Source organism: Thalassophryne amazonica, chromosome 5 (genome assembly GCF_902500255.1).
Source record: "Thalassophryne amazonica chromosome 5, fThaAma1.1, whole genome shotgun sequence".
NCBI classification, from domain to species: Eukaryota; Metazoa; Chordata; class Actinopteri; order Batrachoidiformes; family Batrachoididae; genus Thalassophryne; species Thalassophryne amazonica.
The window spans coordinates 17,206,914-17,495,271 of NC_047107.1; the positions used below are offsets into that span (position 1 = coordinate 17,206,914).

Below are 288,358 nucleotides of genomic sequence, written 5' to 3' on the forward strand. Positions count from 1 at the left end.
GTATCATTGACTCTGTCATCTTAACATACTAGCACTGTGGGCTAAATGTGATCTAAACACACCAACATTCCACGACTCCACGCCCCAGTATAGTGGACTCTGTGGCCTAAGGGGCTGGTACCGTGAACTCTTGTGATCTTACCACACAGGTGACACCGGTACCGTGAACCGTTATGATGCTATCATCTCGGTAGAGTGGACTATGGCCTAACAGATACCGTGGACTCTACAGTAAAACGGACCGATACTGAGGACTTAGTTATCCTAACACACTGGTACCGTGGACTTTGGGGCCTAAAGGACCGGTACCGTGAGGACAACACCGCTCCCGCTGAGCTAACTGGCTAAGTGTGTCAATTCTTCTGTATATGAGTACAGTTAAAGGAGTCACAAGTCTTCATTGCGCTCTGTCGGGACTTAAGACTGACATGTCCCCTCGTCCCATCTTCTAAACGCTCCTTGCGGTCCAATAACACCATAATAACACGATAAACAGCCTTACCTTGGACAGCCTCCTGCTCGCCGCCATCTTGAAACAACTGTGTTTTCCCACAATCCACAGCGCAGGTCTGAGCAGGTTTTCTCCGGTTTTCTCCTTCACGGACAATATTTGTTTAAAATCCCTGCATAATATTTATTTGGTTAAATCTGTGGATAGGATTTGTTGAAAACCTGTGTATAATGTTTGAGGAAAATCTCGATAATATTTGTTGAAAACCTCTGGATAATATTTGTTTGAAGTCCTGAATATACAACTCTGGATAATATATGCATAAATCCTCTGGATAATATTTGAGAAAATCTCTGGATATATCTTTAAAAGGGCTGGGAAATATTCATTTAGATCTCTGGATAACTTTTGTTTAAATCTCTAGGTAATATTTATTGAAAGCCTCTGGATAATGTTTGAGGAAAATCTGGATAATCTTTGTTTTCATCTCTGGATAATATTTATTTAAACCCTATGGGTAATATTTCTTTAAAAGTGCTGTAAAAGAACACATGTCCATGGATTATTGTGAAAACTAGAGGGGACACAGCATGGTGTCAGAGTGAGTACCTAACAGACCCGTTTTGTAAAAAAAAAAGAAAAGAAAGAAGAAATGGAGTTTTTTGGCGTTCCTCCCCCACGAATGGACTTTGATTCCAGTAATTTACCCGACGCATGGCGGAAATTCAAACAGTATGCTGAACTCATGTTTAGTGGACCACTGCAGGGGAAAACAGAAGCAGAGAAATGCAGTTTCCTACTTTTATGGATCGGGAACAAAGGAAGAGATATTTGTAACACTTGGACGGTTACAGATGAAGATTCCAAAAAATTGAAAACCTATTATGATCGCTTTTCAGCGTTCTTCATGCCAAAAGCAAACCCAATCTTCGCCCGTTACAAGTTCCATGAGAAGACACAAGGGAGCGGTGAAACATTTGAACACTTTGCCACAGAACTCAAACTGCTTGTTCAAGACTGCGACTATGCAAATAGTGATGAAATGGTTCGGGACAGAATAGTTTTCGCAACCAACTCTCCCCGAGTGCGTGAAAAACTAATTAGTGAAGGGCCCGGACTGACGCTTGACAAAGCAATTGAAATAGCACGTTCCCACGAACTGGCCCAGGCACAATTGAAGGCGATGGCCAGTGAAAGCCATGAAGTGCACGCCGTACATCATACAAAAAGAAAGCCAGATGTTTTCAAACACACCAACAAGGCCAGTTGGAATAAAACAGCTGATGGACAGAAATCATTTATTAAAACATGTAGTGCATGTGGAAGGCAACACAGCAAACAAGAAGCATGCCCAGCAAAAGGGAAACAGTGTTTAAAGTGCCAAAAATACAACCACTTTGCAAAGGTTTGCAGATCAAAAGACAATACCAGTGCCACCACGGGGAAACCACCCCAGAGAACCGTCCACAACGTTGAGGACAATGAGTACAGTGAAGAATTATTTGTGGACATTGTCAAAATTGATAAGAAAGACAAAGAGAGTGCCTATGCAGACATAGGGCTGGGACCACAAAGCAAGAAAATGACTTTCAAACTTGACACCGGTGCACAGGCTAATGTGATACCTGCCAAAGATTTTGCCACACTCATGCCAAACACACCAGTAATGACTGACAACCGCAAACTCACTGGATACGGTGGACACCCACTGAAGATGAATGGCTACTGCAACTTGGCTGCAAAATATTTACATTGTCAACTGCAATGGATCACCCATACTGGGCTACCGAGCATGCCAAGAACTGGGACTCATTAAAGTGGTACATGCCATTTCCAATGTCAGTGAGGAAGAACGGGACTGCCCATCATCCGACATACTGAGTGAGTACGCTGATGTATTCAAAGGCATCGGTGAGTTCCCAGGGGAATGCAGTTTCAGGGTAGACCCCAATGTAGCACCAGTAGTTTGCCCACCCCGGAGGGTGCCATATGCATTAAAAGACCCCCTAAAGACAGAGTTGGAGCACATGGAAAAAAATGGCATAATCTGCAAAGTGACTGAGCCAACTGAATGGGTTAACGCCCTAGTTGTGTGTGAAAAGCCCAAAACACACAAGCTAAGAGTGTGTTTAGATCCACGGCCGCTGAACAAGGCAATACAAAGGCCGTATTACCCCCTACCCACATTAGAGAACGTAACATCCAAACTCGCCGGGGCAAAATATTTCAGTGTCCTAGATGCACATTCTGGTTACTGGGCCATTAAGCTGAGTGAGGAGTCGTCGTTGATCACGACATTCAGTACCACATATGGCAGATACCGTTTTTTATGGCTCTCTTTTGGCATCGTGTCCGCTCAGGATGAATTCCAAAGATGAGTGGATGAGACATATGAGGGCCTCCAGGGAGTGGCAGCCATTGTGGACGACATCATTGTGTTCGGCAGAACCAAACTGGAACATGACAAAAATCTCAGAGCTATGCTTAGTCGAACCAGAACGAGGGGAGTGAAACTCAACCCAGAAAAATGTCACATTTGTGTGTCGGAGGTGAGTTACTTCGGACACCGCCTCACAGCCGATGGGCTAAAACCAGACCCTCAAAAGGTGAAAGCCATCAGAGACATGCAGCCACCTGAGAATGAGGCGGAGCTAGAAACCATACTTGGCATGATGAACTACTTAGGAAGATTTGCCCCTAAACTGGCTGAAGTGAATGCACCGCTCAGACAGCTTTTGAGGCAAGACACTGAGTTTGTATGGGACGCGGTGCATGACAGCGCATTTCTAAAAATGAAAGAAACCATAGCAGCTGAGCCTGTACTAGCCTACTTTGACCCAGAAAAGGAGGTGGTGCTCCAGGTAGACGCTTCAAAGAACGGCCTGGGTGTGACCATCATGCAAGAGGGCAGACCAGTGGCATACGCATCAAAGCTCCTCAACACCACAGAGCAGAATTACACCCAAATTGAAAAAGAACTTTATGCAGTTCTGTATGGGTGCAAGAGGTTCCACGAGTACCTCTATGGACGACAAGTCACTGTTGAGTCGGACCACAAGCCACTGGAGTCCATACTCCGCAAACCACTTGCCCTTGCACCTCCGCGCTTACAGCGCATGATACTAGCTTTGCAAAAGTACAACATATCTCTCGTTCACAAGCCAGGAAAAGAAATTCCTGTGGCCGATGCACTATCCAGGAAATCTCTGCATGACGAAGACAGCTCGCTTTCAGAGGCTATGGAGACACAGGTCCACATCATCGTTGGCGCTGCTCCAGTGAGCTCAAACAAGCTACAGGAGATCAAAGCTGCCACCGCCCAGGACGAGCAGCTCTCTGTCGTCAAGCAAGTTGTCCGCTCAGGATGGCCAGAGACAAGGAAACAGTGTGATCCACAGGCTAGCGAATATTGGAATCACCGGCACGAGATCAGTGAAGCTGATGGACTACTCCTAAAGGGAGAGAAAATAATAATTCCAAATGAACTCAGAGAAGACATGCTACAGTGCATTCACACCGGACACTTTGGTGTTGAGAAAAGCAAGCACAGAGTGAGAGACATAATGTTTTGGCCAGGAATGGGTCAGCAAATAGAGAAAATAGTGGGTGAGTGTGACATATGCCAATCACATCGCAATGCCAACACAAGAGAGCCAATGCTTTCTCACCCCATCCCAGAGAATCCATGGCAGACCGTAGCCACTGACCTTTTTACCTTGGGTTCAGAAAACTACATTGTCATTTGTGACTACCTTAGTCGCTACTTTGAGATTGAGCGCCTAACCAACATCACTGCATCAGCTGTCATTCACAAAATGAAGGCAGTGTTTGCAAGGCATGGCATACCAAAAAAAGTTGTCAGTGACAATGGGCCATGCTACAGTTCACGCGAGTTTGCACACTTTGCTGAGGCCTGGGGTATCAAGCACATCACCTCAAGCCCACATTACCCTCAAAGTAATGGACTAGCTGAAAAGACTGTGCAGACAGCCAAACGTATCCTAACAAAAGCTAAAGAAGACAACAAAGACCCATACCTCAGCTTGTTGGAGTACAGAAACACACCAGTCGATGGATTCAAATCACCAGCGCAATTGCTGATGAGCCGCAGACTACGCTCAATCCTGCACACAACGGCTCTACAACTACGACCGCAGGTGACCCCGCAAGAAGCTGTCCGAGCAAGGAGAGAGGAGTGTCAGCGACCCCAACAGCATCACTACAAGTGTGCCAGGCCATTGTCGATGCTACACACTGGTACACACATCCGTTTCCAGCAGGGTGGTGATGGCAGATGGACACCAGCGACTGTCATCCAACCAGCAGAGACCCCAAGAAGCTACCAGATTGAGACCAGCGATGGACTGACCTTTCGCCGCAATCGACACCACCTGATGGAGAGTCGACACAGGCAGCAGGCACCCAGCACACAGCAGCCTGAGATCATCACGGCAGAGGAGGAGGACACACACGACCCCCACCAAGGTCCTGCCTGTGAGCCTAACATTGAACTTGGTCAACGTACATGGTATGGTCGAACCATCAAGCCAAGGCAAGTCCTTGACTTGTAAATGTAAAGGGTGTAGGCGGATTGCTGCCCTGAAGAAAAAAAAAAAACTGTTCATCTTAGTGTTGATAGTTTACCGCAGTTTACGTGAGTACACACTGAAAAAAAAATATATTACTTGAATGCACTGATATGCACTTGGTCAATATGTTAAATATGTTCCATGTTGTGTGATTCTAACTAGCATATCTAGTGATACTTGTCTCTACTCAGTGATTGATTAATACCATGAAAATGTTTGCATGTTTTGGGTCATATAGCAAGTCACTGAGAAACAGTGTTTAGCTGATGTCATAATTAGTATTTGTGATAAAATACAGATGGTGACACTTTTCTTTTTGTTCAAGGGAGATGTAATATCCACGTTAGATGGACGTCTACTTTTATTTTGAAAGGCCGGCATTGCTATAATAGCGCCGCCCACGAGGTGACAGGTCATGTATACCTATCAAAGTCCATGAGCACGACGGCATGGTTGATGTAAGAGAAAAAATAAAGCTATCTGTGTGTACGGCCCCAAAAAGAACACGTGTCCATGGATTATTGTGAAAACTAGAGGGGACACAAAACATAGTATCTAGCGGACAGAAATAATAAGTGAGCTTCTCGGTTTTTAAATTTTGGAGTACGTTCAGATTAGTTGATGTTTGGCTAAGGCTAATCTAGCCTAGCTTTCGCTAAATACTTACTCGTATTGCTACTGATTTTCCAGAGTTTTTGTTGATGTGGGTGGTAGGAATAGCAATGATTGAGCAACATTAGTCCACATGATCAAGAGAAGAAATGGCTGAAAAAGATAGTTGTATGCAACAGTTTGGGCACCCCTGATAATTTTCATGGTTTTCCTTTATAAATCAATGGTTGTCTGGGTCAGAAATTTCAGTTAAATTGTGACGGTCCCCGCCGTCCTGTAGCGGGGCTGGCCCATAATCAGGGGCACCTGGGCCCGGTGTCCCTGTCTCTTATTTAAGTGGGCCCAACTAATTCGTTTTGTTCTCTCCCTCTCTCTAGGACGTCTCGCTGCGCTGACCGGTAACAGAGCACCTTTTTGCACAGCTGCACATCTTTGCACCTTTTAACTTATTGACTTAAATTATTGTAAATAAATACTTATATTTTCCTAATCCTCTCGTTTGTGTCTCCTCCTTGTCACTGTCCTCTGAGCCATGGGCACGTGACAAGAGTCCCGTGCCCACGGCAGGGACCGTCACATAAATATATCATATAGCAGATGAACACACTGATATTTGAGAAGTGAAATTAAGTTTCTAGTATTTACAGAAAGTGTGCAATAATTATTTAAACAAAATTAGGCAGGTGCATTTTGGCACCCTTGTTATTTTATTAATTTGAATACATTTAGCACTAATTACTGGAACACAAAATTGGTTTTGGTAAGCTCATTGACCCTTGACCTCCTTACACAGGTGAATCCAATATGAGAGAGCCTCTAAACACCTCTCAAATGACCTGAAAACAAAGATTGTCCATCATTATGGTTTAGGGGAAGGATACAAAAAGCTATCTCAGAGATTTTAGCTGTCAGTTTCCACTGTGAGGAAATGTAAGACCGTAGGCACAGTACTAGTTAAGGCCCAAAGTGGCAGGCCAAGAAAAATCTCAGATAAGCTGAAGCGAAGGATGGTGAGAACAGTCATAGTCAACCCACAGACCTGCTCCAAAGACCTACAACATGATCTTGCTGCAGATAGTGTCTCTGTGCATCGTTCAAGTATACAGCGCACTTTGCACAAAGACATGCTGTATGATGCTGTAATGCAGAGGAAGGCTTTTCTGTGTACATGCCACAAACAAAGTCGCTTAAGGTATGCTAAAGCACATTTGGACAAGCCAGCTTCATTTTGGAATAAGGAGCTGTGGACTGATGAAACTAAAATTGAGTTATTTGGACATAAGGGGCAGTATGGATGGCTGAAAAAGAACACAGCATTCCAAGAAAAACACTTGCTACCTACAGTAAAATTTGGCTGTGGTTCCTTCATGCTGTGTGGCTGTGTGGCCAGTGCAGGTACTGGAAATCTTGTTAAAGTTAAGGGTCACATGGATTCCAGTCAATATCAGTAGATTCTTGAGAGATTCTTGAGAACAATGTTCATGAATCAGTGACAAAGTTGAAGTTGTGCTGGAGCTGGATCTTTCAACAAGACAACAACCCTAAACGCTGCTCAAAATCTACTAAGGCATTCATACAGAGGAACAAGTACATCGTTCTCAAATGGCCATCTCAGTCCCCAGACCTGAATATTATTGAAAATCTGTGGTGTGATTTTAAGAGGGCTGTTTTGTCAAGAAGAATGGTCCAAAATACCTTCAAACAGAATCCAGACTCTCATTGGAAGCTATAGGAAGCTTTTAGAGGCTGTTATTTCAGCAAAAGGAGAATCTACTAAATATTGATGTATTTTTTTTATGTTGCGGTGCTCAGATTTATGCACCTGCCTAATTTTTTTTGTTAAATTGTTTTTATTCAATTATTTTGTTTGAACAAAAGAGAGAGAAAAAAGGAGAAAAACACACAGGACTCCCGGGCCAGACAGAAAAACAAAAGAAATAAAAAGTGCACACGCCAATGCCCCCCCCCCCCCACCCCCCCCAAAAAAAACCAAACAAGAGGATGCATCATCAGAATCGCTGCATATAACATAAGGTGCCATTTACACGGTGTCCCACACGAAAGTCATTGGGTGATCACGTGGATCCCAGGTGGGAGAGGAAAGGGTCCCAAATGGCAGCAAACCGCGTGGAAGAGTCCATTCTGGAAAATCTCAGGTTCTCCATCTGTATGACAGATATCATGTCCGCAATCCACCTTTTAAAAGATGGAGGAGTTGGCGATTTACACTCGTAGAGGATGAGCTGTAGCCCGAGAGACAATTGTGTAGTTTATGGAAGACTCATAGAGGCCTTGGAGCAACCAAGAACAGCCAATTCATCATCAGGGGAAATGGAACACGTATACACCTTTTCATACCAATCAAATATCTTAGACCAGAATTCTGTCAAAAAAGGCCAAGACCAAAATGCATGAGACAATGTGCTCTCAGAGACTTTGCACCTGTCACACAGCGGGGAAACAGCAGGATAAATTTTATGCAGCCTGACCTTTGAGTAATGAAGATGATCGACCACTTTAACCTGAATTAGGTGGTGCCTGCTGTGAATAAAGCAAGACTTTACTGTACCTAGGCTGTTTTCCCATACCTTGTCAGAGATGTTGATGCCAAGTTCTATTGACCAGGTGTCTTTAATTTTACTACTGGATACTAATTCACACTCTTCAAAAATGTGCACAAACCTGGACACTAAATGCCTAGAATCTGGGGAATTTTGCTGAATATCAAATAAGGTGTGATCCCTTTTGAGAGCCTCAAAGTTGGATATTTTAAATTGAATGTAATGCCTAACCTGTAGATAGCATAAAAAATGTGAATGTGGCAAACGTCTCCCTCAGTGATTCAAAAGATGCAAACTCTTCATCTATGTAAAGGTGTTTAACAGAAATCAGTCCTCTCTCTCTCCAGGAAATGAAAACCTTATCAGACTATGGAAGTAGAAATGAATGATTGTAGCAAATTGGTGTTAAGACAGAGGTCTTGGGCAAACACAGGGCCTTCCTGAGCTGATTGAGAATCCTGACAGAATGTTTCAATACATGCTCAGCCTCTTTAAATCTCTTGCCTTCTCTAGTTTAGAAAACAATAATGCAGGTAGGGAAGAGTTGACAGAATTTGCCTCCATTTTTAGCCACAGGGGGGCACCAGTGGCCAGGTTTTCAGGGGTTCCCCTTTGCCAGTACATGAGGGCCCTAATGTTAGCAGCCCAGTAGTAGTGTCTAAAGAGTGGCAAACCAAGCCCACCCTCAACCTTGGGCTTCTGCAGATGAATTTTAGAAATCCTGTGGGTTTTGTAGTTCCAAACATGGGAAAAAAATTATAGCATCCAACTCTTTAAAGAACGCAGACCTAAGAAAAATAGGTACATTTTGACAAAGGTAAAGAAACCTGGGAAGAGAGCACATCATAATTGAGTTAATCCGGCCAATCATAGACAAAGATAGAGTTTTCCAGCTTTCTATATTTTGTTTAAGTTTTCAAACAAACTCTGCAAAGTTTAACTTGAAACACCTGCCTAATTTTGTTTAAAGAATTACTGCATACTGTCTGTAAATCATATAAACTTCATTTCACTTCTCAAATATCACTGTGTTTGTTTGTTATATGATATATTTAACTAAAATTGCTGATCCAAACAACCAATGATTTATAACCGAAAATCATGGAAATCATCAGGGGTGCCCAAACTTTTACATACAACTGCAGTTCTGTCCAAGTTTATTTCTTCTGTTCAGCAGAGAACTGATTTAATTTGCTTTACAGATAAATTTTTGTCCAATAATAGACTGTTAATGTGGTAAACAAAGCTTATAACACTTTAACACTTATAAAATTTAAAATCAGATGAGCACCTACCTGTTCTACCCTCTGCAAACCAAAGAGAGCTGTTTGTAGAAGAAACCGCTCTATCCTCTGCAAGCAAAGGATAACTGGTCACACAAAAAATACTTCATTTATTTTGACCCGATACTGATACGTGGGCAATATCACCAAAGTCATCCAGAGGCATACTATTTTAACTTATGGTTCAAATTTTAATCAAACTAATTTCAGACAAGTTATTTAAATTAACGTCACGTCTGAAGTTTTATAAAGTGAAAATATCAGACATATATTTTAGTTTTAGCGCTAATTTTTAAGGTTTTAGTGTGGACATGCTGTGTCCAGGTGCATTATGGGTATGATAGGGTAATCTCAGTACATTCACGACATGAGAAATGCATTTGAGACACAATGATCAGACTCCACGGACCAGCATTAAACTCTAGTGCCTAAAACTCTTGTGAATATATTCTTTGGGTTTATAGACGTTGTTACTGTGTTTGCATTTATTTATTAGTCTAGTAGTTAAGGTGTTGGGCTTGAGTCCAGAAGATCATGGGTTCAAATCCCCACCTGACTGGAAAATTACTAAGGGCCCTTGGGCAAGGCCTTTAATCCCCTATTGCTCCTGGTGTGTAGTGAGCGCCTTGTATGGCAGCACCCTGACATCGGGGTGAATGTGAGGCATAATTGCAAAGCGTTGAGCATCTGATGCAAATGGAAAAGCACTATATAAATGCAGTACATTTAATTCCACGCATCTTAAACATAGCAACACAGATTATCTGGAATTTTGTTTTGGCAAGTTTTCAAGGTCTCTCCTGCCATCTACTGGCCAGTAGTGTTCATGGCAGTATTCGCTCTGAAGCTGGGCTGATATTTTTAATCACTGTACTCTGTTCCAGCTCAAACTGTACCACAGAACCGCACGGGGTAAAAGTTCAGAGTGCACGATTTATGTTCTCACACACATTGTACGTTCAAAAACCACACATCGGACTCGTGTTTCCAGAAGCAAAATGTAAACAGAAGCTTTTTTTCAAACTTAATTTACAAAAACTCTTGATGGGAGACATCAAAGTAAAAAAACAAACAAACAAACAAAAAACATTACAAGACAGGTCTGCGGTGTTTGCACAGGCACAGTGCGAGAGGTTGGACGCTTCAGCAGCGGGATACCCTCACAACGGCTGACCAGAATATCAAACAGGTCTGATTTTCATCTGACCATACGATTGCCGATCAGGAGGTGGTCGTGAGATGTTAAATGCAGCTTGTTACTCCGTGTACGAGGTCTGTTAGAAAAGTATCCGACCTTTTTATTTTTTTCAAAAACCTGATGGATTTGAATCACGTGTGCTTGCATGAGCAAACCTTGAACCTTCGTGCGCATGCGTGAGTTTTTTCACGCCTGTCGATTGTGTCATTTGCTTGTAAGCAGCCTTTGTGTGAGGACGTGTGTAGTCTCTCGTCGTTTTTTCTTTGCAAGGAAATGGCGGAACAACTGGAGCAGCCCGACTGCATCAAATTTTGCCAGAAACTGGGCGACAGCCAGGTGGAAACCATTCGGATTATTCAGACAACTTTCGGTGACGATCCTATGGGCATCACACAGATCAAGTCGCGGTACAATCGGTTTAAAGACGGCCGCACAACGGTGGAGAGCGAGCTGCGCTCCAGTCGGCCATCAACATGCTGAAATGACCAGATCATTTCCAAAGTGAACGCTGTGGTGATGTGGGACCGTCGTGTGACTATCTGAAAATTGCGGAAGAGGTGGACATCAGCACTTTTTTGGCACACTCCACTGTGACAGAAGATTTTGCCATGAAAAGAGTTGCAGCGAAATTCATCGGCACGAAGCTGATGGCGTAGCAAAAGCGCCACCGTGTTGAAGTCTCACAGGACATGTTGTAACATGCCCAGCTCATCCACAGTTTCTCGGATAGTCACATGACTGAAAAGCCACCAAAAGCTGTCTGAATCTTCCGAATGGTGGAAGAGGTGAGCATGTCACAACATGTCCTGTGAGGCTTCAACACGGTGGCGCTTTTGTTCCGCCGTCAGCTTCGTGCCGAAGCCGTCAGCATGAATTTTGCCGCCACTGCTTTCCATGGCAACATCTTCTGTCACAGTGGAATGTGCCAAAAAAGTGCTAATGTCCACCTCTTCCACAATTTTCGGATAGTCACATGACGGTCTCACATCACCACAGCGTTCACTTTGGAAATGATCTGGTCATTTCAGCATGTTGATGGCCGACTGGAGCACGGCTTGCTCTCCACCGTTGTCTGGACGTCGTTAAACCGGTTGTACCGCACCTTAATCTGTGTGATGCCCATAGGATCGTCACCGAAAGCCGTCTGAATAATCCGAATGGTTTCCACCTGGCTGTCGCCCAGTTTCTGGCAAAATTTGATGCAGTCGCGCTGCGCCAGTCGTTCCACCATTTCCTTGCAAAGAAAAAATGACAAGAGACTCCACCCATCCTCACACAAAGGCTGCTTACAAGCAAATGATGCAATCGACAGGCGTGAAAAAACTCACGCATGCGCACGAAGGTTCAAGGTTGGCTCATGCAAGCACACGTGAGTCAAATCTATCAGGTTTTTGAAAAAATAAAAAGGTCGGATACTTTTCTAACAGACCTCGTATACTAAATGATGCAGGATGCGCGATTAACCTGAAACTCGGTGCGATCCAAAAAATTCTCACACGAATGAAAAATCAGCTGAAAAAAGGCCAAAATTCACACTGGCACCAGTAGATCATGGCAGTGTTCTATTTATTTTGACACCGGTTATATCAGATGGTTATCTAATTACAACTTGGCTTTTTTTTTTTGAAAATGCCTTTTTTTTTTACAAATAAAAAAATTGCATTTTTTACAAAAGCACATTTATTTGTAAACACCAACACATGACACACCTCACATTAACGTGTTGGTGTTTACATAGAATGAATGAGTCAACCAATAAGTGTTAGTGGAGGCACATACCCATAATCCTTTGCCATCTGTCTGTGGTTGTTACAAAACCAGAATTAGTGCATTATTCAACATTAAAAGATATATGTTATATCTTAACTTTGCACAAATTACAGAATTGACATTAATGGAGTTATTCTATCAGTATTCATTTTATTTATACACCAAACTGTAACTCAGCATTGCTTTATTTTCCAAGACCTCCGTCTGATGGCGGTGTTGTGATTGAGTAGAGAGTTGAGCTTTGTGGCTCCTTTCAGCTAGCTTCTGTGCTGGAAGCCATGTAGTAAACTGGAGCTTCCAGCAGGGTACAAGATGCTCAAAGACAGAAGTGCTGACTCATTGTTTGGGTCTGTTGTTGCTTTTGATGCTACCAGAAGCGATCGTGGTGTTAAAACTCAAAATCAGCTTGTTAGTAGTTGCAAGTGTACCAATTTCAATTTTTCAATTTATTTTCCTTTATATAGCGCCAAATCACAACAGAGTTGCCTCACGGCGCTTCACACAGGTAAGGTCTAACCTTACCAACCCCCAGAGCAACAGTGGTAAGGAAAAATTCCCTCTGAGGAAGAAACCTCAAGCAGACCAGACTCAAAGGGGTGACCCTCTGCTTGGGCCATGCTACAAACATAAATTACAGAAACAATTCACAGAACAATTCACGGACGAATATACAACAATTGCTGTTGGTGCACAGGACAGGAGGGTTGCCAACACAAATACAACTCCCATCTCTGGATGGAGCAGCACAGTAAACAGAGATAAAACAGAATCAGGCATCAGAAAGACAAAAAAATACTGTATAATTTGCCAGCATTAATCAACAAGAAAAACAGAAGAAATACTAAGGTGATCACCGGCCACTAGCCCTAAGCTTCACTAAAAGACGCAGAATTTAGGTAACGTTGAGGCCACGGCCCGCCCCAATTACTAATAACATGAATTAAAAGAGTAAAAAGCGTAAAACAAAACTGTACCAGTATGCTAGCCATATGAAAGGGAAAAGAAGTGCGTCTTAAGTCTGGACTTGAAAGTCTCCACAGAATCTGACTGTTTTATTGATGCAGGGAGATCATTCCACAGAACAGAGGCACGATAAGAGAAAGCTCTGTGACCCGCAGACTTCTTATTCACCTTAGGGACACAAAGTAGTCCTGCACCCTGAGAACGTAAAGCCCGGGCCGGTACCTAAGGTTTAATTAGGTCAGCTAGGTAGGGAGGTGCCAGTCCATGAATAATTTTATAGGTTAGTAGCAGAACATTAAATCTGATCTCAGGTGTAATGTGGTCGAACTTTCTGCTTCGTGTCAAAAGTCTGGCTGCAGCATTTTGAACCAATTGGACACCCCTAATGCTAGACTGCGGTAAACCAGAAAATAGAACATTGCAGTAGTCCAACCTAGAGGAGATGAATGCATGGATCAGGGTCTCAGCATCAGCCATAGACAGGATGGGACGAATCTTCGCTATATTTCGCAGGTGGAAGAAAGTAGTCCTAGTAATGGCCAAAGGACAACGAAGAATCCCCAAGGTTCCTCACTTTGTCAGTGTGATGTATGACACACAAGCCTAGGCTGAGTGTTAACTGGTCAAATTGATGCCGATGTCTCACTGGACAAAGAACCATCATTTCAGTCTTATCAGAGTTTATCAGCTTATCAGTCTTATCCAACTTCTCACTGCTGCAAGGCAGTCTTCTAAGGATTTTATGTGAACGAGATTACCAGCAGTTATCGGCATATACAAGTATAACTGAGTATCATCTGCATAGCAGTGAAAGGTAATCCCAAAACGTCACAATATGTGCCCAAGTGATGCTATATAAAGGGAGAAAAGCAGGGAGCCTAAGACAGATCCTGTGGAACCCCAAATTTCATGTCACTAAGGTTAGAGGTAGTGTTACTGTACAAAACACAGTGAGAACGACTGGTCAAGTATGACGTCAGCCATGAAAGGGCACTCCCAGTAATCCCAAAATGATTTTCCAGCCTGTCAAGTAGAATATGATGATCCACGGTATCAAATGCAGCAGTGAGATCTAACAGCAACAGAACCGTAGTGGTGTAGAGCAAAATGATAGATTTGATATCGGCCGATAGTTTTTCAATACACTAGGGTCAAGATTAGGTTTCTTAAGGAATGGTTTAATCACTGCAGATTTGAAACATTTAGGAACAGATCCAGAAGTTAAAGAAAGATTAATCATTTCCAGCACAATCGGCCCAAGAGTGGGCCACAGGTCCTTAAACAGTTTTGTTGATATAGGATCAAATAAACAGGTTGTGCTTTTTGTTGATGTTATGAGTTTCGTCAGCATGCCGAGAGAGACACTATCAAATTCTGTATATCTAGGTAATACCTCAGTTGTGCCCACCTCAATAGCATGGTGTAGTGGCTGGGTTAAGGCATGCTGGGATATGTTCAACCTAATGTCATCTATTTTCTTCTCAAAGTAATCCAGGAAATCTTGTGCTGTAAAAGGAGAGCAAACTAGAGGTGGTTGTCTATGCACAAGTGTTGCCACCATGTTGAACAAGAACTTTGAGTTATGCTTGTTTTTGTTGATCAAATCAGAGTAGTACGTCCGCTTTCTAGCCAATAATGCAAGCCTATAGTCTAAGATAGCATCACGCCACGCAAGGTGGAATACTTCTAAGTTTGAACAATGCCATTTCCGTTCTAGACCTCTTGCTTTATGCTTGAGGTCACACAGATAATCATTGAACCAAGGTGACTGTGATTTGGGGGAGCGTGGTTTCAACATAGGTGGTGCAATCATGTTGAGTGTAGTTTTGAGCACTGAGTTTAAACTATCCACAAGTTTGTCTACTCACTGGGTATTTGTCAAATGTGAGGCTAAGACATCAGGCAGTCTAGCTTCTAGTTCAGTCTTAGTTGAGGAGCTGCTGCAGTGATAAATAAGGTTGTTGTTCCACTAAACACGGCAGCGAAACTATAAACTTAATAAGTGAGTGATCAGAGACCACTGATGTAAGAGGCATGATCTCAATATTCATGACAGCAATACCACGTGCGAGAAATAGATTAAGGGTATTTCCACTAATGTGCGTTGAATCCCGAATGCATTGCCGAAATCCTAATGCATCCACAATTACCATAAATGATTTGCAGAGGGGATCAGAAGACTTATTTATATGAACATTAAAGTCAGGCGCCGTCGTCAGCCTGTTTCAAGCTGAAAACCTCCACATTTCAGGCTCTATTGATCCAGGACGTCGTGAGAGAACAGAGAAGTTTCAGAAGAAGTCGGTTTCAGCATTTTATCCGGATATTCCACTGTTAAAGGAGATTTTTTTAATGAAAGATGTGCGGGCGGATTGCAGCGTCGGCTCGCAGCCACCGTGACGCTCCGCCACAGGAAAAACACCTCTGTTGGAAGCCTTAAGGACAAGTTGGAACATGTCCAGCTGTTAAACAATTTCTCATATACTCACTCCACTGAAAGCCATCAAAAGCCGCCTGGATTTTACAAATGGTTATCAACACGGAGGTGTTTTTCCTGTGCCGCCGCACCGCGCCGGCTGCGTCCCAACGTGCGAACCCGTCCGCACGTCTTTCATTAAAAAAATCTCCTTTAACAGTGGAATATCCGGATAAAATGCTGAAACCGACTTCTTCTGAAACGTCTCTGTTCTCTCATGACGTCCTGGATCAATAGAGCCTGAAATGTGGAGGTTTTCAGCTTGAAACAGGCTAATGATGGCGCCTGAGAGTGCTGCGCGACGTCTCGCAACGTGGGAAGTCCTTAAAGCGACAGTATCACCTCAAAATCTCTCATCAGCCGTTAAAATTTTCACTGAAAACCAGCTTAATTTTTCGAACCGTGTCCACTTCGATGTGTCTCACAGGTTTAGAAAAAATTTTGATCAAACAAAGCGCCAGTCTCAGCAACTTCTCAGACAAAGGAATTCCGACGAGGGGCTGGACGACTCCTCCCACAAGGAGTGCTCACAGGCGAATGACATCACCAACAGGCGTGGAAAAACTCACGCATGCGCACGAGGGTTCAAGCATGTCTGACGTAAAAACATATGAATGAAATCCATATAGTTTTTGAAAAAAATAAAAAGGACCTATACTTTATGGACAGACCTCGTATCTTCTGTTGAGGTTGTATCTAAATCTTCTTCCCACTGCCTTTTAAGAGGAAACAGTGAAGGAGCGTTTATTCCTGAAGTAATAGCATATATCCGTGATACACCACCTGAATGGTGGGATTTGATTGTAAGACATTCATCAAGACAGACATCTGGTTTCACTGGAAATGATTGGAACTCCTGACGGACAAAATCACGAGCGTGAAGGTACCTAAAAAAGTTGGATTTTGGTAGACTGAATTTTGTAGACAATTGCTCAAATGAAGCAAAGCTACCATCCATAAAAAGATCCTCAACATTCTTTATACTTTTTCCCACCCATGTGCAAAAAACTGTATCCATCAAAGATGGTTTAAAAAGGAAATTTTGAGCCAGGGGCATAGAAACCAAAGCTTGTTTACATCCATAGTGCTTGTGAAATTGAGTCCATATACGTAAGCTGCTTCTAATTATTAGTTTGTGTGGCCACTGCCAAAGGCAGAGGCACGCACAACAAGGAGGCCAAAGAGGTTGTTGTGCATGAATTTTGTTCCGTTAAAGACCAACTTGGGCCATCCCCCTTCATACCTGTATTATACCAGAAGGTGAATTTATAAATGTTTTCCGCCCAGCAGTAGCATAGAAAATTTGGTAGACCTAGTCCTCCACTTACCCTACATCTCTCTAAAACTCTTTCGTACCTGAGGTGTAGATTTATTCCAAATAAATGTACTGATATAGTTATCAAGTTCCTTAAAGTAGGATTTTGGTAGAAAAATTGGGATAGTTTGGAATAGATACAGCAATTTGGGTAGTATTACCATTTTTACAGAGTTAATATGTCCAGCTACGGACATAGGGAGCATGGACCAATGATTCAAATCCTCCTTAATTTGACATAGAATAGTTTTGAAGTTCTCTGGAAACAAATCTTTGTACTTGCTTGTAACATTTACTCCCAGATAGTTCAAAGGACCTGACGTAGTTTTAAATGGATGTGTAGTGTAAGTGCCATTTCAGGCCAAGTCATTAATTGGGAACAGGACACTTTTGGTAAAATAAATTTTGTAACCAGATGATTTTCCAAACTCAGAGATAATATCTAAACATTTAGGGATTGAAATTTCTGGATCTGATATAAACAAACGCAGATCGTCTGCATATAATGACACTTTATGAATTGACCCTCCGCGGGTAATACCATGCACAACAGGTTCAATTGCTAGATCAAAAAGGAGAGTGGACAGAGGACAACCCTGTCTTGTACCTCGATGAAGACGAAAGTAAGAATAATTTAGATTGTTAATCCTTATTCTCGCCTGGGGTGCTGCATACAGAGTCTCAATCCACGAAACGAACACTAGATCAAATCCAAGCTTCCACAGAGTATTAAAAAGATGGCCAAATTCAATTTGATCAAATGCCTTATGCGCACCTAATGAAATCACAAATTCTGATTTTTGGGTGGAATGGTTCGAGTGTATTATGTTAAAGAGCCTCCGAAGGTTATGGAACGATTGCCTACCCTTTACAAACCCTGTCTGGTCTGAATGTACAATTTTTGGCACTATGGATTCCAGTCTCAGAGCCAAGACTTTTGTAAGTATTTTATACTCGTATATAAGCAGGCTAATCGGACGGTATGACTCACATTTGGTAGGGTCCTTCCCCTTTTTAGAAATGACATAAATTGTGGCCTGCGTCATAGATTCAGGTAGATTTTTCTGTTTAAGTGATTCACTGTAGACTGCGGACAGCAAATGTGTCAACTTAGAAACAAAAGCCTTAGAAAATTCAATTGTGTAGCCACCTGGGCCTGGAGCCTTTTTGTTTTTCATAGATTTTATTGCCTGTCCTATCTCTGCTTCAGAAATTGGTCACTCTAATGAGGTCCTATCTTCATTAGTTATTATTGGAAGAGTAATATTATCTAAGAAATTTTGATCAGTATTTTGAGAGCAAACCGAGGAATACAAGGATGAATAGAAGAGTTTAAAGTGGTCATTGATATCTTTCAGCTTTGATTTCATTGCCCCCTCTCCTGATTGTATTTCAGTAATATAGTTGTTCGCTGAATATTGGTGAAGCTGATGAGAGAGCAGCCTACTTGCTCGTTCTCCATGTTCATAGTAATTTTGTATAGATTTTAAAAATTTCTCACTTGCTTCTTCAGAGACAAGAAGATCAAATTCAGTTTATAGTGCTATTCGCTTTTTACGAAGGTCCGCCGTGGGCGCAGAACAGTGTTGCTGATCAACGTCCTAAATTAATTTAATCAGCTCATTCATTTTTTTTATCTGTTTTTATTGAGTCGAGCTGTGTATTCAACTATATGACCCCTGATAAAAACTTTAAGAGTTTCCCAAAGTGTTAAAATACTGGTACCTGGCAGCCGATTTGTTTCAAGAAAGAAATCAATTTGAGAATCAATGGATCCCACAAAGTGTTCATCAGATAAGGAAGGGTTAAACTGCCAATTCCGTAGGAATTGTACTCTATTTTGAAGCCAAAGCTCTAAAACTACTGGTGAATGGTCAGAAATAACTATGCTTTCATAAGAGCATGACTTAACTAACTGAAGCATGTTTTGATCTAATAAAAAGAAATCTATTCTTGAATATGTTTGGTGGACTGCAGGGAAAAAAGAGAACATTTTGGAGGAAGGATTTTTAATTCGCCATGAGTCTACTATGCCACTGGACTGACAAAAAAGTATTTATGAACTTACCTGATTTGGAAGGTGTGGCATTTGAAATTCTTGAACGATCAAGTATAGGTTTAAGGACTGTGTTAAGGTCCCCTCCAAGTATCAGTTAGTGTGTTCCCATCTCTGGTATGTGGCTGAACAGATCTTTAAAGAAATTTGCATTGTCCCAGTAAGGAGCATATACACTAACTAGGACAACTCGTTTGCTATAAAGCTTACCCTGTACTAAAATATAGCGCCCATTTTTGTCTCCTATAACTTTTGTGTATGTAAATTGTACATTTTTACCTATAAAAATAGCTGCACCTCAATGCTTTGAGTTAAGTTCAGAATGGAACACTTGTTACATTGTACCCCTCTTTAATTTAGTCACATCCTTTGTGTGCAGGTGTGTTTCTTGTAAGAATATTACTTCCCCTTTTAGTTTGTTCAAATGAGAAAATACCTTACTTCGTTTAACTGGATGGTTGAGTCCTCTCATGTTCCAACTTACAAATTTTGTTGATGGTCTGTTCATGTCATCCATGGAACCTATAATTGCTGATTGAAGAATGAGTAATGTCTAGATTCAGGGGTGGGCAATCATGTGCCATGAAGGGCCGAAACACTGCAGGTTTTCCTTTCTACCAATCACCTCAGCAGGTGATTTCATTAAAGATCAGGTGTCTCAGCAGGTGATTTCATTGACTATCAGGTGTTTATGTTCAGAGGAGAAGCTCATCAGCAACCCACCTGCTGAGTTGACTGGTTGCAATGAAAACCTGCACTGTCTTGGCCCTCGTTGCCCACCCCTGGGATGAATTCGAGCAATAACACCACTTTACCTCTGAGAGAAAAAAGAAAAAGGATGAAAAAGGACAGACCAGTGAGGAGGAGCAAAAAACATTGTAAAATGTAACAATAGCTCCCCCTCTCAGAAGAACAACCCACTGCTGGTCCCTCCCCAACTGAGAGACTGCACCCATCCAACCGCCCAAGCCACTATGAAGTAGATTCATCAATTTCATCAATTCATCAATTTTATTTATATAAAATAAAATATTAGGGTATTAGGTAGGGTGTGTGTAGATAACACACACCCTACCTAATAGAGTTAAAACCCCACATGAAACTTAGATGTATATCTATCTAGCCTTAAAGCTACAAGAATAAAATCAACAAGAACCACGTATTCACCAAACTATATAACTGTGGAAGGCGTTTGTTGAAAATGGGTTCTGGAGGAGAGAGGCAGAAGAGGAGCGGGGCAGAAGAGAGCGGCAGAAGAGAGAAGAGGGGCAGAAGCAGAAGGCAGAGCAGAGCTCTTTTCTGAAACTTTTAAAGGGGGCTTACATCTTTAAACCCTGCCTACGCAGATGGGTAACTTCACAGAAACTTCATGTGCAGAGAATGACAAAGAACTGATTCAACTTTTTAAACACTAACTATTTTGGCATACTATTTGTTCAAAGACACTCAAATGGATACACATTATTAATAGTCACTTAAACACTCCATTTGGTTAAAACAGAATATTTTACCATCACATGTTGATAATACAGAAAGATCACATTTAAACACACATCAGTTGCAAGGAACACGTCTTTTAAATGAAGTGATTATATGCAAAGAATTTTGTTTGATTAAACAACACAGACAACATTAGAATTGTTATATATTATAAAAGAATACTGTTCTCCTGCGTTTAAATAAAAGGTCTCCTTTTTCTTCACTTAGAATTAATAGCTGGTTGTCAAGGCTCAACGTTTATGGCTATGTCTTATCATAAAAGAGTTCCTCTTTCACATCTGGAGAGTTTCTGGCCTTGGCGTGAGGCCATAAAAGGTGGATTCTCCTGGCCTAGGAAATTTCAGATCCTGAAGTGACGGAATTATAATGTCATGTAATTCACAGTGACTGAAATTTAACTGATAAAAACAAGCAAGGACTCCTTTGAAAAACTGAATTACAGTTCTATTGTGATGTGGGGCCAAAGTGGAGGCCCATGGGGGGTGTCTCCAAAGCTTATCTCCAGACGGAACCAGGAATTACCCAGTTAGGAGTGAAAACACAACAGTCTCTGTCCTCAGTTCAAAACCTCAGGTTTTTGTTGAGAAAGCATTAGTGTATTTATTTAATTATGGCAAAGCAAGGCCATGCGCTACAAATCCCCCATTTGATGGAGAAGTGGAGGATTTCCAATTCTTTCATCACAAGGAAGAAACTGGCAGAGATGAGTCATCGGTGGCTGACAGTGGACGAGGTCCTCCCAGGCGATGTTTGCTGTAAAGGCTGATGTCATAGGCACAAAGTGGCTCAATTAAACAAAGCAAAGCAAAGCATTGTATTTCCTAGGTTGGAAAGCTTTAAAGACTGTTACTTTGGAAGCTGTTCAGGGTTAGGCCCATTTCAACAGTTTGGAGACCCTGCGGGTCTGTGTTGTTTATCCCATTATTCGCTTCGATTGAAATTGAAGATTGCTTTAAATTTCTTAACATAAAAGTTAGTTGGATGGTTTTAAGATTAATTAGAAGAACTTGGAGTTTGCAGATTCTCCTAGTGTTTTTGTGGGTTCTGTGTTGGGAAAGTGTAGTGACACGGACCCACAACAGGGGGCGCAAGTGAACGGTCAATAGATGAGCCAAAATATAACAATTTAATGTTGTGAATTGTGCACAACGAACATACAGACAATCTCAGAATATCATTACAGTCAATCCACAAAGGTGACGTGTGGGCAGGCTCGAGGATAGAAGACGTCTGTCCTGAGAAGAGCCGGAACCACACGATTTCCGCCAGCCACAGAACCTGGTGAATACTGGAGCCGCCAAGTCCCGAATTCCCAGGTGATCACCGTCCCCGACTGTCGGATCTGGTACTGCTGGCGAAGAACAAAGACAGTCAAGTGTGGGTGTGTGTACACCCAGTAACAACAGCGGTGGGAATGCCACCTCCACCTCTCACTCAATATGTTGCAGCGATCCCTGAGGAAAAAGAGTGCCGTCCTGCACAGCCTCCACAAAAAGGACCGGTACTCCTGCAAACACTCACAATATACAGCTTATAAGTAAACACAAATGGCTGAGGATATTACCTCCAATGAAGTATGATATCTCGGCAACGAGGTGGAGATGACGTCTGGTCTTTATGGAGTGAGAGGACGTTGAGTAGATGGGTGACAGCTGTCAAGAGGTAATGAGTGACAGCTGTCACCCCCGGCTGTGTCCATGGCGGCAGTGCCCTCTCGTGCCTGAAGCCCGCACTTCAGGCAGGGCGCCCTCTGATGGTGGGCCAGCAGTACCTCCTCTTCTGGCGGCCCACACACATTCTGTCTGGTTGTTACTTCTTCCTCCCACAATTAAGACATGTAAGTTAGTTAAATTTAAACTTTAAAATGGCCCAGGTCTACCTAGTACAAAAGATCTCAACTTTAATGGAGTTATCCTGGTTGAAATCAGATTAGAATTGAGTTTGAATTAAATAGTGTTCCCCCCCCCCCCCCCCCCCCCCCCCCCACTTGATTGAGATGCGGTGGCTGAAATATCAGTGTAACCCTGTTTATGGGTTCTGCTCAGTTTCAGAGAAATATTTTTACACTTAAAAATATTGGGTAAATTAAAAAGCTGAGAAATCATTTAAATATACTTGATGATCTTGGGACATCTAAGTAAAAATAATAGGTATAGGTAATAATAGTCCTTTCTGACTATTTTGAATGATATTTAACAAACAAGTTAAGTATATTTCAAGAAATATAATTGGTTAAACGAGTGCTAATTTATTTAAATGAAATAAATTCGAATAAGAAACATAAAGTTTAGATAAAATTAACTGTTAAAAATTTTGAGCATTTCATTTGATATATTCACAGCAGGGGTGGTGGCCAAGTGGTTAATGCGCTTGGTTTCAGTTCAGAAGGCTCCAGGTTCAAATCTCACCCCTGCCACATTTCTCCATGTAATGTGGAGCTGCATCAGGAAGGGTATCCAGCATAAAACCTGTGCCATTTCAACATGCAGATCCACCTTGGATTTGCTGTGGCGACCCCGAGTGCAAAAACAAGGGAGCAGCCGAAGGGACTTAGTATTTTGTATATTCACACACTATTGAAGGTGTTTCAGAAATTTTTATTAAGTTAGCATAGCTGTTTCTTATTTCCCCACAATATTTTTATTGGCGTTTTAGCACCTAACATATGTAACAAAACATCAGATAGCTGCCTTTATGACATAAAGGTATAAAACATCAAACAAACAAAAAATGCTGCTCCTTTTTTAAAGAAATGGTATTCTGCACAACTTGAACTATGCAAGTGCATTACATAAAGATTAAAAAAACCCTGCATTGTCCGCTCTTTAATCATTCATTTGGTCATCGGTTAAATCTAAATCCTTAACATAATTAATAAAAGGCATCCACATGTTCTCAAAAGTCTTTGATTTACCCTTTAATATGTAAGTTATCCTTTCCAGTTGAAGGTTTGATAAGATCTGCCTCATCCATTGAATGGTACTTGGTTTATTATTGTTTTTCTGTTGGGAAAGTGTAGTGACACGGACCCACAACAGGGGGCGCAAATGAACGGACAATAGAGGGAGTTAAATTTGAACACTTTACTGTTGTGAATGTCACAACCACACACAGCAGATTATAGAATAAATACAAGTCAATGGATAAAGGTGTCGTGTGGGCAGGCTCGACGATAGGAGACGTCCGTCTGGAGATGAACCGGAACCACACGATTTCCACCGCCACCGAACCCGAAGAATACTGGAGCCGCCAGGTCCCGAATTCCCCAGGTGGCCACCGTCTCAGCGTGTCAGATCTGGTACTGCTGGCGAAGAGCAAAGACAGTCAAGTGTGGGTGTGTGTACACCCCGTAACAACAACGGTGGGAATTCCACCTCCACCTCTAACACACACTCGTGCAGCGCCTGAGTACCACTTATCTGGTGGGACGTAGAACGAAACAGTCGTGGCCCACGCCGGTCCTCTGGGTAGACAGCTGCAATAAAGTAGCTCTTGAAATCAATTAGTACAATACGCAGGCAGAGAAAGTTACCTCCAAGAAGTACGATATCTCAGCGACGTGGTGGAGGTGTCATCCTGCTTTTATCCGGGGTGAAGTGCAGATGATCGGTGACAGCTGTCATAGTTGATGAGTGACAGCTGTCACCTCGGCTGTTCCTGTAAGGTGGCAGTGCCCCCTCGTGCCTGAAGCCCGCACTTCAGGCAGGGCGCCCTCTGGTGGTCAGCAGTACCTCCTCTTCTGGCGGCCCACACAACAGGACCCCCCCCTCAACAGGCTTGTCCGGGTGGCGACGGTAGAAATCGGCCAGGAGGGACGGGTCCAGGATGAAGCTCCTCTTCACCCAGGAGCGTTCTTCGGGTCCATACCCCTCCCAGTCCACCAAATATTGGAAACCCCGGCCCATTCGACGGACATCCAGGAGCCGGTGTACTGTCCAAGCTGGCTCCCCGTCAATGATACGGGCAGGAGGCGGCGCCGGACGGGGTGTACAGAGGGGTGAGGTGTGATATGGTTTCAACCTTGACACATGAAAGACTGGATGGATCCGCAGTGAGGCCGGGAGTTGGAGCCTCACTGCGGCGGGACTGAGGACCTTGAGGATCCGGAAGGGCCCTATGTATCGGTCCTTTAGTTTGGGGGAAGCCACCTGGAGAGGTATGTCCCGTGTGGATAGCCATACCTCCTGCCCGGGCTGATATGCGGGAGCCGGGGACCGTCGACGGTCTGCATGGGACTTTGCTCTCGTCCGGGCCCTCAACAAGGCTGAATGGGCGGTGCGCCACACCCGACGGCATCTCCGCAGGTGGGCCTGGACCGAGGGTACACCGACCTCTCCCTCCACCACAGGAAACAAAGGGGTCTGGTACCCCAGACACACCTCGAACGGGGAGAGGCCGGTGGCAGAGGACACTTGGCTGTTATGCGCATACTCGATCCAGGCCAGGTGTTCACTCCAAGCCGTCGGGTGTGCGGATGTAGTACATCGCAGGGCCTGCTCCAGCTCTTGATTAGCCCGTTCAGCCTGTCCGTTGGTCTGAGGGTGATACCCAGACAAGAGGCTCACGGTGGCCCCCAGCTCCCAGCAGAAACTCTTCCAAACCTGCGAGGAAAACTGGGGACCACGATCTGAGACGATGTCTGTTGGTATCCCATGCAGACGGACGACATGGTGGACCAGGAGATCCGCTGTCTCCTGGGCCGACGGGAGCTTCGGGAGGGCCACGAAGTGGGCCGCCTTGGAGAACCGGTCCACTATCGTGAGGATGGTGGTGTGCCCCCGGGACGGCGGGAGGCCCGTGACGAAATCCAGACCGATGTGGGACCAGGGGCGATGAGGCACAGGAAGCGGCTGAAGGAGTCCCTGTGCCTTTTGGTGGTCCGCCTTGCCCCTGGTGCAGGTGGTGCAGGCCTGGATGTAAGCCCGGACGTCAGCCTCCAGGGACACCCACCAGAAGCGCTGCCGGACCACTGCCACGGTCCTACGCACCCCTGGGTGGCAGGAGAGCTTGGACCCGTGACAGAAGTCCAGGATGGCAGCCCTGGCTTCTGGTGGGACGTATAGTCTATTCTTCGGCCCTGTTCCGGGATCCGGGCTCCGTGCCAGGGCCTCCCGGACGGTCTTCTCCACGTCCCAGGTAAGGGTGGCCACGATAGTGGACTCCGGTACGATGGGTTCCGGTGGATCCGACAGCTCGGTCTTGACTTCGTGTTCATGCACCCAGGACAAGGCATCCGACCTCTGGTTTTTGGTCCCGGGGCGGTAGGTGATCCGGAAGTCAAAACGGCCGAAGAACAGTGACCAGCGGGCTTGCCTGGGGTTCAGTCGCCTGGCGGTCCTGATATACTCCAGGTTCCGGTGGTCAGTAAAAACCGTGAAAGACACTGACGCTCCCTCCAGCAGGTGTCTCCACTCCTCAAGAGCCTCTTTCACTGCTAGGAGTTCTCGATTGCCCACGTCATAGTTCCGCTCTGCTGGGGTCAACCTGCGGGAGAAATAGGCACACGGGTGAAGAACCTTATCGGTCTCTCCGCTCTGGGATAGCACAGCTCCTATCCCTGAGTCAGAGGCATCCACTTCAACCACAAACTGGCGACTGGGATTGGGCTGCACCAAGACGGGTGCAGTCGAGAAGCGCTGTTTCAACTCCCTGAACGCGGCTTCGCACCGATCCGACCAGGTGAAGGGAACTTTTGGTGAGGTCAGGGGGCTAACTACCTGACTATACCCCTTAATGAACCTCCTGTAAAAATTTGCAAAGCCGAGGAACTGTTGCAGCTTCCTCCGGCTCGTAGGTTGGAGCCAGTCTCTCACCGCCGCGACCTTGGCCGGATCCGGGGCGACGGAGTTGGAGGAGATGATAAACCCCAGGTGAAAGAGGTGCGGTGAAACTCACACTTCTCGCCCTTCACAAACAGCCGGTTCTCCAACAACCGCTGCAGGACCTGACGTACATGCCGTACATGAGTCTCAGGGTCCGGAGAAAAAATGAGTATATCGTCCAGATACACGAAGACGAACCGGTGCAGGAAGTCCCGCAAGACGTCATTTACCAAAGCTTGGAACGTCGCGGGGGCGTTAGTGAGGCCGAACGGCATGACCAGGTACTCAAAATGACCTAACGGGGTGTTGAATGCCGTCTTCCACTCGTCTCCCTTCCGGACCCGAACTAGGTGATATGCGTTCCTAAGATCCAGCTTTGTGAATATTTTGGCTCCATGCAGGGGGGTGAACACCGAATCCAACAAAGGCAACGGGTATCGGTTGCGAACCGTGATCTCGTTCAGCCCCCGATAATCAATGCATGGACGAAGACCGCCATCTTTCTTGCCCACAAAAAAGAAACCTGCTCCCATCGGGGAGGTGGAGTTCCGGATCAGCCCGGCAGCTAAGGAGTCCCGGATGTAGGTCTCCATCGATTCGCGCTCAGGTCGTGAGAGGTTGTACAGCCTGCTGGACGGGAACTCCACGCCTGGAATCAAATCGATGGCGCAATCGTACGGATGGTGCGGGGGAAGGGTGAGTGCCCAATCCTTGCTGTAAACGTCAGCAAGATCGTGGTACTCAACCGGCACCGCCGACAGATTGGGAGGGACTTTGACCTGCTTCTTAGCCTGGGAACCGGGGGGACCGAGGATCCTAAACACACCCGATGGCAGTTCTTGCTCCACTGTACCACCACCCCGGACGGCCAATCAATCCGGGGATTGTGTTTTAGGGAAGCCCAAAATCACGCGGGAGGTAGAAGGAGTCACAAAAAACTCGATCTCCTCCCGATGATTCCCAGACACCACCAGAGTTACAGGTGGTGTCTTGTGCATGATTAAAGGGAGAAGGGTGCCATCTAGTGCCCGCACCTGCAATGGCGAAGGAAGCGCCACCAGAGGGAGCCCTACCGCCCTTGCCCATCTGCTGTCTAGCAGATTCCCTTTGGACCCCGTGTCCACCAGTGCTGGGGCTTGAAGGGTTAAATCCCCGCTCAGGATTGTGACTGGGAGTCGTGTGGCGATATGTGTGTGTCCCACGTGAATGTTATGACCCCCCCTTAGCCCAGTCTCTAAGGGCGGGTGTTGTCGTTTTGGCCATTTGGGGCAGTTTTTCTGTATGTGCTCTTTTGAGTTGCAGAGAAAACACTCCCCGTGGACCAGCCTCCTCATTCTGTCAGCTGTTCTCATTTTGGCCCTGTGCGTTTCCCTAGCAACGTCAGCAGGGGGAGCTGTTGCCCCACGGAGCGCTGCGGCTGTGGAGCGTGGATAGGGCGGAACCTTTTTGAACCTGGAAGGGAGAGGGACGGCGCGTGCCCGGCCACGTCCTTCGCCTCGCTCCCGATGGCGTTCCTCCAACCGATTGTCTAACCGTATAACGAGATCGATAAGCCCATCTAAATCCCGCGGTTCTTCCTTAGCTACCAGGTGCTCCTTCAGGACCGACGACAGTCCGTTTACGAAGGCGGCGCGGAGCGCAACGTTATTCCAGCTGGACCTCGCAGCCGCGATGCAGAAGTCGACTGCATATTCGGCTGCGCGCCGGCGCCCCTGTCGCATTGACAGCAGCACTGTTGAAGCGGTCTCTCCTCTGTTAGGGTGATCAAACACTGTTCTGAACTCCCTCACAAACCCAGTATATGTATGAAGGAGCCATGAATTTTGCTCCCAAAGCGCCGTAGCCCAAGCGCGTGCCTCTCCTCGAAGCAGATTAATTACATAAGCTACTTTACTAACATCAGACGCGTACATGACGGGACGTTGTGCAAAGACGAGCGAACACTGCATGAGAAAGTCCGCGCACGTCTCCACACAACCTCCGTACGGCTCTGGGGGGCTTATGTATGCTTCAGGGGATGGTGGGAGGGGTTGTTGAACGACCACTGGAACATTCATATCTTGCACAGGGTCGGCAGGAGGAGGAGCTGCAGCAGCGCCCTGAGCGCTCGCTGCCACCTGTGCGGAGAGAGCCTCCACCCTGCGGTTCAGGAGGATGTTTTGCTCGGTCGTCTGATCCAACGGAGCCATAAAGGCAGTGAGGATGTGCTGCAACTCACCGATCACGCCTCCTGCAGACGCCTGTGCACCCTGCTCTCCCATTGGTCGTTCAATTGCTGGGTGACGCCCCTCGGATTCCATGACGCTGGCCGAGATATCCTGTTGTGAAAGTGTAGTGACACGGACCCACAACAGGGGGCGCAAATGAACGGACAATAGAGGGAGTTAAATTTGAACACTTTACTGTTGTGAATGTCACAACCACACACAGCAGATTATAGAATAAATACAAGTCAATGGATAAAGGTGTCGTGTGGGCAGGCTCGACGATAGGAGACGTCCGTCTGGAGATGAACCGGAACCACACGATTTCCACCGCCACCGAACCCGAAGAATACTGGAGCCGCCAGGTCCCGAATTCCCCAGGTGGCCACCGTCTCAGCGTGTCGGATCTGGTACTGCTGGCGAAGAGCAAAGACAGTCAAGTGTGGGTGTGTGTACACCCCGTAACAACAACGGTGGGAATTCCACCTCCACCTCTAACACACACTCGTGCAGCGCCTGAGTACCACTTATCTGGTGGGACGTAGAACGAAACAGTCGTGGCCCACGCCGGTCCTCTGGGTAGACAGCTGCAACAAAGTAGCTCTTGAAATCAATTAGTAGAATACGCAGGCAGAGAAAGTTACCTCCAAGAAGTACGATATCTCGGCGACGTGGTGGAGGTGTCATCCTGCTTTTATCCGGGGTGAAGTGCAGATGATCGGTGACAGCTGTCATAGTTGATGAGTGACAGCTGTCACCTCGGCTGTTCCTGTAAGGCGGCAGCGCCCCCTCGTGCCTGAAGCCCGCACTTCAGGCAGGGCGCCCTCTGGTGGTGGGCCAGCAGTACCTCCTCTTCTGGCGGCCCACACAACATTTTCCATAACATTGCAATACATTTTTAGCATATAGGAAACTCAGGTTTATGAATGCTCTGTCATTCTTACTGTAATTCTGTGTTTCAAGATACACTCAACAAAAATATAAACGCAACACTTTTGGTTTTGCTCCCATTTTGTATGAGATGAACTCAAAGATCTAAAACTTTTTCCACAAACACAATATCACCATTGCCCTCAAATATTGTTCACAAACCAGTCTAAATCTGTGATAGTGAGCACTTCTCCTTTGCTGAGATAATCCATCCCACCTCACAGGTGTGCCATATCAAGATGCTGATTAGACACCATGATTAGTGCACAGGTGTGCCTTAGACTGCCCACAATAAAAGGCCACATCAAAAGTCTTGAATCAGGTGCTTCTTTATTCTTATGAAAAATATTTAGTACACTTCTTACATTATGGAATCCTTGCCTTCCCATTATGAAACCATTTTGATCCCTATTAATGATAATTGGCAATATAATTTGGCTGGCTTTGGTAGTAAAGTAATTAAAGCAGTATTCATAGAAGGTGGGAGATTTTCCTCTTGAAATGCTTCTAAAAACATTTCTGAAAGTGGTGTAACAATTTATTCTTGAATTTTTTTTATATAGATCAATTGGAAGGCCATCTGGTCCCGCTGTTTTCCCTGATTTCATATTAATAATAATAATAATAATAGCTTGTCCAATGTCTTCTTTTGTAATTTCTAGCTCCAGATCTTCTTTGTGTTCATTTGGAATGCATGGTATAGGTTATCTGTCGAGAAACTTGTTGAGGTTTTGTAAGTCAGTTTTATTTTTGTATCATCTAATTCTTTATAGTGTTCTCTGAAAGCGTCATTAATTTCTATAGGATCCACAACAACATGACCATTAGATATAATTGTTGTGATTGGTGTTTTCGTTTCTAATTGTTTAATTTGCCATGCTAATAGTTTGGCCGATTTATTACCTTGTTCATAGAAAGATTGTTTTAGCCTTAAGAGACTAGAAGCTACTCTAAAGGCTGATAGTTTCTCATATTCAACTCTCATAATCAACAAATCACTTTCCATTCTTGGGTTACTTCCCTCATAAACCTTCTCCTGAAGGGTTTTTTTTTTTTTTTTCTAATCGAACCCTCTTTTTTGATTTTGAACCTGTATAACTAATTAAGAAAAGCTTTAACACTTGCAAACCCAGCCTTTTCTCCCACCTCTTATTCTGACCAAGGTGGTGCCACACAAAGCGCCTGCCCCTCCCTACACAGACACTCTGTCTGCAACTTCTCTCTTTCACACACACACACACACACACACACACACACACACACACACACACACACACACACACACACACACACACACACACACACACACACACACACACACACACACAGGATCTGTGCTCTCTCTTCAGCTCGCTTCTTTTTCGGTTAGTATGATATTTAAAGTTACTTGGTGATTTACGGTGGCCCTGAAGTGCAAAACACAACAGCAAATCGCACAGCACAACAGCAAATCACACAACACAACAACAAATCACACAACACAACAGCAAATCGCACAGCACAACAGCAAATCGCACAGCACAACAGTAAATCCCACAACACAACAGCAAATCACACAACACAACAGCAAATCGCACAGCACAACAGCAAATCGCACAACAGCAAATTGCACAGCACAACAGCAAATCGCACAGCACAACAGCAAATCGCACAGCACAACAACAAATCACACAACACAACAGCAAATCACACAACACAACAGCAAATCGCACAGCACAACAGCAAATCGCACAGCACAACAACAAATCACACAACACAACAGCAAATCACACAACACAACAGCAAATCGCACAGCACAACAGCAAATCGCACAACAGCAAATCGCACAGCACAACAGCAAAGAGAAACGACAACATTAACCAAAACGGAAAAGGTAGGTACCTTCGGGCGACACGAATCGTCGCTGATTGGACAGTGGTCCGTCCTGTCCTGTGAACTGAAAGGTTCACATGTTTTCAAAATATGAGCGCCGCTATTGAAAACGTATGTGCTCTTATTAAAGAATATTTTGATGCAGGACATGAATATGACATTATATTGGATATGCTGTTGACAATTCCTAACATAAACATTAGTCTTTGTATGCTGAAGACACATTTAAAAGACGCAGCGAAGGTACCGACCTTTTCCGTTTTGGTTCATGTTGTTGTCGTTTCTCTTTTGCTGTTGTGCTGTGCAATTTGCTGTTGTGTTTTGCACTTCAGGGCCACCAAGTGCTTAATTTGTAAAGTGGGAGGTCCCGGACCGCAGAGGATGGGTGGCTCCGGTGCAGAAAAAAAAAGAAGGGCGGGGGGGAGGGGGGCTTGCGAACAACGCTGTTCGCCATACCGAAAATAAACTGGGCATGTGTTGTAGGCCTAATAACACTAGTCACACCAAATCCGGATAGAGTACAAATTCCTGTTTAATGATGTACAGTGGTCCCTTGTTTATCGCGGGGGTTACGTTCTAAAAATAACCCGCGATAAACGAAATCCGAGAAGTAGTCAGCACTATTTTTTACACTTATTATAGATGTTTTAAGGCTGTAAAACCCCTCACTACACACTTTTCTCAAACAGGCATTAACATTTTCTCACTTTTCTCTCTTGTGTAAACACTCTCTTTTTTCTGCTGTGCGAGAAGATTATAAAGAGACACACGCAGAACACAATGTGCGGCTCTCCCTTCGCTCACTGCCTCCGGGGGTACGGATGCGGGACCCGCAAAGAATCCAAGTCGTCTCTCGGTGGCCGCGGAGCTCTGCGGCTACGGTCAACATCCGGATCAAAACAGCGAGCGTAGCCTCTGGACCTGTTGCCACATTTGGTGCAATTCCGCACAGCAGACAGGAGGGCGGTGTGAGTGGCAGTGAGAGCAATCGCGGTGATTTTTTTAAAAATGTTTTGTTAGTCAAGAGAGGTGGCGGATCACCGGATCCAGTATAAATAGCTGACGGAGCCAACGTCCGAGGTTCCGGAGCGCGCTCCGGCTTGCTCCCCCTCAAATTAAGCCCTGGGGCCACCGTTGTAAACCTGTTTCGTATCATACGTGGTGCATTTGACAAGACAGAGCTGAAAACGGCTCATGTTGCGTCAGTCACTGCCTCCAATCGGGTTCTATTTATTTATTTATTTTTTAACCGTTTGTTTGCTCTTCGTTTTGTTGGCGATATAAAGTCAGTTGGAAAACGTTGCTCCTACTGAATGTGGTGCTTTTGAGAAGAATACAGTGAACAAGGCTGACATATTATTTCCCTGTTTGCCATCACTGGATGTTTGCATGAATCACCAAGTTCACACAGATCATTAAAAAATAAACAGTCTTACAGACCACTTACACACATATACAACCCCTGGCAAAAATTATGGAATCACCGGCCTCAGAGGATGTTCATTCAGTTGTTTAATTTTGTAGAAAAAAAGCAGATCACAGACATGACACAAAACTAAAGTCATTTCAAATGGCAACTTTCTGGCTTTAAGAAACACTATAAGAAATCAAGAAAAAAAGATTGTGGCAGTCAGTAACGGTTACTTTTTTAGACCAAGCAGAGGAAAAAAAATATGGAATCACTCAATTCTGAGGAAAAAATTATGGAATCACCCTGTAAATTTTCATCCCCCAAATTAACACCTGCATCAAATCAGATCTGCTCATTGACATTGACCCTATGTGTCTTTTTGCAAGGAATGTTTTTGCGGTTTTTGCTTTATGGCAAGATGCATTATCATCTTGAAAAATGATTTCATCATCCCCAAACATCCTTTCAATTGTCCAAAATATCAACATAAACTTGTGCATTTATTGATGATGTAATGACAGCCATCTCCCCAGTGCCTTTACCTGACATGCAGCCCCATATCATCAATGACTGTGGAAATTTACATGTTCCCTTCAGGCAGTCATCTTTATAAATCTCATTGGAAAGGCACCAAACAAAAGTTCCAGCATCATCACCTTGCCCAATGCAGATTCAAGATTCATCACTGAATATGACTTTCATCCAGTCATCCACAGTCCACAATTGCTTTTCCTTAGCCCATTGTAACCTTGTTTTTTTCTGTTTAGGTGTTAATGATGCCTTTCGTTTAGCTTTTCTGTATGTAAATCCCATTTCCTTTAGGCGGTTTCTTACAGTTCGGTCACAGACGTTGACTCCAGTTTCCTCCCATTCGTTCCTCATTTGTTTTGTTGTACATTTTTCGATTTTTGAGACATATTGCTTTAAGTTTTCTGTCTTGACGCTTTGATGTCTTCCTTGGTCTACCAGTATGTTTGCCTTTAACAACATTCCCATGTTGTTTGTATTTGGTCCAGAGTTTAGACACAGCTGACTGTGAACAACCAACATCTTTTGCAACATTGCGTGATGATTTACTCTCTTTTAAGAGTTTGATAATCCTCTCCTTTGTTTCAATTGACATCTCTCGTGTTGGAGCCATGATTCATGTCAGTCCACTTGGTGCAACAGCTCTCCAAGGTGTGTTCACTCCTTTTTAGATGCAGACTAACGAGCAGATCTGATATGATGCAGGTGTTAGTTTTGGGGATGAAAATTTACAGGGTGATTCCATAATTATTTCCTCAGAATTGAGTGATTCCATATTTTTTTCCTCTGCTTGGTCTAAAAAAGTAACCGTTACTGACTGCCACAATCTTTTTTTCTTGATTTCTTATAGTGTTTCTTAAAGCCAGAAAGTTGCCATTTGAAATGACTTTAGTTTTGTGTCATGTCTGTGATCTGCTTTTTTTCTACAAAATTAAACAACTGAATGAACATCCGCCGAGGCCGGTGATTCCATAATTTTTGCAGGGGTTGTAGCTGAACACACAAAGTAGCCTATATTAATATTTTATTGAATATGGCTGCATGCAGTATCTCACACTTTCTCACTGCAGTTCATAAAAATAAATTGGTCAGTCAGACACACCTTAATCAATACTTTTTAACTTTGTGCGGAAAAAAAAATGCCTAGAACTTTAGGTAGTAAAAATAAATAAATAATTGGGAAAACAAAATCACAGTTTGATCATAAAATAAAAAAAAGGAAGTTGTGTTGAGTGTGACAGCTCTTGTTCATAATCATGTTCATAATTTCCTACTACATTGAATGTCAATTCTGAGGCTGTTCTGTTACTCATTCATACACTTATGAATATTCATGTTCTGAGTTTATAAAAAAAACTTGTTCTGTAAAATAGTTCCTTTAATATTGTGATCAAAAACATATTCATGTTCTGAGTTTTTTTTTTTTTACAAATTTGTTCTGTAAAATAGTTCTTTTACTATTGTGATCAAAAACATATTAATGTTCTGACTTTATATATAAAAAAACTTGTTCTATATATAGTTCCTTTACTATTATGATCAAAAACATTGAATCTCAATTCTGAGGCTGTTCTGTAAATATTCATTCATAGACTTAAGAATATTCATGTTCTGAGTTCATAAAAACCTGTTCTGTAAATAGTTCTCTTACTTTTGTGATCAAAATCATTGATTTGAATCTCAATTTTGAGGCTGTTTTGTAAATAGTTTTTAAATAAACAATAAATATAACAGCTTCTGATCAATCCATATCAATTTCAGACTTAAAATAATGTACTGATTTAATGTAAGCCCTAGCCATTTCGTGTTAAACCACGCCCACTACGAGTATAGATGCTGTTACAGATAATTTAGATGGTTGAACAGATACAGATACAGATAGTGGTGTACTCGCTCATCCCTACTTTCCACTTTATGCATGCAGATGTTTGTGTAGTAATAATCTCAAAAAAACTCATCAATCTGTTTTCCTATATATTTTACAAATTCCTCATCTTTTAACCATTTATGCTGAAAGTGCCATCTAGGTGGATTTTTCATCAGTTTTTTTTTTTTTTTATCCACGTACACTAAACAACATGGTGCATGATCAGAAATCACAATCATAAGAACAGTTAGTAATTTTGGACTGTAAGTCTGAGGAAATTAAAAAGTAATCAGTTTGGGAGTATGTCTGGAATACACTAGAGTAGCAAGAAAAGGATCTTTCTTATGGTTTTAATTCTCTCCATATATCCTGTAAGCTTAAATGTTTCATGAGCTGATGAATAATTGTTCTGCACCTGTTGTGTGATTGATCTTCCTGTGGATCTATCCATACTGGGATTAAGTGTACAGTTAAAGGCTCCTGCTATTACATATTGCCCTGCAAATGTTAAGTACTAGTAGCTAGGTACTAGTGGCTAGTACCTAGGGCCCAGAATTTGGTGCTACACCCCTGATATCATATACCTGAAAGCGCTTCCAAACTATCAGTAAAATATATTCTGAGACGATGCTATCATACAGTGGGGGTAAAAAAGTATTTAGTCGGTCCCTGATTGTGCAAGTTCTCCTACTTAGAAAGATACGAGAGGTCTGTAATTTTGAACATAGGTACACTTTAACTATGAGAGACAAAATGAGAAAAAAAAAAATCCAGAAAATCACATTGTTGGACTTCTAAAGAATTTATTTGTAAATTATGGTGGAAAATAAGTATTTGGTCAATAAAAGTTCAACTCAGTACTTTGTGACGTAGTCTTTGTTGGCAGTGACAGAGGTCAAACGTCTTCATCAGGTTTGCACACACTGTAGCTGGTACTTTGGTCTATTCCTCCATGCAGATCTCCTCTAGAGCATTGATGTTTTGGGGCTGTCGCTGGGCAACACGGACTTTCAACTCCCTCCACAAATTTTCGATGGGGTTGAGGTCTGGAGACTGGCTTGGCCACTCCAGGACCTTGAAATGCTTTTTACAGAGCCACTCCTTCGTTGCCTGAACAGTGTGTTTGGGATCATTGTCATGCTGGAAGACCCAGTCATGTTGCATCTTCAATGCTCTCACTGATGGAAGGATGTTTTGTCTTAAAATCTCATGATACATGGCCACGTTCATTCTTCCCTTAATACGGATCAGTTGTCCTATTCCCTTTACAGAAAAACAGGCCCAAAGCATGATGTTTTCACCCCCATGCTTCACAGTAGATATGGTGTTCTTGGGATGCAACTCAGCATTCTTCTTCCTCTAAACACAATGAGTTGAGTTTTTACTAAAAAGTTCTATTTTGGTTTCATCTGACCACATGATATTCTCCCAATCCTCTTATATATATATATATATATATATATATATATATATATATATATATATATATATATATATATATATATATATATATATATATATATATATATATATATATATATATATATATAGCAGTGTTCAGAATAATAGTAGTGCTATGTGACTAAAAAGATTAATCCAGTTTTTGAGTATATTTCTTATTGTTACAGGGGAAACAAGGTACCAGTAGATTCAGTAGATTCTCACAAATCCAACAAGACCAAGCATTCATGATATGCACACTCTTAAGGCTATGAAATTGGGCTATTAGTAAAAAAAAAGTAGAAAAGGGGGTGTTCACAATAATAGTAGTGTGGCATTCAGTCAGTGAGTTCGTCAATTTTGTGGAACAAGCAGGTGTGAATAAGGTGTCCCCTATTTAAGGATGAAGCCAGCACCTGTTGAACATGCTTTTCTCTTTGAAAGCCTGAGGAAACTGGGACGTTCAAGACATTGTTCAGAAGAACAGCGTAGTTTGATTAAAAAGTTGATTGGAGAGGGGAAAACGTATAAGCAGGTGCAAAAAATTATAGGCTGTTTATCTACAATGATCTCCAATGCTTTAAAATGGAAAAACAAAAAAACAAAAACAAAAACAGAGACGCGTGGAAGAAAACAGAAAACAACCATCAAAATGGATAGAAGAATAACCAGAATGGCAAAGGCTCACCCACTGATCAGCTCCAGGATGATCAAAGACAGTCTGGAGTTACCTGTAAGTGCTGTGACAGTTAGAAGACGCCTGTGTGAAGCTAATTTATTTGCAAGAATCCCCTGCAAAGTCCCTCTGTTAAATAAAAGACGTGCAGAAGAGGTTAGAATTTGCCAAAGAACACATCAACTGGCCTAAAGAGAAATGAAGGAATATTTTGTGGACTGATGAGAGTAAAATTGTTCTTTTTGGGTCCAAGGGCCACAGACAGTTTGTGAGACGACCCCCAAACTCTGAATTCAAGGCACAGTTCACAGTGAAGACAGTGAAGCATGGTGGTGCAAGCATCATGATATGGGCATGTTTCTCCTACTATGGTGTTGGGCCTATATATCGGATACCAGGTATCATGGATCAGTTTGGATATGTCAAAATACTTGAAGAGGTCATGTTGTCTTATGCTGAAGAGGACATGCCCTTGAAATGGGTGTTTCAACAAGACAATGACCCCAAGCACACTAGTAACTGAGCAAAATCTTGGTTCCAAACCAACAAAATTAATGCCTCGCAGATGTGAAGAAATCATGAAAAACTGTGGTTATACAACTAAATACTACACTCAACAAAAATATAAACGCAACACTTTTGGTGTTGCTCCCATTTTGTATGAGATGAACTCAAAGATCTAAAACTTTTTCCACATACACAATATCACTATTTCCCTCAAATATTGTTCACAAACCAGTCTAAATCTGTGATAGTGAGCACTTCTCCTTTGCAGAGATAATCCATCCCACCTCACAGGTGTGCCATATCAAGATGCTGATTAGACACCATGATTAGTGCACAGGTGTGCCTTAGACTGTCCACAATAAAAGGCCACTCTGAAAGGTGCAGTTTTATCACACAGCACAATGCCACAGATGTCGCAAGATTTGAGGGAGCGTGCAATTGGCATGCTGACAGCAGGAATGTCAACCAGAGCTGTTGCTCGTGTATTGAATGTTCATTTCTCTACCATAAGCCGTCTCCAAATGCGTTTCAGAGAATTTGGCAGTACATCCAACCAGCCTCACAACTGCAGACCACATGTAACCACACCAGCCCAGGACCTCCACATCCAGCATGTTCACCTCCAAGATCGCCTGAGATCAGCCACTTGGACAGCTGCTGAAACAATCGGTTTGCATAACCAAAGAATTTCTGCACAAACTGTCAGAAACCGTCTCAGGGAAGCTCATCTGCATGCTCGTCGTCCTCATCGGGGTCTCGACCTGACTCCAGTTCGTCGTCGTAACCGACTTGAGTGGGCAAATGCTCACATTCGCTGGCGTTTGGCATGTTGGAGAGGTGTTCTCTTCACGGATGATGCGAAGGAGATGTGTTGCACTGCATGAGGCAAATGGTGGTCACACCAGATACTGACTGGTATCCCCCCCAATAAAACAAAACTGCACCTTTCAGAGTGGCCTTTTATTGTGGGCAGTCTAAGGCACACCTGTGCAATAATCATGGTGTCTAATCAGCATCTTGATATGGCACACCTGTGAGGTGGGATGGATTATCTCAGCAAAGGAGAAGTGCTCACTATCACAGATTTTGACTGGTTTGTGAACAATATTTGAGGGAAATGGTGATATTGTGTATGTGGAAAAAGTTTTAGATCTTTGAGTTCATCTCATACAAAATGGGAGCAAAACCAAAAGTGTTGCGTTTATATTTTTGTTGAGTACACACACACACACACACATATGTATGCACTTCTTGCCAGCATTATAACAGCGTGCCTGAAAACATTACACTGCTGTTGGGCCGTTACACTGTTTCTGGGGATGTGTAATGGGAAAATGATCATTTCTCTGCATTGATTGTGGACACACTGGTTCTGATTTAGAAGCAGCACTTCCACAGTTTATTCATCAACTCTTATCTATTTTTGCGGGTAAGAAAAGAGAATCGCCCGCTGTCTAATTCACACAGTAGTTTTATTTTTTGTTCCTCATAATGTGCCATTTCCGTGGGACAGCACACAAAGGTTCTCTGGTGTTGACTGTGAGAGAACTTTTCTCATAGTCATGTTCTCCTGCTGCCCGGGAAAAGTTCTCCTCCTGCAGGAGAACAGAGAAGGACTTTCCTCCCGCTGCAGGAGAATTTTTCCAGTAGTCACATTCTCTTGTTTTTTTTCTGCTAAAGGGTTAATGTGCAGTTTGTGGGTGACTTGACTCAGAAGACTCAAAAGCTGACAGGAAACGGACTACAATTTTAGATGTTGTATTGAAAAGATGCTGTCACTGAACAGAAAAGTGCTACTTCAGCTTGCAAGCTGACCATATACACATCGCTCTGCCCGCCTCTTCTGCCTGCTCTCCAGGACCACGCCCAGATGGGCGGACCGTTGCCCTCGGTGTGGGTCAGTAAAGTTATGTGGTTGGTTGAAAGATGTTGCATTAGACATTTATGTGTGGTGACTGTTTACGTTGTATCTAAAATGGTATGTGTAAAAGCAAAACTGTTTTGTCTGTGTAGCATGGTAAGCAAAAGAACAGTAGGCATCATGGCGCTCCAGAGGAGATATGAAATTATTATTATTACTGTTATTAATTGTATAAGGAAATATGAAGTTAGCAAAGTAGCAAATTGGCCATGAGACATACTGCCACAACAATGCAGAGTGCTGCACAGCGAGTGCTGTAGGCACAAATTTTGTATGGGAGACCAGGACCATTCTCCCCCGAAAAATGTTTAAATTTATTACTCTCTGAAACACTATTGCCTGCATTTTGAGGGCAAAATTTTGTGAAGTAGTTTTAATATGTTAATCAGGTAACAGCTCAGAAAACAGTTTTAATAATACCAAATGCAAATTGTTATTTGATTGGATCGAATCAAATCAAAATAACTGATTTTGAATCTTAAGAATAAGAATCAAATTGATTCTTGAAATTTGAATCAATACCCAGCTTTAGTAGCCAGTAAACCAGTTGCGATCAGTATGTCTGCTATTTCTATTTGCAAACTGTTGTTGTTGTTTTTTTTTTCACTTTTTATGCTCTGTGTGATTCTTACCCTGTATGCTGCTATACAATGCTGCTGGAACTTAAATTTCCCTGAGGGAGTCTTCCCAAGGGATTACTAAAGTTCTATCTAATCTAATCTAATCTAATTAGTTTACTTGTTTATTCAGGAACTGAGTGGCTTTGCTGGGCACCAGCGCCATTTTATGCATGTTCCCTGCCGAACCCAGAGATCAATGATCATCATTATTTCCAGTGGTGGGCACAGTTCTGCTAATCCGCTAATTATCGAAGATAATGTTTTCGTTATCAGATGATCTTTTCAGATAACTTTGAAAACCATTATCAGACTAATTATCTTCCGATACGTTTTGGTCCGATAATTTTTAGACCGGTAACGTGGTAAACAAAGCTGAAAAGCTACAAACATTTATAAAATTTAAAATCAGTTGAACACCTACCTGTTAAATGTTTTGTAGCAGATGTGTAGTTCTATCCTCTGTAAACAGAAGAGAATTGGTTTCAGAAAAAAACTGCTCTACCCTCTGCAGATAAAGGAGGACTGGTCACAAAAAAGAAACAAACTCATTTCTTTTGACCCCAACACTCTTACGCTGGCAATATCACCCAAGGCATACAGGTTTAATTTATGGTTAAAATTTTAACCAAACTAATTTTGGACAAGTTATTTAAACTATCGTCACGTCTGAGGTTTATAAAGTGAAAATATCAGATATATGTTTTAGTTTTAAAGTAGTGCTCTAATTTTGAAGGTTGTAGTGTGGAGATGCTGTACCCAGGGTGCAGCAGTGGATTATGAGTATCTTAGTACATTCACGACAGAAGAAATGCTTTTGAGACGCTCTGATCAGGCTCCACACGGACAACAGTATTAAACTCTTTGTATATTGTGCGTAAAACTCTTGTGAATATATTCTCTGAGTTTATAGATGTTGTTATTGCATTTCTGTTTGCGTTTATTAAATTCCACGCATCTTAAAGGTAACAGACATGTATTATCTGGAATTTTGTTTTGGCAAGTTTTCACGGTCTCTGCTGCCATAGTGTTCATAGCAGTATACGCCCTAAAGCTGGGCAGACACTGTATAATATTTTCAGTCACTGTACTCGGCTACAGCTCAAACTGTATGACAAAACCACACGGTGTAAAAGTTCAGAGTGCATGATTTATGGTCTCACACACATTGTACATTCAAAAACCACACGTCGGACTCGTGTTTCCAGAAGCAAAACATAAACAGAAGCTTTTTTAAAAACTATATTTACATTTCTTATTTTTACAAAAACTCTTGATGGCAGACATCAAAGTTAAAAAAAAAATTACAAGACTTTACATGAGTTGAAGGGGGGGGGGGGGGGGGGGAGAAACAGATGCTGCTCTCCCAAAGAGATGATCAATGTTTATGCTCTCTCTGGTGTTTGTACAGGCACAGTGCGAGAGGTTCAACGTTTGTAGCACTTCAGCAGCGGGATACCCTCACGACGGCCAACCAGAATAACAAACAGGTTTGATTTTCATCCGACCATATGATTGCCGATCAGAAGGTGGTCGTGAGAGGTTAAATGCAGCTCCTTACTCCATGTATACTACACAATGCAGGACGCGGGATTAACCTGAAACTCGGCGCGATCCAAAAAATTTTCACGAGTGAAAAATCGGCTGAAAAAGGGCCAAAACTCGCACAGTGTAAGCCTAGCTTAAAGTAGACCTGCATTGAAATAAATGTGGTCAGATTTCAGAAAGAAATAGCTGATATGTATTTATAAGACCCTTGTGACTGCAGTAAAGTAAATCTGTAAGCCCAAATTTGTAATTTAGCGGAGAAATCTTCATTTAAAAATGACAAATTTGCAGCTAAAATTTAGCCCTCTGTGAAAACAGTTTGTACAGCCGTATCATTTCCATGACGTCTGTTGTGTGGGCCGCTGAAGAGGAGGTACTGCTGGCCCACCACCACCAGAGGGCGCCCTGCCTGGAGTGCGGGCTCCAGGCACCAGAGGGCGCTGCCGCCTCACAGGAGCAGCCAAGGTGACAGCTGTCACCTATCAACCGAGACAGCTGACATCCATCAGCAGAGGGGTATATCAGCTGGACGGCATCTCCACCTCATTGCCGAGATATCGCTCTACTAAGGAGGTAACGAACTCAGCCAGTTGTATTATTCTGAGAATTAATACTGTGTTGCTTGTGCTCAGGTCAGCTGAAGACCGTATTGGACGAAGTAGGATAAGTACTCACATTCCAATCCTACAGTACTATTTTGAGTAGAGGTGGAGGTGGTGTTTCCACCCCGTGTGTTGCTGGGTGCGGCCGCACCCACACCTGACTGTTTCTGTTCCTTGCCAGCAGTACCGGATCCGACGAGCGGAGGCAGTGGCCACCTGGGAGTTCGGGACTTGGCGGCTCCAGTATTCCCGGGGTTCGGTGGCAGAGGAAATCGGGTGGTTCCGGTTCGACTCGGACGAACGTCTCCTATCGTCGAGCCTGCCCACACGACACCATTGGAATTCGGCTTACCGCTATAATTGTTATCTGTTGTGTTTGTTGTGCGTGTTCACAACAGTAAAGCTTTGTGATTTGACTTCCTCCATTGTCCGTTCATTAGCGCCTCCTGCTGTGGGTCCGTGTACCTACACTTTCACAACAACGTCAGGGACAAGACGACGCGCTCCCGCCTTCAGTCCGATCCCGCATTGAAAATGATTTCATCTGTTAGTAATGTTACTTATACACGTCCTGGTTTCAACATCCAAAAGTAAGCTGCAATGAATGTGAGATACAGATCTGTGTGCTCAGATCAGCAACGACATCAACAGCGGGTGCCGTTCTTCCTCTCCCGCTCTCTGCCTCCGCTGCGCTTATTAAGTCTGTGGGCTTGTTAATGAGCTCATTAACCGCCGACGCGGGCCACTCACACCACCCGTGTCTGCTTTGCAGCTTGTGCCAGATTCAGCGCACAACACCGGCATCACCTCTCTGTCTACTGAATGGAGCTGCAGCACACTTGGCACAAGTCCTGAGATTACGCTCGCTGTTTTAATGCGAAGCGGCCGGTACACCTGTTGCTGCAAGGACAGACTTCTTGCGGCAAAATCCACAGCACCGCACGTCTCGGCAATCGGAGCCCCAGAGCTCCATGGATGCTGAGAGAGGTTTATATATTTTTAATGACTGGGATTCTTTGCGGGTCTCGCCTCCATATCCTGCGATGGTACCGGAGGCGAAAGACAGTAGATTTTCATTGCGACACCACTCAATCAAACGGGCGTATGAAAAAGTCCCCCAAAATTATTTTCAAGCACAATAAAAGAAATGTGTACTCACCAAATGTGCCACAAGACAATATGAAGTTTTAAAAAAAGTAGATCCTTCCATATAAGACAAGAAAAAGGTGCAGATGCAAACTGACGTAAATCCACAAATTACAATTGGCGCAATGCATGCTGGGAGAGGGTCTTGTCCGTGACGTTTCAGCAGTGTCCATGATGAGAGGGACAATTTGCGGAGGGCTAAATGTTAGCTGTAAATTTGTCATTTTCAAATGAAGATTTCTCCGTTGAATGACAGATCTGGGCTTGCAGATTTACTTTACTACATTCAGAAGGATCTCATGTGTAAATGTAAGTCATTTTTTGTTCAAAAAATCTGACTGCATTTTTTTCAATGCAGGTCTCCTTTAAGTACTGAGCGTCTGGCACCAGTAGATCATGACAGTGTTCTATTTATTTTGACACCAGTTATATCAGACGGTTATCTAATTACAACTTGGCTTTTTTTTTAAAAATGCCTTTTTTTTTTACAAATAAAAAAATGGCATTTTTTTTTTACAAAAGCACATTTATTTGTAAACACCAACACATGACACACCTCACATTAAGTGTTAGTGTTTACATAGAATGAATGAGTCAACCAATCAGTGTTAGCGGAGGCACATACCCATAATCCTTTGCCATCTGTCTGTGGTTGTTACAAAACCAGAATTAGTGCATTATTCAACATTAAATGATATATGTTATATTTTAACTTTGTACGAATGACAGAAATTACATTAATGGAGTTATTCTATCAGTATAAATTTTATTTATACACCAAACCATAAGTCAGCACTGCTTTATTTTCCAAGACCTCCGCCTGATGGTAGCACTGTTATTAGAGAGTTAAGGAACTGCTTTTCTGTTGGATGCTATGAAATAAACAGGAGCTTCCAGCAATGGGCAGAGCACACAAAGACAGAAGTGCTGACTCATTGTTTGGGTCTGTAATCGCCTTTCATGCTCCCAGAAGCGATTGTGATGTTAAAACTCAAAATCAGCTTTTTAGTAGTTGCAAGTGTACTTGAGACAATACTGTAGGGATGGGCAACGAAGCCTTGTGAGGCTTTTGGATCTTCTTCCTGATTATATCACAAATAGGTTTGAGGCATCAAAGCATCAGGGACAACTGGCATCATCTGGTGGTTTGCTGAAATTACAACAGGCAAAAAACCCAACAACAACAAAAAACCTAATGAAACAGTATTGACACATCCATAGAAATGCTACTTATCTCAACTTGAGAATAAAATATTATGACAGGGAGAATTCATTGTCTTACTTGAGTATTAAAGGAACTGAATATGTTTAGCTGATTGTTTTATGTCTATCATGTCTTTTATGTGTACTAAATGCAGAAATAAGGCAATTTCTCTACCTATAGCCTAGAAATAGCCTATAGTTTAGGGTTGAAACTATAGCTGACGAACTCCACATAGATGGTGTTGTCATGATGGGAATGAGTTCAGGGTGGGCTAATATTCACTATAGGTGGCTTGTGGAAAAGTGCTTGTGCTATATACAGACACTTGTGATCTTGTCTTGATTGCGGCATTGTCCATATTAATTGCAAAACTTAGCTATGAGACGACGTGGCAAGAAACCCAACCGGGACATTTTTGTGTCTTTTTATCCATTGGGACAGCGGCATGTTTCGGAACTCTCCCAGCGTACCAGTGACATAGGATGCTCCTCACGTCATTAGTCACGTGGTGGACACAAGCTCCAACACACTGTGTCAGACCATGTTGCTTTGAAAGGAGTGATACAAGCTTCGGTGCATCGGTACAATTGTCAGATCCTTACAATACTGGAATTTATCGGTTAGCTGTAGCGTCTGATACATTTTTGGGTGGTTTATTGGTTTAGCTTTATAAAAGATAACTTTTCAGTTAGCTGATAATCTGTTATCGAAGCTAATTTTTTGGTTATCTGTGCCCACCACTGATTTCTTTTCTATTTCTTTCAGTGATGGATTTACATTATTTTGCACTATATTTTATAACTGTATTGTGCTGGATCACTTCATGTATCACTGTTACAAAAAATGTTTATTTACATGATTTTCAGTATTTATTTCTGCTTTTTTGTAAAAAGTGATTGCTTATTATTTTAAGTTAAACTGTTAAAACTCATAACTTGCAGTGTAAGGGGCAGGTATTAGAAATAACAGTATACATTTTTATTTGAAAGTTATGATGGGATTGCTCTGATCCTGTCTGCTGACAGGTCAGGTTTTGTTGTGTTCCCTGGTTGGCCCTTCAGCCCCTTTCACATTTCACATTGGTTTCATACTTGCAGCTGCGTGTGCTCGCTTTTTAATGTGTGCACACAGTCACGTGTACCTTGCCGCTATTAAACCAGTTCAGTGCTATTTTTTGCCTCTGTGGAAGTGCACTCTGTTCTCTACTGCAGGTTTGGTGCGGCTCAAAAACAGAGTAATTTAACATTATTATTATTTTTTTGTCTTGGTGGATCACTTTCATTTTGTACAGATGCTGCTGAGTCTCGCTGTGGTAACGGCTACCGTGAATGAAACGCTGTGACTCGTTAAACTTTTAAACCTCCGGTTGCTCCGATCAGTTCCGCTGATTTGATCAGACCTGATCAATCAGGGCGTTTGATGAGCGCACCGACATGCAGCGAGTGCGCTTTTATTTTAAAGAGTCACAGGTTTGATCAGACCTGATCGGCGCTGGTAACAATCTGGATGGTCTTTTTCCTCTTTTGTCCGGAGGACATGATTTCCAAAAACAATTTGAAACGTGGACTCATCAGACCACAGCATACCTTTCCACTTTGTGTCTGTTCATTTCAAATGAGCTCGGGCCCAGAGAAGGCGACGGTGTTTCTGGATGTTGATGTATGGCTTTCGCTTTGCATGGTAGAGTTTTAACTTGCACTTGTACATGTAGCGACGAACTGTGTTAACTGACAATGGTTTTCTGAAGTGTTCCTGAGCCCACGCGGTAAGATCCTTTATACAATGGTGTTGGTTTTTAATGCAGTGCTTTTAATGCAGGCATTTAATGTTGGTTTTCGGCCTTGCCGCTTACATATAGAAAGTTCTCCAGATTCTCTGAATCTTCTCATAATATTATGGACTGTAGATGCTGGAATCCCTAAATTCCTTGCAGTTGAACATTAACAAACATTGTTCTTAAACTGTTGGACTATTTTTTCATGCAGTTGTTCACAAAGTGGTGATCCTCGCTCCATCTTTGCTTGTGAACGGCTGAGCCTTTTGGGGATGCTCCTTTTATACCCAATCATGACACTCACAATTAGTGTCCTCAGTTCCCAAACGCTTATTGAGTGTTGTTAGAAGGAAAGGTGATGTAACACAGTGGTAAACATACCACCATCCCAGCTTTGTTGAAATGTGTTGCAGGCATCCATTTCAAAATGAGCAAATATTTGTACAAAAACAATAAAGTTTATCAGGTTGAACATTAAATATCTTGTCTTTGTGGTGTATTCAATTGAATATAGGTTGAAGAGGATTCACATATCATTGTATTCGTTTTATTTACATTTTACACAATGTCCCAACTTCATTGGAATTGGAGTTTTATTTTAGATTAGTTGATCTGAATTGTGTGGGATACAAGCTGTGCAGAGGTGGTGGTGTCACTCTCTTTTTTTTGGTTGCATGTTGCTGTATGCATGTATGTACGTCTATCAGACAATGCATAATTTTTCCAAAAATGGTTACAAATGAACCTCGAAGTACATTTATGTTGTCTGTCAACTGCTGACAGTTGTTGACAGACTGTGGTGTGGTGCATATACACTCAAAATTAATAACGTAATGAGAGACGTATTGAGAACATATTAGTTATGCTGATGTTACATTTTGTGTTTAGTGCCCCCCCCACCAATAATTCTGGATTCCTCACTGACCTCTGCTCTCATCATATGTAATTGTGCCCTTGAGAGGTAAAGTGGCCTATCCCACAAAATCATACTTTTGAGAAAGTGAGGATTAAAGTTGAAAGAGTGGGCGATCCAACATGGAAATGCTGTAACACTGAACTGATATCAATTCAGCACTGTAATGGTCAAAATATGATACTGGGATAGGAAGGTGCATTGACCCACAAGGTATACTGTGGTGTACATAACTTATTCTTGACCCCCATGTTGGATACCTCCAGTGGGCACAATTATCCTGTGTGCTGGCAAAGCGGTGAAGCAGGGTATTGTTTTCAATAGCATGTCTGTGGACAACAAAAACAAACACGGATGGATAGACTTCCTTCAAACTTGGTAATATGACTTGGATAGATATCTAGAGGTGAACCACTGGTGTATCTCAACAACTAAGAAGTCTAGATGGATCAAACTTACTGGGAATATTAATTTGATATCTAAGGGTGACAAGATTTTGGAGTAGTTTAGTCAAAGGCCAGTGACAAAAAGATAATTTTTGTATATCTCAATAACCTAGAAGCCTAGATGGATGATCTGAATCGTATATATTGATCAAAACAATATTTGTGATTGATTGCTATAAATTACTTTATAATGAAGTGACACAGAGTTTGTATGAATGAGTCATACATTGTGCCGGCCACTTTATTAGGTACACCTGTTCAACTGCTTCTTAACACAACTAGCTAATCAGCTAATTACATTCCACAACTCACCACATTTAGATATCTAGATATGGTGAAGACAATGTGCTGAAGTTCAAACTGAGCATCACAGTTGGGAAGAAAGGGGATTTAAGTGACTTTGAACGTGACATGGTTGTTGGTGCCAGATGGGCTTGTCTGAGTATTTCAGAAACTTGATCGACTGGGATTTTCATGCACAACCATCTCTCGGGTTTACAGAGAATGGTCCAGAAAAGAGAAGCTATTCAGTGAGCAGTAGTTGTGTTGACGAAAATGCCTTGTTGATGTCAGAGGAGAATGGACAGACTGGTTGAATGGGCAACTGCATGATGCTATTACGTTAATAAGGACCAACATCTCTGAGGAATGTTTCCAACACCTTGTTGAATCTACATCACAAAGATGTAAGGCAGTTCAAAAGGGGGTCCAACCCAGTACTAGCAAGTTCTACCTAATAAAGTGGCTAGTGATTGTATGTCTATTGTTCCACTTATCTCTTTAGTGATGAAAACATTTGAAAAAATGTGGTAACTGGTAAAACATGGTACTTGCATATTTAGAGGGAGCTAAAACTTTTACACGTCTTATATTTATTGATTTTTCTTATGATTTAATTGTATTCAGCCACAGATTTTTTCAGAGAGGTTAAAAAACTAGAGTTGGGTTGGTACTTGTACTTGCAAGTACTTTTTTAGGTACTTGGACTCAAGTACTTTTTCTGAAATGGTAAAAGTTCTTGGACTTGGACCAAGTACATCTGAAAAGTACTTGAATTTTTAAGTACATTTCAAGTACTTTCAAATATTTTTCAAGTGTTTTGAAATCTAGTATTTTTACAGGGATTTTCTCATTAGTAAATTAAATAATCAAAGTAAAGTAAATTCTATATTAAATGTCTTGTTTTCTCTTTTCTTAATTAATTGAACATTTCTAAACTTGATTAAAGGATATTGTTTGTCAATCACATGATGTTATTCATCCATCATAATTAGCAAATGTTTAGGTGACAGTTTGAGTTTTGTTCCTTTTCATGTCTGTTAATTGATGTGGTTGACAGAGCAGTATTTTTAATATATTGCCTTGATCATATGTAATTGAGGTGGTTTGGGTACTGAGACATTAAAATGTTCAATGGAGTAGTTAAAATGTTCAACCAAGAAGTTGAACTACTCTGATGAGTGAAGTGAGGAGGATCTCAACATGAGTGAGTACTTACTGGGCTGCTATACTCAAAAAAAAATGTCTGTTCTTACCTTTTCTTTTATCTGCTGGTATGGGTTCTTAAATATAAAAAACAAAAAAGTCTACATTGCAATTGCATTGTAAATGAGTGTAGCAAGATTGTCAGTGCTACCTTAAATGACCTGCTGTCCATACGTAATGTAACGTAACGTAACGTAACGTAATGTAACATACATAAAAAGAAGGTGTGGTTGATCCTGGATGGTCCCAGTCACCTCTTGCACCCAGAGGTCAATCTGCTTCCATCTGGCCGTCGATTTGTGTCCAATAAATATAAGAATAAAAGACATCAGAACTGTTTTTAACTAGTTCTATTCATTATGTCTACTGTCTGGTGAATTTTCACGTCATATTTAAGTCTATGTATGTATGAATGTGTTCTCTCTGTTGGTTTTGGGGATAATAAAGACACCTTGATTTACTTATCAATTTATATAGTGGTGTGTAGAGTGCGCAGGGTTTAATATCACTGTGAGACCCCAATTTCATTCTGAGGACTACTTTATGCTTTATTGTGCTATCTTCAGGAATTTTATATACTGTATTTTTATGTACATGTATTTTATTGGCAAATAAATCAAATCACCTCAAAGCTTGAAATGAGCTCCTCAGCCTCAGTCTGGTTGGAACATGTTCACTTCATCCAATGACTTATTTTGTCTTTAAGTCTGTGGTCCAGGTCAAACCAGATGTTGTCAGTCTGTTTGGACCTGCACATCAGAATCAGAATCAGAATTTATTTATTGTCCCATAAAGAGAAATTAGTGTTGCAGCAGGAGCACACAAAAGACAAGGCACACAAAGATAACAATATTAACAGTGAAAATAAGACCCAATTAAAAGTCTACAATCAAACATAATAAAAATAAATAAAAACAGTACCCATAAAATGTCAAATATTCAATCCAGAATCCATGCCAAAACAAAGTATTGCAAAAGTGCAATATGTGGACGTGCAAATAAGCAATAGTAGTGCAAAATAAACAAGAACATCAAAGGCTAATTTCCATTAAGTAATGAAATTGCACTGGGGATAAACGAGACCTGAAATCTTTTAGTCCTCCTCATAGGAGCCCTAAAACCATGAACCGGTCACAGTCAGTCATATCATGTGAATGAACAGACAGGATGGAAAATCAATCAATCAATTGAATGCACTCATCAATAAGTAGAATCAACCAATAGAACAGGTGTACCCCCCTCCTACTCCTTTGTCTCTCGTGCGCCCCCAGCGGTCGATCTGCGCCACAGTCGCCACTTGTTGCGTGAGCAGGTCGGAGCAGCGCGCAGTCTGTGGGCTCAGTCCGTGGGCTCCTGTCTGTGAGCGCGCTTCCCTGTGACGCACACATGGAGGATAAGTCGAGGAAATGCGCCCCGGTAGGTTTCCTTCACACTTCTCAGCTTTGCTCCGGGACTCTCGGTGTCACTGAAACGTGTGTCCCCGTGTGTGGTTTGGCGCAGCTCCGCTGCTCCTCCTCCCACAGCCCGCTCCCCGGAGCGCAGCTGCAGGCGGTGATGGAGAACCTGCAGCGGCAGCAGGCGGCCCGCCTGGCGCTGGAAGACAGAGAGCTCCGGAGCCCCGTCCGGACCGCGGTGGACTCGCACCAACAAGCCCTGGTCCTCCGCCACTCCTCCCGCGCTGGGACCGAGGAGCGGGAGGTGGACCCGCGGAGTGAGGTGGAGCACGAGGACGAGGAGGAGGTGGAGGAGGAGGAAGAGGAGGAGGAGGATGAGCGCCGTCAGTCGACCCTGATCGGCAGAGTCCCTCCGACCCAGCACGAGTGGACCTACGAGGAGCAGTTCAAACAGGTACCGCTCACTCACCGCCGGTTCAAAAGTCCCGCTCACAGGAGCAGAGACACCGCACCTCTCAACTTTCCTTTATGACGATTCATCTTTAAGTGTCACGCGCACATAAGCAACTGAACGCACACGCATTTTTATTTGTTTATTTTTGTTTTTGGAGCAGTTTGGAGTTTCTGTTCTGAGTTCTGTGTTTGCAGGAGTTTAGGTTTGGGTTCGAGTTCCATCCAATTTACTGGTCAAATATTTATTAATTTTCTATTTTTAAGTGTAAAAGCACTTTAAATTGTATACTGTAGACAGTGCTATGTAATTAAAGATTATTATTGTTATTATTACTCCAGGCCCCCTTGACCCTTAATTTCTAATAATAATAATGATAACAACAACAACAACAATAATAATAATAATAATTATTATTATTATTATAACCCTGGGATAGACTCCAGGCCCCCTTGACCCTTAATTTCTAATAATAATAATAATAATAATAACAACAACAACAACAACAACAATAATAATAATAATAATAATAATAATGAATGAATGAATGAATGAAAACTGTTTATTTCGAACATTTGATACAACAACAATTACAAGATAGATCAGTAAAGACAACAACAAAAAAGTTCCTACTGTGTACCCAACATGTCCGAAAAGGGGTAGGGTGAAGCATCAGCTTATTTATCCCTACCCCTTCTTCCCCACAACCAGTAATACCCTTTGCCACATATACACATAGATTCCTACACACCTAAACCGATATCTATATATATATATATACATATACATACACATACACATATATATATATATATATATATACATACACACATCAACATACATACACATATACATACACATATATACACATATACATATATACACAAACATAAATATACACCTACACATACCTACTTACATACAAAATACTATATATTTACAAGCCGAAGCAAAAAACAAAAACACCCTAACCCTCATTACCCTTCCTCCTCCCTATACCCAGAAAAAAACATATTTTTGTACCGCTGTTTGAACTGGTTCATGCTTGGACATTGCTTGAGCCCCACTCCCAATCTGTTCCACATCCTCACCCCACAGACAGAAATACAGAAACCTTTTAATGTTGTTCGTGCCCACTGATGCTTTAAATTAAATTTCCCCCTCAGACTGTAATCCCCTGATCTGTTAAAAAACATATTTTTAATATTTGCTGGAAGTAAATTGTTTATTGCTTTATACACAATTTGTACTGTTTGAAAATGAACCAAGTCTGTGAATTTTAAGAATTTGGATTGTAAAAATAGTGGATTTGTATGATCTCTATAGCCAGTATTATGAATAATTCTTATAGCTCTTTTCTGCATTACTGATAGTGATTGTGTTGTACCTTTATAAGTATTACCCCATACCTCTGCACAGTACTGTAAATATGGTAAAACCAGTGAGCAGTAAAGAATGCGGAGTGAGTTGTGGTCCAGAATATGTTTCGCTTTGTTTAGAACTGAAATGCTTCTTGACAGTTTACTTTGTATATGTTTTATATGAGTCTTCCAGTTTATCTTATCATCTATTATCACCCCCAGAAACTTATTTTCATGTACCCTTTCAATATCTACCCCCTCGACTTGTAACTGAACCTGTATGTCTGTATTACAATAGCCAAATAACATGTATTTTGTTTTACTTAAGTTTAATGATAATTTGTTTCTGTCAAACCATATTTTCAATTTTCCCATTTCTATACTGATCCTCCTCAGTAACTCCTGCAAATCCCCCCCTGAACAAAAAATGCTTATGTCATCTGCAAATAATACTAATTTTAATATTTTGGAAACATTGACAATATCATTTATATAAATTAGAAACAGTTTTGGACCCAATACTGACCCCTGTGGGACGCCACAAGCATTGTCCAAGCATGATGATGTATATTCCCCCAACTTCACAAACTGTTTTCTGTTACTTAAGTAGCTTCTCACCCAGTGCAACACCAACCCCCTAATCCCATACTGTTCAAGTTTATTGATTAATATGTCATGATTGATTGTATCAAAAGCCTTTTTAAGGTCTATAAATATTCCAACTGAATGTAATTTGTGGTCTATGGCATTTGTAATCTCCTCAACTGATTCTATTAATGCAAGTGATGTTGAACTATGTGCTCTGAATCCATATTGACTATCAGTAAGTAATTTATGTTTATTTATGAATTTGTCTAATCTATTATTGAATAACTTTTCTAATAATTTGGAAAATTGTGGAAGCAAAGAAACAGGTCTATAATTTGTGAAGTGGTGTCTATCCCCAGTCTTATACAGCGGCACAACCTTAGCTATTTTCATTTGATTGGGAAATTTACCGGTTTGAAATGATAAGTTACAGATGTATGTTAATGGTTCTACAATCCATTCAATGACCTGTTTTACCACCACCATATCAATTTCATTTAAATCGGTAGATGTTTTATATTTACAATTATTCACAATGTCTATAATTTCATTTCCATCCACTGCTGTGAGGAACATTGAACAGGGATTTCTTTCTATAAGATTATTATCCCAATCCTCAGATTGGGAATCGGGAATTTTTTCTGCCAAGCTTGGTCCAATATTTACAAAAAAATTATTAAAACCGTTGACTACCTCATCCTTATTTTCCTTCTTGACATTATTATCAATGAAATACTGAGGGTAACTCTGTTTTTTATTACCATTTTTGATAATGCTATTTAATATATCCCATATTCCTTTAATAATAATAATAATAATAATAATAATATTATTATTATAACCCTGGGATAGGCTTCAGGCCCCCTTAATTTTGTAAAATACACAAATCATAATAATAATAATAATTACAATAATAATAATTGTTATTATTGTAATTATACTGCTGGAATAGGCTCCAGTCCCCTGACCGTTAAATATGCAAAATTGTACTATTATTATTATTATTATTATTATTATTATTATTATTATTATTATTATTATCATCATTATTATACTTCTGGAATAGGCTCCAGGCCCCCTTAATGAAGGAACATTCAAATATTATTGTTACACACACAGTCATCTTCAACTGCTCAGTCCAATCAAGGGTCACGGGGGGCTGGAGCCTATCCCAGCAGTCATAGAGCGTGACGCGGGGTACACCCAGGACAGGACGCCAGTCTGTCACAGGGCCACAAACAGACAAACAAACACATTCATACCCACTCGCACACCTACGGGCAATTTAAAGATTCCAGTCCACCTAACCTCAATCACAATCACAATAACCAATATCACAATCCTCTTTGGATGTGAGAGGAAACCGGAGCACCTGGAGGAAACCCACAAAAACACAGGGAGAACATGCAAACCCCACACAGAAAGGCCACAGGCGTGTATATATATATATATATATAGGGTGGGGCAATAAAATGTTACCACTTTTTTTTTGATCGTACACAAGTTTTTGAAATGAGAACTTATTCGAAAATTTTATTTACAGACTTGTAACAGAGGCATCAGATTAACATTTGATACCAAAGATTTCCCACTTTGTCTCTTGTTTTTTTGCGCACCGTTCAATAATTGATGACATGTTCAATCCACGCTCCTCTTCTTTGGATTACAGCTGCAACATGCACATTGAAGTTTGTGGTGACATTCATGCTCCTTTTCAAAGTATTTTAGTCCTATTTAGCAGTTACTGCTAAAAATATATATATAAATAAAACAAAACCATTTTGTTCTGATAAGGAACCACTAGGCGGCAGTGTTGGACAGTAGTACACTGCTTGTGTTATGTGGACTTGATTGCTAGTTACAGCTCAAGGACACCACTGTATGTTACACTTGTAGAAAATTCAACATAAATCATAAAACATATCTACGGCATCACTGTATATGAATATCCAAACTGGACATTGGGGCAGTCCAGACTTTCTAAAGTGCTCCACTTTGTTGTTGAAGTTGTTCGTTAAGTGATTGCAAGGTTTCAAGAAAACACTTTACCCACTGAACAAACTGGATCAGAGTTAACGTGCCATCCAGCTGCTGGCAAAAGTCAGGCAGTAAACACAGAAGCTTCTGTCTTTCACTGGATGCAAAGCAGTGCACAGTGCGATGCAGGTGTCCCTGTGAGTTACATCTGACTGTGTTTGTGATTACCGCTGTTTCTTGTGTGCGCATGTTGATCTGGACTGATCTGCACTATCCATTGCCATACAGTGTAAGCCCCAACCAGCCACCCACCCATGGTGTTGCCACACATCAAGGGGGTGTCTGCTCCAAGGTTGTCTAAATTATAAGTGCTTATAAGTTCACGTTAGATAAAGTCATAATAACTCAATTAATGAATAGAATAGAAACTTTATTGTCATTGCACACACACACACACACACACACACACACACACACACATATATATATATATATATATATATATATATATATATATATATACACAGTGAGGGGTTTGAAATTTTCATCTTAGGTGCATGTCCACTGTGAGAGACATAACCTAAAAAAAAAATAAAAAAAAAAAATCCAGAAATCATAATGTATGATTTTTTAATAATTTATTGTATGTTACTGCTGCAAAATAAGTATTTGATCACCTACCAACCAGCAAGAATTCTGGCTCACACAGACCTGTTAATTCTTCTTTAAGAAGCCCTCTTATTCTGCACTCTTTACCTGTATTAATTGCACCTGTTTGAACTTGTTACCTGTATAAAAGACACCTGTTCACACACTCAATCAATCACACTCCAACCTGTCCACCACAGCCAAGACCAAAGAGCCTATGTCTAAGGACATCAGGGACAAAACTGTAGACCTGCACAAGGCTGGGATGGACTACAGGACAACAGGCAAGCAGCTTGGTAGAAGACAACAACTGTTATGATTATTTATTAGAAAGTGGAAGAAACACAAGATGACTGTCAATCTCCCTCGGTCTGGGATTCCATGCAAGATCTCAATTTGTGGGGTAAGGATGATTCTGAGAAAGCTCAGAACTCCAGAGGAGGACCTGGTCAATGACATGAAGAGAGCTGGGACCACAGTCACAAAGATTACATTAGTAACACATGATGCTGTCATGGTTTAGAATCCTGCAGGGCAGAAAGGTCCCCCTGTTCAAGCCAGCACATGTCCAGGCCTGTTTGAAGTTCACCAGTGACCATCTGGATGATCCAGAGGAGGCATGGGAGAAGGTCATGAGGTCAGATGATGAGACCAGAATAGAGCTTTTTGGAATCAGCTCCACTTACCATGTTTAGAGGATGAGAACAACCCCAAGAAAACCATCCCAACCGTGAAGCATGGGGTGGAAACATCATACTCTGGGGGTGCTCTTCTGCAAAGCGGACAGGACGACTGCACCGTATTGAAGGGAGGATGGATGGGGTCATGTATTACGAGATTTTGGCAAACAACCTCCTTCCCTCAGTAAGAGCATTAAAGATGGGTCATGGCTGGGTCTTCCAGCATGACAGTGACCCTAAACACACAGCCAGGGCAACTAAGGAGAGGCTCTGTAAGAAGCATTTCAAGGACCTGGAGTGGCCTGGCCAGTCTCCAGACCTGAACTCAATAGAAAATCTTTGGAGGGAGCTGAAACTCCAAACCTGAAAGATTTTGGAGAAGATCTGTATGGAGGAGTGGACCAAAATCCCTGCTGCAGTATGTGTAAACCTGATGACAATCTACAGAAAACATTTGACCTCTGTAATTGCAAACAAAGGCTACTGTACCAAATATTAACATTGATTTTCTCAGGTGTTCAAATACTTATTTGCAGCAGTAACATACAAATAAATTATTAAAAAATCCACGCAGACATGCAAACTCCACACAGAAAGACTGGGAATCGATCCCATGACCTTCTTTCTGTGAGGCACCAGTGCTAACCACTAAGTCACCATGCTGCCCTACAATAATCAATACAAATTATTTTTTTTTTCCTTTGGAAGGACCAAAGAAAAAAAGGGAAAAAAGTAGAATTGAAGTTATGTGCTAACGATTTAAATGAATGACTTCATTTTTTTGTGAGCAGATATTTGTGTGGACCTTTCTACATACCTAAAAATAAGAGGTTCTCCAAGGTTTCAAAAGGCATGTACACAGTGTTCTCCACCATAAAAATAATAATAATCTTAAGGAGTAGGTGGCAGAGCAACTAGTGTGCCTTTATTGAGAGAGTGGTGTCAACTCAGAACATGGCGCCATTTTGGTTCCAACTGCGCTGAACTACTGAATGAACCTATAATGTTTTCAACATTTTTTAAATCATTTAACCACATACAGCAACACATCCATGTACAGGTGGCATCAAAATAAATATAAAAATAGTTAAGCTATCACATTTACATAAACTTACAATTTATGATGATTTATTTAATTAATTTAAAGCCTGATTTATGTAGCTGCAGCTCTGGATCTCTGTGTCATGACGTCGATGTGCGTGACAGTTTTAAAGGATTATGGATTACTCTTTATTCTGGACTAATTTGACCCTGAACAATCTTTTTTCTACAATCATCACCTCCAAATCAAACATAAGCTGTACATTTTCCTCTTGTACGCTTCGTGCTGTAAATGTGTGGACTTTTCTGATCAATTTTTAATCAGCGTGTACTGCAAAATACTATTATAATATGATGGCAAACAGAGCAAAAGCAGAAAAGTGTCAAATCACAGCCTTTTATGTCTGATTTAGCAGGTGCACGGTAGGCTTCAGGTCCCAGTCTGAACACGGTTTGAAAAAAGAAATAGTCGGACTTTTAATCAGGGAAATGACTCCGGTCTGACTTTTCTCAAATCGGCGAGTGTCAGAGTGCTGAACTTTAATTTGTACCTCTGCACATCCAGACTGTTCAGGGATTTTAATGGAAATACTTTGCAATCGGACAGGACATTTTATCCGATGTGAGCAAAAATCTGTTATACAAAAGCCGTTATATACAGTTAGGGCTGCAGTTATTGATTATTTTAGTAATCAAGTATTCTATCAATTATTCTGGCAATTAATCAAGTAATTGTATAAAAGTACTTTTGCATTTTTAAACATTATCAATAGTCCAGGGCTAACTCAGCCACATGGGGTGTGCAGCCAGTATATTCTGAGTGCCGGTCCCAAGCCCGGATAAATGAGGAGGGTTGCGTCAGGAAGGGCATCTGGCGTAAAACAAGCCAACCCAACTATGCAGACTCAGAATCGAATTCCCATACCGGATCGGTCGCGGCCCGGGTTAACAACGTCCGCCACCGGTGCTATTGCCCAACAGGGTGCCGGTGGAAATTGGGCTACTGCTGGGCGAAGACGACGAAGAAGAGGAGGAAAACGTTGCCACGAACAGCGGGAGAAGAAGAAAACTTGAAGGGTGGAAATGAGAGTGGGGACTTTGAATGTTGGTAGTATGACTGGTAAAGGGAAAGAGCTGGCTGATATGATGGAGAGGAGAAAGGGAGACATATTGTGTGTGCAAGAGACCAAGTGGAAGGGAAGTAAGAGCAGGAGCATCGGCGTTGGGTACAAGTTGTTGTACCATGGTGAGGACAGGAAGAGAAATGGTGTTGGGGTCATTTTAAAGGAAGAGTATGTTAAAAGTGTGTTGGAGGTTAAGCGAGTGTCTGACAGGGTGATGAGTGTGAAGTTGGAAATTGAAGGGGTGATGATGAATATCATCAGTGCATATGCCCCACAGGTAGGTTGTGAGATGAAGGAGAAAGAAGATTTCTGGAGTGTGTTAGATGAGGTGGTGGAGAGTGTGCCCAAGCATGAAAGAGTGGTGATAGGAGCAGACTTCAATGGGCATGTTGGTGAAGGGAACAGAGGTGATGAGGAAGTAATGGGTAGATATGGTATCAAGGATAGGAATGGGGAAGGACAGATGGTAGTTGATTTTGCAAAAAGGATGGAAATGGCTGTGGTGAATACCTAGTTTAAGAAAAGGGAGGAGCACAGGGTAACATATAAGAGTGGAGGAAGGTGCACACAGGTGGACTACATTCTTTATAGGAGATGCAAGCTAAAAGAAATCAGACACTGTAAGGTGGTAGCAGGAGAGAGTGTCACTAGACAGCATAGGATGGTTGTTTGTAGGATGACTTTAGAGGTAAAGAAGAGAGTGAGAGCTCAACAAAGGATCAGATGGTGGAAGCTGAAGGAGGAAGACTGTGTGAAATTTAGCGAGCAGGTGAGAGAAGCACTAGTTGGAGGGGAAGCAATTTTGGACAACTGGAAAAGTACTGCAGATGTGGTGAGGGAGACAGCTAGGGCAGTACTGAGTATGACATGTGGACAGTGGAAGGAAGACAAGGAGACTTGGTGGTGGAATGAAGAGGTCCAGGAAAGCATAAGGAGAAAGAGGTTGGCGAAAAAGTTTTGGGATAGTCGGAGAGATGAAGAAAGTAGACAGGAGTACAAGGAGATGCGGCGTAAGGCGAGAAGAGAAGTGGCAAAAGCAAAGGAAAAGGCATATTGCGAGCTGTACAAGAAGTTGAATAGTAAGGAAGGAGAAAAGGACTTGTACCGATTGGCCAGACAAAGGGACAGAGCTGGAAAGGATGTGCAGCAGGTTAGGGTGGTAAAAGATGCACATGGTAATGTGCTGACAAGTGAGGAGTGTGTGCTGAGAAGGTGGAGGGAATATTTTGAAGAGTTGATGAATAAAGAAAATGAGCGAGAGAAAAGGCTGGATTATGTGGTGAGAGTAAATCAGGAAGTAAAAGAGATTAGCAAGGACGAAGTGAGGGCTGCTATGAAGAGGATGAAGAGTGGAAAGGCAGTTGGTCCAGATGACATTCCAATGGAGGCATGGAAATGTCTAGGAGAGATGGGTTTCTAACCAGATTGTTTAATAAAATCTTGGAAAGTGAGAGGATGCCTGAGGAGTGGAGACGAAGTGTGCTGGTTCCTATTTTCAAGAACAAGGGTGATGTGCAGAGCTGCAGTAACTACAGAGGCATAAAGCTGATCAGCCACAGCATGAAGTTATGGGAAAGAGTAGTAGAAGCTAGGCTTAGAAAACAGGTGAAGATCTGTGAGCAGCAATATGGTTTCATGCCGAGAAAGAGCACTACAGATGCAATGTTTGCTCTGAGAATACTGTTGGAAAAGTAAAAGTGTTTGTGGACTTAGAAAAAGCTTATGATAGGGTGCCAAGAGAAGAGTTGTGGCATTGTATGAGGAAATCTGGAGTGGCAGAGAAGTACGTTAGGGTAGTGCAGGACATGTACAAGAATAGTGTGACAGCGGTGAGATGCGCAGTCGGAATGACAGACTCATTCAAGGTGGAGGTGGGATTACACCAAGGATCAGCTCTGAGTCCTTTCTTGTTTGCAGTGGTGATGGACAGGTTGACAGATGAGATCAGACAGGAGTCCCCATGGACTATGATGTTTGCAGATGACATTGTGATCTGTAGTGAGAGTAGAGAGCAAGTTGAGTCTAGTCTGGAGAAGTTGAGATATGCTTTGGAGAGAAGGGGAATGAAAGTCAGTAGAAGCAAGACTGAGTACATGTGTGTGAATGAGAGGGAGCCCAGTGGAATAGTGCAGTTACAAGGAGTAGAAGTGGTGAAAGTAGATGAGTTTAAATATTTGGGGTCAACTGTTCAAAGTAATGGAGAGTGTGGTAGAGAGGTGAAGAAGAGAGTGCAGGCAGGGTGGAGTGGGTGGAGAAAGGTGGCAGGAGTGATTTGTGACCGAAGAATATCAGCAAGAGTGAAGGGGAAAGTTTACAAAACAGTAGTGAGACCAGCTATGTTGTATGGTTTAGAGACAGTGGCACTAACAAAAAGACAGGAGGCAGAGCTGGAGGTGGCAGAGCTGAAGATGTTGAGATTCTCTTTGGGAGTGACAAGAATGGACAAGATTAGGAATGAACATATCAGAGGGACAGCTCAGGTGGGACGGTTTGGAGACAAAGTCAGAGAGGCCAGATTGAGATGGTTTGGACATGTGCAGAGGAGGGACCCAGAGTATATACGGAGAAGGATGCTGAGGATGGAGCCACCAGGCAGGAGGAGAAGAGGGAGACCAAAGAGGAGGTTCATGGATGTGCTGAGAGAGGACATGCAGGTGGTTGGTGTGACAGAGGAAGATACAGAGGACAGGGTGAGATGGAAACGATTGATCTGCTGTGGCGACCCCTAACGGGAACAGCCGAAAGACAAAGAAGAAGAATCAATAGTCCAGGGCTCTCCCGACTAAGGAATGGCACAATGTTGCTGCACCAAAGTTTTGACATTTTGCTGGAATGGTGATGGGATGTGTCTTTCTGTTTTGTTTTATTAACCATAAGTTTTTTTTTTTAAATGTTGGTGGACTTGGTCCCTGCGTGATATTTTTTTTTTAAATCCCTCTTTCTCTACAATTCAGCAGATGCATTTCATTTGGAGGTTGAACCATACAAGCCTCAATGTCAGTTTTTGATTTTATTTCATTTCTTTAAGTATTTATTGTATTACAGTGTTTGTGTAGTGTTGTGTGTTGTCCAAAAAAGCAAAAATTAAAAAGCGAAACACTCAGTGCGAGTCTGAGCAAAATGCAGTTGAAAGAGTGGACTTTTGCTGAGAGGATCTTTCAGAAACTATTTATCAGTGTGGCCGGGAACGGAGCTGTAGCTGTGTGAGGAGCTCCCCTCACACCGGGCAGAGAGACAGCAGCCGGCCGCCGGGCGAATAGTCAGGCCCCACGTAGAGCGGACCGTGTGTGTTTTAAAAATAGACAAACACACTGCTTCACTTTAAATGCGCAGTAGGTCTATTTTAGATAATCAGTGTGGAGCTTCTTTCACTTAAAAGACTTACCCACTTATTTTTTACTCTGTGGAAAGGTGTAGCTGCTCTCGCTGCTAATATGATTAGCTGTTATGCTCGAGTCTTCTTCTGTTTTTTTTTTCTGGGGACGTTGCAGCGCCACACACCGGCCTGGCATATGTACTACAACTTTAAACAAAGCTTCGAGGCACAGAATTTGCCTTGAACATTTTTTGTAATCAAATTATTCGAGTTACTCGACTAATCGTTTCAGGCCTATATACGGTGTTTATTACATGGAAAAGTCGGATTCCATCCCACATGGCTGACTTTATTTTCCCAAATTTTTCTTCTGTTTGGATCTGAAGGGAATCTGTACATCTTGAAGAACTTGCTGTGTCTATTTGTGCGTCCAAATGCACAGCAACCTGGCATTTTCAGCGAATAAATAAATAAAATAGCTGGATTTACATGCAGACACATTAACAGCCAATGCTGTTTTGGAACCAAGATGGCACCAGGTGTCACATGACTGTTTTTTTTTTGACTCGTCATGTCGCCACTCTCTCAATTAAGGCACGCTAAGGGCAACCCCTCCTCGCCCTCTTGAAAATTGGTTTTATTTACCTGTGTATAAGTACTTCATTTTAACATGACTTTTTCTAAGGGTGTGTTTACACTGAACATTAGAATCAGTTTGGATTTAACAAAGCACAACACACATATGTAAAATTATCTGGTTCCAGATTCTGGTTCAAGATTTCACTTTATATAGGTTTTGAAGGATTACTTCAAAACGTCTTCACAGATTCTCACCAAATTTGTACCACAGATAGATATTAGGGCATGGAAGACCCCACTGAATTTTTGGAGGTGATCTGGATCTGGATTGGTGGATGTCAGAAATCTCTGATTGCTCTTGTTAAATGTGCAGATTGTGGTAAAATGAAAACAAGGAACATTTGTCCATTATCTTGAATGAAAACAACGTACCCAGTGTTGAAATAATATTTTAAATACAGCTACATTTTTATATTAAATTATATTTTGAACAGTACTACTGAATAAAAATAGCCTTTGTCAATGTCATAAGAAAGTAATCAAAAAAAGAAAAAAATAAAGGCAACAAGGCAGTAGCAGTAGTAGTAATAATAATAATAATAATAATAATAATAACAATAATAATAGCTTTGTATCTGTATTGTAGGAGGGTTCGGGGGCATCCGCCTCCCCCCAGAAAATTTTGAAATACATAACTCTTTGAAACACTATTTCCTGCATTTTGGGGACTACTTTGTGTTGCTAACTGGGACGTTAAATAACATAACCACCAAACTGAAGACCCTCCTCCCCCCAACTACAACTCCATGACATGTCTTTTTAAAAAGGAAAAAACAAACAAACAAACAGGAAAGCCCCCTATGATAGTTAAATCACAGCATAGGGCCCCAAATCCAACCTGGTCTCACGGCAAGTCATGATTCAGCAGCACAAAATATACATTAATCTATTGGTTCGTGATATTGTGACGAAGTCTGCCCATCGTGTCTACATGTGTTTTGTGGAATTGGAGAAGGTGTATTATTGGGTACCCTAGGCAGGGTTCGATTTTAGCATTTACCCATGGCACCCTACTTTGGGGGTGGGCACACATCTCTCTAGACTTTCATTCCCGACTGGAATCCACCTTTTTTATTCGATAACTGTACAGAAATCTATCAAATTTGGACAAAATTTGCACAGAATTCGACTTTCCTTTCCTAGAGATCTACACATACACAAAACGTCATGGAAAAATGTTCTTCTCCTCTGCTTCTAATGCTGCGGGACAGGAGGTCCTCAAACTGGGTCCTGCAGAGGCAGAAGGACTGCTGAAAGCGGCCGTCGTCCAGAAGCAGCTCCTGCAGCAAATAATGATACTCCCCGATTTGGGAACATCTCATGATGTTTGTCAGCTTTCCACAACGACTCGCTCCATGTGATCAAGGTCCATCATGTTAACTTGACTGACAACTGGAGCCGGCGAGCGGCAACCTCTCCCTGTCATCAGGGAAGAGGTCTAGGTGGCCAGCCTTCAAGGACACCCATGTGTTGGGAAAGTGTAAGTACACGGACCCACAACAGGGGGCGCAAATGAACGGACAATGGAATAGGTCAAATAACACACTTTACTGTTGTGAATATGCACAACAAGTACAACAGATTACAATAATGGACAAAGTCAAATTCACACAGGTGTCGTGTGGGCAGGCTCGAAGATAGGAGACGCCTCTCCAAAGTAGAACCGGAACCACACGGTTTCCTCCGCCACCAGACCCCGGGAATACTGGAGCCGCCAAGTCCCGAATTCCCAGGTGGCCACTGCCTCCGCGTGTCGGACCTGGTACTGCTGGCGAGGAATAAAGAACAATTAAAGGAGGGCGCGTTCGCACCCAGGAATCCGAACGGCAGGTAAGCTGCCTCCACCTCTCGTTGGAAAGTTCTCTCAGAGTAATGGACAAAGTCACAAAGATCACTGTCAAACAGTTAGCTGAGTACGTTACCTTCTCGGTAGAAACGATATCTCGGCAAAGAGGTGGAGACGTCGTCCTGCTGATATACTCCTGCCGATCAGATGATTGGTAACAGCTGTTGCAGGTGATGCGTGACAGCTGTCACCCTGGCTGCTCCTGTGAGGCGGCTGCGCCCTCTGGTGCCTGGAGCCCGCACTCCAGACAGGGCGCCCTCTGGTGGTGGGCCAGCAGTACCTCCTCTTCTGGCGGCCCACACAACACCATGTGCAGGTTGCTGCCACTACCACCAGTTCTGGTTCTGTGACAGTGGCAGTGGATGCTGATGAAGAGGCTGCTGGTGATCCTGCTGCTGCCTATACCACTGGAGCCTCTAATGTAGACTCAGACTCTGACTCTGGCTCAGATTCTGCCTTAGATTCTGAGTTTAATTTTGATTCTGAGGAAGAACACCTTGAAGTGCTGCAGAGAATGGCAGATGACCATGATGACTGCTAATAGATTTTCTGTAATCACAAGTGTAATCAACACTCATGGCAGCCATGATTGTTAATGGACTGGATGTTTAATAAAACATCGGCAGCTTAGATGACCCCAATGCCAATCTGCCTGTGCATATTGGCGTGTGGTCATCTCAGCTTCTGACAAGGTTAGCAAATTTCTAAATTTCAGAAAATATTATTCCAAAAACACAAAAATTCCCTCCCATAATTTCACCCCAATTCTGCCACAGATATCACCACAATGCACCATTTGCATCCTTTTATATCAAAATTTTGCAAAGCGGTAGGTTTGGCATTGAACTTTTCTGAGGGGCACCAAACTTTTCAGATTTTGGTGCCCTTAAGGCACACAACTATTTATTCTAAAAGGCAAACCCTGACCCCGGGAGATACTGTGGGAGGTGCTGCGATAGTATGAAATAAGGGGGTCCCTTCTCAGGGCCATCCAATCTCTGTACTCACAAAGCGAGAGCTGTGTTCAGGTTCTCAGCAGTAAGTCAGACTTGTTTCTGTTGGGGGTTGGCCTCTGCCAGGGCTACGCCTTCTCACCAATCTTGTTTGTGATATTCATGAACAGGATATCAAGTCATAGTCACAGCGGGAGGAGGGTCTTCAGTTTGGTGGGCTCAGGGTCTCATCACTGCTTTTTGCAGATGATATTGTCCTGTTGGCATTATCGGCCTGTGACCTCCAGGACTCAATGGATCAGTTCACAGCCAAGTGTGAAGTGGCTGGGATGAGGATCAGCACCTCTAAATCTGAGGCCATGGTTCTCAGCAGGAAACCCATGTATTGCCTACACCGGGTAGGGAATGAGGTCTTGCCCCAAGTGAAGGAGTTCAAGTACCTCGGGGTCTTGTTCACAAGTGAGAGGACAATGGAGCGTGAGACTGGCTGGAGAATTGGTGCAGCAGGGCCGGTGTTGCATTCCCTCTACCGTCCTGTTGTGATGAAAAGGGAGCTGAGCCAAAAGGTGAAGCTCTCAATCTGCTCGTCAATCTTCGTTCCTACTCTTACCTATGGTCATGAGGTTTGGGTCCAAAGACCAAAAGAACAAGATTGCAGGTACAAGCGACTTAAATGGGCTTCCTCAGGAGGATGGCTGGTGTCTCACTTAGAGATAGGGTGAGAAGTTCGGTCATCCGTGACGAGGTCGGAGTAGAGTCGCTGCTCCTTCGTGTTGAAAGGACCCAGCTGAGGTAGTTCGGGCATCTGGTAAGGATGCCCCCTGGGCGCATCCCTAGGGAGGTGTTCCAGGCACATTCAGCTGGGAGGAGACCCCGGGGAAGACTCAGGACTAGGTGGAGAGATTATGTGTCCACAGTGGCCTGGGAACACTTCAGTATACCACAGACAGAGGTGGTCAATGTGGCCTGGGAAAGGGAAGTTTTGGAGTCCCCTGCTGGAACTGTTGCCCCCACAACCCAATCCTGGATAAGCGGTTGAAGATGAGCGAGTGAGTGAGTGAAAAATAGTGATGCCAGAGGTTTGCGGTGCTGTAATTTTAAGGAAAGTTCCCCACATGTGCTTCAGACTTTGTTAGCTTTACAGTATGCTAGCGGGCTTTTCCACGGGGTCTCCTGGTCTTATAGGATTTATTGAGGTGTCACACAGGGGCTGGCAGAGCAGTCTGTTGTGTGTAATGTGTGTGATTTTCCCCGGAGGATATATGAAGCTCAATGTCATTTTCTCTGATACAACCCCAGTTCCAATGAAGTTGGGACGTTGTGTGAAATGTAAATAAATACAGAATACAATGATTTGCAAATCCTCTTCAACCTATATTCAATTAAATACACCACAAAGACAAGACATTTAATGTTCAAACTGATACATTTTATTGTTCTTGTGCATATATGTGCTCAATTTGAAATGGATGCCTGCAACAGGTTTCAAAAAAGCTGGGACAGTGGTATGTTTACCACTGTGTTACATCACCTTTCCTTCTAACAACACTCAATAAGCATTTTGGAACTGAGGACACTAATTGTTGAAGCTTTGTAGGTGGATTTCTTTCCCATTCTTGATTGATGTACGACTTAAGTTGTTCAACAGTCCGGGGTCTGTGTTGTCATATTTTTGTGCTTCATAATGCGCCACACATTTTCAATGGGCAACAGGTCTGAACTGCAGGCAGGCCAGTCTAGTACCCGCACTCTTTTACTATAAAGCCACACTGTTGTAACATGTGCAGAATGTGGCTTGGCATTGTCTTGCTGAAATAATCAGGGACGTCCCTGAAAAAAACGTTGCTTGGATGGCAGCATGTGTTGCTCCAAAACCTGGATGTACCTTTCAGCATTGATGCGCCATCACAGATGTGTAAGTTGCCCATGCCATGGGTACTAACACACCCCCATACCATCACAGATGCTGGCTTTTGAACTTTGCGCTGATAACAGTCTGGATGGTCTTTTTCCTCTTTTGTCCAGAGGACACGGCGTCCATGATTTCCAAAAACAATTTGAAACGTGGACTCATCAGACCACAGCACACTTTTCCACTTTGCGTCTGGCCATTTCAAATGAGGTCAGGCCCAGAGAAGGCAGCGGCGTTTCTGGATGTTGTTGATGTACGCGGAAAGATCCTTTACACAATGATGTCAGTTTTTAATGCAGTGCCGCCTGGGGGATCGAAGGTCACGGGCATTCAGTGTTGGTTTTCGGCCTTGCTGCTTAAGTGTAGAAAGTTCTCCAGAGTCTTTGAATCTTCTGATTATATTATGGATTGTAGATGATAGAATCCCTAAATTCCTTGTAATTGAACGTTGAGAAAAATTGTTCTTAAACTGTTGGACTATTTTTTCATGCATTTATTCAAAAAGTGGTGATCCTCGCCCCATCTTTGCTTGTGAATGGCTGAGACTTTTTGGGATGCTCCTTTTATACCCAATCATGACACTCACAATTAGTGTCCTCAGTTCCCAAACGCTTATTGAGTGTTGTTAGAAGGAAAGGTGATGTAACACAGTGGTAAACATACCACTGTCCCAGCTTTTTTGAAACGTGTTGCAGGCATCCATTTCAAAATGAGCAAATATTTGCACAAAAACAACAACGTTTATCAGTTTGAACATTAAATATCTTGTCTTTGTGGTGTATTCAATTGAATATAGGTTGAAGAGGATTTGCAAGTCATTGTATTCTGTTTTTATTTCCATTTTACACAACATCCCAACTTCATTGGAATTGGGGTTGTATATGTGTGGAGAGGTGAACAGGTGGCGTGTGTTAAGAGGCCAGCTTTGTTCCCTTTTTTGAAGACAAAGATCCACATATCCCAGTTCCAGTGTGTTTGTCTCACTCATTGTCAACTACACAAGACAATGCAGAGGGTCCCAGCATAGTTACACCTGCTACACTGATAAATGAGCAAACTGGAAAAGCGGCAAGTGTAACTTTGTTTGGCAGCAGAATATTCACTGGTTCTTCGGTACATGTGACTTTCAAACGTAGCTGCTGTAATGGTTGTTTATTTTTATTATTTTTTATATAACACCTGAATACATCCTTGCCATTTGATTGGTGGTTTGTGTGTCACATGATATTGATCATTTGTCCCATTTGCAATTTTGTTCTATTGACTGTGCAATTTTGGTTCCATACGTTTTGCACCATTGCACGCCGCGGCCACCTTAATGTAAAAACACGGCTTATTGCATTCGCATGCATTCAGCAATCAAGCATTGACAAACCGTGCGCTCACACTAACACTCCTAACAACCTTTGCAATGGGGATTGTGCTTATTTGACGGATCATTTTCGCTTGCCTCTACTGGTGGTTGGCTCTCACTGCGGTATTGTATCACTTCTTGTTCCGGAGCACAGCGGTGTTTTGCTGTATCTGTTAGCTGTTTAATCTGCGCAGTTAGATTGATCTAGTTATCTAGATTACGATTTGTTTCCCAGTGTAATCTTTACGTGCCTTAACTAAAGCACTCCTTCTGCTGAATCACCTCTAAATTATTTACACATTATTCATTTTGCGTGTTTTTAGGAATCCGCTAGCTTAGCGTAGCTACTAGCTCTTAGCCGATTTAGCATGGCGGCTTCTCCTGTCTCTCCTGCACTTTTCTGCTCTGGGTGTGAAATGTTTAGTTATTCCTCGGCCTCCTTTAGCAGTAACGGTACTTGTAATAAGTGTAGCTTATTCGTAACTTTGGAGGCCAGGCTGGGCGAATTGGAGACTCGGCTCCGCACCGTGGAAAATTCTACAGCTAGCCAGGCCCCTGTAGTCGGTGCGGACCAAGGTAGCTTAGCCGCCGTTAGTTCCCCCCTGGCAGATCCCGAGCAGCCGGGAAAGCAGGCCGACTGGGTGACTGTGAGGAGGAAGCGTAGTTCTAAACAGAAGCTCCGTGTACACCACCAACCCGTTCACATTTCTAACCGTTTTTCCCCACTCGACGACACACCCGCCGAGGATCAAACTCTGGTTATTGGCGACTCTGTTTTGAGAAATGTGAAGTTAGCGACACCAGCAACCATAGTCAATTGTCTTCCGGGGGCCAGAGCAGGCGACATTGAAGGAAATTTGAAGCTGCTGGCTAAGGCTAAGCGTAAATTTGGTAAGATTGTAATTCACGTCGGCAGTAATGACGCCCGGTTGCACCAATCGGAGGTCACTAAAATTAACATTGAATCGGTGTGTAACTTTGCAAAAACAATGTCGGACTCTGTAGTTTTCTCTGGGCCCCTCCCCAATCAGACCGGGAGTGACATGTTTAGCCGCATGTTCTCCTTGAATTGCTGGCTGTCTGAGTGGTGTCCAAAAAATGAGGTGGGCTTCATAGATAATTGGCAAAGCTTCTGGGGAAAACCTGGTCTTGTTAGGAGAGACGGCAGCCATCCCACTTTGGATGGAGCAGCTCTCATTTCTAGAAATCTGGCCAATTTTCTTAAATCCTCCAAACCGTGACTATCCAGGGTTGGGACCAGGAAGCAGAGTTGTAGTCTTACACACCTCTCTGCAGCTTCTCTCCCCCTGCCATCCCCTCATTACCCCATCCCCGTAAGGGCGGTGCCTGCTCCCAGACTACCAATAACCAGCAAAAATCTATTTAAGCATAAAAATTCAAAAAGAAAAAATAATATAGCACCTTCAACTGCACCACAGACTAAAACAGTTAAATGTGGTCTATTAAACATTAGGTCTCTCTCTTCTAAGTCCCTGTTGGTAAATGATATAATAATTGATCAACATATTGATTTATTCTGCCTTACAGAAACCTGGTTACAGCAGGATGAATATGTTAATTTAAATGAGTCAACACCCCCGAGTCACACTAACTGTCAGAATGCTCGTAGCACGGGCCGGGGCGGAGGATTAGCAGCAATCTTCCATTCCAGCTTATTAATTAATCAAAAACCCAGACAGAGCTTTAATTCATTTGAAAGCTTGACTCTTAGTCTTGTCCATCCAAATTGGAAGTCCCAAAAACCAGTTTTATTTGTTATTATCTATCGTCCACCTGGTCATTACTGTGAGTTTCTCTGTGAATTTTCAGACCTTTTGTCTGACTTAGTGCTTAGCTCAGATAAGATAATTATAGTGGGCGATTTTAACATCCACACAGATGCTGAGAATGACAGCCTCAACACTGCATTTAATCTATTATTAGACTCTATTGGCTTTGCTCAAAAAGTAAATGAGTCCACCCTGTTGGGAAAGTGTAGGAACACGGACCCACAACAGGGGGCGCAAATGAACGGGCAATGGAGGAAGTCAAATAACAAAGCTTTACTGTTGTGAAACACGCACAACACACACAACTGATTACAATGTCGAAATAAGCCAAATGTCAACGGTGTCGTGTGGGCAGGCTCGAAGATAGGAGATGTCTGTCCAAGTCGAACCGGAACCACTCGATTTCCTCCGCCACCGAACCCCGGGAATACTGGAGCCGCCAAGTCCCGAACTCCCAGGTGGCCACTGCCTCCGCTCGTTGGATCCGGTACTGCTGGCGAGGAACAGAAACAGTCAGGTGTGGGTGCGGCAGCACCCAGCAACACGTAGGGTGGAAACACCACCTCCACCTCTCGTCAGAAAAATACTGTAGTGTAAGAATGTGAGTACTTATCCAAAAAGTCTGATACAGTCTCCAGCTGTACTACTCACTGTCTGCACACAAGCAACAAAGTATTACTGTCAGAAAGACAATAGAATCGGCTGAGAACGTTACCTCTTTGGTAGAGCGATATCACGGCAATGAGGTGGAGATGCCGTCCTGCTGATATACCCCTGCAGATCCGATGATTGATGACAGCTGTCGCAGGTGAGGGGTGACAGCTGTCACTCTGGCTGCTCCTGCAAGGCGGCAGCGCCCCCTAGTGCCTGGAGCCCGCACTCCAGGCAGGGCGCCCTCTGGTGGTGGTGGGCCAGCAGTACCTCCTCTTCAGCGGCCCACACAACACACCCACCACTTTAATCATATCTTAGATCTTGTTCTGACTTATGGTATGGAAATAGAAGACTTAACAGTATTCCCTGAAAACTCCCTTCTGTCTGATCATTTCTTAATAACATTTACATTTACTCTGATGGACTACCCAGCAGTGGGGAATAAGTTTCATTACACTATCAATCAATCAATCAATCAACTTTTTTCTTGTATAGCGCCAAATCACAACAAACAGTTGCCCCAAGGCGCTCCACATTGCAAGGCAAGGCCATACAATAATTATGAAACACAGTCTACGTCTAAAGCAACATAACCAAGGGATGGTCCAGGGTCACCCGATCCAGCCCTAACTATAAGCCTTAGCGAAAAGGAAAGTTTTAAGCCTAATCTTAAAAGTAGAGAGGGTATCTGTCTCCCTGATCTGAATTGGGAGCTGGTTCCACAGGAGAGGAGCCTGAAAGCTGAAGGCTCTGCCTCCCATTCTACTCTTACAAACCCTAGGAACTACAAGTAAGCCCGCAGTCTGAGAGCGAAGCGCTCTAATGGGGTAATATGGTACTATGAGGTCCCTAAGATAAGATGGGACCAGATTATTCAAAACCTTATAAGTAAGAAGAAGAATTTTAAATTCTATTCTAGCATTAACAGGAAGCTAATGAAGGGAGGCCAACACGGGTGAGATATGCTCTCTCCTGCTAGTCCCCGTCAGTACTCTAGCTGCAGCATTCTGAACCAACTGAAGGCTTTTTAGGGAACTTTTAGGACAACCTGATAATAATGAATTACAATAGTCCAGCCTAGAGGAAATAAATGCATGAATTAGTTTTTCAGCATCACTCTGAGACAAGACCTTTCTGATTTTAGAGATATTGCGTAAATGCAAAAAGGCAGTCCTACATATTTGTTTAATATGCGCTTTGAATGACATATCCTGATCAAAAATAACTCCAAGATTTCTCACAGTATTACTAGAGATCAGGGAAATGCCATCCAGAGTAACGATCTGGTTAGACACCATGCTTCTAAGATTTGTGGGGCCAAGTACAATAACTTCAGTTTTATCTGAGTTTAAAAGCAGGAAATTAGAGGTCATCCATGTCTTTATGTCTGTAAGACAATCCTGCAGTTTAGCTAATTGGTGCGTATCCTCTGGCTTCATGGATAGATAAAGCTGGGTATCATCTGCGTAACAATGAAAATTTAAGCAATACCGTCTAATAATACTGCCCAAGGGAAGCATGTATAAAGTGAATAAAATTGGTCCTAGCACAGAACCTTGTGGAACTCCATAATTAACTTTAGTCTGTGAAGAAGATTCCCCATTTACATGAACAAACTGTAATCTATTAGACAAATATGATTCAAACCACCGCAGCGCAATGCCTTTAATACCTATGACATGCTCTAATCTCTGTAATAAAATTTTATGGTCAACAGTATCAAAAGCAGCACTGAGGTCCAACAGAACAAGCACAGAGATAAGTCCACTGTCCGAAGCCATAAGAAGATCATTTGTAACCTTCACTAATGCTGTTTCTGTACTATGATGAATTCTAAAACCTGACTGAAACTCTTCAAATAGACCATTCCTCTGCAGGTGATCAGTTAGCTGTTTTACAACTACCCTTTCAAGAATCTTTGAGAGAAAAGGAAGGTTGGAGATTGGCCTATAATTAGCTAAGATAGCTGGGTCAAGTGATGGCTTTTTAAGTAATGGTTTAATTACTGCCACCTTAAAGGCCTGTGGTACATAACCAACTAACAAAGATAGATTGATCATATTTAAGATTGAAGCATTAAATAATGGTAGGACTTCCTTGAGCAGCCTGGCAGGAATGGGGTCTAATAAGCATGTTGATGGTTTGGATGAAGTAACTAATGAAAATAACTCAGACAGAACAATCGGAGAGAAAGAGTCTAACCAAATACCGGCATCACTGAAAGCAGCCAAAGATAACGATACATCTTTGGGATGGTTATGAGTAATTTTTTCTCTAATAGTCAAAATTTTGTTAGCAAAGAAAGTCACGAAGTCATTACTAGTTAAAGTTAATGGAATACTCAGCTCAATAGAGCTCTGACTCTTTGTCAGCCTGGCTACAGTGCTGAAAAGAAACCTGGGGTTGTTCTTATTTTCTTCAATTAGTGATGAGTAGAAAGATGTCCTAGCTTCACGAAGGGCTTTCTTATAGAGCAACAAACTCTTTTTCCAGGCTAAGTGAAGATCTTCTAAATTAGTGAGACGCCATTTCCTCTCCAACTTACGGGTTATCAGCTTTAAGCTACGAGTTTGTGAGTTATACCACGGAGTCAGACACTTCTGATTTAAAGCTCTCTTTTTCAGAGGAGCTACAGCATCCAAAGTTGTCTTCAATGAGGATGTAAAACTATTGACAAGATACTCTAACTCCCTTACAGAGTTTAGGTAGCTACTCTGCTCTGTGTTGGTATATGACATTAGAGAACATAAAGAAGGAATCATATCCTTAAACCTAGTTACAGCGCTTTCTGAAAGACTTCTAGTGTAATGAAACTTATTCCCCACTGCAGGGTAGTCCATCAGGGTAAATGTAAATGTTATTAAAAAATGATCAGACAAAAGGGAGTTTTCAGGGAATACTGTTAAGTCTTCTATTTCCATACCATAAGTCAGAACAAGATCTAAAATATGATTAAAGTGGTGGGTGGACTCATTTACTTTTTGAGCAAAGCCGATAGAGTCTAATAATAGATTAAATGCAGTGTTGAGGCTGTCATTCTCAGCATCTGTGTGGATGTTAAAATCGCCCACTATAATTATCTTATCTGAGCTAAGCACTAAGTCAGACAAAAGGTCTGAAAATTCACAGAGAAACTCACAGTAACGACCAGGTGGACGATAGATAATAACAAATAAAACTGGTTTTTGGGACTTCCAATTTGGATGGACAAGACTAAGAGACAAGCTTTCAAATGAATTAAAGCTCTGTCTAGGTTTTTGATTAATTAATAAGCTGGAATGGAAGATTGCTGCTAATCCTCCGCCCCGGCCCGTGCTACGAGCATTCTGACAGTTCGTGTGACTCGGGGGTGTTGACTCATTTAAACTAACATATTCATCCTGCTGTAACCAAGTTTCTGTTAGGCAGAATAAATCAATACGTTGATCAATTATTATATCATTTACCAACAGGGACTTAGAAGAAAGAGACCTAATGTTTAATAGACCACATTTAACTGTTTTAGTCTGTGGTGCAATTGAAGGTGCTATATTATTTTTTCTTTTTGAATTTTTATGCTTAAATAGATTTTTGCTAGTTATTGGTGGTCTGGGAGCAGGCACCGTCTCTACGGGGATGGGGTAATAGGGGGATGGCAGGGGGAGAGAAGCTGCAGAGAGGTGTATAAGACCACAGCTCTGCCTCCTGGTCCCAACGCTAGACAGTCACAGTTTGGAGGATCCCAAAAAATTGGCCAGATTTCTAGAAATGAGAGCTGCTCCCTCTAAAGTGGGATGGATGCCGTCTCTCCTAACAAGACCAGGTTTTCCCCAGAAGCTTTGCCAATTATCAATGAAGCCCACCTCATTTTTTGGACACCACTCAGACAGCCAGCAATTCAAGGAGAACATGCGGCTAAACATGTCACTCCCGGTCTGATTGGGGAGGGGCCCAGAGAAAACAACAGAGTCCGACATTGTTTTTGCAAAGTTACACACCGATTCAATGTTAATTTTAGTGACCTCCGATTGGCGTAACCGAGTGTCATTACTGCCGACGTGAATTACAATCTTACCAAATTTACGCTTAGCCTTAGCCAGCAATTTCAAATGTCCTTCGATGTCGCCTGCTCTGGCCCCCGGAAGACAATTGACAATGGTTGCTGGTGTCGCTAACTTCACATTTCTCAAAACAGAGTCGCCAATAGCCAGAGTTTGATCCTCGGCGAGTGTATCGTCGAGTGGGGAAAAACGGTTAGAGATGTGAACGGGTTGACGGTGTACACGGGGCTTCTGTTTAGGGCTACGCTTCCTCCTCACAGTCACCCAGTCAGCCTGCCTTCCCGACTGCACGGGGTCTGCCAGGGGGGAACTAACGGCGGCTAAGCTACCTTGGTCCGCACCGACTACAGGGGCCTGGCTAGCTGTAGAATTTTCCACGGTGCGGAGCCGAGCCTCCAATTCGCCCAGCCTGGCCTCCAAAGCTACGAATAAGCTGCACTTATTACAAGTACCGTTACTGCTAAAAGAGGCCGAGGAATAACTAAACATTTCACACCCAGAGCAGAAAAGTACGGGAGAGACAGGAGAAGCCGCCATGCTAAAACGGCTAAGAGCTAGTAGCTACGCTAAGCTAGCGGATTCCCAAACAGGGAATCCGACACTAGACAGGCTGTGGAGCAGCACAGGTAACGCACGACAACAGTGCTAAAACAAAATAAAAATCCACTAGACAGGCTGTGGAGCAGCACAGGTAACGCACGACAACAGTGCTAAAAAATAAAATAAAAATAAAAATCCACTGGACAGGCTGTGGAGCAGCACAGGCAACACACGACAACAGTGCTAAAACAAAATAAAAATCCACTGGACAGGCTGTGGAGCAGCACAGGTAACGCACGACAACAGTGCTAAATCAAAATCCACTGGACAGGCTGTGGAGCAGCACAGGTAACGCACGACAACAGTGCTAAAACAAAATAAAAATCCACTAGACAGGCTGTGGAGCAGCACAGGTAACGCACAACAACAGTGCTAAAAAATAAAATAAAATAAAAATAAAAATCCACTGGACAGGCTGTGGAGCAGAACAGGCAACGCACGACAACAGTGCTAAAACAAAATAAAAATCCACTAGACAGGCTGTGGAGCAGCACAGGTAACGCACGACAACAGCGCTAAATAAAAATCCACTGGACAGGCTGTGGAGCAGCACAGGTAACGCACGACAACAGCGCCAAAAAAAAAATAAAATAAAAATCAAAATCCACTGGACAGGCTGTGGAGCAGAACAGGCAACGCACGACAACAGTGCTAAAACAAAATAAAAATCCACTAGACAGGCTGTGGAGCAGCACAGGTAACGCACGACAACAGCGCTAAATAAAAATCCACTGGACAGGCTGTGGAGCAGCACAGGTAACGCACTACAACAGTGTTAAAAAATAAAATAAAAATCCACTGGACAGGCTGTGGAGCAGCACAGGTAACGCACGACAACAGTGCTAAAAAATAAAATAAAAATCCACTGGACAGGCTGCGGAGCAGCACAGGTAACACACGACAACAGTGGTAAAAAATAAAATAAAAATCCACTAGACAGGCTGTGGAGCAGCACAGGTAACACACGACAACAGTGCTAAAAAAATAAATAAAATAAAAATCAAAATCCACTGGACAGGCTGTGGAGCAGCACAGGTAACGCACGACAACAGTGCCAAAAAATAAAATAAAAATCCACTGGACAGGCTGTGGAGCAGCACAGGTAACGCACGACAACAGTGCCAAAAAACAAAACAAAAATCCACTGAACAGGCTGTGGAGCAGCGCAGGTAACACACGACAACAGTGCCAAAAAATAAAATAAAAATCCACTGGACAGGCTGTGGAGCAGCACAGGTAACACACGACAACAGTGGTAAAAAATAAAATAAAAATCCACTGAACAGGCTGTGGAGCAGCACAGGTAACGCACGACAACAGTGCTAAAAATAAAATAAAAATCCACTGGACAGGCTGTGGAGCAGCACAGGCAACGCACGACAACAGCGCTAAAATAAAATAAATATCCACTGAACAGGTTGTGGAGCAGCACAGGTAACACACGACAACAGTGCTAAAAAATAAAATAAAAATCCACTGAACAGGCTGTGGAGCAGCACAGGTAACACATGACAACAGTGCTAAAAAATAAAATAAAAATCCACTGAACAGGCTGTGGAGCAGCACAGGTAACACACGACAACAGTGCTAAAAAATAAAATAAAAATCCACTGAACAGGCTGTGGAGCAGCACAGGTAACACACGACAACAGTGCTAAAATAAAATAAAAATCCACTGAACAGGCTGTGGAGCAGCACAGGTAACACACGACAACAGTGCTAAAAAATAAAATAAAAATCCACTGAACAGGCTGTGGAGCAGCACAGGTAACACACGACAACAGTGCTAAAAAATAAAATAAAAATCCACTGAACAGGCTGTGGAGCAGCACAGGTAACACACGACAACAGTGCTAAAAAATAAAATAAAAATCCACTGAACAGGCTGTGGAGCAGCACAGGTAACGCACGACAACAGTGCTAAAATAAAATAAAAATCCACTAGGCAAGCTGTGGAGCAGCACGACAACAGTGCTAAAAAATAAAACAAAAATAAAAACGAAAGCGTTAGCAAGCTAGTTAGCCTGCCAACGCTGATGAAGGCCAGCTGATAAAAGAGCTCCGTCGCGATGCTTCGACCGTTAGAGGTCTTCCTTAGGAGTTGGAGCACGGTGAAAAAGTAAAAAAAAGTAAAAAAGTAAAAAAGTCTTGAAAAAGACTGTTAATTCAAAGAACTCAAACAGCTCAGTTCAAACAGCTAACAGATACAGCAGAACACCGCTGTGCTCCGGAACAGGAAGTCAACTGATGAAACTCCCTGAAGTCCATGAACTAGAAGTCCACACTAGAAGTCTTTCAGAAAGCGCTGTAACTAGGTTTAAGGATATGATTCCTTCTTTATGTTCTCTAATGCCATATACCAACACAGTGCAGAGTAGCTACCTAAACTCTGTAAGTGAGATAGAGTATCTCGTCAATAGTTTTACATCCTCATTGAAGACAACTTTGGATGCTGTAGGTCCTCTGAAAAAGAGAGCTTTAAATCAGAAGTGCCTGACTCCGTGGTATAACTCACAAACTCGTAGCTTAAAGCAGATAACCCGTAAGTTGGAGAGGAAATGGCGTCTCACTAATTTAGAAGATCTTCACTTAGCCTGGAAAAAGAGTCTGTTGCTCTATAAAAAAGCCCTCCGTAAAGCTAGGACATCTTTCTACTCATCACTAATTGAAGAAAATAAGAACAACCCCAGGTTTCTTTTCAGCACTGTAGCCAGGCTGACAAAGAGTCAGAGCTCTATTGAGCTGAGTATTCCATTAACTTTAACTAGTAATGACTTCATGACTTTCTTTGCTAACAAAATTTTAACTATTAGAGAAAAAAATACTCATAACCATCCCAAAGACGTATCGTTATCTTTGGCTGCTTTCAGTGATGCCGGTATTTGGTTAGACTCTTTCTCTCCGATTGTTCTGTCTGAGTTATTTTCATTAGTTACTTCATCCAAACCATCAACATGTTTATTAGACCCCATTCCTACCAGGCTGCTCAAGGAAGCCCTACCATTATTTAATGCTTCAATCTTAAATATGATCAATCTATCTTTGTTAGTTGGCTATGTACCACAGGCTTTTAAGGTGGCAGTAATTAAACCATTACTTAAAAAGCCATTACTTGACCCAGCTATCTTAGCTAATTATAGGCCAATCTCCAACCTTCCTTTTCTCTCAAAAATTCTTGAAAGGGTAGTTGTAAAACAGCTAACTGATCATCTGCAGAGGAATGGTCTATTTGAAGAGTTTCAGTCAGGTTTTAGAATTCATCATAGTACAGAAACAGCATTAGTGAAGGTTACAGTGGACTCATCTCTGTGCTTGTTCTGTTAGACCTCAGTGCTGCTTTTGATACTGTTGACCATAAAATTTTATTACAGAGATTAGAGCATGCCATAGGTATTAAAGGCACTGCGCTGCAGTGGTTTGAATCATATTTGTCTAATAGATTACAATTTGTTCATGTAAATGGGGAATCTTCTTCACAGACTAAAGTTAATTATGGAGTTCCACAAGGTTCTGTGCTAGGACCAATTTTATTCACTTTATACATGCTTCCCTTAGGCAGTATTATTAGACGGTATTGCTTAAATTTTCATTGTTACGCAGATGATACCCAGCTTTATCTATCCATGAAGCCAGAGGACACACACCAATTAGCTAAACTGCAGGATTGTCTTACAGACCTAAAGACATGGATGACCTCTAATTTCCTGCTTTTAAACTCAGATAAAACTGAAGTTATTGTACTTGGCCCCACAAATCTTAGAAACATGGTGTCTAACCAGATCCTTACTCTGGATGGCATTACCCTGAGCTCTAGTAATACTGTGAGAAATCTTGGAGTCATTTTTGATCAGGATATGTCATTCAAAGCGCATATTAAACAAATATGTAGGACTGCTTTTTTGCATTTACGCAATATCTCTAAAATCAGAAAGGTCTTGTCTCAGAGTGATGCTGAAAAACTAATTCATGCATTTATTTCCTCTAGGCTGGACTATTGTAATTCATTATTATCAGGTTGTCCTAAAAGTTCCCTAAAAAGCCTTCAGTTAATTCAAAATGCTGCAGCTAGAGTACTGACGGGGACTAGAAGGAGAGAGCATATCTCACCCATATTGGCCTCTCTTCATTGGCTTCCTGTTAATTCTAGAATAGAATTTAAAATTCTTCTTCTTACTTATAAGGTTTTGAATAATCAGGTCCCATCTTATCTTAGGGACCTCGTAGTACCATATCACCCCAATAGAGCGCTTCGCTCTCAGACTGCAGGCTTACTTGTAGTTCCTAGGGTTTGTAAGAGTAGAATGGGAGGCAGAGCCTTCAGCTTTCAGGCTCCTCTCCTGTGGAACCAGCTCCCAATTCAGATCAGGGAGACAGACACCCTCTCTACTTTTAAGATTAGGCTTAAAACTTTCCTTTTTGCTAAAGCTTATAGTTAGGGCTGGATCAGGTGACCCTGAACCATCCCTTAGTTATGCTGCTATAGACGTAGACTGCTGGGGGGTTCCCATGATGCATTGTTTCTTTCTCTTTTTGCTCTGTATGCACCACTCTGCATTTAATCATTAGTGATCGATCTCTGCTCCCCTCCACAGCATGTCTTTTTCCTGGTTCTCTCCCTCAGCCCCAACCAGTCCCAGCAGAAGACTGCCCCTCCCTGAGCCTGGTTCTGCTGGAGGTTTCTTCCTGTTAAAAGGGAGTTTTTCCTTCCCACTGTAGCCAAGTGCTTGCTCACAGGGGGTCGTTTTGACCGTTGGGGTTTTACATAATTATTGTATGGCCTTACCTTACAATATAAAGCGCCTTGGGGCAACTGTTTGTTGTGATTTGGCGCTATATAAAAAAAATTGATTGATTGATTGATTGATTATTTTTAAAACAAACATGGTGGGGCTTGTTTTGGTGACAAACGATGACTTGAATGAGCTTATTGATGCTACTCATTTTTCTAACACACAAAAAAAGAGAAAAAAACAAAACAAATCCAGTACGCCATAAGCCGTCTGGAGGCATGTGCTGTTTTCGCTTGGAAGTAGAAATGCTGTCGGAGGAGCGCGACAAATTTCTGTCATGATTTTTAGCTGGACTGAGGAAAGCAGATGGCAAGTCTGTACACGAAGAAGTCAATGCACAGCATCAGGTACGGAGTACATTTTAAGACCGTGAGAGATGTTGATATGACCAAAACTGAGAAGTTTCTTTGTTTGGATTGGATTGGACTGTTATTTAAAGTTCATGTTGGACTGTTTGGCACCTCTTGATCTCAAAGGACCAAAGTCCCTTTTCTGTTGTTTATTAACAAACTTTCAAATGATAAGGCTCTATAACACAAATAATAAACGTTTTTTTAATTTGTGTACCTCATTGAATGGGACATTTCATCTTTTACCTCATGAAATATTCTTACCATTGCACTCATAAACATTATTTGTGTAATATAAAGCTTACATAATCAAAGACCATTACTCAGACCGTTTGTCTGAGTAATCATTGAACAAGGCACATTTGCACTTTACTCTATAGATTTTATACGTTAAGGTCTGTGGTGCACTGAAAGACTTATTAGTTGTTGCTGAATTTGTTCTTTTGTTATGAGCCAATTGAGCAGTTCGTATTGTTCCTGACATTGTCTTCAACTGAGATAGAGGCATATTTTCAATCTCCATTTTTACCCGGGGCCATCAGATATAGCCATCAGGTATGGCAAAGTCTTTCCGTCCGTCTGTCTGTGCTCAGCATGAGTCCAGTCCTGTTACTGCCAGACTTGAAATTCACAGGAAAACCTCTTGGGACACAGACCTTGGACAAATTCAAAAATGGCTAACCTTGAGGTATTTTAAGAGGTTAAAAAGTCAAATTCTCATATTTGCAGTCAGTCTGAGTCAGTCTGAGTAAATCATGGGACCCAGTGATTGTGGAGACACGGCTAAGATCACGTTACCCAATTAAACTGGTGCACTAAACACCATAGAAGAAGAGAGGGTGCACTTTTTAAAATTTATTTATATAGCGCCAAATCACAGCAAAGCTGCCTCAAAGCACTTCATACAAGTAAGGTCTAACTTTACCAACCCCTACAGCAAGCACACAGGCGACAGTGGTAAGGAAAAACTCTCTCTGATGATTTGAGGAAGAAACCTCAAATAGACCAGACTCAAAGAGTTGACCCTCTGCTTAGAGCATACTAATACAAAACATTTTTAACAACACAAGGAACCTTAAAATTTGAGAGTAATTAAATGCTTGATTTTATTTGATTTTAAACACCGCACGCCAAGGAACCGGCCCACTACAGACCAGTTGCCCTGACCTCCCACCTCATGAAGACCATGGAACGGCTCGTCCTGTCTCACCTCCGCACCGTGGTGAGCGACATCCTGGACCCACTGCAGTTCGCCTACAGGCCCAACATCAGCGGGCGCTCACCCACCTGGAGACCGGCGGGAGCACTGTCAGAGACATGTTCTTTGATTTCTCCAGCGCTTTCAACACCATCAGACCGGCGCTGCTGCGGGGGAAGCTGGAGGATGCAGGTGTGGATGGACATGTCGCCGCCTGGACCATCGACTACCTAACTGACCGCCCGTGGTATGTGCGGCTGCGCGGCTGTCAGTCTGAGGTGGTAAGGTGCAGCACCGGGGCCCCCCAGGGCACCATCCTTTCACCTTTCCTCTTCACCCTCTACACCTCGGACTTCACCTACAACACGGACAGCTGCCACCTCCAGAGGTTCTCTGATGACTCCGCCATTGTGGGTTGTATGCCTGAGGGGAACGAGCTGGAGTACCGGTCAGTCATCACAGACTTCGTGGACTGGTGTGAGCGCAACCACTTGTGTCTCAACACCAGTAAGACAAAGGAGATGGTGATCGACTTCATCAGGAAACCACCACCTCACCCACCGGTGAACAACCAGGGGGAGGACATAGAGACTGTGGACAGTTTCAGATACCTGGGTGTTCACCTCAACAACAAACTGGACTGGACTCACAACACTGACGCCCTGTACAAGAAAGGCCAGAGTCGCCTCCACCTCCTGAGAAGACTGAGATCCTTTGGAGTGAGCAGGCCTCTGCTTAAGACCTTCTATGACTCTGTTGTAGCCTCTGCTCTCCTCTATGCTGTTGTCTGTTGGGCCCTGGGCAGCACAGAGCGGGAGAGAAAGACACTGAACAAGCTGGTCAGGAAGTCCAGCTCTGTCCTGGGCTGTCCTCTGGACTCTCTGGAGGAGGTGGCTGAGAGGAGGGTGTTAGCCAAGCTCAAATCCATCATGGACGACTCCTCTGACCCTCTGCACCAGACTGTAGTGGAGCTGAGCAGCTCCTTCAGTGACAGACTGAGGCACCCTCAGTGCAAGAAGGAACGATACCGCAGGTCGTTCCTCCCTGCTGCTGTCAGACTGTACAATAACACTGTGAAATAACCACATGCAATAATATATCCACAAATCACGTGCAATATTATCAATATGTCCACATATCACGTGCAATATTATTAATATAGCCACAAATCACGTGCAATATTATTAATATGTCCACATATCACGTGCAGTATTAATATGTACAAAATAAATTGATCTAATTTACTTGACTCGTTGTTGTTTGCTTAATTTGGGAAGGGGGTGGTGAACATAACAATTGATGGATGGCAAATCGTCCAACATAGAGAAATATTGGATTCAGAAAAGTTACATTGGAGGAGGTGTAGCCGAGTTCAATATAATTTTTCTTCATCCAATATTTCTCTATATTGGACTCATTACCATCCATTATTTGTATAATATCTCTCTCTCTCGCTCTCTCTCTCATTCTCTCTCTCTCTCTCTCTCTCTCTCTCTCTCTCTCTCTCTCTCTCTCTCTCTCTCTCTCTCTCTCTCTCTATATATATATATATACATACATATTCTATTTCTACCTCCTTTGTTTTTATTGTACTGTTACAAGTATTATTATTATTGCTTATCCTTGCACACGCTGTTTGATGAACATTTTCCTCTACTTGCACCCATCTTGCGTGTTTCTTATCTTATTCTTATTATATCTTATCTTATTCACGGGCACGTTTCGAGAAACAATGCATTTCCTGTGTGGGTCAACCCTGTAATGAAAATAAGGGTTTTGAAAATGAATCCCCCAAATTTTCATAATGAAGGATGCACATCATGGTGCCATGCGCAAGCCATATCCGAAAGCTGAGGCCGATCTGACAAACGGTTAGAGAGATATATGAGCCGCATACACACACGTTTCTTGCTTTATAGATATTTGTGGTTAGTCACTATAAAGTCTCACTCACCTCTTCTCTTGTAAGCCAGGCTTGGGACCAGCAGTGACAGAGTTAAAGATTTTGTTGTTGTTGTTTTGATGTGTATGAGGGAGTTTACATGTTTGAAAATTCACCCATTTGTGAAACAGAAAATCATAATGAGAATGTTTTTTCTCATCCCAAGTGTAGAAGCAACGTAGTTGAACCCCAAATACAAGCTAATTGTGCACATTCTTTCCACATCAGTGTATATGCACAGCTGGCAGGTCGCGCTGTTAGGTTTTTGCAGTGGAATTGGGCTATGGATTGTGCATGTCCATTTTGTTTTTAATTTCTGCTGCATTTGCATGCTGATAATATGTATCAGAAGGTAAAGTGGATGTTTCATTGTTTTCAAAGAGAGGATGATGAAAAATTTATTAACTGCTTTATGTGAGTGCTTTCCACATGTGGCAACTTGGACATGTGAGGCAGCAGCGTTTTAGTGTGGTTTTATATCAGGTAAATGTGAATATTTTATGTGACATTCCTGTTGAGAAAGTGACGTGACACGGACCCACAACAGGGGGCGTTAATGAACGGACAATGGATAAGCCAAAAGTAACAATTTAATGTTGTGAATCGCACAACAACGTACAGACAATAACAATATGGTGGACTGTCAATCATACACCAGGTGACGTGTGGGCAGGCTCAACGATAGAAGACGCCTGGAGAGAGAAGAGCTGGATCCCCACACAGCTTCCACCACCAACGGAGCTGAAGAACACCAGAGCCGCCAAGCCCTGCGCCCCAGGTGGCCGCTGTCTTCAGCAGTCAGACCCGGTACTGCTGGCAGAAAACAGAGACAGTCCAGATGAGTGTGAGTTCGCACACTCAGTAATCCCACAGTCTGTCTTAAGTAAAGGAGGGAGAACCTCCACCTCCAATCACACACACTCGTGCAGCTCCTGGTCAACCACTTATCTGAGTTGGGGTGTGAAGCGAAGCCGTCACTGTCACACCAAACGCCAATCCTCCAGATAAGGAAACACTCCAGGAAAACGGCTGCAATAGAAGTTCAGGTTAAACACACACAGTGTCAGTCAGCAGAGAAATTACCTGAATGGTAGATGATTTCTCGGCGGGGAGGTGGAGTTGCAGTCCGGCCTTTATGGTGGTGGTGATGAGAAGTGAATGAGTGACAGCTGGTATGGATGATGAGTGACAGCTGTCACTCCTGGTTGCTCCGACGCCCTCTCGTGCTTGAAGCCCGCACTTCAAGCAGGGCGCCATCTTGTGGTGGTGGGCCAGCAGTACCTCCTCTTCAGCGGCCCACACAACAATTACAGAGGAAACTGTAATTGTTGTGTGGGCTGCGGTGGTTTGAATCATATTTGTCTAATAGATTACAATTTGTTCATGTAAATGGGGAATCTTCTTCACAGACTAAAGTTAATTATGAAGTTCCACAAGGTTCTGTGCTAGGACCAATTTTATTCACTTTATACATGCTTCCCTTAGGCAGTATTATTAGACGGTATTGCTTAAATTTTCATTGTTACGCAGATGATACCCAGCTTTATCTATCCATGAAGCCAGAGGACACACACCAATTAGCTAAACTGCAGGATTGTCTTACAGACATAAAGACATGGATGACCTCTAATTTCCTGCTTTTAAACTCAGATAAAACTGAAGTTATTGTACTTGGCCCCACAAATCTTAGAAACATGGTGTCTAACCAGATCCTTACTCTGGATGGCATTACCCTGACCTCTAGTAATACTGTGAGAAATCTTGGAGTCATTTTTGATCAGGATATGTCATTCAAAGCGTATATTAAACAAATATGTAGGACTGCTTTTTTGCATTTACGCAATATCTCTAAAATCAGAAAGGTCTTGTCTCAGAGTGATGCTGAAAAACTAATTCATGCATTTATTTCCTCTAGGCTGGACTATTGTAATTCATTATTATCAGGTTGTCCTAAAAGTTCCCTAAAAAGCCTTCAGTTAATTCAAAATGCTGCAGCTAGAGTACTGACGGGGACTAGGAGAGAGCATATCTCACCCATATTGGCCTCTCTTCATTGGCTTCCTGTTAATTCTAGAATAGAATTTAAAATTCTTCGTGTTGGGAAAGTGTCGTAACACGGACCCACAACAGGGGGCGCAAGTGAACGGACAATGGATAAGAAAAGGAGTAACAATTTAATGTTGCGAAAGTACACAACGGAATACAAACAGAAATAACAGGTGCCAATTGTATACAAGAGGACAGTGGGCAGGCTCGAAGATAGGAGACCTCTGATGTACGAGGAGCCGGGGCCCACACTGCTTCCACCACCAACGGCCTGAAGAACACCGGAGCCGCCAAGTCCTGAATCCCCAGGTGGTCTCTGTCCTCCGTTGTCGGCCCTGGTACTGCTGGCAAAGAAGAAACAGAAGGAGGTGAGTGTGAGTCCTCACACCCAGCAACCTTTACACTCAAATTCTCTGGGAGGGAAAACCTCCACCTCCAGATACGTTTCTCTCGTGCAGCTCCTGTTGGTCCCTCTTCTGGATCACCACAGGAATGCGGCTGCACACAGAACAAAGTTTAGACAATCGATAAGTCAGCAGAGAAATTACCTTTGTGGTAGATGATTTCTCGGCGAGGAGGTGGAGTTGTGATCCGCTTCTTGTAAGGAGGTTAATGAGAGACAGCTGGTGAGGTTGACAGCTGACAGCTGTCACTTCCAATAGCTCTGGCGCCCTCTCATGCTTGAAGCCCGCACTCCAAGCAGGGCGCCGACTGGTGGTGGTGGGCCAGCAGTACCTCCTCTTCAGCGGCCCACATAACACTTCTTCTTACTTATAAGGTTTTGAATAATCAGGTCCCATCTTATCTTAGGGACCTCGTAGTACCATATCACCCCAATAGAGCGCTTCGCTCTCAGACTGCAGGCTTACTTGTAGTTCGTAGGGTTTGTAAGAGTAGAATGGGAGGCAGAGCCTTCAGCTTTCAGGCTCCTCTCCTGTGGAACCAGCTCCCAATTCAGATCAGGGAGACAGACACCCTCTCTACTTTTAACATTAGACTTAAAACTTTCCTTTTTGCTAAAGCTTATAGTTAGGGCTGGATCAGGTGACCCTGAACCATCCCTTAGTTATGCTGCTATAGACGTAGACTGCTGGGGGGTTCCCATGATGCACTGTTTCTTTCTCTTTTTGCTCTGTATGCACCACTCTGCATTTAATCATTAGTGATCGATCTCTGCTCCCCTCCACAGCATGTCTTTTTCCTGGTTCTCTCCCTCAGCCCCAACCAGTCCCAGCAGAAGACTGCCCCTCCCTGAGCCTGGTTCTGCTGGAGGTTTCTTCCTGTTAAAAGGGAGTTTTTCCTTCCCACTGTAGCCAAGTGCTTGCTCACAGGGGGTCGTTTTGACCGTTGGGGTTTTACATAATTATTGTATGGCCTTGCCTTACAATATAAAGCGCCTTGGGGCAACTGTTTGTTGTGATTTGGCGCTATATAAAAAAATTGATTGATTGATTGAAATATTCGGCTCTTGCATCAAAACAAGTTGCGTTTTTAAGACACCATCACAACTACAACTCCAGTTGTAATACGACATTTTGCAAACGCTAAAACTGTTCTGTCTTTAGGTAAGTTAATACCGCTGTCTTTAGTACAGAAAAATGAGCGCGTCTGACTTCATTATCTTCCATCTTCCGATGACAGTAATGGGACACTGGAAACTGTGAGTTTTTTTCCACCTTTTTAGCAGTAAGGTGGAAACCTTTTACAAGTCAAACAGGTAAGACAAAATGATTTTAATGAAATACATACACAGCCACATTACTCATCTGGGTGTTGGGTAGGGTTATGGAAACCAGCAACTTTAGGTGCTTTTGTTGGTGAGGGCAGGTTTACTGACATGACTTCACAGACGATGCTGTGATCTTTGTGGAATCTATGGATGCTGTGATTGCAGTGTTTGAGAAGCTGAGTGAGGAACTGGAGATCTGGGATTGTGATTGTCCTGGATCAAAACTAAAGTCCAGACTTTTAAAGACTTGTTGGACTCTGCCATCAAAAGATTATTTGTGGTAAAAGTGTTGAACGTGTAGAGACATTAATTTATCTCTGCAGTGACATTCATGTCTCTGGTTCCTTGGCAATGAGATCAAGAGACCCCTGAGATTGTAATTATGAGAAAAGAGCTCCTAATTATGAGATCAGGAAAGGTGCCACATTGACCACTCCTTTGCTCAGAACCACATACTGAAAATCGGGCGATTTGATCACAGTGTCTGATGGTGCGCTGTGATCGTAAACAAAGTGTAGATATTCCCCTAAGGTGTTCCCTTAGGGGCACGGGGTCCCCTAGACTGACATGCGTCTGGATGTGGATGTGCCCCTCTTTGTCCCTGATTATGATTATGACATAGAGGGGCTCACCTCTGGCTGGTATATAACCTGACATATATACCTGACACACACACATATATATATATATATATATATATATATATATATATATATATATATATATATATATATATATATATATATATATATATATATATATATATACATATATACGAGGTCTGTTAGAAAAGTATCAAACCTTTTTTTTTTTTTTTTTTTTTTGCAAAAACCTGATGGATTTGAATCATGTGTGCTTGCATGAGCCAACCTTGAACCTTGGTGCGCATACGTGAATTTTTTCACGCCTGTCGATTGTGTCATTTGCTGGTAAGCAGCCTTTGTGTGAGGATGCGTGTTGTGCTCTCTGCGGATTTTCATTGCAAGGAAAAAGATAGAACGACTGGAGCAGCGCTACTGCATCAAATTTTGCCAGAAACTGGGCGACAGCCAGGTGGAAACCATTCGGAAGATTCAGATGGCTTTCGGTGATGAGCCTGTGGGCATCACCCAGATTAAGGAGCAGTACAACCGGTTTAAAGACGGCCACACAACAGTGGAGAGCGAGCCACGCTCCGGTCAGCCATCAACATGCAGAAATGACCAGATAATTTCCAAAGTGAACGCTGTGGTGAGGCGGGACCATCATGTGACTATCTGAGAAATTGCAGAAGAGGTGGACATCAGCACTTTCTCGGCACATTCCACTGTGACAGAAGATTTGGCCATGAAAAGGAGTGGCGGCGAAATTCATGCTGAAGCTGAAGGCGGAGCAAAAGCACCTTCATGTTGAAGTCTCGCAGGACATGCTGGATTCCGAAAAATGATGCCCACCTCTTCCACAATTTCTCGGAGAGTCACACAACTGAAAAGTCACCGAAAGCCGTCTGAATCTTCTGAATGGTTTCCACCTGGCTGTCGCCCAGTTTCTGGCAAAATTTGATGCAGTAGCGCTGCTCCAGTCGTTCCGTCTTTTTCCTTGCAATGAAAATCCGCCGAGAGCACAACACACAAACTCACACAAAGGCTGCTTACCAGCAAATGATGCAACTGACAGGCATGAAAAAAATCACTCATGTGCACGAAGGTTCAAGGTTGGCTCATGCAAGCACACGTGATTCAAATCCATCAGGTTTTTGCAAAAAAAAAAAAAAAAAAGGTCGGATACTTTTCTAACAGACCTCGTATATATGCCTGATATATACCTGATATATATACTGCTCCTGTATCAACCTCCAGTTTCATTCGTTTACATTTACGTACCTGCACATAAACATAATAAGGTGTATTCACACCACTAGTCTCTATTTCATACATCCAGGCCCTTGTTTTTACCTTCCCTGTTTTTCATATCAGGGTCTGGATTGGATGTGACCTTAAGCGTTTCAGATAAAGGAAGCTGAAGATCTCGAGCCTCCTCTCATGCAGCTGTCATGCTGTTGACCTTGACATGTGGCGTGTCACGTGAGTCCTCCCGATCCGTTGGAGAATCGACCGTTGCATGGGGTTTCTCACGTGATTCCTCCCGATTGCGATCATCATTCTGCTTTGCTGTCGTCAGATGATTGGTCCACTTGGACTCTCTGGTGCCTTTTTTTCCCCATTGGGAATGATCCGCCGCTTCTGTTCGTGCACAGCTCATCTCCTCTGGTTGTGAGTGGCATGTCCTGGTAATGTACCCTTAGTTGTTGCAGCTCTGGCACTCCGCCTCTTTAAAATGGTGGTCGTCTGGCATGTGTCCTCTCCCTTTCCACCGGTAGCACAGTTTTCCACTTTCCTCTTTCTTGGGAACAGCTTTTTTGAAAATGGTGTTGGTTTTCAGGGACTTTTGTGACCACTGCATTACCTTTTGTTTTGCCACTTCGTGTGCCAGGCCCATTTCATAAGCTCCTATAAGTCTTTTGTGTGGGCAGCATTCAGCATTCGGTCCCGCGGCTCATAGCTGTGAACACCGCAAACGAATCTATCTCAATGCATCATCCAAAAATGCTTCAAATTTGCACGTTGAAGCCAGTTTTCTGAGACTAGCCATGAATTCTCTGATAGATTCATCTTCTCTTTGCCTTTGGGTGTTAAACTTATATCATTTAGCAGATCCCATGCCAATGACTTTGTGCGCAGTGATGTGCACATATACAAACACAGCAGCAGCACACTTCTAAATAAAGTAAACCAGATGACTGCAATGCCCTGCTGTAACTGCAGATAGTTAAAATTTCAGACAGAAAAGATTGGTCGATTTATTAAGGGGAGGATTCAGACAGTTTGCAAAAGAATTCAGTTTTCCAGGAGGCAGTCAGCTGGGCCATGTTTTCCAAATTCTGATCCAGTAACAAGAGTCCTCATAATAGTTCAGTGTCTGAGCATAGAGTAAACAAACACACACACACATTAGAGACAAATATGTAATCAAGAGCACCTGAATCGAGCTGCTGAAGTCTATTTGGCTGATGAGTGCAGAAATGTGACCTGCTTATAAAGGGAACCAAAGAAAAGACGCTGCTTACTGCAAAATAAAAAGCAGGGGTGTGAGATGTTGACGTAGGTGTGATGACTGCACAAAACTGGAAGTACCCAGGGACAGTGAATGCAGCAGACGAATGGGAGCAGGTGTGGCAGAGAGGAGAGCAAGGTGGGTGATAGGATGAACACCAAAAGAGAGAAAATATACCAATCGAGAGAGGGCAAATAACTGGAAGGCGAAAACACACAATGACACACCAAAAGTGAGAGGTGAAAGGAATCTCCTGCACCACCGATTGATGCAGACAGGTGTTGAAGAGAAACCCTTCCACTGTCTTCCTAAAACCCATAGAAAGACATGAGGAAAGAATCCACTAGGCGTGATGGAGAAATGAAGCTAAATACAGTGTTGAACGCTAACCCCTTACACAGAGTGTGTGTGAGTCTGCCTGTGTTGTGTAAATTTAAGGCGTTTAATTATAATTCCATTCACATTATTTCAGGAAACTGGTGAATAATTCTGCTTTGTTCTGCCGGTGGTTGCGTTGAAATATGAATTGCTGAGATGATCCATGTCGAGCAACTAAATCTTCTGAGGTAAATTGCCAGGTTGGAGGTGTTTGTGTGTTTCACTTTTCTACTCATTATTTTAATCTCAGTCATGCCAAGAACTAAGTTAACCAATGTTTCAGCATGCAGCTAGTGAGACATCATGTGAGTGAGATCTGTGCTTCACTGCAGTGTTGCCACATACAACTTAAGATTCCCAATTCATGTTTACAAAGCACCTTCAGCTCACAAAAAAATTCAAAATTGCCCAATCTGGCAGCATTGCTTTGCTACAACCAAGGACTTAGTCGATAACATCAGAATGCACATTGTTAAATCAACAATCGTGATATTATTGTACACGATATGTATCACACACCCCTATTTTTCTTAAACACTGTGGCTAAAACAATTTTCAAATGCCTCAAATAGCAGATTATTTTGATGAGATGAGTGTGTTCATGCACTCTGCGTCCCACAGCCAGGATGTCCCACACACACTCCATTATATGTGCCTATGTGTTTTGGGGACAAGGCACAACACGTTGTTGAGAGTATTGGTCAGGTGTGGCACAAAAATGCAGTTTATGCTTAGCATAGAATAGGACAGCCCTAGGTCAACCTCTAATGCATAGAAACGCTTATTCTTAAAGTGTAGGTGACATGATACGAGGTCTGTCCATAAAGTATCGTACCTTTTTATTTTTTTTAAACTATATGGATTTGATTCATATGTTTTCACGTCAGACAAGCTTGAACCCTCCTGCGCATGCGTGAGTTTTTCCACGCCTGTCGGTGACGTCATTCGCCTGTGAGCACGCCTTGTGGAAGGAGTGGTCCCGCCCCCTCGTCGGATTTTCATTGTCAGGAATTGGCGGAATGATTTGGGTTTTTTTTCCATCAGAATTTTTTCAGAAGCTGTTAGAGACTGGCACCTGGAAACCATTTGAAAATTTGAAAATTTTATGGGCTTCACAGAGAATAAGGTCTGTTAGTACAGCTTTAAGGACCCCTTTAAGGACGTTCAGTGCACCGGCTCCGAGCTGCGACGACGCGGCACAAGCCACCGGACCATTTCTAAACGGATGGCTCTGTGGATACGAGACTGTCGTGTGCTCTTTCTCTGGTTATCACAAGAGCTGGACATCAGCCATTTTCCGGCAGATTTCACTTTTAACAAGAGATTTTGTCATGGAAAGCCGCGCGGAGGCTTTGCGCGTCACGACCGATTCGCTTTGGAAGCGAGACTGAAGGTTTTCCTCCAAAGTTTCTTCTCTCTCATTGTGGTCTAAATAAGGCTCAAAACCATAAGGCTGTGTCCTCTACAGCTGCTTCAGAAAAACCTTCAGACTGGACTTAAATAAAAAAAGCTTCACACTAGGAAAACAAATTGTCCGAAAACAGCTCAACCGCTGTGTTTACAATTGATTTGTGCTTGAATCAGCAGGTGCCTTTCCGGTGATGATGTAGCAACAATATGGCCGTGGCTGAGGGTTGAAATACTAGACCTTCACCTCCTCATGTACAAACCTCTCCTATTTGCATGGTCCCTCCCACAATTTTGCACACTCAGGTGGGCAAAGCCCGAATTGTATATTCATGAAGGCACTCTGAATGGGGTCTAAATGTACAGTACAAGGTATTTTGTGCATTTGAAAGATGCAGTCCTCAGTGCCCACGGTTCATAAATCAGTATGTACTTTTTTTTGTGAGTGATATGGTTGTGCGTTTTATCACACACAAACCTTTAGTAAATCAGGCCCGTAATGTTAATATGAAACGAAGGACAAAATGTGTAACCATTTAATATTTAACTAGAAATTAGTTTGTTGAGGATTGGCTGCCTGAACCAGCTCAAGCTCCCCGACTTGCTGCAGTTCAGGCAGTGCACTGATCCATGAGGACCTGAGTTAGTCCTGCCTTTTTTAGTACACATCCAAAATGTCTTATCAACTATCTGGGAGGGACTCAGAGTAGAGCCGCTGCTTCTTCGCATTGAAAGGAGCCAGTTGAGGTGGTTCGGGCACCTGGCGAGGATGCTCCCTGGTCCTCTATCAAGGGAGGTCTTCCAGGCACGTCAACCTGGGAGGAGGTCCTGGGGAAGACTGAGGACATGCTGGAGAGATTATATTTCCCAGATGGCTTTGGAATGCCTTGGTATCCCCGGGAAGAGTTACAGGACTTGGTTGAAGATAAAGAAGTGTGAGGTGAACTGCTTGCTCTGCTGCCACCGCGACCTGGACCCGGACAAGCAGTTGAAAATGAATGAATGAAAACTTTGACTTCAACCTGGGATCAAGCTAAATCTCCATCTTGTAATGTTCCTCCTCATTCTGTTCTCTTTTCAACATGAAATGAAAGCCGTGTGCCTTCAGAAGATCTACGGGGCTGATTATCTGCACAACAAACACAAAGCAGCCTTGAGTCACTTCCTTGAATAAGCTGATGTCTGAATCTATGTTAATTGAATATTCATTTTTGCATATCAAATGTTACCATGTTGAAAGAAGCATTGTTATGTGCCGACGCGGGTTGAGGAGCGGACCTGCGTCTGACTGAACCCAGCGCTAAATAACCAGAAAGCGGTTCCAAAAACAAAACATTTATTTCCCTTTCCGTGCAATAAGTGTGTACAACATAATATATAGCCTGTCTGGCGGAGTGAAGGACGGCGCGCTCTCCAGCGCCCAAAGGGATCGAAGCCCGGCGCTTCTGGACTCAAATTCACCACCAAACACCCCCCAGGTGGACACGACAAACTGACTCTGTGAAGGATAGAAGAGGTGAGGTAAGTCAACAGCTACAACTAATATCCTTCAAAGGCACACGCTATCAGCAACACATTCAGGTCTGACTTTAAGCTTTATGTAAATGAGCAGCTTCTCACAACAGGTGGAGGATCATCAGTCCGCACGCCACGGCCGTGAGAAGCGAGCTGCACAATTCTCATCAATGTTCAAATATACTGCGTAACAAAATACCAAATTACTATTAACACTTATTCAGACAATCAATCACCTCTGATGTGTGCTGACAGCATGTGTCCCTCACCCGTCCTCCTTCACAGGCACGATGTGTCAAACCCAGGCGCTGTCCTCAGCGTCTCACAAACGAACGTCACAAGGTCGAGTTCCCGGCAATTCTGCTTGAACCACTCATGGCTCAAATGCAGAACGCCATCTAATTATCTGCTTCAGCTGAAAGTCCTTAAGTCTGCACGTGAGCATCATCCACAGGTGCTGCGAGTCATTAGGCCTGCATGTGGACATCCTCCACAAGTGCAGCCAATAATGTTGATGAGGGTGAAGGATTCTTCTGCCAGCACCGTCTCCACAGACAAAAACCAGTTTGCACACCACCTGGAGAGCAAAGAAAAGAAAACAACACAAAAACATCCAGCCAACCCCCCAACACACAACAAGCATGGTGCAATAATTTACTGTTAAATCTGTTGACTTTCCTTCAGGCCAAGTTGCCTTTTCAAGTTGGCCACATAAAGCAGTACGTTCAAGGACTGTCTGGATACCTTTTTATTTTTGATGATGACGCTGTTTTATCATGGTATTACTTTTTTTTACACATTTTGGGAGGAATGACGTTGGGTCCCTTAATGTTTTATCAAAATAGTGTTTTATTTAAGTTCAAGGATTCCCTGAAAAGTTCTACCTCCAACGTAATTATTGTCATGACACACAAGATATCGAAGTGAAGTTGGTACAAGAATAATCTTTTACTTGATGACAGTCACTACAATTTCAGGCATGCACAGAATTGCCTTTGACGTAACATGTGCACACAAGTCGGTTAAAAAATGGTGACAAACATAGACATCCGTTTGAAACAACTTGCTTCTTCTTGAACTGAAAATCCAGCCACGACACGTCAGTGTGACCAGGCCAGCTCCGACTGATACTCGTATGTGGATACTTTGCAAAAGCTGCACATGTGCTTCAAGCAGGTTCATTTTATAAAACACACAATTCTTCAGCTTGTCGATGCTTGTGCATGCATAAGTCAACAGACAGATTGTATCACAGCAGCTCAAATCTTACCACGATCACCGCACAGTCCAGCTCTCACACCCTTTGACTTGTACCTTTTTCCCCAAACTGTGCGTCGCTGGGGCCGTTTTTTTTCTTTTTTAAATTGTTTTATTTTTTTTCCCTTTTTTTCAACAAAACACAACAAAACAGATCACATAGCAAACAATTCGAAGTACAGAGTGGAATATAGAAGAAAAAAAAATTCTTAAAAAAATCGTAAAGCATCCAGGTAATCACACATACAGGTCCCATTTGTTCCAGAATTTATGGAAAATGTCCAAATTTAGGTTGAGCCCAAACGTTACTTTTTCCATCTGCCTGATTCCAATTATTATGTCTGTCCAGTCTTTGATAGTCAGAGTCGTTTGAGTCATCCATTTCTTCGTAATAGCTTTCTGTCCAGCCGTCAACAGTATATTCCATAAATATTTGTTTATATTGTTCATTGTCTGAGTTTTCAAGCCCAGGTACATGGTTTTTAAAGTCTTGCGGAATGATGGTGTTCTAGATACATTGTAATGCATTATTAATCTCCATTCAGTATTTTTGAATTACAGGACATTCCCAAAACAAATGATAGTAATGAGCCATTTGGCGACCACATCCTCTCCAGTACTGAGTGTTTCCTTGTGAGTAGTGGACACTTTGACATGGTGTTAAAAAAGCGCAAAACACTTTTCCAGCCAAATTCCTTCCAAATATGTGAGTTTGTGGTCCTCCATTGAGGTGTACATATCCTTTCCCATTCCCTATCTGTTAAAACAAAATTACCTTCGTGTTCCCATTTATTTTTAATGTAGATAGTAGAATGATATTGATATGATATTATCCCCCCAGAAAGTTCTGACTTATATGCCTTAATAAAAAGATCAATTAGGGAATTATGGTCCTTGTTGCTTTAATTTCTAGATTACTACAGTTTCTTATTTGTAAGTACCTGTAAAAATCTGTATTTTCTAAGCCAAAGGATTCTTTTATCTTTTCAAAGATTTCTATGTAATTATCTTTAACAATTTCATGAAACATTTTTAAGCCTTTCCCTATCCAGAACTTAAATCTTGGATCTGTGTTATTAGGCACAAAACTTGTATCATAAGCAAACCAGCGCATGATTTTCACATCCTTGTTAAGTTTATGTGTTTTGATGGGGCTGATTTTTTTTTTTTTTTCACCGATGGGATGCAAAAACATGTCTGGCATTGGCTTAAGCGTGTGGAAAGAGGAAATGACTACCACGAAAAGCAATGCCACTGGCTGATAGAGAACATTCCAGGCTTTAAGCAGATATGCCATTCATGGGAGTATTTTGTTGGTTATTGAAATAATTGTGTAGGACGCAGACCTTTTCAGTTGACCCTCTTAACGTGGAATTTAACATTATCAACTGGAAGATATGATAATGTATTTTGAATTCTCACCATTGAGAGTGGGAGTGGGGGGTGTATTTTAGTAATCTGAGGTACGTCTTGTGACATATGTCTCAGAGGTCTCAAACAAGCTGTGTCCGGCCAAAATAATAGTCATAGCAGGAACATGTCTGTGAAAACACTCATAGAACTGTGGGGAATTGGTGATATTTAACATTAAACCTCAAACACATACAAATGGGTGATTCTTTAACTACGGGCACTATTGGCCTTGTAAATGTAATTTCCACCACACCATTGCCTTACAATATAAAGCGCCTTGGGGCAACTGTTTGTTGTTATTTGGCGCTATATACATGTGCTCTGATGTCACTGTTTATCTCCATAGAAACTACCCAAACAATCTTTCATACAAACTGTTTAAAGGGACATTACAGTGTTGTGGTGGAAATTACGGCAATAGTGTGGGACAACTACATTTTGTTTAAAAAAATCACAACAGTTGTATGACATTGAATACCCCAATTATGTTTTGATTATTTTACTGATATTTTATTCAGAGATATTTTAAAACATTAGAAAAAACGTTTTTTTTACCATTCATTTTTATCATTGAAGATCAAAAGTCTGGGTGTGGGACAAGCACAAAATGGCAATATTTGCATATAATGATGCTGAAAAAAGGTGAAAAAGTCATCATAGACTACTAGAACAAATTTCTTAACACACTTTCATTATAAAGATAACTATAAAAGTGTGAAATTTCCCCTTTTTTCTGTTTTTCATACAATATGATCAAAGTGCCTGTAGTCGTAGTCTAAGAATCACCCAAATGCTAAAAAAGGAAGTGATTTTGTAATAATGCAATTATGTTATTTGAACTAGAGTTTAATGTGAACTATTTAACGTGAAGTTAACATCTGGATGAAAATCTCCATGAACCAAAGATTTTTATATCTTTATGCTTAACAAATCTAAGTTTAATTGATGATCATTAAGGGTTAAATGAGTGTGCCTGCAGCACAAATGTCCACCTATTCTCACAACACAATCACATTTGAACCATTTCCAGAACTGTTAAGTTGTGTGTTAATGTGTCAGTGAAAATGTAGCTAGTTACAGCTTTAAGTCAAGACAAACATTATCTTGAGTCAACGCATTCTCTGTTTACGACTTTAAATTTATTGAAATTCAGAGATTTAGTGGATTACATCACAATACAAACTTTGTACAAAGCTAACAACCAAGCCTTACCACTTCATGTCCAGAACCTGTTCAAGATGAGGGACTCTGAATATAGTTTACGAGGATGTGCTGTGTTCAAGAAGCCTCCTATGCACACTAATGTAAAGGTTTTTTGTGTTTCAGTTAAAGAGGTGAAGGTTTGGAACGAATGTCCTGTTGAAATTAGATTATGTGGTTCTTTAGTTTGTTTTAAGAAACATTATATATATTTCCGGATATAATGAAAAATATAGTTGAATTAAATAATGTATAAATATGATGTATAACCTTGTTAATGTATGGTATGTATCTGTGGTGTATATATGTATATATATATAGGAGTGTGAGCAAAAATGAATATGTATTTATGAGTCTGTGTTTTTTTGAGCATAAGTGCTAATAGTGTTGGACTTGGACTTTTGGTATGGGGGGTGGGTAACTGATAAGCTTTGCTTCTTCCCACCCCCTTTCAAACACACAGTGCAAATTTTGATTTTGTTCCGGTTTTGTTTTGATACGTTGTGACTGTGCTGTGTTGCTGAAATAAATTTCATTCATTCATTTCATTCATTCATTCATTCATTTCATTCATTCAAGTAATGTATTTAACAGGCGCACAGCAGATGGGGAAAAATATTAATGGCCTCACAGACCAAAATGTTCAAGAAGTCTGTGGGATCCTTCCACAGAAAAAAAATGGAACATGCTTTGAACGTTTTAAAAAAATAATAATACATTTTTAACAGTCTACGAGGTCTGTTAGAAAAGTAACGGACCTTTTTATTTTTTGCGAAAACCATATGGATTTGAATCACATGTGATTGCATCAGCCAAGCTTGAACCTTCGTGCGCATGCGTGAGTTTTTTCACGCCTGTCGGTTGCGTCATTCGCCTGTGAGCACGCTTTGTGAGAGGAGTGGTCCAGCCCCCTCGGCGGATTTTCATTGTCAGGAAAATGGCTGAGCGACTGCAGCTTTGCTGCATCAAAATTTTTTCAGAAACTGTGAGAGACAGCCAGGTGGAAACCATTCGGAAAATTCAGATGGCTTTCGGTGAAGATTCAATGGCCATCACAGAGATTAAGGAACATTACAACTGGATTAAAGATGGCCCACAGCGGCTGAGGGCGCACTGCGCTCCGAGCGGCCATCAACAGGCTGAAACGACCAGATCATTTCCAAAGTGAAGGCTGTGTTGATCCGGGACGTCGTCTGACTACCAGAGAAATAGCAAGCGAGGTGGACATAGCACTTTTTCGGCACATTCCACTGTTACAGGAGATTTTGTAATGAAAGACGTGCGGCGGAATTTGCGCGTCAGGATGGAGCTGCGTAATGGCACAGAACAAAAAGCACCTTCGTGTTGGAAGTCTCACAGGACATGCCCAGCTCTTCCACCATTCGGAAGATTCAGACAGCTTTGGGTGGCTTTTCAGTCGAGTGAGTATCCGAGAAATTGTCGAAGATCTGGGCATGTCACATGTCCTGTGAGACCAACACGGAGGTGCTTTCATTCTGCGCCATTAGCGGCTCCGTGGCGAATTCCTCTGCTCCTGTTTTCATGACAAAATCTCCTTTAACAGTGGAATGTGCCGGAAAAGTGCTGATGTCCACCTTTTCTGCCATTTCTCTGGCCAGACGATGTCCCGGATCAACACAGCATTCAGTTTGGAAATGATCCTGTTGTTTCAGCCTGTCGATCGCCGCTCAAAGCGCGGCGCGCCCTCAGCCGCTGTGGGCCATTTTTAATCCAGTTGTAATGCTCCTTAATCTCTGTGATTCCCATAAGATCTTCACCGAAAGCCATCTGCATTTTCCGAATGGTGTCCACCTGGCTGTCCCTCACAGTTTCTTGAAAAATTTGATGCATTGCTGCTCCAGCCGTTCAGACATTTTCCTCACAATGAAAATCCGCCAAGGAGGGAGGACCAGTGCTCACTCAAAGCCTACTCACAGGCGAATGACGCAACCGACAGGCGTGAAAAAAACTCACGCATGCGCACGAAGGTTCAAGCTTGGCTGACGCAATCACATGTGATTCAAATCCATATGGTTATTGCAAAAAATAAAAAGGTCCGATACTTTTCTAACAGACCTCGTATACACAGCTTTCTCTCTCTCTGTGTCTCTCTTTTTTGGGCAACAATTTCTTGTTTCATTATATGTAATGCAAATACTTCTGTCCACAGATTTGTGGCTTCCACAAGGATTCAGTTCTAAGTTTCAGCCACATTATCTTTAAGATCAGTGCAAACAAGAGCAGAAGGATTTTTTTTTTTTTCAAATGACAGATCTGTAACAGAGGAGTAAAGGGTGATGGTGGGAGTAAGCAAGTTGAGAAAATGAATGTCTTATTCATTCATTCATTTTCTATACCTACTTACTCCAGTTAAAGCCCCCGTCACACATAGCAAGAATTTGCCAGAAGCACGCCTGACATGGCAAATATTGTCATAATCCAACACAGGCGGGTGGAAAAGAGGCGTGGCCAGCAGTGTCTGAGCGCAGACAGACTGCCTCGTCCACACCTGTCAGATCGCATCCAGAGCGTATGTAGACAACACAGATTGCTGTCAGATGGCCATAAAAACTGCTGCAGACTGCCTGATCTCCAAATGTCTGCAGTAGGGCTGAAACGATTACTCGAATAACTCGAATAATTTGATTACAAAAAATGATCGAGGCATAGAAGCTTTGTTTACTGTTGTAGTACATATGCCAGGCCTGTGTGTGGTGCTGTAACGTCCCCAGAAAAACAATAGAAGAAGACTAGAGACGTTACACTCCTAGAGACGTGCGTTGAACGTACTCCCTCCCTCCTCTTCCTACTGCCTCCGTGCGTTTTCACAAAAACGTAGTGGCCGTGGCATCCGCAGAAAACGTACGGCAAAAAAAAAACGCACGGTGGGTTGTGACCGGGGCTTAACAGCTAATAATTTAGCCCTTAAAGCTACGACTTTCCAATGCGACACAGAGTAAAATAAAGCCTTTTATGAGAAAGAGGGTCCACACTGATCATCTGAAATAGACTGACTGTGCATTTAAAGTGAAGCACTGTGTTTTTCTATTTTAAAAAAACATGGTCTGCTCGACGTGGTGAGTGGGTACCCACAGTCGAAGCTGGCTGTTGTCTGTGTTGTTCAGACTCGCACTGAATGTTTCGCTTTTTAATTTTTGCTTTTTTGGGGCAAAACACAATGCTTCACAAACACAGTAACTTAAAAAATAAAAAAGAAAACTGACTGCAAGGCTTGCATGCTCAACCTCCAGCTGAAATGCATCTGCTTAATCGCAGAGAAAGAGGGATTAAAAAAAAATCATGTAGGGATCCAGTCCACCAACCTTTAAAAATAATAATAATAATAACACTATGTAACACAATTTTTGTTCCTGGCTTCTAAGTGTTATATTTCAACTGCTTATGTCTAAAGTCTATGGAAAAATGACTACATTCAGCACAAACTTTGATTTTTTTTTTTTTTAACGTTCTAAAAGTTTCTTGAAATTTCTAGATAATTCTGGAAACTTCTAGAGAATTGTGGACAGTTCTAGTAGTTAAAGAATATTCTAGAAGACTACTCAGTAGTAGTGAAGGCGAATCGAGAATATTCTTGAAAACAGACAAATTTCAAAATATCATTGTCCTGATCACAGAAGCAAAGTTTCTGTGGAATAACAGCTATTTTCTATTTATTTAAGGCATAACAGGTTAGGAAAACACACTGTGTACCCAGGAACAAAACAAAAATAAAAATTTGTTACATAGTGTTATATATATATATATATATAAAAAAAAAAACTCAAAATGGTTAAATTTTACACGTTGGGGGGAAAAAAACAACAGAAAGCCATATCCCATCGCCATTTCAGCAAAATGTTAAGACTTTGGCACACGACATTGTGCCATTGCTTAGGGAGAGCCCTGGTCTATTGATGTTTAAAAATGCAAAAGTACTTTTTATACGATTACTTGATTAATCCCCAGAATGATCGATAGAATACTCTATTAATAAAATAATCAATAGCTGCAGCCCGAGTCTGCAGGGCAGACTGGAATGCTGTTTTCCTAACGTGAACGTGGTACACCTGTGCTCTGCGCGCACGTGTGGGGCTGTAATTATCACTAAGCTGTGTGTGTGTGTGTGTGCGTGCGTGCGTGCATAACACTGCCTGGGCCACTAAGCGCGCGCGCGGGGCACACGTGGACAAATGAACAGCTTCACTCCAAAGTTTGCTGGCATTGGGCCATACAGTCCCTCAGACGGAGCGCCTTTCCAGGGAAATTTCTTTTTTCTTGTTTGCTCACTACAGCAGCAGAATGCAACTCTGGACACTGCAATGGTTGGATTATCACATGGAATTATTTCTTTTCTTTTGGGTGAGACGATTCTAACCACAGGCTGCTGCTGTCCTGGCTTCATGTCCATGTGTGCTGTGAAACATCCTGGACCGCTGTTGGAGGTGAGATGCATGCTTATTAATGGTATAACGGCCTGGCATAAATGCCATGTGATATCTCCTCCAGAGTTAGAAGGTGGACATTTATTACAACGTGAGATCCATCTGGCTCAGAGTCTGATGCGCGCAGTGACGCATTACTGTGCAGCACAGAGAGAGGCAGCTGCCCCTGTTATGATGGAGACTAGGGTTAAGCCGGATACTCGTTTCAGACACACAAGGGTGTTTATTAGAGTAAATACGTATTCCTTCTTTAAACAGGAATGAAAATGGACAATTTTCTGGGTGGGCACGTTGTTTCAAATACATTTTTCTCAAAAAAATGTCTTGCAGATTGCTGTCAGCTCAATGTCCAAGAATACATCTGATCAGGGTTCATAGTCCATAATTAAAAAGCTCAGGAAACAGCAATGACGCAAGTAAACTGTGCTCTCTGTGTGGTATATTGTCAGACAGATGTTTGTCACTAAAGAAAAACACAAAAGGACCACTCTTTTTTATGTCTGGAAACGTACAACCAGTCAGAACTACAGTTGTCCTGCCTTGGTCTTACACCACCCTGGTCAGAATTTCCAAGTAGGTTTAGTCAGAACCAACAAGTGTTTTCTAGATGAAGAGCAAAACACCTTCAAGGAAGTAAACAAGTCATCTTCTCATCTTGGCAACCACCAGCTTTCCCATCAGCCTGGCTATGTTACTGACACCTTACAGCTTCACCACATCAATCAAGAGAGCTATTGATACCTGGACATACAAATCCATTCAGATCACTTGCAAATAAGAGTGTGGACATTAAAACTGTTACAGAATATCACATTTGAGACATTTCAGATTGCCACTGGCCTGTGGTGCCAGTGATTAAAAAGTTGGATTATTATTAATGTTTGTACATTTTTTTTGTAAATTCCAAACCAGTGTTTTGCATTGCTGCCCCATTCTCCATGTAATGTGGATTTGCGTCAGGAAGGGCATCCAGTGTAAAACTTGTGCCAAATCAACATGCAGATCTGTCTCAGGTCTACTGTGGCCACCCAACTGAAAAGAGGGAGAATCCAAAGGAATTTACTATTTATTTTATGTTTAAATGTGCGTGAGCATTCACATGAAGAAAGGCTCAACATTCCTAATTTTAATTACCAGCTTTTCTTGAATATCAAAACTCCAATCAACATGCAAGCTGCCAAAAAAACAAGAAGACGATGCTGACAGTACATATGGGATGGATGCATTCATGGACTTGCTTCTGTAATTATAATGTGAAGTGGGAGACAACCCCGTGCCGGTGGAAACTCCAAAGCATGTGGTGATGAAATATGAACCTGAATATGTTAAGTTTGGATTTACGATGAAGTGACAATCCGATCAGATGAAGCACTAAATCAATCGAAGCTCCAGAGACACTTACACACAAAGGACTCAGGATGTGTCGAGAAGCCAAACGAATGTTAATAATTGTTGAAGATGAGCGATGACGTTGAATGCCAACTTGTAGAAATAATAAAGACAAGTCCACACATTGAGATACAAGTAGATGAGTGGACAGATGTTCATAATGCCCCTTTGTTGTTACTTTTTGTTAGATACTGCATTTCTTTTTTTTATTTGTCATGGAGGTTTTACTCATTCATTCAAAAAGAACTCAGAACTTTTTTAATAATCAAAAGTGAGTGATAAGTTTTAACTTTGCGCACTGTTTTGAAACACAAGGTTCGGTCAGATCGGCACACAGAAATGATCACACAGACTGCATTTTGCTAGAATAAAAAGGCGTATATTTATTCCCCACAAAAGCAGTTACATCAAACACAAGTGGTTGCAGCGCATTTTTCTCTCTTACCGTGACGCCTTTAAGGTGGAGAGCCAACACCTTCAGCAGAGTGCGCCTGTCAACCGGCTGGGCGTTCGTACGTTAACCCGCAGCAGACTCTGTTGAAGCATGGTTCTACTCCCTCTTTTCTAGTGTGTCCGCGAAGGGAGGGTGAGTGGCCAACTCAACCTCCCTGGCGCACATAATTTCTTTAATCAACAGGCATCTGAAAGTTATTTTCTCTCTCTTACAAAGACATAATAAAAGCAGCTCTTCGCTCCCAGTTCAGAATGATCCCAGCATGCTTCACTCCCAGTCGTTAGTGGCTACAAAAAACAAAGTCGTGCTATCAGTGTAATAATAACAAGTACATCCAGCTCTTCGCTCCCAGTTCAGACTGACCCCAGAGTGCTAAAACAAAATTAAATAACAAATACATTCTCAGGGTTACTTTAAGACAGGTGCAAAACAGCACAATAACATTTTTATTATACACGCACCTACAGTAGGACATTAAGGGCGTCTGGCCAGCTTTACTTAGATGTTCCAAGGTCAAGATATAAACCCTGGGGTGACCATGCTTTCGCGGTAGCCGGCCCCAGACTGTGGAACGAGCTAACTCAGAGTTACGTACTATTCCTGACCTAGCACTTTTTAAATCCAAGTTAAAGACTTATTTATTTAAACTGGCTTTTAACACTTAGTGGGGAGGTGACGTTCTGTTTTTTATGTGTTGTTTTAAAATTTTATTCTATATGTGTTTTATTTTTGTGAATTTGTGTTTTTAATGTTAAGCACTTTGGACACCAGTCGGTGCTGTAAAGTGCTTTATAAATAAATGTTGATTGATTGATAAGTTACAAAAGCCTGAGAACCCTGGTATAGAAAATTGTCTGTCTTGTGGTTGTACCAGAGTTTGGTGGAATAAACCAGTTGAAGCTAGTGAAAAGCCGAAGCTGTAGTTATTGTATGAAAGAATCCACAGTACATAATCACAGCACTTCTGACCAGTGAGGGAAGACTCTGCTCACATGTGGCGTTTGTTTACAAGTTTTATTCTGCTGAGAGATATGGCCTCGGTAAAGGAAAGTGAACCATGAGAGAAGCGCAGCATTGTAAGATTTTGATCTCTGGTACGGATCAAATCAACAGACAACTGTATAGGTGTGAAAGCAAGTGTGGAGCAGGACAGGTCAATGACCGGTCATATGTTTTCTTTATTTTCATTATCAAATGTGATTAAAAGTTTAACTGATTTCTGTGTCTTTTCTTGCAGTTGTATGAAATAGATGATGACGAAAAGCGCAAAGACTTTCTTGATGACCTTTTCACTTTCATGCAGCAACGGGGTAAGTACACAAATGATGCTTTAATCAGGAATGTTTGTTATATGTTTTGAACAAAATGAACAAATTTAATAACTGGACTCTATACCTCATTGAGTCCAGGGTGTACATAGAGAATATATGAGGTGCATTCAAAAGGTTTCAAAAGGTATCTCCTCCTTTGGACTGCACACACTTCTCCCAACTGTTCTGCCACTGTTGGAAGCATTTCTGGGAGGCTTCTTTTGGAATGTTGTCCAGGTGGACCGTCACCTTCAGCATGATGTCTTCTCGCAACTCAAATCGAGTCCCTTTTTAGTATTGTTCTGATCTTAGGGAACAGCCAAAATCAGAAGGAGCCATGTCAGGAGAGCAGGGAGCCTGATGAATCACAGGAGTGTTGTTTTTTGGCCAGGAATGCCTGACCTGAATGCAAAATAGGCAGGTGCATTGTCATGATTGAGCTGCCAACTTGTTGCTGCCAACAGATCAGGTCATTTATGGCACGCAGCATGACAAAGGTAATATAGGACTTCTCGATAATACCCTTTATTAATATTTTTGCCTTCTGGTGTGCACTCATGATGCACCACCCCTCAGGAGTCAAAGTGGTCAGCATGACATTGACATTGCTGCACACCTGCTGTGCTTTCTTTGGCTTCGGTGATGTTGGAAGTTTCCATCACGTTGACAGAAATTTGGTTTCCCTGTCATACACGTAAACCCATGTCTCAGCACCCCCGATGATGGTGTTTTGGAAGTCTGGGTCACTATTTCCTTATTCCAGTATGTCCTGCAAGACTTGCAGACACAGTTTCTGCTCCGGCTTCGACACAAATTTCGCCAACACTCTCCACGTGCCAAAATCCATTGTCAAAATGAAATGTATCTGTGAATGAATGAACCTGTGCTTATCTCCACCTCATCCACAAGTTCTTGGATGGTGACATGATGTTCATCCATGACCGAAGCAGTTATACCACTTTTTTTATTTGCATTATGCTCATGGCATCATTGCCAAAAGCCTGCTGAATCTTGCAAATGGTTTCCACTTGGGTATGACCAAGCTTTTTTGTAAAATTTGTTGCAGTAACTTTGCTGAAGTCGCTCTGTCATGTTATATAGCAAATGAGAAGCTGGCAGATGCTCAGTACACGTGTTCACTCCGAGGCTGACTGCTAGCGACTGATGCACTCTGCCAGCTGGAAAAAATTCACACGTGTAAGAAGGTTCCCTGCACCTCCCCACTAAACGAGAACTCACACACGTCATTTGTTTTACATAGGATAAAATAAGGTCTGATACTTTCTGAATGCACCTCGTATAAATGCGATTGTTGCAGTGACACCTGTTTGTGTGCATAAGAATCAATATGCAGGACTATGGATTGATATCATTAAGCTGTACTAGTACTCTTAGTGGTACTGCTTATCACTCTGGTACTTTAATGGCATTGTTATCTGTACTTTTTAGAAAAAAAGATCAAATTCAGTGTTGTGAAAGTGTAGTGACACGGACCCACAACAGGGGGCGCAAATGAACGGACAATAGAAGAAGTCAAATATGAACACTTTACTGTTGTGAATGCCACAACTACACACAGCAGATTATAGAACGAATACAGAATCAATCAATCAAGGTGTCGTGTGGGCAGGCTCGACGATAGGAGACGTCCGTCTGGAGAAGAACTGGAACCACACGATTTCCTCCGCCACCGAACCAGGAGAATACTGGAGCCGCCAAGTTCCGAGTCCCCAGGTGGCCACCGTCTCCGCGTGTCGGATCTGGTACTGCTGGCGAAGAGCAAAAACAGTCAGGTGTGGGTGTGTGTACACCCTGTAACAAGTATGGTGGTTATTCCACCTCCACCTATAATCCACACTCGTGTAGCTACTGTCAATCACTTAACTGGCGGGATGCAGAGCGAAGCAGTCGCGGCATACGCCGATTCCTCAGGAAAACAGCTGCAACAACGTATTCACTGAAACAACGTTAGTAGTGATAACACTCAGGCTGAGAACGTTACCTCCTTGGTAGAACGATATCTCGGCAAAGTGGTGGAGGTGTTGTCCTGCTTCTATTAGGGGTGAGGAGCAGATGATTGGTGACAGCTGTCATAGCCGCTGAGTGACAGCCGTCACCCCGGCTGCTCTTGTGGGGCGGCAGCGCCCTCTCGTGCCTGAAGCCCGCACTTCAGGCAGGGCGCCATCTGGTGGTGGTGGGCCAGCAGTACCTCCTCTTCAGCGGGCCACACAACATTTCAGAACAGAATTGGTATTGTTCATTTTCTATATGTGGTTTACCTTAAACAGTCCAGTGCAACCACACATTTGTGTGTTTAATTCTGTCTGCCATTGTCACTTCTATGTGCATATGTGTGAGAGAGTCAGAGAGCAGGAGATACAAGAGCTGCCTTTAGGCTCTGCAGATAGACAGGCTTCAAACAGCAGAGAGAAAGAGCTTTATTTTGAAAATCTCTCAACTTTTCACAAGCCATCACTCACTGCAGCTCAGAAGTGGACAGCGTGTGTCTGAGGCAACTAACAGCTAATCTGTCAACTTTTATTCCACACGTTACCATGAGAAGACACAGTGGAAAAGAGACAGATGATTTTGTGTGTGTGCGTGCACAGCAGTTGTTTCCATACTGAATTATTTTTTCACCTGGTTAAATGCTACCACAGCCCTGTCCGTTAGATCGGATCATGTAGTGTGAAGTACATTTAATTCTGAAAACAAAAATAAAGATACATTAATGATTTCTGCATTAGGATAAAATATAAAAATGACTTGAATTTAATTGTAAAAATTCTTGCATGACTAAAATTTCAAAATCTGTCAGAATTTATTTTGAGCTTTTTCATGTGGTCATGACTTCATATAGAAAAGAGTCTTACTAATTTACTAAATATGCATATTGAAGGTTGACCTTTGAACTTTATGTCATGTTTTATTCATTTATTTAATATTTATAATTATTTTAATATACTGTCAAGCGTGCATTCAATATGGGAGAGAATAACAACTTTCCAGAAATTCCCTCCATAAGACACCACTTTCAGTTGTTAAAGTGAAAATAATTTAAAAATTTGCCTTGAAAACAGTGGTTCTCAATGCTTTTACAATGAATATAGTACCACCTTAGGGCCCCTTCACACATAGTACGAATGTGGGCAAATTGAAGCAGGAATTGTATGCAATATGTGTAAAATCACACCTGCCTCCGATGCCTTGTACACCTGTTGCTACAACTATTTGCGCACACCAGCGGCTGAAAAAGAGTGTGTGCTGTGAGAGCCCATTGAACCCTCTTGCGGCAGGTGTCAGCCAAATTCCAGGTGACACACACAAACACCTAACACCACTCGCTTGGCACTTAGAAAATGTGTGGCCATTCACAATATTAGCATGACAACAGTCAGCAGACGATCACTGTCAAGCTGGATGTGAAATTTGTCTAAGTGCCCCCACGAGTGTGGCTTTGCAAACAGACACAGTGACACGTTGGTGTGGTGCGCTGAACTGACAGGGGATGTGTCCACCCATCCATCTGTGGTTCTGGATGTCATGGCTGGACAACACGTACTGTGTTTGGACGGACATGAACTAACAACTGTCCACTGTGATGCGCGTGTGTCTGCTTGCTGTTATCATGTGGACATACATAAAAACATATATTGCTGTTGCAATGGGCTGCAGCAAGCACGTGCATGCCGTACACACTGACAGGCTGCCCCAGGTGAAAAGAACCATCAGATCATAACAGGCAGTGGGCAATCTGAATGTCACGTCACCCACGTGAGCTGTTCCACATGAGGCGGTGTCAGTCCTGCGGTGCGCTGTCCACAAGACACTCGTGTTAAGCAGGACATGCCCGCGGGGCTGGCTGAACACACTGCCAGCAGATGTGGACATGATAAGAGCGCACTACTTCTCATTCATGTCATTTCATGACTGTACATCTGCGACCATGAGTCATCTACAGAGGAACGGACAGTTCATACTTGTAGTGTCCGCTTCATAAAAGGGATTCAATAAAATGTGATCTTTTTATATGGTATGTGGTTTCATTTTTTTTTAAATACATCAATGTCCTTCTTGATATGCGCCATTTTAGCTTGTAGTTGCAGTTAGTAGTCGCATATAACACAGTCTGCACCAGTCCTTGTTATAAGTCTCTTAACGCCTTTAATGCTGAAATGTGGTAGAATTTGCAGTCCGCTGTATACATGTATACATATTTCAGTGGTTTGAATGGGAGTCCAAGTTCATAGATGCGTTGTGCAAGTTGCTTAATAAGGAACACGTGTTTTTGTTTTTGAAAGATGAAAACCTAGTTTAAATATAATTACAGTGCTTACAAATGTTGTGGTTAAGCTTTTCTGGGGTGTGTATAGACTACTTGTATATGTATTTTTCATTCATTCATCTTCTACCGCTTAGTCCAGTTAAGGGTCATGGGGGGCTGGAGCCTATCCCAGCAGCCATAGAGCGCGAGGCAAGGAAAAATACAGTGTATTTTTTTTTTTTATTTAAAAAAAAAAAAAAAGAAAAAATAGGTGACTGAGCCTGAGGGAGCTCTCATACCACCAGTGGTACACTTAACACAGAAATTTATGGCCTTAAACGATTCAACGTGTGGACTTTCTTCTATCAAGAGGGAAACTGTTCCACAATGTACAACCCTGGCAAAAATATGGAATCACCGGCCTCAGAGGATGTTCATTCAGTTGTTTAATTTTGTAGAAAAAAGCAGATCACAGACATGACACAAAACTAAAGTCATTTCAAATGGCAACTTTCTGGCTTTAAGAAACACTATAAGAAATCAAGAAAAAAGATTGTGGCAGTCAGTAATGGTTACTTTTTTAGACCAAGCAGAGGAAAAAAATATGGAATCACTCAATTCTGAGGAAAAAAATTATGGAATCACCGTGTAAATTTTCATCCCCCAAATTAACACCTGCATCAAATCAGATCTGCTCATTGACATTGACCCTATGCCATGACATTGACCCTATGTGTCTTTTTTGCAAGGAATGTTTTTGCAGTTTTTGCTCTATGGCAAGATGCATTATCATCTTGAAAAATGATTTCATCATCCCCAAACATCCTTTCAATTGTCCAAATATCAACATAAACTTGTGCATTTATTGATGATGTAATGACAGCCATCTCCCCAGTGCCTTTACCTGACATGCAGCCCCATATCATCAATGACTGTGGAAATTTACATGTTCTCTTCAGGCAGTCATCTTTATAAATCTCATTGGAAAGGCACCAAACAAAAGTTCCAGCATCATCACCTTGCCCAATGCAGATTCGAGATTCATCACTGAATATGACTTTCATCCAGTCATCCACAGTCCACAATTGCTTTTCCTTAGCCCATTGTAACCTTATTTTTTTCTATTTAGGTGTTAATGATGGCTTTTGTTTAGCTTTTCTGTATGTAAATCCCATTTCCTTTAGGCGGTTTCTTACAGTTCGGTCACAGACGTTGACTCCAGTTTCCTCCCATTCGTTCCTCATTTGTTTTGTTGTACATTTTTCAATTTTTGAGACATATTGCTTTAAGTTTTCTCTCTTGATGCTTTGATGTCTTCCTTGGTCTACCAGTATGTTTGCCTTTAACAACCTTCCCATGTTGTTTGTATTTGGTCCAGAGTTTAGACACAGCTGACTGTGAACAACCAACATCTTTTGCAACATTGCGTGATGATTTACTCTCTTTTAAGAGTTTGATAATCCTCTCCTTTGTTTCAATTGACATATCTCGTGTTGGAGCCATGATTCATGTCAGTCCACTTGGTGCAACAGCTCTCCAAGGTGTGTTCACTCCTTTTTAGATGCAGACTAACGGGCAGATCTAATATGATGCAGGTGTTAGTTTTGGGGATGAAAATTTACAGGGTGATTCCATATTTTTTTCCTCAAAATTGAGTGATTCCATATTTTTTTCCTCTGCTTGGTCTAAAAAAGTAACCGTTACTGACTGCCACAATCTTTTTTTCTTGATTTCTTATAGTGTTTCTTAAAGCCAGAAAGTTGCCATTTGAAAAGACTTTAGTTTTGTGTCATGTCTGTGATCTGCTTTTTTTCTACAAAATTAAACAACTGAATGAACATCCTCGAGGCCGGTGATTCCATAATTTTTGCCAGGGGTTGTATCATCTCGTTTCGCTTCAAACTGCACTCCAGTCATCATCTATCTCAGCGAGAGATATCTGAAGATTTTGTACACAATCATTTTCACATAAATTTAGCATTAGTTCATCAATAAACGGCTGTGGAAGCGATCCTGCGGCTAAATAAGCTGCTTGCTGATGCGTTCACTGCATGTCAGACATTTCAAAGCTTCACCGAATTTCGCCTAGTGTCTGCTTAAAACTGACTTTAGGGGTGAATATTTAACTACGGGCACTATTGGCCTTGTAAATGTAATTTCCACCACCATTGCCTTACAATATAAAGCGCCTTGGGGCAACTGTTTGTTGTGATTTAGCGCTATATACATGTGCTCTGATGTCACTGTTTATCTCCATAGAAACTACCCAAACAATCTTTCATACAAACTGTTTAGGGACATTACAGTGTTGTGGTGGAAATTACGGCAATAGTGTGGGACAACTACATTTTGTTTAAAAAAATCACAACAGTTGTATGACATTGAATACCCCAATTATGTTTGATTATTTTACTGATATTTTATTCAGAGATATTTTAATAAACATTAGAAAAAAACGTTTCTTTACCATTCATTTTTATCATTGAAGATCAAAGTCTGGGTGTGGGACAAGCACAAAACGGCAATATTTGCATATAATGATGCTGAAAAAATGGTTAAAAAAACAAGTCATCATAGATTACTAGAACAAATTTCTTAACACACTTTCATTGTAAAGATAAACTATAAAAGTGTTAAATTTCCCCTTTTTTCTGTTTTTCATACAATATGATCAAGGACATAATAAGTGCCTGTAGTCTAAGAATCACCCCTTAGATTGATTTAAGAGGTTTTACCTTCATCATCTGATGGTTAATAATCCCATTAATCCATTTGATTGCTTTGGATGAAGAGACTCCGTCTCAGACGTGCTTCTGTGGTCTGAAATGACACCTGCGGAGATGCAAATGGCAGACCGATTTTAGGGGTGGACTGTTCGGTCTGCAACACCGGGACCCTAAAGAACTGGACCTTTTTTCTCTGCAAAGGTGTCAGCATTACCAAACATTATTACTCCATAAGGTCTTCTAAGTGTCTCTTGATCTCAATGGTCAAAGACCCAGAGTCATGAATGTTAATGCCAAGATAAGTGAATCTCTACAAGTCCAAACCTTTTACTGCATACATGCACACATCTCATATCACAGCCCAGAAAGCCATTGACTCATAGAAAGATCAAGACAAACCCAGAAACCCCAACTCCTCACTCAGCTTCTCAAAAGCTGCAATCGGTATACATTGAGTCTCCAAAGATCACAGAATTGTCCATGAAGTCAAGTTCAGTGAAGCTTTTCCTCTGAGGACAAAGGTATCTAAGCTGCTGGTCTCCACAAACCTTACCCATTACCCAAATCTAGGCAAGCATGGAACAGTAGACAGAACACCGAATTCCAGAAATCACTGGAAAGAAGTCAGAGATTCTGCCTTTGCTCTCCACAGCACTGAGGGAACTGTCTATAGAATGCGAGATGCAGCTTTTTGATCCCAGTAATTTTCAGGCTGTCCAAGAGAGTAGACTGTGTGTGTCTGCTTTCATGTGTTAAGCCCAGTTACTGACGGGACAGAATGGATGAGATTCAAATGTCTTTGACAAAAGGTCCTAGTTTAACAACATACAGTTACCTGAAAATCATCAGTAGTTAGAGACCGTAATTTTTAAAACAAAATTCTCATTAGAAAATCTTCAGAGTGCTGTTCAATAATTTGTGCTGCTCATAGATCCGTCCCTGCTGTAAGTGTATTATTGTTATAGGGTGGAAGTGTGTGTGTGTGGGTTACATGCACGGTGTCCGCAAGTGCACCATGCACGCTGACTCTCGGCTCTGTGAAGGATAATGCAGCAGATAGTGTCAATCGATGCAGGTGATGAAATACACTCTGAATCTAAAACAGTCACTTTTTGTTTTTGCCATTTAAGCAACCATGTTCCCCCCCCACCCCCCCCCCCCCCCCCCCCCCCCACACACACACACACAACCTGCAACTCATGATTTTTTCCAAGTGGCTTAAAAAGACTCACAAAGTATGTATTATAAGCAGACTTGGCGATTGTGGTGGACAGTGCGACTGTCGATGATGATAGATGGAAGCTACCTGGGTTTGCGGTCGTATAGATTGTTGTTCAGTGAGGCATTGATTTTGGACTTAGTGTAGGGAGATGGTGGTAGCTTATCTGCCATCTGTGATCAGAGTGGACTGAGTCATTGTCTATGGAAACATCACTTTCATTTTGTCGACTCTGTGCTGTTTGTCACATTTGCTGATAGATGTGTTTAATTTTGGACCACATATCGTCTCCAGTCATTGTGTTAACAGCTGCGCGTCTTCAAGCGCCAATGAACGTCTTTCCAATCAAAAGTAATATAAAACACAGGACCCATCAAAATGTCTCTACAGGTTAAGAAGGTATGGTTGTTGGGGTCTTTTTTAGATTCACGTTAGCGATGTTCTTTTAAACAGTGAAATGTCAGAAATATATTATTTCAAATTTAATAGACCAAAGTATAGTCAGTTTTTCACTACAAGTTTGAGAAGCCCTGTGACTTATACTCTGGTATGGCTCGTGTACTGAAAAATTCACACTTTCCTTATTAATGATAACAAGTACACACCCGGCCACTTTATTAGGTACACCTGTTCAGTTGCTTGTAATTAGACAATAACATGGCAGCAATTCTATGCATTTAGGTGTCTGACATGGAGAAGGGGATTTAAGTCACTTTGAATGTAGCATGGTTGTTGGTGCCAAACTGTCAGGTCTGAGAATTTCAGAAACTGCTGATCTACTGAGATTTTCATGCACTGCCATTTCTTTTTTTATTATTTTATTTTTATTCAGAAAAGGCAAATTTATTTGTTTATTTATTTTAAACATATTTTTCATTGTGTACAGTTTACAACATCATGGGCAATCTTAGAATAGTCATAAAAAAAAAATTGTCCATTGTCTGATCAACTTATCCTGAAGAGAATTGGGAAAGGTGTTGCAAAAAGTCCTGGTTGCCTTTGTCCATATGCTTTTTCAAAACCGATTTTCCATTTTTCAATTAGGAAATTGTCCTAACTAGTGAACAGTGGAACCCGAGGAGCTCACATGAAGATCTTCTAGATATTTAAAGAGAAAAAAAAGCATGGTGAAGCTGGTCACAAGTTATGGGCCGTTCACACTGAATGTGTCATTTTTTCATTTTGATGGATTTGTTTGTGCTGGATGCATTGGATGCGCGAGGGGGGGGGGGGGGGGGGATTTCTGCATCATTATCTGGCTTTTCAAGGGCCTGGTGGCCTGGGCCAAGCAGGGCAATCGCCATCTTGGATTCACATCAGGAAAAAATGAAACAATGTCTGTCAGTCATAACCACAATATTAAGAGAAGAAAACCAGAAGAACAGTGACCGGACATCACCCTGCTGGGAGAAGATTTTTCTGTTTTTTTTTCTGTTCGGAGTGAGGTTGAGCAAGGGGAGACTGATCAGATGGAGGGCACTGATCAGACCGCGACACCGGGCAGACCCACTCAATCCAAAATCCTTCACTTTTGGGGATATATATATATATATATATATATATATATATACACACACAGTTTTGAGCAATGGCACTTCTGCAATTTTGTTTGAGGTGAGAATCACTTAGTTGAGCTGAATGAACATTTATATTTGTAAGTTCAATCTATTTTTGTTTTACCAAATAAAGCTACACACTTTAGTTACTGATGTGACTACAAGAAAAGTCAACTTTTCTCAAGTTGAAGGTGAACCGAGCCAACACCCAGGGCAGCATTCATGGGGTGGGTGGGGGGGTAGTTTCAAAGACAAACATTTGCCAATTTGCCTGCAACTCTATTAATGACAAAGCATAGTTTATCCAGTCATACACTAAAGCCCTGGTCCCACCAAATAATGAAGGATGAATAATGAGCCACGTACCATGTTGTTTTGGTACGAGTCCATTATTCAACAATTGTGGGAGAATAGTGGCTCTTAGAAGCAGAATATTCGGCTAACGAGGCTCATCTCTGAGCGTGGCGCTAATTTCAAGAAGTTCAAAATTTAACAACAGCAGCATGGTGCTGTTTGTGTACGAGGTACTACGAGGATAACCGAGGATTTTAGAGGCATGTTGTGGTGAGGACGAGGCTGTAAAAAGCCCATTATCTGAGCAGCAGTCTAACCAACATTCAGCCCGCCGGGCCCTGATTAACTGCAGATCCTTCACTAATAAAACTTATTTTAATTGATTATTTCTGCTCGATCTCCTGGATCTGATGTTGTTGACGGAAACTTGGAGGTAAACCACGTGACGACAGCGCCTTCTCTGAGCTCCTCCCCCTTGGCTGCTCATTCCGCGCTCAGCTTGAGAAATGAGGTAGGGGAGGGGGTCTCGCCTCCGTCTTCAGGGGACAGCCTCAGATGCCGCCGTCTTTCGACGAATAACTATGCGTCCTTTGAGCTACAGTTATTTGTGATTGAACTAACCAGCCCTATTTTATGTGCGATTCTGTATCGCCCACCTAAATACAATAAGGATTTTATTCAAGAGTTTTCAGAGTTTTTATCAGAATTTTCTCCTATTTATGATAAACCTTTTAATTTGTGGAGATTTTTAACATTCATGTTTGCTGCCCTTCTGACAACTTTGCTGCTGATTTTACAAAGAACTTTCACTACGCACCATCATGGCATACTTTGGCTCTCAATATTTCTCATGGGCTCTCAGTGAATATCATAGAAGTATCTGAAGTCACGTTCTCGGATCACTTCGCCATTATTTTTGAAGTTGAAGCACTGCTATTGTCTTGTAAACCTCATGACATGTGTAACCGACGATGCATTATCACCTCTTCAACAGCTGGAGGCTTTGCTGCTGGCTTCACAGACATTCGGAATATGGACATTCATAGTTGTGGGAATCTCCTTCATGCCCTGAGATATTCTGTCCTTCTTCCACACCACTTGTTCTGAGATTCTATCCTCTGTTCCGACAAAAATCAGCCAAACCAAGATCTGATCCCTGGTTAATGACGCTGTCCGTGCCCTCAGGCTGCAGTAGCTGACAAGCTGAAGACGCTGGAAGAAGTACAAACTACAGGTTTTCCTGGAATACTGAGCAACTGCTTCAATGACTTTCAACGGGCGATGAGAGAGACAAAATTTCAGTACCTGCCTAATGTGATCCGGAGCAACAGTCATCGCCCCAGAACTGTTTTTACACTATTAATTTAGTTGTTACCCATGCACATGTGTTATTGCTGATGCCCCAGACCAGTACTTGTGAGAACTTTCTTCATTCTTCACTGACAGAATAAGAAAACTGCCAGCACCAGTCTCTTGGCTGACCAAGCTGTTGTTCGTTCTTCCTGCTGTGTTTTGAGCGATTTGAACTTGTTTCTTTTTCTTCCTCTCTAAAGTGGTGTAGAAATTAAACTACAAACTGCCCTTTTGATAGTATCCAGACTAAATTATTGATAGAGGTTTTTTATGTTCTTGTGCTCTTTTTAGTGCTTTTTATAAATTCTTGCTTTACCACTGGATCTGTACCAGTTGCTTTTAAACATGCTCTGGTTTGTCCACTACTTAAAAAAACAGCTTGATCCCTCTATTTTATCTAATTTTAGACCTGTTTCTCACTTGCCCGTTGTGCCCAAGGTTTTAGAAAAAGTTGTTTTTATACAGTTAGTCGTTCTTAGAAAATAATATTCTTTGACAAAGTACAATCAGGCTTCAGAACCGATCACAGCACTGAATCAGTTCTTTTAAAAGTTCATAATGACATTGCACTGTCAGTAGACACTAAGCACCCCATGGTTTTAGTGCTGTTGAACCTGACAGCTGCCTTCGATACAGTTCACCACTCAGTCCTCTTGTCCCGTTTAAAAAAACATGGTGGACTCGTTGGCATTGTTGTGAAGTGGTTCACATCATATCTTTCTGATCTATGTTTTTCTGTAATGGTTGGTGACCTGTCCTCTTCAAGTACTTCTCTTGCTTGTGGTGTTCCTCAAGGCTCAATCCTTGGCCCCACTCTCTTCTCTACATGTTGCCACTTGGACCAATCATTGCAAACCACAATATGTCATTCCACTACTATGCAGATGATATTCAAATCTACCTCCCATTAGAACAAACTGATGCGGTCACTGGGGGCAGGGTGGACAGCTGTATCACAGAAATAAAGCAGTGGTTGTCTTTGAATTTCCTGTACCTAAATGAGGACAAGACTGTGTGTATTGTGTTTGGCGACTCACAGATAGTGGACATTGGGGGATTGTCAGTTAGACCCACTGTCATAAATCTGGAGGTGATATTTGATCGACAAACAAATTGATTCTGTGGTCAAATCAAGCTTTTATTACTACAGCTTTTAGCGAAGGAGGTATGGGCACTCAGAGGGGCTCACGCCCAGGGAGTAATTCAGTGTAGAACAGCCAGTGCGTGTTTCTTTATATTTTAAGAAATATATTTTTTCAATTGTCCACATCAGGATCATTTCAACATTTGATCATTTGCTGTGCAGAGAACCTTGTAAATCTAGATGCACTTCAGAACTTCCAGTGATGGAGCTGAACACCAATTCTGAAGTCCAGAAGAAAGAAGAGAACATCTCTGCTCTGCAAAATGTGAGGAAAGAGTCTCCAAAATCTCCACCAAGAGCTCGAAGCTGCAGAGGAGACTTTCATGTGGTTAAATGTCCTGAGAGTCCAGCTCACCTGTCGTGTCTGAAAACTCACACCTGCTGCTACACATCTAAATAAAACAAAGGCTCTTTGAGGAGCAACTATTTTATTATTTGAAAAAGCTGTTTCCTTTTATATTTTAACATTAAATTAATGAATCATTAAACATGTTCATGAAGTCAAAGTTCAGTCAAAAAGACACTTGCACAGGTAGAAGCCCCACCCCTATTGTGCACAATTTCAAAGCATTGATAATCACTAGAATAGTCAAATTCATATTTACAAAAAACTGTCCTGATTACAGCATGAAAAGCAATCACATATTCAATGAGGACGTAATAAATATTGAAATGTATAAATTGAAAAAAATTATTTCTTTGTGAGGTTTCTGTCTCATTGGGAAATCCTAATTAACAGACACATTGCAGTCATTGTTACATCATCTCCTGTTGTGTTTCTAATAAATATTTGTATTTATTTTAGTGTCTTTTTTTCCTGGTTGAAATGCAAATATGAATGAATGAATCTACCATACTTTAAATGTACTCATTACTTTTCATCCTATTTTATTAGTCTAAAAATAATTGTCCCAAGGTTCCTTATAATGTTAATCAAGAAATCATGTCACCAGAAATAATAACTATGGACAAGTTATTGTTTTAATTTACAGATGAACATCAAAGATTTCTAAAGAATTTTATATTTATTTACTTAAAACTATTTTAATTACAAGTTTTGTAATGTAAGAAACTTTTAACTTCAAAATGTACAGTAATCAAATTAATGTTGAGGTAAAAAAGTAAGGATTTTCTCAGAGAACGGCTGTGTATATATATTTCTGCACTCTGTATTCTTCCATGTTGTGGCCTGATGCCGCATTTCTATTGGACATGCGAAGCTGCGTCACAGCGTGCAGTGTTGAAAATTGGATTGGGTGGAACTTTGACTGCGGTGACTTGACGACTAGTGGCAATGTACGCTCCCGGCAGAGCGTCGCCTCTCATTGAAAATGATGGGTTTTAGAGCGATGCGTTTAACGCTCTGAACATGTTCAGTGTGAAAGGCCCTTTACAGATACAGCCAGGTAAAATCTGATCTTACAGGTTTTACATATTCAGTCCACTTAGACCAAATCTGATCATTTTCTTTTTGGACTCTGAGGGAAAATGACAATGTTTTCATGATGTAAATCTCATACTATATCCAGCCATTCCTTAACAGTGGGTGGCAGACCTATTCCACCCTTCTCCTTTCTTAATTGCAGGGTATTGTATTTAATCCTGGCCCATTTCCCTTGCCATATAAATATCAAAAATAACCTATCCCATTCACCAAATTGTTTCAGTGTTATTTTGACGGGCAGGCATTGAAAAAGAGAAGGCGTTCGAAGAACATCCATCTTGATTGAACTCAATCCGGGAGTGTAGGCTTAGAAAGGTATTAACATTCCATCTTTGAATGACTGATTTTATCTTTGCGTACAAAGGACCATAGTTGAGTTCAAACATTTTTGAAGTTTCCTAGGCAATAACAGTCCTAGGTATTTAATGAATTCTGCCTTCCATCTGCATTTGTACAAGTTCCTAATTTCCAGTGGTGGGTCATAGTTTCAATGTTAGTACCTGAGTTTTATTAATATAATTTTTTTACCCAGACAGAAAGTCATATTCTTCAAACATATTCTTTAATTTTGGGAGTGTCTGTGTTGGTTGTGTCAAGCTTATCAATACATCATCCACAAATAGAGCCAGTTTTACCTCCCTGATGTCATTAATCCTCTGGATTCGTCTGACCCGGAGATGCGTCAAAGTCACTTGACTGAATTAAAGCATACGTATATCCAATACATCACAGTCTGAGTCTCCATTGAATGTGTGTTGAAATTGTGGACTTCAAACTTTATACCACTTTTAAACTGTGTTGATAGGCCCGAGTATAACTTGAATCATGATCATTATGCTATGCTTTATCCTAAATATTATGTCATTTGGTCATGGTCAAATGGGCTTTCACTTCCTTATCATTTCCTCTCTCGACGGAGCAGTTGCAGGGGCAAAAACACAACTTCCTCTTTATCATTGGTGGAAAAATGCACGACTTAACCCAATCAAAATGATCACCATTGATTGTTGTTTGCTATATGTGTACATATGTTTTTGAAATTTGCAATTTATATTTGCATTCTAAGGTATAAAAATGGTTTGTTAAACATGTTTGTGGTTTTCACAGTAAAAAAAAACAAACACTTTTTTCTGTTCAGATTTTATGTTTTTGTGTGAATTGAAGCTTATTGTGTTGATACAGTATGTCAAAATAAAAGAAAAAACTGTACAGTCACACAGGTGAAAAAAATGAATGCCAAACAAGGCAAAGTAAACAGTTTTTTAAGGTAAATTATGAAGGTAAAACCAAAAGTAGTCAAAAACGACCATTTATACCTTGAACCCAGAGAGATAATATCAGAACTCTGCCTGAACCAGTGACTCAGCGGTTTCTATCAACAAGGCAAAAAGGAGGCAACAAACAGCACACTGTCTCATTCCTCTTTGCAGAATGAATAAGTCAGTTAGATCCACGTTAATTTTATTTTAGCGGATGATTTATCGTACAGTGCTGCAATTGTATCAATTATTGTTGCATGGATTCCAAATTTGTTTAAACCTTTATATAAAAAGACAGTCTCACTGTCCTAAGTTTTTTTCAGTGTCTAAAATCACAATGAGTGTCTCTAATTTTTGTTGTGTAACTTGTTCTCATAATGTGTAATGTTTTCCTGATGTTATCTTGAGTCTGTCTAATGACCGTCTAGTCTTTATGTATTAGTTCTGGAAAATGGAATTCTAATCTTTTAGATAATATGGAGGGGAACAATTTATAATCAATATTTTAAAACACTTACTGGATGACGATTTCCCATTCAATTTGTCCTTCCCTCCTTGGTGATGATGGCAATTATGGCAGCATGGTGGCTTAGTGGTTAGCACTGCTGCCTCACAGCAAGAAGGTCATGGGATTAATTCCACTTGTGGCTTTTCTTTGTGGGGAGTTTGAACGTGTTTGCGTGGACTCCCTTCCTCCTACATCCAAAAACATGCAAGTCAGGCGAATTGGAAACTTATAATTGCCCAGGTCTCCCTTGTACACAAGATCTTGATCTCAATGAGACTAACATGGTTAAATAAATGTTAAATTAAATTGCACCTCTAATTAAATTGCAGCCTCCAATTAAATACTTTTAAGAGTGGTGGAACAAGCTGGCCACTCATTATTTTGTACCACTCTGAAGTGAAACCAGCCACCCTCAGTTACTTTCCCCCTTTAACTCTCCCAGTTGCTGACTCAATTCTTCTTTTGCTATTTTACCTATTAGTCTATCATTTTATTCCTTTGTGACCTTCAGTAGTTGTACTGAAGATTAAAAAATACATCAGTGTGATGGTCGTTCTTCAGTTGGGTTGAGAATTTAGTCTTATAATATTTTTAAAGCATTTTTGAATCTTCTCCAGACTTGTTTCTATTTACTTCTTATAGGATTCTTCATTTTGTGTATACAACCCCTGGCAAAATTATGGAATCACTGGCCTCGGAGGATGTTCATTCAGTTGTTTAATTTTGTAGAAAAAAGCAGATCACAGACATGACACAAAACTAAAGTCATTTCAAATGGCAACTTTCTGGCTTTAAGAAACACTATAAGAAATCAAGAAAAAAAGATTGTGACAGTCAGTAACAGTTACTTTTTTAGACCAAGCAGAGGAAAAAAATATGGAATCACTCAATTCTGAGGAATAAATTATGGAATCACCGGCCTCAGAGGATGTTCATTCAGTTGTTTAATTTGTAGAAAAAAAGCAGATCACAGACATGACACAAAACTAAAGTCATTTCAAATGGCAACTTTCTGGCTTTAAGAAACACTATAAGAAATCAAGAAAAAAAGATTGTGACAGTCAGTAACAGTTACTTTTTTAGACCAAGCAGAGGAAAAAAATATGGAATCACTCAATTCTGAGGAATAAATTATGGAATCACCCTGTAAATTTTCATCCCCCAAACTAACACCTGCATCAAATCAGATCTGCTCATTGACATTGACCCTATGCCATGTCATTGACCCTATGTGTCTTTTTGCAAGGAATGTTTTCACAGTTTTTGCTCTATGGCAAGATGCATTATCATCTTGAAAAATGATTTAATCATCCCCAAACATCCTTTCAATTGTCCAAAATATCAACGTAAACTTGTGCATTTATTGATGATGTAATGACAGCCATCTCCCCAGTGCCTTTACCTGGACATGCAGCCCCATATCATCAATGACTGTGGAAATTTACATGTTCTCTTCAGGCAGTCATCTTTATAAATCTCATGGAACGGCACCAAACAAAAGTTCCAGCATTCATCACCTTGCCCAATGCAGATTTGAGATTCATCACTGAATATGACTTTCATCCAGTCATCCACAGTCCACGATTGCTTTTCCTTAGCCCATTGTAACCTTGTTTTTTTTTCTGTTTAGGTGTTAATGATGGCTTTTGTTGAGCTTTCTGTATGTAAATCCCATTTCCTTTAGGCGGTTTCTTACAGTTCGGTCACAGACGTTGACTCCAGTTTCCTCCCATTCGTTCCTCATTTGTTTTGTTGTGCATTTTTTGATTTTTGAGACATACTGCTTTAAGTTTTCTGTCTTGACGCTTTGATGTCTTCCTTGGTCTACCAGTATGTTTGCCTTTAACAACCTTCCCATGTTGTTTGTATTTGGTCCAGAGTTTAGACACAGCTGACTGTGAACAACCAACATCTTTTGCAACATTGCGTGATGATTTAACCTCTTTTAAGAGTTTGATAAACCTCTCCTTTGTTTCAATTGACATCTCTCGTGTTGGAGCCATGATTCATGTCAGTCCACTTGGTGCAACAGCTCTCCAAGGTGTGATCACTCCTTTTTAGATGCAGACTAACGGGCAGATCTGATATGATGCAGGTGTTAGTTTTGGGGATGAAAATTTACAGGGTGATTCCATAATTTTTCCTCAGACTTGAGTGATTCCATATTTTTTTCCTCTGCTTGGTCTAAAAAAGTAACCGTTACTGACTGCCACAATCTTTTTTCTTGATTTCTTATAGTGTTTCTTAAAGCCAGAAAGTTGCCATTTGAAATGACTTTAGTTTTGTGTCATGTCTGTGATCTGCTTTTTTTCTACAAAATTAAACAACTGAATGAACATCCTTCGAGGCCGGTGATTCCATAATTTTTGCCAGGGGTTGTAGTCTTGTCTGCTTGTTGTTTTCTTAACTTGTATGACGGAAGCTTCAGTGATTTTCCCCCTGTTTTGTCATACTGTTGTTTTGTAAAAAAGAGCTTTTATAATATACCTGTGTGTTTAGTTAAAACTATTTTACTTTTTTATTTAATAATAATTTTGGATTTGGTCTCCTCATTCAGTAATCGTGAATGTTCCTACTGAAGTTTTTTTAATTTCATCCTTTAAATATTTTTTGTTTTTATTGTCTAAGTTTCTTTCATAGGAAGTGATGGCTATTATTCTACCTCTGATCACAGGCTTTTAGTGCAGCAGATAAGTGAAAAATCCTTCAAATGGTGATACAAGCACCAAATTCAGCACAAATACTCCTTAGACATTACAAAATCCCCCCCCCCCCCAAAAAAAAAAACAAAACAAAACAACACAACAAAAATGATTGGCCATTTGAATTTTCAATAGGCGGGCCACATAGGGGTCAGATGAAGAATTGCCACGGGTATAAAATTAAGACGCTCCAAACATTCAACGCTATACCATATTATCTGTCTGATCATAACTATTCTAAAAGGTATAGTTTGGACCTGACATGCCCATCAGTTGATCACAATTGACTGGTCGATCGCGAGCTGAGTTCAGTCAATTGCATAGAAAAACAAATTCTGTCACTGGACTCAAGAAGATTTAGTGCTGCTATAACAGAGTGATGCAGCAGGGTGGCAGCAATGCACCAACAAGGATGCCGGCTGCCGTTAAACGCCAGAGTAGAAGAAGAGCTCTTCTTCTGTGGTGGATAAGAAAAATTATAATTTTCATCTTGTATTATTTTTTCATTTATTCGAATGGGAAATCCATCTGTCTTATCTGCAATGTAAATGTGGCTTTACTGAAGAAAGGGAATTGGAGTGACATTTCAGATGATTCACAAGAAATACGATGCTAACTTAAGATTTATGATCCATAATATGAAGCGTGATGAATGTGGCGAACAAGATTGCAGTGTTCTGTTCGGGCCAGGAGTCTGAGGATGCATTTATTCTGTTCAGAGCTGAAGGAGACACACATCCGCTGCACACAGACATTAGGTGGCTCAGCAGAAGTAAATTTCTGGACGGCTGGACTGAAAGGCGCAGGTCGCGCAGGAGCCAAAATACAACCCCTGGCAAAAATTATGGAATGACCGGCCTCGGAGGATGTTCATTCAGGTGTTTAATTGTAGAGAAAACAAGCAGATCACAGACATGACACAAAACTAAAGTCATTCAATGGCAACTTTCTGGCTTAAGAAACAGTATAAGAAATCAGGAAAAAAAAATTGTGGCATGTCAGTAACGGTTACTTTTTAGACCAAGCAGAGGGAAAAAATATGGAATCACTCAATTTTGAGGAAAAATTATGGAATCATGAAAAACAAAAGAACGCTCCAACACATCACTAGTATTTTGTGCACCACCTCTGGCTTTTATAACAGCTTGCAGTCTCGAGGCATGGACTATAATGAGTGACAAACGGTACTCTTCATCAATCTGGCTCCAACTTTCTCTGATTGCTGTTGCCAGATCAGCTTTGCAGGTTTGGAGCCTTGTCATGGACCATTTCTTCAACTTCCACCAAAGATTTTCAATTGGATTAAACATCCGGACTATTTGCAGGCCATGACATTGACCCTATGTGGTCCTTTTGCAAGGAATGTTTTCACAGTTTTTGCTCTATGCAAGATGCATTATCACTCTTGAAAATGATTTCATCATCCCCAAACATCCTTTCAATGATGGGATAAGAAAGTGTCCAAAACATCAACGTAAACTTGTGCATTTATTGATGATCTAATGACAGCCACTCTCCCCAGTGCCTTTACACCTGACATGCAGTCCCATATCATCAATAAAAGTAAAGTAAGTCCCTTCGGCTGCTCCCTTGTTTGCACTTGGGGTCGCCACAGCAAATCCAAGGTGGATCTGCATGTTGCATTGGCACAAGTTTTACGCCGGATGCCCTTCCTGACGCAACTCCACATTACATGGAGAAATGTGGCAGGGGTGGGATTTGAACCCGGAACATTCTGAACTGAAACCAAGCGCATTAACCACTGGCCACCAACCCCTGCAGTCCCATATCATCAATGACTGTGGAAATTACATGTTCTCTTCAGGCAGTCATCTTTATAAATCTCATTGGAACGGCACCAAACAAATGTTCCAGCATCATCACCTTGCCCATGCAGATTCAAGATTCATCACTGAATATGACTGTCATCCAGTCATCCACAGTCCACGATTGCTTTTCCTTAGCCCATTGTAACCTTGTTTTTTTCTGTTTAGGTGTTAATGAGGCTTTCGTTTAGCTTTTCTCTATGTAAATCCCATTTCCTGTAGGCGGTTTTCTTACAGTTCAGTCAAAGACGTTGACTCTAGTTTTCCTCCCCATTCGTCCTCATTTGTTTTGTTGTGCATTTTCGATTTTTGAGACATATTGCTTTAAGTTTTCTGTGTTGACGCTTTGATGTCTTGCTTGGTGTACCAGTATGTTTGCCTTTACAACCTTCCCATGTTGTTTGTATTTGGTCCAGAGTTTAGACACAGCTGACTGAACAACCAACATCTTTTGCAACATTGCGTGATGATTTACCCTCTTTTAGAGTTTGATAATCCTCTCCTTTGTTTCAATTGACATCTCTCGTGTTGGAGCCATGATTCATGTCAGTCCACTTGGTGCAACAGCTCTCTAAGGTGTGATCACGTCCTTTTTAGATGCAGACTAACGAGCAGATCTGATTTGATGCAGTGTTAGTTTTGGGGATGAAAATTTACAGGGTGATTCCATAATTTATTACTCAGAATTGAGTGAGTCCACATTTTTTCCCTCTGCTTGGTCTAAAAGTAACCGTTACTGACTGCCACAATTTTTTTTCCTGATTTCTTATAGTGTTTCTTAAAGCCAGAAAGTTGCCATTTGAAATGATTTTAGTTTTGTGTCATGTCTGTGATCTGCTTTTTTTCTACAATATTAAACAACTGAATGAACATCATCCGAGGCCGGTGATTCCATAATTATTGCCAGGGGTTGTATTGCAGGAATGTGCAGGAGGCCTGAAAAGAAAAAACAAAATGCTGGTGTGCCATGGTGGCTGCTGTGTCACTGTATTACATTACTAAGCCATATATATTGATTTATAACACAAAACTACCAAAAGGGTTAATAAATATAAGTGTAAAGATGATCGAATATATCATCAAAGCAGTAAACGTGGATCCTCACACTGAAAAATGACATTGAGCTCAAATCCAGAGCAACACCTGACACGAATGTCCAAATCTGGAATACAATGCAGACAGAGAGTGCCTGAGCGCCTGCTCATGGCTGCACCAGGGCTGTGAAAACTCCGCGGGATTTCATCATGGGGTGGAGGGGAGGGGTGTTAGTGTTGTACTCTTTAATCGTGACCATCACTGAGTTTTTAAAATGCTCATCGCAAAGTGTTCTCTTTTTTTACGACATTGTGTAAGTTTTATAAGTCAGTTTCCTCGGATCCGCAGAGATTCGCGGAGGAAAAATTTCCGCTCAAAGCGTAGCTGTTACGACAGTTGTCGTAAAGCAGGACTGGTTGGTTGCTGCGGCGACGCTGTGTGGCTCCTGTGTGACACTTAAGCTAAACTTAGCATGTGAACATCCCAAACTTTTAGAGCTTTCAAGTTTTAAAAGAAGATTTGGCAGCAGAGCGAGCATTATTGAAAACACAAGAATTGTGTGTACAAGAAAAACACTGTGATTAGCACTGCCTCACAGCAAGAAGGCCATGGAATTGATTCCCACCTGTGGCTATTCTGTGTGGAGTTTGCCTGTTCTCCCTGTGTTTCACCCGGGTGCTCCGGCATCCTCCCACATCCAAACATATGCAGTTTGGGAGGATTGGAAACTTTAAATTGTCTGTGCGTGCGGGTGTGAATGAGTTTGTTTGACTATGTGTGGCCCTGAGACAGACTGGTGTCTTGTTCAGGGTGTACCCTGCCTCACACCCTATGACTGTTGGGATAAGCTCCAGCTCCCCTGTCACCCTTAATTGAGGTCTAAAGACATGCAGTTTAGGTGAATTGGAAACGTTATAATTGTCCACATCTCCCTTGTAAAAGAGATCTCGATCTCAGTGGCACTAACCTGGTTAATTGGAGTAAGCGGTTGAAGATGAGTGAGTGAGTGGTGATGAAGCTTCTACAATGTCTTATAACATGACACGACAAAGGCCTGTTAACTCCTCCTTAATGATCATGATTGACTACAAGTGCTAGTTTCTCTTTGCCAACAATAGAAGGATGTTTTCGACAACACTAATTGGACTGAACTATACTCAGAACAATGGGAAATTCCTCAGTGAAGATCTAAGAAGGAGAATTGAAGTTTTACCCAAGTTGGGAAGGTCTCTTGGAGCCATTTCTAAACAACTACAACTTCCAAGATCATCAATTCAAATAACTGTACATAAGAGCAGTCTAGCCGGATGTTGTCACCACTTTGCCAACATCTAGATCATAGGTGTCAAACTGATTCCAGAAAGGGCCAAGAGGGTGCAGCTTTTCTTTGTAACCACCAACTCCAGCAGGTGATTTCACTGATGCACATCACTTTGAACAGATGGGAAGAGTTGGCCTTTTCTGGAATCAGTTTGACACCTATGATCTAGAAAAAGACCAAAGCTGTCACCCTCTGATGAAAGGAAATTGCTTAGGATGTTCTGCACTCAAAAAACTGACTGATTGGATTGGATTTCCATCTAATAAATGTATGTAGTCCCAAATAAATAAAATTAAGTTATCTTACATGGATGTGCTTTATTTGTGTTGGGGCTACATATGTTTATTAGATGGAAACCTTGCTCATAATTGAATTGAGTTGATCCAATGAGTCATTTTTTTGGGTGTGGAATAACCCAGAAACCACCAAGTCTCAGGCCTGCCATGAAATGAAAACTGCTGGAATACCAGGATCACTGTTCACAGTCAAGCAAATTTTACATCGCCATGGACTGAGAGGGTGCTGGTATGTTTGGAGGAGTAAAGGTGAAGCTTTCAAACCTAAGAACACTGTACCAACTGTCAGGCATGGTGGTGGTAGCTTCATGGTCTGGGGCTGTTTTGCCGCCAGTGGTACGATTGCATAGCACAAAGTGTACAGAATAATGAAGAAGAAGGATTATTTCCAAATTACACCTCGAGTAAGCATTTAAACCTTTGAAACTTGGCCACAATAACAGGGCAACGTTACCAAACACACATCAAAACTGTTTGTGGGTTGGGCAGTCTTTTGGAATGGCTTTCCCAAATCCCAGACCTCAACGCTATTGAAAATTTGTATACTACGCTTAAAAACCAGGTCCATGTCAGGAAACCAACCAATTTAATGACCTCTACTAATTCTGGTAAGAAGAGTGGTCAAATATCCAGCCAGAATTACTCAAGAAGCTTGTTATTGGTTACCAAAAACTTTTGTTCAAGGTGCAACGTGCTTATGGACATTTAACCAAACATTAGTGGGCAGCTGAAAATTTCAGTTTAGCTTGATTGGCATCCTCTTAGTCCTTAGCAGGTCTCTTAATTTAGCCTTTTATACAGTAACCAACTGCAGACTTTATTCTGTGTTTATGTCAGTTTCCTGTTTGTTTTTAACCTCTTGAGTTTTCATGTCACTTTAGTAAGAGTCACAGTTTGCTCGTAGCATTAGTTTTACTATTACAGCAACAAATTGCTGCCCCATTTTGTTATCTCACGAACTGAGGTGGACACAAAAGAACCGACAGTTAAACAGTGACACTGATACGGCACTAAAAATGAGAAATGCCAAGAAAGACAGTGTATCCAAGAACAAGAAATATGCCAACAAGGACAGTAAAGAGAGAGTAAACAAACAAACCATACTTCAAGAGGAGATGGTCAGGATGATGGGAGGGTTCACAGAAATATGCGGCGTTTATATCATGAATGTTTGAGGACGTGTGAAAGCTATGAATCTAGAGTCTGAAAGATAATCGTAGATGTGTGATAATGTGAATGAGGAGATGTATCACACTCGCGTAGTTGTGGTAAGCACCACATACACAGAGCACCTTGCCCCTGTGGGAAAACACATGCACAGGGTTAGGACAGTACACCGCGTCATCGGGAGAATGGAAGTAATCATGGGGACAATAAATCAGCCACTCCATGAAAGAGCACACCCATCCTCCTACACCTGAATCAGCCATGTGAGCTTGAGATATAGGAAATCCGTCCCCAATCTCAACGTGAGACAGAACCCAAAAGCCCACAGAGAGAGCAGGCCAAAGTCCCACCTAAGACCACCCAGATTAACAAGAGCTGGCAATATAACCTCAATCACCACTGCACCTCCCCAGGCTCAAAGTCCCTGCACAGGCCAGAGACCTCAAACGTATGCCTGAGTCTCTCTTGTGAGCTCTTGGGGCACCCCAACCACTGACCAGGCTCCCCATCATCCACCAGCCACCCCACATCCTCTTGCATCGGGTACCCATTGGACTGCTCTGACATATAGGAACAGGGTGCATAGCCTTTAATGGAATACAGGCAGAATTCAACAGATTTACCCATGTAATTGATGCAGTTTATCTGGATTGACGAGCGTTTGCCAAGTCGGGCAAACGTGCATGAGCCCATGGTTGAGTAGCAGTGCTTAGTTTCCTTGTTGTGGTTGTGGTTTTTAGAGCAGATCATTGCTTTCAGTGGTTGTAGTTCTGCAGGGTTCACTGTATTTTCATGCACTGTCAAAGCACATTTCACACCTCACGTTGTGTTTGTGTGCCCCATCATTTTCATTTAACCGGCTCAAATCTGGTTCCTGCGGTGATGCCGCATTAATCGTTCATTTCATAGCTTAAAAGAGCAAAGTCAATGAGGAGGAGAAATTCTCATCCCATTATCGGCCAGGAGCTGCAAAGTGAGCGAATCAGCGATGAAGCCGAGCATAAAGATGATTACTACACATTGTTCTATTTACAAACTGCTCTTCTTTTAGCCGCTGATGGATGGATGAGAAGATGGCGCACAGACTGTATGCAAAGTGGATTTTTCCTGCTCAGCCTCCATTCCTCATTGTCACCCTGATACATGAGCTGATGAGATAGTTTGTGCTGACAAAAGGCGCCATCGTCACTCTTTTATTCCTTCTATCTCTTTCAGGGAATCACAGACACAAATACATCAGCCGCAGTCCTCACAGTGCATTCATCTTGTTTTAAGAGGCTTGTCTTCTTTCACATTCTGTCAGACAAAGACCGAGCCTGTTATTTATTGTTTGCTTCACAATTGTGTCTTCCACAAAATAATAGTTTTATAGATCAGGACTGATATGCATCCCAATCAGTGGCAGTAAGATAAATGTCAGGTCTGCTGCTGCAGAAGCTGCACTTTCACACTTTTATTCATGAAAAATCTTTCTTTCATAAACTTATTGAAAGTGTCAAAGGAGCTGATCCACATGGGGTGTGAGCGAGTTACTTCCGCAGGTTTTGTTCAGGAGTGCAGGTTCGATGGAAAGTGAGACAGGTGGAGTCAGCGGGCTGTTTTATGACTTACGCTCAGCCTGATTCACTAAGATCCCATATAATTGCTGAATTTTCAAACTTTTGTGTGTAGCTGTCTTGTATAAATTACCTCAAAGTGATACTTGAGTGAAAGTACAAGTATCTTACCATAAAATTACTTTGGAAAAAAAGTTAGTCTCCTTTAAAAACATTACTTCGGTAAAAGTCTTAAAGTATCTGACATTTACTGTACTTAAGTATCCAAAGCAAATTTCTCATATAAAATGTACTTTACGTAAAAGTATTAAGTAAAAATAAAATCCAAAATGAGTGGTGAGTGAAATGGCAACACGAAAACAAAGCCAGTGTGGTGTCTGGAGAAACTAGGAGTGGGCCTCAGCCCCTATAAAAGGCTGGAACCGCCTCTGGTGGAGCAGTTGGTATCGGGACGAATGCCGTTCTTTTTCTGAAGATGAAGTCTTTTTCCCTGAATGCCCACACACACACTTTTCTGTTAAACACAACAGCCAGGCTCTTGTGAAATAGAACGGTCATTTATAGCTACACAGTTGTGCCAAATTTAAGGAAAAGTAAAAGACTTTCCAAGCATCACCACCACCAACCACTGCAAAGCAACCAAATGCAGTGCTCTTTGCGTTCTCAAATCCAAAACGCGGAGACACTTTTACATAGCGCTTCTCTACGAACATTTCAAATAAGATAAATAAAATTAAACAGACACGCCAGCTAGTTTTGTTGGTAGTTTTCCTTAAAGTGTGTAACTCCGATCGTGCGCTGCACTCCAGTGTACAGTATGTGAGTGTGCATCAGCATGTGTGTGTTTGGTGTCAAAAGCGCAGATGGTTTTCACCCTCTGCAGTCTTCCTCATCCTCAGCGGGGGGTGCAGATTCAACCTGTCATATTTAATTAATTAATTTATTTATTTATTATGTGTGTATATATATATACACATACACTGTACAGTGGTCCCTCGTTTATCGCAGGAGTTACATTCTAAAAATAACCCGCGAAAACAGGAAGTGGACACAGATGATTGACCTGTCACAGCACTGCACGTCTGGTTGAAAAGCTGTATTTAGAAATCAGTTAGTCACATTGACTGCTAGGTTCCTCCTGTCCAGTAGTTGGTGCCGTGTACCACAAAAAGTTTTAAACCACCTTAGTAGAAGAAGAAAAATGTTTGCCTCAGATTTGAACTGAACACGTCATTTGAACCATGAACTATTGTTGTTCATTCGGCTGCTCCGGTATTGTTCAGGGTCGCCACAGCGGATACAGCCAGATCTGCATCAGTATTTGGCACAAGTTTTTGCCGGATGCCCTTCTTGATGCAACTCCAGTTTTACCTGGAGAAACACAGCCGCTGGTGTTCCAAAGAGGTCTCCCATCCAACTACTAGCCAGATTCTGCACCGGTTAGCTTCTGAGATCTGATGGGATCAGGCTGACATATAGCAGACCGGCTGCTGAACCATGGACTAATAATGACACCAAATGTATATTGGTGAGTAAACAACGGTATTTTATGCCAGAAATGAGGTCCAGGTTGTTAAAAGCCACATTTCTCCTTTAAATTGTGTTGTCTTTAACCTGGTCTCATGGCAAGTCGTGCTTCAGCAGCATGAAATATACATTAATCTATTGGTTTGTGATATTGTGACGAAAAGCACCTCATTTTCATCACAGTGGCATGAATTCATTCTAATTCAATTCGTGATGGCTGCACGAAATTAAAAGTGAAGTGGGGGGGTGGGGGTGGGGTCAGGGTGGTTATGGTTTGGGTGGGGGGAAGGAGTAAGATTAGGTAATGGTTAAGGTTAGGGTTGGGGGTTGGAGTAGGGTTAGTAATAGTGAGTTTAAAAAAGCTCCGTCATGAAAATTTGACTCATTTCGTCACGGGAGCTTGAAAAAAGAACAAACAACAACAACAAAAAAACGTGAGACTGGGCTGGTTGTCTTATATATATATACAGTAAGGAAAATAAGTATTTGAACATCCTGCGATTTTGCAAGTTCTCCCACTTAGAAATCATGGAGGGGTCTGAAATTTTCATCTTAGGTGCATGTCCACTGTGAGAGACATAATCTAAAAAAAAATAAATAAATAATCCGGAAATCACAATGTATGATTTTTTTAAATAATTTATTTGTATGTTACTGCTGCAAATAAGTATTTGAACACCTGTGAAAATCAATGTTAATATTTGGTACAGTAGCCTTTGTTTGCAGTTACAGAGGTCAAATGTTTCCTGTAGTTTTTCACCAGGTTTTCACACACTGCAGCAGGGATTTTGTTCCACTCCTACATACACATCTTCTCTAGATCTTTCAGGTTTGAAGTTTCAGCTCCCTCCAAAGATTTTCTATTGAGTTCAGGTCTGGAGACTGGCTCGGCCACTCCAGGACCTTGAAATGCTTCTTACTGAGCCCCTCCTTAGTTGCCCTGGCTGTGTGTTTGGGGTCATTGTCATGCTGGAAGACCCAGCCATGATCCATCTTCAATGCTCTTACTGAGGGAAGGCGGTTGTTTGCCAAAATCTCACAATACATGACCCCATCCATCCTCCCTTCAATACGGTGCAGTCATCCTGTCCCCTTTGCAGAAGAGCACCCCCAGAGTATGATGTTTCCACCCTCATGCGTCACGGTTGGGATGGTTTCTTGGGGTTGTTCTCATCCTCTAAACATGGTAAGTGGAGTTGACCACATGACTTTCTCCCATGCCTCCTCTGGATCATCTAAATGATCACTGGTGAACTTCAAACGGGCCTGGACATGTGGTGGCTTGAGCAGGGGAACCTTGCTGCCCTGCAGGATTCTAAACCATGACAGCATCATGTGTTACTAATGTAATCTTTGTGACTCTGGTTCCAGCTCTCTTCAGGTCATTGACCAGGTCCTCCTGTGTAGTTCTGAGCTTTCTCAGAATCATCCTTACCCAACAAAGTGAGATCTTTCATGGAATCCCAGACCGAGGAAGATTGACAGTCATCTTGTGTTTCTTCCACTTTCTAATAAATAATCATAACAGTTGTTGTCTACTACCAAGCTGCTTGCCTGTTGTCCTGTTGTCCATCCCAGCCTTGTGCAGGTCTACAGTTTTGTCCCTGGTGTCCTTAGACAGCTTTTTGGTCTTGGCTATGGTGGACAGGTTGGAGTGTAATTGATTGATTGTGTGAACAGGTGTCTTTTATACAGGTAACAAGTTCAAACAGGTGCAATTAATACATGTAAAGAGTGCAGAATAAAAAAAAACTTGCAAAACTGCAGGGTGTTCAAATACTTATTTTCCTCACTGTATATATACACGTGTTTTCCCAGTGATTTTTAAACGAATAGTCAGCTATTGATTAAATAACCTCTTAATTTTGCTGTCTGAGTGACACACCAGTGACACAACTTTAGATAAATAAATCTAAATCTAAAGTTATCGTCCTTAAACTCAAAGTGAAAGCAAAGCTCTACAACTTGATATAAATTAATTAAAAATATAAAATCTATCTTCCTGATGGTGTAGAAGAGGATTTTCTTAAAAAGGAGACCTGAATGTTCAGCTACAATTTGCCAGAAAGTACATTTGAGATGAAAACCTAGATTTGATGTTTGATGTTGAAAGAAACTTTTGTATTTCTTCATGATTGATGTGTATAAAGTCCAAAACATATTCAGTGACTTGGAATTATTCATGTTTCAATCCCCTGACTCAGCTGAAGAAAACTTGCAATAAAACTGCCCTGTGTGAGCTGTATATATGTGAATGTAAACATATGAATAAAGTACAGTTTAAAATGTCGCATTAACTACAACCCCAATTCCAATGAGTTTTGGTTGTTGTGTAAAATGTAAATAAAAACAGAATCCAATGATTTGCAAATCCTCTTCAACCCATATTCAATTGAATACACCACAAAGACAAGATATTTAATGTTTAAACTGGTAGACATTATTGTTTTTGTGCCAATATTTGCTCATTTTTAAATGGATGCCTGCAACACATTTCAAAAAAGTTGGGACAGGGCATCAAAAGACTTGGAAAGTTGATGAATGCTCAAAGAACACTTAATTGGAAACAGATGAGTGTCATGATTGGGTATAAAAGGAGAATCCCTAAAAGGCTCAGCTGTTCACAAGCAAAGATGGGGTGAGGATCATCACTTTGTGAACAACTGCGTGAAAATAATAGTCCAACAGTTTAAGAACAATCTTCTCTCAACATTCAGTTGCAAGGAATTTAGGGATTCCATCATCTACAGTCCATAATATAATCAGAAGATTCAGAGAATCTAGAGAACTTTCTACACGTAAGGGGCAAGGCCGAAAATCAACATTGAGTGCCCGTGACCTTCGATCCCTGAGGCGGCACTACATTAGAAACCAACATCATTGTGTAAAGGATCTTACTGTGTGTGCACAGTAAACCAGAAAACCATTGTCAGTTAACACAGTTCGTCGCTACATCTACAAGTGCAAGTTAAAACTCTACCATGCAAAGCGAAAGCCATACATCAACAACATCCAGAAATGCCGCCGCGTTCTCTGGGCCTGAGCTCATTTGAAATGGACAGACACAAAGTGGAAAAGTGTGCTGTGGTCTGATGAGTCCACATTTCAAATTGTTTTTTGCAAATCATGGACGTCGTGTCCTCAGGACAAAAGAGGAAAAAGACCATTCAGATTGTTACCAGCGCAAAATTCAAAAGCCAGCATCTGTGATGGTATGGGGGTGTATTAGTGCCCACGGCATGGGCAACTTACACATCTATGATGGCACCATCTTTCTCAGGGACATCCCTGCTTATTTCAGCAAGACAATGCCAAGCCATTCTGCACGTGTTACAACAGTGTGGCTTCATAGTAAAAGAGTGCGGGTACTAGACTGGCCTGCCTGCAGTCCAGACATGTCGCCCATTGAAAGTGTGTGGCACATTATGAAGCGCAAAATACGATAACGGAGACCCCGGACTGTTGAACAACTGAAGTCATACATCAAGCAAGAAAGGGAAAGAATTCCACCTACAAAGCTTCAACAATTAGTGTCTTCAGTTCCCAAACGCTTATTGAGTATTGTTAGAAGGAAAGGTGATGTAACACAGTGGTAAACATACCACTGTCCCAGCTTTTTTGAAACCTGTTGGAGGCATCCATTTCAAAATGAGCAAATATTTGCACAAAAGCAATAAAGTTTATCAGTTTGAACATTAAATATCTTGTCTTTGTGGTGTATTTAATTGAATATAGGTTGAAGAGGATTTACAAATCATTGTATTATGTTTTTATTTAGATTTTACACAATGTCCCAACTTTTTTGGAATTGGGGTTGTATAAATTGCCCAGTTGGCAGCTTGTATTGAATGAAAGCTTTCCTTGAAGTTGAGTTCACTTACATATAAATGTATAAGTACAATGGTATCACTTATAATTTCATCCAAATATGTGTCAGACACAGCCATTATATGAATCTAAGTAAAGTTGACCAGATGCCCGTAATGTCCTACTGTAAGTGCAGAGAGTTAACATTTCAGACAAGTGGAATGGTGCAAGGCCATTAATAGCTTTAAAATCAACCATTAAATATTTAAAATCAATTCTAATATGAACTGGATGCCAGTGGAATGAGTAAACTACAGGCATAATATGCTCACCTTTAAAATGGTTTATTCAAAGAAGAGCAGCAGCGTTTTTGTATAAGTTGGAGGTGTGCAAGAGAAGACTGGTTAATACCAGCTAAAAGTGCATCACAGTAATCAAGTCTGGAGCTGATGAAAGCATGAACGGATGTCTCAATAACACTACATCTACTGAGGAAGGACTTTACTTTAGCCAGAAGACGTAGGTGGAAACAAAACTTGCTTTGTCAACAGTTTATCTGTTGATCAAACCTCAAACAGCTGTCAAATATCACTCCCAAATCCTTGACAGCTGGGTTTCAATAATTAGCCAGGACACCACAGTTTGACGGGACAACATTCGGCATGCCAGAATGTCCAAACAATGTTTTACCATCATTCAGGGAAAGAAAATTTTGGTACAGCCACTGCTTTACATCATGAATACAATTAAATAATGAATTCAAAGCATCACTTCTATTAGTCCTCATATAGGCAGATAGATTTGCAGATCATCTGCATAACAGTGAAAGGACAGGTTGTGCTCTGCTATCATTGACTCCAATGGCACATGTACAATTAAAATAGTAGCAATTGATGAGAGGTTACCAATCAAAATGGAAAAATTGTGTTCAGCCGTTCAGCCAAATACAATTGATGCCAGTTTACAGTACCATGAATGCCAACGGGGCTGTGTGCTTAGTCCCGATTGTATTGCTAAGCACAGCTCCAACATCATAATTTAGTTTGCTGACGGCGCAACCATTTTGGGCCTCATTACAGACAGTGATGAAACATCAACAGAGAGGAGGTTAAGATACTAATCAACTCTTGCCAGGACAACAACCTCTCTCTCAACCTCAGCAAAACTAAGGAGATGATAGTGCACTCTTGGAGATAGCAAGTAGTGGAACACCTGCCTATCTACATCAGTAGTGTGAAGGCAGTTTCAAGGTCCTTGGTATGAACATCACAGAGGACCTCTCCTGGATTCAGAACAGACAATGTATGCAGGAAAGCACGGCAGCTTGTGAACAATCAGCCTTTTCAGCAATGACCTACTGTGGCTTACCCTTGTTGTGGAGGGTGTCAATTAGTGTCTTCTGCACAACTGTCAAGTCAGCACTCTTCCCCATGATTTTGGTTGTGTGTACTGAGCCACACTGAGAGGTACATGGTATTTATATGGCATCAACTATGAATAGAAATAAATATTTGATATTTTGTGATAAACATTTTGTACTTTTTATCCCCCATCCACAGGGAAGAAATACAGGGGGTACAGCAATCGGCATGTCTGTAGTCTGTCCATCCATTTTCACTTGTTGGCACAATATCTCAAGAACCAGTTGACCAATTTCATTCATATTTAGCATAAGGGTGTGTTGTGCTTAGAGGTCCAGACGGGACCGGACCGGTTCAGGCAATGGAGTCAAATACTGTGAGCAAGGACAAGACATAATGAACAAAAGGAGATTTATTTACAAAATGGATTAACAAAGGATTCACAAATTCTTCTGAATAAATTTGGAAATACGGCTTTTAGGTTGGGGCGCATGCGCACGCAGCGAACTGTCAGAGAGTTTGGCGTCTTGTGTTTTAATGTGTTTGTTGTTTTTACTTTGTAAGTTGTTTTTATACTAGTCTTGGAGTTCTGTTAAACAGTGTGGCTAAATAGAATATTCTGTGCCCTACGGTGTGGTTTTGGTTTCTGTTTTTCCTGTTCGTTCTGAATGACAGCTGGACTGTCAGTGGAGACAGGCTGCAGTACGGCAGAAATAAACTGCTATGACTTAAATATATGATGCCAGCTGGCGTGTCAGATATCACGGCACAGATTCCTGATCACATATTTAAATTGCCTCACACAAGAACTGGTGGCGAAAAACGGCGGGAGAGAAGCCAAAGGAAGTGGTTACGCATGAGGAAGCTGAGACTCAACTGGGTCCCGCTGCCTTTGATGATTCTGGGGAACGCCCGGTCCCTCCACAATAAAATGGATGAACGTCAGGGAAATGTCCGTTTTCTGAAGGATTCCAAAGACTGTGGAATTCGGACTCACTGAACGTGATCGGGACGCCAGACCTGCTTCTTGACGGCTTCAAACGCCCGGTCCCCTCCACAATAAAATGGATGAACTTCAGGGAAACGTCCGTTTTCTGAAGGATTCCAAAGACTGTGGAATTCGGACTCACTGAACATGATCGGGACGCCAGACCTGCTTCTTGACGGCTTCAGTGTGGCATTCCATTTGGATAGAGACGCAGAGGTGACAGGTAAATCACAGGGAGGAGGAGTCTGTCTCTATGTAAATCATCGGTACTGTCATCTTAAATTGCGTCGTTTCTACTTGCCCCGTGATTTTCCGCAATTGTTTATTACAACAGTTTACTTATGTCCGAAAGCAAACACCGCTTCTGTCTGCAGTGTCATCCATGATGTGGTGCAGAAACTGCAGTCTGTCTCACCTGATGCACCAATCTTTTTACTGGGTGATTTCAACCATGTCTCCCTTAAAAAGATACTACCTGACTTTTATCAATATGTAACCGTCCAACCAGACGGGATAAAATTATTGATTTTTGCTATGGGTCCATCAAGGAGGCATATATATCTCTCCCAATGCCCCCCTGGGTTTGGGGGATCACAACCGTGTGCATCTCCTCCCTACATATAGAACTGTGTTAAAAAGGGAAAAGGTCTATATGTGAGACATTTAGGACTGGACAGAGGAGGCTGTGCTTTGCGTGCAGGACTGCTATGACTGCACTGATTGGGACATGTTCAAAGAAGCTTGCGGTGATGATCTTGATGAACCTGCTGACGTAGTTTATTCGTATGCCACCTTTTGCATGGATATGATCATTCCTTGTAGGCGTGTAAAAATGTTTCCCAATAATAAGCCGCGGGTCACGAGGTCAGTTAAGGCTTGTATACAGGCCAAGAGTCTTGCTTTTAAACATGGATCAGCCTCTGAGCAGCACGCAGCCAGTAAGGAGGTGAAAACTGGGATTTTAAAAGCTAAACAGGATTATAAAATGAAGCTAGAGAACAATCAATCAATCAATTTTATTTCTATAGCGCCAAATCACAACAAACAGTTGCCCCAAGGCGCTTTATATTGTAAGGCAAGGCCATACAATAATTACGTATAAACCCCAACGGTCAAAACGACCCCCTGTGAGCAAGCACTTGGCGATAGTGGGAAGGAAAAACTCCCTTTTAACAGGAAGAAACCTCCAGCAGAACCAGGCTCAGGGAGGGGCAGTCTTCTGCTGGGACTGGTTGGGGCTGAGGGAGAGAACCAGGAAAAAGACATGCTGTGGACGGGAGCAGAGATCAGTCACTAATGATTAAATGCAGTATGCAGAGTGGTGCATACAGAGCAAAAAGAGAAAGGAAACACTCAGTGCATCATGGGAACCCCCCAGCAGTCTAAGTCTATAGCAGCATAACTAAGGGATGGTTCAGGATCACCTGATCCAGCCCTAACCATAAGCTTTAGCAAAAAGAAAAGTTTTAAGCCTAATCTTAAAAGTAGAGAGGGTGTCTGTCTCCCTGATCTGAATTGGGAGCTGGTTCCACAGGAGAGGAGCCTGAAAGCTGAAGGCTCTGCCTCCCATTCTACTCTTACAAACCCTAGGAACTACAAGTAAGCCTGCAGTCTGAGAGCGAAGCGTTCTATTGGGGTGATATGGTACTATGAGGTCCCTAAGATAAGATGGGACCTGATTATTCAAAACCTTATAAGTAAGAAGAAGAATTTTAAATTCTATTCTAGAATTAACAGGAAGCCAATGAAGAGAGGCCAATATGGGTGAGATATGCTCTCTCCTTCTAGTCCCTGTTAGTACTCTAGCTGCAGCATTTTGAATTAACTGAAGGCTTTTCAGGGAACCTTTAGGACAACCTGATAATAATGAATTACAATAGTCCAGCCTAGAGGAAATAAATGCATGAATTAGTTTTTCAGCATCACTCTGAGACAAGACCTTTCTAATTTTAGAGATATTGCGTAAATGTTGTATGGTTGGGGGTGCCTTGCTGCCTTTTGTTTCTGTCTTCTGTTTCTGTCTTTTGTTTTTCCTTCCAGGTGGCACGCGTTTAGGACTGAGTGGCTGTGTGCCTGAGTTATCAGGACCTCACCCTGATCACCTGAGGCTGATCATGTGCAGCTCGTCAGGACTCACAGCTGTGGTGCATCTCTATGGATTGGGGCATGGTGGCATTTAAGTCTGGAGTACACAGTGTGTATTTGCCAGAGACTCGACCTTGTGACCAGACGGGTGAGATCGTCGTCTTGAGAGCCATCTCATCATCATGGATGCAGAGACCGTCCAGGTTTGATGCCATGGTCTGTGAAAGAGGAGGGGGTGAGGTCTCACGCTTGTCAGCACACTTCCTGAGGTACTTTAGGTTTTGTGACTAACATTAGTACAGTCAGTAAATGTGGTGTCCCTCACACCTTATTATATTGAGCTGTGATGTTAGTCGTTTAATCAGCTTCCACTGCAGTGAGACTGTGAACTGGGTGTTCCATGCCTGCAGGGTGGGAAGCTGATTGGTAATTAAGCCAGGAAGTGTTTGCTGTTTATGTACACCTTTGAGTGGTCTCTCTGTGTGTGGAGTGTGGACTCACATGATGGTTTCTTCTTTCACAGACTCGGTTTGTCGCGGCCACCTGGGGGGTGTCGGCGGGGTCCTTGGGTCCGAACTGTTTCTGGCTCCGGACCGTTAGTGCTGCTGGGAGCACACCGGCATTCCACCACGCCAGACCGCGCACTTATTTGTTTGTATTTTGCACATCACTGTTATGTTATTAAATTCAGTTATCCTTTGTGCCGTGCTCTGCTTATTTTATACTGGGTCCTTCAAACGCTGGTCGGTTCTCCGTCCTGCGTCCGACACATAACAGTAAATGCAAAAAGGCAGTCCTACATATTTGTTTAATATGCGCTTTGAATGACATATCCTGATCAAAAATGATTCCAAGATTTCTCACAGTATTACTAGAGGTCAGGGTAATGCCATCCAGAGTAAGGATCTGGTTAGACACCATGTTTCTAAGATTTGTGGGGCCAAGTACAATAACTTCAGTTTTATCTGAGTTTAAAAGCAGGAAATTAGAGGTCATCCATGTCTTTATGTCTGTAAGACAATCCTGCAGTTTAGCTAATTGGTGTGTGTCCTCTGGCTTCATGGATAGATAAAGCTGGGTATCATCTGCGTAACAATGAAAATTTAAGCAATGCCGTCTAATAATACTGCCTAAGGGAAGCATGTATAAAGTGAATAAAATTGGTCCTAGCACAGAACCTTGTCGAACTCCATAATTAACCTTAGTCTGTGAAGAAGATTCCCCATTTACATGAACAAATTGTAATCTATTAGATAAATATGATTCAAACCACCACAGCGCAGTGCCTTTAATACCTATGGCATGCTCTAATCTCTGTAGTAAAATTTTATGGTCAACAGTATCAAAAGCAGCACTGAGGTCTAACAGAACAAGTACAGAGATGAGTCCACTGTCTGAGGCCATAAGAAGATCATTTGTAACCTTCACTAATGCTGTTTCTGTACTATGATGAATTCTAAAACCTGACTGAAACTCTTCAAATAGACCATTCCTCTGCAGATGATCAGTTAGCTGTTTTACAACTACCCTTTCAAGAATTTTTGAGAGAAAAGGAAGGTTGGAGATTGTCCTATAATTAGCTAAGATAGCTGGGTCAAGTGATGGCTTTTTAAGTAATGGTTTAATTACTGCCACCTTAAAAGCCTGTGGCACATAGCCAACTAATAAAGATAGATTGATCATATTTAAGATCGAAGCATTAAATAATGGTAGGGCTTCCTTGAGCAGGCTGGTAGGAATGGGGTCTAATAGACATGTTGATGGTTTGGATGAAGTAACTAATGAAAATAACTCAGACAGAACAATCTGAGAGAAAGAGTCTAACCAAATACCGGCATCACTGAAAGCAGCCAAAGATAACGATACGTCTTTGGGATGGTTATGAGTATTTTTTTCTCCAATAGTTAAAATTTTATTAGCAAAGAAAGTCATGAAGTCATTACTAGTTAAAGTTAAAAGAATACTCGGCTCAATAGAGCTCTGACTCTTTGTCAGCCTGGCTACAGTGCTGAAAAGAAACCTGGGGTTGTTCTTATTTTCTTCAATTAGTGATGAGTAGTAAGATGTCCTAGCTTTACGGAGGGCTTTTTTATAGAGCAACAGACTCTTTTTCCAGGCTAAGTGAAGATCTTCTAAATTAGTGAGACGCCATTTCCTCTCCAACTTACGGGTTATCTGCTTTAAACTACGAGTTTGTGAGTTATACCACGGAGTCAGGCACTTCTGATTTAAAGCTCTCTTTTTCAGAGGAGCTACAGCATCCAAAGTTGTCTTCAGTGAGGATGTAAAACTATTGACGAGATACTCTATCTCGCTGACAGAGTTTAGGTAGCTACTCTGCACTGTGTTGGTATATGGCATTAGAGAACATAAAGAAGGAATCATATCCTTAAACCTAGTTACAGCGCTTTCTGAAAGACTTCTAGTGTAATGAAACTTATTCCCCACTGCTGGGTAGTCCATCAGAGTAAATGTAAATGTTATTAAGAAATGATCAGACAGAAGGGGGTTTTCAGGGAATACTGTTAAGTCTTCAATTTCCATACCATAAGTCAGAACAAGATCTAAGATATGATTAAAGTGGTGGGTGGACTCACTTACATTTTGAGCAAAGCCAATTGAGTCTAATAATAGATTAAATGCAGTGTTGAGGCTGTCATTCTCAGCATCTGTGTGGATATTAATATCACCCACTATAACTATCTTATCTGAGCTAAGCACTAAGTCAGACAAAAGGTCTGAAAATTCACAGAGAAACTCACAGTAACGACCAGGTGGACGATAGATAATAACAAATAAAACTGGTTTTTGGGACTTCCAATTTGGATGGACAAGACTAAGAGTCAAGCTTTCAAATGAATTAAAGCTCTGTCTGGGTTTTTGATTAATTAATAAGCTGGAATGGAAGATTGCTGCTAATCCTCCGCCTTGGCCCGTGCTATGAGCATTCTGGCAGTTAGTGTGACTCGGGGGTGTTGACTCATTTAAACTAACATATTCATCCTGCTGTAACCAGGTTTCTGTAAGGCAGAATAAATCAATATGTTGATCAATTATTATATCATTTACTAACAGGGACTTAGAAGAGAGAGACCTAATGTTTAATAGACCACATTTAACTGTTTTAGTCTGTGGTGCAGTTGAAGGTGCTATATTATTTTTTCTTTTTGAATTTTTATGCTTAAATAGATTTTTGCTGGTTATTGGAGGTCTGGGAGCAGGCACCGTCTCTACGGGGATGGGGTAATGAGGGGATGGCAGGGGGAGAGAAGCTGCAGAGAGGTGTGTAAGACTACAACTCTGCTTCCTGGTCCCAACCCTGGATAGTCACGGTTTGGAGGATTTAAGAAAATTGGCCAGATTTCTAGAAATGAGAGCTGCTCCATCCAAAGTGGGATGGATGCCGTCTCTCCTAACAAGACCAGGTTTTCCCCAGAAGCTTTGCCAATTATCTATGAAGCCCACCTCATTTTTTGGACACCACTCAGCAATTCAAGGAGAACATGCGGCTAAACATGTCACTCCCGGTCTGATTGGGGAGGGGCCCAGAGAAAACTACAGAGTCCGACATTGTTTTTGCAAAGTTACACACCGATTCAATGTTAATTTTAGTGACCTCCGATTGGCGTAACCGGGTGTCATTACTGCCGACGTGAATTACAATCATACCAAATTTACGCTTAGCCTTAGCCAGCAGTTTCAAATTTCCTTCAGTGTCGCCTGCTCTGGCCCCCGGAAGACAATTGACTATGGTTGTTGGTGTCGCTAACTTCACATTTCTCAAAACAGAGTCGCCAATAACCAGAGTTTGATCCTCGGCGGGTGTGTCGTCGAGTGGGGAAAAACGGTTAGAAATGTGAACGGGTTGGCGGTGTACACGGGGCTTCTGTTTAGAACTACGCTTCCTCCTCACAGTCACCCAGTCGGCCTGCTTTCCCGGCTGCTCGGGATCTGCCAGAGGGAAACTAACGGCGGCTAAGCTACCTTGGTCCGCACCGACTACAGGGGCCTGGCTAGCTGTAGAATTTTCCACGGTGCGGAGCTGAGTCTCCAGTTCGCCCAGCCTGGCCTCCAAAGCTACGAATAAGCTACACTTATTACAAGTACCATTACTGCTAAAGGAGGCCGAGGAATAACTAAACATTTCACACCCAGAGCAGAAAAGTGCGGGAGAGACAGGAGAAGCCGCCATGCTAAACTGGCTAAGAGCTAGTAGCTGTGCTAAGCTAGCGGATTCCTAAAGACACACAAAGTGAATAATGTGTAAATAATTTAGAGGTGATTCAGCAGAGGGAGTGCTTTAGTTAAGGCACGTGAAGATTCCACTGTGAAACAAATCGTTATCTAGGTAACTAGATCAATCTAACTGCGCAGATTAAACAGCTAACAGATACAGCAAAACACCGCTGTGCTCCGGAACAGGAAGTGATACAATACCGCAGTGAGAGCCAACCACCAGTAGAGGCAAGCAAGAGTCTAGCTAGAGGCAGCTCTAGGAAGAGAGATGGTGATGAATAACCTTGGATCTGCTTGGTCAAGCATGAAAGGCATTGCAGGCCTCCAACACTCTAAAGCCAGTAGTACCATCTCTTTTGATGGCTTCCACGCTAATTTTGAATTTGCAAATGCTCTTAACTGTTTTATGCACGTTTTGGTGCTTTTGATTTTAGCTAGGAAATACAGGAAGTGAGTCATAAAGTGTGTGACAATCAGCACTTTTTTATTTCCCAGAAGGATGATTAAAAATCCTTCTGTTCCCTCAAACCAAGCAAAAGCTGTGGTTCTTGTGGTTCTGATAATATTTGTGGCCATTTGCTGAAATCATGTGGGAAAGAGCTGAGCTCTATTTTTCAGTGCGTTTTTAGTCAGTCTTTAAAGATGCAGCATGTACCAAGAGTCTGGAAGGATGCTGTTGTTAACTCTCTGCCAAAAATCAGTTCTCCCAAGACCCTCAATGATTTTAGACCAATGGCACTAACATCGATTAGAATGAAATGTTTTGAGAAACTTATAACATCTGAAATTTTGAAGACAATGGAACATGACCATGATCCCATGCAGTTCGCTTATAGGCCCAACAGAGGAGCAGAAGATGCTACAGTCACTTTATTAAATTTGCTTTTTAAACATTTGGAGGGGAAAGGAACACATGCAAGACTTTTATTTATTGACTTTTCATCTGCTTTTAACACAATACAGCCCCATGTGTTAGTCTTGAGTCTATTAGAACATTTTAAAGTAAGTAACAATCTTGTGGGCTTGATTTAGATTTTTTTAACTGACAAAACACAGAGATTGAGAGTGAACGGAACTGTTTCGGATCAGGTTACATCCTCCACTGGTTCCCCACAAGGATGTGTGTTCTCTCCACTCTTGTTCATCCTCTGTACAAACATGTGCCGTCGCAGCAGAGGGGTTAGTACTATTTTAAAGTATGCAGATGAGACAGTTATTGTCAGCCTGTAGAAAAGCAATGATAGGAGTCACGGCCCAGTTGTCACTGATTTTCTTGACTAGTGCAGTAAGTAAGACAACAGTTTTAAAAGGTCAGACATTGGAGTGTGTCAGCACATATAAATACTGATCCCCTTGGTAAATCATTTATGGAAATCATGGATGCACTAGGATTTCAGCAGTTCATTCATGGTTCAATGCATATCAGTGGTAATACTCTGGATTTGGTTCTTGCACGTGGCCTTGCTGTCACAAATGTTGACATCCTGCCTCTTGCATCAGTGGTCTCTGACCACTCGCTTATTAGGTTTACAATTACGCTGCCGCGTTTAGTGGAGCAACAACCTTGCCTATCATTGTGGCGACGTATTAAACCTTCAACTTTGAACTCGAAGCGAGACTACCAAAAATCTTAACTTCAAGCTTGATGAATTTTTAGTCGGTAGACAGTCTTGTGGATAGCCTGAATTTAGTGCTAAAAACCACACTTGATAAGATTGCGCCTCCTCTATTAAGGTCATGCCTTCCCAAGGCACAGACACCTTGGTTCAACAGTTATTTGCGTGACCTTAAGCAGAAGGCTAGAGGGTTGGAACGGAAATGGCATAGTTCCAAACTAGAGGTGTTCCACCTTGTGTGGCGTGAAGCTATTTTAGATTACAAGCATGCTTTATTGGCTACGAATCAGGCCTATTACTCTGAATTGATCAACAAAAACAAGCATAACTCAAAGTTTTTGTTTGATACGGTGGCATTTCTTATTCTTGGACAGCCACCTGTTGGTCGTTCTCCTTTTTCAGCACAGGACTTTCTGGACTATTTTGAAAAGAAAATAGAAGATATTAGGTTGAGCACATCTCAGCATACTTGGTCCAGTCATTGTATCCAGCTACTGAGCTGGGGACTACCACTGAGGTGCTACCTAGATTCACGGAATTTGATAGTATCTCACTAGGTGTGCTGACGAAACTCGTGATGTCTACTAAAAGCACAACTTGTTTATTTGATCCTATACCAACAAAATTGTTTAAGGATCTTTGGCCCATTCTTGGGCCGACTGTGCTGGAAATTGTTAACCTTTCTCTAAACTCTGGATCTGTTCCAAATTGTTTTAAATTTGCAGTGGTTAAACCACTACTCAAGAAATCTAATCTTGATCCTGGTGTATTGAAAAATTATAGGCCGATATCAAATCTATCATTCTGCTCTAAAATTCTGGAAAAGGTGGTTTCACGGCAGCTTGTGGACTATCTTACTGAGAATGACCATTTTGAGCCACTGCAGTCTGTTTTTAGAAGACATCACTCCACAGAAACAGCACTTATTAAAGTAGTTAATGATCTTCTGCGAGCAATGGACTCAGATACTACTACAGTATTGGTGTTGCTGGATCTCAGTGCTGCTTTTGACACAGTTGATCATCATATTCTACTTGATGGGCTACAAAACTGTTTCGGGATTACTGGAACTGCTCTTGCGTGGCTGACGTCTTATCTGTCTGGTCATTCCCACTGTGTTTTGTGCAACGACACTACCTCTGACTTTAGGGGCATGAAGTTTGGGGTTCCGCAGGGATCCGTTCTGGATCCCCTGCTTTTTTCCCTGTATATGGCACCTCTTGGGAACATTTTGCGGCGTTTTGGGTTGCTTTTCATTGCTATGCTGATGACACTCAGTTGTATATGCCGATAGCTGCTGGAAATCCTGTCCACATAAAATCTTTACAGGACTGTCTCGCAGCAGTGAGAAGTTGGATGTTTAGCAACTTTCTACTTTTGAACTCTGATAAGACTGAAATGATGGTTCTTGGTCCAGCATGACATCGGCATTAATTTGATCAGCTAGCGCTTAGCCTAGGTTCATGTGTTATACATCATACTGACAAAGTGAGGAACCTTGGGGTAATTTTTGATCCTACATTGTCCTTTGACCTCCACATTAGGGACACTACGATGACTGCTTTCTTTCATCTAAGAAATATAGCAAAGATTCGTCCCATCCTGTCTATGGCTGATGCTGAGACTCTGATTCATGCTTTTGTTTCTTCTAGATTAGACTGTTGTAATGCTTTGTTTTCTGGTTTACCACAGTCCAGCATCAGGGGTCTTCAACTGGTTCAAAATGCTGCTGCCAGACTTCTGACACAAAGCAGAAGATTTGATCATATTACGCCTGTTCTGGAATCCCTTCACTGGCTTCCGGTCTCCTTGAGATCGGATTTTAAGGTGTTACTATTGGCCTATAAAATTGTTCACGGACTGGCGCCCCCCTATCTGGCCAGCCTGGTTGAGTCCTATGTGCCGGCAAGGGCTCTGCGTTCACAGGGTGCAGGACTATTGTGTGTCCTGAGGGTGAAGAAAAGGTCAGCGGGTTACAGAGCTTTTTATCACCACGCCCCAGCTCTGTGGAATGATCTGCCTGCGCTAATACGACAGTCGGACTGTGGAGACTTTTAAAGCCAGGTTGAAGACACATTTCTTCTCCCTCTTTTATCATTGGTGGTTGGCTCTCACTGCGGTATTGTATCACTTCCTGTTCCGGAGCACAGCGGTGTTTTTCTGTATCTGTTAGCTGTTTAATCTGTGCAGTTAGATTGATCTAGTTATCTAGATTACGATTTGTTTCCCAGTGTAATCTTTACGTGCCTTAACTAAAGCACTCCTTCTGCTGAATCACCTCTAAATTATTTACACATTATTCACTTTGCGTGTTTTTAGGAATCCGCTAGCTTAGCGTAGCTACTAGCTCTTAGCCGATTTAGCATGGCGGCTTCTCCTGTCTCTCCCGCACTTTTCTGCTCTGGGTGTGAAATGTTTAGTTATTCCTCGGCCTCCTTTAGCAGTAACGGTACTTGTAATAAGTGTAGCTTATTCGTAGCTTTGGAGGCCAGGCTGGGCGAATTGGAGACTCGGCTCCGCACCGTGGAAAATTCTACAGCTAGCCAGGCCCCTGTAGTCGGTGGGTGACTGTGAGGAGGAAGCATAGCCCTAAACAGAAGCCCCGTGTACACCGCCAACCCGTTCACATCTCTAACCGTTTTTCCCCACTCGACGACACACCCGCCGAGGATCAAACTCTGGTTATTGGCGACTCTGTTTTGCGAAATGTGAAGTTAGCGACACCAGCAACCATAGTCAATTGTCTTCCGGGGGCCAGAGCAGGCGACATTGAAGGAAATTTGAAACTGCTGGCTAAGGCTAAGCGTAAATTTGGTAAGATTGTAATCCACGTCGGCAGTAATGACACCCGGTTACGCCAATCGGAGGTCACTAAAATTAACATTAAATCGGTGTGTAACTTTGCAAAAACAATGTCGGACTCTGTAGTTTTCTCTGGGCCCCTCCCCAATCAGACCGGGAGTGACATGTTTAGCCGCATGTTCTCCTTGAATTGCTGTCTGTCTGAGTGGTGTCCAAAAAATTAGGTGGGCTTCATAGATAATTGGCAAAGCTTCTGGGGAAAACCTGGTCTTGTTAGGAGAGATGGCATCCATCCCATTTTGGATGGAGCAGCTCTCATTTCTAGAAATCTGGCCAATTTTCTTAAATCCTCCAAACCGTGACTATCCAGGGTTGGGACCAGGAAGCAGAGTTGTAGTCTTACACACCTCTCTGCAGCTTCTCTCCCCCTGCCATCCCCTCATTACCCCATCCCCGTAGAGACGGTGCCTGCTCCCAGACTACCAATAACCAGCAAAAATCTATTTAAGCATAAAAATTCAAAAAGAAAAAATAATATAGCACCTTCAACTGCACCACAGACTAAAACAGTTAAATGTGGTCTATTAAACATTAGGTCTCTCTCTTCTAAGTCCCTGTTGGTAAATGATATAATAATTGATCAACATATTGATTTATTCTGCCTTACAGAAACCTGGTTACAGCAGGATGAATATGTTAGTTTAAATGAGTCAACACCCCCGAGTCACACTAACTGTCAGAATGCTCGTAGCACGGGCCGGGGCGGAGGATTAGCAGCAATCTTTCATTCCAGCTTATTAATTAATCAAAAACCCAGACAGAGCTTTAATTCATTTGAAAGCTTGACTCTTAGTCTTGTACATCCAAATTGGAAGTCCCCAAAACCAGTTTTATTTGTTATTATCTATCGTCCACCTGGTCGTTACTGTGAGTTTCTCTGTGAATTTTCAGACCTTTTGTCTGACTTAGTGCTTAGCTCAGATAAGATAATTATAGTGGGCGATTTTAACATCCACACAGATGCTGAGAATGACAGCCTCAACACTGCATTTAATCTATTATTAGACTCTATTGGCTTTGCTCAAAAAGTAAATGAGTCCACCCACCACTTTAATCATATCTTAGATCTTGTTCTGACTTATGGTATGGAAATAGAAGACTTAACAGTATTCCCTGAAAACTCCCTTCTGTCTGATCATTTCTTAATAACATTTACATTTACTCTGATGGACTACCCAGCAGTGGGGAATAAGTTTCATTACACTAGAAGTCTTTCAGAAAGCGCTGTAACTAGGTTTAAGGATATGATTCCTTCTTTATGTTCTCTAATGCCATATACCAACACAGTGCAGAGTAGCTACCTAAACTCTGTAAGTGAGAGAGTATCTCGTCAATAGTTTTACATCCTCATTGAAGACAACTTTGGATGCTGTAGCTCCTCTAAAAAAGAGAGCTTTAAATCAGAAGTGCCTGACTCCGTGGTATAACTCACAAACCCGTAGCTTAACCAGATAACCCGTAAGTTGGAGAGGAAATGGCATCTCACTAATTTAGAAGATCTTCACTTAGCCTGGAAAAAGAGTCTGTTGCTCTATAAAAAAGCCCTCCGTAAAGCTAGGACATCTTTCTACTCATCACTAATTGAAGAAAATAAGAACAACCCCAGGTTTCTTTTCAGCACTGTAGCCAGGCTGACAAAGAGTCAGAGCTCTATTGAGCTGAGTATTCCATTAACTTTAACTAATAATGACTTCATGACTTTCTTTGCTAACAAAATTTTAACTATTAGAGAAAAAATTACTCATAACCATCCCAAAGACGTATCGTTATCTTTGGCTACTTTCAGTGATGCCGGTATTTGGTTAGACTCTTTCTCGTCGATTGTTCTGTCTGAGTTATTTTCATTAGTTACTTCATCCAAACCATCAACATGTCTATTAGACCCCATTCCTACCAGGCTGCTCAAGGAAGCCCTACCATTATTTAATGCTTCGATCTTAAATATGATCAATCTATCTTTGTTAGTTGGCTATGTACCACAGGCTTTTAAGGTGGCAGTAATTAAACCATTACTTAAAAAACCATCACTTGACCCAGCTATCTTAGCTAATTATAGGCCAATCTCCAACCTTCCTTTTCTCTCAAAAATTCTTGAAAGGGTAGTTGTAAAACAGCTAACTGATCATCTGCAGAGGAATGGTCTATTTGAAGAGTTTCAGTCAGGTTTTAGAATTCATCATAGTACAGAAACAGCATTAGTGAAGGTTACAAATGATCTTCTTATGGCCTCAGACAGTGGACTCATCTCTGTGCTTGTTCTGTTAGACCTCAGTGCTGCTTTTGATACTGTTGACCATAAAATTTTATTATAGTGATTAGAGCATGCCATAGGTATTAAAGGCACTGCGCTGCGGTGGTTTGAATCATATTTGTCTAATAGATTACAATTTGTTCATGTAAATGGGGAATCTTCTTCACAGACTAAAGTTAATTATGGAGTTCCACAAGGTTCTGTGCTAGGACCAATTTTATTCACTTTATACATGCTTCCCTTAGGCAGTATTATTAGACGGTATTGCTTAAATTTTCATTGTTACGCAGATGATACCCAGCTTTATCTATCCATGAAGCCAGAGGACACACACCAATTAGCTAAACTGCAGGATTGTCTTACAGACATAAAGACATGGATGACCTCTAATTTCCTGCTTTTAAACTCATATAAAACTGAAGTTATTGTACTTGGCCCCACAAATCTTAGAAACATGGTGTCTAACCAGATCCTTACTCTGGATGGCATTACCCTGACCTCTAGTAATACTGTGAGAAATCTTGGTGTCATTTTTGATCAGGATATGTCATTCAAGCGCATATTAAACAGATATGTAGGACTGCTTTTTTGCATTTACGTAATATCTCTAAAATCAGAAAGGTCTTGTCTCAGAGTGATGCTGAAAAACTAATTCATGCATTTATTTCCTCTAGGCTGGACTATTGTAATTCATTATTATCAGTTTGTCCTAAAAGTTCCCTAAAAAGCCTTCAGTTAATTCAAAATGCTGCAGCTAGAGTACTGACGGGGATTAGAAGGAGAGAGCATATCTCACCCATATTGGCCTCTCTTCATTGGCTTCCTGTTAATTCTAGAATAGAATTTAAAATTCTTCTTCTTACTTATAAGGTTTTGAATAATCAGGTCCCATCTTATCTTAGGGACCTCGTAGTACCATATCACCCCAATAGAGCGCTTCGCTCTCAGACTGTAGGCTTACTTGTAGTTCCTAGGGTTTGGTTTGTAAGAGTAGAATGGGAGGCAGAGCCTTCAGCTTTCAGGCTCCTCTCCTGTGGAACCAGCTCCCAATTCAGATCAGGGAGACAGACACCCTCTCTACTTTTAAGATTAGGCTTAAAACTTTCCTTTTTGCTAAAGCTTATAGTTAGGGCTGGATCAGGTGTCCCTGAACCATCCCTTAGTTATGCTGCTATAGATGTAGACTGCTCGGGGGTTCCCATGATGCACTGTTTCTTTCTCTTTTTGCTCTGTATGCACCACTCTGCATTTAATCATTAGTGATCGATCTCTGCTCCCCTCCACAGCATGTCTTTTTCCTGGTTCTCTCCCTCAGCCCCAACCAGTCCCAGCAGAAGACTGCCCCTCCCTGAGCCTGGTTCTGCTGGAGGTTTCTTCCTGTTAAAAGGGAGTTTTTCCTTCCCACTGTAGCCAAGTGCTTGCTCACAGGGGGTCGTTTTGACCGTTGGGGTTTTACATAATTATTGTATGGCCTTGCCTTACAATATAAAGCGCCTTGGGGCAACTGTTTGTTGTGATTTGGCGCTATATAAAAAAATTGATTGATTGATTGATCATTAGTATTTTATATGATTGTGTGTCTTTTTTTATTCGTTTTATTTATTTTACTTCTTTTACCTTTTATGGTTATTTTTTTTATTGTGTTTTAATCTTATTTCATTTTATTCTGCTTTTAAATGTTTGTGAAGCGCCTTGAGGCAATTACTTGTGATTTGGTGCTATATAAATTAATAAATTATTATTATAAATTATAAATATCTCGGAACGGTCATCGATGACAAACTGAAATTTGAGGCAAGCTGTGACGCTGTGTACAAAAAGGGACGCCTATATTGTCTGCGAAAACTGTCCTCTTTTAACATTGACAGAACCAGGCTGACCTTATTTTATCGTGCTTTTATAGAATCACTTTTATCCTTCTGTCTTGTTTCATGGTTTGGAAGCGTGTCCCTCAAAAACAAAAATTGTTTAAACCAAATTGTGAAATGGGCGAGCAAGCTGATTGGAGAGTCTCAGCTTCAGCCAGAATCCAAGTATACTAAACAGGTACAGAGGATAGCGGGTTCGATTCTGGGAGGCAACTCCCACCCTCTTCATGGTGAGTTTCAGCTGCTCCCTTCAGGTTGGAGGTTTAAGGTACCAGCTTGTAAAACCAAACATTACAAAAACAGTTTTGTACCAGCAGCCATCAGTGCTGTTAACAAGTAACAGAAACTTAAATATAACTTATGTATTTATTTTTTGCATAGTTTCTTTTACCTTGTTTTTATGAACAGCACATTTTTATTTATTTAGTTAGTTTTTATCCTTTGGCTTGGTATGACATATTTTTAGACTATTTATCTATTGATGTTTTAATTCATCTTGCTTTTATTTTATCTTGGGGCCGTCCTTGTTGTTCTTTTAGCTTTTTTGCACGTTGCTTTGTCTTGTTCTGTGTTTTGCTGTGTGTTTAACAAACGAGATGGCTCACTCACTGTAAACTAATTTTACCCAGGGGTATAAGAATAAATTGAATCTCGAATCTTGAATCTTGTTCACAGAGGTCAGAGGTCAGCAGCAGTGTGTCTTATGATGCAGTTCAGTTAAGCTTGACTTTGCTTCAGAAATGATTTGGAAGTTCCTAGTAGTTCTGCATAACAGTTCATACAGTTCTTGGAAATGCACAGTCACTGACAGGAGCAGAGTGAGATGGTGGAATCTCACCAACTCGGAGATGGCACGGACATAGCTGAACAGTGCAGAGCAGAACGCTCTGAGGCAGAGTGCAGATGAGCAGCGGCACAGCTGCGAGTTCCAGAGTGATGTTGTAGTGCAGGTAGTTGTGTGGAAGCCAGGAGACGTTGCAGCATGGAAGCTGCGTAGGAAGGCGTCTGGAAACACCAAAGGTCAAAGTACTCTATTGTGGAAAATAGAGAGGCCAGCTTACCTTTAGGGGAGCTGTGGGAAGCTCAGGCATTGCACAGAGGTGTCTCAGGGAATCTCTCAGAAAACAGAGCGCATGGAAGCATCAGAGTCGAAGTAACAGTATTTCAAATTAGTGTCTGGCCGAGATTCTGTCAAGGTCAAGGCCATGGAAGAATCTGGCAAAGACTGAGCTTAAAGCCAGGGTTTAAGTAACCCGCTCCTGATCAGGAGTTGATGAGCCTCAGATGCGAGGAGATGATGAGTTGCAGGTGCTCCTCGGGTCTGCAGCGCGCCACCTGGAGGGAAAACAGGCAAACAACACACACAAAAGTGACAGACAGGGCAAGGACAAAGGGTGACCACAACAGGGGTGTACTTGTCTGATCCCCGACACCAGGCGATTACATGATATTGTCATTGCTACATTGTTAGCGCGATATCTCATGAAACACTTGACCAATTTCATTCATATTTAGCATAGTGTGTACTTGGGTGATCCCCTTACTGATTTGTGGGTGCCGAGGGGATATGTCATCTCATGATAACTCTTGTGTGGAGCTGTTGAACATATGTATCAATTTTAAAATAAGAAATAGTTGAAACATTTTAGTTTATATGTAATGACACTCTAGAAAATTTTCACTTTCTAAAATACCTGACAAAAAATATTGAACTTCACATTATTCTAATATTTTGAGATGCATGCACCTGTATATTGTATATCGTATTGGTGTAATGGATCATAGTTGATCCATTCCATATCTGCACAGACCCCCCCCCCCAGAGTTCAGCACGCATGAAAAGTACAGATGAATCATAAACTTTACAAAAGTGTGATTTTGTGTCATGGTGACATATTTTTACAGTGATAAATGCTTAATTTTGATGCACTTGTGTTAAAATGACAGTCTGTGTGGAACACAGCCTATATACAGTATATTAACAAAAGCAAAAGCTTTGTGGAGAGACTAACTGCAAGTTCACACATCTTGTTACAGTCTTGTGCTCCACTACAGACAACAGGCTTGGGGTACTTCTGGATCCAACCACAGAAATGATCTCCATTAATGTTAAAGGAGTTGAGGATGAAATATCCATCATCTCTTCCCTGTATAGACTTTATTCTACTGAACGTGGGAAAATAATGAGTATTCCTGTCTTTTTCCAAACATCTTCTCAGCAGAACCATTGATTTGAATGAATTCATATCAATGGACAGGATGAATGTATCTGTCTTGAAAACTGTATAAATACATTTACAAACAAATTCTCATTATTACCCTGTCACCATGATGTAACATAACAAAATAATTTATGCTAATGAAGTGCCTATTTTCATTGCTCTTTAAGTTATTTTTAAAAATGGAGAGCAAAGTAGTATTTGTCTTGTTTGTTTGTTTTGCTGATCCAAACAATAACCTGTGACCTAAAGGTCCGGTCCCACTGGTGTTTAGGAAGATTTGCACATTTGGTTTATATTTGCTAAACATCCGCGATATCCATGAAACGTGCTTGTATGAGTTGGCTGACATCTGCACACATCCGCAATTATCCGCAGAGGCATGTTTTTCCGTTGCCAGGATTTTTGAGCTGCACAAAATTTTGGTTGCAGATGACATCCGCCTTACATACACAATACATACTCAATACATACTCAATACATACTCAATTTATGCACTGTATATCCGCCAGTATCCGCTGATATCCGCAATTGACGGGATATTGCGGCTTGGCAGCGGACTGGGACAGTGTGTAAAAAGGATATATAGCGTGCCTATCACATCCACATCACGAACTAAAATAAGTTGTAGTGAATGGATACTGGGTGGCCACAGATAAAGCATTTGTATTACATCTGCTTTGCATCTGATTTGTAGACAGACACCCTCTCTACTTTTAAGATTAGGCTTAAAACTTTCCTTTTTGCTAAAGCTTATAGTTAGGGCTGGATCAGGTGACCCTGAACCATCCCTTAGTTATGCTGCTATAGACGTAGACTGCTGGGGGGTTCCCATGATGCACTGTTTCTTTCTCTTTTTGCTCTGTATGCACCACTCTGCATTTAATCATTAGTGATCGATCTCTGCTCCCCTCCACAACATGTCTTTTTCCTGGTTCTCTCCCTCAGCCCCAACCAGTCCCAGCAGAAGACTGCCCCTCCCTGAGCCTGGTTCTGCTGGAGGTTTCTTCCTGTTAAAAGGGAGTTTTTCCTTCCCACTGTAGCCAAGTGCTTGCTCACAGGGGGTCGTTTTGACCGTTGGGGTTTTACATAATTATTGTATGGCCTTGCCTTACAATATAAAGCGCCTTGGGGCAACTGTTTGTTGTGATTTGGCGCTATATAAAAAAATTGATTGATTGATTTGCGGACAATTTGCAAATGCATAACAAACACGTCACATAAACCCAAAGTACTATAGAAATGTGGCAGAAATCGACATACCTGCCAGTCATTGCAAGTCCATCTGTGGAGACATACAGATGTAGTTATGGATCCCCAAAGACGTAGTGTGATAGTTGCTGCCATCCAACAACATACCAATGAACTTGTCCAAGTCCAGCAATTGCTCCAGAGGCTGTGGTCTTGGTGTGAATAGTGATGTCGAAAGGCCCGAGTGCACTTCTTTTATGACCGCAATGCAGATGCCACACATGCGCGATACAACTGCTGTTTCCGCAACATGTGCACAATGCATTCTCAATACACCCGTAATACTTCCGTGATCATCGCAATGCGTCCGATCCGTTTCCTCAATACATGCGTTATCAGGGCTCGAAATAGTATGTGCATGTACTAGTTTGTGCACGTATTATTCGAGCGGTGCATGTAATTTTATACTGCACTTGCACTGGTGCAAGTAACTTTATCAAAGTTTTATCAACTATAAGCACCAGTAAAATGAACTTTACGGAACCTGGGAGAGGTCACTTAAACTGATATTTTTTTCTGGCCATGATAATTTGTGCACACGTTTTCCTTTAATTGAGCACACAAATTAATAAAACGTGCTCTCAAATTAATAAAACGTGCGCACGTTTTCCTGGCTGTGATAATTTGTGCGCATGTATTCCTTTAATCGAGCCCTCGAATTAATAAAACGTGCACACGTTTTCCTTTAATTGAGCCCTCAAATTAATAAAACGCGCGCATGTTTTCCTTTCGTTCAAAATGAACTCCATAATATGACCTAAATTGTCATCCTCACGACGCTTTGCCCTCAGCATCCTTTTTAATGTGCTTAATCTCCAGATGATGTCATGCTGGGCAGTTGGTGTTCTCTATATGTCCTTGTGCACCCAAACCATGATGATACACCCTGAACACATCCATTTCTAATGCACTCCTCCTGGTTTGTTGACTAATAGTCAGCATTTATGTGTCAAGACAATATTGAGTGTACGTTTTACAAATTGTGGCCACGTTTATGTAGATCGTGCCCTTGTTTTACTCAAACAATGCTTAAAACGAGCGCACAATATAATAAAACTAGGACACAATATAATAAAATGTGCGCACGATATAATAAAACGTGCGCACATTCTTTCCACACGCAAAACATTTTGCGATGACACCTCCAGGGCTCGGTAGTTCCTTGCTCTCTCTCCCCTAAAACTCTGTCATAATTGTGTTATAAACCAGTCATCATTTGTTTTATTATGCATCTGTGTAGTTAATAAATAAAATAATCTTCACAGATGATTTGTTCGCGTGCGCATGTGAAAAAAAAAACTGAGGGGAGAGCAGCAGCAGCAGCAGCAAACTCTCCCCAGAGAGGAATTAAGAGTCTGACACATCAGAGGAGGAGTTTTAAGGTTGATATAAGATTTACTTTTGGTTGTGCAAGTAACTTTTTTGGTGCGAGTAACTTTTTTGTTACTAGTACCAGTGCAAGTAGGTTAAAAAAATGTAGTTCGAGCCCTGGTTATACATCCGTGATTGTTCATCATATATTCGCTATACATTATTAATATATCCGTAATTCATACTGAGAAATTTGTCATTCCTGGCCAATTTTGTTGTGGGCGACAACGAACGCCTGAAATTTGTATACTCAATTCATGTGCAATTAATCCTCTCCCCAGTGGGACCGGGCCTTAAAACCCATATCCAATCCAAACTGTGGCTTTTGTGATTTGTGACACAACTATTATATTGCCAGTCAGCCTAAAATATGGGCATATAATTTTTGCCAGCCTTATTCCAAAACAGAACGTTGCTGGTTCAAGACCACCCGTGCCCATTCTCCATGTAATGTGGAGTTGGGTCAGGAAGGGCATCTGACGTAAAACCTGTGGTAAATCAAAAAGCAGATGCATGTCAGGTCAGCTGTGATGACCCTGAACATAAAAAAGGAAGATGCTGAAAGAACTTATCTACTTACTTTGATATTCAGAAAGAGTTAAGAGGATAATTACGGCTCCTTCATGTTGAAAACTGCCACTTCAGGTGATTTGGGTGTCTGATTAGGATGTGTCCAGGATGCCTTCCTTTGGGGGCTTTTCTAGAGAGTTGAACCCAGATTACCCAGAATTCTTGGTCTTTCTTAGGAAGCTGAGGAGATTGTCTCCAGTTAGATGTCTGAGGCCCAGTGTGAGATGGAGCTATTAAAAGCATAGAAAAATTCTTTTTTTCAGTCTATAAACTCAGTATTTCGGCTTAGTTTGAAGTCGGTGATTTGTATTGGTGTCATTTATTCATGAAGGTCAGAGTACATTATTAAAGTTAGTGATTTTAAGTTTTTGCTTTTCAGCATCCCCTTTACTGTTCACACCTGAGTTTAACATTTAACATTTGTTGACTTTGCTGTGCTGAAGCAGCAGGACTTTAGTTCCCGTTTCTGTTAAATTGGAATATGCTGCTTGGAGCACTGTGAAAAAGTTTGATCAGGACAGAGGTATATCGTCTCGCCAGGACAGCGGATCATAAATCTGTAGCTTTAATAGCACCTCCTTGTTCACATGCCAGATGAAGTCGTAATTACTGGCCTTAATTGATGTGGTTTTAGCACTTCACACGATACTTCAGACCTCCCCCCCTCCCACCCCCACCCCAGCTGTATAGGCCCCACTGCTGTTGTTTGCACTATATTTCTGCAAGCATTGATTGCTATTATTGTAAATCCAATGGGCACAATGGAACCCTATCAGCAAAATGCAGGTTAATTATCTCAGGGTCAACTGCTGTGGAATCTACACAAAGCCCCAGTCATTCTCTCTTTACTGCCTGACATTAAATTGCAAATATAAATTATTATCTGAGTCCTTTTATTTTGCTAATCAGGTGCCTTGGTGGCAGTTATAAAATGCAAGATGACCTCCTGCCTTCTAGTAAAGTTTTAAACAAGCCAGGACTCATTTGTTTGTGTATTTGTGTTTCTCATGTTACTATACAGTATATGAGGTGATATAAAACTTCAGGGTTTGATCTAGAATACACACCAGTAAATTTATTGATGATTTGCTTTTATAAAATTTTTAAATCGCCTTATTTTTTGGAAGGATGAAAAACCTGTATAAAGTCTGCGTGCACCTTTTCCCAAACATGGAATGGTATTTATGAGTCCTCCCAGGATTTTATGGGCTTTTTAAAATAAAAAAAAAAATAAAAAAATTTTTTCTTTTTCATTGTGGCAGCCTAAAGTCCCGATTACATGGCACTCATGATGAGCAACAAAGCCCAAACGAAACAAGAAATCTGCACTTTTTGTTGACTTTCGGAGGCATTGTTTAACCTTCACCCAGCTTCATTCCTGCAGCTGGCACGTTGTCAGAATTTTTAAACTGTTGAAAAATTTAAACGAATACTGACACAACCTCAATTTGTCCGTATTTCGTTTTGCTTTCTTTCTTGACGGTTTCCTATCATTTGCTTAGTTTTCGTAATGTTAGCTTTTCGTTTGACTTTCATCCAACTTCGTTCAGCCTCGCAAGTCCAACGTATTGAACGAAGGTTGACGATATCTGAATGAATCAGTAACTAAAACTTCAATGAGCTGAACAAAACATTCTTGTATTGCTAATTAGTGGTCCAAGTGTGGGCTGAACAGCAATGTTGTTATACAGAAACAATAGCAGTAAGAACGTTTTATCAACTACTTTTACCATTTACGCACGTTCCAACTGTTTGTGGCTGCCCTGCGTGTGCACACACATTGTTGTGAAAACAAACAAAATATCTCACCTGTTGTCAAGACAAACAAAATCCTGCACCTGCAACTGCTGCAAACATGAGGACAGGGCTGGCTGTGCTCAGTTTTATACCCGCTTTTGGTCACGTCATAGTGGGTGTTTTGTTTTGATTTTGTTTAAAGCATCGAGGTCAATGTTCGCTTTCTTTTTCTTTTATTAGTGTCTGTTTTGTTTCGCCCTGCACCCCCTGCGGTCGCTGAGTGCAGCATCTCGGAGGTTCTGATGGTTCTCTGTTTCATGGACGGTGGGTACCACCACAGATGGCACAAAAAAACAGCAAAATAGTCCTCTGATCCACATGCTTTGTTTCCCGCTTGTGCTTCCTCACGATTCACATGAACAGAGAGTGAGCTGAAGGTGTTTGTGATAGTGACTGATACTTAAATATCGATACCTCCGATACCAGATCTTTAGGCTGTAACGTTGTTTCGCAAATCATAATATTGATACTTTTGATACTTCAGTCATTTGAGGTAATGCATATAATTAACAGAAACACAGTGGAGAGTACCGGTAACTAAACTTTTGAGGGTTTGTGTAAATGACATGCGTTGATGTCAATTATTGTGGCATTTAATTATTTAAAGCAATATTTTACTGGCCATTTCAATTTGAGTCACTCAATATTTTAAAACAGTAAGTGTTTGTATTCCCCTATTGTAGGCTATTTGGAGAGATTACATATATAGTTAAATCAAAATATGATTAAGCTCAGTGCAGAGTAGCTCCATCGTTTGTTTTGCCCGATGATCTTATATCGTTTGAAGATGATTCCTCAAGAGCAGCAACACTCATAAGATGCCTGGGAGAGATGATTGCGAGGGATCTCCAGCCTCTGTCCATTGTACCAGACCAAAGTTTCCATGCATTTGTGAGAGCTCTTGACCCAAAATATAAACTCCCCGGTTGAAAAAAAACTGATAGAGACTAATCCTGTAAAAATGTTTGATGAATGCAAAGACAAAGTAATTCTTTATGAAGCTATGATTTGAAATGCGCTACTTTTTTTTTAGATTTACCATACACATTAGATGTATTTGCACAAAGTATTGGTATTGGATTGGTATGGCCGATGCCAGCCTGAGTTTTACTCAATATCGGATCGGAAATTAAATTGGTGGAATTGAACATCGCTCATTTGTGAACTTTCCCCAGAGAAATGGTGGGAGTCTTGCACATTGAATCAATGGGAGATGCCTGCTTGAGGAGCTTACACAAGAAAGCAATGGACACAAGAGAAATCAGTCCGTGTGGCTGCAAACCGATGAATTTCAATAAATTTAAGCAAAATTATCTGAGAAGACAGAGGGTGAACACCCTAAACTTGAAAATCAGCATGATGGTGCTGAGAATGTAACAACCCAGAGCTGCGCCATGCTTCCATTGAGGAGAGCTGATGCTAATGTTGCCACTAGCCATGTACAGTTGTGATCAGACGTTTATATACACTCATCATGGACATGAATGTCATGGTAATTTGGGGCTTTTAATGCTCTTTTCTCAGGGTGGAATGATTGTAGCACACATCAATACCGATTTTAAAAAACAAGAATTGAGTGCACAAGTTTGAATTTATGTTGGCTCTTCTATAACCCATACAACGTCAAAATTTATGTATATATTTGAAAGGCCTATATGTATAATTTTGACCCTGTGTGAATTTGTTGAATAAACTTTCACTTTTAAACCAGTTTTCAACATGTTTTCATCATAACCATTCTTTAAACATCTATTCAAATTGAAAATCCTCCCTTTTGGAAGTTTTATTTATGACCATAACATTTTTTGGTAAAACTAGCAACACACAAATGACACTTTGAATCATGATTATTGTAGCTGCTGAGAAACAATTACAACACCTTTAAATATCACATATACTGTATAAAGTAAAACTCACCTAAACCCAGGGCTGCAAAACGTCCGTTTGTATACGGATTTTCATCACACTTTGTTTCCATGTTCTGTTTATTTTGTCATATAAAACCGCTAACTTAAAAAAAAAAAAAAATTTTAATGGCTTTATTTTGACACGACACACTTAAGCCCCCGTCACACATAGCAAGAATGTGCAGAAACCAGGCCGAAACGGCAAATATTACCATCATCGGACAGATGGTCAGCAGTGTCAGAATGCTTCCAGATGACCTCGTCCACACCTGCACGATGGCATCCAAAGCATATGTAGACAACAGGTAGACACACCTCCTACAGAGGTGTGTCCTCCCATGTAACCTTTTTATTCACCCTAGAGACACAAAGTAGTCCTGCGCCCTGAGAACACAGAGCCTGGCCGGTACGTAGGGTTTAAGTAGGTCAGCTAGGTAGGGAGGGGCTAGTCCATGAATAATTTTATAACAGATGGAGCAAAATAATTATTGTCCCAAATTGGGCTAATTATTGTCCCAAATTGGGCTAAGAATGGAAAGGGGAGAGGTATCCTTCAAGTATCTTTGTGCAGCATGCCAAATACAAATCACATTTTAACTCTTCGCCCTATTAAGATATCCCATAATCCCTTGCACGCCAGAGAGTTGCTGCAGTCTAAACAACATAGAGAATCCACATGATGACAGTTACAAATGAACATTATACTACCAAAATGTAATTGTTTATCCTTTTTATCATGTTAAGAAGAGACTGCATGCATGGGACCCTGAAAACTTGTATAAGAGGGATAGGTGGAGTCCGGGGCACCAGTTATTCCACAGAAACTGGATAAACATAAACAGTTTTTTGTGGAAAAAGTTTGATGGAGGTGACAAGGGGATATTCTAGAACAGATATAGCGGCTAAGGTAGAACATTGATTTTTAGTACATTTTTTCTATCAATCAGTGAGATTTGGAGGCTCGACCATCTTTCCACTGATTTAGAAATATCAGAAATGGACTACGAGGTCTATTAGATAAGAAACCGACACTTTTATTTATTTTTTTTAACTATATGAATTTGAATGACGTGCGATTACACCAATCATGCTTGAACCCTCGTGAGCATGCGTGAGTTTTTTCACGCGTGTCGGTGACGTCATTTCCCTGTGGGCAGGCCTTGAGTGAGATGTGGTTCAGCCCTCTTGGCTGAATTCCTTTGTTTCACACGCTGCTCGAGACGGCGCGCGTTGCTTTATCAAAATTTTTTCTGGACCTGTGAGGAATATCCGAGTGGACACTATTCGAAAAATTAAGATGGTTTTCGGTGAAAATTCCCACGGAGCGGGACATCGCGCAGCGCTTCCAGGCGCCGTCGTCGGCCTGTTTCGACCTGAAAACATCCTAATTTAAGGCTTAATTCACCCAGGACGTCGTGAGAGAACAGAGAAGATTCAGAAGAGGCCGGCATGAGGACTTTATGTGGACATTCCACTGTTTAAGGACATTTTTTAATGAAAGACGTGCGCGCAAATTCGCCGAGTCGTTTCCGTGACGACTCGGCGAATCTGTGTGCGCCGCGACAGGAAAAACACCTCTGTGTTGAAAACCATTTGTAAAATTCAGGTGGCTTTTGATGGCTTTCAACAAGTGAGTAACTGAGAAATTGTTTAACAGCTTGGGCATGTTCCAACTTGCCTGTTAAGGTTTCCAACGGAGGTGTTTTTCCTGTCGCGACCCCCCGCGGTCGGGTCCGGCCCGACATGCGACTCTGCCCGCACGTTCTTTCATTACAAAATGTCCGTTAACAATGGAATGTCCGAATAAACTCCTCATACCAACTTCTTCTGAAAGTTCTCTGTTCTTTGATGACTTACTGGGTCAACAGAGCCTGAAATGTGGAAGTTTTCAACTTGAAACGGCGAGACGCTGCCACCTCGAAGCGCAGATCGCCGTCAGGCACCGTGGGTTGTCCTTAAAGCGACACTACCAGACCAAAATCTCTCATGAGCCGTTAAAATTTTTACCAAAAACCAGCTGAATTTGTCGAATGGTGTCCACTCATTTGTGCCTTACAGATTGGAAAAAATTTTGATCAAACAAAGCAGCAGTCTCTGAGCCATTCCTAAACAATGAAAAAATCGACGAGAGGGTGGGCCACTCCTCACTCAAAGACTGCCCACAGGCGAATGACTTAACCGACAGGCGTGAAAAAACTCTTGCATGCCCACAAGGGTTCAAGCATGTCTGATGTAATCACACGTGATTAAAATCCATATGGTTTTTGAAAAAAATAATAAGGTCAGATACTTTTCTAATAGACCTCGTATAATTATAAGCAGGGGTGGTGGCCAAGTGGTTAATACACTTGATTTCAGTGCGGAAGGTTCCCAGTTCAAATCCCAACCTTGCCACATTTCTCCATGTAATGTGGAGTTGCGTCAGAATGGGCATCCGGTGTAAAACCTGTGCCAATTCAACATGCAGATCCACCTTGGATTTGCTGTGGCGACCCCAAGTGCAAACAAGGGAGCAGCCGAAGGGAGTAGTGTTCAGAATAATAGTAGTGCTATGTGACTAAAAAGATCAATCCAGGTTTTGAGTATATTTCTTATTGTTACATGGGAAACAAGGTACCAGTAGATTCAGTAGATTCTCACAAATCCAACAAGACCAAGCATTCATGATATGCACACTCTTAAGGCTATGAAATTGGGCTATTAGTAAAAAAAAGTAGAAAAGGGAGTGTTCACAATAATAGTAGTGTGGCATTCCATCAGTGAGTTCGTCAATTTTGTGGAACAAACAGGTGTGAATCAGGTGTCCCCTATTTAACTCAACTCAACTCAACTTTTTTTTATATAGCGCCAAATCACAACAAACAGTTGCCCCAAGGCGCTTTATATTGTAAGGCAAGGCCATACAATAATTATGAAAAACCCCAACGGTCAAAACGACCCCCTGTGAGCAAGCACTTGGCAACAGTGGGAAGGAAAAACTCCCTCTTAACAGGAAGAAACCTCCAGCAGAACCAGGCTCAGGGAGGGGCAGTCTTCTGCTGAGACTGGTTGGGGCTGAGGGAAAGAACCAGGAAAAAGACATGCTGTGGAGGGGGGCAGAGATCGATCACTAATGATTAAATGCGGAGTGATGCATACAGAGCAAAAAGAGAAAGAAACAGTGCATCATGGGAACCCCCCACAGTCTACGTCTAAAGCAGCATAACCAAGGGATAGTCCAGGGTCACCCGATCCAGCCCTAACTATAAGCCTTAGCGAAAAGGAAAGTTTTAAGCCTAATCTTAAAAGTAGAGAGGGTATCTGTCTCCCTGATCTGAATTGGGAGCTGGTTCCACAGGAGAGGAGCCTGAAAGCTGAAGGCTCTGCCTCCCATTCTACTCTTACAAACCCTAGGAACTACAAGTAAGCCTGCAGTCTGAGAGCGAAGCGCTCTATTAGGGTGATATGGTACTACGAGGTCCCTAAGATAAGATGGGACCTGATTATTCAAAACCTTATAAGTAAGAAGAAGAATTTTAAATTCTATTCTAGAATTAACAGGAAGCCAATGAAGAGAGGCCAACACGGGTGAGATATGCTCTCTCCTGCTAGTCCCCGTCAGTACTCTAGCTGCAGCATTTTGAATTAACTGAAGGCTTTTTAGGGAACTTTTAGGACAACCTGATAATAAAGAATTACAATAGTCCAGCCTAGAGGAAATAAATGCATGAATTAGTTTTTCAGCATCACTCTGAGACAAGACCTTTCTGATTTTAGAGATATTGCGTAAATGCAAAAAGGCAGTCCTACATATTTGTTTAATATGCGCTTTGAATGACATATCCTGATCTAAAATGACTCCAAGATTTCTCACAGTATTACTAGAGGTCAGGGAAATGCCATCCAGAGTAAAGATCTGGTTAGACACCATGCTTCTAAGATTTGTGGGGCCAAGTACAATAACTTCAGTTTTATCTGAGTTTAAAAGCAGGAAATTAGAGGTCATCCATGTCTTTATGTCTGTAAGACAATCCTGCAGTTTAGCTAATTGGTGTGTGTCCTCTGGCTTCATGGATAGATAAAGCTGGGTATCATCTGCGTAACAATGAAAATTTAAGCAATACCGTCTAATAATACTGCCTAAGGGAAGCATGTATAAAGTGAATAAAATTGGTCCTAGCACAGAACCTTGTGGAACTCCATAATTAACTTTAGTCTGTGAAGAAGATTCCCCATTTACATGAACAAACTGTAATCTATTAGACAAATATGATTCAAACCACCGCAGCGCAGTGCCTTTAATACCTATGACATGCTCTAATCTCTGTAATAAAATTTTATGGTCAACAGTATCAAAAGCAGCACTGAGGTCCAACAGAACAAGCACAGAGATAAGTCCACTGTCCGAAGCCATAAGAAGATCATTTGTAACCTTCACTAATGCTGTTTCTGTACTATGATGAATTCTAAAACCTGACTGAACCTCTTCAAATAGACCATTCCTCTGCAGGTGATCAGTTAGCTGTTTTACAACTACCCTCTCAAGAATCTTTGAGAGAAAAGGAAGGTTGGAGATTGGCCTATAATTAGCTAAAATAGCTGGGTCAAGTGATGGCTTTTTAAGTAATGGTTTAATTACTGCCACCTTAAAAGCCTGTGGTACATAGCCAACTAACAAAGATAAGTTGATCATATTTAAGATTGAAGCATTAAATAATGGTAGGACTTCCTTAAGCAGCCTGGCAGGAATGGGGTCTAATAAACATGTTGATGGTTTGGATGAAGTAACTAATGAAAATAACTCAGACAGAACAATCGGAGAGAAAGAGTCTAACCAAATACCGGCATCACTGAAAGCAGCCAAAGATAACGATACATCTTTGGGATGGTTATGAGTAATTTTTTCTCTAATAGTCAAAATTTTGTTAGCAAAGAAAGTCATGAAGTCATTACTAGTTAAAGTTAATGGAATACTCAGCTCAATAGAGCTCTGACTCTTTGTCAGCCTGGCTACAGTGCTGAAAAGAAACCTGAGGTTGTTCTTATTTTCTTCAATTAGTGATGAGTAGAAAGATGTCCTAGCTTTACGGAGGGCTTTTTATAGAGCAACAAACTCTTTTTCCAGGCTAAGTGAAGATCTTCTAAATTAGTGAGACGCCATTTCCTCTCCAACTTACGGGTTATCTGCTTTAAGCTACGAGTTTGTGAGTTATACCACGGAGTCAGACACTTCTGATTTAAAGCTCTCTTTTTCAGAGGAGCTACAGCATCCAAAGTTGTCTTCAATGAGGATGTAAAACTATTGACGAGATACTCTAACTCTCTTACAGAGTTTAGGTAGCTACTCTGCTCTGTGTTGGTATATGACAATAGAGAACATAAAGAAGGAATCATATCCTTAAACCTAGTTACAGCGCTTTCTGAAAGACTTCTAGTGTAATGAAACTTATTCCCCACTGCAGGGTAGTCCATCAGGGTAAATGTAAATGTTATTAAAAAATGATCAGACAGAAGGGAGTTTTCAGGGAATACTGTTAAGTCTTCTATTTCCATACCATAAGTCAAAACAAGATCTAAGATATGATTAAAGTGGTGGGTGGACTCATTTACTTTTTGAGCAAAGCCAATAGAGTCTAATAATAGATTAAATGCAGTGTTGAGGCTGTCATTCTCAGCATCTGTGTGGATGTTAAAATCGCCCACTATAAGTATCTTATCTGAGCTAAGCACTAAGTCAGACAGAAGGTCTGAAAATTCACAGAGAAACTCACAGTAACGACCAGGTGGACGATAGATAATAACAAATAAAACTGGTTTTTGGGACTTCCAATTTGGATGGAAAAGACTAAGAGACAAGCTTTCAAATGAATTAAAGCTCTGTCTAGGTTTTTGATTAATTAATAAGCTGGAATGGAAGATTGCTGCTAATCCTCCGCCCCGGCCCGTACTACGAGCATTCTGACAGTTAGTGTGACTCGGGGGTGTTGACTCATTTAAACTAACATATTCATCCTGCTGTAACCAGGTTTCTGTTAGGCAGAATAAATCAATACGTTGATCAATTATTATATCATTTACCAACAGGGACTTAGAAGAGAGAGACCTAATGTTTAATAGACCACATTTAACCGTTTTAGTCTGTGGTGCAGTTGAAGGTGCTATATTATTTTTTCTTTTTGAATTTTTTTGCTTAAATAGATTTTTGCTGGTTATTGGTGGTCTGGAAGCAGGCACCGTCTCTACGGGGATGGGGTAATGAGGGGATGGCAGGGGGAGAGAAGCTGCAGAAAGGTGTATAAGACCACAGCTCTGCCTCCTGGTCCCAACGCTAGACAGTCACAGTTTGGAGGATCCAAGAAAATTGGCCAGATTTCTAGAAATGAGAGCTGCTCCATCTAAAGTGGGATGGCTGCCGTCTCTCCTAACAAGACCAGGTTTTCCCCAGAAGCTTTGCCAATTATCAATGAAGCCCACCTCATTTTTTGATTGTTGATTGGAGAGGGGAAAACTTATACGCAGGTACAAAAAATTATAGGCTGTTCATCTACAATGATCTCCAATTCTTTAAAATGGACAAAAAACAAAAAAACAGACGCGTGGAAGAAAACAGAAAACAACCATAAAAATGGATAGAGGAATAACCAGAATGGCAAAGGCTCACTCATTGATCAGCTCCAAGATGATCAAAGACAGTCTGGAGTTACCTGTAAGTGCTGCGACAGTTAGAAGACGCCTGTGTGAAGCTAATTTCTTTGCAAGAATCCCCTGCAAAGTCCCTCTGTTAAATAAAAGACGTGCAGAAGAGGTTACAATTTGCCAAAGAACACATCTACTGGCCTAAAGAGAAATGGAGGAATATTTTGTGGACTGATGAGAGTAAAATTGTTCTTTTTGGGTCCAAGGGCCACAGACAGTTTGTGAGACGACCCCGAAACTCTGAATTCAAGCCACAGTTCACAGTGAAGACAGTGAAGCATGGTGGTGCAAGCATCATGATATGGGCATGTTTCTCCTACTATGGTGTTGGGCCTATATATCACATACCAGGTATCATGGATCAGTTTGGATATGTCAAAATACTTGAAGAAGTCATGTTGCCTTATGCTGAAGAGGACATGCCCTTGAAATGGGTGTTTCAACAAGAAAGTGACCCCAAGCACACTAGTAAATGAGCAAAATCTTGGTTCCAAACCAACAAAATGAATGCCTTGCAGATGTGAAGAAATCATGAAAAACTGTGGTTATACAACTAAATACTAGTTTAGTGATTCACAGGATTGCTGAAAAAGCAATAGTTTTGAGTTTGTAGTGTCAACAGCAGATGCTACTATTACTGTGAACACCCCCTTTTTCTACTTTTTTTTTTTTACTAATAGCCTAATTTCATAGCCTTAAGAGTGTGCATATCATGAAAGCTTGGTTTTGTTGGATTTGTGAGAATCTACTGAATCTACTGGTACCTTGTTTCCCATGTAACAATAAGAAATATACTCAAAACCTGGATTAATCTTTTTAGTCACATAGCACTACTATTATTCTGAACACTACTGTACTTTTGGACTATAATTATTACTTACCATGTTTTTCAGTTTTGGAAGAATTTTAATTCCTAAATAAGTTAAATTATTGACATTTCTAAAGAGTTGGGTATATTTAGGGGAATTTGCCCTCTCCTGTCAGGTCAGAAGCATTATAGAGGGTTTTGAATGATTAATTTTGGAACCAGATATACGTTCAAATCCCTTGATCAAGTCTAACAGGGCTAGGATAGATGTTTTTACATTTTTAAGAAACAGAATCACATCATCAGCATAGCAGGGGTGGTGGATAAGTGGTTAGTGCACTTTGTTTCAGTGCAGAAGGTTTCTGGTTCAAACCCCACTTCTGCCATGTAATATGGAATTGCGTCAGGAAGGGCATCTGGCGTAAAACCTGTGCCACATACCTATGCGGATCTGACCGTATCCTCTGTGGCCACCCTGAACAATAACGGGAGCAGCTGAACTGACAACAACATCAGGAAGGGCATCTGGCGTAAAACTTGTGCCAAATCAACATACAGATCCACCTTGGATCTGCGGTGGCGACCCAGAATGAAAACAAGGGATCAGCCGAAGGGACTTATTTTTAATGACATCATTGGCATATCGAACTTTTTGATGGCCGAGCCCTCCAATTTTTATACTCATCAAATATTCACATCAAGAGTGACTTAATGTTGCACATAACACCTTTAATATGAACAAGTGTTATGTTATATTACGTAGCATTTCAGGATTTTGTACAGGACCTGTTTTGTTTGGATTTGATTCATAAATAATAATTATATATATATATATATATATATATATTTTTTTTTTTATTTTTTTTTTTTTTTAAGGGGATGCCGTTGTCTCCTTCAGGGAGGTGGTGGTGTCATGGTTTGCACAAGGTTTTAATTTGTCATCTGATGGTTAATAATTACATTATTCCGTTTGATCAGTGTGGGTGTACAAAGTCAGTTTGCAGACGCGCCGGTGTCAGGAGGTGATTTTTTTTTGGACTTTCTGTAATTTGTTATGAAATAATGCTGAATTTATGTGGAAATTATTGTTGTACAGAAGCTTCAGAAATCTGTCGCTGAGATAGATGATGACTGGAATGAAGTTTTAAGCAGAAACGAGGTGATAATCGCTTAACGCCGTTGTCTCCCACTGACTTCCGCGTCAGAGAGGAGGGCTGTCAATCAGACCTCGCTCTCCAGAGATGGTCACAGCAGAGCCACTTCCTACCTGGTTCCCTCCCCCATAGTGCCATAGGTCTCAAGCGAGCAAGCAGGAATTCGCTGCACGTGAGCAGAAATCAAGTTTGAGCGGGCGGGGGGAGTGCTGGTCCTCGCGCGCAGCACCTTTGCATGCGCGGGCAGAGATAATTATTTGCACGTGCAGTTAATATCTATGCGTGAACACATTTTTTTGTGAGTGGGGTTTTGTCACTGATCTGATGCCATACAAAGTGCTTTGATTCCTCTCCAAGCAAGCTGAGGGTCACTAGACCACAGATGGTGTATCACCTATTCACAGATTCCTCTAACACACACCTCCTTGGCTATTCTTAGGGCCATCACAGCCATGTCATTATTTCTGTTCAAAGATACATGTGCAGGTGCACACACACACACACACACACACATTACTTGATTCATTTCTTACAATTTATCATTCAAAAACTACATTGTAAATAAATGAATGTGGGCCATACTATATTTTTAAAGCCCTGATTGTTATTATTTTATCATGTATTCCTTAGGTGTGTGTGTTGCAGCTGTATGTTGTGTGTGAGTTGACTGCTTACATTATTTTTCATTTATTCAGTGGATTTTCTTTTTTGCTTCCAGAACCGAGACCACCAAATAAAAGAATGTTGTCCTTTTCTCCAGCTCTCTGCTGACTGCTTCAACTTCACACTTGCCAATAATTGTTCTTCCTCTAATATTTTTTATTATTATTGAAGCAGGTGAATTAGCAGAAGGTCTCTGCTGATTTTCCAAACCAGCTGACACACAGCAGCAATTGGAGCATCCTCCACCATTCATTAACAGTCAGTAAAAGCTGTGTTTTTCAGATTCCCCTTCACCTGTCTGCATAGCTCCAGGAAGGCGAACTCTTCTTGATAGCTTGGATTAGCATGCATACATCACAACTGGATGCTGCTGCACACCACTGCAGCAGAGCAGCTCTGAGTTTAGTGCCACAGTGTCTCCCTCCTGGGCATTCTGTTGGAGCTCCCATGTACAGATTGCAACAGCCCAATGCATGTCTACATAACTCCAGACAGGGGACCTATTATTCAAATGTCTGTCTTTTTTTTACAGGGCATGGTTGTATACTTGTGTTGCAGGTTACCATGATCACTGGCCCTCTCTTGGCCAACTAGCAGGCCGCACTAAGCAGTGTGCACTCATCTGTCCACAGTGGGTGTCTCAGCTGTATCACGTACAAACAAGAGTAATCAAAGATTTCTGAAATCTCCCATTCCGGATCCAGATCACCTCCAAATTTCAGTGTTTTCCATGTCCTAATATGTGTATGTGGTGCAAATTTGGTGAGAATCCGTGAAGTAGTTTTGACTTAATTCTGCAAAGCCTATATAAAGTGAAACTTCATCCAGAATCTGGATCACCTCCAAAATTTATTGGAGCCTTCCTTGGTCTATTATGTATCTGGTGAAAATTTCGTCAAAATCCGTGCAGTAGTTTTGACGTAATTTTGCTCACAGGCAGACAAATAAATAAATAAATAAACACCAAAGATGTTATTACGTCCTTGGCGGACGAGAAAAAAAAGACTCCCTGCCATCCTTAAGGGCCCCTTCACAAATATTGCGATTAAGTACAAATTAGGGCGACTCAAGGCAGAACAGCTTGTATGAGCGAACCACGCAAACATCAAGCCAACGGGCAGGCATGAATGATCCCGGTGGGACGGTGTCATGCACACGTGAACACAGTGCGAGCAGCTGCGTGACATCGCACAGCTGCTGTGGAAAAAAAAATACATGCTGCCATGGTTTCGTGCATGCGGGAACACACTGTGAAAAAAAATACATGCCACCCACGGGATTCGAATCTGCACTTTCCAAAAGCTCTGATTGCCAGCCAGAAACTTTACCACTACCATTGCTGCCCTGTAAAAGGTGCAGCAAAATGCCTGATATCAAGAAGGACATGGACGTATTTAAGAAAAAAATCAAACCACACACCATATAAAAACACTGCATTTTATTGAATCCCTCTTATCAAGCGGGCAATACAAATATGATCTGTCTGTTCCTCTGTAGATGTGGTCACAGACGTACAGTCATAAAATGACATGAATGAGAAGCAGTGTGCTCTTATTATGCCCACATCTGCTGGCGGTGTGTCTTGCCCGACACACGTGTCTTATGGACGGCGCGCCACAGGACTGACACAGCATCATGTGGAACAGAGCTCACGTGGGTCACGTGACATTCAGATCATCACAGCGTGTTATGATCTGATGGTCCGTTTCACCTGAGGTAGACTGTCAGTGTGCGCGGCGTGTGCGTGCTCGCTGCAGCCCATTGCAACAGCGATATATGTTTTTATGTATGTCCACGTGATGACAGCAAGCAGACACACGTGCATCACAGTGGACAGTTGTTAGTTCATGTCCATCCAGACACATTACGTATTCCCCAGCCATGACGTCCGGGACCACAGATCTCCACAGCCGCTCCTTTCGGCGCCCACACCCCCTGTCATTTCAGTACACACACCAACGTGTCACTGTGTCTGTTTGCAAAGCCACACTCGTGGGGAAACAGACAAATTTCACATCCAGCTCGACAGTGATTGTCTGCAGACTGTTGCCGTGTTAACAGTACGAATGGCCACACATTTTCTAAGTGCCATACGAGCAGTGTTAGATGTTTGTGTGTGTCAGCTGGAATTTGGCTGACACCTGCCGTGAGAGGGTTCGATGGGTTCTCACAGCACACACTCTGTCTTTCAGCCGCTGGTGTACACAAATAGTTGTAGCAACAGGTGAACGAGGTGTTGGAAGCAGCTACGATTTTACACGTATTGCATACGATTCCTGCTTCATGCGCACTTCATGCGCATTTCGACCAAATTCACACTATGTGTGAATGTGCCATAAGTTGTGCACTCTCTGACTGTATAGAGTCTGTAGTATTCAGTTTGATCACCAGGGAAATTCCTGGCTCAAACAAATAAATAGATTTTTAACTTATAGCAGTGACAGTAGAATTTGTGTGTGTGTGTGTGTGTGTGTGTGTGTGTGTGTGTGTGTGTGTGTGTGTGTGTGTGTGTGTGTGTGTGTGTGTGTGTGTGTGTGTGTCAGTCTGGGGGGGTGGGCATGGCATCACTGTAATGGCTTCAAATCATGATGTCACTTAGCCAATGACAATAGAAGATGGTATCATCCAACGGCCTAACCTTATTAGTTAGTTTTTTTATGAAAATGTTTATTTGAGGGTGTGGTGACACCCGTTCCTGGATCAGGATGGGAGTAGAAATCAGACTAGTGCATATGTGCACAATTTCTTGAATGGAATTTTTAAAGGAGAGCCATTCACACAAGTCTAGAAATAATAACTTGTCTGCACATTCGTGCCTGTGAGTTTTTAGTCATGATTGCACAGTTTTGTAAATGTGCCCCTGCGTGTTTTGCATCTTAGCACAGGGATGGAATACAACAAATGTGCCAACAGAATTTTTTTTTACGTGTTTTCACTTTAGCTCATTCCACTGTTCTTCATTTCTTGTTTGCACCTGTGCAAATTTTAAAACCTGTTGCAGTGAAAGACTTTTGCAAAGGTCTGCGTGCTAACAGAGCTGTCAGACATTTGATTGGCTCGAGATAAATTGGCCTTATAAGATGATGCACAAGCTTATTGATGCCAGGAACCAAAGTTAATAGAATTGATTGCGGATATTGTGTTTGCTCTCTGCAGGGACTCCAGTGAATCGGATTCCTATCATGGCCAAGCAGGTGCTGGATCTCTACATGCTCTACAAGCTCGTCACTGAAAAAGGCGGCTTAGTGGAAGTCATCAATAAGAAAATATGGCGTGAGATCACCAAAGGCCTTAACCTGCCTACCTCTATTACGAGTGCCGCTTTCACTCTGCGAACACAGTGAGTCCAAGAAATAAACACTTTCTTGTTTTTATTGTATTGTGTGGATGACAAAGTTGAGTCACATATTCATTACATCATGTTTCAGAACATCAGTATCCAGGAACAGTCGCATTTTCATATTTGGACAAAATACTTCGTGGACACATCAGAGGAGTGGCCTTTGTTGAGAGGGAGACAAAATCCAGCATGTGTACAGTACTCCATAACATATTGCTACAAGTATGACATATAGGGAAAAACATTTATTGATTTATTGACTACAGTCAGAGACAAATCATGTCTTCCACTCAATCTAAGTTCAAAACATCACAGCACAAAAAATGTATCTTTTAAAGTCATAAAAATGATATAATATCAAAACAAGATCAGTCCACAAAACAGTTAAACCCTGGTCCCTTTAACTTGCCTGGCAACATCTGATGCCTTGGATACGTCATGCATTACCATCAAGACACGAGGCAAGAGTTTCTTCCTGTAGTGCATCTTAAGAATTTGTATGAATATTGATTTGCATTTTACCAACACTTTCAGGAACCTTCTCCTTTCTCATTCAAACGAATGAATGACTTTCAACTTTTCTTCGAACATTAAAGCTTTACTTTTCCGAAGTGCGGACATTTTGGCAACAGGAGCCATTTTATTGTTGTTGTTCTTTTGTTTACTGGAGTAATCTTGCAAGCTCACGTTTGCGGGAGAGTTTGGACGTGACTTCTATGGGAAAGCCCGGTTGGGAATTTCCACACAATGGCCATTGTGAGGGGATTTTCATCCTTTTGAGTGAGCTGCTGGCCACGTTTGAGGGGTGGCCTCTCTTGAAAGGTGAAATCAATAGGAAGACAGTTGTTGCAGGAGAAATCTGGCCTCTCCTGAGAGGGGCCACTAATGAGGGGGACCACTGTAGTCAGCTTATTTAGTCGGTGTGATTATTTCACATCAGCTTTGCTTCAAAATCAGCCTTTGATGAACACAGTAACCTGGAACTATTAATATATAAACCAAAATTCACAACACACACTCCTGTGGCATGATGGGAATTTTGTTAGTGTGCAGCAGAAGAGCGTGGGAGGTGAAATCAGGAAAGGATGTCGTTACTGTGAGTAGATGTGCCCCATCAGGGTGAACACAGCCTACAAGACTGAAGGTGCCTTGACACTTCCACGAATTTGATCCCTGCACTGGCACACAATCTGGCATGCCAGAAAGTAAACTCATTATAAACTGGTGTAAACTGCGTGAGTTGTGCGTGGCTGCATGCAAGTGCACAAAGAAAATTTTGAAATGTTCAAAATCTCTGCCACACATTAATTTTGTGAACTAGCAGAGGTGTCAAATCCAACTTCAGAAAGTAAAAGTCCAGGCACATATTTGTTCCATCTTCCCAATAAACCAGCTGATTGTAATTAGTTCAGCTCTTCAGGCAGGTGGATGAGCTCATTATTGAGATCACCTGTTTTAGGTGCACAGGTAGAAGCAACACATTGCTTTCTGAAGCCGGATTTGACACCTCTGTGAACTAGACACGAACATTGTGCAATCTCTACAAAAAACTGTGTCACTGCGAATCAATGCGTCTCATTGTGTGCAGTGCATCTGAACGATTAGGATGAGATGTTACACAATAAACATAATTTTACAGATACATTATCTAACTCATAAGAAGGAATAAAAATGCAACTGTTTTTCCAAACCATTACAGTATAAATATTACAAATACTTACGTTTGAGACAAGATTCCAAATGTGTTCTCCAGCTCATGAAGCACACAAGAAAAGCAGCAGCTGTAGATAATTCCTCTGTGTTATTCCGGGAGCGACGAGAGATGGTTTCATCAGCCAAATTCTGAGAGCAAATGCATCATCCACTACAAAATAATTATTTTATATAACGCGACGTTCAGCAGCACAAAGCATCCAGCATCCAGTGGGACAAAGTGGGCAATGTTGGCACGAGGAATTGCGCGACAGTGTGGGGATTAAATTCTTGCAAATTTCAAGGTGCTTTGAGTGAGTTCAGGCAACCAATTCAGAGTATGCTGCTCGGATATGCACCACTCAGTGTGTTACACATGCCCCACTCAGTGTGTTACACATGCCCAACATGCTCGTCATGTGACCTGTGACAATGGTCCCATTCTATTCCTTGTTTCTACACACTCATGAACTGTTGTTGTTGGGTTTTCCTTTTTATTGTGACCTATCTCCACCTGTAGTGCAGGTAGCTCAGTGGATAAGGAGCTGGTCTGCCAATATTAGACCTAGGTTGAAATCCCACTCCTGCTAAGTGTCTTCTCAGTCCACCCAGCTGTAAATGGGTAACAACCTTGACTGGGCAAATAATCTGCATCAGACTGGCATCCTATCCAAGGGGAGGGTTAGAGTCTCATCTGCTTCATGCTATGGAATCTGAAGATAAGCACCAGCTCCAATAGGCCTCAGAACCTACCTAGGACTATATAATACATCACCTCTACCACCACACTACAATACCACCTTGGGTCCTAGATGGCCACCACCCAGACATAAAACTAGTGTGTCCCCAACTCTTAAAAATAACCTTCCATCTGCCACAGCCAGGTGAAACATGGGTGGCCCCTTAGATGTTTCCATCCATTGGGGTCCTGAACAATAACACATGTGTGCTGAATCATATCCAGTGCAATGTGCCACATGGGCAAAATGTTGTATCTGACATCCCTTCGCAATGCAAGTAATACTTCTCATCTTAATGTCGCTAAGTAACTGCTCATTTGAAACAGTGATGCGACAATTACCCAAGGATCTTCCAAAGAGGCCGAGTACCAAAAACATCTAGTCGTAGATTTGTGTCACTGGTTAGCATCCAAGTCTCACAACTTTACAGTAAGACAGTTAGCACCAGGACCCTAAAGACTCTCATTGGCGTTCATTGGCTTGCATCAGTATCACCACTGTATCGCCACATGAGCACAGTCATTACAAATTCTAAACACATGTGACCCAAGAGGGGGGCTTCTGTCTGTCAGTTCCGTGAAGCTGATGAGAGTCTGTGACTCCACCTGGACAGGATACCAGTCCAACGTAGGTTACTTCCACATCCAAGACTGGTAACCAGAGACAAGGCAGATTACTTAGTGTCTTGTCCAAGGGCACAGATGGGCTGTGGCATATTCCCTTGTATGGTTTAGCCTTGAAGCATATCAGTGAGAACTAAATAGACTTAATTGTTTTGCACAGATAATGATGTAAATGTAAGTCCCTTCAGCTTCTCCCTCGTTTAATTCGGGGAGACCACAACAGAGCCGATGTGCATCTTGATTTGGCGTAAGTTTGACACCTTGATGCAGCTCCATGTTACATGCAGAATGGGCAGGGGTGGCACCATGTGCTCACATTGTGCACATGCTCTAATGTCTGTGGTTGTAACATGTTACAAAGCTGAAATATATCTGTTAACATCTCAAAGTGTGTCCTTCTGAAGAATGTGATCTGTCTTTCATAAAATTTTGGATGTATATTACATTCCAGAGGAGTTTTAAAGAGTTGAGTTTACAAACTCCATGCACACTGAATGTTGCATTCACTATAGAAATAACACAACCTGCATTGTATTTAAATTTCTTTGGTGGTAGCCTGACATTATCTGAATAACTGAGCTGCCAAATCCACATTCAAGCGAACATTATTTATTATAAGCAAGCCGCTAAGCCGCCGCTTGTTCCGCCTTGCACACAGCTTGTCCCACCAAGCCGTGCTTATCCCCCACCGTCGCACAGCTACTGCACATCACTGCACATCACTGCACACGATCACTACCTGCTCAGGTCAATGAAATCAGTCTTCCCAAAAACAGAAATAAACCAACATAATTTATTTTCAGTCTGTAATTTTAACTTGGCATCAAAGTGACTATGCAGCCAAATCCACATTCAAGCAGAAATGATTTATTTCGAGATGTAGTAATGAAATAAAATCCAAAGTTCCCCATTTGCACACATTACAATCTGATTATTGACTTTTGGGGGTCATGATAATTCCTGCACTGTCTTTTTATCATCTTTTTATTTGAGTTTTGTCGTCTCCGAGGAGACGCAAACTCATGCAATCTCCCTCCAAAAATGCAACATAAATTGCAGCCACGGTCAGGAAACTACAGATGGATGGTTAGAAGATTTATGCATAGCACATACATGACAGGCAGACACATATTCTGTGACATCCTTAACGAGCTCTGGCCACCACAACCTTTGTTGTACAATAAACAAGGTTTTTTTGATACCGGGATGACAGAACATGTGGCTTTCATGACACCAGCGGATCGTTTCCCCCCTGACAGCAGTCGGAACAAAAAAGTTTCCCAGCGGACACCCAGCGGGAACACGCACATCCCCACTGCCAAGTTAATCTTGGACTCAATGTCCCAGGTTAGTGCGGATACAAAGCATGACGAGGGTAAAATCGTTCCCGGATCTACGGATGTGTCTACCGGGTCTCCGTTGAGATAAGGCGTTGGGCTTACCATTCTTTGTGCCTGGATGGTAGGACAATGTGAAATTAAACCGAATGAAAAATATGGCCCATCGGGCCTGACAGGAGTTGAGACTTTTAGCTGTTTGTAGGTATTCGAGATTTTTGTGGTCGGTGTAGACGATAAACAGAATTTGTGCCCCCTCCAGCTAATGCCGCCATTCCTCCAAAGCCACTTTAATGGCCAACAACTTGCGGTCACCGATGACATAATTACGTTCCACCACGGTCAGTTTCTTGGGCAAAAAGGCGCATGGATGAGCCTAATGTTGGAGGGATTTCTCTGGGATAGGACAGCACCTACTCCCACATTGGAGGCATCAACCTCATCTATGAACTGCTGAGTGGGGTCAGAAAGGAGCAGCATGGGGGCCGCGGTGAAGTGATTTTTTTTTAGGACTCTGAATGTCTCATCGCACTCCAAAGTCCAGACGAATGGAGGGAAGGACGAGGTGACCGCATGAAGAGTAGCCGCGACCGTACTGAAACTACATATAAATTTATGGTAGAAATTTGCAAAACCGCAGAATCGCAGAATTGTTGCACTTCTTTGCTTGAAGCGGGAATGGCCCAGTCTCGTACCGCCACAACCTTCGTGGGATCCATCTTTATTTTCCCTGCAGAGATAACAAAACCTAGAAAAGACACCATGGGTCTGTGCAATTTGCATTTTTCTGCTTTTACAAAAAGGCCATTTTGCAGTAATGTCTGTAACGCCACACAAACTTGTCGGGTGTGGGTGGCCAGATCAGGGGAAAAAATGATATTGTCGAAGTAAACAAAGACATATTTATTCAAGTAGTCCTGTACATCATTATTGACCAGGTTTTGGAAAATGGCGGGCGCTTTCGTGAGTCTAAACGGCATCACTAGGTATTCATAATGACCGGAAGTCGTGTTAAAGGCCATTTTCCATTCATCACCTTGTCTCATCCTGACCACTTCCAACAACTCAAGCATGATTGGGTGAGTCATATTATCCATTAAGTGGAAACTAATTAATTCTGAATGAGTGTGGGAAATTAACATTTTGGCCGACTGAGTGCGGTGACTGATTTGACCAACAACGTGACCATCCACGGCATGTACCACCAGAGGGTGCGAGAGCTTAAACATCTTAAGGTGAAGGGACCTGGCAAGAAATGACAAAATCAGATTGGCGTCAGAACCAGAATCAACAAAAGCCAAAACGGCCATAGTGGAGTTGTCAGAAATTAATTAATAATAATATTTTGAGCCGAGACAGAGGAGATGGAATTAAGACTCACCCGTAACTCTGATCTTGGCTGTACAGTGGCACCCCTTGCTTGACAGTTGGATATTAAAAGTCCTGCTTGTCCACAGTAATAGCAGAGGCCATCCTCACGGCAGTGCTGTCGCTTCGCTGGTGACAAGCGCGTGCGCCCTAACTGCATGGGTTCTTCAGTGCTGTGCGGAGGAGGATCAGGCCAAGCTTGAATGGAGGAGGAGGAACGGCTGAGAGGCATGCCCGAATGATGATCTGGATGACGACTCCCATCATGAGGACAGTCCAGCAGGCATCGATCAGTGCGAATGTCCAAAGCTATCAATTCATCCAGGTCGTCCTGCAAGTCAATGGCGATTAGTTGGTCCTGGATGTCGGCTGACAGACCCTGGAAGAAGACGTCGAGTAGAGCCGCCGGGTTCCATTCACTTTTAGGTGCTAGGATACAGAAGTCTATGGCATAGTCGGTGTCCCGGCAGCTGCCCTGCTTCAGCTTCATGAGAGACCGCGCTGCCTCGAGGTGTGGAGCCGTGTGGTGGAATACTTGTTCAAGGGCAGTGGTAAATGTCAGGAGAGAAGAACAGGCGGGTGATTGATGACCCCACTCAGTGGTGGCCCATGCAGCCACTTGACCAGACAGGTGAGTGATCATATATGCTATTTTTATTCTATCGGTCGGAAACATTGACAACATCAACTCAAAGTGTAGTTCACACTGAATGATGAATGGTCTGACATCATCGGTTCCACATAAGAAGCGTTCAGGTTGCGACAGCTGGTTCCAAACCACAGACGCTGGTACAGAAGCCGGTGAGGCTGCTGACGGCCCCGGTGGAGGTATGCTGGAATCACCGGTGGCCGCGTTCGATGTAGCCTGAGGACTGAGTCTCGTCAGTAGCTGGCTCATATGTGTGCTCACTGATGACATGAAGGCGTCTTGGTGTTTAGCAAGTTTGCTAAACCCATAACTGAGCGTAGCAAGCTGTTCTTCCTGCTGCGCGAGCTGCTGGCTGTGGTGGTGTACTGCCAGCTGGAATAGGTCTGAGCCTGCTGTGTCCATCGTTGGCTAGATTAATCTGACAGGCGGGTTTGTTAGGACACAAATGCGAGGCTCACACAAACAGCTCTGGTTGTAGAAAGACTTTAGCAGTGAAGATAGCAGTGGTCGGTACATGGGAAGGCAGTTCAAAAAACACAGCAGCAGTACAACAATCATCAGGCTTAGGCAAAGTCAGAACAAACGGGCAGGAGGTCGAAAACACAATGAGGCAGGCAGGACTATGGAACACGAAATCAAGCGCTGGAGAGAAGGCACAAAGCGCATCAGTCTGGGAGGAACAAGCACAACCAGTGAGCTTAAATAACCCCAGGTGACAATCAGCAAATCAAGAACAGGTGTGCACAGAAAGCACCAGAAAATGTTGGGAAAGTGTAGTTACACGGACCCACAACAGGGGGCGTAAATGAACGGACAATGGATAAGCCAAAATATAACAATTTAATGTTGTGAATTGTGCACAACGGAATACAGACAAATGCAGTTTGATAATGACAGTCAATTATACGAAAAGTGACGTGTGGGCAGGCTCGAGGATAGAAGACGTCTGTCCAGAGAAGAGCCGGGTCCCCACACGGCTTCCACCGCCAACAGATCTGAAGAACACCGGAGCCGCCAAGTCCTGGGTCCCCAGGTGGCCACAGTCTCCAGCTGTCAGACCTGGTACTGCTGGCAGGAAGCAGAGACAGTTAATGGTGGGTGTGTGGATACACACCCAGTAAATCCTCAGACACTGATACAGTTCCTTCGGGAGGGAGCACCTCCACCTCCGCAGTAGGAAACAACTAGCAGCTCCTGTTACCACTTATCTGGATGGAGTGAGAGGCGAAGACGTCTCTTCTCTCACTACACGCCAACCCAGCAGAGTGCACCACAGGAAAAACGGCTGCAAAACAGATCAGACGTAAGTCACAGTAGGGATACAGCAGAGAATATTACCTAAGCGGTAGATGATATCTCGGCAGCGAGGTGGAGTTTCTGCCCGGCTTTTAAGGTGATGTTGATGATGAGTGACAGCTGGTGCTTGTTGATGAGTGACAGCTGTCACTCCTGGTTGCTCCGGCGCCCTCTCGTGCCTGAAGCCCGCACTTCAGGCAGGGCGCCCTCTGGTGGTGGGCCAGCAGTACCTCCTCTTCAGCGGCCCACACAACAGGACCCCCGCCTCCTGGCGCCCGACCAGACTTGTTGGGGTGTCGGGTGTAGAAGTCGGCCAGGTGGGCCAGGTCCAGGATGAAGCTCCTCTTCACCCAGGAGTGTTCCTCAGGTCCATACCCCTCCCAGTCCACCAAGTACTGCAACCCCCAGCCCTTCCGACGGACGTCCAGGAGCCGGCGTACTGTCCATGCTGGCACTCCGTCGATGATCCGGGCAGGAGGCGGCACCGGTCCGGGGGTGCAGAGTGGTGAAGTGTGGTAGGGCTTCATCCGTGACACGTGAAAGACAGGATGGATCTGCAGCTTCACTGCGGCCGGACTGAGGACTTTGAGGATGAGGAACGGTCCAATAAATCTGACCTTACGTTTTTGGGATTCCACTTGCAGTGGGATGTCTTTGGTGGATAGCCAAACCTCCTGCCCGGGCTGGTATACAGGGGCCGGGGAACGCCGGTGGTCTGCATGGGCCTTGGCCCTCATCCGGGCTTTCAGCAGGGCAAAGCGGGCAGTACGCCACACCCGACGGCACCACCTGAGGTGGGCCTGGACTGAGGGCACCCCGACCTCTCCCTCCACGAGCGGAAACAATGGGGGCTGGTACCCCAAACATACCTCAAATGGGGAGAGGCCGGTGGCAGATGAAACTTGGCTGTTGTGAGAGTACTCGATCCAGGCCAGATGGTTGCTCCAGGCCGTCGGGTGCGCGGAGGTCACTCAGCGGAGAGCCTGCTCCAAATCCTGGTTGGTCCGCTCTGCCTGTCCGTTCGTCTGGTGATGGTACCTGGACGAGAGGCTTACGGTGGCCCCCAGTTCCCTACAGAAACTCCTCCAGACTTGCGAGGAGAACTGGGGACCATGGTCGGTGACAATGTCAGATGGAATCCCATGCAGACGTACGACATCGTGGACCAGGAGGTCTGCTGTCTCCTGGGCCGTCGGGAGCTTCGGGAAGGCCACGAAGTGAGCCGCCTTGGAGAACCGGTCCACTATCGTGAAGATGGTGGTCATGCCCTGGGACAGCGGGAGGCCCGTGACGAAGTCCAGGCCGATGTGGGACCAGGGGCGGTGAGGCACAGGTAATGGCTGGAGGAGTCCCTGTGCCCGTTGGTGGTCAGCTTTTCCCCTGGCGCAGGTGGTGCATGCCTGGACGTACTCCCGGATGTCGGCTTCCATAGACGCCCACCAGAAGCGCTGCCGGACCACTGCCACGGTCCTTCGCACCCCTGGGTGACAGGAGAGCTTGGAACCGTGACAGAAGTCCAAGACCGCAGCTCTGGCTTCTGGTGGGACGTATAACTTGTCCTTCGGGCCAGTTCCCGGGTCCGGGTTCCGTGCCAGGGCCTCCCGGTCGGTCTTCTCCACGTCCCAGGTGAGGGTGGCCACAACAGTGGACTCGGGGATGATGGTGTCCGTGGGATCTGACAGCTCGGCTTTGACTTCCTCTTCGTGAACCCGGGACAAGGCGTTAGATCTTTGGTTCTTGGTCCCAGGGCGGTAGGTGATTTGGAAGTCAAAATGCACGAAGAACAGTGATCAGCGGGCTTGCCTGGGGTTCAGACGCTTGGCGGTCCGGGTGTACTCCAGGCTCCGATGGTCCGTGAAAACCGTGAATGGAACCGCAGCTCCCTCCAACAGTTGTCTCCACTCCTCAAGAGCCTCTTTCACCGCAAGGAGTTCTCGATTGCCCACGTCATAGTTTCGCTCAGCCGGGGTCAACCTGCGGGAAAAATAGGCACGGGATGGAGGACCTTATCGGACTCCCTGCTCTGGGACAGCACGGCTCCTATCCCTGAGTCAGAGGCATCCACTTCAACAACAAACTGGCCGTTAGGATCGGGCTGCACCAGGACTGGCGCAGTCGAGAACCGGCATTTCAACTCCCTAAACGCGGCTTCGCACCTATCCGACCAGGTGAAGAGGACTTTGGAGGAGGTCAGGGCTGTCAAGGGACTAACCACCTGACTGTAATCCTTAATAAACCTCCTGTAGAAGTTTGCAAAGCCGAGGAACTGTTGCAGCTTCCTACGGCTTGTTGGTTGGGGCCAGTCTCTCACCGCCGCAACCTTGGCCGGATCAGGGGCGACGGAGTTGGAGGAGATTATGAACCCCAGGAACGACAAAGAAGTGCGGTGGAACTCGCACTTCTCGCCCTTCACAAACAGCCGGTTCTCCAACAACCGCTGCAGGACCTGACGTACATGCTGGACATGGGTCTCAGGATCCGGGGAAAAGATGAGTATATCGTCCAGATATACGAAGACGAACCGACGCAGGAAGTCCCGCAAGACGTCATTAACCAAGGCTTGGAACATCGCGGGCGCATTGGTGAGGCCGAACGGCATGACCAGGTACTCAAAGTGACCTAAGGGGGTGTTAAATGCCGTCTTCCACTCGTCTCCCTTCCGGATCCAAACCAGATGGTACGCATTCCTAAGATCCAATTTATTGAATATTTGGGCTCCATGCAGGGGCGTGAACACCGAATCCAACAGAGGTAACGGGTATCGGTTGCAAACTGTAATTTCGTTCAGCCCTCTGTAATCGATGCATGGACAGAGTCCGCCGTCTTTCTTGCCCACAAAAAAGAAACCTGCACCCATCGGGGAGGTGGAGTTCCAGATCAACCCGGCAACTAAAGAGTCCCGGATGTAGGTCTCCATTGATTCGCACTCTGGACGTGAGAGGTTGTACAGCCTGCTGGACGGGTACTCAACGCCCGGGATCAAATCAATGGCGCAATTGTATGGCCGGTGCAGGGGGAGAGTGAGTGCCAGATCTTTGCTGAAGATGTCAGCAAGATCGTTGTTCTCCTCAGGCACCGCCGTCAGATTTGGGGAACTTTGACCTCCTCATTAGCTGTCACACCGGGTGGAACCGAGGATCCTAAACATTCCCGGTGGCAGGTTTCGCTCCACTGCGTCACACCCCCAGATGGCCAATCCATCCAGGTATTGTACTTTACCATCCATGGAAATCCCAAAATCACTCGTGAGGTAGATTGTGTTACATAAAACACAATCTCCTCCCTGTGATTCCCAGACACAACCGATGTTACAGGCTGTGTCTGGTGTGTGATTAAGGGGAGAAGGGTGCCATCTAGTGCCCCTACCTTCAATGGTGAAGGTAGGGCCACTAGAGGGAGCCCTACTTCCTTTGCCCATCTGCTATCCAGCAGATTCCCTTCCGACCCCGTGTCCACCAGTACTGGGGCATGAAGGGTTAGATACTCACTCAGGATCGTAACTGGGAGTCGTGCAGATTTTACGTGCGCACCCCTCGTGCGTGTTATGACCCACCCTTATCCCAGTCTCTAAGGGCGAGTGTTGTCGTTTTGGCCGTTTGGGGCAGTTTTTCTGTATATGCTCTTTTGAGCTGCAGAGAAAACACTCCCTGTGGGCCAGCCTCCTCAATCTGTCATCTGATCTGATTTGGGCCCTGCTCGTTTCCCTAACAACGTCAGCAGATGGAGCTGTTGCCACACGGAGCCCTCTGACTGTGGAGCATGGGGAAGACGGCTCCCTTTCGGACCCGGAAGGAAGAGGGACGGCTCGTGCCTGACCATGCCCTTCGCCCCGCTCCCGTCGACGTTCTGCTAATCGGTTGTCTAACCGTACTACCAGGTCGATAAGCCCGTCTAAATCCCGCGGCTCGTCCTTAGCCACCAGGTGCTCCTTAAGGACCAGAGACAGTCCGTTTACAAAGGCGGCGCGGAGTGCAACAGTATTCCAGCCGACCCTCGCTGCCGCGATACGGAAGGCGACTGCATACTCGGCTGCACTCCGATGCCCCTGTCTCATAAACAGCAGCACACTCGAAGCAGTCTCCCCTCTATGTGGGTGATCGAACACCAGTCTGAACTCCCTCACAAACTCAGTATATATCCTTAGGAGCCGTGCATTCTGCTCCCAGAGCGCCGTAGCCCATGCGCTTGCCTCACCTCGAAGCAGATTAATAACATAAGCCACCTGGCTGGAGTCTGACGCATACATAACGGGACGCTGTGCAAAGACGAGCGAACACTGCATCAGGAAGTCTGCGCACGTCTCTACACAACCTCCGTACGGCTCCGGAGGGCTTATGTATGCTTCAGGGGATGGTGGGGGGGTTCGTTGAACAACCAGTGGAATATCTGTATTCGGCGCCTGAACAGCAGGAGGAGGTGCTGCAGCAGCGCCCTGCGTGCACGCTTCCACCTGGGCAGTGAGAGCCTGCATCCTCCGATTGAGAATAACATTCTGCTCGGTCACCAAGTCCAACCGAGCAGTGAAGGCGGTTAAGATTTGCTGCAGCCCACCTAATACGCCTCCTGCCAGCGCCTGTGCACCCTGCATTTCCATTGGTGGTTCACTCGATGGTTGATGCCCCTCGGGATCCATAACGTTGGCTGAGATATCCTGTTGGGAATGTGTATTTACACGGACCCACAACAGGGGGCATAAATGAACGGACAATGGATAAGCCAAAATATAACAATTTAATGTTGTGAATTGTGCACACCGGAATACAGACAAATGCAGTTTGATAATGACAGTCAATTATACGAAAAGTGACGTGTGGGCAGGCTCGAGGATAGAAGACGTCTGTCCAGAGAAGAGCCGGGTCCCCACACGGCTTCCACCGCCAACGGATCTGAAGAACACCGGAGCCGCCAAGTCCTGGGTCCCCAGGTGGCCACCGTCTCCAGCTGTCAGACCTGGTACTGCTGGCAGGAAGCAGAGACAGTTAATGGTGGGTGTGTGGATACACACCCAGTAAATCCTCAGACACTGATGCAGTTCCTTCGGGAGTGAGCACCTCCACCTCCACAGTAGGAAACAACTAGCAGCTCCTGTTACCACTTATCTGGATGGAGTGAGAGGTGAAGACGTCTCTTCTCTCACTACACACCAACCCAACAGAGTGCACCACAGGAAAAACGGCTGCAAAACAGATCAGACGTAAGTCACAGTAGGGATACAGCAGAGAATATTACCTAAGCGGTAGATGATATCTCGGCAGCGAGGTGGAGTTGCTGCCCAGCTTTTAAGGTGATGGTGATGATGAGTGACAGCTGGTGCTTGTTGATGAGTGACAGCTGTCACTCCCGGTTGCTCCGGCGCCCTCTCGTGCCTGAAGCCCGCACTTCAGGCAGGGCGCCCTCTGGTGGTGGGCCAGCAGTACCTCCTCTTCAGCGGCCCACACAACAAGAAAACAAGGCATGGCCAGAGAGAGAGAGAGAGAGAGCGAGAAAGAGAGAGAGACAGCCAGCACCAAGAACCAAGAGACAAACAAGAAAGAAAGCTACAGACATACCCAAGCAGAAAAACCCAAACATGCAAATGAACACACAGAAAAGCAATGCATGAACAAACGGGCAAAAAACAAAACAGAAAACTAGGCATAATATCAAACCCTGACATTCCTGCACATTCTTGCTACATGTGACGGGGGCTTAACCATAACCGTAGCCCCAACACCATGAGGCAGGTCTGCAACCTCCGATTTGCGATCTATTATTTTGTCATACCACGATGAAATTACTTTGTGTTACATCATGAAAACTTACTACATTTCGTGATGTTATCACAAACTGATAGATTAAATCACTTTTCGTGATGGCATCAGGATCTGGCGTGAGACTCTGCTGCTTAGACATACCGTATTTTCCGCACCATAAGGCGCACCTAAAAGCCTTAAATTTTCACAAAAATCGGCCGTGCGCCCTATAATCCGGTGCACCTTATGTGCGCACTGAATTCCAAAATCTTGTCTTTGACCGTCGGAATATCGGCCCATTTCCTGCTGACACAGGGACGTAATACGTACGTTGGCAGCGTAGAGTACGTACCCTGGCAGCGATAAAGCAATCGGAGAACATCACGTAATACGTAAAGTACGTACGCTGGTAGCGTAGAGTACGTACGCTGCCAGCGATAAACCAGTCAGAGAAGAGTCCGTGAGTCCGTGGTACGTACACTTACCTCCGCCACTCCTCTGGTAGTTACCGTATACTACAGGTATCCTGCAAAACAACATTTGTTTGTCTAAGGACCCCCGAAAATGGCATCAGCGAAGAGACATGCTTACGAGGCACAATTCAAACTGCAGGCTATCAGTTACGCGGTTGTTCATGGGAATAGAGCAGCTGCGAGAGGAAACAAGAAAATTAACTGTGCCAAGTTAAAAAGACCAAATGGAGTTTCCGCGGAAACAAACCGAGGTGGCCACAGCTAGAAAACCAACTCGAGCAATGGGTCATTGAACAAAGAACAGCCGGGAGAAGCGTCTCTACAGTCACCATTCGGCTGAAGGCAAAAACAACAGCGATGATGAGAGGGAAGATGAGCGGGAACCTGGCGTGTTTGATGGCGAAATTGCGCAGCTGTTCAATTCAGACACAGAAGGTGAGGACTTCGATGGATTTGTGACAGAACCATAATAAAAAATAACGTGAGTACCATATTGTTGAATACTGGTAGTTCAAAGTTGTTAAAAAGTTCAAATAAACTCACCGTTTTGCTTCCGTGACCTCTTTTTTTTTTTTTTTTTGTATACTATATGTTTTAGCGTGCGCCTTTTGTCAGGGTTAAGTACCCGCCAATTGAGGGCGCGCCTTATAATCGGGTGCGCCTTATGGTGCAGAAAATATGGTACTTTGGCAATTTATTATGCTACGTTTGTTACACTACTACAGCCTTCGTTTGTTTTGTGCACGTCACATGGTCCAAATCCAATGCCTTATGTCTTCAGACTCTCCAGTACATTACATCCGTGTACACATGCCAGTTTGTCACGGTGTAAAAACATCCAGGATGCATTTTTGTGAAAGTGAGAACTGGGATTAAGCCATTAGAAGGTATCAGTTAAGTTTTGTTAGTGTGGGTAACCAATGAAGAGCAGACTGAGGATGACTATGTAGAAGGTGGGATTGGTCACACTGTTTATCTTTTCTGCAGGTACATGAAGTACCTGTACCCATATGAATGTGAAAAGCATGGAATGAGCTCTCCTGGTGAGCTTCAGGCGGCTATCGACAGCAACCGGAGGGAAGGCCGTCGACAGAGCTATGGCTCCGCCCTCTTCAACTACTCTCCTGCTGGCACCCCCACCCTGCTGACTTCACCCAACCTGCAGATGTCTCACCTACCGCTGCCTACTCACAGCAGCGGCCACATCTCCCAAGTGTCTGTCATCAAGAAAGGTGAGTCATCACAAATTCAACACATTTTCACAGCAGGAAATACATTTGTTTATTTATAGTAGAGAAGCTTGAATCTTCGACTGGACTGGGTTGCTTGATGCGAGGACGTTTCGCTTCAAATCACAGAAGCTTCCTCAGCTAAAATTCTTGCTCTGGAAGTCTGACTTCTGTCTGACTCTTGTAGAGAAGAATAAAACAGAAGCCAACAAAAGCTGGAGTTTTAAACCTAACCAGACCCCTCCTACTGAGAGGCAGACTGCTATAGGCTAGTGACTGAACAATAGCTCTAATTAGCAACTATTGTGCTCTAGTTAGCACACCTAATGACAGGACAGCTGTCCCTCTAATAATGGGATGGATACCTTTCTGATGGCTCCCTTGATGACGTGAATAACTCATTACCATGAACAAAAGACTGAAACTCGTTTGACCTGAGTACCCCATTGTAAACAGGGGATAAATTGTGTCTCAGACCCCCTCCCCGGTTAAGGCTGGGTTTCAAACTTTTCACAAAGAATGCCTCCTTGACCCCTCTCTCAAACCATTTCTTCTCTCTGGCTAATATTTTAACTTCCTTGTCCTTAAACGTGTGGTTAGTGTCTTTAAGGTGGAGATGAACCGCAGACTGAGGTCCACTGGCGCCCTCTCTGCGGTGCTGGTATAGCCTTTTGTGTAAAGGTTGCTTCGTTTCACCTATGTAGTGTTCGTTACAGTTTCCCTGACATCTGATAGAATACACTACATTGCTCTGTTTGTAACTAGGGATCATGTCCTTAGGGTGAACTAATTTCTGTCTCAAGGTGTTAACCGGTTTAAAGTAAACTGGGATTTTGTGCTGTCTGAAGATCCTCTGTAGTTTTTCCCCTACTCCTGCTAAATAAGGGAGAGACACTCCTCTTCTTCTTGTCTCCGTCTCCTGTCTATCTGGTCTCTTTGTTCTCTGGGACTTCTGCACTTTGTCCAGCGACCATCGTGGGTACCCACATACTGTGAGGGCTTTCCGGACACGTTGTTGTTCTTTAGCCCTTCCCTCTGCAGTTGTGGGCACCTGTAGAGCTCTGTGTTGAAGCGTCCTGATCACCCCGAGCTTGTGTTCAAGGGGGTGGTTTGAGCCAAAGAGCAGATATTGGACAGTGTGAGTTGGTTTTCTGTAAACCCCTGTCTGGAGCTGCCTGTTCTCTCCAATCGTAACATCACAGTCCAAGAAGGCTAAATGGTTGTTTCTGGCATCCTCACGTGTGAACTTGATATTGGTGTCCACCGAGTTGATGTGTTCTGTAAAGTCCTCAACTTGCTGTTGCTTGATTTTAACCCATGTGTCATCAACATATCTGAACCAGTGACTGGGAGAGATGCCCATGAAAGACGTCAAGGCTGTCTTCTCCACTCGCTCCATGTACAGATTGGCCACAATGGGGGATACTGGAGACCCCATCGCACAACCATGAATCTGTCTGTAGTAATTCCCCCTAAACAGGAAATACGTGGTGTTGAGACAGATCTCCAAGAGTTGGCAGATGTGGTCTGGTGTGAGTTTGGTCCTTTCAAGTAGAGACACATCCTCCAGCAGTCTCTGCCTCACAGCTGAGATAGCCTCAGCAGTGGGGATGCAGGTGAACAACGATGTCACATCAAATGACACCCCTGTTTATCCCTTGTTTACAATGGGGTACTCAGGTCAAAGGAGTTTCAGTCTTTTGTTCATGGTAATGAGTCATTCACGTCATCAATGGAGCCATCAGAAAGGCATCCATCCCATTATTAGAGGGACAGCTGTCCTGTCATTAGGTGTGCTAACTAGAGCACAATAGTTGCTAATTAGAGCTATTGTTTAGTCACTAGCCTATAGCAGTCTGCCTCTCAGTAGGAGGGGTCTGGTTAGGTTTAAAACTCCAGCTTTTGTTGGCTTCTGTTTTATTCTTCTCTACAAGAGTCAGACAGAAGTCAGACTTCCAGAGCAAGAATTTTAGCTGAGGAAGCTTCTGTGATTTGAAGCGAAACGTCCTCGCGTCAAGCAACCCAGTCCAGTCGAAGATTCAAGCTTCTCTACTATGGAAACCACCTGGACAACTGAGAGCCTACACAGAAACTTTGTTTATTTATTTATTGGCCCGATTGAAGAAACACTACAAGTAGATCCAGTTGGTTTAAATTAAAATGTAGTTAAAAATTAGAGCCTGTCATTATAACCAATAGTAAATAGTACTTCTCCCACAAAGTAAACAAGAACCCGATCAGTCAGATCCAAAAAGCTTGTCCATGAAGAACACAAGCATGCCGTGGTTTCTAGAACCCACATCAAGCCAACATCCAGATTAAAAAAAAACATTACTAGAGCCTTCAAATTAAAGGAACAGAATTTTTAAGCTTCCACAGATAACCAGCACCAGTTACAAGGCTTAGTCAACTTAGTCAACTAAACTATGCACCAAATCAACCAGAATGAACTTACTGTATATTCAATTGATTCATCTGTGAGAGTTATTTTTAGTTCCTGAGAAGGTCATCATTGGATGCTGTCATTATGATCCTGATTATCCAAGTGATTTTCAGGCCTGGTGTTGACAGTAAAATGAAGAAATTGTTATGTGTCGACGCGGATTGAGGAGCGAACCTGCGTCAGACAGAACCCAGCGCTAAAAATAACCAGAAAGCGGTTCCAACAACAAAAACTATTTATTTTTCACCTGTGCCTAAATAAAATGTACAAAACCAAAACCAACGTCCTTCTGGAGGAGTGACTGCTGGCACTCTCTCCAGCGCCCGCAAGGAGAGAAGTCCGGCGCTCCTGGACCCACTACCACCAGACAAACACCCCCCAGGTGGACACGACAAACTGACTCTCTGTGAAGCAAAGAAGAGGTGAGGTAAGTCAGCAGTTACAACAATATCTTTCAAAAGACACACGCTATCAGCAACACATTCAGGTCTGTATCTTTTTATCTTTATGCAAATGAGCAGCTTCTCACAACAAGTGGAGGATCACTTATCCTGCACGCCACAGCAGTGAGAAGCAAGCTGCACAATTCTCATCACAATTCAAGTATACTATGTAACAAAACACCAAGTTACTATCAACAATTAGTCACATACTTAATTACCTTTACTGTGTGCTGACAGCATGTGTCCTCACCCTTCCTTGCTTCACGGGCTCAATGTGTCAAACCCAGGTGCGGTCCTCAGCGTCTCACAAACGAACATCACAAGGTCGAGTCCCCGGCAGCTCCGCCCGAACCACACATGCCCCAAATGCAGAATGCCATCCAATTATCTGCCTCAGCTGAAAGTCTTCAAGGCTGCATGTGAGCACCAGCCACAGGTGCCTCACATGATGTTGATGAGGGCGAGGACTCCTCAGCCAGCACCCTCTCCACAGAAGAATCAGTTTCCATGCCACCTGAGGAGCAAAGAAAAGAAAAGAACACCAAAACATCCAGCCACACCCCCCAACACACAACAGAACTGGAGTTATCAGTCAGTTTATACTCACCTGGAAGTCTTCTGTTAATTCACATTTATTGACATTGTGTGTATTGTTGTCACTATGTAACAAGTAACCGCCTATGAACGTAAGCCCAAAAGAAGCAACTTGACTCTTTGAAAGAAGTACAAAAAAATCCACTTCTTAATAATGTTTAGTTTATCAAATTCTAACAGTTGAAATTATACGGAGCTGAATAATTTTTCCTGTTTCTTATTTGTTTGTTTTTTCTTGGGGTTTTCATAGTTCATTTACAGCTGCAAGAAAAAAAAAAATCCTGCAGTGACAATAAACCATATTATATTATATTATACTTGATTAAGCCCCTGTCACACTGGCGCAAATGTAGAGCTGCGTATTGTGGCGTACCGTCTATGCTGAGCAGTTCTACGCTGAGTTTTTTCTCCCTATGCAGCATGTTGAGGGCTACGCGCGTAGGATGGAAGAAGTTAAACATGTTTAATTTTTTTCGGCGTAGAGCACTGGACGCAGAAAATACGCAGTTTTAAGCAGGTCTGCGCAGCACGGCGTTACTGCATGCAAATCTGTACACATCCAAAAACTGAGTGCGTGCATCCAGAGTGCATCAGCTGGAGAACAGGATTACGCAGCCACAGTGCCTCTGTGTACTCAGAACAGCTAATCAAACTGATGGATGTGTGTGTGTGCTCAGAAAGGGAATCGAATCTCAACTCATAAATCGAGAAACAGAACAGAAACATCAGGTTGGTCACTCTCTCTCTCTGTCTCTCTCTGTCTCTGTCTCTCTGTCGCTCTCTTTCGCTCTCTGTCTCTCTGTCTCTGTCTCTCTCTGTCTCTGTCTCTCTCTCTCTCTGTCTCTCTCTGTCTCTGTCTCTCTGTCGCTCTCTTTCGCTCTCTCTCTCTCTGTCTCTCTCTCTCTCTGTCTCTCTCTGTCTCTGTCTCTCTGTCGCTCTCTTTCGCTCTCTCTCTCTGTCTCTCTCTCTGTCTCTGTCGCTCTCTCTCTCTCGATGTCGCTCGCTCTCTCTCTGTCTCTCTCTCTCTCTGTCTCTCTCTGTCTCTGTCTCTCTGTCGCTCTCTTTCGCTCTCTCTCTCTGTCTCTCTCTCTGTCTCTGTCGCTCTCTCTCTCTCGATGTCGCTCTCTCTTTGTCGCTCGCTCTCTCTCTGTCTCTCTCTCTCTCTCTCTCTCTCTCTCTCTCTCTCTCTCTCTCTCTCTCTCTCTGTCTCTCTGTCGCTCTCTTTCGCTCTCTCTCTGTCTCTCGCTGTCGCTCTCTCTCTCTCTCTCTCTCTCTCTCTCTCTCTCTCTCTCTCTCTCTCTCTCTCAGGTCTGATCAAACCTGAATAAGCGCTGTGACTCTTTAAAATAAAAGTGCCATTGCTGCATGTCGGTGCAGTCATCAGACGACCTGATCAATCAGGTCTGATCAAATCAGCGGACCTGACCGGAGCAACTGGAGCTTTAAAAGTTTAGAGTCACAGCGCTTCATTCACGGCAGTCAGACTCAGCAGCATCTGTACACAATGAAAATCATCCACCAAGACAAAATAAATAAATAAATGAATAAATAAAATAAAATAATATGACACACATTAAAAAGAAAACACACACAGCTGCAAGCAAATCTATGAATGCAACAAACACGGAAAAAGGCTGAGTATGCGTGCATTTCGGGTGTACATAAACGAAACACAACGCCGCAATATGCAGCTCTATGTTTGTGCCAGTGTGAAAGGGGATTTAGATTTGAGTCACTGGGCAGTCTCATGACATTTGACTCAATTTCTAGGTCCTTGTTGTTCAGGATGCTGTCACAGGTCATGATTTAAAGGACATATCGCACTCTATTCAACACTACCTTTTAAAAAGTTATATTCCAGATTATGAATCATTTCTTCCAACTCTTTAACGTGTGTGAGCCCTGATGTAGATGATAAAAATAAATTTGTCATACAGCATATGAAAAATGCACACAGATTCAGAATTATTTTTAGCCATAAAAGTATATTTAACCTCAGGTGCTGACTATTAGCTGCCTGACGGTCAGTCCACCTGTGTCCACTTCATGACTTAAACCAGTACACACAGTCAATCTGGGTTGTCTTTTTGTGTCCAAATGTAATATGGCTTTAGCCCTCTGGATTTGAATGACGCGCCAACGCGTCAAAAGTGGCACAATCTAATTAACCAGATGCAGCACACAATTGGCTCCACTCTGTCTGTTTGAATACATGTTGAACATGGAGACTTCAACCTCCACAGCACTTTTTAAATTTTGTTAATAGACCAAGTATAACTTGAATTATGATTAATAATTTATGCAAGTTTTTTGGGGGGGATGATATTTTTATATTCGCTGCACGTTTTGCAGACAGCGGCAGCAAAAATGACAAATTTCCTCCTTTCGGCTGAAAGAAGGCTGGGAAGGACTCCCTCAACTGCAGCAGGAGAAAGGGGTGTTATCATTTCTGGAAAACTCAGTAACTAACCAATCACATTCACCAACTTCACGTGGGTTTGATGACAATGCACAGACCCCATGTGGGTCTATGTGTGTGTGTGTGTGTGTGTGTGTGTGTGTGTGTGTGTGTGTGTCAGGTCTGTGAAAACTCCACGGATCCGCGGGATTCCGCAGCTTTCACCATGGGGGGGGGGTTGTTAGTGATGTACTCTTTAATTGTGAACATCACTGAGTTTTTAAAATGCTTATCGCAGAGCGTTCTCTTTTTTACGACATCATGTAAGTTTTATACGTCCGCAGACACTGATCAAATCAAATCAATTTTATTTATATAGCACCAAATCACAACAAACAGTCGCCCCAAGGCACTTTATATTGTAAGGCAAAGCCATACAGTAATTACGGAAAAACCCCAACGGTCAAAACGACCCCCTGTGAGCAAGCACTTGGCGACAGTGGGAAGGAAAAACTCCCTTTTAACAGGAAGAAACCTCCAGCAGAACCAGGCTCAGGGAGGGGCAGTCTTCTGCTGGGACTGGTTGGGGCTGAGGGAGAGAACCAGGAAAAAGACATGCTGTGGAGGGGAGCAGAGATCGATCACTAATGATTAAATGCAGAGTGGTGCATACAGAGCAAAAAGAGAAAGAAACACTCAGTGCATCATGGGAACCCCCCAGCAGTCTAAGTCTATAGCAGCATAACTAAGGGATGGTTCAGGGTCACCTGATCCAGCCCTAACTATAAGCTTTAACAAAAAGGAAAGTTTTAAGCCTAATCTTAAAAGTAGAGAGGGTGTCTGTCTCCCTGATCTGAATTGGGAGCTGGTTCCAGAGGAGAGGAGCCTGAAAGCTGAAGGCTCTGCCTCCCATTCTACTCTTACAAACCCTAGGAACTACAAGTAAGCCTGCAGTCTGAGAGTGAAGCGCTCTATTGGGGTGATATGGTACTATGAGGTCCCTAAGATAAGATGGGACCTGATTATTCAAAACCTTATAAGTAAGAAGAAGAATTTTAAATTCTATTCTAGAATTAACAGGAAGCCAATGAAGAGAAGCCAATATGGGTGAGATATGCTCTCTCCTTCTAGTCCCTGTCAGTACTCTAGCTGCAGCATTTTGACAACCTGATAATAATGAATTACAATAGTCCAGCCTAGAGGAAATAAATGCATGAATTAGTTTTTCAGCATCACTCTGAGACAAGACCTTTCTAATTTTAGAGATATTGCGCAAATGCAAAAAAGCAGTCCTACATATTTGTTTAATATGCACATTGAATGACATATCCTGATCAAAAATGACTCCAAGATTTCTCACAGTATTACTAGAGGTCAGGGTAATGCTATCCAGAGTAAGGATCTGGTTAGACACCATGTTTCTAAGATTTGTGGGGCCAAGTACAATAACTTCAGTTTTATCTGAGTTTAAAAGCAGGAAATTAGAGGTCATCCATGTCTTTTTTGTCTGTAAGACAGTCCTGCAGTTTAACTAATTGGTGTGTGTCCTGTGGCTTCATGGATAGATAAAGCTGGGTATCATCTGCGTAACAATGAAAATTTAAGCAATGCTGTCTAATAATACTGCCTAAGGGAAGCATGTATAAAGTGAATAAAATTGGCCCTAGCACAGAACCTTGTGGAACTCCATAATTAACCTTAGTCTGCGAAGAAGATTCCCCATTTACATGAACAAATTGAAATCTATTAGATAAATATGATTCAAACCACCGCAGCGCAGTGCCTTTAATACCTATGGCATGCTCTAATCTCTGTAATAAAATTTTATGGTCAACAGTATCAAAAGCAGCACTGAGGTCTAACAGAACAAGTACAGAGATGAGTCCACTGTCTGAGGCCATAAGAAGATCATTTGTAACCTTCACTAATGCTGTTTCTGTACTATGATGAATTCTAAACCCTGACTGAAACTCTTCAAATAGACCATTCCTCTGCAGATGATCAGTTAGCTGTTTTACAACTACACTTTCAAGAATTTTTGAGAGAAAAGGAAGGTTGGAGATTGGCCTATAATTAGCTAAGATAGCTGGGTAACACACTGATCTGTGTGTTACAGATACAAATCAGTTTCCTCGGATCCGCGGAGTTTCGCTGAGGAAAAATGCCACTCAAAGCGTAGCTGTTACGACAGTTGTCGTAAAGCAGGACTGGTTGGTTGCTGCGGCGATGCTGTGTGGCTCCTGTGCGACACTTAACCTAAACTTAGCATGTGAACATCCCAAACTTTTAGAGCTTTCAAGTTTTTAAAAGAAGATTTGTGCAGCATGTCTGTGTCACGGACCGACGTCGCACAGAGAGAAGATGCGAGAAAGACTGTTTGAACAAGTCTTATAAGGACAAGAATCCGTGGAATTGTTGCTGGCTTCATCAACACACCTGAAAGATAAAAGAAACGGGAAAAGTGAACTGTGCTCTCTCAGGAAAACACGGTAAGAATTTTTCTCTCCCTGGAAAATAAACATTCTGCTGTTCAGATTATGTGACTTTTTTCGCTAATCTAGACTTTCTTTCATTGTAAAAAAGACATTGTGGCTTTGAATGGATTTAGGCTGCATGAATTTACACAAGAATATGTGACTTTTTACTATAATATATTTTTTTAATATTTTACCATGATTTTCCAAATATTGTACAAGCTTTAGCTGTAGTTTTTGAAATGCTGTAACAGTCTTTTCAGTCTTCATAAATTTAATGTAGTTTAATTGTTTTGAGTTAATGCATAATTTGGTTTACAATTAAAAGGAAAATCATTCCAGGTCCCACTACCACGTCATATTCTGTTATTTCAACATCATCATTGACAGGTCAAATACAAGGTTGAATATAGGATCATTTAAATATCCACTACTTTTGAGATTTATTCTTCCAGGAGATGCTGAAAAAGTATCATTAGATAAAAATTTAATTCTGGGGCCCCACAGGGCCCTAGACCCCGGCTCCTGGGGAGCTGTACCCCCCCCCAAGACTCCCTGCAAATTTCCTCTGATTTCACAATTTTCATTTCACAGCCCTGGTGTGTGCGCGTACGCATTTTGCGAATGGGACTTTTCTTCCGTGTCGCTCTGTCTGCCACAGCAAACAAATAAAAAAAAATGCACAATTTTTTCTTTATTACTGGTGTAAAATATATTACTAAATAAACAATGATCCCGAATCGACATAATTTGGTTGCTGAGTGAAGGGAAATTGTGGTTTCATGCGGCGTGAAAAGGAGAAAGCAGTCAGTTTTGAAAGTTATGCATTATTTGCTGTGTTTGGAGTGTGTTTTAGTGTGTGTGGTGGAGTGTTTTAGCGTCTGGAAAAGCATGTCATGTCTCTTTTTTTAACTGTATGAAGACGACGAAGCGCAGAGCACGTCATGATGAAGTGGACTTTATTGTTCTGGTCTGGACAAACGAGAGCAGGTGGATTCTCTGATCTATGCACACAGATCAGCACATTGGATCGGACTGCGTGCTTCTCGTTCTCCAGGACTTATGCTGCTCCAGTGCTGAGTCCTGGAGCACAGAGCAGGCTCCAGGGGTGGAGAACACAGGATTTCAGGTAGAGACCCCCCCCATGCCAAAAGTCCAAAACACCTTTGACCTTTCTAGTCAAATTATTGTGTCCATCTCTGCCTCTTTGTAACCTGCAATGTATTCACACAAAAAAACAAAAAAAAAAACTGCATAGCTCTCAATAAGACTAAATAATACTGTTTACATATCGTGAAAGTGGTGTCTCTGATTTCATTCCTGTTGTGTTCACACACAGAACCTTGTAGAATTATTGTCCCTCTGTGCGACGGTGTAATTTGTCCACAGAAAAACAGCTCTCCACACCCATCTCCTTTGGCTTTGGTCCTGAAAGTCATTTATATCATCACATTACATGCATATTTTTGCGAACACCTTAATTTACACTGTGGAACACGTGGTCAGCGTGCACCCAGAAATGCTGAAACTTTACAGATACACATCAGTGCAACCCAAATACACCCCCGCATCCACCTAGACTGGACTAAAGCCGGTCTCCCAGTGCTGCCGTTTGACACCAGATTGTGTATTTTTGGTGCAAAAAATAAAATAATAATAATAATTGGCTACTCACTCTGGGCCTGAAAATGGCTGTAATCTGTGCTAAAGATTGGGCCTCCTTCACATACACACAAATCTACACCTAAACCATGTATATGTTTGTCTGATGCACACATTTGGAATTCATCAGTACGTTTGCACCTGAATTGACACTCTGTGAACAAATTTACAACTTCTTCAGACCATGCATATCAGACCTGTTCAAAATGTCAAATGATACAAAATCTTTTGGGCCACATGTTGTTCTTGTTCCACTAATAAAATTAAAGATCTGTGCAAAATTTTATTGTAATCGGACATTGTTTAGGGGTCCCTCACAAAGCAACAATTTTCCACAAACAACCAATGTAGTAATCCAGTAATTCCAGTAATGTTCTCCTCTGGGTGACCAATCAACCACCACTTTTTGCAGTTAGAAGCTATCACATGTACGTGTAAAAGAAAACTAATGACATCAGAGTCTTCTCCCGTTAGGGTGACGTTGCCTTTCCAGTGGAGGGGGAGGAAAATGTGTCACTCTGGGCGACCGTTAAATCTTATCTGATTGAGTTCAAATTTGGTCTGCACCTATAAAACCCCAAGTGGAGCAAAAACAACATGTGGCCCGAAATCTCTCACAACTTTTATTTTTTTCACTATCAACAGCCCGAGTGCTTATGCACAATTCTAATCCAATTACATTTGTTCCGCAAATCTGATTGGTTAATCGTGTGAGATTACAGACCATAAAATATCGCGTTGATGGTGGCAAAATATTTGACTGTTTCACATTTGATGTATTACTCTGTGCCCTGACCGCACGCATTTCTACACAGATGTCAATAATGGCGCTGTCAGTTGAGAGCGAGAGAAACTGGCGGAGTAGCGACGATTCCGAAATGGGTGAATTTAAACTACCATACGAAAGTATTGATGTGGATTCTGATACAGAAATAATGCAGTTGATGAGATGAAGAAATCTGTGGGTCTGCTCACAGAATTTCCAGTTTGGCATGAAGGCGCTGTTGCTACGATAAGCTTCGCAGAAAACACGGATTAAGGTCAAATTACTTACAGAAAAATAAACCACGCAAACGATGGAATTGGATTAGAATGGGAATAACTCCCTTGTGTCTGATAATTTGTGGACATTAATGCTGGATTATGGTCAGTCACAAATTGAGTTTTACCAGTGACACATTAGCGGTGCGCCAAGCTTTTGACATCATAATAAAATCTTGGAAAGTGAGAGGATGCCTGAGGAGTGGAGATGAAGTGTGCTGGTTCCTATTTTCAAGAACAAGGGTGATGTGCAGAGCTGCAGTAACTACAGAGGCATAAAGCTGATCAGCCACAGCATGAAGTTATGGGAAAGAGTAGTAGAAGCTAGGCTTAGAATTCAGGTGAAGATCTGTGAGCAGCAATATGGTTTCATGCCGAGAAAGAGCACTACAGATCAAATCAAATCAGTTTTATTTATATAGCGCCAAATCACAACAAACAGTTGCCCCAAGGCGCTTTATATTGTAAGGCAAAAGCCATACAATAATTACAGAAAAACCCCAACGGTCAAAACGACCCCCTATGAGCAATCACTTAGCGACAGTGGGAAGGAAAAACTCCCTTTTAACAGGAAGAAACCTCCAGCAGAACCAGGCTCAGGGAGGGGCAGTCTTCTGCTGGGACTGGTTGGGGCTGAGGGGAGAGAATCAGGAAAAAGACATGCTGTGGAAGAGAGCAGAGATCAATCACTAATGATTAAATGCAGAGTTGTGCATACAGAGCAAAAAGAGAAAGAAACACTCAGTGCATCATGGGAACCCCCCCAGCAGTCTAAGTCTATAGCAGCATAACTAAGGGATGGTTCAGGGTCACCTGATCCAGCCCTAACTATAAGCTTTAGCAAAAAGGAAAGTTTTAAGATTAATCTTAAAAGTAGAGAGGGTGTCTGTCTCCCTAATCCGAATTGGGAGCTGGTTCCACAGGAGAGGAGCCTGAAAGCTGAAGGCTCTGCCACCCATTCTACTCTTAAAAACCCTAGGAACTACAAGTAAGCCTGCAGTCTGAGAGCGAAGCGCTCTATTGGGGTGATATGGTACTATGAGGTCCCTAAGATAAGATGGGACCTGATTATTCAAAACCTTATAAGTAAGAAGAAGAATTTTAAATTCTGTTCTGGAATTAACAGGGAGCCAATGAAGAGAGGCCAATATGGGTGAGATATGCTCTCTCCTTCTAGTCCCCATTAGTACTCTAGCTGCAGCATTTTGAATTAACTGAAGGCTTTTCAGGGAACTTTTAGGACAACCTGATAATAATGAATTACAATAGTCCAGCCTAGAGGAAATAAATGCATGAATTAGCTTATCAGCATCACTCTGAGACAAGACCTTTCTAATTTTAGAGATATTGCGCAAATGCAAAAAAGCAGTCCTACATATTTGCTTAATATGCGCATTGAAGGACATATCCTGATCAAAAATGACTCCAAGATTTCTCACAGTATTACTGGAGGTCAGGGTAATGCCATCCAGAGTAAGGCTCTGGTTAGACACCATGTTTCTAAGATTTGTGGGGCCAAGTACAGTAACTTCAGTTTTATCTGAATTTAAAAGCAGGAAATTAGAAGTCATCCGTGTCTTTATGTCTGAAAGACATTCCTGCAGTTTAACTAACTGGTGTGTGTCCTTTGGCTTCATGGATAGATAAAGCTGGGTATCATCTGCGTAACAATGAGATGCAGTGTTTGCTCTGAGAATACTTTTGGAGAAGTACAGAGAAGGACAGAAAGAGTTGCATTGTGTGTTTGTGGACTTCGAAAAAGCTTATGATAGGGTGCCAAGAGAAGAGCTGTGGTATTGTATGAGGAAGTCTGGAGTGGCAGAGAAGTATGTTAGGGTAGTGCAGGACATGTACAAGAATAGTGTGACAGCGGTGAGATGCGCAGTCGGATTGACAGACTCAATCAAGGTGGAGGTGGGATTACACCAAGGATCATCTCTGAGTCCTTTCTTGTTTGCAGTGGTGATGGACAGGTTGACGGATGAGATCACACAGGAGTCCCCATGGACTATGATGTTTGCAGATGACATTGTGATCTGTAGTGAGAGTAGAGAGCAAGTTGAGTCAGTCTGGAGAGGTGGAGATATGCTTTGGAGAGAAGGGGAATGAAAGTCAGTAGAAGCAAGACTGAGTACATGTGTGTGAATGGGAGGGAGCCCAGTGGAATAGTGCAGTTACAAGTAGAAGTGGTGAAAGTAGATGAGTTTAAATATTTGGGGCCAACTGTGGTAGAGAGGTGAAGAAGAGAGTGCAGGCAGGGTAGAGTGGATGGAGAAAGGTGGCAGGAGTGATTTGTGACCAAAGAATATCAGCAAGAGTGAAGGGGAAAGTTTACAAGACAGTAGTGAGACCAGCTATGTTGTATGGTTTAGAGACAGTGGCACTAACAAAAAAACAGGAGGCAGAGCTGGAGGTGGCAGAGCTGAAGATGTTGAGATTCTCTGTGGGAGTGACAAGAATGGACATGATTAGGAATGAACATATCAGAGGGACAGCTCAGGTGGGACGGTTTGGAGACAAAGTCAGAGAGGCGAGATTGAGATGGTTTGGACATGTGCAGAGGAGGGACCCAGGGTATATAGGGAGAAGGATGCTGAGGATGGAGCCACCAGGCAGGAGGAGAAGAGGGAGGCCAAAGAGGATGTTTATGGATGTGTTGAGGGAGGACATGCAGGTGGTTGGTGTGACGGAGGAAGATACAGAGGACAGGGTGAGATGGAAACGATTGATCTGCTGTGGCGACCCCTAACGGGAACAGCCGAAAGACAAAGAAGAAGAAGATTCAAGAAGACTTGAAACTGTAATTGGTATCCAAGGTGCATCAACAAAGTATTGAACAAAGGGTGTGAATACTTTTTTATTATTATTTTTAATACATTTACAACAATGAAAAAAAAAACTTATTCCGCATTGTCATTATGGGTTATTGTTTGTGGAATGTTTATGAAAAAAAAAAAATGAATTTCAGCCATTTTGGAATAAGACTGTAGGCTTACATAACAAACAAAATGTGGAAAAAGTTGAAGCGCTGTGAATACTTTCTGGATGCACAGTAATTCAGATGTGTAAGTAATACCCAGTAATCTGTGAATAATTTGAATAACAAATTTTAATAACTGCCTATTTAACACAGCTATAACCTCCTGTTTGTAATTCTTAATGATTAATGTAAATAAAGTTAAAGACAGATTCTGTGACTTGGAAATGTTCATATATCCATCCCCTGACTTGTCTCAAGAAAACTGGCTGTAAAAGTGATGATTTAATCCTTATATAGAGAATAAGTCGCTGCATCCCAAGCGAGGGGCCGTGGTTCTTTGATGTCGCCGTCTTGCCAATTTTCCGGTAGATCAGGGCAGCACATAAGCCAAAAAGTACCAGCCCTGCTACTATAAAACCAAAAATGAATAAATCCTCGACGTCCTCAACGGAGAAAGGCGCTAAGCATGCAACACGCCAGGAACTCCAGGAGTCGAGAACATAGCCCGCAGGATACGTTCCATCTGGGCAGGTAGGATCCCCCGGTCCTGACCTTCTTGTAGAAAAAATGGTGTCAATAGTGTTCAGAGACCAGCTGATCAATTCCATGGTTAATCCAATAGTAGTCCAATAGATCCAGAATCCAATATAATTTGAGGAATTCACAGTCTGGTGAAGTAGGGACTTGAAAGTCAAAGCAGAGAACAGAGATAAGGGAGAGTGGAGGAGATGCGACCACCCTCGTCAGAGTCCCAAGCTGAGACTTCATAACTGAGTCCCAGTTATTATGAAATGAAATGAAGTTGACCACAAAAACATGAAATATGTTGGGTTCATACTGTCTGCAATGAAACAGAAATCAAAGAAAATGTGAAGATCCCTATATTTTATTTTATTTACTTTTTTCCACATTGTCCCAGTTTTTTTTTTTTTTTTTCCTGATTTAGGGTTGTATTAATTCTATTAATTTGTGCTACAGGATTATATGGGAGGGAGGATGTTGTGAGCAAACCATTCTTGATACCCCAGAAAATATTGATTTTTCACAACGGAAGTATTCATATAACTAGTATTGGCAGTATTTCAAAAGATTTTTTTGATAAAATGAGCAATTGTACCTTGTATATGAGAATGAAAATGTAATTGTACCGTTTTGTCTCCAGAGGAGCCCATAATGGCGAGCTGCCTACCCAGCCGAGTGGCCATGCCCATGTCTCCTGGCAGTCATCACGCAGCAGCTATGGCTGCTCAGGCGGCAGCAGCTGCACAAGCGGCTGCCAACGTCCAGGCTGCGGTTCTGGAGCAGCTGAGAGAGAAGCTGGAAAGCAGCGAGCCACCAGAGAAGAAGATGTTGGTGGTGGCTGAGGAGCAGCAGCGGATCATGCAGCACGCACTGCAGCAGAACCTGCTTGCTGTGGCCACGCAACTGCCGCTCAACATCAAAGTTAACAACAGAGGTGAGACGTGCACGATTTATTCCACTGCACAGCTCAGACTTACTTACTTACTGTCAGGCTTCCAGTCATTTCTTTGAGCTCTTCTTTTTCTGAAAACAGAAAAAACCAACAATTTATATAATAAAAGCCAAGTGGTCATTGTGTACATGTGCGTGCACGTGTGCATGAGTATGACTTCAATCATGGAGAACCTATGGCTTGAAGTTGTGAGGTCACTTGGTCTGAGGAAGGTACTTCCAATAGCTTTTCACTTTGCATAGCTTTTGCGAGAGTCCCTTTATTCAGAGAGTAGCAACATGACGAGATGAAAAAAAAAAACCTCACGTGACTCGTGGCGCCATCTTGGGCCAAAATACCGTTCACTGTTAACCTATCTGCATGTAAATCCGGCTATTTAATTTAATTTATTTATTCACTGAAAATGCAGGGTTGCTGTGCATTTAGATGCGCCAACTTGGTGCCGAAACCCGGGACCTCTCACTTTGTAGAAACCGGATATTTGCAGTCACTGGACAGAAAAAGTCCCAATGTATTGTTTCCCATGTAATAAACAATGTATATAACTGATTTTGTATAACAGATTTTCACTCACATTGGATAAAATGTCCCATCTGATCTCAATGTATTTTCATTAAAACCCAGAGCAGTCTGGATGTGCACAGTAACAGAGGTACATTAAAGTTCAGGCTGACACTCGCCGATTCGAGGGAAGTGGGACCGGAGTCATTTCTGCAATTAAAAGACCGATCGTTTATTTGTTTCAGCCTGACATGCACCTGTTCTAAAGGATCAGGCATAGCAAAAGGCTATGATTTGACACTTTTCTGCTTTCACTCTTTCCTCTCATATTTTAATAGTTTTTTGCAGTGCACATGCTGATTACATTTTGGGATCATATACATTTGACAGAAGAGGCCACAAATTTACAACGCAGAGTTGGAAAAAGAAGAAATTGTACATCTTACCTTTGAATTGAAGTTGATGATCGTAGAAAGAAAAGCTTGTTGAGGGATAAATGAGTCCAGAATAAAGCATAATCCAGTGACGAAGAACTTCAAAACTGTCACGCACGTCAACGTCGTGACACGGAGTTACAGAGTTATAGAAGCATAAATCAGGCTTTAAATTAATTAAATAAATGATCAGAAATTGGAAATTTGTATAAATTTGATAGCTTAACTATTTTTGTATTTATTTTGATAGCACTTGTACCTGGATGTGTTGCTGTATGTGGTTAACTGATACAAAAACATGTTGAAAACATAAAAGGTTCATTCAGTAGTTCAACACAACTGGCCCCAAAATGGCGCCATGTTCTCAGTTGTCATTACTCTCTGTACAAAGAGACTCTAGCTTTCACTTGCCTGTTAGCGTTAGCAGTGCTAGTTATGGGCACAGCTTGTCAGTTATAATGCTTATTTGAAAAAAATACACTATGAGAGGCTTTCCAAATTTGAGCTATGTGGCACTGAGTGTGGCAAAGCAAGTTTAATTAATAATCATGTCAAGTAACAACTCTGCACAACACATGCTCACTATTAGAAAAAAAGAAAGAAAAAAAAAACACTAAAACATATTTGATTTCTGTTTTTCATTTACAAACATTTAAAAGACAATCACATAACATCCCTTTTTGTTTGTTTTTCCTGTTTTCTATCCATCCATTTTCTGTACCCGCTTACCCCACCTAAGGGTCACCGGGGGTGGTGATTTTCTGTTTTCATATTGTTGTGTTTTGTTTAGTGCTGTCAGGTGATTCAAAAATGAATATAATTAATTTCAAGGTTTTCGATTAATTAATCAAAATTAATCGCATTATATCACATGAATAATTTTTTTTTAAAGGTATTGCCCTTCAATTTGCAAAACACATATCCAGGCTATCAGAAACACAAAAACACTCTTTGTTTGCAGACCAAGTCATTGACGTCACAGTGAAACAGATCAAAGTGCATTAAAAAAAAAAACTTGGTCAAGGTGCTGTAATTAATTCATCTAAATTAATGCATTATTTTGACAGCCATCGTTTTGATTTTAAAAAAGAAAAACAACTGATTTGGTTTTGAAATGGATGAAACAAAGAAAGAACGATACACCGATTCTCCTTGGTGTGTGTCAATCAAACCCTTTTAATGGTGTCACAGAGACGCAAAGACAACTCGTCAGTCACTCACAGGAAGTTAAGAGGCATTTTCAGTGCCACTGAATTATTAATCTTATGTCGCGTTCACACCGGGCGCAACGCGAGTGACAGCAGCGACAGGTCGCCATGTAATGCGTTTGGCGCCAAGTTACGCAGCACGATGCGATGGATGCGAATGAAGCGATGCGAGTGAAGCGATTGCTGTGTTTGTGGCACGATATTGCGTCACGTCACATCGCGTTGCCCTCCTCCCCAAGTTCAAAAATCTGAACTTTTTCGTCTTGTCGCGCCGTGATGACCAATCAGGGACTGAATATGTAGTGACGTGGAGATGTCTGGAGTTTGACTGAAGATGTGAACATGTCCTGTATCTGGTAGCAGCCTGTGAGCACGACTTATTTCTCTTTTGTCCTTTATTTCACAATCATGACAGAGTTTTTGGAGCGAGCAGCAGCACCACAGCAGGAGGAGTGGAGTTTCTTTCTCTTTTTATTTTACGTGCACGCATGAGCGAATTGTCCATGGAGATTATTTTAGCTACTTATTAACTACACAGATGAAAGATAAAACAAATGGTGACTGGTTTCTAAACACAATTATGACAGAGTTTTTGGAGCGAGCAGCAGCCCCGCAGGAGGAGGAGCGGAGTTTCTTTCTCTTTTTATTTTACGTGCGCGTGCGAGCGAATCGTCCATGGAGATTATTTTACTTATTAACTACACAGATGTATAATAAAACAAATGGTGACTGGTTTCTAAACACAATTATGGCAGAGTTTTTTGGGGAAGAGCGAGCAGCAACCCCACAGCAAGCAGTGGAATGGAAGCTCCTCCTATTTGATGATGCACCGGGGCAAATTTTCGCAGCAAAAGCAGAGCAACACAGCGGGCGATGGTGGCACGTCCGTCGCCACGCGACCCCCGCGAATTTGTGGCGTCTGGTCGTGCCCGGTGTGAACGCAGCATAAGTGTGTCTATGTATATTTTTGACCCTGTGTTGATTTCAGAAGCTTCATAATAATTTAAATCTTGTGACAGTTGTATATGGTGCCATCATTCTGACCCAGAAAAAGATAGCAGTTCTGAGAAATTCCAGACATTTGACAGTGCCACAGCCAAGTGACATGTTGGCATGCCCTTGCTAACATCCAGCCATTGAGATCCTCAGCACTGAGACACTGCATACTGGGTAATGCTCAGGAAAACCATTGAGTTGTTGACGCTCACAGTGATAGTAGTGTCTTGTGGGACTCTCGAAGTAACTGTCCTTTTGACACAAAGTGAGTCCAGCATTTGCAGAGACCTAAGTGGTAAATGAAACTAGACTGTATTTCTGGAATGCTTTCCGATCCAGTGGAGCTACTCGAAGCACTTTACACTGACTCCTGACATTCTGCCATTCACCGGACACTGTCACTGTGTTTGCCGTCACTTGATCTTGGCCGTGTCTTGGTGGTTCTTGCGCAGCCTTGTGGTTAGCCTTGTGTCCTAGTTAGCTTTGTGTTATGTCCATGACCAGTTTTGCCACGTCCTACGTGCCCCTCCACTAGACTTATCAAGTCTGCCGATAATATGGTAAACAATTAAATATTAAATGATCTATTTACCGGAGGCCATCAAATATAGCCATCAGGTATTGTGAAGACTTTGCGTCCATCTGTCCGTCTGTGCATCTGTCTGTGCTCAGCATAAGTCCAGTCCCATTACTGGTAGGGTCTTCAAATTCACAGGGAACATTCTTGGGACACAGACCTTGGACAAGTTCACAGATGGCTAACCTACTGGCTTGACCTATTTTAGGAGGTATTTAAGGTGTTAAAAAGTCACATTCTGTTTCAGTTTGTTTCGTTTTTTTGGGGGGGGTGGGGGGGTGACAGCCAATCAGAGTAGAGTGGCACCGCAATGTCAGTGGCTGGCCTAGCTCGCTGTAAACCAGGTTTTGTTTGTGTATAAATATAACCTCTTTGTCACATATTATATAAAAGGTAGCGAGAAATAAACACTTCTAAAAAAGAAACCCAGTTTTTGTAACCTGATAACATCTCTGGAGTGACTTACAAGACATTTCGCGGATGTCAGAGTGTGCACTAACTAGCTAATTCAAAACTAACTTCTGTTCTTGTGAAACGCTCATGTATGCGCACACGCACGCTCTCCAGCAGATACCGTTAAAATGTAAATAAAATATTGTTTATGATTGATTGATTGCAGTGGTGGGCACAGTTCCGCTAACCACTAATTATCTAAGGTAACTTTTTTGTTAGCGGATTAGCTTTCTAGCTAATTTCAAAAGCCATCAGTGGACCAATTAGCTTCTGCTAAATTTAGCTCTGCTAATTTTTAGTCCGCTAAAGCTTTATTTGCTGGCATAGTAAGTGAAACCAATCGATCAAAAACTTTTGTAAACCCTAAAATCACACCTTAGTTCTTCTCTGTTATGTTTTGTAGCAGTCAGTCAGCTTTGAGGAGCTGTACTCAACCCAACCCCAGCAGAAGAGGCCTGGCTGCCTGGCTGCTCCAAAAAAAAAAAAATAATAATTTTTTGTTGACAGCATACAAAGCCCCTGGCATGAGGCAGAAGTCATGAAAAGCAAAGTAGCTTTGACTTATGATATGATTTAAAAACCAAACTAATTCCGGAGGGTTTATTTATATTAACGTTAACTGTCATTTTTACAAAGTGAAAATATCACAAATATCTTTTAATTTTAAAGTACTGCACTAATTCTGATTGTCTGAGCAATAAAACTCACAGATGCCCAGAGGCATTATGGGAAATTGAGCCTCCTCATCACTGCTTTGCTTTTCATGACCTCTGCTTCACGTCAGGTCCTTGTATGCAGTCAAGGAAAATGACTTCCTTACAGCAGTGAGTAGTGAACAGGGCGCACAAAGACAGGAACGCTGACTCATTGTTTGATCACCTTTGATTCTACTCAGAAGCATTGGCAGTGCTTAAACTCAAAACTGGCTTGTCAGTAGCCGACAGTGTACCGAAGTCAATACAGAAAGTTAGCGGTTATCAGTTAGCTGTAGCTTCCGCTAAATTTTTTAATCAGTTTATTGGTTTATCGTTATAAAAGCTAACTTTTCAGTTAGCGGATTAGCGGTTATCAAAGCTAACTTTTTTGGTTAGCTGTGCCCACCACTGATTGATTGAACATGTACAAATTGTATGTAAGACAGTAGGATCTTAATAATTAATGAAAATAAGTAAAAAAAATAAAAAATAAAAAATAAATATATATATATATATATATATATATATATACGAGGGCTGTCCATAAAGTATAGGTCCTTTTTATTTTTTTCAAAAACTATATGGATTTCATTCATGTTTTTACGTCTTTCATTAAAAAAATCTCCTTTAACAGTGGAATATCTGGATAAAATGCTGAAACCGACTTCTTCTGAAACTTCTCTGTTCTCTCACGACGTCCTGGATCAATAGAGCCTGAAATGTGTAGGTTTTCAGCTTGAAACAGGCTGACGACGGCGCCTGGGACCGCTGCGTGACGTCTCGCTCCGTGGGAAGTCCTTAAAGCGACAGTATCACCTCAAAATCTCTCATCAGCCGTTAAACTTTTCACTGAAAACCAGCTTAATTTTTCGAACCATGTCCACTTCAATGTGTCTCACAGGTTTAGAAAAAATTTTGATCAAACAAAGCGCCAGTCTCTCAGCAACTTCTCAGACAAAGGAATTCCGACGAGGGGCTGGACGACTCCTCCCACAAGGAGTGCTCACAGGCGAATGACGTCACCGACAGGCGTGGAAAAACTCACGCATGCGCACGAGGGTTCAAGCATGTCTGACGTAAAAACATATGAATGAAATCCATATAGTTTTTGAAAAAAATAAAAAGGACCTATACTTTATGGACAGACCTCGTACACACACTTTGCACTGGGATACCACTGAAACAACGGCAAATTATAATGAAGGCAATGCTCGTACGGCTGAGGGTATATTAGCATTGCATTAAATTTTTATGATGCGTAGGCAGAATGGTGGTCAAGTGGTTGCACTTCCTTCCCAAGTTTCCTTCAACAAGTTTCCTGGTTTAAGGCTGCCTCTGCAGATTGTACAAGTAATGGGGAGTTGCGTCAGCGAGAGGAACCAGCGTAAAACCTGCGTCAAATCAACATGCAGATCCATACCGGATCTGTTATGGCAACCCTGTGCAAAAGAAACAAACAAACAAAAAAAGTGGGGTAGCTGAAAAAATGTTTTATAATGTATTAATCTTTTAATGGGCAATTGTACAGTAATAGAAGTACAATCAGAGCTAGTTTTTTATGGTGAGCTAAAATATGGCCAGATTTTGCTGTCATTGTAATTGTGTTTACGTAACAAGTCAAGTCTGGGAGCATGTGCTGGTGGTGTGGTTCACCGCATCCCCTACACCACGGAACCACCTTGGGTCCTGTATGGAAACCACCCAGGCAGACATCCAGTCCATTCCCACATTTCTAAAATAACCATCTGCATATCTGCTGCAGCCAGGTGAAACCTGGGCATCCCCTTGGCCTCCTCTGGCTACTGGAGTCCAAAAGACTCAGGCACCTGTGTGCGTCCACACAGCCAAAATACTGAAACCGATGCTCCCTCACAATGCAAGTGATACTCCTCGCCTTAGTCTCTCTTAATAACTGCTCGTTTGCTACAATAATTCAAAGACACCTAGTACCAAATATGTCCAGTCGTCACCTTAAGTCACCGGTCAGCATCCAGTTGTCACAACCATACAGTAAGACAGGCACCAGAACCCCAAAGACTTGGACCTGCAGTCGCTTTCAAAGATATTGGCGTAATCAATCACCTCTGTCCTCTGTGACCTCGTGATTCCATAAGCACCTCTCAATCTCAATATATCACTGCCGACACTTTCACCGCATACAGATACACTCCTCATGGCTGAGTCTAGGAAGTCACCTGAGCATAGAACATAGAATTACACGTTATAACTAAATAATACTCATTCATACAATTTACATATAACTCTAATGTTTTGTTTTATTTTCAGCTACTCTTGTTAGGGATCACCACAACAGATCCCCTGTCTCCATCTCACCCTGTCCTCATTGTGCATGGTGGATTAGTGGTTAGCTGTATTGTCTCACAGCAAGAAGGTCATGGGATCGATTCCCAACTGTGGCCTTTCTGTGTGGAGTTTGCAGGTTCGCCCCGTGTCTACGTGGGTTTCCTCTGGATGCTCTGGTTTCCTCCCACATTTAAAGACATGCAGGTTATGTAAATTGGAAACTTTAGAATTGTCCAGGTCTCCCTTGTAAAAGAGATCTTGATCTTAATGGGACTAACCTGGGTAAATAAAGATTAAATTAAAGTGGGAGGGGGAAGTGTTGGCCTTGAAAGATGCTGGACTTGAGAGGATTTAGTACTGCTATGCTGATGCAGAAGATGGCAGCAATGCAACAATAAAGATGCCGGCTGCCTTTCAGCACCACAGAAGAAGAGAGGGTATGTTTGGTTTATATCACAGGAGTGTGTTTTGAGGTCAGAGCAGATTTCTGTATTCACAAAATCCCTCAAGAAACCACAAAAATGCATAAAAGTACTTCATTTACTCATATTTGTTATCGGTCTGGGTAAAATGTCAGACTCTGACCCATTGTGCAGCTAATCTCGTTTCTCAGCAGAGCATGCACGAGGGTACGTTTGTTTTATATCAAAGGAGCGTGTTTCTGCATTCACAAAATCCCTCAAGAAACCACAAAAAATGCATAAAAGTACTTAATTTACTCATATTTGTTCTCATTCTGGGTAAATTGTTGGACTCTGTGCAGCTAATCTCATTTCCTCAGCAGAGCATGCACGAAGGTGCGTTTGTTTTATATCACAGGAGCGTGTTTCTGCATTCACAAAATCCCTCAAGAAACCACAAATAATGCATAAACGTACTTAATTTACTCATATTTGTTCTCATTCTGAGTAAATTGTTGGACTCTGACCCATTGTGCAGCTAATCTCATTTCCTCAGCAGAGCATGCATGAAGGTGCGTTTGTTTTATATCACAGGAGCGTGTTTCTGCATTCACAAAATCCCTCAAGAAACCACAAAAGATGCATAAAAGTACTTAATTTACTCATTTGTTCTCAGTCTTGGTAAAACATTGGACTCTGGCACATTGTGCAGCTAATCTCGTTTCTTCAGCAGAGCATGCACGAGGGTGCGTTTGTTTTATATCATAGGAGCGTGTTTCTGCATTCACAAAATTCATCAAGAAACCACAAATAATGCATAAACGTACTTAATATACTCATATTTGTTCTCAGTCTGGGTAAATTGTCGGACTCTGACCCATTGTGCAGCTAATCTTGTTTCCTCAGCAGAGCATGCACAAGGGTGCGTTTGTTTTATATCATAGGAGCGTGTTTCTGCATTCACAAAATTCCTCAAGAAACCACAAATAATGCATAAACGTACTTAATTTACTCATATTTGTTCTCAGTCTGGGTAAATTGTCAGACTCTGACCCATTGTGCAGCTAATCTCGTTTCCTCAGCAGAGCATGCATGAGGGTGCGTTTGTTTTATATCATAGGAGCGTGTTTCTGCATTCACAAAATTCCTCAAGAAACCACAAATAATGCATAAAAGTACTTAATTTACTCATATCTGCTCTTAGTCTGGGTAAATCTCGTTTCCTTAGCAGAGCGTGCGTGAGACAAAAACAAATGTTTTATTGTCATGGTGAGTGGTCGGAGCTATCTCCAACCACCAGCTAGCGCCGGCGTAATGTGAACTGAATGATAAGGGAATTGTTAAGCAAAAAGGCTATTGATGTCTGTGGATCAAATAATTTCTTATCGATTCTTAACAGGAACCGGTTCTCGATACCCATCCATAGAGATTACATGAATAATAACATAAGTCATGACAACTGACACACCCGACCTCTGAGTGTTCTCTTACCTGTCCATCAGATATCCATCAAACATTTTGTGTGTCATATGTCTGGATTATATCCTGAGTTTCCATTTTATCTCTTTTCTGTTTTTTGGCTCCTTCAACCACAGTTCTTTCCATCCTTGATGCCAGTGCCAGTTCATGTAGTGCAGCAGTGTCATTTAACTCTTAAATGTCATGTTGGGTCACCGAGTTTCCCAGTGTGTCTCTGTATTTTATAATCCAGGTGTGTCAAAATGCTAAATTGTTTTCAGAGAAAGCAAATTTTGATCATATTGGAGATATGAGACTGTGAATCCTTTATTTGACTATTAAGGAACAAAATTATACTAGATTAAATCCCCTTCATGAGTTAAACCTATAGGGCAACCTAAATTTTATTAAACTGACAAAAATGTATTTTCTACTGAAATTCCAGCATTACATTGTCGGTGTATTTTTAAAACAGCTCGTAAAATTACACCTCATTTTAATGAAGAGAACATATTTATCTGGGGTCAATTCCATAAGTAATATTTTCTTTTCTTGTGTGCGCATGCATGAGCTTTTCAAAAGAAGAGAAGTTAACCTTTGACCATGAGTGATGTGCGTGCATGTTGCGTGCACATTGCATGCACGCTGACGTTAGTGAGATGTCTTCTAAATTACTTCACCAGTGTTATCTGGTTACAAAAACAGCGTTTTTAGTTTTAGAAGTGTTTATTTCTTGCTAATCTTTACATAATGTATGAGAAACAGGTTAGATGTACACAGAAATGCAGCGGTTTTGGAGCGTTTGGACCCCACATGACGCTATGACGTCGCTGTCATCAACTGTATTGATCTCAGTATTGATCTCAACTGTATTTCTCCCTCAGCCCCAACCAGTCCCAGCAGAAGACTGCCCCTCCCTGAGCCTGGTTCTGCTGGAGGTTTCTTCCTGTTAAAAGGGAGTTTTTCCTTCCCACTGTAGCCAAGTGCTTGCTCACGGGGGGTCGTTTTGACCGTTGGGGTTTTACATAATTATTGTATGGCCTTGCCTTACAATATAAAGCGCCTTGGGGCAACTGTTTGTTGTGATTTGGCGCTATATAAAAAAATTGATTGATTGATTGATCTCAACCGTCGCTGCTGTCAGTAGTTCAAGCTCGTCCGTTCTTTTGAAAACTTACCCTTCAGGGGAATGTTTTATAAATTTTTTATAGACAACGCAAATTTTGATTGTATTGTTAATCCCATATTATGAATCTCCCATTTAAGATGAAATCAACTTTATTTATCCTGAAGGAAATTATTTTGCCAGAGTACAGAAACAGTAAATAGTGAACAATGTTTTTTCTTTTTTAACAATAAGTACTACAAATTTGTGCAAAATGACTAGAAGACATTTGCACAAGATGTTTGGCAATATTGCACATAACTGAATAACTCTGTTCATTATGTACAGTAGTGTTCAGAATAATAGTAGTGCTATGTGACTAAAAAGATTAATCCAGGTTTTGAGTATATTTCTTATTGTTACATAGGAAAGAAGGTACCAGAATATTCAGTAGATTCTCACAAATCCGACAAGACCAAGCATTCATGATATGCACACTCTTAAGGCTATGAAATTGGGCTATTAGTAAAAAAAAGTATAAAAGGGGGTGTTCACAATAATAGTAGTGTGGCATTCAGTCAGTGAGTTCGTCAGTTTTGTGGAACAAACAGGTGTGAATCAGGTGTCCCCTATATAAGGATGAAGCCAGCACCTGTTGAACATGCTTTTCTCTTTGAAAGCCTGAGGAAAATGGGACGTTCAAGACATTGTTCAGAAGAACAGCGTAGTTTGATTAAAAAGTTGATTGGAGAGGGGAAAACTTATACGCAGGTGCAAAAAATTATAGGCTGTTCATCTACAATGATCTCCAATGCTTTAAAATGGACAAAAAAAACAGAGATGCGTGGAAGAAAACAGAAAACAACCATCAAAATGGAAAGAAGAATAACCAGAATGGCAAAGGCTCACCCATTGATCAGCTCCAGGATGATCAAAGACAGTCTGGAGTTACCTGTAAGTGCTGTGACAGTTAGAAGATGCCTGTGTGAAGCTAATTTATTTGCAAGAATCCCCCGCAAAGTCCCTCTGTTAAATAAAAGACGTGCAGAAGAGGTTACAGTTTGCCAAAGAACCCATCACCTGGCCTAAAGAGAAATGGAGGAAATGGACTGATGAGAGTAAAATTGCTCTTTTTGGGTCCAGAGGCCACAGACAGTTTGTGAGACGACCCCCAAACTCTGAATTCAAGCCACAGTTCACAGTGAAGACAGTGAAGCATGGTGGTGCAAGCATCATGATATGGGCATGTTTCTCCTACTATGGTGTTGGGCCTATATATATCGCATACCAGGTATCATGGATCAGTTTGGATATGTCAAAATACTTGAAGAGGTCATGTTGCCTTATGCTGAAGAGGACATGCCCTTGAAATGGGTGTTTCAACAAGACAACGACCCCAAGCACACTAGTAAACGAGCAAAATCTTGGTTCCAAACCAACAAAATTAATGATGTGAAGAAATCATGAAAAACTGTGGTTATACAACTAAATATTAGTTTAGTGATTCACAGGATTGCTGAAAAAGCAGTTTGAAGATAATAGTTTTGAGTTTGTAGCATCAACAGCAGATGCTACTATTATTGTGAACACCCCCTTTTCTACTTTTTTTTTTTTTACTATTAACCCAATTTCATAGCCTTAAGAGTGTGCATATCATGAATGCTTGGTCTTGTTGGATTTGTGAGAATCTACTGAATCTACTGGTACCTTGTTTGCCATGTAACAATAAGAAATATACTCAAAACCTGGATTAATCTTTCTAGTCACTTAGCACTACTATTATTCTGAACACTACTGTATTCATTCTGCAGAAGAGGGAGGAGTTATACAGTCTGATTGCCACAGGTGTTCTGTGGTGCAACTCGGTGGTCTCAGTCTATGGCTGAAGATGCTCAGACAGGGCGTCAGTGTAGCATGCAGGGGGCGGGAGATGTTGTCCAGGATGCTGAGCAGCTTCCTCAGCATCCTCCTCTCTGACACCTCCACCACAGACTCCAGCTCAACCCCCAGGACAGAGCCAGCTCTCCTGATAAAAGGCTAATAAATAAAATGATAGTGGTGCTAATGAAAATTCTTTTTATGCCTTCACTTTTAAAAAGCTTAGTGGCCTTATATCTTTAAATGGTGAAGCAAAAGGGACTACACCTTTAACTAAAAGCTTTGACAACACATTGTCACCTGCTATAAAGTTGGGCTAAAAGACATTTTGATTTTAAAATGAATTTCAAATAATCATTTTGTTCGTGTTTTTCCATTTCTCTTTCTAAAAGTAGAATTAGACATGATTTCGCTGTAATTTATTTTAATCTCCGGTCTGATAACCCGACCGCCGGCTCATCACTAGCATGCATCACCATGCTGGCCAAAGGAAGAAGATGGACGCAGCCTGCTCGTGTGTGACACGACTTGCTCACATTAGTCACAATAACAGTGTTCACTTGGAAACATTGCACACGCGTGTGCTTTCTGACTGCATCGTGTGATTTCACAAACACATTTGTTAAGCGGCTGGAAGGAGTTTGCAGCTGTACAAATGTCTTTTGACAGGTTGTTGAAGCGCTGCGTGTCAGCGTCTGAATTATCAGCAGCACTCTTCTGTTCCCTTTCTAAATGCTCATATTGAGTTTTCCTCTCTCTCGCTCTCTGCCTCCTCTTTTGACAGATGATAGACAAGAGACCTCATTGAACCTGTCTACCAGCGGCATTAGCAGCATCAACATGTCAATAGAAATAAATGGAGTTGTCTACACAGGTAAATAGAGGGGCCGTTTGCTGATGTAATTGCAGGCAGGAAATTCAATAAGTTATAGCAGCACCCTGGTGCTTAGTCCTCCATGCAATTTGATGTCTTTGCTATAAAATCCATCGTAATGAAGTGGCAGTCCAATAGAGTTAAAAAACTTAAATATCTAAAAATTGAGCCTGTGGATTTGAGGTCAGTGTGGCTTATTGTGTTCGTTTGTGTGTGTGTGTGTGTGTGTGTGTGTGTGTGAGAGAGAGAGAGAGAGAGAGAGAGAGAGAGAGAGAGACAGTTATAACGCTTCCTGTGGACATGTTCAGTTTTTTGGTCTGTTCAGGAATCGTTTTCGTTGTACAGGTGTATCCACTCCTTCAGTGCTCTTCACAGTGAAAAGACAAAAGCTTTACAAGTCCCATCATTATCTTTAGGCGGTTTTCGCCACACACACACACACACCGGCTGAGTTCATCTTCAAATTAAACAATATTGTTCACATGATGGGGCGGCACGGTGGATTAGTGGTTAGCACTGTTGCCACACAGCAAGAAGGTCATGGTACTGCTTCCCACCTGGATCATTCTGTGTGAAGTTTCCATGTTCTCCCCGTGTTCGCGTGGGTTCCCTCCGGGTGCTCCGGCTTCCTGATTGGACATGAGGCTGGGTTGCCTGCCAAACCAGTGAACCCCCCCAGGTCAGAGGCTGTGATATCATCAAAGGTCATAAAAAAGCCCTGAGAGAAGAAAATTTTCTCAGGCTCTCCATCTAGCCCAACAGAGATGAGCTCTGAACGCTTTGGCCAGCCAATGACCTGCATCTGGTAATAATACCAGACAGTAACTCCAAAAGCCACTTTACCAGATACCAAGATGCTTCCCAAAGCCTCTTGGTAAGCATGACTGATTGTAGTCATGAAAATTTTCCAACAAATTGTTGGCCTATACACAGGTACTGTGAGTGCCATGTGGACTTCTTCCCAGTGGACCTTGATGTACAACAGGGATGTGTTCTTTCTCCTACTCTGGTCAGTTCTTGCATGGGTAGGGTGTTGGTTAGGTGCTTTTGTCACAGAGGAAAGGTTTACTGGCCATTACATTGTGAATGAGCAGTAGAGAAGTTGAGTGAGGCGTGTCTAGTTTTCTAATGGACCTGGATCAAGCCTAAAACTCAGACTTTCCGTGAGTTTGTGGACTTAATCATGAATAGTGTATCTGTCTAAGGTGAAAAATCTGAACTTATAGAGTCATTCACTTATCTCAGCAGTGGCATTCATGTCTCTGGGCACTCAGCCTTAAACTCTTTCCAGATGTTCCTTGATCTCAGGGGTTGTCTGGCAATGCTGATTCCTATGCAAGAGAGCAAAAGTCCAAGTGTTGGTGTTTCCTGTTTTACTGTATGATTGTGAGACTTGGACATGCTAAATAAATGTGTTTCCATCTTTGCTGTTATTCACATAAACACCCAATAGTAACTTCATGCAGTGCTATTTTCTATGTCAGTTCTCTTGGTAATTTGGTAAGAGCCTGATTGCTTATTATGTGCACATGAAGTTATCAAACATGGGAAGTAACTGTATCATATGGGTGCGCGAAAGCATTGTGGCTGCTCAATAATGCATGGTCACCTACAGTGGTTGTAGGAGAATACCTTAGAATCCCTAGTAGGAAGAAGGTATTCCCAAACCCATCCATAGCTCCAGGATAGAGATGGACAATGGTCTTGACTAAGCTTTGCTTCCTACTTTAATGTCCAATGATGAGAAGTCAGAAGAGTTGAGCAGGAGACAAGTGATGACACCACTCCACTGGAATGAGCATAACGCTGTCCTTAGAACAGAAAGCATCAACGACATCCTCCGGATAACCTGGACAAGACACCGAAGGCACAAATGCACCACATATTACAGAGCATCAGGAGTTAGACGGATTTTGTTCTCAAGAATGGCTGAAGAACCCCAGATGGTAAAACATTTCAACTGTGATTTGGAAATGAGTTGCTTTTTCTTTTCAAGTCCTGTGGAAAGACATTTGCCTTCAAGTCAGTGATGACCTTTGGTATTCAGACTCAAAGCAACTCCTCCTAATGTAAAGCTAGATGTTGTCCTAGACCTTCTTTGTAATCTTGGCATTTAAGTGTTCTTTCAATTTGAAATGACCAGAAATGGCAGAAATTTGACAAATAGAGAAAAGTTTGTCAGTGTAATGGTTTTGGTTAATAACGTGTTAATGCAATGATTTTGGTGAGGAGTTAATGAACAACCAAGTTCATCACTTGAAGAAATAATTCACATTATTATATGGCTGTGACGCTACGCACGCTGTGATTGGCTGATTTCCGGTCCAATATTTTCACATAGCTAACCGGTTACCATGACAATCAGTCCGAAACATGTATCCCATTCGTTACAAACCAGAAAGCTAAAAACACGACCAGAAAAATCAAGTTGGACATGAACATACTCCATAAATATCTAAACAGCATCGGAAAAACACACAGATTGAAAGCTTACCAGCAAATGACCGGACCATCTGTTAGCAAGTTCTTCATGGAGGTGAAGCGAACAGGTCTGACTACGAGCCCAAAACCACTTGCTCGGTCTGTATGGGAATATCAGACCTTGGTGTTTTTTGAACGTATTTACACCTCAGTCTGAGGTTTTCCTGTACAGCCCTTGCACTTGGTTAATAATCCTTTAATCTGGTTCTTATTGCCCAGGGTAGGGTAGGGGGTGTGGGTGGGGTGATGGTCAAGTGATTGAAGTGGTGCACTTGTAAACAGAGGATCCTCAGTTCACATCCCTGCCAGACAGGAAAATTGGGGCCCTTGAGCAAGGCCCTTAATCCCCATGTTGCTCTTGGTGTGTAGTGAGCGCCTTGCATGGCAGCACCCTGATATTAGTGTGCGAGTGTGTGTGTGTGTTTGTGTGTGTGAATGGAAGAATGTGAGGCATCACTGTAAAAGTGCTGTGACCATAAAAGTGCTATTTCAATACAGTCCATTTACATTTAAGAAGACAATGAGTAAATCAAACCCTATAAATTTTGAAAATTGACCAGGTGACTAAAAACAACCTTTGATTCAGGTGAAAATCCTTATGGAAAGAGAGTGCTTACAGGTGTACACACGCACTGTGTAAGTTTGATTAAATTCCTGGTGGAGCTACTCAATTGTGCCAAAAATCATACTCGTGATTATCTTGGCCAAAAGTGAAATCATGATTATTTAACATGATTACTCATTGACTTTCAAAACATCCTGCATTTATTGGATACCTAATATTATACAAACTACCAAGCCAGAATTTGAATGGTTACAAATGAGAAAATAAAACCCCTCCCTTCAAGGCCACACCTCCCAAATGGATGAGCGTGTGCTGCTTTGATGATTGATGGAGAAGAAGATGGTGAGAGAGGACGTTAGGGACCTCATCTATCATTCACTGCCATAAAGTCATGCATGCAGTGAGAACAACCATGACAAAAATTGGACAGTCTTGGTTTCAAGACTGATGATATTTTTTCCGCTCTTCCCACTCAACCGGTGAGATGAGTGGTGGTTGAGTGAGGCAGGAAATAAATGGAAGTGAGAGAGAGAGCTTGAGGTAGCTATCGGGGAGAAGGGCCTTAATCAGGGAGGTGACCAAGAACCTTTCAGAGGGACAACCATCTCTGGAGCAGTCCACCAATCAGGCCTGTATGGCAGAGTGGCCAGACAGAAGCCACTCCTTAATAAAAGGCACATGGCACCCTACCTGGAGTTTGCCTAAAGGCACCTGAAGGACTCTCAGACCATGAGACACAAAATTCTCTGGTCTGATGAGACAAAGATTGAACTCTTTGGCGTGAATGCCAGGCATCATGTTTGGTGGAAACCAGGCACCATCACTACAGTGAAGCATGGTGGTGGCAGCGTCATGCTGTGGGTATGTTTTTCAGTGGCAGGAACTGCAAGACTAGCCAGGATTGAGGGAAAGATGAATGCTTCAATCTGTTAGCATTTGAGAAACAATAATTAGACATCCTGGATGGAACCCTGCTCCAGAGCGCTCTTGACCTCAGACTGGGTCGACGGTTCATGTTTCAGCAGGACAATGACCCTAAGCACAGCCAAGATATCAAAGCAGTGGCTTCAGGACAACTCTGTGAATGTCCTTGAGTGGCCCAGCCAGAGCCCAGACCTGAAACCGATTGCGCATCTGGAAAGATCTGAAAATGTCTGTGCACCGATGCTCCCCATCCAACCTGATGGAGCTTGAGACGTTCTGCAAAGAGGAATGTGCAAAACTGCCCAAAGATAGCTGCACCTTTCACTATGAAGCCACACTGTTGTAACACGTGCAGAATGTGGCTTGGCATTGTCTTGCTGAAATAAGCAGGGACGTCCCTGAAAAAGATGTTGCTTGGATGGCAGCATGTGTTGCTCCAAAACCTGGATGTACCTTTCACCATTGATGGTGCCATCACAGATGTGTAAGTTGTCCATGCCATGGGCACTAACACCCCCATACCATCACAGATGCTGGTTTTTGAACTTTGCACTGGTAACAATCCGGATGGTCTTTTTCCCCTTTTGTCCAGAGGACACGACATCCATGAGTTCCAAAAACAATTTGAAATGTGGACTCATCAGACTACAGCACACTTTTCCACTTTGCGTCTGTCCATTTCAAATGTGCTCGGGTCCAGAGAAGGTGGCGGCGTTTCTGATGTTGTTGATGTATGACTTTCACTTTGAATGGTAGAGTTTTAACTTGCACTTGTAGATGTAGCGATGAACTGTGTTAACTGACAATAGTTTTCTGAAGTGTTCCTGATCCCATGCAGTAAGATCCTTTAAACAATGATGTTGGTTTTTAATGCAGTGCCGCCTGAGGGATCGAAGGTCACGAGCATTCAATGTTGGTTTTCAGCCTTGCCGCTTATGTGTAGAAAGTTCTCCAGATTCTCTGAATCTTCTGATTATATTATGGACTGTAGATGATGGAATCCCTAAATTCCTTACAATTGAACATAAAGAAACATTGTTCATAAGCTGTTATTTCACGCAGTTGTTCACAAGGTGGTGATCCTTGCCCCATCTTTGCTTGTGAACGGGTGAGCCTTTTGGGGATGCTCCTTTTATACCCAATCATGACACTCACAATTAGTGTCCTCAGTTCCCAAATGCTTATTGAGTGTTGTTAGAAGGAAAGGTGATGTAACACAGTGGTAAACATACCACTGTCCCAGCTTTTTTGAAACGTGTTGCAGGCATCCCTTTCAAACTGAGCAAATATTTGCACAAAAACAATAAGGTTTATCAGTGTGAACATTAAATACAGTATCTTGTCTTTGTGGTGTATTCAGTTGAATATAGGTTGAAGAGGATTTCCAAATCATTGTATTCTGTTTTTATTTACATTTCACACAATGTCCCAACTTCATTGGAATTGGGGTTGTATGTTTGTGTTTGAATGTAGCTGAATGTGAATCTGTGTTGTTGGTGAAACATTTGCAGAGTAGATCTGGAGTCATATTGCAGTCACACACAGGAAATTTTGCTGAGTAAAATTTACTCTGCTGAGATAGCATTTGATCCCAGTCCAAATAGAGTGAAATATACTCTATCATAGAGCTAAATCAGCTCAACACAGTGTGAAAACAACTGTTAACAGCGACAGATATCTGAAATTTTTGTACAACAATCATGTCCACATAAATTCAGCATTATTCGATAATATTAGACGGAGGATGTGATCAGAGCACGACAGCCAGATGAGCTGCTGCTGGTGCAGTCACTGTGGCAGTAGTGACTCACCAATTATCACCTCATTTCTGCTTAAAACTGCCTTTAGAATGATTTAAGAGGTTTTACTTTGTCATCTGATGGATCAGAGTGTTGCGGCTACATGAGCTGCTAGCTGATGCATTCAATGCACATCAGTCATTTCAAAGCGCTTCAAGCTCATTCAAGATTCAAGCCTCGTTTCTGTTTAAAATGGCCTCGTTTCTGCTTAAAACTGACTTTTAAATGATTTAAGAGGTTTTATCTTGTCATCTGTTGGTTAAAAATCCCATTAATCCATTTGATCACTTTGGGTTGAGAGACTATGTCAGACGAGCTGCTGAGCTCCAGAATGACACATGCACGGTTGAGGCAGGGTGGACCAATGTTTGGGGGGGACCGTTCAGTCTGCGACAACTGTCGAGCTGATTTCACTCTATGACAGAGTGTAATTTGCTCTCTTTAGATTGGGATCAAATGCTATCCCAGCAGAGTAAATTTTCCTCAGCAAATTTTCCTGTGCATGGGCCAAAGATAGGGAAGTGTGGAATGAGCTCCTTGGTGTGCTGCCACCACAACCCAGATAAGTGGTAGAAAATTAATTTTGTAAAAATAAATAATGAAAACATGAAAAGGGGCATTTAAAAACATTCAAGTTCTGAGCTTACACACGATAGGTTGATTCAATAATGAGCAGTCTGCCAAAGAGACAAAAAAAAAAAAGAATCTGAGCAGAACTAAAGACTCCACATTAGAACCATTCATCAGAAATGTCGACGTTTATATGAAATCAATCTGAACCTCAGTTTACAAGAAGACAATTTAAAAAAACAAACTTTAGCTTCCAGAAACGCTTTTTTTCCAGTTCATTCAAAAACCCTGAAGTGGTCTTTTGAGAAAGGAGGAAGATGATGATGATGATGATGAAGGATCTCACACGCTGGAAAGACTGTAACAACAAAATGAGCAGCAAACAGTGTTTCCACCTCACAAAGATTCTACCGGGTAGAAGAAGAAGAAGGGCTTTTTATTGTCATTGTACAACCCCAATTCCAATGAAGTTGGGACGTTGCGTAAAATGTAAATAAAAACAGAATACAATGATATGTGAATCCTCTTCAACCTATATTCAATTGAATACACCACAAAGACAAGATATTTAATGTTCAAACTGACAAACTTTATTGTTTTTGTGCAAATATTTGCTCATTTTGAAATAGATGCCTGCAACACGTTTCAAAAAAGCTGGGACAGTGGTATGTTTACCACTGTGTTACATCACCTTTCCTTCTAACAGCACTCAATAAGCATTTGGGAACTGAGGACACTCATGATTGGGTATAAAAGGAGCATCCCCAAAAGGCTCAGCCGTTCACAAGCAAAGATGGGGCGAGCATCACCTTGGATCGAGGATCACTTTGTGAACAACTGCATGAAAAAATAGTCCAACAGTTTAAGAACAATGTTTCTCAAGGAATTTAGGGATTCCATTATCTACAGTCCATAATATAACCAGAAGATTCAGAGAATCTGGAGAACTTTCTACACGTAAGTGGCAAGGCTGAAAAACAACAAATGAATGCCCGTGACCTTCAGTCCCTCAGGCGGCACTGCATTAGAAACCGGCATCATTGTCTAAAGGATCTTACCGCGTGGGCTCAGGAATACTTCAGAAAACCATTGTCAGTTAACACAGTTCGTCGCTACATCTACAAGTGCAAGTTAAAACTCTACCATACGATAAACCACCCAAAAATGTATCGGAAGTTACAGATAACCGATAAATTCCAGTATTGTCTCTGGTACACTTGCAACTACTAACAAACTGATTTTGAGTTTTAACATCACGATCGCTTCTGAAAGCATCAAAAGTGACAACAGACCCAAACAACGAGCCAGCACTTCTGTCTTTGAACATCTTGCCCCCTGCTGGAATTTCCTGTTTACTACATGGCTTCCAGCACAAAAGCAACTGAGAGGAGCCATAAAGCTCAACTTTCTACTCAATCACAACGCTTCTGTCAGGCGAAGGTCTTGGAAAATAAAGCAATGCTGAGTTATGGTTTGGTGTATAAATAAAATGAATACTGATAGAATAACTCCATTAATGTCAATTCTGTCATTTGTACAAAGTTAAAATATAACATATATCTTTTAATGTTGAATAATGCACTAATTCTGAAGTTCAGCTTTGTTTACCACGTTATTATCGGACAAAAATTTATCGTAAGATAATTAGTCCGATAATGGTTTTCAAAGTTATCTGAAAAGATAATCCGATAATGAAAACATTATCTTCGATAATTATCGGTTATCGGATTATCGGAAATGTGCCCACCACTACGTTGTACATACATAGAACAAAATCTGTCCTGTGTGTTTAACCCATCCTAATTACAGTTGGACACAATTCAACCACTAGCAGCAGTGGGCAGCAACAGTCTGGTGTCCTAAAAATTAGTCCGCCCTGCCTTCACTGTGCGTGCGTCATTTCAGTGCGTCGGCCGCGGTTCATCGATTATCACCTCGTTTCTGCTTCAAACTGCACTCCATTCATCATCTGTCTCAGCAACAGAGATCTGAAGCTTTTGTACAACAATCATTTCCACATAAATTCAGCATTATTTCATAATAAAAGACGGAGGAAGTGATCAGAGCACCGCAGCCATGATGAGCTGCTGGTGCTGCCTTCACTGCGCCTCCGTCATTCCAAAGCATCAGTAGCGACTCACTGATTATTGCCATGTTTCTGCTTAAAATGGCCTTGTTTCTGCTTAAAACTGACTTTAGAATGATTTAAGAATGATTTAATGATTTGTTATCTGATGGTTAATAATCCCATTATTCCCTTTGATCGCTTTGGGTGAAGAGACTCCGTCTCAGATGAGCTGCTGTGGTCCCAAATGATGCGTGCTTAGTGGAGGCAGGGCGGACTCGTTTTTAGGGGAGGACCATTTTGTCTGCGACACCGGCACCTGTGAACTCCAGATTTGTAGACGCTGCCTTGCTCAGGGGCAGAGAAAGGAGCAGACCCTAAATAAACATGTTTTTGAGCAGAGTAAATCCTGGTCACTATGTCCCATTTGGGTGAGATGGATTCCAGTCCATCTAAGGTCGGTCCCCATTACCGGTGTCGCCGACTAAACAGTCCCCCTAAAAATCAGTCCCCTCTGATGACGCGGTTCACAGATTAACACCTTGTTTCTGCTTCAAACTGCACTCCACTCATCATCTATCTCAGTGACAGATATCTGAAGCTTTTGTACAACAATCATTTCCACATGAATTCAGCATTATTTCATCATAAAAGGCAGAGGAAGTCAATCAATCAATCAATCAATTTTTTTATATAGCGCCAAATCCCAACAAACAGTTGCCCCAAGGCGCTTTATATTGTAAGGCAAGGCCATACAATAATTATGTAAAACCCCAACGGTCAAAACGACCCCCTGTGAGCAAGCACTTGGCTACAGTGGGAAAGAAAAACTCCCTTTTAACAGGAAGAAACCTCCAGCAGAACCAGGCTCAGGGAGGGGCAGTCTTCTGCTGGGACTGGTTGGGGCTGAGGGAGAAATTTCATTTCTCCCTCAGACATTTCAAAGCGTTATGGAATTTCACCTCATTTCTGCTTAAAAGGCCTTATTTCTGCTTAAAACTGACTTTAACATGATTTAAGAGGGTTTATCTTTATCATCTGATGGTTAATAATCCCATTAATCCATTTGATTGCTTTGGGTAAGAGCCTCCGTCTCAGACGTGTTGCTGTGGTCCGAAATGACACATGCGCAGATGCAAAAGGCAGACTGATTTTTAGGGGCGGACCGTTCGGTCTGCGACACCAGTCCACTCTCACGTTTTTTTGTTAGCTTGTTTGTTGTTTTTTCATAATACCATCAGGACATTTTCGTGACATGGTCGGTCAACTTTCAGTTACTGTTTCAACCCTAACACTAACTCCAACTAACCCCAGCAGTTTGTGGCGGTATCACAAAGTACTTTATATAACGGCTGAGTGGATCCTTATCATTTGATTGGTGCTTTGTGGGTCACGTGACATGAATTATTCATCCCATTTGTGTTGTGTTGCATTGCACAGTGTGACCACTGCGCGCATGCAAACACTAGTGGGAGTGGCGTTTACCTAAACATGGCAGAGTTTGTTTTGCTCATGGATGAAAATTTGAATGAGCTAATTGACGTAGCTAATTCTTCTAACACAAAAAAAAAACCTAATCCACTACGCCGAGAATGAAGAGCTGGAAAAATTTCTGATGTGATTTTTCAGTGGACTGAAGATACGGCAGTCTGTACATGAAGTCAGCGCACGACATCATCAGAGTTGTTTTTCCAAGTTGACGGAACAATTTTGGACTCCTATTTAAAGTTCGTGTTGGACTGTTGATGTCAAAGCACCATTGAAGCACATCAAAATGTAAGTCCCATTTCTGTTGTTTATAAATTAATAAAATATCAAATGACAAGGATCTATTTTAGCCGTTATATAAAAGAAATAATGAATGTTTTTTCATTCATTCAATGGAACAAATATTTCACCTCATGAAATATTTAGTGCGATTGAACTCATAAACATTCATTATTTGAATTTTGAATCGTGATGTCATCACGGTTTTGCCATGTGACTGACATATACCATTACAGCTGGGTGGACTGAGACAAGACTCATGGATTTCAAGTGTAAGTTAACCTGGTCTTTAGGTAGGCAGGTCACTGACACTTTACTATTTCTCTTTTTTGCATCCATAAAATAAAGATATGATGATTGTATTTGTGGTTACTTATCAGGTGATCTCTCTTTTGAAGATCCTGGTTAATCTTTAAGATATACCTTCATAAGAAATGTTTTCATTCTATAAGCTTTGGACTGTGGGACTCTTCTGGCAAAAGAAGAGTGATTTCCTGCACACCTCCAGGGTCTTTGTTGCCAGACAGCTCCAGAGAATACAAAAAATAAATAAAAAAATAAAAATGGACAAACCCTCCATGACATCACCCACAGGGTATTTTGAGGACCGGTGTCGCAGACCGAATGGTTCCCCCCTAAAAATTGGTCCGCCCTGCCTTCACTGTGCCTACGTCTGAGACTGACTCTCTACACTCAAAATAATCAAATGGAATAATCTGATTATTAACCATAAGATGACAAAGTAAAACCTCTTAAATCATTCTAAAGTAAGTTTTAAGCAGAAACAAAGCAATAATCGGTGAGTCGCTACTGACACTTTGAATCACTTCCTTTGTCTTTTATGATGAAATAATGCTGAATTTATGTGGAAATGATTGTTGTACAAAAGCTTATCTGTTGCTGTGATCGATGATGAGTGGAGTGCAGTTTTAAGCAGAAATGAGGTGATAATCAGTGAACCGCGGCTGACGCACAGAAATGACGCATGCACAGTGAAGGCAGGGCGGATCAATTTTTAAGGGGGACCGTTTGGTTGGCGAGACCAGGTCTGAATTTCAGGTGTATCTTGGCAGTGCTGAGCCCCCAAGTAATCCAGGAATGGGTAAAGGGGTAGAATGGGCAACAGCCAGCATGACCTAGGTTGGAAGAAAGCCTCAACACACCCACCAAGTTATTTTCATTATTATTAAACTTTTATTTAAGCAGATAAAAAACCCATTGAGATCAAGATCTCTTTTACAAGGGCAGCCTAACCAAGAAAGGCAATAGCATGTCATAATAGACAAAATAAACAACATCAAGTTAATGATTTAAAATATATAATATCATCCAGTAACATTACCAAGCTACCTGAAGTTTTAAAACAAGCTTGATAACCTGGGTTTGGGTGATTGATTAATGCATATTTTACAGACTGGCTGGTAGCTCTAATAATATGTGATTAATTCAAATTTATGACCAGCATATAGCCTTCGGTCAGTGGTGGGTACAGTTCCAATAATCCAATAATTATCGAAGATAATGTTTTAAGGTTTTAGTGTGGATATATGCTGTGCCCAGGGGGATAGGGTAATCTCAGTACGTTCACGACATGAGAAATGCAATTGAAACACTCTGATCAGGCTCAGCGGACAACAGCATTAAACTCTAGTGCCTAAAACTCTCGTGAATATATTCTCTGGGTTTATAGACGTTGTTATTGTGTCTGCGTTTATTAAATTCCACGCATATTAAATCTAGCAGACACGGATTATCTGGAATTTTGTTTTGGCAAGTTTTCAAGGTCTCTACTGCCATCTACTGACCAGTAGTGTTCATTCGCCCTATTGACGTATCTCATAATCCCTTGCATGCCAGAAAGTTGCTGCAGTCAAACAACATACAAACAAACAACATATAGAGAATCAACACGATGACAGTTGTAAATGAATATTATACTACAAAAATGTAATTTTTTATGCTTTTCGTGACGTTAATAAGAGACTGCTGCATGATACCCTGAAAACTTGCTAAACAATTATAACAAATAATCCGTGTCTGTTTTGTGTAATGTGCGTGGAATTTAATAAACGCAAACCGAATTTCAGACATATTATATATATAAGTCTCGAACAAAGAGGACAAACAGTGTTGTAAAGAACAATAATCAAGACGTTAAAGAGCAAACTTCACTTTCCCCCAGAACGACATGATCAGGAAGTGAGCGTAGCTCACAGCAGCTCCCATTGAAAATAACAGAGAAACAGCCTGTGATTCTCACATAAAATAAAATAAACACAATAACAACGTCTAAAAACCCAGAGAATATATTCACAAGAGTTTTAGGCACAATATAAAAATAGTTTTATGTTGTGATGTTAATGGTGTTGTCTGTGTGCAGCAGTTAAAGTGCAGCGTGATCAGAGCGTCTCAATGCAGTTCTCAGTGTTACTGAGATCTCACAGCGCGGTGACCTCTCCGAGGTTTTGTGGGATTTGAAATGTCAATAGGGCGAATAGCCAACATTTATGTGTCAAGACAATATTGAGTGCACGTTTTACAATATAATAAAACGTGCGCACAACATCATAAAACGTGCGCACATTCTCTCCACATGCAAAACATTTTGTAATGACACTTCCATGGCTCCGTAAAAATGCCTGTTTTTACAAATTAAAAAATGGAATATTTTACAAAAGCACATTTATCTGTAAACACCAACACACGACACACATCACATTAACGTGTAGGTTTACATAATGAATGACTGAACCAATCAGTGTTTAGCAGAAGAGGCACATTTTACCCAGAATCCTTTGCGATCTGTCTGTGTTTGTTACAAAAGTTCAGAATTAGTGCATTAAAAGATTAAAAGATATGTTATATTTTAACTTTGTACAAATGACAGAATTGACATTAATGGAGTTATTCTATCAGTATTCACACCAAACCATAAGTCAACATGGCTTTATTTTCCAAGACCTCTGCATGACCGGAGTGTTGTGATTGGATAGAGAGCTGGGCTTCATGGCTCATCTCGCGTCTGTGCTGGAAGCCATGTAGTAAACAAGAGTTTCCAGCAGGAGGCAAGATGTTCAAAAACAGAAGTGCGGGCTCATTGTTTGGGTCCGTTGTCGCTTTTGATACTACCAGAAGCAATCGTGGTGTTAAAACTCAAATTCACTTTGTTAGTAGTTGCACATGTACCAGAGACAATACTGGAATTTATTGGTTATTGGTTATCTGTAACTTCCGATACATTTTTGGGTGGTTTATTGTTTTATCATTATCAAAGATAACTTTTCAGTTATCTGATTATCTGTTATCAAAGTTAATTTTTTGGTTATCTCTGCCCACCACTGCCTATGGTATAGTTAACATTTCCTATTGATACCTACTAATTTATGCTAATAGGGTACCGCAGTCTCGTTTGAACCCTGTGTGATATCGCGGGATTTGACCACTTAAGGGGACCTCCGCTCCGTGGGCTACATAATTTCACACTGAAAAATAGTGTACTGTTTTGTTTTCAGCTGCAATCACCGAAGCGGAAAAGTGTTTTTTTGGTTCCCAGTGGAGAAATGATGATGAGGTGAGTGGGAGACGTCGTGTCAATAAGTGTTAGCCTACACAGCTAACCACAGTAGCTCCGTTCTCTTGACTGCAAAACCGCCTTGACATGTTTGAGCTCCGGATCACAAACAAACCGCAACACATGTCCACTTTCCACTGCATTGTCACTTTTTCTTTGCATTTTCACTTTGTTTGCGTGTAATTTGCCCAAAAACCCATTGAAAATGCTGTGGTTGGTTCCCCCAGAAGTAGATACATTACGATTACATCATATGCGTTATATTTTACCACTTTAGCGCCCACCCTCAAACAAGACTGCGGTACCCTATAATGCTAACATACAAATGACACTAAAATTTAACTCACCACAAATACTGAAACACAGACTTCTTAATCTGTAGCAACAAGTAGCACTGAAAGCCATGTTGTTCCAGGTATTTGTGTTAAAATCTTCAAAAAATTAGCTACGTAGCAGCTGGCTGCCTGAATGGTAGCTGTCACTCAGATTGACCACACCCCTATTTATACTAAACTTTATGATAAAATTTTAATTGATACTTAACATAAAATTAAACTCCATAAAGTTGTCATTGGTGAGGAAACTAGCTAGAGAGGCTAAAATTGTTTTTCTTTTTCTTTTTTTTTGGTACCTGGTTGTCATAAACATGCTTATTTCTGCTATAAAGTTGGACATTTTTTATGCACGTGTATAGTGGATGACTTATTTTTGGAGCCAGCCTCAAGTGGCCATTTAAGGAAGTAAATGTTTTTGCACTTCCACATTGCTTTCTCTTTTTTATCACCGGTGTTTTATACATTGTCAGGACAGACTGGAATAGTCAGGCTAAAAACTGCACTTCATCTCTTCTTCTCAGGTGTTCTGTTTGCTCGCCAGTCAGCCATATCAGGGATGTCAGGGCGCCACGGGAAACACAGCAGCCGCCAGCCTCAGGGAAGAACCAGTCCGGGTTTGTCCACACTATTTCAGCCTTCCTCCTCCTCGTCCTCTTGCTCCTCCTCACTTCACGGTCTCAAAAACACCTCTCCCTGAGTTTTCTATCCATTCTCACTGTTCTTAAAGGCGCCAAACGGTCAAACACCATCGGATAAACTCCAAATGTCTTCATAGGTCAGTGAAATTCTACAGAAAAGCAGCTAAAACTGTAACTGTCCTTCACCAGGACGTGCTCGTCCTGCAGCCGTGTGTCTCTGTGTGTGTTGTATGTGAACACCTGTGGAACCGCTCACAACTGAAGCTGGTTCCTGGACCAAGGAGAGGATGAGGTGGCTTCACCCCGGAACCATGACAGTTTGCTGAAATGATGACATCACAAACTGTAACTTCTAGCTAACACCAAAGAAGAAGAAGGTTTGAAAACACGTCGTGACTTTTATTTGGTGGACTTTCAAAGACTGCTATTATTACTACTACCATTATTACTATTATTATTATTGTTGTTGTTGCTAACAGCAAGGCTTTAGGTGGAGACGAGTGCAGTAAAAGTAAATCTGTGCAGTAGTGTCATATTTGAATAATGTTACTTTAGCTATTTTTAAACCAGATTTGTATTTTAATACACATTTGTATTTTAATACAAATCTGCCAACTAACCAACAGTCAACAAACCAACATCAACTTTTTAACACCTAGGAAGTTAATAACTGTGAATGACCAAAAATTAAATGAGTACAAATTCATTTACACTTTAATCATGAACAGTAACATGATTAAATGAATGTCTTTGGGGCTATTTCTGAAGTTCTACATTTATTTAATTCTACATTTATTCTTTTATTGATGTAGGCAGCTCTACATTTATTTAATTTCACATTTATTCCTATATTTGTACAGTTGTGCTCAGAAGTTTGCTTACTTTGGCAGAATTTTTTATATTTTGGCCATTTTTCAGAGAATATAAATGATAACACAAAACCTTTGTTTCACTCATGGTTAGTGGTTGTGTGAAGCCATTTATTCTCAAACACCTGTGTTTAGTCTTTTTAAATCATAATGACAGCAGAAACTAACCAAATGACCCTATTCAAAAGTTTACATACCCCAGTTCGTAATTCCGTGTATTGCCTCGTTTAACATCAACGATGTTGGTAGTTGTGGACAAGGGTTTTTATTTTCTCTAATGGTAAAGCTACTGACTCCTCTTGGCAAAAAGCCTCCAGTTCCAGTAAATTCCTGGGCTGTCTTGCATGAACTGCACATTTCAGATCTCCCCAGAGTGGCTCAATGATATTGACGTCAGGAAACTGAGATGGCCACTCCAGAACCTTCACTTTATTATGCTGTAGCCAATGACAGGTGGACCTGGCCTTTTGTTTTGATTGTGCCATGTTGGAACGTCCAAGTACATCCCATGCACAACTTCTGGGCTGATGAGTGCAAATTTTCCTCCAGTATTTTCTGATAACATGCTGCATTCATCCTGCCATCTATTCTGAGCAAGTTGCCTGTATAGTACCTTTGTAGCAGAGGTGGGACATAGTCACAAGCAAGTCACTCTCAAGTCATGAATCGGCAAGTCTCAAGTTAAGTCCCAAGTCAAGTCTCAAGTCGTAATGACCACCAATTGTTTGCAAGCTGACTTGAGACTTGACTTGAGACTTGCTAATTCATGACTTGAGAATGGCTTGACAGTGACTTCGTCCCACCTCTGCTTTGTAGCTCACACATCCCCAAAACATCAGCGATCCACCTCCGTGATTCACAGTAGCAGTGATGTACCTTTCAACATAGGCCTTGTTGACTACTCTCCAAATGTAGCGTTTATGGTTGTGGCCAAAAAGTTAATTTTTGGTCTCATCACTCCAAATGACTTTGTTCTCTCTGCTGTTTGGCGTATTGTAAGTGGAATACCTTGTGACATTTGCGTAGTAATGGCTTGACTCAACCATGCTGTACATTTTTCTTCAAGTGCCTCCTTATTGTACATCTTGAAACAGCCACACCACTTTTTTTCAGAGAGTCCTGTATTTCAACTGAAGTTATTTGTGGGTTTTTCTTTGCATCCTAAACAATTTTCCTGACAGTTGTTGCTGAAATTTTTGTTTGTCTGCATGACCATGCTTTGGTTCCAACAGGATCCCACATTTTCCACTTCCTGATTAGAGTTTGAATACTGATTGGTATTCTCAGTCCCTTGGCTATCTTTTTATATCTACTTTATACAGTTCAATTACCTTTTCTTTGATAATTCTTTTGCTTTCCCTAAGACTCATAATCCAGAAATGTCAGCACTGGATGAAAGATGCAAGGGTCTGTCAGGACCCAGAAACTCACTGACCTTTTATACACACACACACACACACACTGATTACAAGAAAACAGATCACAGGTGAGGATGGTTACCTTTAGTAGCCATTCAAAGCCGTTTGTGTCAACTTGTGTGCATGTTATCAGGCCACAAACAGCAGGGGATGTAAACTTTTGATCAGGGTCATTTAGTTAGTTTCTGTTGTCATTATTACAGAGCTTATTATTATTATTATTATTATTACATTATTACAGAGCTCTATTGAGCCGAGTATTCCTTTAACTTTAACTAGTAATGACTTCATGACTTTCTTTGCTAATAAAATTCTAACTATTAGAGAAAGAATTACTCATAACCATCCCAAAGACATCGTTATCTTTGGCTGCTTTCAGTGATGCCGGTATTTGGTTAGACTCTTTCTCTCCGATTGTTCTGTCCGAGTTATTTTCATTAGTTACTTCCTCCAAACCATCAACATGTCTATTAGACCCCATTCCTACCAGGCTGCTCAAGGAAGCCCTACCATTAATTAATGCTTCGATCTTAAATATGATCAATCTATCTTTATTAGTTGGCTATGTACCACAGGCTTTTAAGGTGGCAGTAATTAAACCATTACTTAAAAAGCCATCACTTGACCCAGCTATCTTAGCTAATTATAGGCCAATCTCCAACCTTCCTTTTCTCTCAAAAATTCTTGAAAGGGTAGTTGTAAAACAGCTAACTGATCATCTGCAGAGGAATGGTCTATTTGAAGAGTTTCAGTCAGGTTTTAGAATCCATCATAGTACAGAAAAAGCATTAGTGAAGGTTACAAATGATCTTCTTATGGCCTCAGACAGTGGACTCATCTCTGTGCTTGTTCTCTTAGACCTCAGTGCGGCTTTTGATACTGTTGACCATAAAATTTTATTACAGAGATTAGAGCATGCCATAGGTATTAAAGGCACTGCGCTGCAGTGGTTTGAATCATATTTATCTAATAGATTACAATTTGTTCATGTAAATGGGGAATCTTCTTCACAGACTAAGGTTAATTATGGAGTTCCACAAGGTTCTGTGCTAGGACCAATTTTATTCACTTTATACATGTTTCCCTTAGGCAGTATTATTAGACAGCATTGCTTAAATTTTCATTGTTACGCAGATGATACCCAGCTTTATCTATCCATGAAGCCAGAGGACACACACCAATTAGCTAAACTGCAGGATTGTCTTACAGACAAAGACATGGATGACAGACACCCTCTCTACTTTTAAGATTAGGCTTAAAACTTTCCTGAACCATCCCTTAGTTATGCTGCTATAGACTTAGACTGCTGGGGGGTTCCCATGATGCACTGAGTGTTTCTTTCTCTTTTTGCTCTGTATGCACCACTCTGCATTTAATCATTAGTGATTGATCTCTGCTCTCTTCCACAGCATGTCTTTTTCCTGGTTCTCTCCCTCAGCCCCAACCAGTGCCAGCAGAAGACTGCCCCTCCCTGAGCCTGGTTCTGCTGGAGGTTTCTTCCTGTTAAAAGGGAGTTTTTCCTTCCCACTGTCGCCAAGTGCTTGCTCACAGGGGGTCGTTTTGACCGTTGGGGTTTTTCCGTAATTATTTTATGGCCTTGCCTTAAAATATAAAGCGCCTTGGGGCAGCTGTTTGTTGTGATTTGGCGCTATATAAATAAAATTGATTTGATTTGATTTGATTATAATTTAAAAAGAATAAACACAGTTGTTTGATAATAAATGGCTTCACCCATCCACTAACCATGAGAGAAAAAAAAAACATTTTTTGTGTTATCATTCATATTCTCCAAAAATTGGCCAAAAAATCATAAATTCTGCCAGGGTATGTAACCTCTGAGCACAAGTGTATATATAGTTCTACATTTATTTGTGAATTTCTACATTTGCTAATTTATTCATTTATTTATGCATTTATACTTGTTTAAATTTATGTATGTATTTCTGTTTTTTGTTAGCAGAGAAAACATGCAAAGTGCAGTCTGTCAGTGAATGAGTCTGCAATATTTCTCTATAAACTACTGCATATTCAGCTTTGAAATTTGAGATTTCGATAGATACAGGTGAGCCCTTATAGGCCCTGATGTGCTGGTTTTTATCTCCGGATTTTGTAGCATCAAGTGGATGAAGGTCTGCAGATCCCACTGGACAGGACGCCACTCAGACACGGGGTACTTCTCGTGCCGAGGCTGGTACCCATTTACAGCTGGGTGAACTGAGAAAAATGTAAATTAAATGTCATCAGCATGAGCATTATTCAAACCCAGGTCTACATATTGGCAGGCTGGCTCCTTATCCACTCAGCTACCTACTCTACATAGACAAGATAACTCAAAAATGGCTCAAAGAATTTCCTTCAAACTTAGTTTGAAAATTACTTGGATGGATATGTAGAAGTTATCAGGTCACAGAAAACATGGTTCTGTAAAAAAACAACGAAAAAAAAACAACTATTTGTATATCTCAACAACCAAGAAGCCTAGATGAGTGATCTGAAACATTTTGATTAGCAAAATATGTGTGATTGATTCAAAATAAAGTCACCCAGAAATCATACATTGTCAATAGCACCATTACAGACATATGCATACATACTTGAACATTTATATTGTAGTGTGTACAGTGTACAGTGTGCAGGGTCTGAATCAGCCCACTGATGCCTTTCATTAATATAGAAATGTTTGCAAAGTAGCACATGTCTGGATCTGTTCAGGCAGGCACATAGAAAATAAGTCTTTTTGTGTGCCATGTGATTTATGAAGCTTTGTTGCTAATCCTTGGTTTGATTCAGACAACAAAATCACTAAGGTCCTTTGGACAATGTCCTTAATCCCCATGTTGCTTGTTCCCAGTGTGCTAGTGTGTGTGGAAATGTGATGCATCATTGAAAAGCATTTCTGAGCGGCCACAGTCAGATGAAAATGTGCTACAGAAATGAGCTCCAGTCATCATCTGTGTTAATTAGGTGGGCTGTTAACCCCCAAAAACGTGAAACAGCTGCAAATGTGAATTGTCCGCAAACCGTTAATTGCAAAATGTGAATACTGAAAACATATCTCCCAAAGTGTGAACATCATTCATATATATATATATATATATATATATATATATATATATATATATATATATATATATATATATATAAAATCAATATCGGAGTTGAAGTGATTAAATTAAATTGAGTTAGATTAGATTAAATTGATTTTTGTTTGGATTAGATTAGATTAAATGATTAAACGTGATTAAATTTGATTAAACGTTGATTAAACTTTATTCGGGATATGTATGTGCATATGTGAATGATGAAACGTGAAGAAGCTAACACAGATTTTTTATTTTGAAACATTTATTATAAGGTAAGCTATATGTACACTGTACAAGAAGTCAGGCATATTTACATTTAGTTTTCAGTATCATCAGATACATAACATTGGACACTTAAACAACTACTAAACGTGGAGTCTTCAATCATCACCATCACGATCAGTCTTCAACAACATGAAACGTCAGATATATAACATTAGGGAGTTTACTACACAATACGAGGTCTGTCAATAAAGTATAGGTCCTTTTTATTTTTTCAAAAACTATATGGATTTCATTCATATGTTTTTACGTCAGACATGCTTGAACCCTCGTGCGCATGCGTGAGTTTTTCCACGCCTGTCGGTGACGTCATTCGCCTGTGAGCACTCCTTGTGGGAGGAGTCGTCCAGCCCCTCGTCGGAATTCCTTTGTCTGAGAAGTTGCTGAGAGATTGGCGCTTTGTTTGATCAAAGTTTTTTCTAAACCTGTGAGACACATCGAAGTGGACATGGTTCGAAAAATTAAGATGGTTTTCGGTGAAAATTTTAACAGCTGATGAGAGATTTTGAGGTGATACTGTCGCTTTAAGGACTTCCCACGGAGCGAGACGTCGCGCAGCGGTCCCAGGCACCGTCGTCAGCCTGTTTCAAGCTGAAAACCTCCACATTTCAGGCTCTATTGATCCAGGACGTCGTGAGAGAACAGAGAAGTTTCAGAAGAAGTCGGTTTCAGCATTTTATCCGGATATTCCACTGTTAAAGGAGATTTTTTTAATGAAAGACGTGCGGGCGGATTGCAGCATCGGCTCACAGTCGCCGCGACGCTCCGCCACAGGAAAAACACCTCTGTTGGAAGCCTTAAGGACAAGTTGGAACATGTCCAGCTGTTAAACAATTTCTCATATACTCACTCCACTGAAAGCCATCAAAAGCCGCCTGGATTTTACAAATGGTTATCAACACGGAGGTGTTTTTCCTGTGCCGCCGCACTGCGCCAGCTGCGTCCCGACGCGCGCTGCACGACATCTCGCACCGTGGGAAGTCCTTAAAGCGACAGTATCACCTCAAAATCTCTCATCAGCCGTTAAAATTTTCACCGAAAACCAGCTTAATTTTTCGAACCGTGTCCACTTCGATGTGTCTCACAGGTTTAGAAAAAATTTTGATCAAACAAAGCGCCAGTCTCTCAGCAACTTCTCAGACAAAGGAATTCCGACGAGGGGCTGGACGACTCTTCCCACAAGGAGTGCTCACAGGCGAATGACGTCACCGACAGGCGTGGAAAAACTCACGCATGCGCACGAGGGTTCAAGCATGTCTGACGTAAAAACATATGAATGAAATCCATATAGTTTTTGAAAAAAATAAAAAGGACCTATACTTTATTGACAGCCCTCGTATATATCACATACAGTCTTCAGTCATCACTAACACAATCAGAGTGTCTCACTCAACCAGTTCACAACTGACATCTAGTAAAGGGCTTGTCACTGTGGCGTATTCATAGAGCTGCTCATTGCAGCGTTATGTTTTATTTAAATACGCCCAAAATACACGCGTACTCAGTCTTTAACAGTGTTTGTTCATGCAGTACTTGCAGCTGCGTGTGTTCGCGTTTTAAAGTCTGCACACAGTCGCATGTGCCATGCTGCACCAGTTTCAGTGCTATTTTCTGCCTCTGTGGAAGTGCGCTCTGTTGTGGTGCGGCTCAAAAACAGAGTCAGATGAGACCAGAATAGAGCTTTTTGGAATCAGCTCCACTTACCATGTTTAGAGGATGAGAACAACCCCAAGAAAACCATCCCAATCGTGAAGCATGGGGGTGGAACATCATACTCTGGAGGTGCTCTTCTGCAAAGAGGACAGGACGACTGCACCGTATTGAAGGGAGGATGGATGGGATCATGTATTGCAAGATTTTGGCAAACAACCTCCTTCCCTCAGTAAGAGCATTAAAGATGGATCATGGCTGGGTCTTCCAACCTGACAATGACCCCAAACACACAGCCAGGGCAACTAAGGAGGGGCTCTGTAAGAAGCATTTCAAGGTCCTGGAGTGGCCTGGCCAGTGTCCAGACCTGAACTCAATAGAAAATCTTTGGAGGGAGCTGAAACTCCAAACCTGAAAGATCTAGAGAAGATCTGTGTGGAGGAGTGGACCAAAATCCCTGCTGCAGTGTGTGCAAACCTGATGAAAAACTACAGGAAACGTTTGACCTCTGTAATTGCAAACAAAGGCTACTGTACCAAATATTAACATTGATTTTCACAGGTGTTCAAATACTTATTTGCAGCAGTAACATACAAATAAATTATTAAAAAATCATACATTGTGTTCATACAGTGAACGTGCAACCAAAATGAAAATTTCAGACCTTTTGCGAAACCTGCGTTCACATTTTGTGAGACCCGCATTCATGTTTTGGGAGATATTCTTGCAATTAACGGTTTGTGGATAATTCACGTTTTGCAGCTGATTCACTTTTTGGGAGTTAACAGGGCGGTTAACCTCACCTGGCACAGCTGCTGCAGGATGCAGTTTACAAGCCTTTAATGAGGACAGGATCTAATAACCAGTGCAACCCACAGTAACTGTTATAGTGGTTTGTATATTAATCTAAACTGATTGAGCAAATAATGCCACGTGTAACTCATTTTTTTTGTGCCCCATAACGTTCTGTTAAAAAAAAAAAAGTTCATGTCCCCCGTCGCACACCATGACACCCGGCCTGAGTTTCTGGAATGAACATTTTGTGATACTAGAGGCACCTTGACACTTGCACAAATTTGATCCCTGTACTGGCACGCAAGCTTGTGTGCAAGCTTGAAATAATCCAAATCATTGTTGATGTGCCAAAATGTAGAAAGAAATTCAAGACAATAATTTGATTGAGCGGGCAGCACGGTGGCTTAGTGGTTAGCACTGTTGCCTCACAGCGAGAAGGTCATGGGTTCAATTCCCGTGGCCTTTCTGTGTGGAGTTTGCATGTTCTCCACGTGTTTGCGTGGGTGCTCCGGTTTCCTCCCACATCCAAAGACATGTGGGTTAGGTGGATTGGACTCTTTAAAATTGTCCGTAGGTGTGTGTGTGTGGGTGTGTCTGTGTTTGTTTGTCTATTTGTGGCCCTGCGACAGACTGGCATCCTGTCCTGGGTGTACCCCGCCTCACGCTCTGTGACTGCTGGGATAGGCTCCAGCCCCCCGCAACCCTTAATTAGACTAAGCGGTAGAAGATGAATGAATGAATCAATGTGACTGAGCATCTTTTAATGATGAAAATGTATTTGTTTAGTTATATATTTATGTCTGTTTATTTATTGTTTGAGATATTTATGTCATTTTGAATCCTCCATAAATGAGGTGAACCTAATAAATAATTATTCATGTTAACAATTACTGAGCACGGCTAACACCAAAAGCATGTGTCATCGGGACTCGTTACAGCAGGCGCATTGGACTTACACATCACTAAACAGCTGCTAAAGTAATCTGAGCCCTGATTGCTACGACTACAGCCAGTAACTCACTAGCATTAACTAACGAACTAACTAACAAGCTGGTACCATGGCAGACAAAACGAGGTAAATATTAAATGAATCCTTCTCCACACTTTTATCTCTTGTGACTGTTTTACACTTTGGATTTTTCTTGTATCTGCATGTGGGATTATTCAGTGGGGTTATTTCACTGCCATGCGCCCGACAGCACCTGCCTGAAAGCTCCTCGCATGAAATTTATTTTTTTTTTTTTCTATAAACTTACAAATATAAATATATGCATTAATGTCATGGAAACTTACCATCAACTTTGTCCTTTTCCATCATTGTGCTGCGTTTTTTCATGCAGGCGGCATGCAGCTAAATTGGTAGAAAAACAACAACAAAATTAACACCTTTCACAGGACTTTCTATGGCTGGAAAACATGAAAAATAGAAATACATTTTGTAAAAACCATTGCAGTGACTGAAAAAAGTCACATGAGTGCTGCCCAGTTCTAAGATGTCTGGAATCAAACTCTGGAATATACAAATGATGGACACTGACAAGGGTTGATGGTGAGTCTCCATGAACTTAATGTACTTATTTATATTTTGGATGAAACGTTCCACGCGAGGTGCTTTTAGGCATGTGCTGTCGAGTGCACGGCAGTGAAAAAAATGCACACGTCCATACACACTCGGCATGTGGAGATTGATACGAATCGATATACAAACGTGTGCGATCTGAGTACATCGATTCATTCAGTGTGTATCGATTCATTTGACAGGTTGAATCGTGTTGCATTGCACGCTGCCTGCTTAGATCGATTTTTTCCGATGCACCCTGAATGCACCACGGACGGAAGCCAGAAAGCGTAACGATTTCCTTATCGGCCCTTCAGTTCGAGACACTGAAGTGGCCATTGTTTTTGAGTGTGTTTATTGGGAATGAACATTTCTCTGCGTTCATTGCAGACTGCGGTGGGTCTGCTTGAAGCTTGAAGCAGTGAAGCAGTGCCTCGACGCGTCGATCTGCTGTTTACTGGTCCTCTGCATCGTTGGTTTTCAGAAGCGGCAGATCATATCTTCATTAACCCCTTTCCAAACTATTTAAAGATGTCAAACGTGAGTCACCCTTGTGTGGATTAAAGTCACGAACTCGGACTCTTGTCCTGTGGACAGGAAATGTCCAACGTTCCACACCGGAGTTTTACACAATGGTTCTCTGGCATGAGCACCAGCTGTGCGTAAACTGAAGTTGTCCATCAGGTAATGGAAATAATAATAATAATAATAGTAATAATAATATAACATCCTCTGTTTTATGGGACTAAGTGCACAACTCCAAAGAGCCGTGCAGATTTCGGTCTGAATTAATAACTTCAGAGCGAATCACCATTTTAAATCAAATGACACCTCTTTCCAAATGTTATAATACAAACAATAAACTACAACCGACCAAAACCGTGTTTTCCCCCCAAAATGAGACATCCTGCTTTTCTTATGAATTACATCCTGACGTGCAGCGCAGCCGGCTGAAGAGCTCAGCTCAGAGGGTATATGGAGTTAAATTTGTGTCATTAATATCTGAAAGGCAAAACTACAGATTTTGTGTAGTTCTGTTTCTGTCCAGAGATAAATGATCCATCATGTACATCAAGAAACCAGTGACCATGTACAGTTTTTATTGTTTTTTATGTCCAGAAATCAAGGATCCAGTGACCAATTTCATATTTATTTACTTTAAGACTCAATAAAATGTTGCTGACATTAAAAAACCTGTAAAGCTTACTTTTAGTACACAGAAAATTCACAAGAGGTATTGATAAAGAGTCGATAAAGAATCGGATCAATAAGTGGAATCGATATCGATAAAATCTTATCAATACCCACCACTAATCGTATCGCACCAAGTCGCATCATAATGCATTGTGAGGAATTGAATCGCCATCAAATACATATCAGATTGCATTGAATCACAGCTGTTTAGTGGCACGTGCAAGTCCAATACGTCCACGTGATGTGTAAACGTGACACGTCCTTCCGCTGATAACGCTGGACACCACTAGTGATCGGTTTGTCTTAAATATTGTGAACAAATACATTATTTGGAGTTTACACTAAATATTAATATGTAAATAGCTGTTGGTTGCTTCTGCCATCCATGAGTGCCTGTTTGTTATGCACTGCAGTGTGGGAAACATACTAACAAAATTCCTGCGATTGTTAAGACCATTATGATAACCGCATGGAAACAAGCTAACCAGTGATGAGTAGCACCACATAAAGGCGCAATAGCTACAAAAGTTGTGGCACAATACCCCTGGGTGTTGTTCTAGTTCTGAATTTTCATTTTTTAAAAATGACAATCAAGATTACAGAATAGGATGATGCGTGTGAAATACAAAAAAGTTAAGCAGCAGAGTAACCATTTTAACAACGTTTTGACATACTGTAGTCTGTCAGCGATGCAACAGTGTCTCCTAGTGTAATGAGGAGGTATAACATTCATATCAACAGATGATCCTCCCATTTATGGAATATGTACATGTGCAATAACACTGTCTGTCGCACACTGCTTGACACATTTCACCTCATTTTGTTACAGTGACACATCTTATGTTAATGTCATTTTTTCAAGTAAACAAATTATTTAAAAATTTTAATGGATGCGACATACTGCAGATCTCAAAAAACAAGACATTATCATCCTAGAATTAATTAAATGAATTAAAAACACATCTGAGTGTAAACTAGTTACATCAGACAGACAATCGTTGTCATTTAAATACTGTACAGTAAAAGAATGAGAAAAGTGAAATATTGGGACTGTACATCATGTCTGCCAAAGGTAGGGTTGGGTTTGAAGATGATGTTTGTCACATGACAGTACTGTAACCAATCACAATGCAAATGGACTAAAATACAGCCAGCTAGACTCTGGCTGTGTCTCATTTCAGGAGTTACATCCATCTATGGCTGCGTCCTCTGAAGATCTGGCCTTCAGAGGCAGTGGAGGGTAGAACAAACCATCCTGGAATGAGACGTCTAGCCCACAGAGAATTCTGATGTTGCATCAATAGCTTATCCTGTGCCTACCCTCCATCCCCTTGCAACCTTGACGACAAGCTGTCACAATGGGCGTAACCTGTAGTTTAGTAGTCATTTTTCAGTGTTTATACTTATAAACATTACTTATTTATAACTGTACATATGGAGCCCAAAACTGTCCTTTAGATTGTTTGTTTTAATTTACAACCATTTTGTCTTAAAAAAAAAAAACTGCATAAAGACTCTTGAGCTTTGACTCTTTGAGCTACAAAGGATGCACCTGTTGCATCTTTCGGTTTTGGGGGAAAGAAGGTTGAATTCTTGGCCACATTCATAGAAGCCTTCAAAATGAGATCCTACTCATGCCAGTATGACATATGCGGCCTACCAATGCAGCCTTCGCAGAATGCAGCCTCTGAAATGAACACAGCCATCGTCCATTTAAGGTGCTGGTTGTAAGATGGTGTCCAGCTTTGTCATTTTTAGTAAGCACTGAAAAACTTATTTCTCTCAGCTTTCATAAACATATAAAACTCTTGTGAATGGAAATGGGAAATAGTTTGAAGCTTTGTTTTTATTATTCCCCGCTGGCTGAAGGTCCAAAGGGGGATTATGTCGTGACGATTTCAGTCTGTCCATTCGACAAAGGGTATAATTGTTCTGAAATCAACTCCGCTCACACTTTCAGCAGGAATTTCTTGAAACTTTGTACAAGTCCTTGTTATAGGTTGGTAATATGCATATTTTATGTCATTTCCAGTTGGGCTCATTTTACCAGAGTTATGGCCCTTGAATAACTAAGCTAGACTCCATCAGTTTCATGCTTGGCTGCTTGCATTCTGAAATCAACTCCTCTCATATTTTTAGTAGGAATCCTTGTTATAGATTGACAATATGCATATTGTAATATTGTTCAAGATTGACACATTGTGGCAGAGTTATGGCCTTTGATTATCAAACCTAGAAACTGGCAGTTTCATGAGTTGGTTCCTGCATTCTGAAAACAACTCCCTTCACATTTTTAGGAGGAATTTCGGGAAGTAGAGTGTAGCAGCACTTGTACCAAAGCACCACTTGCCAGCAGGGGATATTGTGCACTCTTGTTTTATTGTTAAAGCAGTTAATTGTGTTGCATTCAGGTTGCATTATTTATTTTGAAAAGTGTTTGCCTCACATGTACATAAAAATACCCCATGAATGTCTTAATTGAAAATTCAGTGTTGTTGAACACATCGATAGATGTTTATTTATTCATTCCTTTTGTATATGTGTAACAACGCCAAAGAAGGGTAGGAATTATTAACACACATCTACCTCATTTTTTCAGAGAATGTACCAACATGCATGTTTGTCATTAACGTGTTGCGTATATCTACAGTTTGAAAGTCTAATGTAAATCACTGTTTTATTTTTTTGTTACGCTCATGATTATGGTATGGGCAACAAGCCAGGAATCTGTGATAATGGTGGAGATGCTGTTCTAGTGTTGTAAACAATCTTTGTTTCAGTCTGGGATACAGGTATCATCCCTACTGACAGACTGACTGGAAGAAAGGACTTGTCATCTCCGTATTGAAAGGAAAGGGTGGCCACCTGGATTTCAACAACTACATGGGAATTGTTATGTTGGGACGCAGGTTAGAGGAGCGAACCAGCGTCTGACAAGGACCCAGCGCTAAAGAAACAGAGAGCGGTTCCAAAGAACATAACAGATTTATTTCAAGTGCAAATATAAACAAAAAGTGAATTAACAGCCTGGCGGGGTGGAGGACGACGGCTCTTCCTAGCGCCCAAGGGATTGGAGCCCGACAGTTCTGGACCCAGAAATTCCCCGCCGGCACCCCCCAGGTGTGTTAATGAATCGGACAGCGCCTGTTAAGGATGAGAGGCGAGATAAGTCAATACTGTTCACACAAATACTGTTTAGGGTTCACACCATCAGCAAACACATTCAGGTTCTAATTCAGACTCAAATTACAGAAACAGCTCTCACAGCCCGTGGAGGACCATCAATCCGCACGCCACGGCTGTGAAGAGCGAATTTACACCATTATCAGAGTAGCTCAAATATAGCTGCGTACAAAACGCCAAATTATTACTGTTAATTACTCAAAGTCATTCACAGCTTTAGTTACCTCTGAAGTGTGCTGATGGAGCATGTCCCTCACCCATCTCCTTAACAGGCACGGTGCGTCAAACCTGGAGCGATCCTCAGCGTCACAATGTTAGACAAACGATCGTCACACAGCAGCAACAAGGTTGAGTCCCCAGCACCTTACACAGAGCAGTCATGGCTTAAATGTAGTACATCATTAGGATATCTACTTCAGCTGGAAGTCCTTTGGAACTGCACGTGAACTGCTGATCAGGATATCCACTTCAGCTGGTAGTCCTTTAACTCTGCACGTGAACTGCTCATCAGGTGCATCCACTTCAGCTGGTAGTCCTTTAGCTCTACACGTGAACTGCTCATCAGGTACATCCTCTTCAGCTGGTAGTCCTCTAGATCTGCACATGAACTGTTCATCAGGTGCATGGGGTTGGCATGATGACAGTGGAGGGTGAGAGATGCTTATCCATCATCACAAGCCTCAGACACGCCCCCCACAAACCACCCGAAGTATACACAAAACACACAAACAGTATCTTGGCCAGCCAAACCCCCCCCCCCCCCCCCCCCCCCCCAAACACACAACAGGGAATTAGTGTGCTCTCTGTGCCAGATAAGATACGTGCAAGGATCATTCTCAATAGGATTGAGTCCTAGTTACTACTTGGTCAACAAATAACAGCAGGGTTGTTTCATTCCCAATATACTGAATAATGAATGTATTCTGGCTCTGTGGGTACTATTGAATGCAGGTGTGAATACACACAGGTCTTCTTTGCAGCCTGTGTTGATTTTTGCAGTGCATTTCTTTGGATCAGGTTGGGCGTCCTGAGAATCTTTGAGATTCCAGTCAGTTGCTGTACATCAGCCATCCTATAGACAAGAACCAAGTGCGGTGGGAGATGAGATCAGAGGCTCTGACTTATTCCCAGTGATTCCCATTGCTCATTAAGAATATCTTCTAGTGCTAATGGGGCTATTCCATAGAGTGCCGTTCCTTCCCGTTTCACCCACGAATTGCAAATTGGAACACGATTCGAAGCATCATAGTAACTTCTTGATCCATATTTGTCAATCTTGTACAAATGTTGTATACATCAGGGGTCTCAAACTCATGGCCATGAGACCATTTCATCCATGATATCAATTTATAGTGTAATTCAGCCTGCTTCAGTCATGGCCCAGTGTCGCCGACCGAACGGTCCCCTCTAAAAATTGGTCTGCCCTGGCTTTACTGTGCCTTCACTTCGTATGCATCTGAGGCTGACTCTCTACACCCAAAGCGATCAAAGGGAATAATGTGATTATTAACCATCAGATGACAAAGTAAAACCTCCTAAATTATTCTAAAGTCAGTTTAAGAAGAAACGAGGCCGTTTTAAGCAGAAATGAGGCAATAATCAGTGAATCGCTAGTGACACTCCAAAGGGACGTAGGTGTAGTAGCACGTCAGACTCAGACATGCTGCTGCTGCACTCTGATCGGACCGCCGTCTTTTATTATGAAATAATGCTGAATTTATGTGAAATGATTGTTGTACAAAAGCTTCAGATATCTGTTGCTGAGATAGATGATGGCTGGAGTGTAGTTTTAAGCAAAAATGAGGTGATAATCTGTGAATTGCTGCTGATGCTCTGAAATGACGCATGTGTAGTGAAGGCAGGGTGGACCTATTTATGGGGGGGCCATTAGGTCAGCTACACCGGTCCTCTGTTGGGATCGAGAAAGAAATGTCCAATTTCAGGTGACCATGAACGCAGCATAATGGGGGATTTTTCAACATCCCGCTAGACAGCGCCTACGCGCATGCGTGATAACGTCACAACTCTATCCGTTTAGGGAGATGCGGTTTCTTTCAATAACAAGAACTGTCAAGAAACTTTCTCGTGTGGCTGGAGTTGTGTGGTAGTAGGAATAGCCTTTTGAATGCTTGAATAACTATGTCAGTTGCACAAAGAAATCAAATAATAGTGAAAAGATGTTCTTTGCACCCAGAATGCTGGTATTTTGGTCATTGAACTATCCTAGTAACGAGGCCCCAGTCACACAGCACTAACGAAGGACACTGAAGCCAAAACAAAACAATAAATCTGGACTCACACTGACTTTCAGAGACATCATTTAACCGTCGTCCAGCTTCACTCCTGTACAAATCCTGACCACAACTTCAAGTCACCCGTATTCCGTTTTGCTTTCTGTCTTGATGGTTCCTCATCTTTTGTATAATCCCCGTACCGTCAGCATTCCGTTCGACAGTTGTCGAACGTGGACAGTTGTCCAGTTGACAGTTGACGTCTTGCGCGAACACTGTACACACACATAAACGCCACCTGCTTTACATACAAGGAGAAAGTTGCCATTCTGAAGAACTATAACCTCAAACAGCATTTTTTAACTAACCATCCGTAACAGTATGCAAAGTTTGAGAGAGAAGAGCCGACACAGCGAGCTGCAAAGCTAAAGAAAGCGCTGTCATCTCACCAAAATTTATTCCAGAGAGTGAGAAAGGAGGCCGACGCGGCACTTGAAGTAAGTTACGTTGTGAGTGAGATGATCACCAAAGCGGCAAAGTCATTCACTAAAGGTCAGTTTCTGAAAGACTGCATGCTGCAAGTTGCAGATATCGTCTGTCGAGAAAAAAAAGAAAAAAGACCCAATTCAACAACATCAGTCTGTCAGGCGACACAGTGACAGAGTAGATCTCAGAGGTAACAAATGACATTTATGAACAGTTACGTGACAGAAGCAAACATTTCAGCGCAAACTGATGGTTCCCTATAACCATCAGTGAAAGGCAGGAAAAAAGACTGATAGTGCTTGTTCAAAAAAAATTGGAGGAGGAAGGTGCAGATTGTGCAATTGCTCTGCACTGCATTATCCACCAGCAGGCGCTGTGCAGCAGGTGCATAAAGGCCCCTTCACACATAGTGCGAATAAGTATAACTCAGGGCGACTCATGGCGACTCAGCTTGTATGAGTGAACCATGAAACATCGTGCCGACGGGCAGGCGTGCACGATCCCGGTGCGACAGCTCATGCACGCGACGGAGTCTTTTGAGCAGGAACACAGTGCGAGCAGCTGCAGCTCTTCCATGGGACATGTTTGCGTGGTTCACACACATAAATGGCTCTTCGCATGCCGTCTTTGGCGATAGAGGCTGTGCACACACACACAAACAGCTGTGCACCACAGACGGCATGTTTGCATGCTGTCTATTATGGGATGTCTATGGTTTTTGTGCTAACAGTGCAAATAGCCACACATTTTCTAAGTGCCAAGCAAGCGGTGTTAGATGTTCGTGTGTATCACCTGGAATTTGGCCAACACCTGCTGCGAGGGGGCTTGAAGGGGCTCTCACAGGGCACACGCTCTTTCAGCTGCTGGTGTGCGACTGTCTACAATTAGTTGCAGCAACAGGTGTACGAGGCGTTGGAGGCAGCTCCAATTTTACACGTATCGCATACAATTCCTGCTTCGTGCGCAATTCAGCCACATTCGTACTACATGTGAAGGGGCCCTAAAGGAAGAACCAGGACTCTAAAAACATGGACCTTCCTTGTGAAGTTCCTTACACAAGTTGTTGCGGCTGTTCCATGAGCTACGCCACATGTAATCAGGAATGTTAGTCATCAGCTAATTGCCTTTTACCACGTGAGAACAGTTTTTGAAACGATAACATTAGCAGAAAAAAAAACCTCTTGATTCAACTAAATTGTGACTGTTGAAAAATCCTGGTAGGTTTAACATGTAAGAGTATATAATTATAATGTGCCGAGTCGTGAAGCTGTATGTCTGAAACAGATTTCAGTCTCAAGAGGAGACAAATGTGTTCAGATGAATTCTTCTCAGTGATGTTAGTGCATATACAAAGTGAACATTTTCCACATGTACAGTCCAGATGTCTTCTGGAAAATACCAAAGAGCTTCAAATGTCACATAACATGCACAAAGTCACAGCTGTGTGATGTCATAATGTACACAAACGTGTTGCTTCTTGAGTATTTTTGCTGTGCTGTTCTGGTAGTTTTTAGACAGTATTGGCTTTATTAACTGTGTATGAAGCTTTAAATAATCAATTTTATTGCCCTTTTGTTCATCAAAGATCAGTCCAGTGCATTATTGGAATGCTGGAGTGTGGTGCTCAGGGGTTAAAATGTTTAAAAAAAAAAGGTGAAAGAAATGTATTGTTATACTATTTGACTTGTAGCATCTTTGGAAATAAAATTGTGCTTATTACTTTGAAGAGCTGCTCTGTGTGTCATTTGCATTTCTAAAATAAATATAAATTTACCCTGACAAAAGAAATGCCACTAAAGCGTCATAATTAGAGTGACCAAAAGTGCTGTTTTCCAACTCAGCCACACGGGGTGTGCAGCCAGTACATTCTGAGTGTTGGTCCCAAGCCCAGATAAATGAGGAGGGTTGCGTCAGGAAGGGCATCTGGTGTAAAACAAGCCAACCCAACTATGCAGTCTAAGAATCGAATTTCCATACCGGATCGGTCGCGGCCCGGGTTAACAACGTCTGCCACTGGTGCTGTTGCTCAACAGGGTGCCGGTGGAAATTGGGCTACTGCTGGGCGAAGACAACTAAGAAGAGGAGAACATTTCCACAAACAGGAGAAGAAGAAAACTAGAAGGGTGGAAATGAGAGTGGGGACTTTGAATGTTGGTAGTATGACTGGTCAAGGGAGAGAGCTGGCTGATATGATGGAGAGGAGAAAGGTAGACATATTGTGTGTGCAAGAGACCAAGTGGAAGGGAAGTAAGAGCAGGAGCATCGGCGGTGGGTACAAGTTGTACCATGGTGAAGACAGGAAGAGAAATGGTGTTGGGGTCATTTTAAAGGAAGAGTATGTTAAAAGTGTGTTGGTCAAGCGAGTGTCTGACAGAGTGATGAATGTGAAGATGGAAATTGAAGGGGTGATGATGAATATCATCAGTGCATATGCCCCACAGGTAGGTTGTGAGATGGAGAAAGAAGATTTCTGTAGTGTGTTAGATGAGGTGGTGGAGAGTGTGCCCAAGCATGAAAGAGTGGTGATAGGAGCAGACTTCAATGGGCATGTTGGTGAAGGGAACAGAGATGATGAGGAAGTAATGGGTAGATATCAATCAATTCAATCAGTTTTATTTATATAGCGCCAAATCACAACAGTTGCCCCAAGATGCTTTATATTGTATGGCAAAGCCATACAATAATTACGGAAAAACCCCAATGGCCAAAACGACTCCCTGTGAGCAAGCACTTGGCGACAGTGGGAAGAAAAAACTCCCTTTTAACAGGAAGAAACCTCCAGCAGAACCAGGCTCAGGGAGGGGCAGTCTTCTGCTGGGACTGGTTGGGGCTGAGGAAGAGAACCAGGAAAAAGACATGCTGTGGAGGGGAGCAGAGATCAATCACTAATGATTAAATGCAGAGTGGTGCATACAGAGCAAAAAGAGAAAGAAACACTCAGTGCATCATGGGAACCCCCAGCAGTCTAAGTCTATAGCAGCATAACTAAGGGATGGTTTCAGGGTCACCTGATCCAGCCCTAACTATAAGCTTTAGCAAAAAGGAAAGTTTTAAGCCTAATCTTAAAAGTAGAGAGGGTGTCTGTCTCCCTGATCCGAATTGGGAGCTGGTTCCACAGGAGAGGAGCCTGAAAGCTGAAGGCTCTGCCTCCCATTCTACTCTTACAAACCCTAGGAACTACAAGTAAGCCTGCAGTCTGAGAGCGAAGCGCTCTATTGGGGTGATATGGTACTATGAGGTCCCTAAGATAAGATGGGACCTGATTATTCAAAACCTTATAAGTAAGAAGACGAATTTTAAAATTCTATTCTAGAATTAACAGGAAGCCAATGAAGAGAGGCCAATGTGGGTGAGATATGCTCTCTCCTTCTAGTCCCCGTCAGTACTCTAGCTGCAGCATTTTGAATTAACTGAAGGCTTTTTAGGGAACTTTTAGGACAACCTGATAATAATGAATTACAATAGTCCAGCCTAGAGGAAATAAATGCATGAATTAGTTTTTCAGCATCACTCTGAGACAAGTCCTTTCTAATTTTAGAGATATTGCGTAAATGCAAAAAAGCAGTCTTACATATTTGTTTAATATGCGCTTTGAATGACATATCCTGATCAAAAATGACTCCAAGATTTCTCACAGTATTACTAGAGGTCAGGGTAATGCCATCCAGAGTAAGGATCTGGTTAGACACCATGTTTCTAAGATTTGTGGGCCCAAGTACAATACTTCAGTTTTATCTGAATTTAAAAGCAGGAAATTAGAGGTCATCCATGTCCTTATGTCTGTAAGACAATCCTGCAGTTTAGCTAATTGGTGTGTGTCCTCTGGCTTCATGGATAGATAAAGCTGGGTATCATCTGCGTAACAATGAAAATTTAAGCAATGCCGTCTAATAATACTGCCTAAGGGAAGCATTTATAAAGTGAATAAAATTGGTCCTAGCACAGAACCTTGTGGAACTCCATAATTAACTTTAGTCTGTGAAGAAGAATTCCCCATTTGCATGAACAAATTGTAATCTATTAGATAAATAGGATTCAAACCACCGCAGCACAGTGCCTTTAATACCTATGGCATGCTCTAATCTCTGTAATAAAATTTTATGGTCAACAGTATCAAAGCAGCACTGAGGTCTAACAGAACAAGCACAGAGATGAGTCCACTGTCTGAGGCCATAAGAAGATCATTTGTAACCTTCACTAATGCTTTTTCTGTACTATGATGAATTCTAAACCTGACTGAAACTCTTCAAATAGACCATTCCTCTGCAGATGATCAGTTAGCTGTTTTTACAACTACCCTTTCAAGAATTTTGAGAGAAAAGGAAGGTTGGAGATTGGCCTATAATTAGCTAAGACAGCTGGGTCAAGTGATGGCTTTTTAAGTAATGGTTTAATTACTGCCACCTTAAAAGCCTGTGGGTTACATAGCCAACTAATAAAGATAGATTGATCATATTTAAGATCGAAGCATTAATTAATGGTAGGGCTTCCTTGAGCAGCCTGGTAGGAATGGGGTCTAATAGACATGTTGATGGTTTGGATGAAGTAAACTAATGAAACTAACTCAGACAGAACAATCTGAGAGAAAGAGTCTAACCCAAATACCGGCATCACTGAAAACAGCCAAAGATAACGATACGTCTTTGGGATGGTTATGAGTAATTTTTTCTCTAATAGTTAAAATTTTATTAGCAAAGAAAGTCATGAAGTCATTACTAGTTAAAGTTAAAGGAATACTCGGCTCAATAGAGCTCTGACTCTTTGTCAGCCTGGCTACAGTGCTGAAAAGAAACCTGGGGTTGTTCTTATTTTCTTCAATTAGTGATGAGTAGTAAGATGTCCTAGCTTTACGGAGGGCTTTTTATAGAGCAACAGACTCTTTTTCCAGGCTAAGTGAAGATCTTCTAAATTAGTGAGACGCCATTTCCTCTCCAACTTACGGGTTATCTGCTTTAAGCTGCGAGTTTGTGAGTTATACCACGGAGTCAGGCACTTCTGATTTAAAGCTCCTCTGATTCAGAGGAGCTACAGCATCCAAAGTTGTCTTCAATGAGGATGTAAAACTATTGACGAGATACTCTATCTCACTTACAGAGTTTAGGTAGCTACTCTGCACTGTTGTTGGTATATGGCATTAGAGAACATAAAGAAGGAATCATATCCTTAAACCTAGTTACAGCGCTTTCTGAAAGACTTCTAGTGTATGAAACTTATTCCCCCACTGCTGGGTAGTCCATCAGAGTAAATGTAAATGTTATTAAGAAATGATCAGACAGAAGGGAGTTTTCAGGGAATACTGTTAAGTCTTCATTTCCATACCATAAGTCAGAACAAGATCTAAGATATGATTAAAGTGGTGGGTGGACTCATTACATTTTGAGCAAAGCCAATTGAGTCTAATAATAGATTAAATGCAGTGTTGAGGCTGTCATTCTCAGCATCTGTGTGGATGTTAAAATCGCCCACTATAATTATCTTATCTGAGCTAAGCACTAAGTCAGACAAAAGGTCTGTAAATTCACAGAGAAACTCACAGTAACGACCAGGAGGACGATAGATAACAACAAATAAAACTGGTTTTTTGGGACTTCAATTGGATGGACCAAGACTAAGAGTCAAGCTTTCAAATGAATTAAAGCTCTGTCTGGGTTTTTGATTAATTAATAAGCTGGAATGGAAGATTGCTGCTAACTCCTCCACCTCGGCCCGGCTACGAGCGTTCTGGCAGTTAGTGTGGACTCGGGGGTGTTGACTCATTTAAACTAACATATTCATCCTGCTGTAACTAGGTTTCTGTAAGGCAGAATAAATCAATATGTTGATCAATTATTATATCATTTACTAACAGGGACTTAGAAGAGAGAGACCTAATGTTTAATAGACCACATTTAATTGTTTTAGTCTGTGGTGCAGTTGAAGGTGCTTATATTTTTTTTCTTTTGAATTTTATGCTTAATAGATTTTTGCTGGTTATTGGTGGTCTGAGAGCAGGCACCGTCTTCTACGGGGATGGGGTAATGATGGGGATGGCAGGGGGGAGAGAAGCTGCAGAGAGGTGTGTATGTCTACAAACTCTGCTTCCTGGTCCCAACCCTGGATAGTCACGGTTTGGAGGATTTAAGAAAATGGCCAGATTTCTAGAAATGAGAGCTGCTCCATCCAAAGTGGGATGGATGCTGTCTCTCCTAACAAGACCAGGTTTTCCCCAGAAGCTTTGCCAATTATCTATGAAGCCCACCTTGTTTTGTGGACACCACTCAGACAGCCAGCAATTCAAGGAGAACATGCGGCTAAACATGTCACTCCCGGTCCGATTGGGGAGGGGCCCAGAGAAAACTACAGAGTCCGACATTGGTTTTTGCAAAGTTACACACCGATTCAATGTTAATTTTAGTGACCTCCGATTGGCGTAACCGGGTGTCATTACTGCCGACGTGAATTACAATCTTACCAAATTTACGCTTAGCCTTAGCCAGCAGTTTCAAATTTCCTTCAATGTCGCCTGCTCTGGCCCCCGGAAGACAATTAATTGACTATGGTTGCTGGTGTCGGTAACTTCACATTTCTCAAAACAGAGTCGCCAATAACCAGAGTTTGTTCCTCGGCGGGTGTGTCGCCCGAGTGGGGAAAAACGGTTAGAAATGTGAACGAGGGTTGGCGGTGTACACGGGGCTTCTGTTTAGGGCTACGCTTCCTCCTCACAGTCACCCAGTCGGCCTGCTTTCCCGGCTGCTCGGGATCTGCCAGAGGGAAACTAACGGCGGCTAAGCTACCTTGGTCCGCACCGACTACAGGGGCCTGGCTAGCTGTAGAATTTTCCACGGTGCGGAGCCGAGTCTCTCAATTCGCCCAGCCTGGCCTCCAAAGCTACGAATAAGCTACACTTATTACAAGTACCATTACTGCTAAAGGAGGCCGAGGAATAACTAAACATTTCACACCCAGAGCAGAAAAGTGTGGGAGAGACAGGAGAAGCTGCCATGCTAAAACCAGCTAAGAGCTAGTAGCTGCGCTAGAGCTAGCGGATTCCTAAAAACACACAAAGTGAATAATGTGTAAATAATTTAGAGGTGATTCAGCAAAGGGAGTGCTTTAGTTAAGGCACGTGAAGATTACACTGTGAAACAAATCGTTATCTAGGTAACTAGATCAATCTAACTGCACAGATTAAACAGCTAACAGATACAGAAAAACACCGCTGTGCTCCGGAACAGGAAGTGATACAATACCGCAGTGAGAGCCAACCACCAGTAGAGGCAAGCAAGAGCAAAAAAGCAAGAGCAATATCTTCTATTATTTTCTTTTTCTTACAAGTAAGCCTGAAGTCTGAGAGTGAAGCGCTCTATTGGGGTGATATGGTACTATGAGGTCCCTAAGATAAGATGGACCTGATTATCAAAACCTTATAAGTAAGAAGAAGAATTTTAAATTCTATTCTAGAATTAACAGGAAGCCAATGAAGAGAGGCCAATATGGGTGAGATATGCTCTCCTCCTTCTAGTCCCTGTCAGTACTCTAGCTGCAGCATATTTTGAATTAACTGAAGGGCTTTTCAGGGAACTGTCGGACAACCTGATAATAATGAATTACAATAGTCCAGGCCTAGAGGAAATAAATGCATGAATTAGTTTTCAGCATCACTCTGAGACAAGACCTTTCTAATTTAGAGATATTGCGCAAATGCAAAAAAAGCAGGTCCTACATATTTGTTTAATATGCGCATTGAATGACATATCCTGATCAAAATAATTCCAAGATTTCTCACAGTATTACTAGAGGTCAGGGTAATGCCATCCAGAGTAAGGATCTGGTTAGACACCATGTTTCTATGATTTGTGGGGCCAAGTACAATAACTTCAGTTTTATCTGAGTTTAAAAGCAGGAAATTAGAGGTCATCCATGTCTTTATGTCTGTAAGACAATCCTGCAGTTTAACTAATTGGTGTGTGTCCTCTGGCTTCATGGATAGATAAAGCTGAGGTATACATCTGCGTAACAATGAAAATTTAAGCAATGCTGTCTATAATACTGCCTAAGGGAAGCATGTATAAAGTGAATAAAATTGGGTCCTAGCACAGAACCTTGTGGAACTCCAATTAAACCTTAGTCTGTGAAGGAAGATTCCCCATTACATGAACAAATTGTAATCTATTAGATAAATATGATTCAAACCACCGCAGCGCAGTGGTTAATACCTATGGCATGCTCTAATCTCTGTAATAAAATTTTATGGTCAACAGTATCAAATGCAGCACTAAGGTCTAACAGAACAAGTACAGAGATGAGTCCACCGTCTGAGGCCATAAGGAGATCATTTGTAACCTTCACTAATGCTGTTTCTGTACTATGATGAATCTAAACCCTGACTGAAACTCTTCAAATAGACCATTCCTCTGCAGATGATCAGTTAGCCTTTTTACAACTACACTTTCAAGAATTTTTGAGAGAAAAGGAAGGTTGGAGATTGGCCTTAATTAGCTAAGATAGCTGGGGTCAAGTGAGGCTTTTTAAGTAATGGTTTAATTACTGCCACCTTAAAAGCCTGTGGTACATAAGCCAACTAATAAAGATAGATTGATCATATTTAAGATCGAAGCATTAATTAATGGTAGGGCTTCCTTGAGCAGCCTGGTAGGAATGGGGTCTAATAGACATGTAGATGGTAACAATGAGAATTTGATGATGTTCACAGGAGGAGATGCTGATCCACAGAAAGAGTTAACACCAGTGGTCTGGAGGGAGGCCATGAGCAAAGTAGCAAGGGTCAGGAGCAGCCAGTGGAAGCTAGTGGTGGCAAGGCGATCCGGGAGCATGCCCAGACCCACACAACTGTGGGACTAATGGGTGTCCCACACACACCCATGCAGGATGCGGGACACAGGAGTAAATACCAGGATTGTCCCGCCAAATGTGGAACGGTTGGCAGCGCTGGACAAGGAGTGATCAAGTTACATTTCAAACACAGGGTCCCTGACTGAGAAACACTAGAGACAACATTCTACAGATGTTGAGGCCAAGTTGCCACTCAAAGGTATGCAAGAATCTGGAGAGGATGTCGTGAGGAGGTTGAAATACTGTGAGGGTGAATGGCTGCAGGTATAACAGCAGCCAAAGGTGTGCCCAATAATGAGCTCCACTGGCAACACAAAGAGGCAAAGGAGACTGAGCACAACAACAGACCACAATCACATCATAATGTTATTGGATGGGGCAAAAAAGGAACTATTTGTTGCCACTGAACATCAAACATTGTTGTGAAAGTGTAGGGACACGGACCCACAACAGGGGGCGTAAATGAACAGACAATGGAATAAGCCAAAATACAACAATTTAATGTTGTGAATGTGCACAACAGACAACACAATTTAGAACAGCAGTCAATAATTCAAGGGACGTGTGGCAGGCTCGAGGATAGAAGGACGCCTGTCCAGAGAAGAGCCGGATCCCACAAGCTTTCCACTGCCAGCGGATCTGGAGCACCCCGGAGCCACCAAGCGCTGAGTCCCCAGGTGGCCACTGCCTCCGGCTGTCAGATCTGGTACTGCTGGCAGGAAGAACAGACAGGTGATGGTGGGTGCGTGAACACCCAGCAACAGTCAGAAGAGGGTGGGAAACACCTCCACCTCTTAATCACAATATTCCAGAATTAAGTGCAGATCTGTTGGTATACTTAGTAGTCCCCAACCGAGGAGCGGAGTACGCCAACTCCCCAACACCGACTACTCCTAAACAGGTTTGTCTGCAAAAGTAATGTTACACACAGAAGCAAAGACGTTACTACTGTTGTGTTTACTCAGGCTGAGCGGTTTACTTGACAGGTAGACGATTTCTCGGCAGCAAGGTGAAGATGCTGCCCGGCTTTTATGGTGAAGTGGTTGAGGTGAAGATGAGTGACAGCTGGTGCTGTTGATGAGTGACAGCTGTCACTCCCAGTTTGCTCCGGCGCCCTCTCGTGCGCTGAAGCCCGCACTTCAGGCAGGGCACCCTCTGGTGGTGGGCCAGCAGTACCTCTTCTTCAGCGGCCCACACAACAAACATATTAGAAGTGTCCTGTTGCATGAACTCTTTCCATGTACAGCTAAACTTATGCACGTTTACCTCGCATAACCTCTGAGGCTCTGGAGGTCTGGCACCTGCTGCTCATGAGTAGGGTTGAGCCGGATACTCGTTTCAGACGAGTATCCGGTACGGATAAAGCATTTTTGATGAGTACGAATGATACGAGTAAAACTCGTCAATATCTCACGCTCTGTTATTGGGCAGTCACACACAGCTGCCCCTCCCAACACAGACACATCTCTCTGCAGCTTCTTGCACACCAAAACAGGATCTTTCTCTCTGTGCTTGCTTGATTCTACCTCTCAGTACTGTTTAAGTTTTCTTCAGCTCCCCTCTTTTTCGTTTGTATATATTTAAAGTTACTTGGTGAACTTCTTTCGTATTGTACCGGTGCTTTTGCTCCTGCTCCTAACGCGATGCTTTTGAGAAGAATACAGTGAACAAGGCTGCATATTATTCCCCTTTTGCCATCACTGGATGTTTGCGTGAATCACCAAGTTCACACAGATCATTAAAAAATAAACAGTCTTACACACATACAGCTAAACACAAAGTAGCCTATATTAATATTTTTATTGAATATGGCTGCATGCAGTATCTGACACTTTCTCACTGCAGTTCATAAAAATAAATTGGTCAGTCAAACAACCTCTGTCTCTTCCTCTCATAAATGCACGCACAGACACACCTTAATCAATATTGTTTAACTTTGTGTGGAAAAATGCCAAGAACGTTAGGTAGTAAAAATAAATAAATAATTGAAAAAATCACAGTTTGATCATAAAATAAAAAAAAAGAAAGTCGTGTTGAGTGTGACAACTCTTGTTCATACATACTTAGTAGTTCAAATTCCATAATACAGTCTCAATTCTGAGGCTGTTCTGTTATTCATTCATACATTTAAGAATATTCATGTTCTGAGTTGGGCGGCACGGTGGCTTAGTGGTTAGCACTATTGCCTCACAGCGAGAAGGTTGTGGGTTCAATTCCTGTGGCCTTTCTGTGTGGAGTTTGCATGTTCTCCCCGTGTTTGCGTGGGTTTCCTCCGGGTGCTCCGGTTTCCTCCCACATCCAAAGACATGCGGGTTAGGTGGATTGGAATCTTTAAATTGTCTGTAGGTGTGCGTGTGGGTGTGTCTGTGTTTTTTGTGGCCCTGCGACGGACTGGCGTCCTGTCCTGGTGTACCCCGTCTCACGCCCTATGACTGCTGGGATGGGCTCCAGCGCCCCCGCGATCCTTAACTGGACTACGCGAAAGAAGATAAATGAATGAATGAATGAATGCATGTTCAGAGTTCATAAAAAAACTTGTTCTGTAAATAGTTCTCTTACTTTTGTGATCAAAAACATTGATTTGAATCTCAATTTTGAGGCTGTTCTGTAAATAGTTTTCAAATAAACAATAAATATAGCAACTACTGATCAATCCATATAAATTTCAGACTTAAAATAATGTACTGATTTAAGCCCCAGCCATTTTGGGTTAAACCACGCCTACGTTTGGTTTAGGCCACGCCCACTACAAGTACAAATATGGATACAGATAATTTAGATGGTTGAACAGATACAGATAGTGGTGTACTCGCTCATCCCTACTCGTGAGTGGATTGGGACGTTTCATGAGGTTCCAAGGATCAATACTTAACTCACTGTTGATCTTGATTGTGTTCTACTTCACAGTTCTATGAGCTTTACTGCTTGATTGTTTGGACAGTTGGGCTTTAAGTGACATCTTCTCTGTCTTGCATGTTTGATAAGTCTTTGTTGCACTTTGTTTTATTTGATAATCTGCTATTGTTAGTATGGCCAGAGGATGGTCATCCCTCTGCATCTGGTCTGCTTAAGGTTTCTTCCTACAATAACACAGTATAAAAAATAGTTTCACCAATTATGCCAGTGTGCTTGCTCAGGGTTTGGATGTTAGACCTTATTTTTTGTGAGGCACCTTTGACTTGCGTTGTGATTTGGAGCAATGTAAATAAATTGAAATGAAGTGAACTGAGTGATTCTTGGATTTAGTTTGACCTCTGTTTCATTGCAAACTGTATAAAATCAAGATATTTCATGTTTTGTGTGATCAACTTTATTATTTATGCCATTTATACCATTATGTTTATAACATTACGCCATCACAGAAGTACTGGTATAAGGGACTTATGCAGGAAGGTGGCAGCAATGCAACAATAAGGATGCTGGCTTCAAGCCCACTGTGCAACACAGATGACACACAGTTAAGAACTGGTGAGAGCACACATGAAGATGTCAAAACAGAAAAAAAAGAACATCTGTGTTGTTTGAGTACCCATAAGGGCAGATGTGAAACCTGTCTTTTAGTTATGAAGATGTCTTAAACTGCGGTGAAGAGGTAAGGCCCTGGGCCAACAACATTTAAGGCCGATCCAGATCGAAGGGCAGATCTTGCCTTTGATGCTTAAGGGAGGTTGTGGAGGGGTTTTTAAGACATTAATGACAAATATAACAGCCCTTTCTCAAGATGGACCTCCCTCTGCCATCACAAATGTGGGCAGTGTGCGACCCAAACCAAAAGGTTCTTTATAAGCTGCCGGCCTCCTTGATTGACATGCCCTTCCCAGTGTCATAGATTGGACACCTACTGAGAGGCAGCGAATCGATAAGCTTCAGGTGTGTGCATCTGGCACTGAGCTACACAATGCTGTCCTGTCAATTAAAAAAAAAAAGACAGCATATCAAAGCAGCACACAGACAGAGTTCACTGGGAAGACATCAAAGATGGCCAGAGTCGCACTGCTGGAGTTTTGATTGGCAGGATGTCTGGGTACAGTGTCCTCAGTACTTGTGGACACGAGTCAAAAGCTAATCATGTCATTAGTTTTTACCCGAAGCATCAAATATGGGCCATCGGGTAGTGTGAAGCTGTGCTCAGCGTAAATCCAGTTCTATTCTGCCAGAGTTTTCAAATTCACAGGGAACATTCTTGGGACACAGACCTTGGGCAAGTTCAAAGATGGCTAACCTTGACCTATTTTAAGAGGTTAAAAGTCACATTCTGGTTTAATCTGTTCAGTTTTGTTTTGCAAGATAAACATGAGCGATAAGTTTAGATGACTTTAAAAAAGGTGAAAGCCAGTGAATTTAACTTTTTTGTAAGCACCAACAGTGATGCCAGTAACGTGTCTAATCTGACCACTTTTTTTTAGTTAACGAGTAATCTAACGCGTTAATCTTTCCAAATCAGTAAGATTAAAGTTACTTCTCCAAGTCCTACTGTGCGTTACTATTATTTTTGCATTGTGGGTCGATAGCAGCATTAAACTTGGTCTGTGGGCAGGAGGTCGGGGTTCGACTGAACTGCCCACTTTGAGCGAGCTGTGAGCTTTTCATGGCGGTTTTCTGCAGCAGCTACGACTCGTCCTCACCTCTTAAAGCGCGGTGACAACAGCACACCTACACTGAGCTTTACAAAGACATTTGTATGCTTTTTTTCTCCTTTATTTAGAATTCTGAGCTGAGCCGCTCCGTATCTGCTTGTTAAAAACAGCTGATCCTCTGCGACGCATCAACAACTAACACTATTTTCCACTCAAATGCACCTAAACTCTCTTTCTGAGGACCACATGATGTGAAAACGCAATAAAACTTTCATACCTGTAAATCTGGTCATGTTTTCTGCAAAAATAAATGTTATCCATTCTTTGTGCTCAAACACCAAAGCAGGGGCAAATCCAGATGGAATGGGGGCGTGGGGCAAGGATGTGCCCCCCCACAACACCCCTAGATTAAAGGTCCAGTTTTGAAGCCTTTTTTTTACTACAACTACTAATACTACTTATAATAATAATAATTTCGACAAGTAAAATGTTTAGAGAGAATTTAAATGTTAGAAAGAATTTAATAGTTACATTTATAAACAATGTAGGTTAGAAAGTGCAAGTTTTACTGTTACAGTGCTGTCAACAGTTAAATATGAGGTCAAGAAAGAGGTCTTTATTTTGCTTTTATAAAACAAGTATTTATTTTCATTGAAGTCAAGAAAGGGTGACTATAAAGTGAGTTTTGGGCAAAACAAGTATCATTGTCATGTTGAGGTGGCAGAGGGTTGTTGGTGGCAGCTGGGGAAAGTAACTAAAAAAGTAACTAGTAATCTAACTTAGTTACTTTTACAACTGAGTAATCAGTAAAGTAACTAAGTTACTTTTTCAAGGAGTAATCAGTAATTGGATTACTTTTTCAAAGTACTGTGGCAACACTGAGCACCAATGTCTCCATGTTCATGGGCCACAAAAATGAACTTGGTGCATTAGCATACAGCGCGGTAACTGCAAATCAGCCCTGTGTTTTAACTGCTGAAGATGAGGTGAAACGAGATTATGAGGATTAGTTACGCCCAACCTCCTGAAAGTGACTGATGCATGGATTGGCAAAATGCTGGTGTAAACATGTACGGTGGGGAAAATAGTATTTGATACACTGTCGATTTTGCAAGTTTTTCCACCTAAAAAGAACGATAGGTACACTTCAACTCTGAGAGGCAGAATCTGAAGAAAAAAGAAAAAAAAATCCAGAAAATCACATTGTATGATTTTAAATAATCAATTTGCATGTTATTGCATGAAATATGTATTTGATCAACTACCGACCAGAAAGAATTCTGGCTCTCACAAACCTGTTAGTTTTTCTTTAAGAAGTCCTCTTATTCTGCACTCTTTATCTGTATTAATTGCACCTGTTTGAACTTGTTACCTGTATAAAAGACACCTGTTCACACACTCAATCACCAATCACACCTCCAACCTGTCCACCATAGCCAAGAACAAAGAGCTGTCTAAGGACACCAGGGACAAAATTGTAGACCTGCAACAAGGCTGGGATGGACTACAGGAAAACAGGCAAGCAGCTTAGTGAAAAGCAACAACTGTTGTCGTAATTAATAGAAAATATTTTCCAGCTCAGAGCATGGCTCATATGGATAAAAATAAGGTTGTAGCTCATTGTCTACCTTCCTGAGGTTAGAAACTAGTGTTGTTTGTTTTTCTACGTTTTTCTTAAGACTGTTGAGCCGTAAACCTATAATCCGTGACTATCTTTCTAACTTTACCAGAGTCTCCAGGGGAGGTTTCTGTCCTCCCTGAGTTTGACACCTACGTTACCGTTTCACAGGTGGACCGTCCCAGCCAAACTCCTCACCTGCCATTGTCCCCAGAGCGGGTCGTGTGCTTGATATCAGAATCAAGAGCCACTCATTGCAGTTACCAAGACATGATTGAGGGATGAGCACATGGACACGATCTGGCTTGAGGGTTATGAATTTTTTGCTATAAATAGGATGATAAACGGTGGTGTGGCACTTTATGTTAGTTCTAGTTATCATTGTGAAATTGTTAATAATAATGTGTCACAGTGGAAATTAAATGTGAAAAATCAAAAAACAAAATTATAAGCTGCATTTATAGAGCTCCTGAATCAAATACAAATATTTTTTGTGGAAAAACTGACAGACGTGTACAACACTTTTAAAATAATAAGCTTTTGTTTATCTGTGGAGACCTTTATATAGATTTCCTAAATCCTCATAGTCAATCACTTTTGGTTTTGCTCCCATTTTGTATGAGATGAACTCAAAGATTTAAAACTTTTTCCACATACACAATATCACCATTTCCCTCAAATATTGTTCACAAACCAGTCTAAATCTATGATAGTGAGCACTTCTCCTTTGCTGAGATAATCCATCCCACCTCACAGTTGTGCCATACCAAGATGCTGATTAGACACCATGATTAGTGCACAGGTGTGCCTTAGACTGCCCACAATAAAAGGCCACTCTGAAAGGTGCAGTTTTGTTTTATTGGGGGGGATACCAGTCAGTATCTGGTGTGACCACCATTTGCCTCATGCAGTGCAACACATCTCCCTTTGCATAAGAGTTGATCGGTTGTCAATTGTGGCCTGTGGAATGTTGGTCCACTCCTCTTCAATGGCTGTGCGAAAGTTGCTGGATACTGGCAGGACTGGTACACGCTGCTCGGATACGCCGGTCCAGAGCATCCCAAACACGCTCAATGGGTGATATGTCCGGTGAGTATGCCGGCCATGCAAGAACTGGGACATTTTCAGCTTCCAAGGAATTGGTACAGATCCTTGCAACATGGGGCCGTGCATTATCCTGCTGCAACATGAGGTGATGTTCTTGGATGTGGCACAACAATGGGCCTCAGGATCTCGTCACGGTATCTCTGTGCATTCAAACTGCCATCAATAAAATGCACCTGTGTTCTTCGTCCATAACAGACGCCTGCCCATACCATACCCCAACCAGCCACCATGGGCCACTCGATCCACAACATTGACATCAGAAAACCGCTCACCCACACGATGCCACACACGCTGTCTGCCATCTGCCCTGAACAGTGTGAACCGGAATTCATCCGTGAAGAGAAACACCTCTCCAACGTGCCAAATGCTAGCAAATGTGAGCATTTGCCCACTCAAGTCGGTTACGACGATGAACTGGAGTCAGGTCGAGACCCCGATGTGGCGACGAGCATGCAGATGAGCTTCCCTGAGATGGTTTCTGACAGTTTGTGCAGAAATTCTTTGGTTATGCAAACCGATTGTTTCAGCAGCTGTCCGAGTTGGCTGGTCTCAGACGATCTTGGAGGTGAACATGCTGGCTGTGGAGGTCCTGGGCTGGTGTGGTTACACGTGGTCTGCGGTTGTGAGGCTGGTTGGATGTACTGCCAAATTCTCTGAAATGCCTTTGGAGACGGCTTATGGTAGAGAAATGAACATTCAATACACGAGCAACAGCTCTGGTTGACATTCCTGCTGTCAGCATGCCAATTGCACGCTCCCTCAAATCTTGCGACATCTGTGGCATTGTGCTGTGTGATAAAACTACACCTTTCAGAGTGGCCTTTTATTGTGGCAGTCTAAGGCACACCTGTGCACTAATCATGGTGTCTAATCAGCATCTTGATATGGCACACCTGTGAGGTGGGATGGATTATCTCAGCAAAGGAGAAGTGCTCACTATCACAGATTTAGACTGGTTTGTGAACAATATTTGAGGGAAATGGTGATATTGTGTATGTGGAAAAAGTTTTAGATCTTTGAGTTCATCTCATACAAAATGGGCGCAAAACCAAAAGTGTTGCGTTTATATTTTTGTTGAGTGTAAATTAATTTATTAATTCTGTGTTTGTATGGGATTGTATCCAGTAATTACTCATCCAACTAGGATAACTAGAAATACATCAACACCTATTGACAATATATTGACAATATTACCATGGGAAATATAACGGGCAGACTACTCATTAGTGATATCAGTGACCATTTGTCTGTTTTTGTTGCTTTCATTAGTCGATAAAATTGACCATATTAACATTACAAACTTCACAAGGAAAATAACAAAGGAAACTATGGAAAATCTTAGAATGGAGTTAATACATCAAAACTGGAGTGACATTTATATTGAGGATGTAGTTTAATCTTTCTATTATTTCCAATTTATATGATAAACATTGCCCTTATGTGTTAAAAGATGGAAATAAGCTAAGCAAAGATAAACCTTGGATCACGAAGGTACTTCAGAATGCATGTAAAAAGAAAATTGTTTGTACAAGCAGTTTTTAAAATTTAGAACAATTGAAGCTGAGAGCAGATATAAAATATAAAAACAAACTAACATTATGCAAGCTTGTAAGAGCCACTATTATAGTGATTTATTGGAACAAAAATTGAATATAAAGAGTACTTGTTTTTTTTAAAATGAAATAAGAAATAACTCCTGCCTATTTTAATACAAATACTGACACAATTGTTAAAGAAAACAAAGCTATAGCAGATCATGTTAATGGTTATTTTGTTAGTGTGGGTAAAACCTTAGCAAATTCAATTGTATCTTCTAATTGTGCTCCTTGGATCACAGCAAAACAATAAAAACAGTTCTGAATTCAGTGTTCATTTAATGAATGGATGATAAAGAGATTATTGACATAGTTCATAAACTTAAGGAGAAAACAATCAAGTGATAGTGACAATTTTGATATGTTGTTTGTTAAAAATATTATTGATTGCATTGTTAAGCCTTTAACATACCTGTAATTTGTCATTAAGGACTGGGGAATTTCCTTTCAAAATGAAAATAGCTAAAGTGATACCATTGTTCAAATCTGGTGACAAACATGTTTTTTCAAATTATAGGCCAATCTCCCTCTTACCACAGTTTTCTAAAATGTTGGAAAAGGTATTTGTAATGAGGTTAAATGATTTCTTAAATAAACATCATATCCTTGGTGAGCAGCAATACTGTTTCCAAAGAATCACACTACTTCATTGGCTGTAATGGATTTCGTTGAACATAAGCAATATACTGTAGGACTTTTTTGATTTAAAAATTTAAAAAGTTTGAAATTAGAAAGGTCTTGTCTCAGAGTGATGATGAAAAACTAATTCATGCATTTATTTCCTCTAGGCTGGACTATTGTAATTCATTATTATCAGGTTGTCCTAAAAGTTCCCTGAAAAGCCTTCAGTTAATTCAAAATGCTGCAGCTAGATTACTGATGGGACTAGAAGGAGAGAGCATATCTCACCCATACTGGCCTCTCTTCATTGGCTTCTTGTTAATTCTAGAATAGAATTTAAAGTTCTTCTCTTACTTATAAGGTTTTCAATAACCAGGTCCCATCTTATCTTAGGGACCTCGTAGTACCATATCACCCCAATAGAGCGCTTCGCTCTCAGACTGCAGCCTTACTTGTAGTTCGTAGGGTTTTAATAGTAGAATGGGAGGCAGAGCCTTCAGCTTTCAGCCTCCTCTCCTGTGGAACCAGCTCCCAATTCGGATCAGGGAGACAGACACCCTTAGGCTTAAAACTTTCCTTTTTGCTAAAGCTTATAGTTAGGGCTGGATCAGGTGACCCTGAACCATCCCTTAGTTATGCTACTATAGACTTAGACTGCTGGGGGGTTCCCATAATGCACTGAGTGTGTTGTGAAAGTGTAGGGACACGGACCCACAACAGGGGCGCAAATGAATGGACAATGGAATAAGCCAAAATATAACAATTTAATGTTGTGAATGTGCACAACAGAACAACAGACAACACATTTAGATCAATCAATCAATCAATTTTTTTATATAGCGCCAAATCACAACAAACAGTTGCCCCAAGGCGCTTTATATTGTAAGGCAAGGCCATACAATAATTATGTAAAACCCCAACGGTCAAAATGACCCCCTGTGAGCAAGCACTTGGCTACAGTGGGAAGGAAAAACTCCCTTTTAACAGGAAGAAACCTCCAGCAGAACCAGGCTCAGAGAGGGGCAGTCTTCTGCTGGGACTGGTTGGGGCTGAGGGAGAGAACCAGGAAAAAGACATGCTGTGGAGGGGAGCAGAGATCGATCACTAATGATTAAATGCAGAGTGGTGCATACAGAGCAAAAGAGAAAGAAACGCAGAAAAAAAAACCTCTTGATTCAACTAAATTGTGACTGTTGAAAAATCCTGGTAGGTTTAACTTAGAGTATATAATTATAATGTGCCGAGTCGTGAAGCTGTATGTCTGAAACAGATTTCAGTCTCAAGAGGAGACAAATGTGTTTCAGTGAATTCTTCTCAGTGATGTTAGTGCATATACAAAGTGAACATTTTCCACATGTACAGTCCGATGTCTTCTGGAAATACCAAAGAGCTTCAAATGTCACATAACATGCACAAAGTCACAGCTGTGGATGTCATAATGTACACAAACGGTTGCTTCTGAGTATTTTTGCTGTGCTGTTCTGGTAGTTTTTAGACAGTATTGGCTTTATTAACTGTGTATGAAGCTTTAAATAATCAATTTTATTGCCCTTTTGTTCATCAAAGATCAGTCCAGTGCATTATTGGAATGCTGGAGTGTGGTGCTCAGGGTTAAAATGTTTAAAAAAAAAAGGTGAAAGAAGTATTGTTACTATTTGACTTGTAGCATCTTTGGAAATAAAATTGTGCTTATTACTTTGAAGAGCTGCTCTGTGTGTCATTTGCATTTCTAAAATAAATATAAATTTACCCTGACAAAAGAAATGCCACTAAAGCGTCATAATTAGAGTGACCAAAAGTGCTGTTTTCCAACTCAGCCACACGGGGTGTGCAGCCAGTACATTCTGAGTGTTGGTCCCAAGCCCAGATAAATGAGGAGGGTTGCGTCAGGAAGGGCATCTGGTGTAAAACAAGCCAACCCAACTATGCAGTCTAAGAATCGAATTTCCATACCGGATCGGTCGCGGCCCGGGTTAACAACGTCTGCCACTGGTGCTGTTGCTCAACAGGGTGCCGGTGGAAATTGGGCTACTGCTGGGCGAAGACAACTAAGAAGAGGAGAACATTTCCCAAACGGAGAAGAAGAAATAGAAGGGTGGAAATGAGAGTGGGGACTTTGAATGTTTGGTAGTATGACTGGTCAAGGGAGAGAGCTGGCTGATATGATGGAGAGGAGAAAGGTAGACATATTGTGTGTGCAAGAGACCAAGTGGAAGGGAAGTAAGAGCAGGAGCATCGGCGGTGGGTACAAGTTGTACCATGGTGAAGACAGGAAGAGAAATGGTGTTGGGGTCATTTTAAAGGAAGAGTATGTTAAAGTGTGTTGGTCAAGCGAGTGTCTGACAGAGTGATGATGTGAAGATGGAAATTGAAGGGGTGATGATGAATATCATCAGTGCATATGCCCCACAGGTAGGTTGTGAGATGGAGAAAAAGATTTCTGTAGTGTGTTAGATGAGGTGGTGGAGAGTGTGCCCAAGCATGAAAGAGTGGTGATAGGAGCAGACTTCAATGGGCATGTTGGTGAAGGGAACAGAGATGATGAGGAAGTAATGGGTAGATATCAATCAATTCAATCAGTTTTATTTATATAGCGCCAAATCACAACAGTTGCCCCAAGATGCTTTATATTGTATGGCAAAGCCATACAATAATTACGGAAAAACCCCAATGGCCAAAACGACTCCCTGTGAGCAAGCACTTGGCGACAGTGGGAAGAAAAAACTCCCTTTTAACAGGAAGAAACCTCCAGCAGAACCAGGCTCAGGAGGGGCAGTCTTCTGCTGGGACTGGTTGGGGCTGAGGAAGAGAACCAGGAAAAAGACATGCTGTGGAGGGGAGCAGAGATCAATCACTAATGATTAAATGCAGAGTGGTGCATACAGAGCAAAAAGAGAAAGAAACACTCAGTGCATCATGGGAACCCCCCAGCAGTCTAAGTCTATAGCAGCATAACTAAGGGATGGTTCAGGGTCACCTGATCCAGCCCTAACTATAAGCTTTAGCAAAAGGAAAGTTTTAAGCCTAATCTTAAAAGTAGAGAGGGTGTCTGTCTCCCTGATCCGAATTGGGAGCTGGTTCCACAGGAGAGGAGCCTGAAAGCTGAAGGCTCTGCCTCCCATTCTACTCTTACAAACCCTAGGAACTACAAGTAAGCCTGCAGTCTGAGAGCGAAGCGCTCTATTGGGGTGATATGGTACTATGAGGTCCCTAAGATAAGATGGGACCTGATTATTCAAAACCTTATAAGTAAGAAGACGAATTTTAAATTCTATTCTAGAATTAACAGGAAGCCAATGAAGAGAGGCCAATGTGGGTGAGATATGCTCTCTCCTTCTAGTCCCCGTCAGTACTCTAGCTGCAGCATTTTGAATTAACTGAAGGCTTTTTAGGGAACTTTTAGGACAACCTGATAATAATGAATTACAATAGTCCAGCCTAGAGGAAATAAATGCATGAATTAGTTTTTCAGCATCACTCTGAGACAAGACCTTTCTAATTTTAGAGATATTGCGTAAATGCAAAAAAGCAGTCTTACATATTTGTTTAATATGCGCTTTGAATGACATATCCTGATCAAAAGACTCCAAGATTTCTCACAGTATTACTAGAGGTCAGGTAATGCCATCCAGAGTAAGGATCTGGTTAGACACCATGTTTCTAAGATTTGTGGGCCCAAGTACAATAACTTCAGTTTTATCTGAATTTAAAAGCAGGAAATTAGAGGTCATCCATGTCCTTATGTCTGTAAGACAATCCTGCAGTTTAGCTAATTGGTGTGTGTCCTCTGGCTTCATGGATAGATAAAGCTGGGTATCATCTGCGTAACAATGAAAATTTAAGCAATGCCGTCTAATAATACTGCCTAAGGGAAGCATTTATAAAGTGAATAAAATTGGTCCTAGCACAGAACCTTGTGGAACTCCATAATTAACTTTAGTCTGTGAAGAAGATTCCCCATTTGCATGAACAAATTGTAATCTATTAGATAAATAGGATTCAAACCACCGCAGCACAGTGCCTTTAATACCTATGGCATGCTCTAATCTCTGTAATAAAATTTTATGGTCAACAGTATCAAAAGCAGCACTGAGGTCTAACAGAACAAGCACAGAGATGAGTCCACTGTCTGAGGCCATAAGAAGATCATTTGTAACCTTCACTAATGCTTTTTCTGTACTATGATGAATTCTAAAACCTGACTGAAACTCTTCAAATAGACCATTCCTCTGCAGATGATCAGTTAGCTGTTTTACTACCCTTTCAAGAATTTTGAGAGAAAGGAAGGTTGGAGATTGGCCTATAATTAGCTAAGACCTGGGTCAAGTGATGGCTTTTTAAGTAATGGTTTAATTACTGCCACCTTAAAAGCCTGTGGTACATAGCCAACTAATAAAGATAGATTGATCATATTTAAGATCGAAGCATTAATTAATGGTAGGGCTTCCTTGAGCAGCCTGGTAGGAATGGGGTCTAAATAGACATGTTGATGGTTTGGATGAAGTAACTAATGAAAAACTCAGACAGAACAATCTGAGAGAAAGAGTCTAACCAAATACCGGCATCACTGAAAACAGCCAAAGATAACGATACGTCTTTGGGATGGTTATGAGTAATTTTTTCTCTAATAGTTAAAATTTTATTAGCAAAGAAAGTCATGAAGTCATTACTAGTTAAAGTTAAAGGAATACTTGGCTCAATAGAGCTCTGACTCTTTGTCAGCCTGGCTACAGTGCTGAAAAGAAACCTGGGGTTGTTCTTATTTTCTTCAATTAGTGATGAGTAGTAAGATGTCCTAGCTTTACGGAGGGCTTTTTTATAGAGCAACAGACTCTTTTTCCAGGCTAAGTGAAGATCTTCTAAATTAGTGAGACGCCATTTCCTCTCCAACTTACGGGTTATCTGCTTTAAGCTGCGAGTTTGTGAGTTATACCACGGAGTCAGGCACTTCTGATTTAAAGCTCTCTTTTTCAGAGGAGCTACAGCATCCAAAGTTGTCTTCAATGAGGATGTAAAACTATTGACGAGATACTCTATCTCACTTACAGAGTTTAGGTAGCTACTCTGCACTGTGTTGGTATATGGCATTAGAGAACATAAAGAAGGAATCATATCCTTAAACCTAGTTACAGCGCTTTCTGAAAGACTTCTAGTGTAATGAAACTTATTCCCCACTGCTGGGTAGTCCATCAGAGTAAATGTAAATGTTATTAAGAAATGATCAGACAGAAGGGAGTTTTCAGGGAATACTGTTAAGTCTTCAATTTCCATACCATAAGTCAGAACAAGATCTAAGATATGATTAAAGTGGTGGGTGGACTCATTTACATTTTGAGCAAAGCCAATTGAGTCTAATAATAGATTAAATGCAGTGTTGGGGCTGTCATTCTCAGCATCTGTGTGGATGTTAAAATCGCCCACTATAATTATCTTATCTGAGCTAAGCACTAAGTCAGACAAAAGGTCTGTAAATTCACAGAGAAACTCACAGTAACGACCAGGAGGACGATAGATAACAACAAATAAAACTGGTTTTTGGGACTTCCAATTTGGATGGACAAGACTAAGAGTCAAGCTTTCAAATGAATTAAAGCTCTGTCTGGGTTTTTGATTAATTAATAAGCTGGAATGGAAGATTGCTGCTAATCCTCCACCTCGGCCCGTGCTACGAGCGTTCTGGCAGTTAGTGTGACTCGGGGGTGTTGACTCATTTAAACTAACATATTCATCCTGCTGTAACTAGGTTTCTGTAAGGCAGAATAAATCAATATGTTGATCAATTATTATATCATTTACTAACAGGGACTTAGAAGAGAGAGACCTAATGTTTAATAGACCACATTTAATTGTTTTAGTCTGTGGTGCAGTTGAAGGTGCTATATTATTTTTTCTTTTTGAATTTTTATGCTTAAATAGATTTTTGCTGGTTATTGGTGGTCTGAGAGCAGGCACCGTCTCTACGGGGATGGGGTAATGAGGGGATGGCAGGGGGAGAGAAGCTGCAGAGAGGTGTGTATGTCTACAACTCTGCTTCCTGGTCCCAACCCTGGATAGTCACGGTTTGGAGGATTTAAGAAAATTGGCCAGATTTCTAGAAATGAGAGCTGCTCCATCCAAAGTGGGATGGATGCTGTCTCTCCTAACAAGACCAGGTTTTCCCCAGAAGCTTTGCCAATTATCTATGAAGCCCACCTTGTTTTTTGGACACCACTCAGACAGCCAGCAATTCAAGGAGAACATGCGGCTAAACATGTCACTCCCGGTCCGATTGGGGAGGGGCCCAGAGAAAACTACAGAGTCCGACATTGTTTTTGCAAAGTTACACACCGATTCAATGTTAATTTTAGTGACCTCCGATTGGCGTAACCGGGTGTCATTACTGCCGACGTGAATTACAATCTTACCAAATTTACGCTTAGCCTTAGCCAGCAGTTTCAAATTTCCTTCAATGTCGCCTGCTCTGGCCCCCGGAAGACAATTAATTGACTATGGTTGCTGGTGTCGGTAACTTCACATTTCTCAAAACAGAGTCGCCAATAACCAGAGTTTGTTCCTCGGCGGGTGTGTCGCCGAGTGGGGAAAAACGGTTAGAAATGTGAACGGGTTGGCGGTGTACACGGGGCTTCTGTTTAGGGCTACGCTTCCTCCTCACAGTCACCCAGTCGGCCTGCTTTCCCGGCTGCTCGGGATCTGCCAGAGGGAAACTAACGGCGGCTAAGCTACCTTGGTCCGCACCGACTACAGGGGCCTGGCTAGCTGTAGAATTTTCCACGGTGCGGAGCCGAGTCTCCAATTCGCCCAGCCTGGCCTCCAAAGCTACGAATAAGCTACACTTATTACAAGTACCATTACTGCTAAAGGAGGCCGAGGAATAACTAAACATTTCACACCCAGAGCAGAAAAGTGTGGGAGAGACAGGAGAAGCTGCCATGCTAAACCAGCTAAGAGCTAGTAGCTGCGCTAAGCTAGCGGATTCCTAAAAACACACAAAGTGAATAATGTGTAAATAATTTAGAGGTGATTCAGCAAAGGGAGTGCTTTAGTTAAGGCACGTGAAGATTACACTGTGAAACAAATCGTTATCTAGGTAACTAGATCAATCTAACTGCACAGATTAAACAGCTAACAGATACAGAAAAACACCGCTGTGCTCCGGAACAGGAAGTGATACAATACCGCAGTGAGAGCCAACCACCAGTAGAGGCAAGCAAGAGCAAAAAAGCAAGAGCAATATCTTCTATTATTTTCTTTTTCTTACAAGTAAGCCTGAAGTCTGAGAGTGAAGCGCTCTATTGGGGTGATTATGGTACTATGAGGTCCCTAAGATAAGATGGGACCTGATTATTCAAAACCTTATAAGTAAGAAGAAGAATTTTAAATTCTATTCTAGAATTAACAGGAAGCCAATGAAGAGAGGCCAATATGGGTGAGATATGCTCTCTCCTTCTAGTCCCTGTCAGTACTCTAGCTGCAGCATTTTGAATTAACTGAAGGCTTTTCAGGGAACTTGTAGGACAACCTGATAATAATGAATTACAATAGTCCAGCCTAGAGGAAATAAATGCATGAATTAGTTTTTCAGCATCACTCTGAGACAAGACCTTTCTAATTTTAGAGATATTGCGCAAATGCAAAAAAGCAGTCCTACATATTTGTTTAATATGCGCATTGAATGACATATCCTGATCAAAAATAATTCCAAGATTTCTCACAGTATTACTAGAGGTCAGGGTAATGCCATCCAGAGTAAGGATCTGGTTAGACACCATGTTTCTATGATTTGTGGGGGCCAAGTACAATAACTTCAGTTTTATCTGAGTTTAAAAGCAGGAAATTAGAGGTCATCCATGTCTTTATGTCTGTAAGACAATCCTGCAGTTTAACTAATTGGTGTGTGTCCTCTGGCTTCATGGATAGATAAAGCTGGGTATCATCTGCGTAACAATGAAAATTTAAGCAATGCTGTCTATAATACTGCCTAAGGGAAGCATGTATAAAGTGAATAAAATTGGTCCTAGCACAGAACCTTGTGGAACTCCATAATTAACCTTAGTCTGTGAAGAAGATTCCCCATTTACATGAACAAATTGTAATCTATTAGATAAATATGATTCAAACCACCGCAGCGCAGTGGTTAATACCTATGGCATGCTCTAATCTCTGTAATAAAATTTTATGGTCAACAGTATCAAATGCAGCACTAAGGTCTAACAGAACAAGTACAGAGATGAGTCCACCGTCTGAGGCCATAAGAAGATCATTTGTAACCTTCACTAATGCTGTTTCTGTACTATGATGAATTCTAAACCCTGACTGAAACTCTTCAAATAGACCATTCCTCTGCAGATGATCAGTTAGCCTTTTTACAACTACACTTTCAAGAATTTTTGAGAGAAAAGGAAGGTTGGAGATTGGCCTATAATTAGCTAAGATAGCTGGGTCAAGTGATGGCTTTTTAAGTAATGGTTTAATTACTGCCACCTTAAAAGCCTGTGGTACATAGCCAACTAATAAAGATAGATTGATCATATTTAAGATCGAAGCATTAATTAATGGTAGGGCTTCCTTGAGCAGCCTGGTAGGAATGGGGTCTAATAGACATGTAGATGGTAACAATGAGAATTTGATGATGTTCACAGGAGGAGATGCTGATCCACAGAAAGAGTTAACACCAGTGGTCTGGAGGGAGGCCATGAGCAAAGTAGCAAGGGTCAGGAGCAGCCAGTGGAGCTAGTGGTGGCAGGCGATCCGGGAGCATGCCCAGACCCACACAACTGTGGGACTAATGGGTGTCCCACACACACCCATGCAGGATGCGGGACACAGGAGTAAATACCAGGATTGTCCCGCCAAATGTGGAACGGTTGGCAGCGCTGGACAAGGAGTGATCAAGTTACATTCAAACACAGGGTCCCTGACTGAGAAACACTAGAGACAACATTCTACAGATGTTGAGGCCAAGTTGCCACTCAAAGGTATGCAAGAATCTGGAGAGGATGTCGTGAGGAGGTTGAAATACTGTGAGGGTGAATGGCTGCAGGTATAACAGCAGCCAAAGGTGTGCCCAATAATGAGCTCCACTGGCAACACAAAGAGGCAAAGGAGACTGAGCACAACAACAGACCACAATCACATCATAATGTTATTGGATGGGGCAAAAAGGAACTATTTGTTGCCACTGAACATCAAACATTGTTGTGAAAGTGTAGGGACACGGACCCACAACAGGGGGCGTAAATGAACAGACAATGGAATAAGCCAAAATACAACAATTTAATGTTGTGAATGTGCACAACAGACAACACAATTTAGAACAGCAGTCAATAATTCAAGGTGACGTGTGGGCAGGCTCGAGGATAGAAGACGCCTGTCCAGAGAAGAGCCGGATCCCACAAGCTTTCCACTGCCAGCGGATCTGGAGCACCCCGGAGCCACCAAGCGCTGAGTCCCCAGGTGGCCACTGCCTCCGGCTGTCAGATCTGGTACTGCTGGCAGGAAGAACAGACAGGTGATGGTGGGTGCGTGAACACCCAGCAAACAGTCAGAAGAGGGTGGGAAACACCTCCACCTCTTAATCACAATATTCCAGAATTAAGTGCAGATCCTGTTGGTATACTTAGTAGTCCCCAACCGAGGAGCGGAGTACGCCAACTCCCCAACACACGACTACTCCTAAACAGGTTTGTCTGCAAAAGTAATGTTACACACAGAAGCAAAGACGTTACTACTGTTGTGTTTACTCAGGCTGAGCGGTTTACTTGACAGGTAGACGATTTCTCGGCAGCAAGGTGAAGATGCTGCCCGGCTTTTATGGTGAAGTGGTTTGAGGTGAAGATGAGTGACAGCTGGTGCTGTTGATGAGTGACAGCTGTCACTCCCAGTTGCTCCGGCGCCCTCTCGTGCCTGAAGCCCGCACTTCAGGCAGGGCACCCTCTGGTGGTGGGCCAGCAGTACCTCTTCTTCAGCGGCCCACACAACAAACATATTAGAAGTGTCCTGTTGCATGAACTCTTTCCATGTACAGCTAAACTTATGCACGTTTACCTCGCATAACCTCTGAGGCTCTGGAGGTCTGGCACCTGCTGCTCATGAGTAGGGTTGAGCCGGATACTCGTTTCAGACGAGTATCCGGTACGGATAAAGCATTTTGATGAGTACGAGCATGATACGAGTAAAACTCGTCAATATCTCACGCTCTGTTATTGGGCAGTCACACACAGCGACTGCCCCTCCCAACACAGACACATCTCTCTGCAGCTTCTTGCACACACATAAACAGGATCTTTCTCTCTGTGCTTGGCTTGATTCTACCTCTCAGTACTGTTTAAGTTTTCTTCAGCTCCCCTCTTTTTCGGTTTGTATGATATTTAAAGTTACTTGGTGAACTTCTTTCGTATTGTACGCGGTGCTTTTGCTCCTGCTCCTAACGCGATGCTTTTGAGAAGAATACAGTGAACAAGGCTGACATATTATTCCCCTGTTTGCCATCACTGGATGTTTGCGTGAATCACCAAGTTCACACAGATCATTAAAAATAAACAGTCTTACACAATACAGCTAAACACAAGTAGCCTATATTAATATTTTATTGAATATGGCTGCATGCAGTATCGAACACTTTCTCACTGCAGTTCATAAAAATAAATTGGTCAGTCAAACAACCTCTGTCTCTTCCTCTCATAAATGCACGCACAGACACACCTTAATCAATATTGTTTAACTTTGTGTGGAAAAATGCCAAGAACGTTAGGTAGTAAAAATAAATAAATAATTGAAAAAATCACAGTTTGATCATAAAATAAAAAAAAAAAGAAAGTCGTGTTGAGTGTGACAACTCTTGTTCATACATACTTAGTAGTTCATAATTCCATAATACAGTCTCAATTCTGAGGCTGTTCTGTTATTCATTCATACATTTAAGAATATTCATGTTCTGAGTTGGGCGGCACGGTGGCTTAGTGGTTAGCACTATTGCCTCACAGCGAGAAGGTTGTGGGTTCAATTCCTGTGGCCTTTCTGTGTGGAGTTTGCATGTTCTCCCCGTGTTTGCGTGGGTTTCCTCCGGGTGCTCCGGTTTCCTCCCACATCCAAAGACATGCGGGTTAGGTGGATTGGAATCTTTAAATTGTCTGTAGGTGTGCGTGTGGGTGTGTCTGTGTTTGTTTGTGGCCCTGCGACGGACTGGCGTCCTGTCCTGGGTGTACCCCGTCTCACGCCCTATGACTGCTGGGATGGGCTCCAGCGCCCCCGCGATCCTTAACTGGACTACGCGAAAGAAGATAAATGAATGAATGAATGAATGCATGTTCAGAGTTCATAAAAAAAACTTGTTCTGTAAATAGTTCTCTTACTTTTGTGATCAAAAACATTGATTTGAATCTCAATTTTGAGGCTGTTTCTGTAAATAGTTTTCAATAAACAATAAATATAGCAACTACTGATCAATCCATATAAATTTCAGACTTAAAATAATGTACTGATTTAAGCCCCAGCCATTTTGGGTTAAACCACGCCTACGTTTGGTTTAGGCCACGCCCACTACAAGTACAAATATGGATACAGATAATTTAGATGGTTGAACAGATACAGATAGTGGTGTACTCGCTCATCCTACTCGTGAGTGGATTGGGACGGTTCATGGAGGTTCCAAGGATCAATACTTAACTCACTGTTGATCTTGATTGTGTTCTACTTTCACAGTTCTATGAGCTTTACTGCTTGATTGTTTGGACAGTTGGGCTTTAAGTGACATCTTCTCTGTCTTGCATGTTTGATAAGTCTTTGTTGCACTTTGTTTTATTTGATAATCTGCTATTGTTAGTATGGCCAGAGCAGATGGTCATCCCTCTGCATCTGGTCTGCTTAAGGTTTCTTCCTACAATAACACAGTATAAACAAATAGTTTCACCAATTATTGCCAGTGTGCTTGCTCAGGGTTTGGATGTTAGACCTTATTTTTTGTGAGGCACCTTTGACTTGCGTTGTGATTTGGAGCAATGTAAATAAATTGAAATGAAGTGAACTGAGTGATTCTTGGATTTAGTTTGACCTCTGTTTCATTGCAAACTGTATAAAATCAAGAATTTTCATGTTTGTGTGATCAACTTTATATTATTTATGCCATTTATACCATTAATGTTTATAACATTACGCCATCACCAGAAGTACTGGTATAAGGGACTTATGCAGAAGGTGGCAGCAATGCAACAATAAGGATGCTGGCTTCAAGCCCACTGTGCAACCACAGATGACACACAGTTAAGAACTGGTGACGAGCACACATGAAGATGTCAAAACAGAAAAAAAAGAACATCTGTGTTGTTTGAGTACCCATAAGGCAGATGTGAAACCTGTCTTTTAGTATGAAGATGTCTTAAACTGCGGTGAAGAGGTAAGGCCCTGGGCCAACAACATTTAAGGCCGATCCAGATCGAAGGGCAGATCTTGCCTTTGATGCTTAAGGGATGTTGTGGAGGGGTTTTTAAGACATTAATGACAAATATAACAGCCCTTTCTCAAGATGGACCTCCCTCTGCCATCACAAATGTGGGCAGTGTGCGACCCAAACCAAAAGGTTCTTTATAAGCTGCCGGCCTCCTTGATTGACATGCCCTTCCAGTGTCATAGATTGGACACCTACTGAGAGGCAGCGAATCGATAAGCTTCAGGTGTGTGCATCTGGCACTGAGCTACACAATGCTGTCCTGTCAATTAAAAAAAAAAGACAGCAATATCAAAGCAGCACACAGACAGAGTTCACTGGGAAGGACATCAAAGATGGCCAGAGTCGGCACTGCTGGAGTTTTGATTGGCAGGATGTACTGGGTACAGTGTCCTCAGTACTTGTGGACACGAGTCAAAAGCTAATCATGTCATTTAGTTTTTACCCGAAGCCATCAAATATGGCCATCGGGGTAGTGTGAAGCTGTGCTCAGCGTAAATCCAGTCTATTACTGCCAGAGTTTTCAAATTCACAGGGAACATTCTTGGGACACAGACCTTGGGCAAGTTCAAAGATGGCTAACCTTGACCTATTTTAAGAGGTTAAAAAGTCACATTCTGGTTTAATCTGTTCAGTTTTGTTTTGCAAGATAAACATGAGCGATAAGTTTAGATGACTTTAAAAAGGTGGAAAGCCAGTGAATTTAAACTTTTTTGTAAGCACCAACAGTGATGCCAGTAACGTGTCTAATCTGACCACTTTTTTTAGTTAACGAGTAATCTAACGCGTTAATCTTTCCAAATCAGTAAGATTAAAGTTACTTCTCCAAGTCACTGTGCGTTACTATTATTTTTGCATTGTGGGTCGATAGCAGCATTAAACTTGGTCTGTGGGCAGGAGGTCGGGGTTCGACTGAACTGCCCACTTTGAGCGAGCTGTGAGCTTTTCATGGCGGTTTTCTGCAGCAGCTACGACTCGTCCTCACCTCTTAAAGCGCGGTGACAACAGCACACCTACACTGAGCTTTACAAAGACATTTGTATGCTTTTTTTCTCCTTTATTTAGAATTCTGAGCTGAGCCGCTCCGTATCTGCTTGTTAAAAACAGCTGATCCTCTGCGACGCATCAACAACTAACACTATTTTCCACTCAAATGCACCTAACTCTCTTTCTGAGGACCACATGATGTGAAAACGCAATAAAACTTTCATACCTGTAAATCTGGTCATGTTTTCTGCAAAAATAAATGTTATCCATTCTTTGTGCTCAAACACCAAAGCAGGGGCAAATCCAGATGGAATGGGGGCGTGGGGCAAGGATGTGCCCCCCCACAACACCCCTAGATTAAAGGTCCAGTTTTGAAGCCTTTTTTTTACTACAACTACTAATACTACTTATAATAATAATAATTTCGACAAGTAAAATGTTTAGAGAGAATTTAAATGTTAGAAAGAATTTAATAGTTACATTTATAAACAATGTAGGTTAGAAAGTGCAAGTTTTACTGTTACAGTGCTGTCAACAGTTAAATATGAGGTCAAGAAAGAGGTCTTTATTTTGCTTTTTATAAAACAAGTATTTATTTTCATTGAAGTCAAGAAAGGGTGACTATAAAGTGAGTTTTGGCAAAACAAGTATCATTGTCATGTTGAGGTGGCAGAGGGTTGTTGGTGGCAGCTGGGGAAAGTAACTAAAAAAGTAACTAGTAATCTAACTTAGTTACTTTTACAACTGAGTAATCAGTAAAGTAACTAAGTTACTTTTTCAAGGAGTAATCAGTAATTGGATTACTTTTTCAAAGTAACTGTGGCAACACTGAGCACCAATGTCTCCATGTTCATGGGCCACAAAAATGAACTTGGTGCATTAGCATACAGCGCGGTAACTGCAAATCAGCCCTGTGTTTTAACTGCTGAAGATGAGGTGAAACGAGATTATGAGGATTAGTTACGCCCAACCTCCTGAAAGTGACTGATGCATGGATTGGCAAAAATGCTGGTGTAAACATGTACGGTGGGGAAAATAAGTATTTGATACACTGTCGATTTTGCAAGTTTTTCCACCTAAAAAGAACGATAGGTACACTTCAACTCTGAGAGGCAGAATCTGAAGAAAAAAGAAAAAAAAATCCAGAAAATCACATTGTATGATTTTTAAATAATCAATTTGCATGTTATTGCATGAAATATGTATTTGATCAACTACCGACCAGAAAGAATTCTGGCTCTCACAAACCTGTTAGTTTTTCTTTAAGAAGTCCTCTTATTCTGCACTCTTTATCTGTATTAATTGCACCTGTTTGAACTTGTTACCTGTATAAAAGACACCTGTTCACACACTCAATCAATCAATCACACTCCAACCTGTCCACCATAGCCAAGAACAAAGAGCTGTCTAAGGACACCAGGGACAAAATTGTAGACCTGCACAAGGCTGGGATGGACTACAGGAAAACAGGCAAGCAGCTTAGTGAAAAAGCAACAACTGTTGTCGTAATTAATAGAAAAATATTTTCCAGCTCAGAGCATGGCTCATATGGATAAAAATAAGGTTGTAGCTCATTGTCTACCTTCCTGAGGTTAGAAACTAGTGTTGTTTGTTTTTCTACGTTTTTCTTAAGACTGTTGAGCCGTAAACCTATAATCCGTGACTATCTTTCTAACTTTACCAGAGTCTCCAGGGGAGGTTTCTGTCCTCCCTGAGTTTGACACCTACGTTACCGTTTCACAGGTGGACCGTCCCAGCCAAACTCCTCACCTGCCATTGTCCCCAGAGCGGGTCGTGTGCTTGATATCAGAATCAAGAGCCACTCATTGCAGTTACCAAGACATGATTGAGGGATGAGCACATGGACACGATCTGGCTTGAGGGTTATGAATTTTTTGCTATAAATAGGATGATAAACGGTGGTGTGGCACTTTATGTTAGTTCTAGTTATCATTGTGAAATTGTTAATAATAATGTGTCACAGTGGAAATTAAATGTGAAAAATCAAAAAACAAAATTATAAGCTGCATTTATAGAGCTCCTGAATCAAATACAAATATTTTTTGTGGAAAAACTGACAGACGTGTACAACACTTTTAAAAATAATAAGCTTTTGTTTATCTGTGGAGACCTTTATATAGATTTCCTAAATCCTCATAGTCAATCACATATACACTCAACAAAAATATAAACGCAACACTTTTGGTTTTGCTCCCATTTTGTATGAGATGAACTCAAAGATTTAAAACTTTTTCCACATACACAATATCACCATTTCCCTCAAATATTGTTCACAAACCAGTCTAAATCTATGATAGTGAGCACTTCTCCTTTGCTGAGATAATCCATCCCACCTCACAGTTGTGCCATACCAAGATGCTGATTAGACACCATGATTAGTGCACAGGTGTGCCTTAGACTGCCCACAATAAAAGGCCACTCTGAAAGGTGCAGTTTTGTTTTATTGGGGGGGATACCAGTCAGTATCTGGTGTGACCACCATTTGCCTCATGCAGTGCAACACATCTCCTTTGCATAGAGTTGATCAGGTTGTCAATTGTGGCCTGTGGAATGTTGGTCCACTCCTCTTCAATGGCTGTGCGAAGTTGCTGGATACTGGCAGGAACTGGTACACGCTGTCGTATACGCCGGTCCAGAGCATCCCAAACACGCTCAATGGGTGATATGTCCGGTGAGTATGCCGGCCATGCAAGAACTGGGACATTTTCAGCTTCCAAGAATTGTGTACAGATCCTTGCAACATGGGGCCGTGCATTATCCTGCTGCAACATGAGGTGATGTTCTTGGATGTGGCACAACAATGGGCCTCAGGATCTCGTCACGGTATCTCTGTGCATTCAAACTGCCATCAATAAAATGCACCTGTGTTCTTCGTCCATAACAGACGCCTGCCCATACCATAACCCCACCGCCACCATGGGCCACTCGATCCACAACATTGACATCAGAAAACCGCTCACCCACACGATGCCACACACGCTGTCTGCCATCTGCCCTGAACAGTGTGAACCGGAATTCATCCGTGAAGAGAACACCTCTCCAACGTGCCAAATGCTAGCAAATGTGAGCATTTGCCCACTCAAGTCGGTTACGACGATGAACTGGAGTCAGGTCGAGACCCCGATGTGGACGACGAGCATGCAGATGAGCTTCCCTGAGATGGTTTCTGACAGTTTGTGCAGAAATTCTTTGGTTATGCAAACCGATTGTTTCAGCAGCTGTCCGAGTGGCTGGTCTCAGACGATCTTGGAGGTGAACATGCTGGCTGTGGAGGTCCTGGGCTGGTGTGGTTACACGTGGTCTGCGGTTGTGAGGCTGGTTGGATGTACTGCCAAATTCTCTGAAATGCCTTTGGAGACGGCTTATGGTAGAGAAATGAACATTCAATACACGAGCAACAGCTCTGGTTGACATTCCTGCTGTCAGCATGCCAATTGCACGCTCCCTCAAATCTTGCGACATCTGTGGCATTGTGCTGTGTGATAAAACTACACCTTTCAGAGTGGCCTTTTATTGTGGGCAGTCTAAGGCACACCTGTGCACTAATCATGGTGTCTAATCAGCATCTTGATATGGCACACCTGTGAGGTGGGATGGATTATCTCAGCAAAGGAGAAGTGCTCACTATCACAGATTTAGACTGGTTTGTGAACAATATTTGAGGGAAATGGTGATATTGTGTATGTGGAAAAAGTTTTAGATCTTTGAGTTCATCTCATACAAAATGGGCGCAAAACCAAAAGTGTTGCGTTTATATTTTTGTTGAGTGTAAATTAATTTATTAATTCTGTGTTTTGTATGGGATTGTATCCAGTAATTACTCATCCAACTAGGATAACTAGAAATACATCAACACCTATTGACAATATATTGACAAATATTACCATGGGAAATATAACGGGCAGACTACTCATTAGTGATATCAGTGACCATTTGTCTGTTTTTGTTGCTTTCATTAGTCGATAAAATTGACCATATTAACATTACAAACTTCACAAGGAAAATAACAAAGGAAACTATGGAAAATCTTAGAATGGAGTTAATACATCAAAACTGGAGTGACATTTATATTGAGGATGTAGTTTAATCTTTCTATTATTTCCAATTTATATGATAAACATTGCCCTTATGTGTTAAAAGATGGAAATAAGCTAAGCAAAGATAAACCTTGGATCACGAAGGTACTTCAGAATGCATGTAAAAAGAAAATTGTTTGTACAAGCAGTTTTTAAAATTTAGAACAATTGAAGCTGAGAGCAGATATAAAATATATAAAAACAAACTAACATTATGCAAGCTTGTAAGAGCCACTATTATAGTGATTTATTGGAACAAAAATTGAATATAAAGAGTACTTGTTTTTTTTAAAATGAAATAAGAAATAACTCCTGCCTATTTTAATACAAATACTGACACAATTGTTAAAGAAAACAAAGCTATAGCAGATCATGTTAATGGTTATTTTGTTAGTGTGGGTAAAACCTTAGCAAATTCAATTGTATCTTCTAATTGTGCTCCTTGGATCACAGCAAAACAATAAAAACAGTTCTGAATTCAGTGTTCATTTAATGAATGGATGATAAAGAGATTATTGACATAGTTCATAAACTTAAGGAGAAAAACAATCAAGTGATAGTGACAATTTTGATATGTTGTTTGTTAAAAATATTATTGATTGCATTGTTAAGCCTTTAACATACCTGTAATTTGTCATTAAGGACTGGGGAATTTCCTTTCAAAATGAAAATAGCTAAAGTGATACCATTGTTCAAATCTGGTGACAAACATGTTTTTTCAAATTATAGGCCAATCTCCCTCTTACCACAGTTTTCTAAAATGTTGGAAAAGGTATTTGTAATGAGGTTAAATGATTTCTTAAATAAACATCATATCCTTGGTGAGCAGCAATACTGTTTTCCAAAGAATCACACTACTTCATTGGCTGTAATGGATTTCGTTGAACATAAGCAATATACTGTAGGACTTTTTTGATTTAAAAATTTAAAAAGTTTGAAAATTAGAAAGGTCTTGTCTCAGAGTGATGATGAAAAACTAATTCATGCATTTATTTCCTCTAGGCTGGACTATTGTAATTCATTATTATCAGGTTGTCCTAAAAGTTCCCTGAAAAGCCTTCAGTTAATTCAAAATGCTGCAGCTAGATTACTGATGGGGACTAGAAGGAGAGAGCATATCTCACCCATACTGGCCTCTCTTCATTGGCTTCTTGTTAATTCTAGAATAGAATTTAAAGTTCTTCTTCTTACTTATAAGGTTTTCAATAACCAGGTCCCATCTTATCTTAGGGACCTCGTAGTACCATATCACCCCAATAGAGCGCTTCGCTCTCAGACTGCAGCCTTACTTGTAGTTCGTAGGGTTTTTAATAGTAGAATGGGAGGCAGAGCCTTCAGCTTTCAGCCTCCTCTCCTGTGGAACCAGCTCCCAATTCGGATCAGGGAGACAGACACCCTTAGGCTTAAAACTTTCCTTTTTGCTAAAGCTTATAGTTAGGGCTGGATCAGGTGACCCTGAACCATCCCTTAGTTATGCTACTATAGACTTAGA

General features: G+C 41.9%; 2 protein-coding genes across 2 annotated transcripts in view; one reads left to right on the top strand and one right to left on the bottom strand.

The window, feature by feature from the left end:
* Window positions 1–623, bottom strand: part of ube2l3b (ubiquitin-conjugating enzyme E2L 3b) — a 104,913-nt gene extending 104,290 nt beyond the window's left edge. Inside the window, exon 1 of the mRNA XM_034169753.1 lies at window positions 503–623. Coding sequence (XP_034025644.1) covers window positions 503–529 — 27 coding nt within the window. The 5' untranslated portion in view covers window positions 530–623. The remainder of the gene's footprint in view (window positions 1–502) is intronic.
* A 50,350-nt stretch (window positions 624–50,973) lies between these two features.
* Window positions 50,974–234,367, top strand: arid3c (AT rich interactive domain 3C (BRIGHT-like)). The gene is made up of 9 exons (XM_034169534.1): window positions 50,974–51,103; window positions 51,188–51,535; window positions 105,896–105,968; window positions 175,811–175,994; window positions 190,892–191,136; window positions 193,680–193,694; window positions 206,331–206,624; window positions 219,437–219,526; window positions 234,125–234,367. The coding sequence occupies exons 1-9, from the start codon at window positions 51,074–51,076 to the stop codon at window positions 234,298–234,300; spliced, it is 1,455 nt and encodes a 484-aa protein (XP_034025425.1). The 5' UTR covers window positions 50,974–51,073; the 3' UTR covers window positions 234,301–234,367.
* Window positions 234,368–288,358: the final 53,991 nt, after the last annotated feature.

Excerpts from the sequence above, each read along its gene's own strand:
- arid3c (XM_034169534.1), top strand. The coding sequence starts at position 51,074 with ATGGAGGATAAGTCGAGGAAATGCGCCCCG. Across the intron at positions 51,104-51,187 it reads AGTCGAGGAAATGCGCCCCG|CTCCGCTGCTCCTCCTCCCA; the intron begins GTAGGTTTCCTT and ends GGTTTGGCGCAG. Across the intron at positions 175,995-190,891 it reads GCTTTCACTCTGCGAACACA|GTACATGAAGTACCTGTACC; the intron begins GTGAGTCCAAGA and ends TCTTTTCTGCAG.